General features: G+C 42.0%; 8 protein-coding genes, 1 long non-coding RNA gene and 1 pseudogene across 16 annotated transcripts in view; 8 read left to right on the top strand and 2 right to left on the bottom strand.

The window, feature by feature from the left end:
- Positions 1–119,948: 119,948 nt before the first annotated feature.
- On the top strand, positions 119,949–135,145 carry LOC118367343 (ribonuclease ZC3H12A). Its single transcript, XM_035750701.2, has 6 exons — positions 119,949–120,265; positions 123,529–123,996; positions 125,616–125,755; positions 129,302–129,536; positions 131,558–131,664; positions 131,973–135,145. Exons 2-6 carry the CDS (start codon positions 123,602–123,604, stop codon positions 133,085–133,087), a joined length of 1,992 nt encoding a protein of 663 aa, XP_035606594.1. The 5' UTR covers positions 119,949–120,265; positions 123,529–123,601; the 3' UTR covers positions 133,088–135,145.
- Positions 135,146–143,037: 7,892 nt separating this feature from the next.
- Positions 143,038–154,953, bottom strand: LOC118367341 (centrosome-associated protein 350-like). 4 transcript variants are annotated; one of them, XM_035750698.2, is made up of 8 exons: positions 154,807–154,952; positions 154,329–154,439; positions 154,065–154,143; positions 152,245–152,417; positions 149,389–149,503; positions 148,815–148,956; positions 147,784–148,023; positions 143,038–144,836 (listed from the first exon to the last, which is right to left on the bottom strand). In XM_035750698.2, the coding sequence occupies exons 2-8, from the start codon at positions 154,401–154,403 to the stop codon at positions 144,779–144,781; spliced, it is 882 nt and encodes a 293-aa protein (XP_035606591.1). In that variant the 5' UTR covers positions 154,404–154,439; positions 154,807–154,952; the 3' UTR covers positions 143,038–144,778. The 4 variants fall into 4 exon arrangements, with proteins under 4 accessions (XP_035606591.1, XP_052350093.1, XP_035606590.1 ...); XM_052494133.1 differs by having other exon boundaries at positions 152,272–152,417; positions 154,807–154,951; XM_035750697.2 differs by having other exon boundaries at positions 154,666–154,813.
- A 6,903-nt stretch (positions 154,954–161,856) lies between these two features.
- On the top strand, positions 161,857–184,352 carry LOC118367340 (uncharacterized). Its single transcript, XM_052494132.1, has 10 exons — positions 161,857–161,921; positions 162,112–162,240; positions 167,834–167,899; positions 170,656–170,890; positions 173,531–173,585; positions 175,895–175,993; positions 176,331–176,493; positions 177,488–177,558; positions 182,142–182,246; positions 182,520–184,352. The coding sequence occupies exons 3-10, from the start codon at positions 167,869–167,871 to the stop codon at positions 182,772–182,774; spliced, it is 1,014 nt and encodes a 337-aa protein (XP_052350092.1). The 5' UTR covers positions 161,857–161,921; positions 162,112–162,240; positions 167,834–167,868; the 3' UTR covers positions 182,775–184,352.
- An 802-nt stretch (positions 184,353–185,154) lies between these two features.
- LOC118366530 (uncharacterized) lies at positions 185,155–187,791 on the top strand. Its single transcript, XR_004821979.2, has 3 exons — positions 185,155–186,050; positions 186,161–186,623; positions 187,264–187,791. It is a non-coding gene; the product is annotated as an uncharacterized LOC118366530 (long non-coding RNA).
- Positions 187,792–188,355: 564 nt separating this feature from the next.
- On the top strand, positions 188,356–213,830 carry inpp5b (inositol polyphosphate-5-phosphatase B). Of its 3 annotated transcripts, XM_052494130.1 has the most exons (23): positions 188,356–188,672; positions 189,577–189,655; positions 189,759–189,856; positions 189,967–189,996; positions 190,090–190,200; positions 192,580–192,723; positions 198,207–198,303; positions 198,964–199,158; positions 200,381–200,482; positions 200,948–201,062; positions 203,885–204,001; positions 204,751–204,938; positions 205,547–205,658; positions 206,058–206,167; positions 206,539–206,674; positions 207,152–207,262; positions 208,172–208,337; positions 209,385–209,620; positions 210,747–210,854; positions 211,726–211,810; positions 212,043–212,170; positions 212,487–212,598; positions 213,260–213,830. In XM_052494130.1, the coding sequence occupies exons 1-23, from the start codon at positions 188,615–188,617 to the stop codon at positions 213,367–213,369; spliced, it is 2,748 nt and encodes a 915-aa protein (XP_052350090.1). In that variant the 5' UTR covers positions 188,356–188,614; the 3' UTR covers positions 213,370–213,830. The 3 variants fall into 3 exon arrangements, with proteins under 3 accessions (XP_052350090.1, XP_035606582.1, XP_035606584.1); XM_035750689.2 differs by lacking the exons at positions 188,356–188,672; positions 189,577–189,655; positions 189,759–189,856; positions 189,967–189,996; positions 190,090–190,200 and adding an exon at positions 191,627–192,025; XM_035750691.2 differs by lacking the exons at positions 188,356–188,672; positions 189,577–189,655; positions 189,759–189,856; ... (1 more) ...; positions 190,090–190,200; positions 192,580–192,723 and adding an exon at positions 193,501–193,669.
- A 132-nt stretch (positions 213,831–213,962) lies between these two features.
- On the top strand, positions 213,963–238,621 carry LOC118367337 (metal regulatory transcription factor 1-like). Its single transcript, XM_035750692.2, has 11 exons — positions 213,963–214,122; positions 219,273–219,830; positions 224,876–225,114; positions 228,330–228,461; positions 228,859–228,932; positions 229,231–229,367; positions 229,823–229,900; positions 230,111–230,213; positions 230,310–230,962; positions 231,059–231,125; positions 232,639–238,621. The coding sequence occupies exons 2-11, from the start codon at positions 219,339–219,341 to the stop codon at positions 233,169–233,171; spliced, it is 2,508 nt and encodes an 835-aa protein (XP_035606585.1). The 5' UTR covers positions 213,963–214,122; positions 219,273–219,338; the 3' UTR covers positions 233,172–238,621.
- On the top strand, positions 231,800–231,852 carry LOC118367946 (uncharacterized; annotated as a pseudogene).
- A 974-nt stretch (positions 238,622–239,595) lies between the features above and the next one.
- Positions 239,596–242,858, top strand: yrdc (yrdC N(6)-threonylcarbamoyltransferase domain containing). 3 transcript variants are annotated; one of them, XM_052494131.1, is made up of 7 exons: positions 239,596–239,837; positions 240,069–240,243; positions 240,487–240,682; positions 240,955–241,069; positions 241,269–241,388; positions 241,557–241,687; positions 241,889–242,858. In XM_052494131.1, the coding sequence occupies exons 1-7, from the start codon at positions 239,802–239,804 to the stop codon at positions 241,956–241,958; spliced, it is 843 nt and encodes a 280-aa protein (XP_052350091.1). In that variant the 5' UTR covers positions 239,596–239,801; the 3' UTR covers positions 241,959–242,858. The 3 variants fall into 3 exon arrangements, with proteins under 3 accessions (XP_052350091.1, XP_035606588.1, XP_035606587.1); XM_035750695.2 differs by having other exon boundaries at positions 240,066–240,243; XM_035750694.2 differs by lacking the exon at positions 240,069–240,243 and having other exon boundaries at positions 239,599–239,837.
- Positions 242,859–244,016: 1,158 nt separating this feature from the next.
- On the bottom strand, positions 244,017–271,415 carry LOC118367338 (glycoprotein endo-alpha-1,2-mannosidase-like protein). The gene is made up of 4 exons (XM_035750693.2): positions 270,098–271,415; positions 265,527–265,636; positions 249,272–249,348; positions 244,017–245,361 (listed from the first exon to the last, which is right to left on the bottom strand). The coding sequence occupies exons 1-4, from the start codon at positions 270,591–270,593 to the stop codon at positions 244,725–244,727; spliced, it is 1,320 nt and encodes a 439-aa protein (XP_035606586.1). The 5' UTR covers positions 270,594–271,415; the 3' UTR covers positions 244,017–244,724.
- A 14,149-nt stretch (positions 271,416–285,564) lies between these two features.
- Positions 285,565–288,358, top strand: part of lin28aa (lin-28 homolog Aa) — a 15,991-nt gene continuing 13,197 nt past the window's right edge. The window contains exons 1-2 of the mRNA XM_035749148.2: positions 285,565–285,803; positions 286,989–287,161. Coding sequence (XP_035605041.1) covers positions 285,794–285,803; positions 286,989–287,161 — 183 coding nt within the window. The 5' untranslated portion in view covers positions 285,565–285,793. The remainder of the gene's footprint in view (positions 285,804–286,988; positions 287,162–288,358) is intronic.

The raw sequence follows: 288,358 nt of genomic DNA, 5'->3' as shown, positions 1-288,358 counted from the left end.
TGTGTGTGTGTGTGTGTGTGTGTGTGTGTGTGTGTGTGTGTGTGTGTGTGTGTGTGTGTGTGTGTGTGTGTGTGTGTGTGTGTGTGTGTGTGTGTGTGTGTGTGTGTGTGTGTGTGTGTGTGTCCACGTGTGTGTGTATGCACATACATGCATCCATTTCTCCACAAGCTGAAATCCGTAGCTACGCAGCACTCCACCACAAGAAATGGCAACTGCAAGACCATTGGTATACAACACAGAACAATAAGTTTATGAGGCTTTTCCCAACAGTACAACAAAGCCATCTAGACCTCTAAAATCCATAGAAATGCTTGTTTCAGATGGTGAAGGACATTACTGATGCACTCACCCTGAAATATACTGGAGGATGACCTGAGAAACAGGTGAACAAGTAGGAGCGAGATACAAATCTGAGCTACGTAGATAGAGAGAGAGGACAATCAGCAATTGACTAAATGTGGGCTTTTATAATTAATTCATTTGAAATGCAAAAAGGGTCCTAGACCTGTATCTACCGTGCTCTGTCTGTTTGATCACCTTGAGCACCACAGCCCCCCCTTCCTACCAGTTCCGAAAGGAGATGATAATGATCATGATTGCTGCTACCCCCTTCACTCCTCCCAAAAAAGAATCCCCCCTCCTTCCCTGCCACTACTCTTGTCTCTCCGGTCCTGATCACTCAGTCATACCACCGATTGCTAATATTTAATGACTTCTGCACTGTACTGAAGTAGGACGTTTTTTTGGAGACGTGAGAAATTGCTACAGTGACTTCTATTTAGCAAGAATTGATGGGCTGATTAGCCGGTTCTGAAGTTATTGTATGCTTGCCTACGTCCCAAATGGCAACCTATTCCCTATGGACCCTGGTCAAAAGTAGTGCACTACATAGGGTACAGGGTGCCATTTAGAACACAGTCATTGTGTTGTGTAACAATCACCAGCTATTTTATCGTGAGCCCTCGACATCCTGATCACACGCCAGGAAGTAAAGAATGGTTAGGGGGTGGGGGAGGGGGGCTTAATCAGCTTAATTCAACTCCATCAGACATTCTCCTAGGTGTTCGGTGAAATCCACAGTGTATGGAAGTCTAGAGACGAGTGGCAGAGCATGTTGAGAGAGAGAATGACATTTACATTTTACATTTAAGTCATTTAGCAGACGCTCTTATCCAGAGCGACTTACAACAAAAGAGAAGAGCGTTTGGTGGATAGAGATGAAGAGAACGAGTGTCAGAAAGGAGGAGGACAGAGAGCTGATGTTGTCAAAGATACACAGAACATGTTAGAGCAGCCATTTCTGAAATTACGATAGCAAGATCATCACCAAGGGAATGTTTGTCCCTTTTTAAGTGACTGAGTGAATGAATGACGTAGACTCATCATCACCTGTAGCTGGTGTCCTAGTTGCTACATCCATTTTTGGAATGATCAATTAACGACACTTACCCATTGATTCTTGAAGAATATAACTTACTGTATAAATGCCATGAGCTTACCTGTCATACACCCATCATAACCCAAAATATAAGCTTGTTTTACAATGGGAATGTAAACAAACACTGTATAGCCTAAAAACATGGTTAAAACTATCATTCTGATATCATGGATGGTCAGTCCTTGCATCCATAGCTTTGTTTATGAATGTGAGAGTGGTTCAATTTCCCTCAGCTTTTTACCTAAACAGAGCCTGGTTGACAACTTTGTTATTGTTCAATTGAAGGGTTAGAAGCTTCAGAGATCCCTACAATGTTCTCTGCTGCTTAGCAAATTACCTACTTTACATTAGTCACATAATAGAGTCACCCAAAGCATGACAGCTATCATGTCGGTGTAGAGGTTATATTATGTGAAGGTTCAACGGACCCATCATTTTAAGAACCCCGCTAACCATTTCACACCGGTTACACTCTTTTGACCTCCTCCTTTTCCGCAGCAACTAGTATCCAGGTCAACAGCATCAATGTAAACAGTGTTGCTTCCATCCCTCTCCTCACCCCAACCTGTCCTTCTGCCCCTGAACAAGGCAGTTAAACCCACTGTTCCTAGGCCATCATTGAAAATAAGAATTTGTTCTTAACTGACTTGCCTAGTTAAATAAAGATAATTTAAAAAAACAAATACAAAAAAACCTGGGCATGAACCAGGAACCCTCTACAGACATCGACAACAGTCACCCTCGAAGCACCGTTACCCATCGCTCCACAAAAGCCATGGGAAACAACTACTTCAAGCTCTTAGAGCGAGTGATGTCACCAATTGAAATGCTATTAGCGCACACCCCGCTAACTAGCTAGCCATTTCACACCGGTTACATGAGGCAGGAAATACAGGGAAAAGCCAACGCTAACCATTGTTATTTAAGCCAAAGACTTACTTACTATGTCTTTCAAAAGACTACACAGCTGTCAAGAGTAGAGTAGAGAAATAGTGATTCATATTTAATATCGACAAAGTGACAATTCAAAAGCAAAATAGTTACAGAAGAGCACCACTTCCATGCTGATAGCGGTGGTAAATTACCTTCACACCTGTCATTCGTACTACTCATAAAACAGGTATCAAAAGACTGGAGGATCCCCCGTGATGACATTTGGAAAGTTGATTTACGCCCCCTTTGATATTTCAAACGAGCCCAGGTTTAAGCATGTCATCTTTGAACATTCACCGAGTTCATGCCGGATGTCAGAAATCAGACAGACACTTTAAAGGGGTTGGAATACACTTAGCTTTCATCTAGGGCATTTTTTTGTTGTACCTAAATCTGACACAGCCCAGGCTTGCAAGCTGCCAGAAACCAGAAACTCAAACGTTTGAGGACATTTCTACAATATCTCTTTTATGCTGTGTGTGTAACCATCAGTCTCTCGATCCATAAAACACCACAGGTGTCGTATAAAATACCAATTACCAGTGCACATATCCCCTTATAAAACTGATAGGCCTTATGGCAAATCTGATGGCAAATTGAATACATGGTCTCAAACTCTCTCTCATCTCTCTTCTAGAAAGAGTATAATACATATAATACGGTCACTCTAAAGAGTATTGCTCATATTCACTATGGATGAATATGGATATGAATGAATATCTCTTCGTTCTCAGCACCTCACACTTATTGGCCTGTCCATCACTATGCAGAGAAAAGACGAATCGGCGAGAAATGGAGAATAACACATCACCCGATACGCCTGGAAGGCCCTTGCCAAAGCCACAGTACTCACAATGAAATATTAATCTGCGGTTCTCCACTAATGATAATGCACTACCAAGCATGAGCTGGTTAGAGTGAGCCAGGCAATTCCCCCATCGCAAAGCTGTTAGAGAGGATAACCCCACTAATACGACTCCACAAATGAGATTTGTATCTGCAAATCACAAAGTGGATAAAGTCTGCTGGTCCACTCGTGCTTATTAATTCTTTACATCCCCAAATCCCTCAGATTGTTGCACTCTGGACCCTTCGTCTCTGTATTACATATCATTTGAGCAAATTAATGAGAAAGGTATAAGGCACGAGTCTGTACAAGGAACTAGACTTGTCTGTCTATTTGTGCTACGGTCTCTCCCTCTCCCCACCAACCTTTTTTCCAACCCCTCTCACACACACACACACACACACACACACACACACACACACACACACACACACACACACACACACACACACACACACACACACACACACACACACACACACACACACACACACACACACACACACACACACACACACACACACACTTCGCCTCTCTGTAAGTCCTAAGACAAAATGGTAACTGATTAGAAGTGAGTGCCCATACAAAAGAGCTGTCCTTATGCAAAGCTCTTGAATGAATTCCAGCTGCATTGCAGTTACATTGCCATGAAGTCAATATGTCTCTTCAGATTCCATCCTCCCAAGCATGCACACAAAGGTATCCACTCCTATGACACTTGCCTTTTGAAATACAAGAAATCAAATCTACGGAGGCAGTCCTATTGATTGACAGAAAGTTCAAAAGGAACGTTTTTTTTTCATTTGGCATCAAAAGGAACGTGGCAGTGTCTGCACACACAATCCAAGTCTCTTTCATTTTAAATTAATTTCAGTCTGGGGAAACATTTTATGTTTAAAATATTAAGAAAAGCCTCAACTCAGTGGGAGATGGTATCGGAGCAAATGCAATAGAATCACAGATCCTATCCTTGGAGAAAGCCTTAATGTTGACAGTGATTTAAAACACAGAGGCACCGAGCAGAGTGGAATCCTCTTATCCACTAAGAGAAAGCTAAAAATCAACTCAGATGTTGCTTCCATCCATAAGCGATAGCAAACAGGATAGAAAACATCATTTTTGGGTGTGTTTAATTAATGGTATTTAAAATGACCTCAACACCAGTTTGTATAATCCAAAGTACCATTTGAAACGTGTTCAAATTACATACATACATACAGTTTAGTGGGATGCTCAGTGGGGCATTTGTGTGAGGACAAAACAAGGTCTGGAATCAAATGCTGCTAGGTGTGTTGAAAACCCAGGCTAGTTTGGCAACACTCAAACACTGGACGAATCCTCTGCAACATTGTACCGCTGATGCCAAGTTCATGAATAAGGGGAAGAGGGTCAAAGAGAAGGAGTATCTCATACTCTCCCCCTCCCTACAGAACCTCCAGGTAGTACACTTTGTCTATTACACTATGTAATGATGTTTTACTCTATAGACTCTATGGTTTGCTTTTGCTTTCCTATCCCTACAGTTAATTCTCATTGTTTTCCAGAATGGACTCCAGTGTGTGGGCTCCAGAGGAGAATAAGGATGGGGCAGGCCAGCCAGCAGGCTCCTGGCATGGGCCTCCTGCCCATCAGACTTGACAGAGGGAACAGATGGAGCTCTCCGAATGGGGAGGACTCACATCCGCTCCAAGCCATTGGAGCCCCACTCTGGCCCACGCCACGCCAGCCACCCTGATTTCAATACAGCCAGCTGTGCATGGCCCTTGCAATTCCATCAAAGCAATTGGCCCATTCTTTTATTGTCCAAGCCTTAATCCATAATCCCTAGGACAACCTGTGCTTCGTGGAATGTGTATATGTGCGTGCATGTGTGTTACCCACCTAGGGTGATACAATAGCCACAATAAAAAGAGAGCAGATTTGAGTAATAGACAAAGTCGGTGGCTCGTTCCCTATGGATACTGCTGTTGTAATTGTACAAAATGAAATGGATGTTATTAAATGATAAGGGTTGTGCTATACCCTCTGAAGTGGCCATTTTACTGTGGACCCTCTCCCTCTGGTATTGATAACTATATTTTATACTCTGTGATTTATTCAGCAAAAGCTCCAATTGTATAGCTTTGTAACTAGTGCTAAGCGATTAACCTACATTTCCATTTTTTATTCGGTTATTAAACAATTAATTGACCGATGTCGGTTCAATTACTTGAATTGAATTTAGTTTTTAGTTTTTTTGTGAGCCCAACACGCCATTTCTCTAGAGATAAGTCAAGAACTATGTGGGACGCTGGATGGAAGGAAGTTGTAGTTTTCATTAAGCAAATATTCAATGTAGTTCAGCTCAAAAACGTGGTAATTAACTACAATGACCATAATCCATTGTGCCTGTTTTTTCCATCCATCTCGGACAGAGACGGATCAGAGAAGAAAAGACGAAGCGAGAGGTTTCACTCTTTTCAAAACCTGTCCACAATAAGCCCAATGCATTTCTTTGGGTTTATTTTGAACCTGAGCTTGTCGCCTGCCTCCCCACTTTGGGCCAACAACTCCCATTGTTGGGGTGGAGACATGAGCATGTCGTCATTAAAGTATATACAGATCTCTATATATATACACTTTTACTCCTGCTCCGTTAGGTTAGATAGGTACACAGACCTCATGAGAGAGGGATGTAAACAACACAACAACAAGAGGGACAGATGTGAAAGTATGCCATATCTACTTTGAAGAACTAGTAAAATGATTCCGTCAGACAGGTCTGCAGCATAGATAGGCAGGCTAGCTAAATAGGATAACTAAAGACAGTATGGGGAGCACATAGGTTAGATGGTTTGGATGGCTGACTGATACTGCCTGAGCAGAGATGAGATGATTATGACATTTCAGGTAAGTCCCAGATGTAGACAACATCGAAGTAACAACAGTTTATTAATCGAACAGGGGCAGGCAAAAGATAGGTCTAGGGCAGGCATAGTTCAGTAACCCAGATAGGTGGGGCAAAGGTACAGGACAGCAGGCAGGGTCAGGGTCAGGGTCAGGGTCAGAGCAGGCAGAATGGTCAACATGCGGAAAACTAGGAAACAGGGACAATCGAGAGACAGGAGCAGAGGGAAAAACGCTGGTAGGCTTGACGAAACAAAACGAACTGGCAACAGACAGAGAACACAGGTATAAATACACAGGGGACAAGGAGGAAGATGGGTGACACCTGGAGGGGGGTGAAGACAATCACAAAGACAGGTGAAACAGATCAGGGTGTGACAATGATGACTTTAACGAATGAAAAATGTTAAGTAATAAACACAACTGAAATCTTTTATTATTTCATAGTAATTTCCTATTTTTCATCTGATGTCTACCCAATGTGTCCCGAACAGAGACAATGGAATAATGTTTTGGCAATTGAATGTTCACTATTTTTTGGCTTTGGAATTTCCATTAAAAAGCTCTAAAATCATTGTAATGCCATTATTTCTTAATGCATTTAATGTTTAAAAAATGGATCAAAATCGAAAACAGTATATATATATAAAAAATATATATATATATATATTTTTTTTTACATCAAACCGAATCTAAACTGATCTCAAAAAGCACTAATCGCTCAGCAGTATTTGTGACAGCTACAGTAGTGATTTTGACACACTTACATTCAATTTTGTGAAAACGGACGACATTTCTGTATGTGAGAACTAGAACCCCTGTATTCAAATGAATAGATTCCACGTTAGTGTCCTACTTCTGTCACTGTGTCAAAAGAGCCATTGTAGCTGTAGTAGGCTACTGTAGTACAACTCTAGTAGTACTTCACCTACTATATCAAAAGGTAATATACAGTATTGAGACTAGAGTTTGCTCTCCAACAGAATCACCATTCCCAGTTGACTGAACTCACTGAGTTACTGTGCTGGGCATATGCTTAACGAGTACCAGATGGTAATCATTTTGGCCACTCATTTCCGAGACATGACGCACGCATCTCATTCTGAAGAAATGCAACTGTGACTCTTTATATAGAGGAGGAGTACGTCAGTCGTTCTTGGTAAGTATGCCTAGTAAACACTTTAAACACTTTAAATCATGTCCATATTCCATATGCAATCCGCCAATTTTAGTGAGTGTGCATCTGTCTTGACTTGGTAATGCACCTACTGTACTGTAATGACACATTTGGAGGGAGGCAAAGACTGGTGGATACAATTGTATTTGGAAGCATTTCATTGTTCAACTCACAGTATTGTTGACAATTACCATTCCCCCCACATTCACAAGAAATTTGATGAGTCCATCCAGCCCTTCTATTTAAAAAAAAGAAGAAATGTCTGTCTAATGCAGATTTGGCAAAGTCTTTCCAATATCTCTATTTTCACCTGTCTGTTAAACAACTCCAACTGGTTTGTTTTTGTCCAAGCAGGAGGCTCTATTCATACTCCCTATTACATGTTTATTTGTGTAGGTTTTTCCACAGGCATATTCTAATCAATATACATTTTAATCAATCTTCTGGATGAGGCAGACGGCTCATGTATGTTTCCTTATAGATAATGAAACAAATGAAGTTCGGGTTTTAATTTGTTTGTTTACGATTGCATTTTCTTTCTGCATCCAGCAGTTTTCAACTAAAGTTGCCACCCTCTAGCTCAGTGCAGGTTTTACATGGAATTCCTGCTTTCCTTATATGTACTCCTTCAACTGCCTTACTGGACACACACAGTATTTCACCAGTTTTTTCCTTCAGCTCCTCCCCGGTCCTCTTAGCCTAGCTCACCCTATAGTAAGCCTCTATTCTTTTTCTCTTTGCCGAAATGCCTTAATAGCCTCCATAACCTGCTCAGTTGTTTCTCATTTCTTATTCCTCATCGATTTTCATCATCGTTCACAAATCCCTCCATGAATCACCCTCAGCTGCCCGCTCACACACTCCGGGTGATGTTACAGCACCCAATCGATTGCATGCCCTGAGCACACCAAGAACAGTGCACTCTTACTATTCAATATAGTACAGTATACCCCATGCATGCTAAACTGTTTCATTGAATTCCATAATTGGACTCACACACTGCATAGTTTCAGATGTGGTGCTTTAGAAATGTGTTTGGTGTGTGTGTATAGGATTTAGGTACAGTAATGTCTCAAGCTGTACTGTCACATTTGATGTTCTACATGTTGTGGTAATTGGTGACCCAAAAACTTATTTCAGGAGTTTTTTTTAATCCAATATGGGAATCTCCATGAGCCCCAGAGAAAGAGCTCCACCATCCTCTCCCATCCAGTACATTAAACATTACAGAGCACTTGCTATCCACAATCACAGCAATTTCCTCTGGATGGACCTCAGTGTCAGTGATGTTTCACAATGATCACAATCTGATGAAACAATGCCTTGGGGGAGTGATAGGCTAGAGGGATTAACAACTTGGAAGATGGAAGCAATGAGAAATGTGGCCTTGATGGAGCCCTGTTTGAATCTAACTATACTGTAAATGACCTCAGGTTCATTCCTCTTGCTATTCTTGCAATTGATCCAAGTTGATTTGTGAATAACTGTCTTTGCTAATCCATTATGTTAAGGTTTCATCAAAGCTATTTGGGAGTTAATGAAATGTAGCCGACACCTTGCTCTAAATATTTGACAAGAAAATAGCTAGAGGACATCTCTCTTGTAATACACCCGTCCAAAAAGGCTGAGCGAGAATTATTCTTGGGGGTTTAGAAGGCCTTTCACAACATCCCACAGATCACCCGATGATATCTACTCTGTGGCCAGGCTGCAGATTAGGCTAGCTGAGTGCATAGGAATGAGCGGAGCAGGAGTTCACACCATGTTGTGGCTGTAAAACAGTACTAGAGTACCTGAGAGTGTACCAGTTTAGTAGATTAAGGAGTGCCTTAGCGCCGACGGATTCTCCTGAGACACTGGGCTTAATCAATGCACCCACGCTCTCAGGGATGTTTTACAGGTTATGCAAATGAACGAGGCTCCAATGTGACATTTTGAAAGCCCACGATGGATAACCCCTATTAGCCGAGGCTTTGACAGATCTTAAAAGGTACTTTCCCCTCCCATGATGGAGGTTTATTTTACACTACCACCTCTTTTAAAATGATTTGTGGTGAGAGTGGGGATGACGGTTAGTTGGAATAAGGAATAAAACAAATACCCACCCTCTCGGTTGAAGTGCGGAGACCATCTATGAATTGGAATTGGTGCATGCAGCGCAGCTGTCAAGAAGCATAGCTCTCATAGTCAGCTCTCAACATATACAGTATGTAGGTTTCCCACTGCCTCTGACCAAAGAAGCAACCTCTGAAGGCTGAAACACAGACAATGTTCATCACTTCATCAGTTTTTATAGTGTAGGTAGTTTGTATTTATGAGATCACACATGTGATTACTGCAACTGCTAAATGACATATAATTACTGTTCACTTCTGAGGTCCTGGGCCTGTTGTTATGATACAGAGGTAGCCTATTCCTTCAGTTTAGGGTGCTGGTGGAAAATAACAGCAAGCAAGCTATTTTCTCACCATATAGTGTCAATATAGGATAGCTGAGACATCAAATATTTACTTTTTCAAAACAGGTTTCATTTGGTGTGTATTATTTTTTAACAACACGTTGACCTCTCCTACAAAAACAAAAACTGCACTTCTACATTGAACCAATAAAATGACAGCAACAACATAAAACACCTCAGTATTAGAGGTTAAAAGCTCCTGCCAGATGTAGTCAGGAAAAAGCAGACTGTTGATGGACTTTCTGACAGACACCATCCCTCAATTAAAGGTTGCATGCAAAATCACTAATGCCGCAATAAAAGTTGAAAAGCTCCAAATGCAACATGAAAGTTGAGAGGAGCTAAGCTATGATAATTCCTGGATATTGTTCAGTATATTCCATGCTGTTTACCAGTGATCGAGTTCCTATTTTCCAGCAGCATGCAACTTTTTGAAACAAGAAATCTGTTTATTAACAGTGCATGAATGTAATTCAACTTTTGCATATTACGTGGATAGTCAAGTTATATGCACTTTATTGAAAGAAATGCTACTCATCCTTGTGTATCTCTCCAGATTTTCTAGCCCTATATCCAGCCCTACTAAGTAAGAATGCCCCGGTTTATGAACTGATATACAAAACTGCACTGGTTTCAAAACTTAGAGTTTTTCCAATTTAAATTATTATACACAATTCTTGTAACCAATAGAATGTTATACATACAGTGGTTCGTCCTTTAAAAGTTGCAGCGTACTGCAGCACAGCTTGCGTGGTGCCGCAGAATTCTACAGCACGTTATTTAAGTGCCAACCACTGGTACCATTAATGCTAGTTAGTGCTAGTATGACTACCAGAGGGCATCTTTGAGAAGCATTTGACACCCTTCAATAGTGGCTGTACTAGAATTTAAAACCTTTTTTTGTAAGAACTTAGTATATGCAACTGATTTTAAGATATTTTGCGTAATGACTTTGATTAATATTATGGTGTTTCTATTTGAAGAAAAACAAAAACCATCTGGGTTTCCATTAGGATGGTATGGCGGTATGGCGCTGTACAACGTGACGGTCGGGAGTAGGCTACAGTACCTGGCAATTTAGCTAAAGAATTCCCGTGTTGTGCTGACGGGGAGGAAGGAGTAGGCTGTCCTTGTAAATAAGAATTTGTCCTTGTCCAACTTGTCTAGTTAAATAAAGGTTACACTAAGAGAAAAACATTTCTACACCCTAATTCTATAATTGTTCTCTAACCAATACCCAAACGGACATTCAGTTCAAATAAAAATCTCATTAGTTTATCAAGAACAGTCCCCATGCTTGTCTCAGAGCAGTATGAAACAGTGCTAAAATAGGCTATTGCTTCAAATCCTATTGCTTCTAACTTTAATATGCTCTTTAAATGTATAAGACTTACACCACTTTTAACAGCACATTACTCAATACTAGTGAGACTCATGTCGCCTACAGTAGCCCTACAGTATATAAAAAAATATGACGTGACGCTCCACAAATAATTACATATAGAGGATTGGAAGATTGGAGGACTCTAATTAAAATCAAGAGCCGCCTTATGGGTCTCCCGGTGGCAGCCGGCACAGTTATCTATAGCAACTCATTTTGCATTGTGATGCTCAGCTTTATGTAGGTGCCGCTATATGACTGTGCCATCAACTTGATAAAATATAACAATATTTTGGAGATTCTTTTGTTGTTTTTTTTAAACAAAAGTGAGTGATTGTAATCTGACTAAAGACCAAATGAAAATTTGTAAAGGCCAAAACATGTATTTGTGTTTTTAGAGGGAGAGAAACGCTGGGCCAATTGTGCAATGCCCTATGGGACTCCCAATCACGGTCGGATGTGATACATAATAGCGAATACTGCTGGAGAACTCAAGGCAATCCCATTGTGCACCACTCGGGAGCCATGACCAATATGACCAATATATATTGTCCTGCTAATAACATGACCGGTCAAGAGTGGGCTACACTACTACAGTAAGAGCAAAATAATCATAACAAAATAAAAACCTTAGTGTTACAGTCTTTTAATACTGAAGTCGTGCACAATTATCAGTTTCTATTTAGGTTTATGTCGCCCACTCATTGTCAGTTAGAGACACAGTAGACCCAAAAGCATAATCAGTGCTCTAACTCCCACCTTGAGCTAGTCTGGAGCCATGAAGTGGTGACATAGGGTAACGTTCTAAACCACAAATTACCTCTAAGTACCTTGGCATAATTGCAAACTTTTAGTAGAGCACAACCATCCCAGCTCTGCAGACTTTGCTGCAAAGAGACAGAATCATTAGATAATTTGTTTAGGTCCATATGTCGCTCGTTTGTGGTTGCAGGCTCAGGAATGGCTGAAAATTGCAAACTTTACCTGGACCTAACGCTGCAAATAGCACTGCTGGGTGATTTAAAACGTCAAAGTCAATCGATCAACAATATAATAACACTCTTAGCAAAAATGTTTATCTTTAATTTACAATATGAGAATCTATGAGAATAGAAAGGTTCAGAACATTTGTGAAACATCACAGCATAGTTGAAAAATATCTGGAAAATAGAAAGAGAGAGATAGATGGGAGTGGTTGAGTGGAGCTGAAGGATCGGACGAAAAACAAACAAAAGAGAACTATTGTAAAATATAATGTGTCTGTAAAATGTATATAGTATGTATAAACTGGAAGTAGAAGAGTTGTTTTCCATTAGGGGAGGGATGGTAGGGTCAGGGGAAAATAATAAAGGAAAATATAGTATATACAGTGGTGCAAAAAAAGTATTTAGTCAGCCACCAATTGTGCAAGTTCTCCCACTTAAAAAGATGAGCCTGTAATTTTCATCATAGGTACACTTCAACTATGACAGACAAAATGAGGAGAAAAAAAATCCAGAAAATTACATTGTAGGATTTTTAATTTATTTATTTGCAAATGATGGTGGAAAATAAGTATTTGGTCGCCTACAAACAAGCAAGATTTCTGGCTCTCACAGACCTGTAACTTCTTCTTTAAGAGGCTCCTCTGTCCTCCACTCGTTACCTGTATTAATGGCACCTGTTTGAACTTGTTATCAACCTCAAACAGTCACACTCCAAACTCCACTATGGCCAAGACCAAAGAGCTGTCAAAGGACACCAGAAACAAAATTGTAGACCTGCACCAGGCTGGGGAGACCTACTCAATAGGTAAGCATCTTGGTTTGAAGAAATCAACTGTGGGAGCAATTATTAGGAAATGGAAGACATACAAGACCACTGATAATCTCCCTCGATCTGGGGCTCCACGCAAGATCTCACCCTGTGGGGTCAAAATGATCACAAGAACGGTGAGCAAAAATCCCAGAACCACATAGGGGGACCTAGTGAATGACCTGCAGAGAGTTGGGACCAAAGTAACAAAGCCTACCATCAGTAACACACTACGCCGCCAGGGACTCAAATCCTGCTGTACCAGACGTGTCCCCCTGCTTAAGCCAGTACATGTCCAGGCCCGTCTGAAGTTTGCTAGAGAGCATTTGGATGATCCAGAAGAAGATTGGGAGAATGTCATATGGTCAGATGAAACCAAAATATTACTTTTTGGTAATAACTCAACTCGTCGTGTTTGGAGGACAAAGAATGCTGAGTTGCATCCAAAGAACACCATACTTACTGTGAAGCATGGGGGTGGAAAAATCATGCTTTGGGGCTGTTTTCTGCAAAGGGACCAGGACGACTGATCCGTGTAAAGGAAAGAATGAATGGGGCCATGTATCGTGAGATTTTGAGTGAAAATCTCCTTCCATCAGCAAGGGCATTGAAGATGAAACGTGGCTGGGTCTTCAGCATGACAATGATCCCAAACACATCGCCCAGGCAACGAAGGAGTGGCTTCGTAAGAAGCATTTCAAGGTCCTGGAGTGGCCTAGCCAGTCTCCAGAACTCAACCCCATAGAAAATCTTTTGAGGGAGTTGAAAGTCCGTGTTTCCCAGCAACAGCCCCAAAACATCATTGCTCTAGAGGAGATCTGCATGGAGGAATGGGCCAAAATACCAGCAACTGTGTGTGAAAACCTTGTGAAGACTTACAGAAAACGTTTGACCTCTGTCATTGCCAACAAAGGGTATATAACAAAGTATTGAGATAAACTTTTGTTATTGACCAAATACTTATTTTCCACCATAATTTGCAAATAAATCCATTAAAAATCCTACAATGTGATTTTCTGGATTTGTTTTCCTAATTTTGTCTGTCATAGTTGAAATGTACATATGATGAAAATTACAGGCCTCTCTCATCTTTTTAAGTGGGAGAACTTGCACAATTTTTGGCTGACGAAATACTTTTTTGCCCCACTGTATACAGTACCAGTCAAAAGTTTGGACACACCTACTCATTCCAGAGTGTTTCTTTATTTTTACTATTTTCTACATTGTAGAATAATAGTGAAGACATCAAAACTATGAAATGGCACATTCTGAATAATGTAGTAACCAAAAAAGTGTTAAACAGATTAAAATATATGTTATATTCTTCAAAGTAGCCACCCTTTGCTTTGATGACAGCTGTGCACACTCTTGACATTCTCTCAACCAGCTTCATGAGGTAGTCACCTAGAATGCATTTCAATTATTAACAGGTGTGCCTTTTTAAAAGTTCATTTGTGGAATTTCTTTCCTTCTTAATGCATTTTAGCCAATCAGTTATGTTGTGACAAGGTAGGGATGGTATAGAGAAGATAGCCCAATTTGGTAAAATACCAAGTTCTTATTATGGCAAGAACAACTCAAATAAACAGAAAGAAATTACAGTCAATCATTACTTTAAGACATGAAGGTCAGTGAATGCAGAACATTTCAAGAACTTTGAACGTTTCTTCAAGTGCAGTCGCAAAAACCATGAAGCGCTCTGATGAAACTGACTCTCATGAGGACCACAACAGGAAAGGAAGACCCAGAGTTACCTCTGCTGCAGACGATAAGTTCATTAGAGCAGAATGCAGCCGAAATAAATGCTTCACAGAGTTCAAATAACAGACACATCTCACCATCAACTGTTCAGAGACTGAGTGAATCAGGCCTTCATGGTCAAATTGCTGCAAAGAAACCATTACTAAAGGACACCAATAATAAGAGTCTTGCTTGGGTCAAGATTCACAAGCAATGACCGACATTAGACTGGTGGAAATCTATCCTTTGGTCTGATTTTTCATTCCGACCACCATGTATTTGTGAGACGCATAGTAGGTGAACGGATTATCTACGCATGTGTGGCTCCCACTGTGAAGCATGGAGGAGGTGGTGTGATGGTGTGGGGGTGCTTTGTTGGTGACACTGTCAGTTATTTATTTAGAATTCAAGGCACACGTAACCAGCATGGCTACCACAGCATTCTGCAGCGATACACAATTGATGGAAGCCACAACATGAACTCATCTGATTGTCTCCATCGTACCATAACATATTTCACTGTGGGACAACAATAAAGTCACGTTGCATCATGTCATAAACATCTGTATCGAACATGACTGACTCTTTATCCTATACTCATGGTTTGCTGCTCACTGGTTTATCTTGCCATTATTGTTTTATTAGCATGTCTTAAAAGCGACCACTAAGGCTTCCAGAGGCTCCCACTCCATGTACCTTACTGTATCTTATTTCTCTAAAGGGGGGTTCCATAGTCTGTTTATGGGTATATACTGTAGGGATGCAGCCTTGGAGACGGTTCATAAACTTTCATCGGCCCATTTCTTCCCTAAGTATTCCACTTTAGGTTCACTATCGTATAAGCATCCTTCCAATGACTCTTTAATCGCACACTGAGTCACCTGGTGTGACAGTTGAAGCAATCATTTTGTTAAAGGGAAACTTCACCACTAGACACTATTTCGGGTGTTTTTTTCCCTACATAATTATCAGTGATGGGGGGTTTCAACCATAATTATGCACCATAGCGGTATTTTGGAGATGTTTACGCCGGGAGATTTCAGCCAAAGACGTCATTGGTTGATTGAGCCTGTTGTCTGATCTAAAGATTGCTTTATCTTGGCCAGGCGTAAATGAGAATTTGTGCTCAACTGGCCTACCTGGTTAAATAAAGGTGAAATAAATAAATAAAAAATATATATTAAAAAATGTATGGCGTTTTGTAGCAATTATTGGGCCTTTGTGTTTCGCCGATTGCACAATCATGCAGCAAGTATATATGGTAGTCATTGTTCAATAGAGCAATTGTACTTGTCTCAACAATATTCCTGTCTGCCACAACATTGCAGGACATGTAGATTGACCCATTTCACCTGGCTTTTTAAAGACTACAGCCTGACGAGAGCCCTACTTCCTTATTCCGACACTCGAAGGCAGTCCTTTTAAAATGGGGGTGGTGCTAGTTTCTAAAGGTTCACAGGGAGTCTATCTGAGATGGCTAGCAAAATAATTACAATGGCTGCTTCTGATGATTCCTCTTTCCAAGAAGAGCTGGACAACAAAACAGGATTTTATGTTCTGTTACATACAAACATATGACATATGAGTAAGTGGTTTTGCTGTCGGTAGCTAGCTAGCAATATAGCTAAGCTCTCTTTTCACATGAGGCAGTATTGTTTAGTACAGTATAATTTTGTCATCAATTCGATCGTGACGGGGCTTGTTAGTACCACTACAAGTTGAGCTAGCTAGCTTTGTTGCTATACCCAAAATGTATTTGAGCCAAATGTTAATTAACAAATGCTAACATTAGCTAGCTAGCCTCAGTGCATCTCATTAGGCCTAGCAGCAAAACTGGATAAATGTTTTGATGATGATGATGATGAAGAATAAGGAATGCCGTGTCTAACGTGTCTCTGTGAATTTTTTTAAAAACCAGGTAAGTCAGTTTGTAAACAAATTCTTATTTACAATGATGGCCTACCCCTGCCAAACCCGTACGACGCTGGGCCAATTGTGCGCCGCCCTATGGGACTCCCAATCACAGCCGGATGTGAAATAACCTGGATATGAAACAGGGACTGTAGTGACGCCTGTTTCACTGAGATGCAGTGCCTTAGACCACTGCACCACTCGGGAGAGAATTCTGCATTGTGCTGCTACAGTAGGAATAGACAGTCCACAACAATTTCCAATGAAAGTCTAATAACATTTTTGTCATTCTCTTACACACAATAACATTTGGTGGCCTACAGATCTTTTGGGGAGTTTGTTCTTCGTGTAGAGAAGCTAGTCACATGGAACTGAATCCCCTTGCCTACATGTGTTTTTGGGGCCATTTGAGCAATTCAACAGGAGATGTGAAATGTCCATAACAACAATCTCCCCTTGTATAAAAGTGAGTTTGAAAACCTCACTGCACCACCCAAGTGGGAACTGTAGTATTTAGTAGTAGTAGTATATTTTTCTTCTAACGTATACATTGCCTTAACTGTTCCTGCATACTGCTGTGTAGAGTAAACTCACCTCGGTCTCCAGAGCAAATAAACTTTGCATTGAATACAAGCCCTGTCTACATATTTGTTATATTGACAGAGAAAATGTAAATGATACACCAACTCCCTGCATCATTTGTTTTAGCAGTAAGACTGTAGCTAAGTACTTACAAATGCATTTCATGAAAATCACAATGAATGCATCCAGAAGATGAAGTTGACACTTGTCACACCCTGACCATAGTTTGCTTTGTATGTTTCTATGTTTTGTTTGGTCAGGGTGTGATCTGAGTGGGCATTCTATGTTTACATGTCTAGTTTGTCTATTTCTGTGTTTGGCCTGATATGGTTCTCAATCAGAGGCAGGTGTTAGTCATTGTCTCTGATTGGGAACCATATTTAGGTAGCCTGTTTGGTGTTGGGTTTTGTGGGTGATTGTTCCTGTCTCTGTGTAGTTTCACCAGATAGGCTCGGTCACTTTGTTTTTTCTTTATTACTTGTTTTGGAAGAAGAGAACGAGCGCCATTCTCCTTGCGGAGATGGTGCTAAATACATCAACACGGTCGGTCCCTGGGATTGGGCTGGCCAACACGATTCGGTTTGCTTGGAAGGAAAAGGAGTTGGAGCCTTTAGGACGGGAATCTTTTGGAAGGATAATATTGATGGGGATTCTAAAGCTGACGTTGAAGGACGTGTTTTGTTTCCAAGGCAACTCGTTGGAGGGAGCATACAGACGAAGGAAAAACATGATATCCTGAGAAGGGCAAGAGCAGTGGGAGGTGAGAGGCCGATGTGCCACTACGAAATAACAAGCCTGGCGAAGAATAACTTTAGGGTTGTAACTGTCAACATTTACAACCCTTACGTTAAGGACGAAGAGGTGAGGGCTTTTCTGGGGAGATACATGGATAACGTCTCCTCAGCAAGGCACCTCAAAGACTCCCTTGGGTTTTGGAATGGGAGGAGAGGTTTCCAGGCCCTCCTCAGAGAGGACCCAAAGGGACATGGTGGCTACCTCCATCCTCCTGCTATGTTCTCCCTAGGGGCTGACAGGGGGACGTTGTTTTATGCACGTCAGCCCCCATTTTGCAGGCGCTGTATGGCCTACGGTCACATATTCGCCTCGTGCAGTACAAGAAAATGCAGATTTTGTGCTTCTGAGGATCACGAGGCGAGGGATTGTGACAAGCCTAAGACGTGCCATGGGTGTGACTCGTCAGCACACCTGTGGCGGGGGTGCCCGGCCCGACAGAGGTCATATGCGTCTGCGGCTGGGGGGGGAGCAGGAGCGGGGGATGGGGGAAGAAGAGGAGGGGAAGGAAGCACGCCTCATGACCAGAGTACAGATCCAGAGGGGAAGGTCACAAGGAAGGAGGAGGAGCAAGAAGCGGCAGATGGATGAGAGAAGGAAACGGAAGGCACGGGAGTAGGAGAACCAGGAAAAGCGGCGGAAGAAGGCAACCGAGTGGAGGAGCATGAGAGAGAAGAAAACGAGGGAGGAGTGGTGGAGAAGGAGACGGTGGAAGAGCAAGTGGACTGGGGGAAAGTGCCCTGGTGGAAGAGATGAGGGGTATGGTGGAGGAGCTGGCGGGGGGTGGTATCTCTCCACTGCTGTCATCACCAAAGAAGAGAATGAAGAGGAGGGTGCGATTGGCCGACAGTGAGAGGGAGGGGATGGCCAAGAGAGTGATGGGGGTGGGAGAAACCTCTGGGTTGCTGCTGGTTTCCCCAGGCCCTCAACTTCTGTTGGGTGGGGACACACCTAACAAGACTCAGGACTGGGTACAGGAGGAGGTGGGGAGTTTTTTGTTTGGGGACTCAACCTCCCCAATTTTTTTCCAAACCAGCTGCAACACTGGGGAGGGGGAGGATTGTGGGGGTCGACCCAGGGTGCAGGGCACCCCGGAGCCAAACACTATTCCTGCATCCTGGGATGGTGTGATGGAGGAAGAGGGGGGGATGTCGGGAGTACTGCTGGTGTTCTCACCGGTAGATATGGAGCAGGGGAGCATCGGGTGAGTCTCCTGTTTTTTTCTGTCTGGGTTTAGAATTTGAGTGTATTACATGTTTTTATTTTTTTTCATGGGGTCTAATTTTACTTTTGTTAGTTTAAATGTAAGGGGTTTAAGGGATTTTGTTAAGAGGAGGGCGGTTTTTAGTTATTTGGAGGGTGTGGGGTTTGATTTTTGTTTTTTACAGGAGGTTCACCTGAGGGATGGAGGGGATGTTAGTAGGTTTAAGAGGGAGTGGGACAAGGGGAGTCGGTTTGGGGTGTTGGGGGTGCACTCATCGGGGGTAGGGATTTTGTGTGGGCACAGGGAGGTAAAAGTGGAGGATTCTTTTGTGGTAATGCAGGGGAGGGTTATAGGGGTGGATGTCACGATAAGGGATTGTAAATTTAGATTAGTGGTGGTGTATGGGCCACAGGTGGTGGCAGACAGGAGGGAGATGGTGGACTGTCTGACGCCCCTGTGTGTCACAAATAGGAAATTAGTGATAGGGGGATTTTAATACAGATTTAGGAAGAGGGGGATAGCAGTGCAGGTGCCATTGCCAGGCTAATGGCTTGCCATGGTCTGGTAGATGGTGGTCTGCACACTACTCGAAAAATGGACGGTCCTACATGGCGTAAGTCCAGGGGGGTTGAGCGGAGGCTCGACTATATTTTTGTACCCAGGTCTTTGGGTAAGTTGTCTGGGCGGCTGTTGCCTGTTTTCTTTTCGGATCACGACGGGGTGCTCCTGCAGGTGGGGTCGCCAGTCTGCCTCTTTGGTAGGGGGTACTGGAAGCTAGATCGGGATGTGCTGGAGGAGCAGGCTTTTGTTGACGGGTTTTATGGTTTCTTTTGGAGGCTTGAGGGCCTCCGGTCCATGTGTGAGGGGGTGTTAGAGTGGTGGGAATTAGTTAAGGTGAGGATTAGGGCTTTTATAATAGGGTATTGCAAGAGGAAAAAAAGGGAGGAGAGGAGGGAGGTGGATCGTATCCAAAGGTTAATTGAACTCGAATACGAGGCAGGCAACCTCGGCGGGTCGTTTGACTGGGAGAGATCCGCAACCCTAAAGGCGCAGCTCAGGGAGTTGCAGGAGCGGAAGGCTCGAGCTTTCCTGGAGCGTGCGCATAGTCGCTTTCTAGAACATAATGAGACTTGTTCTACTATGTTCTTTAAGTTGGTTAGGGCCAGACAGAGTAGGAAAGTAATGCATGGTGTTAGGGAAGAAAATGGTAGTATAGTTAGAGAACCAGGGGATATGGTCAGGGTGACAACTGATCATTTCCAAGGTTTATTTAAGGAAAGGGAAATAGATGTAGAGCAGGGAAATGTGTTTTAGAACACTTGTCCAGGCGGTTGCCGGAGGACATTAGAGAAGTGATGGAGGCCCAGATCTCACTAGAAGAGGTTGAGAGCGCTCTTAGGAGGATGGGAAAAGGGAAGGTGCCTGGGATGGATGGGCTGCCGGCTGAGTTTTATCTCAAGTTTTGGGGTACACTTGGACCAGTGGTCCTCGAAGTCTTGAAGGCCATCCTTGAGACGGGGGTCCCGGGGGATCAATGGCTGTTGGTGTGCTGTCACTTTTATATAAGAAGGGGGAAGTAACAGACCTTAGCAACTGGCGGCCGTTGACCATGCTGTGTGTAGATTACAAGCTACTTGCAAAGGTTTTAGCAGACCGGTTGCGCACAGCCCTTCCCTACGTCGTTCATGAGGATCAGACGTGTGGGGTAGAGGGCCGCTCTATTAGATGGAACCTACAGTTAATCAGGGACTCCATCGCTTGGGTTGAAGATAGAGGACTGCCTTTAATGGTAGCAGCGCAAGATCAGGCGAAAGCCTTCGATCTCGTGAATAGATCCTTTTTATTCAGAGTGTTAGGTCGATTAGGATTTGGGGAGAAGTTTATAGGATGGATTCGTACATTATATGTCAGAGCGGGGTGCCGAGTTAGTGTAAATAGTCACTTGGGTGACGTTTTTGACCTCTCGTCTGGGGTCAGGCAGGGGTGCCCACTCTCGGCTCTCCTCTTCATTCTGTACATGGAGCCTCTGGGGGCTGCCATTAGGGCAGACACAGGGCTGGAAGTTTTGCTGATCCCTGGAAGTGGTGGGCTGCGTGTTAAGATGACGCAGTACGCCGACGACACTTCCTTGCTGTTGTGCAAGGACTCGTGCCTGACAAGGTCCCTTGCCATCTTTGGGGATTTCACCCGAGCGTCGGGAGCAGTTCTGAACCATGCAAAGTCTTTCGTCAAATTTTTTGGAAGATGGCGCGGTAGAATGGATGTGCCTGGGGGTTATCTCTCTGTGAGGGGGCCCTTAGGATTCTCGGGGTCCATTTTGAGACCTCCGGCTCAGCGACGCTAAACTGGAACATGCGTATCGCAGTGGTACAGAGGAAGCTAGCAATGTGGAAAGCTAGGTATTTGTCTTTTATGGGCAAAGTCCTGGTCCTAAAGGTGGATGTGTTGCCGTCTCTTTTGTATTTGGCATACATCTACCCATTGCCGGCTTGTCTGAGGAGGCCTCTAGTGAGGCTTGTGTTTAATTTTATGTGGAGTGGCAGGTGCGAGTAGGTCGCCAGGGCACGCATGATCTGTCCCATCGGGGAGGGAGGTAGGGGGTACCACATTTCCCCCTCAAGCTGGACACAATTTTTGCTTCTTTCTTGTTAACGGAGCTTGCTCAGCCAGTGATACACCCGTCCGGTTACCTCCTGCGGGTGTTTTTCTCGTATCAGGCGAGAAGCATAATGGTGTGGTCTAACACGGGTCCTCGGGCGGAACAGCTGCCGTGGCACTTTGGTCATGCGGCCAAGTGGCTGCCTGCACACCCTGAGGTTGAAGTTGCCCGAGTAGGTTTAGATCACAGGCACCTGTACGAGGAGGTCAGAAAGGCAGGGAGTCCGGCGCCTGTAGTGGGCATCTCGGAAGTGGTCTGGGAGGGAGTGCAGGCGCGGGGTCTGGACAACAGGCTCAAGGACCTGAATTGGTTGAGCCTTCATAAGTGTTTGCCGGTACGTTCCATCTGGTACCGGTATAGTTTGGTGCAATCCCCACCTGTCCAAGATCCTCTTGTGGCAGGGAGGAGACTGTGCGCCATGTTTTTGGGACTGTGCCTTTGCCGGAGTAGTATGGGCTAGGGCACGGGTGTTGTTAGGTTTGGTAAAGGGGGATTTTGTATTGACGTGGGCCAGGTTAGAGAGGGGTGTAGGGAGAGCGAGAGGGACGGATAGGGACAGGTTTCTGCTCTGGCTTCTCATGAGTCTCTTTAAACGGGGGCTGTGGGAAGCAAGGCAGAACATGGTGAAGACAGGGAGAGATTGGGGGGTGGAAGGGATAGTGAGGAGGGTGGAAGGAGATTTGAGGGGGAGGATGAAGAGGGAGGAGAGGAAGTGGGGGCAGCATGCTGCTCGGGAGAGGTGGAACTAGAGGAAAAGGAAGGCCGAGCACACCCTGATTCTCATCGACGGAGCTGTGGTGGAGCTTCAAGTTCCTTGGTGTCCACATCACCAACAAACTATCCTGGTCCAAACACAGGGGTTTATTTTTTACCTTTATTTTACTACGCAAGTCAGTTAAGAACAAATTCTTATTTTCAATGACAGCCTAAGAACAATGGGTTAACTGCCTGTTCAGGGGCAGAACAACAGATGTGTACCGTGTCAGCTTTCGGTTACAAGTCCAACGCTCTAACCACTAGGTTACCCTGCCGCCCCAGGGTGAAGAGGGCACGACAATGCATTTCCCCCCTCAGGAGACTGAAAATATTTGGCATGGGTCCTCAGATCTTCAAACAGTTTGACAGCTGCACCATCAAGAGCATCCTGACTGATTGCATCACCGCCTGGTATGGCAACATCAAGACACTATGGAGGGAAGTGCGTACGGCCCAGTACATCACTGGGGCCAAGTTTCCTGCTGTCTAGGTCCTCTATACCAGGCGGTGTCAGAGGAAGGCTCTAAAAAATGCAAAAGACTCCAGTAGGGTTCACATATTTGGGGAATATTCAGAGGTGGAAACAATGAACAACAAAAGAAAGGGAATATTAAATGATCCGCAATAATCCATTGTCTCCCTCAATCCGTGCAATGGCTACTGCAAGAGGTTTTGGGCTGCTCACCACTCTCTCTCTTGATGGGGCTGTCCATATCGGCAGACTGCGATATGGTCATTTCTTGGAGAGACTCCTTCCCCTCCAGGAGACTGTCAAACATGATGACAACGCCACCACAACGGGTGTTGCTGAGAAGCTTCAATGTGGTGCTCTTATTCTTCTCACTTTGCTTGGTGAGATAGATTGCTGCTATTGCTTGATGAACCTTCACATACCTAACCATTTCATTGTCTCTCCATTGTTTACAGTGCCATGGTGTCCTTGAGGAGCAGATTCAATGCATGAGCAGCACAGCCAATGGGTGTGATGTGAGGGTAGGACTCCTCCACTTTAGACCAAGCAGCCTTCATGTTCGCAGCATTGTCTGTCACCAGTGCAAATACATTCTGTGGTCCAAGGTGATTGATTGACTGCCTTCAGCTCATCTGCAATGTAGAGACCAGTGTGTATGTTGTCCCTTGTGTCTGTGTTCTTGTAGAATACTGGTTGAGGGGTGGAGATGATGTAGTTAATTATTCCTTGCCCACGAACATTAAACCACCCATCAGAGATGGTTGTAATACAGTCTGCTTTCTCTATGACTTGCTTGACCTTCACTTGAAGTCTGTTGAACTCCAACTATGGAGTAGATAACGCATGTCTGGTTGGAGGGGTGTATGCTGGGCGAAGAACATTCAGAAATCTCTTCCAATACACATTGCCTGTGAGCATCAGAGGTGAACCAGTTACATACACAGCTCGAGCAAGACATTCATCAGCATTTCTCTGACTATGTTCCTCCATTGAGTCTAAACAAACTTCTGATTCCAGGAGGACCATGAGCAGTTGCTATTGATAAGGTGTCTGATTCATCTCGAGTAGAAGTTGTGCGACCTTAGTCAGAGGTTGCTTGTTGTGAGCTTTGAGGGAACTTTATGCAATTGGCCAGATGATTCTGCATCTTTGTTGCATTCTTCACATATGATTTGGCACAGTATTTGCAAATGCACACAGCTTATCCTTCTACATTAGCTGCAATGAAATGTCTCCACACATCAGATAGTGCCCGTGGCATTTTCCTGTAAAGATTAGAATATATATATATTTTTAACGTGGATATAGATACTTTTGTACCTGTTTCCTCCATCTTCACAAGGTCATTTGCTGTTGTTCTGGAATTGAGTTGCACTTTTCGCACAAAAGCAAGGCAAAATCAAATATTTAGGCCTTCGGTATTCAAAAAACGCTGGTGAAGTGGACTACTCGAGGTGATGACAGTGCCTACTATCAATGTACAACACTCGGATGATGAAGTCATATTCAATACATCACATTGGCATGATTTATACATGTATTGCATAACTTATCCCAGGATACCCTCATTCACCATCTTCCCATTGGGATTTGAATGAAGACTTAAGGGCCTGTGTTGTATCTAACTGTGTTCTAAATACCACCTCTCAACTTTATATAAATGTGCAGTATTTGTCATTTGGAATTACACTGGAAAAAAAGGCACTGTATATCACTGGGGGAAGAATGTGAAATGGCAAAGGGAGGATGGTTAGAATAAATTACTTGCCGACAACTGTTCTATTCCAACAGTGAGTGCAGAAAACAAGTGTGCCAGCTCCCTCAGTAATTCCAGAGGTACTTTCATTTGTTCTTCCCTTTGTTTGTGAACACAGATGTGGAAAAATATGTTGCTAAATAACCACCCCTCCCTCTCAACTCCCTGACAAGCTCCTTTTTTCTCCCACCGTTCTCTCTTAAGCAATAGATCATTACCTGTCTTCTATTTTCAGCATCTCTGTACCTCTGAGTCAGGCCCGTAATTTGAATTGCAAGTGACAAAGTCCCTCTCGGAGGTGTCGGTAAGCAGCATCCCCTCCAGTGTTTATTAACTTTGCGGATTGAATAATTACCTGGGGTCGCTACATAATTGAGTTGACCTTATAAAAATAACAAGAGCGATGGCTCTGATGTCCCCACGTTGGATGCCATAGCACACCTTTCTCGGCGCCATATGACCCTCTCTCCCAGAATTTGGACTGGGTTCATCTACCTCATTCTATTACAGCTTCATTACTGGCTTCAGGAATCAATATTTTAGGCTCAACCTGTTCCAACTGCTTTGGGAAGGTAGCATACAGTAGATGTCAGGATATCCTGGAGGGGGAAGAATAGATTTGGTCAAAGAATGAGGGATGAGGGGAGGAGAGAGATCGCTTTCATCTTGGACATCACTGAGATAATTGATAAAGGAAGGAAACCTGGATATGACTCAATCTAGGAATTTATGATTAATGTCTTCCTTACAACTCTGAGGCTGTTCTAATATGGACACCGTTGACAAATTTGGACTGCATTGTAGGCATTCTTTTGATGAACCAATCCACCTATAGTCTGGTTAGATACAAATGTCTGAAAACTCTCATGCTCATAGTTTGTCAGAACCAACGCAGCCGTAAGTTATTGCAATAGCTGAGCGGTATTTGAGAAAAGCCAACATGAGCCCCTAAAAACACTGAGGATGGATTCTAGCTATAGTGTCATTAATTATTTATTTAATTATATATAGTATGTTTGTGGTATGGGATGCAATACTCCCAGCTCTACCTGGGCTACCGAATAAGTTGAGAATCAGCTGATCTTCCAGTAATCTTTTGCAAATCGGTCTAGTTCCTTGCAGCTGTAGTTATAAGAAAATATACAAGCGTGGACTTGATTTATGGGTGACTTGCAGGTGTGTTTTTGGTGCATCTGGTGCACACCAGTCACTACCAAGGAAGTACATGCTGTTAACGATATGGTATTTAATTGATATTTTACACACCGGAAATGATCACAGAAAGACCATATGTTTTTTAAAATATATTGATAATATGCCACTCTTGAGTAGTATACTGTATCGAGAGCATATAGTGGTCAGAATCAGTCTGTTACTCAGTCTATATGTTGTTGTTTAAATCGGGAACATGAAGGTCAGGGAAATGAACATGTTCCACATGAAAAAAATCAATACAATGCACACGCTTAAACTACGAGACTCATACTTTTACCACAAATCCTCACTCACGGTTCACCACCCGAGGATAAAAAAGCAAAGCAGTGAGGCCAAACATCAAAGCTGTTGGTCCTTCAACATCTCAGAGAGCGAGTAGAGATCCGGAGATATCTGGCATTGTTACCGCCTCTGTTTGTTTGGCTCCGGGCAGAAAGACTGTCAGGGAGAGCTACTATGTAGTGAACAAAAAAACAGGCTGTCCTCTCCGTAACGAGTTGGTCTGCCGGTTGGGGCTTTACACACACACACACACACACACACACACACACACACACACACACACACACACACACCTCCTTGTCAGAGACTGGATACTACAGCAGCACTGCCTCCTATACCCTCCAACCATCCACATTCAGGCTCTGAGAGCTGACATGTCTCTGCTAAATTGGGCTGCCAGGAAATACTTTCCTTTGAGAAAAATGTGCAATAGGTTTGTTGTTGGTTTTTGGAGGATTATGGTGATTTAGAGAGAAGTTGTTATAGCATGGATTGTCGATAGTCTAGGACCTTCAAATTCAAATCTGGCAGTTCCGCTGCTTTTTTTTCACATTCTCCTCTAATCAGGGACTGATTTAGACCTGGGACACTAGGTGAGTAGTATTCTCAGTAAGATTTGAATACCCCTGCTCTAAGATGCATCAGGTTACAATAAAACTGCTGAATACTACTGCAGCCAATTCGAACAAGAACCTTTAATTTGTTTGGAACTGTATATTCTAGGTTACACAGTATACCATAGTGATTATCACACTTGATGCACATTTCCAATCACCCTCAACACAATATATACGACAACCCAAAAAATGTACAGGGCTGTTGTTCAGAAAATGTATGAATGAGTCTAAATGTGCTGCCTTGGTGTTTGTCTTTGCCCATTTGTTGTACAAACACCATGCACAAACACCACAAAGTCTCCCTCGGTCTGTATGCCGTGCATACAGGAAGCCAAGCGCTTCTTTCAATTATTCTCTCATTTGTTTTGGCCTCCCCCTGGACAGGATGGGGCTGACTGTCAAGCCCAGTAGTAAGGAGAGGTGATCTCTCCCCATGGAGGAAGCGTCTCTTTGGGTGTTATGTGCCCTCCCACTCTGCCCCAATAAATATCAAGTGTTTGTGTGGAACGTGGGGGGCTGTGTGGGTGTGTGTGCACTTGCGTGTATGTGCCTATGCCTGTGTGTGTGTGCGTGTGTGTGTGTATGACAGGCTGCACAATACCAGTGAAGAAGCTGAAGTGTTAGTCTAGCCTGTAATCACTTTTCCCAGAAAGTCAAAATGAGAATGTGCACTAGGGCATAGGTTACCATCCATAGCTTTCAAATCACTATGATTTGAAATGTCATGACAATATGCATAGACTACGGTAAGCCATACCTATATATATATATGTATATGTGTGTATATATTTATATATGTGTGTGTGTGTGTGTGTGTATATATATATATATATACACCTATGTATGCTATAACACATACCTGCATATATCATCCTATATGTATCACTGGTGTTTCCCATATGTGAAAGAATGGAAAGAGATGCAGAGAAAACGAGGAGAGAAGGTTACATGTACATGTAACAATCCACAACACTCATTATCGGCTTCAACAGAAATAGAACGTAGTTCTGTGAAATGACTGGGAGAGGATAGTCAGCAATCACTTGAACAAGGACAAGTTTATGACCCTGGTTTTTCATATATATGAAAAGAGTTTTGGGATGTGTAAAGTAATCAGTTAAATCACTTGATAATTGCAAATGACTAGATTCAAAATCCACTAGAGGTTTCACATGTCCAGGTTGGAGATGTTACATTGTGAAACACATATAATTAGCTATTGTTCATACAATCTTCCCCTTTGATATTCATATTCTTCTCGGCCCCTCTCACTTGCTGGTGAAAGTCAGGGAACAATAGCACTCCAATCCTCAGAGACTTATTTCAAAAAAATCTCCAGCACAACACAACCACTACAATGCTCTTTTTTATCAATTATCACCCTTCGGCTAACCACAACATTGTGCATCTCCCAATGGTGCTATCACAAAAGGGTGCCAACACAAAAGGGTGCCAACACAAAAGTCGCTAACACAAACCTGTTTGTGTTCCTCCGCCCAATAGTGTGTTCTTCCCCAGCCAGTTAACACAACAATAACACTACAAAGCACATTTTTATCAATTATTAGTCTTTGCTAAACACTATTGTGACCATCTCCCAATGGTGCTAACACAAAAGTCACTAATCAAAACCTTTTTTCTCTCTCTTCATTCCCACCCCTCAGAGTGTGTGTGCTTCCCCAGCCAAACAGCTGCACATCAGTGGTGTCTGAAGGTCAGGGTACAGCCCGGATACCAGCATGAGATGTCACACCAGGACGTGGCATGGCAGCCATGCACAAAATTGCCTCCACAGATCACAGACCACCACCCCATCTGCTGTGGAGGATGGAGAGGAGAGAGGACTCAATGGTCTATCTAATAGTCCTCTTTGAGGACACACCGGTGGCTTCTGCCAATTTGTAAATAAAGTGTTTACCCCCAGAGACCTCTGTGCATATTATCACAGTAAGTGGTAACTGTATTGGATGCTAGTTGTATTCTGTGTGGGAGTTGCTATAGTTTATCTGTTGTCAAGTGAAGTACCATCATTGATAGATCACCTTAGGGCAGTAGAAAAATGTATTGTTTTTTAAAATATAATTACCCAGGTTTACTTGTCGCGGAATGAAGCACAGTCATTGATAGATCATTTATAGATTGATAGATCGCCTCCTACATTGGGAACAGAATGAAAAATGAATCACTCTCATTCTATTTCAACCTAATTTAAATCAAGCAGGCAATTTCTAATAAGTCATGAGGCATGTAAGAGAAAACAAACACACAGCAGTGAACGTCGCTGACTGGCAGCGGGACAAGATGCAGAGAGCGGGCGAGCGATGACAGAAAGCTTCTGTGTCTAAGATCCCCTATGTTGTTGGAATTATAAAAGTGCAGACCTCAGGGAATTTGATAGCTAGGAAGGCTTGCAGTCACACTGCATAGAATAGGTATTATTATTATATACAGCTTCACAGATTGGCTGGGCGGGGTGGGGGGGTGAGGCTACTATACAGAAAGTCTGCAATGTCAGCAGAACACCTTTCGGGATTCTAGTTCTGTTTCCGTTCCTTGAGGCTGATGTGGCCTATCTTGGAGGAGTCAATCTTCACTCGCAAAGGAGGAGCCCACCCTCCAGTGGGACATCGTTTATTCATGATCAGATGTATTTTTTGCCTGCCACGGCCTCTGAGGATTCACACCGCATTTATTACAGGAGGGTAATGAAAATTGAAATCATATGGTGGAGCCCCACGTGCATTGTGTGACTGGGATTCAATGCAGAGTGCAACCTCTATCCCAAGATGCTTGCTCCGTGCTCACCTGAACCAACAGCTGCCCCGCCCCCCCCCCCGTCCACTCCAAACTTTCCCAGGGAGAAGGGGGAAAGTTTTGAGAGGAGAAAATGGTGTCAATAGCTAGGATTCTATTCATTTGATGACATGCATGCAAACATTCTATAATCTGCCTAAAAACAATACGTGCATTTTCCCACCAGAGATGTGTTTCCATCGAATTGTTGTGGATTAAAGGTTGTGCGTGATGATGTAATGCAGATAAAAGTTACCTTTGCGGTTAAATTCCCATGTACCGAATAAAAAACAATGGGTTTCATCGCATTTCCAACTCTACTGACAGTTTTGTTGCCAAAACAATTGCATTATGAAGCAAATGTGCCCACTCTGATGTTGGCACGTGCGCTCTAGTCAACAGATCGCAGACACAGTGCGGGTAGGCTACGTACATGATGAGATTATTATGGACAATAGAGGGTCGGGAAAATGTTTTCGATTAATGGCAGCCAAGCATCGATCATTATGTCACCATCAAGACCCTCAATATTTATTGGAAAAATGCATCAAGCTTGTCACGTGCACATTCACCACTTTGTGTTCATCATAACCTATTTAATCTGTAGCCTAATACACTGCATGATTTCCTGAATTGTAGTGGGAGGACCACACAACATATAGCTTGACTCATATCAATATTTGCACATAAAAACGTTTCCACCCCCATTTCTCGCATCATTAATTTTACTGACACAGAAATATCCCACCTTGTCTAGGCGTATTTTGTTTTGTCGACATTTCGAAAGTTTACTGTCAAGTTGGCATCAGGCCTTTTTCTAACTACAGACCATCAAAAATAACATTGCATAACTTACATACACATTTTGCATTATTTAACATTATTTCCACAACTGAGTGAATGCCTTACCGTGTTGGTCAACACCCATCCAATGTACGGTGCTTTTACTAAAACAGTAGGGTTTGTAGCCTAGTTTCAGGGGTGGCAATTCTCTAGATAGAGCCACCCAGAAGCACTCTTACTCGCCACTAAGAACTATCCAGCCACTTTCCTAAGAGGACACTCTCTATCCCGCTCTCCTCTTTATCTGCCCTCTCTGATGTGTCTGTGGTCCTTCTGTAGCTCAGTTGGTAGAGCATGGCGCTTGTAACGCCAGGGTAGTGGGTTCGATCCCCGGGACCACCCATACGTAGAATGTATGCACACATGACTGTAAGTCGCTTTGGATAAAAGCGTCTGCTAAATGGCATATATATTAGTTCATTGCTTCTTTTCTGTCCTTCAGTATGTCTGTAATTCATCCATCTACCAGTCTCCTTTCCCTCTGTCTCCCTGACAAGTTGGCCGTTTCAAATGAGTGTTTGTCAAATTAAATTGGATTTGTCACATGCTTCGTAAACAACAGGTGTACACTGACAGTAAAATGCTTATGGGTTCTTCCCAACAATGCAGAGTGAAAAAATAATTAATAGAAAGATAACAGAAAGAATAAATAAACATTGAGTTACGATAACGTCGCAACACAAACGAGTGCCAGTACACGGTAATTGAGGAAGACAGTGAATTCGGAAAGTATTCAGACTCCTTAACATTTTCTACATTTTGTTAAGTTACAGCCTTGTTCAAAAAAAAAAATGTTTTTATGTTCTCATCAGTCTATACACAATACCCCATAATGGCAAAGCAAAAACAGGATTTTAGAAATGTTTGCAAGTGTATTAAAAATAAAACTGAAATATTACATTTACATAAGTATTCAGACCCTTTACTCTGTTGTACTTTGTTGAAGCACCTTTGGCAGTGATTAAGGTCTCGAGTCTTCTTGGTACAAACTTGGTACACCTGTATTTGGGGAGTTTCTCCCATTCTTCTCTGCACATCCTCTCAAGCTTTGTCAGGTTGGATGGGGAGCGTTGCTGCACAGATATTTTTAGGTGATCAGGTTTGACTCTGGGCTCTGGCTGGGCCACTCAAGGACACCCAGAGACTTGTCGCGAAGCCACTCTTGCTTTTTATTGGCTGTGTGCTTAGGGTAGTTCTCTTGTTTGAAGGTGAACCTTCACCCCCAGCCAGTGGTCCTGAGCGCTCTAGAGCAGGTTTTCATCAAGAATCTCTCTGTACTTTGCCTCGTAAATTTTTCCCTCAATCCTGAAATAACATCCCCATGAAGCTGCCACCACCATGCTTCACTGTAGGGATGGTGCCAGGTTTCCTCCAGGTTGTAATCGCTGCCATATCATTTTTTTTATTTAAATCAATTTTAAAATAAGGTTGTAACTTAAGAAAATGTGGAAAAAGTCAAAGGGTCAGAATACTCCCCAAATGCACTGTATGTGGTAAACTCCTCAATGATATTGGACAAATCGTGGAACATAATCTAGTCTGTGCTAGCGAAACAGTCCTGTACAGGGTAAGGAGAGAGAGAGAGAGAGAGAGAGAGAGAGAGAGAGAGAGAGAGAGAGAGAGAGAGAGAGGGGAGGAAGAGAGAGGGGAAGGGAGAGAGCGAGAACATGCTTCTTGGTGGCAAGCCAAATTATTTAAAGTTTACTCATCACGGTCTGTAGGCGTCTGCGACAAGACACAGATATCAAGTGTATGCAGTGTGAACAAAACCCCCACATTCATGGGCCATGGGGCCAGTGGCATATCTCCTACAGCTAACTGATCCAATCACTGATCTTTAAAATGTCCAATGAGTAAGTTGTTTTGCTCCCCAGGATTTATTTTCTTCTTCTTCTCTTATTCTATCTTACCACTTCACTTGGTCCGGCTCGCTGACATGCTTCAGCGAGGCCACTAAGCACATCCTCTCTGCCGGGTCCAGAGTTCACACCAATGACAGTGCCAATTCATTAGTGTCCACTGACACACAGCCAACCCCCAAGTCATAATGTCACGAGACATTACATTTCACATTTTTTTCCATCAAGAGTCTGGAGGACGATTAAAAAGCCTAAAAGCAGCATCTTTTTCAAAAACCACCAAAAGCATCCTCCATTAGCTCGAGAAGGATGCGCTCCACCATGACAGTAAACACGACAAAGTAACTGAACCGTTGCAACCCAGAGACACACACATACACACAGTGACTCATCTAAGCATGACTTGGCTCTCTCGCTCTACACTTCTTTCAAAATGTTAATGAAATCAGATCTACTTCGTAATTATTCTAATAGATGCATTATAACTTGATTATGTTACATTTACAGTTCTCACAAATGTGCCAATGTCAACCGTGAATTTGAGCTGAACATGGGTTGTGGGATGGCGCCCCCCTTACTAATGGAGTACCCCATTTATTTCAGTTTTCCGATAAGTTACTCAATGTTCTTCCATTATTCCATTCTTTAATCACCACAAGCCCAGTCAATTACAGCTCATTTCATTTAATTTCAACAACTAATCTGGGAATTGGGGTCCAGACTTTATTTATAATGCACACACTTATACTGTAATTCATCCAAAATATATCATCCAACCACTTTTCTTGGTATTACCACATGGCTGGGAAATGTTACATTAAATCATATCTAATCGTGCTTGTCACATGCGCCGAATACAACAAGGTGTAGACCTCACCGGGAAATGCTTACTTAGAAGCCCTTAACCAACAATCCAGTTCATGAAATAGAGTTAAGAAAATATTTTGTAAATAAACTAAAATAAATAAATTGCAAAATAATCAAAAATGAACACAAGAAAATTACATAACAATAACGAGGCTATATAAAGGGGGTACCGGTACCGAGTCAATGTACGGGGGTACAGGTTAGTCGAGGTAATTTCTAAAGTGACTATGCATAGATAATTAACAGCGAGGAGGGGATCAATATAAATAGTCCGGGTGGCCATTTGATTAATTGTTTAGCAGTCTTATGGCTTGGGTTTAGAAGCTGTTAAGGAGCCTTTTGGTCCTAGACTTGGCACTCAGGTACCGCTTTCCTTGCAGTAGCAGAGAGAACAGTCTATGAGTTGGGGGACTGGAGTCTGACAATATTTTGGGCCTTCCTCTGACACCACCTAGTATATAGGTCCTGGATGACAGGAAGCTTGGCCCCTTGTGATGTACTGGGCCATACACACTACCCTCTGTAGCACCTTATGATCAGATGCCGAGCAGTTGCCATACCAGGCAGTGATGCAACCGGTCAGCATGCTCTCGATGGTGCAGCTGTAAAACCTTTTGAGGATCTGAGGACCCATGCCAAATTTTTCCAGTCTCCTGAGGGGGAAAATGTGTTGTTGTGCCCTCTTCACAACTGTCTACGTGTGTTTGGACCATGATAGTTCATTGGTGATGTGGACACCAAGGACCTTGAAACTCTCGACCTGTTCGACAATCCTTTTCCTATAGTCCATGATCAGCTCCATTGTCTTGCTCACATTGAGGGAGAGTTTGTTGCCCTGGCACCACACTGCCAGGTCTCTGACATCCTCCCTGTCTCATCGTTGTTGTGTCGTCAACAAACTTAATGATGGTGTTGGAGTCGTGCTTGGCCACGCAGTCGTGGGTGAACAAGGAGTACAAGAGGGGACTAAGAAGTCACCCCTAAAGGGCCCCAGTGTTGAGGATCAGTGTGGCAGAAATGTTGTTTACCTACCCTTACCACCTGGTGGCAGCCCGTCAGGAAGTCCAGGATCCAGTTGAGTCCCAGCATGATGAGCTTTGGGCAATATGGTGTTTATTGCTGAGCTGTAGTCAATGAACAGCATTCTCACATACAGTTGAAGTTGGAAGTTTACATTCACCATAGCCAAATACATTTAAACTCAGTTTTTCACAATTCCTGACATTTAATCCTAGTAAAAATTCCCTGTCTTAGGTCAGTTAGGATCACCACTTTATATTAAGAATGGGAAATGTCAGAATAATAGTTGAGAGAATGATTTATTTCACTTTTATTTCTTTCATCACATTCCCAGTGGGTCAGAAGTTTACATACACTCAATTAGTATTTGGTAGCATTGCCTTTAAATTGTTTAACTTGGGTCAAACATTTTGGATAGCCTTCCACAAGCTTCCCACAATAAGGTGAATTTTGACCCATTCCTCCTGACAGAGCTGGTGTAACTGAGTCAGGTTTGTAGACCTCCTTGCTCGCGCATGCTTTTTCAGTTCTGCCCACAAATGTTCTATGGGACTGAGGTCAGGCCTTTGTGATGGCCACTCCAATACCTTGACTTTGTTGTCCTTAAGCCATTTTGCCACAACTGTGGAAGTATGCTTGGGGTCATTGTCCATTTGGAAGACCCATTTGTGACCAAGCTTTAACTTCCTGACATAACAATAGTCTTGAGATGTCTTCAATATATGTACATCATTTTCCTACCTCATGATGCCATCTATTTTGTGAAGTGCACCAGTCCCTCATGCAAGCAAATCACCCCCACAACATGATGTTGCCACCCCCGTGCTTCACGGTTGGAAGGGTGTTCTTCGGGCTTACAAGCCTCCCCCTTTTTCCTCCAAACATAACAATAGTCATTATGGCCAAACAGTTGTATTTTTGTTTCATCAGACCAGAGGACATTTCTCCAAAAAGTACAATATTTGTCCCCATGTGCAGTTGCAAACAGTAGCCTCAGCGGCTCAGGTTATGTCAATATAGGACTCGTTTTTACTGTGGATATAGATAATTTTGTACCTATTTCCTCCAGCATCTTCACAAGGTCCTTTGCTGTTGTTCTGGGATTGATTTGCACTTTTCACACCAAAGTGTGTTTAATCTCTAGGAGACAGAATGCGTCTCCCTCCTGAGCGGTATGAGGGCTGCGTGGTCCCATGGTGTTTATACATGCGTACTATTGTTTGTACAGATGAACGTGGCACCTTCGGGCATTTGGAAATTGCTCCCAAGGATGAACCTGACTTGTGGAGGTCTACAATTTTTTATCTGAGGTCTTGGCTGATTTCTTTTGATTTTCCCATGATGTCAAGCAAAGATGCAGCGAGATTGATGGTAGGCTTTGAAATACATCCACAGGTACACCTCCAAATGACTCAAATAATGTAAATTAGCCCATCAGAAGCTTCTAAAGCCATGACATAATTATTTGGCATTTTCCAAGCTGTTTAAAGACATAGTCAATGTTGTGTATGTAAACTTCTGACCCACTGGAATTGTGATATAGTGAATTATAAGTTAAATAATCTGTCTGTAAACAATTGGTGGAAAAATTACTTGTGTCATGCACAAAGTAGATGTCCTAACCGAATTGCCAAAACTATAGTTTGTTAACAAGAAATGTGTGGATTGGTTGAAAAGCGAGCTTTTAATTTGACTCCAACATAAGTGTATGTAAACTTCAGACTTCAACTGTAGGTATTCCTTTTTTCCGGGTGGGAAAGGGCAGTGTGGAGTGCAATTGTGTAATCTGTGGATATGTTGGGGCGGTATGCGAATTGGAGTGTGTCTAGGGTTTCCGGTTACAACGCATGCTTTGAGAACGCGTTCTGGTTGCTTGTAAGGAGGATAGAATTATGGTCAGATTTGCCAAATGGAGTGCGAGGGAGAGCTTTGTATACGTCTCTGTGTGTGGAGTAAATGTGGTCTAGAGGTTTTTTTCTTCTGGTTGCACATGTGACATGCTGGTAGAGATTATGTAAATCGGATTTAAGTTTGCCTGCATTAAATTCCCCGGCCACTAGGAGTGCCGCTTCTGGATGAGCATTTTCTTGTTTGTATATGGCCTTATACAGGTCGTTGAGTGCAGACATAGTGCCAGCATCGGTTTGTGGTGGTAAATAGATGGCTACAAATAATATAGATAAGAACTCTCTTGGTAGATAGTGTGGTCTACAGCTTATCATGAGGTATTTTACCTCAAGCGAGCAATACCTTGAGATTTCTTTAATATTAGACATCACACACCAGCAGTTATTGACAAATAGACACACACTCCCGCCCTGTCTTACCAGCCATAGCTGCTCTGTCCTGCCAATTCACGGAAAAGCCAGCCAGCTCTATATTATCCGTGTCGTCAATCAGTCACGTCTCGGTGAAACATAAGATAGTACCGTTTTTAAAGTACCGTTTTGTCCCGTAATGTCCCGTTGGTAGGATAGTCTTAATCGTAGATCGTCCAGTTTGCTTTCCAATCATTGCACGTTGGCCAATAATACAGAGGGTAGTGGTAGTTTACCTACTCGTCTGCAAATTCTTACAAGGCACCCCGCCCTCTTCCCCTTTTTCTCTTGATTTGCATCACGCGGATGATGGGATTTGGGCCCTGTCTCGACAAAGCATTATATCCTTCGTATCGGACTCATTAAATAAAAAATCTTTGTCCAGTTTGAGGTGAGTAATCACTGTTCTGATGTCCAGAAGCTCTTTTCGATCGTAAGAGACGGTAGCAGCAACATTATGTACAAAATGAGTTACAAACAATGCGAAGAAACAAACAAAATAGCACAGTTGGTTAGGAGGCCGTAAAACGGCAGACATCCCCTCCAGGGCCAAGTGGGGTTTGTAAGACTGGAATTCTTCCCTCTTGAATTACGTGTGTTACACAATGATGGTCTGGATGAGTTGGCAACTTTTCTAACGTAAAATAATTTAAAATGTATATACAGTCAGGTCTATAATTATTAGCACCCTTGTTGAAGATTAGCAAAAAAAGACTATAAAATAAATACAAATACTGAGCTATATTGTAGTCACGTTGAAAATTGACAGAAAGACTTTGTTGAACAAGTAACAAAAACGTTTTTAAAAAATAGGGATCAAAATTATTGTCACCCCTCGTTTCAATACTCTATTACCCTCCCTTTGCGAGGATAGCAACACTGAGCCTTTTTCTAGAATGCTTAGACCATTCTTGCATACAGAAGCTTTCCAGATCCTTAATATCATTGGACTGCTCTGATGGACTGCCCTCTTCAATTCAAACTACAGGTTTTCAATGGGGTTCAAGTCTGGAGACTGAGATGGCTATTGCAAAATGTTGATTTTGTGATCTTTCCCATCCTAATATTTACATTACTATTACAATATACTAAAAGAACTTACATGAACATTGACATCCATGATTGGAGGAGGAATACCCAGAGAAGCAGTACAAGAGCCAATCAAAAGTGTCCCTGGGGTCATGGAGAGCTAGTGGTTGTTCGCCCTTCTGGAACACCAATTTAAATGGAGATACAAATGAACAGTGATCTTTCCCAAGACGCCTGCTCTAAACTAAGTCACGTTTGACCCTGACCACCATCTTCCACATTACCTCTCTTGGCTGCCTGAGGCTAAATGTGTGTTAGAGTACGAGCAGAAGGACCACACTTATAGATAGATATAAGTGAGGGGGCAGAGAAGGTGTGTGTGTGTGTGTGTGTGTGGTTTGGAGGGTACCAACCCATGGAGACCTCATTAACTAGAAAACTTTCACCATCTGATGCTCTCTGGCATCAAGATCTCTGTCTACTTAAGTGTCAGAGGTGGGTTCATTTTAATTTGAAATTCCTATTATTTTTCGAGGATTTCTCACAAAAACAAGCTTATCTCTGTAAAATGTCAACAGAGAACTGAGCGTAAACAAAGCTTTTTATATTCAAAGCCTTTTACAGTTAATTCAGCTCGTGTCATGCTAATGAATTTTTTTGTGACCCGCAGAAACAACTTGGAAGACGACGACCACAAATTGTAAAATCCTCAAAAGTTGATACGAGAAACCTGCACCGCTATATCAATATAGCTGAGTGTTTATTATTGGCTGTATTAGGTTACGAAATTCTACTTTTTGCATATAATGGTAATGCTATGTTCGATAAAGACGCCCCTACTGAACTATTCAGAACATGGTCAAATGTACTTTATAACATAAGGATGTGAAATGTATTTATCAAAGTGGGTTTTCACCCACTCTGGAAAGACACCGTACTATCTAGCTAAACGTTTGATGGCTCGTCGGAGGTCATAACGGGATATCTTAAAAGTGTCCGGATTAGTGTCCCGCTCCCTTATAATACCGGAGTTCCCTGACATGTTTGAATAATACACAGGACCCCCCTCCCCTATTGAAAGTACCATTCGATTAAATAACACAAAAATATTATTAAAAGTACTAGATGTGTATTGTATCATTTTTATGTTGAGTGCAAGGTTCTCCCTATTCAGACATCAGTATCAACCTGGTTTTACAGTCAGAGGACTCCATGACTAAATCATCTCTTTTGTCCTCCATCTGTAGAAAAATAGTTGATGAGTGACATGTATTGAAAGGGTGATATTACTAAACTCTTGTGATGTACTGTCTTATTAGTAATCACCTTTTGTGCCTGATTGGTATGGCAGCGTAGATCAACTCCAGGCCCCTCTCGCCAAAGATGCTGGTCATGAAGGAGCATGACTTCGGCTCGTATATCTGACCAAGCTCCCAGTGGTGTAGTGGAGGTATACGCTGGTATGCCCATTTTTTGTGGGCAATGCATACTCTTACTTCTTAATCCCCACAATGTGTATTAACGTAGTGCAGTGGAGGTATATGCCGTATCAATTAATAAGGCTGATGGAACAGATCAGAATGTTAAGCTTAAAATGTTGCTAAACTATTACTTCTTCATATTTTAAGCTCAGCAATGTGCACAGGGCAGTAGGCCTAAGCACAAATACTCCAAAATGCAATTTGGGAAAAAAACACCATTCTAAAATGCACACCGCACAAGCGAGCGGTTTAATGGACAGAGATGTTCATATCCGTTAGTCATTTAGAAAAAGGGAAGATCTAAAAATGCAACAACTATCATGGGTTGCTAATTTGCAGCAAAAACAGCCAAATATATCCAAATCGGGCTTTAGTAACCACAATGGGTACGCCAAATAAAAATGTGATTCACATTAAAAATATATATTCAATTTTTTTTAAATATATTTTTCTTCACATTTTCAAACCGTCTACTACCAGAAGTACTACACCTGCACCTGTCAACGACACAAGTTTTTCTGCTTCCACGAGCACATCCAAAGACAGCATCAGTAATTCTACATTTGTTGTTAGCCCAGCTAGCATGGACACCGTCACTTGTGAATCTGATGCAGCCGAAGAGCTACTGTCCCCTTACCCGGGAAAACAGCGAACAACAGACAGGGATGTTGGACCATCAAAGACCATCATATATAATGAGAACGACATTAATTTGGGGTTCACTTATATTGGGAGTAGTGCCTTTCCTCAGCCACAGTGTGTTATATGTGCAAAAGTACTATCTCACAACTCAATGAAACATTCACTCTTGCGTAGTAGACATTTAGAAACAAAACATTAAAATTTGGGAAAAAAAGCCCTGGTGGTTTTTTGAGCGAGAATCAAGATGACTTTTGAGTAGTAAGACATACTGTATATAAAAGCAACAGATACCATTAATAAGAAGGGGTTAGAAGCGTCTTATATGGTGCGCTACCGAGTGTCTAGCAAGCCCCATACTATTGTGGTGGACAATTCTTGGGGAAAAGGCCAACAAAAACTATACAGACAATATCTTCATCAAACAACACTGTTTCACGACACATCAGTGACCTGGCAGGAGATGTTTTGAAACAGTTACTGCTTCGCATACAAGCCAGTGAATTCTATGCATGACAGCTGGATGAGTCAAAAGACACTGTAAAGTCCATGGAGAATAAGAGCACCTCCTCCCAGATACCTACTGCACTGAAGTTAGGAAACACTGTCACCACCGATAAATCCATGATAATCGATTATTTCAATAAGTATTTCTCTACGGCTGGCCATGCTTTCCTCCCGGCGACCCCAACCTCGGCCAACACCCACCGCAGCTACTTGCCCAAGCCTCCCCAACTTCTCCTTCACCTAAATCCAGATAGCAGATGTTCTAAAAGAGCTGCAAATCCTGGACCCATACAAATCAGCTGGGCTAGACAATCTGGACCGTCGCTTTCTAAAATGATCCGCCGACATTGTTGCAACCCTTATTACCAGTCTGTTCAACCTCTCTTTCGTATTGTCTGAGATCCCTCTTCAAAGGGGGTGACACTCTAGACCCAAACTGTTACAGACATATGTCCATCCTGCCCTGCCTTTCTAAAGTCTTTGAAAGCCAAGTTAACAAACAGATCACTGACCATTTCGAATCCCACCGTACGCTCAAGATACTAAACGATATCATAACCGCCATCGGTAAAAGACAGTACTGTGCAGCAGTCTTCATCAACCTGGCCAAGGCTTTCGACTCTGTCAATCACTATATTCTTATCGGCAGACTCAACCTCCTTGGATTCTCAAATGACTGCCTTACCTGGTTCACCAACTACTTCTCAGATAGAGTTCAGTGTATCAAATTGGAGGGCCTGTTGTCCGGACCTCTGGCTGTCTCTATGGGGGTACCACAGGGTTCAATTCTCGGGCTCTTTTCTCTGTTTATATCAACGGTGTCACTCTTGCTGCGGGTGATTCCCTGATCCATGTAGCCGGAGGACAGTTAGCTTCCGTCCTACTCTTGGTACATTGACTTCAATACAAAACCTAGGAGGCTCTTGGTTCTCACCCCCTTCCATAGACGTACACAGTAATTATGACAACCTCAGGAGGACATCCTCCAACCTATCAGAGCACTTGCAGCATGAACTGACATGTTGTCCATCCAATCAAAGAATCTAGTACTGAAAGCATAAAATAGCTAGCACTGCAGTGCATCAAATGTGGTGAGTAGTTGACTCTAAGACAGAGAAATACAATATTTGAACAGTTTTCAACAAATTCATTTCTTCAAAAATGAAGGAGAAGCAAGAGAGTCATTTTTTCTTTGCTAGCAAATGCAGCTGGCTAGTTTAGTTACTTAAACACCCGGCTCAAACAGGAGGATGATAATGTCAGCTAGCTGGCTATGACTATCCAACACAACACTGGAACTCTTCCAAGTCAAGGTAAGCTTTTGGTTTTATTAATTTATTGCCACCGGGGCATGCCGGTGTAACTGCTTACTGACTGTACACTGTAACGTCACTGCATGATTGTAGTGGGTTTACTAACACATTAGTTATATTAGCTAAGTTGACTAGGTTGTTACTTTAGCTAACGATGTAGGCAGTGTGTAGCGGCTATGACATGGTTTGGCTTGGAAAGTTTTTTTTCGCCTGGTCACATACAGCTGATGTGTTGTTCACTGAAGTCCACAAACAAAGGGAAAAGGTAAGAGGAGGAAAGTGCATAGAGGTGAGAAGGAATGCAATGAAAATGAACTGTGTTTGTGTGTGATTAGGGGTGTATTCATTCTGACAAATCTTTTGAAAAAACGTTTCTCAAACTGAAACAAACGAAATAGGGATAAAAATACTTGAATCTGTCCAATAGACAGATTGTTTGCAACTGTTGGACAATTGATTACACCCTAGATAAGCTATATGCAGGCAAGAGTGTTGAAGGCAGTATTGAACGTGTCACTGTCTGTCATCCAATTTCTCTCAACCAGTGTGCACCTACGTTGTAAACGTTCATTCATAGGCTAGAGATATAGCAACTTCATGATGGGTATAGATGGGTATAGGGAAAACTAGAGTATCATGTAGTAGCCTAAACCTCTCAATGTTACGTTGAACTGGGTGAATGGAATATGAATCCAACATGCTGTAATAGAAATGAGGCCATGCTCATGGGAAAAAAAATGAAAAAAATAATCTTCCCTCATATTAAACAGCCCTGCCCGCCACTGGTTTAAACCTACTTCGATCTGTGCACCTACGTTGTAAAAGTTTATTCATAGGCTAGGTTGTATCAACATCATGATGGGTACAGGGAAAATTATAGTATCATGTAGTAGCCTAACCTATCAATGTAACATTTAGCTGGGTGAAGGAAATATGAACGACAGTCATCCAATCTGCTGTAATAGAAATAAGGCCATGTTCATTAAAGAAATATCCTCCATCTTAAACGGCACCGACCGCCACTGGTGTCAATGCAATAGAATCCTACTCCGATGCGTTCTGCCGACAACAAAATATCTTACATAGTTAGTTTTGTTTTGGTATGTTGCATTGAAAGTGGCTAATATTGGGTTAATTAGATCACAATTGCCACAGTAAAGGGAAACATTGATAGTGTTAACGGGAAAAACTCAAGGGATTTTCTTTTAACATGACTTAAAAAACGGAAGCCTATGCAACATGAACCAATTAAAAACAGTACTGTAGCAATGAGGTTTGTGCAGTAAACTATAGGCACAACAAATTTCACCACATATTGGATTTGCTTGTATTGCCCTGCCAATGCATTGTTGTTCAGGCCAAATTTGAGGTAGGCTATATGATCACACCGGTAATAGATCCATTGTTGGCACAGCTGAGTGATCATACATTTAAATAATTAGCTTTTTATTTTACTGGTGCTCTTATTCTTCTCACTTTGCTTGGTGAGGTATATGTTAGGAAAATTATGATTAAATGACTGAACAATAGTCTTATTTTAAATGAAACTGTAACTAGGTAAACTTATACTCTGTTTTATTATATCTGATTAATAACAATATGAGTTCATAAGAAGGGATTGTGTGACACGGACAAGAAGTAATTAAAGTTAATGAACACCATTCCAACTAGGAAGAAAGGAATGGGTTGTGGATTAAGTAATATATATAATAATAATATATGCCATTTAGCTGACGCTTTTATCCAAAGCGACTTACAGTCATGTGTGCATACATTCTACGTATGGGTAGTCCCGGGAATTGAACCCACTACCCTGGCGTTAAGCGATAAGGTAGTTAACCTATGGTTGAACCGACGAAACTGAGCTCTGGTGTGTTTTAGATAAGGCAGTGAGTGCATTCCTAGGTTGTATGTTAATTAGAACTGTCAGCTAAGTGGTGATCGATAATGGTGAGGAGTCAAAAAGTTAATTCAGTTGTGTTGTGTGTCTTGTGTATGTGTTAGTGAGTTGGAATGAACTTTGAATTAACTTTTAAAGTTCCCTTTGTCCCGGTCGAGAAGAGGAGATTAATTTTAGAAGCAATGAAATGACCTCATGTTATTGTATATAAACTGTTGCTCGTGGTAACGTGGCAGCGCGCTCCGAGAATAAATTCTGTTACCTATTATTGATAAGACTGGTCTCCGTCTATTTCATGCCAACAAGAATCTTACAAATTCTCATAAAATAGATTAAGGGAATTTAATTAATGAAAACACATTGGTATAAATAAATTACAGTAACAGTATATCACTGCTATAACTTGATGACCCATCACAGGTCATTGATGACTGCCTTAAGCTCATCTGCAATGTAGAGACCAGTGTGTCTGTTGTCCCTTGTGTCTGTGCTCTTGTAGAATACTGGTTGAGATGTGGAGATGTAATTACTTATTCCTTACCCACGAACATTCGACCACCCATCAGAGATGATAGCAATACAGTCTGCTTTCTCTATGATTTGCTTGACCTTCACATGAACTCTGTTGAACTCTGCATCCAGCTATTGAGTAGATAAAGCATGTCTGGTTGGTGGGGTTTATTCTCGGCAAAGAACATTCTGAAATCTCTTCCAATACACATTGTCTGTGAGCATCAGAGGTGAACCAGTTGCATACACTGCTCGAGCAAGATATTCATCAGCATTTCTCTGACTACGTTCTTCCATTGAGTCTAAACAAATTCTGATTCCAGGAGGTCCATGAGCTGTTGCTATCTATAAGGTGTCTGATTCATCATTTTCACCTCGAATAGAAGTACAGGGACTTTTGTCAGAGATTGCTTGTTGTGAGCTCGGAGGGAACTTTATGCACTTGGCTAGATGATTCTGCATGTTTGTTGCATTCTTCACATATGGGGCACAGTATTTGCAAATGTACACAGCTTTTCCTTCTACATTAGCTGCAGTGTCCGTGGCATTTTCCTGTAAAGATTTGGGAAAACAATGTTTAAAAACCCAAATACAATTCCATGTACAGATAAATACTTAATTAAGCAGTTAGATTAAACAACTCCTTTGTAAGATAAATGTTTTTAAATGAAACATGTATGGAAACAGGTGAATTAACACTCCTCAGTTAGCAGGCTCAAGCAAGCTAAAACCCACATGGTAGCAAAACTTAACTAGCAGAAATGTTTAACTAGTTAGAAATGATTTAAACACACTTTGCTGTAGGCTACTATTTACTAGTTAACAAAAAATCATGTATGTCATATAAAATATATGTGCTCCTCCTGATTCCTGCTTACAAGCAAAAATTAAAGCAGGAAGCACCAGTGACTCGGTCTATAAAAAAATGGTCAGATGAAGCAGATGGTAAACTACAGGACTGCTTTGCTACCACAGACTGGGTGGGACATGTTCCAGGATTCTTCCGATGACATTGAGGAATACACCACATCAGTCACTGGCTTTATCAATAAGTGCATTGAGGACGTCGTCCCCACAGTGACTGTACGTACATACCCCAACCAGAAGCCATGGATTACAGGCAACATTCGCAATGAGCTTGTAACGGCATTCAGAGGTGGAAGAAGGATCGGACCAAAGCGCAGCGTGGTAAGTGTTCATGATGATATTTAATTAAAACTCAGAACACTAAACAATAAATGACAACGTGAATTTACAAAACTGAAACAGTACCATGTGGCCCAAACACTCACACGGAAACAAACACCCACAAACCAAAAGTGAAACCCAGGCTACCTAAGTATGATTCTCAATCAGGGACAACAATTGACAGCTGCCTCTGATTGAGAACCATACTTGGCCGAACTCAAAAACCAACATAGAAAAACAAACATAGACTGCCCACCCCAACTCCCTGACCATACTAAAACACAGACAAAAACAAAGGAACTAAGGTCAGAACGTGACAGAGCTAAAGGGTAGAGCTGCCGCTTTCAAGGTGCGGGACCCGGAAGCTTACAAGAAATCCTGCTATGCCCTGCGATGAACCATCAAACAGGCAAAGTGTCAATACAGAGCTAAGATTGAATCATACAACACCGGCTCCGATGCTCGTCGGATGTGGCAGGGCTTGCAAACTATTACAGACTACAAAGGGAAGCACAGCCCCAAGCTGCCCAGTGACACGAGCCTACACGACGAGCTAAATCACTTCTATGCTCACTTCGAGGCAAGCAACACTGAGGCATGCATGAGAGCATGCTTAAAAATCATACAATGTGATTTTCTGGATTTTTGTTTTAGATTCCGTCTCTCACAGTTGAAGTGTACCTATGATAAAAATGACAGACCTCTACATGCTTTGTAAGTAGGAAAACCTGCAAAATCGGCAGAGTATCAAATACTTGTTCTCCCCACTGTACATTCATGTACATATTACCTAAATTGGCCCGACCAACCAGTGATCCCGCACATTGGCTAACAGGGCTATCTACATTGTGTCCCACCACCCAGAACCCCTCTTTTTACGCTTCTGCTACTCTCTGTTCATCATATATGCACAGTCACTTTAACGATACCGACATGTACATACTACCTCAATAAGCCTGACTAACAGGTGTCTGTATATAGCCTTGCTACTCTTTTTTCAAATGTCGTTCTACTGTTGTTTTATTTCTATACTTACCTACACACACACACACATACCATTTTTTTGGCAACATTGGTTAGAGCCTGTAAGTAAGCATTTCACTGTAAGGTTTACACTTGTTGTATTTGGCGCACGTGACAAGTAAACTTTGATTTGATTTGTAATCCAAACTTACCAGAAAGCATGTAGTCCTTTGCTCAAACAGTACAGTAGTGTGGGCTCAATAGTGTCTCATTATTGTGCAAGATCTTGAGAATGAGCTGTACATGTGATGGAAGAGTGCACTGCACATGTGATGGAAGAATGCACTGTGCATGCAGAGGGTTGCAATTCCATTGAATTGGGGATAGTTTAACCAGAATATGCCACAAGAACTAGAATTGCCTTATGTGTATCCCACAAAAAAAGGTTCACTGTTATAACCTAACTTTTTTGATGAATTTAAGGAAAGAATCTGGGAATTTACTGGAAAGTTTCTGACTCTTTGCAACCCTCGATATAGCTATCCATTATAATAATGTTGTTGCATGCAATTCAAAATTGAAACATTGTTTTGGAGGTCAGACAGGCAGACAGTAAGGTTTACAAACCATCACCGTTGGAAATCAAATGCTAGACTAGAATCAATAGGACACAATGCCTTACTTATAATATTGGTCGCTTGGCATTGATAGAATTTTGGTTGAATATTGTGTTTGTTTGTTAGACCAGGGCTTTGGAAAACAAATGTGAACATTTTTTGCCCTGGGCTAAAGATTAGCCCCGGGTTAACAAATGTTTGTGTGAACACAGGATAAACTAGCCTAGTGCTGGTCTATAGGGCCGGTCTATGGCTAAGAACAATGCAGTGTGAAAAGGCCTAATGCCAATGGGCTACAGTTAGCTGTTGATAGCAAGGTAGCTAGCTAGCTAACGTGAGTGATGCACATCTTCCTCTGACATGCTACACATCACATTAGCTTGATGTATTTAGCTAGTTACAGTATCATTCCCATTTCATTGGTGGTATGAAAGCTAGCATGGCTCACACATGTTCTTCACAAAGAGGGCAACAGATGCTACTGAGCCAGATGTCTATGTGTCAGAGGAGAAGCTCCAGCTGGTATCTGATTTTAAGTACCTTCGCATCATACTTGATTCCAACCTCTCTTTTAAAAAGCATGTGAAAAAGGTCATTCAAATAACCAAATTCAACATAGCTAATTTCCGATTTATACAAAATTGTTTGACAACAGAGGTAGCAAAATTGTACTTCAAATCTATGATACTCCCCCACTTAATATACTGCTTGACTAGTTGGGCCCAAGCTTGCTGTAGAACATTAAGACCTATTCAGTCTGTCTAAGACCTATTCAGTCTGTCTAAAAGCAGGCTCTCAAAGTGCTTGATAGGAAGCCCTATAGCCATAATCACTGTTACATCCTCAGAAAGCATGAGCTCCTGAGTTGGGAAAATCTTGTGCAATACACCGATGCATGTATTGTATTCAAGATCCTAAATGGCCTGGCTCCCACTCCACTCAGTATTTTTGTTAAACAGAAAACCCAAACATATGGCAGCAAATCAAATCAAATCAAATTGTATTTGTCACATGCACATGGTTAGCAGATGTTAATGCGAGTGTAGCGAAATGCTTGTGCTTCTAGTTCGGACAATGCAGTAATAACCAACAAGTAATCTAACTAACAATTCCAAAACTACTGTCTTATACACAGTGTAAGGGGATAAAGAATATGTACATAAGGATATATGAATGAGTGATGGTACAGAGCAGCATAGGCAAGATACAGTAGATGGTATCGAGTACAGTATATACGTATGCATATGAGATGATTAATGTAGGGTAAGTAACATTATATAAGATAGCATTGTTTAAAGTGGCTAGTGATATATTTACATCATTTCCCATCAATTCCCATTATTAAAGTGGCTGGAGTTGAGTCAGTGTCAGTGTCAGTGTGTTGGCAGCAGCCACTCAATGTTAGTGGTGGCTGTTTAACAGTCTGAAAAACAGCTTCTATCTCAAGGCCATCAGTCTCTCGGTCCCAGCTTTGATGCACCTGTACTGACCTCGCCTTCTGGATGATAGCGGGGTGAACAGGCAGTGGCTCGGGTGGTTGTTGACCTTGATGATCTTTATGGCCTTCCTGTAACATCGGGTGTTGTAGGTGTCCTGGAGGGCAGGTAGTTTGCCCCCGGTGATGCGTTGTGCAGACCTCACTACCCTCTGGAGAGCCTTACGGTTGAGGGCGGAGCCGTTGCCGTACCAGGCGGTGATACAGCCCGCCAGGATGCTCTCGATTGTGCCTCCTGAGGTTGAAGAGGCGCTGCTGCGCCTTCTTCACGATGCTGTCTGTGTGAGTGGACCAATTCAGTTTGTCTGTGATGTGTATGCCGAGGAACTTAAAACTTGCTACCCTCTCCACTACTGTTCCATCGATGTGGATAGGGGGGTGTTCCCTCTGCTGTTTCCTGAAGTCCACAATCATCTCCTTAGTTTTGTTGACGTTAAGTGTGAGGTTATTTACCTAACACCACACTCCGAGGGCCCTCACCTCCTCCCTGTAGGCCGTCTCATCGTTGTTGGTAATCAAGCCTACCACTGTTGTGTCGTCCGCAAACTTGATGATGAGTTGGAGGCGTGCGTGGCCACGCAGTCGTGGGTGAACAGGGAGTACAGTAGAGGGCTCAGAACGCACCCTTGTGGGGCCCAAGTGTTGAGGATCAGTGGGGAGGAGATGTTGTTGCCTACCCTCACCACCTGGGGGCGGCCCGTCAGGAAGTCCAGTACCCAGTTGCACAGGGCGGGGTCGAGACCCAGGGTCGTCTGTGGACCTATTTGGGCGGTAAGCAAATTGGAGTGGGTCTAGGGTGTCAGGTAGGGTGGAGGTGATATGGTCCTTGACTAGTCTCTCAAAGCACTTCATGATGACAGAAGTGAGTGCTACGGGGCGGTAGTCGTTTAGCTCAGTTACCTTAGCTTTCTTGGGAACAGGAACAATGGTGGCCCTCTTGAAGCATGTGGGAACAGCAGACTGGTATAGGGATTGATTGAATATGTCCGTAAACACACCGGCCAGCTGGTCTGCGCATGCTCTGAGGGCGCGGCTGGGGATGCCGTCTGGGCCTGCAGCCTTGCGAGGGTTAACACGTTTAAATGTCTTACTCACCTCGGCTGCAGTGAAGGAGAGACCGCATGTTTTCGTTGCAGGCCGTGTCAGTGGCACTGTATTGTCCTCAAAGCGGGCAAAAAAGTTATTTAGTCTGCCTGGAAGCAAGACATCCTGGTCTGTGACTGGACTGGATTTCTTCCTGTAGTCCGTGATTGACTGTAGACCCTGCCACATGCCTCTTGTGTCTGAGCCGTTGAATTGATATTCTACTTTGTTGCTGTACTGAAGCTTAGCTTGTTTGATAGACTTGCGGAGGGAATAGCTGCAATATTTGTATTCGGTCATGTTACCAGACACCTTGCCCTGATTAAAAGCAGTGGTTCGCGCTTTCAGTTTCACGCGAATGCTGCCATCAATCCATGGTTTCTGGTTAGGGAATGTTTTAATCGTTGCTATGGGAACGACATCTTCAACGCACGTTCTAATGAACTCGCACTCCGAATCAGCATATTCGTCAATGTTGTTATCTGACGGAATACGAAACATATCCCAGTCCACGTGATGGAAGCAGTCTTGGAGTGTGGAGTCAGCTTGGTCGGACCAGTGTTGGACAGACCTCAGCGTGGGAGCCTCTTGTTTTAGTTTCTGTCTGTAGGCAGGGATCAACAAAATGGAGTCGTGGTCAGCTTTTCCGAAAGGGGGGCGGGGCATGGCCTTATATGCGTCGCGGAAGTTAGAGTAACAATGATCCAAGGTTTTTCCACCCCTGGTTGCGCAATCGATATGCTGATAAAATTTAGGGAGTCTTGTTTTCAGATTAGCCTTGTTAAAATCCCCAGCTACAATGAATGCAGCCTCCGGATAAATGGTTTCCAGTTTGCAAAGAGTTAAATAAAGTTTGTTCAGAGCCATCGATGTGTCTGCTTGGGGGGGGGATATATACGGCTGTAATTATAATCGAAGAGAATTCTCTTGGTAGATAATGCGCTCTACATTTGATTGTGAGGAATTCTAAATCAGGTGAACAGAAGGATTTGAGTTCCTGTATGTTCTGTAACTCAGCAGATCCACAAGGTCTGTCATGAGAGGTGACTGTATAGTTCCCTTAAGGAAAAGTACCTTTAGTAAATCAGTTTTCTCTGTGAGAGCTTCCCATGTCTGGAATACACTGCCATCAGACACACACAACTGCACCACATATCACACTTTCACAAAATGCTTGAAGACATGGCTAAAGGTCAATCAGATTTGTGAACATGGTCCCTAGCTGTGTGTTGCCGCTTTCCATGTCTGTCGTCTGTATCTTGTGAGGTGTGGAAACACTTTGTTGCTTTTATATATTTTGTCTTGCTGCTTTTTGTTCTATGTTGCTATGTCTGAATGCTACGTCTTGCTTGTCCTATGTTGCTCTGTCTGTATGCTGTCTTGCTTGTCCTGTTGCTCTGTCTGTATGCTGTCTTGCTTGTCCTGTTGCTCTGTCTGTATGCTATGTCTTGCTTGTCTTATGTTGCTATTGTCTATATTCTAATTGTTTTCAATAACCTGCCCGGGGACTGTGGTTGAAAATTAGCCGGCTGGCTAAAACCGGCACCTTTTACTGAAACATTGATTAATGTGCACTGTCCCTGTAAAAATAAAATAAACTCAAACTCAAACTAGCATTATCAAATAATGTTGTATAACTGAAAGTAGCTACAAGTTAGCTAGCTAGTACCAGCCATCTACTTACCTAACATACTCACCAACACCAGTTACAGAAGTAAACGTGTCAGATACTCTATTCCTGGTCATCGGGCAATATTGCTGAAATGCATTGTAAGTTTGCTCCAACCTTATGGAAGTCCATTTTCACTCCTATTTGCTGAGTGAAATGTGCTTGCGTTGCACGTATATGCAGACTTGACAACATTGTCGACATGTTAGCTGGGGGCGGACCACAACGTGTTGTTTCTGGGCAATTAGGCATCAATGGCAAAAGTGGGCATGTAATTAATCCATAGCTAACCCTCAATTAAGTCATGACAAACTCACTTACAAAACTCAGTTTTGAACGAGACTGACTTTATGACCAAAATGATCCTATTTACTCTTTGAAGTCAATTTTGAATTTAGATAAAATGTTTCTGGCTCATATCAATGCTACATCGGCCGTTTTCAAAAGGATACGTTTTTGGGGCGGAAGTCGCTCTTTGATGTCCATTGTGAAATGGAAATTCATATTTTCACCTTATTTTCATTCCAAAGGTGCCATATAACACACCCCCTACAAGGCTGAGAGCAGCACAGGGTAAGCCACAGTGCAGATGTGGGGTTAAGTGCCTTACTCCAGGGCACAGCAGCATGAGGTGTTACCTGATGGTTACTGATGTTACCTGGTTTGCATCCCTGACAGATTTCCCCAGTTTAGACCCAGGTTTTGAACCAGCAACCCTCAGTTTACAGGTCAGCTTCTCTAACCTCCAAACTGCCAAGGGTGTTGCGCTTGTTTTAGATCCATCCCTGTATGTCCCAATTTAGACCTCTAATAACTACATTCAATTGTTGAACAATGCGTTAGTCTGAGAAACATGCATCTGGGTCAGAGGATGTTTGTCCTTGGGTGTCCATCACGCATGATCTATTCCCAGAAGGTTATCAGTTCTCCTCAGCATTAGATTATGTACCATTTCTAGGAAAGGGAACTGAAATGCTGCCGATTCAAAAATACACACTAGGTTACATTTGAACCTTTGGAAACAGACAATTTACAAAATGTTTAATGATGGAAGTCATCAACAATAGTGATCGTGACCTCTGTTTGGAGTAACTGAAAGCTCAATTTGTTATGCTAACATACTTACATACATACATCCCTCTATATAACATACTCTTGACCAAACTTTAATATCCTTCAATATGAAGACAGTTTTAGTGTCCAAGGGAATTATTAAATAACCAAGTGAACTGGAGCGAAAGATTGATACAGCTTGAACAAGATTCAGACTCTTCATCTTCTTGCCTGTCTCAGAATTAAAATGCAAGGTGTGTTTGATATGTCCCGGTAAATAAGCATGTATTGCTTTCAAGCCTCCAGGGACTTGTCTGAATATTTAAAATCTATGGATGAATACACTGATTTAGTAGCTCTGAACATACCCCGTGGCTGTTGATGAGGATTTATGAAAGTCAGATGCTGTTGATAACCATTAATAAATCTCAATAAAGGACAGGAGTCTTACTCTGTATGTGTGGAATTGATGAGGAATTTGGGGCAATAAAGGGGCACTGCAATAGGTGCTGGTACAGCCTCTTCCTGAACCAATGTTCTGAGCTTCTAGTTTTTGAAGAAGTCTCAGAAAATACTTAGAGACAACGATATCTGATGATTAGAGACAAAGATATTCGATGATTAGAATGTAATGAACATGATCAACTAAATTAATGACTTAAAGGGAATCATTTACATAAAGCTGTAATATGTAACATTTTGGGCAACCCGACCAAACTCACATAGACATGTGAGTTATAGATCTGTCATTGGCATTGAAAGCAAGTCTAAGATGGGGTAGGTCTGTTTTATGTGTGCTATTTCTATGCTTCCCATTTTTTATTTTTGTTTTTCAGTCTTTTACACCAGCTTCAAATAGCTGAAAATAAAATATTTACGCTTATGGAAAATATATTTCACAGCGGTTTAGAAGATACAATGATTCTCTACACAATGACTGCTTGTTTTGTCACAATCTGAAATTGTGACCATCCGGCTCAAATCGGTCTTATGTAGCAAAATTTTAAATGGTGTTTAAAAAATCTGCATTGGACAGGATTATCAACACAGACTGACCAGCTCAAATATACAGAACCCTCTATGTGGCAGACCAATCTGAACTCCTCTCTCAGCTTGTCCAGCCCACTCATTATCTCAGCCAATCATCAATTTCATTCGTATTTACAGATGGCAAACAAGTTTGTTATTAAGGCACATGAAAGTTTACATGTTTATGTTCAAATGGCTTTTCTGTGAAGTAGTGACCCGCGACATATACGCAGAGTTTCATATACAGTACGTGACACATACACCTAGTTTCCTGAAACAAGTCACAATTAGGCAAACTATTCTAATTTTAGCAACCAGGAAATGACAGAGGGATTTCTGCATAATGTACCTTTAAATTTCTAAATTACATATTTCTTTGCTTACCCAGTCTTTTGACAATGAGAGACAGCAGTCTATTGCTTGGTTTTGTTTAAACTGGCTGCTATCATCAAATGCTAACTTTAGCCAAGTCAAAGCCAAACATCTTTTTCTCAAAATTGGATATTATCCACTCCTTTTCTTTTGATATGAAACTCCTGTTTTGCTGGCTGCTCACCGAGCTGCAATCACACCATCAAAAGCTTGATCAAGTTTAAGTTTCCCTGTGCTTCTGGGTTCAAAGCAGCATCCACACTTTTTAAACCCATCTGTCACACCTTTTCACACCTCACCTGAACTGAGAAGGATATTGATTAGGATGCAAGAGGAAGAGCAAATTCTATGAGTTCAAGAAAAGGAAGTCTGTCAAGGGACCTTCAATTTCCACAAACCCCTGTTAACCCCAAACATCAGCACAACGTGAGGAGGCTTCCGAGGTCAGTGGAGACAACCTTATCTAAATAAATGTCATCATGAGGCAATCTCAAACACCCAGAAGCGTTGGCTTCAGTGCCGTAAGTGATTTTTCCCCTCCTTCCACACATCCATCAGATTGATGGTACTTTTTTTTCACTTTCTCATGATTCATCTGTTTTTCTCCATATGCATTGCTGCTTGCCTGGCCAGTGGACGTGATTCTTCTGCCCACCCTGCCAGACAATTTCTATATTTAGCCCTCTATATTTGGGTTACACCCCTGTGAGGAAACCCATACTCACCTTGCCTGGAGGAGAGCGTTGCGATGAACAATGTCTGAGTGACTCAAAACAGGCCATATGACTGGCGTCCTTCGTCCCTCTTTAAACGTATAATAACTAAGAAACAGTTCAATCTAAAATGAATTGAAAAGGGCTCCATATGCTGTCCTAATATGGACCTCGTACAGCTCGCCGCTTGATCAATTTTGCCATCTGTTGATATAGTAGACAGAGAACACTAAGAATGTCTTCACCTACTGCATACTGTCTCTACCCCTTTACAACTACAGAAGGATTCATTTTACATGCCGTCAACACAAAAAAATGCCTTGTCTCATACGGTCTCCCATCTAAAATGCCCTAACTGTAGCTACTATTCTCATTTAATATAATTCCCTCCTTCTCAAGTCTCTCTCCAGTGCATTCCCCCAATGCTCCATAATATGACACTGCCACTTGTTACCCTCAAGGACACCAGTAACATCAGATTCTTTGAAAGATCACAGGACTTACTGAAATAGAAAGTTGAAAGAGCCTCTGAAATGCATTTAACGCACATTACTCCCTGAGTATTTCCCGCTTTCGAAATAAGAGTCAAATCAAAATGAATATATAAAATCATGAATAACAGTGATGGTTTTCGCATCTGCAGCTGCCGGTTTCCAAATGGCACCCTATTTCCTACTGTAGTGCACTGCGTTTGAACAAAGCCTTATGGGCCCTGGTCAAAAGTGGTGCACTTTAAAGTGAATAAGTGTAACGACCGTTGGTGGAAGAAGGTGAGGACCAAGATGCAGCGTGGTAAGTGTTCATCATTATTTTAAGAAACTGAACACTAAATACAACAAGGAACAAAAGAAACACCGAAACAGTTCCGTCAGGTGCAAAAAAACACTAAACAAGAAAATAAACACCCACAACCAAAATGGGAAAAACAGGCTGCCTAAGTATGGTTCTCAATCAGAGACAACGAACGACACCTGCCTCTGATTGAGAACCATACTCGACCAATCACATAGAAATATAACAACATAGAAAAAAGAACATAAGACTACCCACCCCAACTCATGCCCTGACCAAGCTAACACAAAGACATAAAAAAAAGGAACTAAGGTCAGAACGTGACAATAAGGTGCCATTTGGGATTGAGCCTTTGTCTAAGAGTCACATCAAGGGCTATCAATGGTTCTTTATCAGGATTTTTTTGATGCACCTTTTTTTTCTATAGAGAATCGCCTAATTAAATAGTCAATGGCGCTTTTAATGCCTGGAAATTTGCTTACTATCGATTTGTCCTCTGTCTCTCCTGCTGTGATCCAGATGCATTTTTCCTATTGATCCACAGCTTCAGTCTGCATGAGCAGTGTACCGACACAGTATTTTTAAGTTCCGAGCAATTATCTATTGATTTCTAAAACTAAAAGTTTTGCGATGAAGTACATGTACAGTATGTACACATTCGTTCAGTAGGTGGCCATTTCAATCCTTAGACCAATATTGGCAAAATCGGTCTCACAGGTTCTAATTTCCAAAGTCATTACGAGGAATGCCATTAAATGATTCAACCTTAATAGTTCCTTCATAATCAATGTCATGTTCTCCAAACAAAGTGCAGACTAGATACACTTTCCTCCTAGATGAGACTGCAAGTAAATAGTTAAGCTTCTCTCCAGTCATCATCATTATTCTGACAGCTCTTGATGCATGCTAGTCAACAACTTTTCCAGTATAAAATCAGGGCTTGATTTACATTATTTCTAAATATGGCTCAGACTTCAAGGTACATACAGATCCATTGTGGTTTTGATATGGGAAGAGCTTTGTTGTGAAAAAAACAAAAACACAGTGGGTCTATTTCCATCGAGCGACAATTCTCTGCAGTCTTGTGGATGAAAGAAGTTGAATTTGTGAGACAAAGGGGGTGAGCGCAGTACACAGACATCTTTCTTGACAGATGGCTGAAAAACACAGGGTGGCAACTAGAAAGTAAAAGCACAAAGATCTTACATGCCGAGGTAACACTTTGGACAAGATGTCCGTCTCTACCAGATGTAACAGTCTAAGCTCTGTCACTTACCGTCTTTGTAGTTGGTGCGTTTGGTGTGTGTTTATTGTATCTCTGGTCTTTGTTTTGTTGTTTCCTCTTCTACCCTGAGAATATATGCTTCGTTCTAGCTCAGCCATTTTGTATCAAATTCAAACCGACATTCAACTGTGAGAGCCATGAGCAGTAATTCTTCACTTCCACCCTCTGCAGTAAGTGAGGCCTTGTACACACCTGCAGTTAAAAAGTTGCAAAAGCTGTTTTGTACTCCATGTTTATGTTTTGCATAAACATGGAGTCTGTCTTTGGCCACAGCTTGTAAACTGTCCAATGAGAGCATCTCTTCCAGCTCAGCCACCACTGTCTGTACCCACATTGATTTTGGCCTGCCTCGGTTGCGCTTTCCGGTGTCCATCTGCAGGGAAATATTTTTATCAATACTTTCTTGGAGTACATGTTTATCTCAGAAGTGGAGATGGAGTCGTCCAAAGTTGACCCATTTTGCATACCCCAGCACATCAGACATTCATGTCTTTATCACTGGAAAAGATAAACAGTTGTGTTTGATATTATTTGAAAGCTCAGAAACAAGGTTGTCAAACAATATTTGATCATTTGATAATTTCAATTTGATCATTTATTTAAAAAAAAGGGTTTTAAATCAAAAATGGACATTGTTTATTTACCTTTAACGTCAATTATTTTAAAAAATGCGTAAACTTATTTTCTTATGTTGCAGCTGAGACCCTATTTTACATAATATGAGGTGTTTGTGTTGTGCCTGCCATTGGTTGAGATAGAGCATGCTCTTGGATATAGGGTGGGTGTCATGTTTTGGCAGATAAATGTACTAAATGGGAACAACAAATGGAACAACCCTATGGTCTTATCTCAAATCCTTCTCCATAATGAATGAGCAACCTGGAGAAAGGTCTGTAAACCCAATAAATCTAGGAGTGTATTAAGAATATCTGAAAATGTAGAATAAGAAACCACTGACGACAAGGGAGATATCTGAACCTAAAAGGACAATGGTAGGAAATGCTCAGCCATGGAATTACTCAAAATGTTCAATCCCACTTCCTCTAATGAATTCAGTAAATCGTTGCAGACTTAGTTTTGCATTAAGTAGTTTAACTTGTTTATATAAGAAAATTCCCTGTGTGTGAATATGTAATACAGTTTTACAGAAACCCTGCTATCATTATTGCTCATGAATAACTACGCATTAAAACTGGGAAATTAATTTACCAAGAAATGCATGTCAGTCATGTTTATTTCCGTTGTCACAAGACTGTTGAACTGCTTTTATCTACCACTTTCAGAACTAAACTACTGATTTTGGGAAGAAGAAATGTTGTTTTCTGCTTTTTTAAATGAATACTACAGTATATGGGGTGGCAGGTAGCCTAGTGGTTAGAGTGTTGGACTAGTAACCGAAAGGTTGCAAGACCAAATCCCCGAGCTGACAAGGTAAAAATATGTTGTTCTGCCCCTCAACCTTTCCAAGGAATGCTGGTTGCCAGTAAAACTGATTCCTGTTCTATTGCATATTATAATGAGATACGGTAACTGTACATCCTTCATAGAGATTTTGTCATACTTTCAGAAAAGAAGAGATTGTGTTGAAAGCAATAATTTTCCATGAGTGCTTCCCTAGAATGTACCCCAGCCCATGTAAGTAAATGAACCAATTGGAAAAAAGTAATAATCTGACTGTAGAATGAAAGTCTCAACCCAATAAATAAATCATTGGAACATTGAGGAAGATTGGGTCTGTGCCCATATAACCACCAAAGGATGTTTTGTAGTTGTTTGTAGTCCTCAACAGGGCTCATAGGGGGCCCGAGAGGCAGAGTAAAAAATGGATTAACCACAGAAGCCTGCTTTCAATAATCAAAACACAACCGATATAGCATAATTTAGTAACAGGATCAATCATTTCAAAAATGTAACTGTGGATTAAGTTTTATTATAAACACATACAGGTAATTGCCAAAATAAAGGAAACACCAACATAAAGTGGCTTAATACAGTGTTGGGCCACCACGAGCTTCCAAACCAGCTTCAATGCGCGTTGGCATAGATTCTGCAAGTGGACCTATACCATGCCAGGAAAATGCACCTCACACCATAATCTACAGTGCCTTCAGAAAGTATTCACACCCCTTGACATTTTTCACATTTTGGGATTAAAATTGATTTAATTGTAAAAAAAAAAAAAATGTTAACGATTGACACAAAATACACTAATGTCAAAGTGGAAGAAAAAGTATATATATATATATATATCTTGATTAGATAAGTAATCAATCCCCTGAGTCAATACATTTTAGAATCACCTTTGGCAGCCATTACAGCTGTGAGTCTTTCTAGGTAAGTCTCTAAGAGCTTTGCACACCTGGATTGTATAAAAATTATTCAAGCGTTGTCAAGTTGGTTGTTGATCGTAGCCAAGACGATTTAACCTGTTGACGGGTTAGGGTTCCCATTTGGGAACGACCCCCCCCCCCACGTTCAGCTGGAAGGTGGCGCATGGAACGCAAAAATATTCTTAGAAATATTTAACCTCCACACATTAACAAGTCCAATAGCTCAAATGAAAGATAAACACCTTGTTCATCTACCCAGCAAGTCAGATTTCTAAAATGTTTTACGGCGAAAACATAGCACACATTTATGTCAAACCACCACCGAAGGCACAGCTAATTCGCATAGCCAAGTTGAACAAAATATGCAATCAACAAATGCAGGATTAAAAGAAAAATAATGCACTAACCTTTTGAAAATATTCATCAGATGACAGTAATAGAACATGTTACACAGTACATTTATGTTTTTTTCAATAATATGCTATATATATCCATAAATCTCTGTTTACAATGACGCATTGTTCAAAAAATGCTACTCAAATGTCCCGAGAAATGACGATAGCTCCGGCAGATAACGTCAGATAACAAGCAATACACATCATAAAATTTGACTAAATATACATGTTCTACATATATATAGAAAGATACACTTCTTCTAAATGCAATCGCTGTGTTACATTTATTTTTAATGTTACAGAATTCGTTCACTAGGCTATAACATGAGACGGCGCTCAGAAATTAGCATTTTGTCTCCTCTATCTTGGAGTCCATAGAAACCCAAATTTACCACATAAATATTCCCTTACCTTTGATGTTCTTCCATCAGAAGACCTGGAAGGAATTATACTTACCAAAAACAGCGTTTAGTTTTGAAGTCTGTGTCTTTAGGTTATCAAACACGACATATTTCGGTTGAAATGCAGCCAAAATTCTAGTGGATGCGCACCAAAACTTCAAAATTACATATTATATGTCGACTAAACTGGTCAAACTAAGTTCGGAATCAAGCTTTAGCATGTTATAAACGTGGAAAACAATCCTTAGCACGAACAGAAACACAGACATCGTTTGGTCAATCCTGGAAGAAAGAGAGCACTGGAGCCGACGAGCGCATTAAAGTACTTGTTTTTTCGCGTGACCGAAAGGTTTCAGCCCGCCAAAAGTCTCGTGGGCGCGCGATTCTCACAATGAGAAGCCCCATTGAAAGCAGACATCGCGCTGAAGACATAGAAACTGTTCCCAGGTCTGTAGCTGCTTGGGAAGGGTGGGGGCGATGACGTCAAAATTGGGCCAACTTTTCTGATGACAAGAGAGAGTTTGGGAGAATGGCTGCCCTGAGAGTTCTGCTTTACATACACACATAATTTAAACGGTTTTAGAACCTTTAGAGTGTTTTCTATTCAATAATAATTATATGCATATATTAGCAATTTTTGACAGTTTTTTTTTCTGTATACTATGGGCACGCAATTCCTCCAAAGGGGGCAGTAGTCAGCCCTATCTTTAACAGGCTAGGGACCTGCTTCTAATGTATTAAGTGTGTATGTTTATCCTGTGTTACCATTTAGTTAGCAAGTCAATAAATAATGAAACCAATTTGTGTAGTATTGAATCATAAGTAAGGCTCGGGTTTTTGCAGATGCATGGAGGTTACGACTGTTCAGAATGATATGAGGTTATGATTAATAAGTTGACTGTTTATGGATGTAATAGGTAAAGACCTTGAGTGTTTAATTTGGGAGATGGTAACTCTTTAAAGAATCGCTTTTGTGGTGTCCCAGATCCTAATGAGTTAATTGTTACATGATTAATTTAAATCGGGTAACAATTAAACATATGGTTTGTAAGATAAATAACACTCTTCAGATGAATGAAAATAAGGTCACGACAATATAAAACTCATGATGATAACGACGGGTAATATAGTGTCTATTCTTAATCGTCATATATTCTTCTCTACCACAGATTCCTACAAGGTCTCAGACTCCAGGAAGGGAAATGCTTACAAGAAATCAATCGATGAAGACAGGGACAGTTGTCGATTTCCATTTTGTAATGTTAAAAAAGCAATATTTTTTTTTTCTTCTAAATTAGCTATCGAGGCCAGTGTTTCCCAACTCTAGTCCTCGAGTATTCCCAACAGTACACATTTTCATTGAAGCCCCTGACAAACACACCTGATTCAACTTATCAACTAATCATCAAGCCCTCTATGAGTTGAATCAGGTGTTTTTATCCGGGGCTGCAACAAACATGTGAACCAGGGGCTGAGTCACTGGCTTACTGGTGCTCTTCCATGCCGTCCCTATGATCTTCCTGTCTGGGTTGGCGCCCCCCTTGTGTTGTGCTGTGGCGGAGATCTTTGTGGGCTATACTCGGCTTTGTCTCAGGATGGTAAATTGGTGGTAGAAGCTATCCCTCTGGTGTGGGGGCTGTGCTTTGGCCTGTTTGGCCCTGTCTGGGGGTATCATCGGATGGGGCCACTGTGTCTCCCGACCCCTCCTGTCTCAGCCTCCAGTATTTCTGCTGCAGTAGTTTATGTGTCGGGGGGCTAGGGTCAGTTTGTTTTATCTGGAGTACTTCTCCTGTCTTATCCGGTGACCTGTGTGAATTTAAGTATGCTCTCTCTAATTCTCTCTTTCTCTTTCTCTCTCTCTGAGGACCTGAGCCCTAGGACCATGCCTCAGGACTACCTGGCATGATGACTCCTTGCTGTCCCCAGGCCACCTGGCCATGCTGCTGCTCCAGTTTCAACTGTTCTGCCTGCGGCTATGGAACCCTGACCTGTCCACCGGATGTGCTACCTGTCCCAGACCTGCTGTTTTCAACCCTCTAGAGACAACAGGAGCGTTTGAGATACTCTTAATTATCAGCTATGAAAAGCCATGCTGGTCATTTATGAACATTTGAACATCTTGGCCATGTTCTGTTATAATCTCCACCCGGCACAGCCAGAAGAGGACTGGCCACCCCTCATAGCCTGATTCCTCTCTAGGTTTCTTCCTAGGTTTGGGCCTTTCTAGGGAGTTTTTCCTAGCCACCGTGCTTCTACACCTGCGTTGCTTGCTGTTTGGGGTTTTAGGCTGGGTTTCTGTACAGCACTTTGCGATATCAGCTGATGTAAGAAGGGCTATATAAATACATGTTATTTTATTTGATGTGTACTGTTGGGTATACTCCAGGTGTAACGGCGTTCTTCGTTTGTGGAAAGAGAGTCGGACCGAAATGCAGCGTAGTGGTTACTCATGTCTTTAATGAAGAGATTGTGATACATGAAATAACTATACATATACAAAAACAACAAACGGAACGAAAACCTATTACAGCCTATATGGTGAAACTACACAGAGACAGGAACAATCACCCACGAAATACAAAGCGAAACCAGGCTACCTAAATACGGTTCCCAATCAGAGACAACGAGAATCACCTGACTCTGATTGAGAACCGCCTCAGGCAGCCAAGCCTATACAACACCCCTAATCAGCCGCGATCCCAAATACTACAAACCCCAATACGAACATACAATATAACATAAACCCATGTCACACCCTGGCCTGATCAAATAATTAAAGAAAACACAAAATACTAAGACCAAGGCGTGACACCAGGACTGTTGTTGGGAAACAATGATCTAGGCTACTCACCATACTGTGGGCTACAGATTTAGGTTATTAACAACCAGTGTACCTTTAATTACATGTAAAACATGTATCTTTCGTCAAAGTTTATGATGAGTATTTCTATTATATGACGTGGCTCTCTGTAATTACTCTGGATATTTTGGAGGCATTTCTGAACATGGTGCCAATGTTAACCGAGATTTGTAGATATAAATAAGCATATTATTGAACAAAATATAAATGTATTGTGTAACATGATGTCATGTGAGTGTCATCTGATGAAGATTATCAAGGGTTAGTGATTCATTTTATCTCTAATTCTGCTTTTGTGACTCTTATTTTTGGCTGGGAAAAATGGCTGTGTGTTTTTCTGGATTTGGTGGTGATCTAACATAAATATGTGTTGTGTTTTCGCTGTAAAACATTTTTTAAATTGGACACGATGGGAAGATTAACAAGATGTTTATCTTTCATTTGCTGTATTGGACTTGTTAATGTGTGAAAGTTAAATATTTCAAAAATATATTTTTTAATTTCCAGTGCCGCCTTTTCAGCGGAATGTTGGGGGGGGGGGTTCCGTTAGCGGACCTGTGTTCTAGACAGGTTAAGAACAAATTCTTACTTACAATGATGGCCTACCGAAAGGCAAAAGGTCTCCTGCGGGGAGGGGGCTGAGACTTAAAAAATTAAATATATTAATTAAAAATATAGGACAAAACGACATCACGACAAGAGAGACAACACTACATAAAGAGAGACCTAAGAAGACAACATAGCATGGCAGCAACACATGACAACACAGCATGGTAGCAACATAACATCACAACGACATGGTAGCAACACAACATGGCAGCAGCACAACATGGTAGCAGCACAAAACAGGGTACAAACATTATTGGGCACAGACAACAAAGGGCAAGAAGGTAGAGACAACAATACATCACGCAAAGCAGCCACAACTGTCAGTAAGAGTGTCCATGATTGAGTCTTTGAATGAAGAGATTGAGATAAAACTGTCCAGTTTGAGTGTTTGTTGCAGCTCATTCCAGTCCCTAGCTGCAGCAAACTGAAAAGACGACGTCAGGATGGGCAATGTACTATATTATATAATTTCACATTAATTAGAAGTAAGTAACCCTCAACATAAAATGTATTTTAACTAGCTAAATCCTGTGTAACACCTAGTAATTACATTGTGCCTATGCAGATATTACATGTAGTCTGTGGTGTACTAGTGTGTTTATCATCTCACTTGGCAAGGAGGTTCAGGTTGTCATAATGGGTAACGTACACATTAATAATAAATTATATCCGTAAACCTTTTGGGGGCAAGTGCTAGCAACATTGAGTGAAGATTTTGAAGAGTGTGCATTCTCGGACAGTTATTACTGAATTCGATGTAGCTGAGAAGCGGTGCTCCGCCACTTCTCACAATGGTGCCACTTATCACAATGGTGCTTGTTTAGTAAGGTAAGATTAGGTCTAGTTTTATAGCCACACCGGTTTAGTAAAGTAAGATTAGGACAGGCAGTCTTGAGTCATGAAGGCCCTCAAATTCCACGTGACCGTTTAGTCACGGTATTGAGGCTTCTCCAAGCTCTGATGCTGTTGATGGTCGTCAGTAGCCTACCAAACCCGCAACTGCCGGGTACTCAGCATTCTATTGTTCCTCTAATCACTCTGACATCAATGCAGATGTAATCGAAAATCTAGTCAAACACTTCATGAGAGCACATGGGCTCATGGTGTGCAACAATTACGCAAGAAAACAGAGTGATGGCCTCTTAAAAAGAGCAGGGCCCAATCAGCTTTCTATAGGCTAGGCCTAATATATTTATTTCTCAACTAATATTAGCCTTTCACTTGTGAATTATATATTGTCACTTGTGAATGATGCCTAGCATAAGGCAAGAAACAAATCCTTTTTTTCTGACTTACTCTAATCATAGTCGCACACCTCATGTAGCCTAGCCCATAGGCCTATATGTTTTGATAAGGTGTGTATCACAACTAAAGTGGCCAAATACCTTCTTAAAATGAAACACATTAATCACTTAACAAGAGGTGTAGATCCTAACTGTCATACATGAGCAGCATGTGAGTTTCAAGTTTGGGCAAGATAACTTTCACCATAAAAATGCACCGTTATAATAAAAGCATTAAATGCATAAACTAGTGCTTTTTCTGTTCGTTAAGCCTACTCATCTTGTTGGCTGATGAAAAGTAAATGCGGACAGTTCTTACAATATCTTCAATATCCACCTCAGAATTAGATAAAAAAGAGTGCAGCTGCGTCCCCGATGTGTCTGATGACTCCTGGCTGTCCCCAGTCCACCTGGTCGTGCTGCTGCTCTAGCAACATTTCTGCCTGCAGTTATGGAACCCTGACCTGTTCACCGGATGTGCTACCTTGTCCCAAACCTGCTGTTTTTGACTCTTTCTCTCTCTACCACACGTGCTGTCTCGACCTCTGAATGCTTGGCTATGAAAAACCAAATTACATTTACTCCTGAGATAATGACCTGTTGCACCCTCTACAAACACTCTGATTATTATTTGACCCTGTCGGTCATCTATGAACATTTGAACATCTTGAAGAACAATCTGTACTCTATAATCTCCACCCAACACAGCCAGAAGAAGACTGGCCACCCTTCAAAGCCTGGTTCCTCTCTAGGTTTCTTCCTAGGTTCCTGCCTTTTAATGGAGTTTTTCCTAGCCACCGAGCTTCTACATCTGCATTGCTTGCTGTGTGGGATTTTAGAATGGGTTTCTGTATAGGACTTTGTGATATCTGCTGATGTAAAAGGGGCTTTATACATATAGGGCCTTCGGAAAGTATTCAGACCTCTTGACTTTTACCACATGTACAGCCTTATACATGGATTAAATTCGTAATATCCTGAGCAATTGAAGCAATTGCTATTAGACTCTAAATATATCTCAGGTGCATCCTGTTTCCATTGATCGTCCTTGAGATGTTTCTACAACTTGATTGGAATCCACCTGTGGTAAATTCAATTGATTGAACATAATTTGAAAAGGCACACACCTGTCTCTATTAGGTCCCACAGTTGACAGTGCATGTCATAGCAAAAACCAAGCCATGAGGTCGAAGTAATTGTCCATAGATTGTGTCGAGGCACAGATCTGGGGAAGGGTGCCCAAATATTTCTGCAGCGTTGAACATCCCCACAGTGGCCTCCATCATTAGAAATGGAAGGAGTTTGGAATCACCAAGACTCTTCCTAGAGCTGTCCGTCCAGTCAAACTGAGCAATCGGGGGAGAAGGGCCCCTGATGGTCACTCTGACAGAGCTCCAGAGTTCCTCTGTGGAGATGGGATTACCTTCCAGAAGGACAACCATCTCTGCAGCACTCCACCAATCCAGCTTTTACGATAGAGTGACCAGAAAAAAAAGGCACTCCTCAGTAAAAGGTGCATGACAGACCGCTTGGAGTTTGCCAAAACGCACCTAAAGACTTTCAATGAGAAACAAGATTCTCTGGTATGATGAAACCAAGATTGAACTATTTGGACTGAATGCCAAGCGTCACGTCTGGAGTAAACCAGGCACTATCCCTACGGTGAAGCATGGTGGTGGCAGCATCATTCTGTAGGGATGTTTTTCAGCGGCAGGGACTGGGAGACTCAGGATCAAACTGAAAACCTGCTCCAGAGCACTCAGGAGCTTCCGACTGGGGCAAATGTACACCTACCAACAGGACAACGACACAAAGAAAACAGCCAAGACAATGCAGGAGTGGCCCAGCCAGAGTCCTTGAGTGGCCCAGCCAGAGCCCAGATTTGAACCCGATCAAACATCTCTGGAGAGACCTGAAAATAGCTGTGCAGCAACACATCCCATCCGACCTGACAGAGCTTCTGCAGAGAAGAATGGGGATAACTCCCCAAATACAGGTGTGCCAAGCTTGTAGCATCATACCCAAGAAGTCTCCATGCTGTAATCGCTGCCTAAGGTTCTTCATCAAATTACTGAGTAAAGGTCAGTTAGGATCACCACTTTATTTTAAAATGTGAAATGTCAGAATAATAGTAGAGATGATTTATTTCAGCTTTATTTCTTTCATCACATTCCAAGTGGGTCCGAAGTTTACATACACTCAATTAGTATTTGGTAGCATTGCCTTTAAATTGTTTAACGTGGGTCAAACGTTTCGGGTAGCCTTCCACAAGCTTCCCACAATAAGTTGGGTGAATTTTGGCCCATTCCTCCTGACAGAGCTGGTGTAACTGAGTCAGGTTTGTAGGCCTCCTTGCTCGCACACGCTTTTCAGTTCTGCCCACACATTTTCTATAGGACTGAGGTCAGGCCTTTGTGATGTCCACTCCAATACCTTGACTTTGTTGTTCTTAAGCCATTTTGCCACAACTTTGGAAGTACTTCCTGACTGATGTCTTGAGTTGATGCTTCAATATAACCACATAATTTTCCCTTCTCATGATGCCATCTATTTTTGAAGTGCACCAGTCCCTCCTGCAGCAAAGCACCCCCACAACATGATGCTGCCAACCCCATGCTTCACGGTTGGGATGGTGTTCTTCGACTTGCATGCCTGCGACCCTTTTCCTCCATAAATTACGATGGTCATTATGGCCAAACAGTTCTATTTTTGTTTCATCAGACCAGAGGACATTTCTAAAAAAAAGTACGATATTTGTGTCCATGTGCAGCTGCGAACCGTAGTCTGGCTTTTTTAATGGCGGTTTTGGAGCAGCGGCTTCTTCCTTGCTGAGACGCCTTTCAGGTTATGTCGATATAGAAATTGTTTTACTGTAGATATAGATACTTTTGTACCTGTTTCCTCCAGCATCTTCACAAGGTCCTTTACTATTGATTTGCACTTTTCACACCAAAGTACATTCATCTCCAGGAGACAGAATGCGTCTCCTTCCTGAGCGGTATGACGGCTGAGTGGTCCCATGGTGTTTATACTTGCGTACTATTGTTTGTACAAATGAACGTGGTACCTTCAGGCATTTGGAAATTGCTCCCAAGGATGAACCAGACTTGTGGAGGTCTACCATTTTTTTAGCTTATTTTTTTTATATTTTCCCATTTTCTAGCCAAGACATAATTTTCTGGAATTTTCCAAGCTTTTTAAAGACACAGTAAAATGTGTGTATGTTAACTTCTGACCCACTGGAATTGTGATACAGTGAATTATAAGTTAAATAATCTGTCTGTAAACAATTGTTGTATAAATTACTTGTGTCATGCACAAAGTAGATGTCCTAACCGACTTGACAAAACTATAGTTTGAAAAACAAGAAATTTGTGGAGTGTTTGAGAAATGAGTTTTGATGATTCCAACCTTAGTGTGTGTAAATTTCCGACTTCAACTGTATATCACTCCAGTGTAAATTGCTAAATTGTAATTACTTCGCCAATATTGGCCTATTTATTGCCTCCTTACTTCATTTGCACACACTGTATACAGATTTTTCTTTTGTGTTATTGACTGTATGTTTGTTTATCCCATGTGTAACTCTGTGTTGTTGTTTGTGTCGCACTGCTTTGCTTTATCTTGGCCAGGTCGCAGTTGTAAATAAAAACTTATTCTCAACTGGCCTACCTGGTTAAATAATGGTGAAATAACATTTAAAAAATGTAAGTAATCCATACCCGACCCTCAAGTAAATCACGACAAACTCACTTACAAAATTCAATTTTGGACGAGACTGACTTCATGACCATTATTATCCTATTTAAACGTTGGAGTCAATTTTGACAGTATAATTAATGTTTCTGACTCATATCGATCTGACATAGGCTGTTTAAAACCAGTGAAGTTGCTTCTAAGCGGCAGTTTACCTTTAAAGTTTAGTGGCAAACTACAAGCTGTATTGCTGCCACCTAATGTGCTGTATAAAAACAAAAAGATCCCAAGGGGAAAAGATATCCATACATTCTACCAAAAAATAGACAATAAAACATCCTATTTCTTCTGATAAAACTTCCTACGGCTGAAATCCCGTTAACGGGATCGATTTGACAACAGCCAGTGAAAGTGCAAGACGCCAAATTCAAAACAACATAAATCTCATAATTAAAATTCAACGACAAAAGCATACCATGCGATTATGTTAGGTCAGTGCCAAGTCACAGAACAACACAGACATTTTTCCAGCCAAAGAGAGGAGTCACAAAAAGAAGAAATAGAGATAAAATGAATCACTAACCTTTGATGATCTTCATCAGATGACACTCATAGGACTTCATGTTACACAATACATGTATGTTTTGTTCGATAAAGTTCATATTTATATCCAAAAATCTCTATTTACATTGGCGTGTTATGTTCAGTAATGTTTTGCTTCCAAAACATCCGGTGATTTTGCAGAGAGCCACATCAAATTACAGAAATACTCATCATAAATGTTGATGAAAATATAAGTGTTATACATGGAATTAAAGATATACTTCTCCTTAATGCAACCGCTATGTCAGATTTATTTTTAAATGTTACGGAAAAAGCACACCATGCAATAATCTGAGCACAGCGCTCAGGCACCAAAACAAGCCGTACAGATACCCGCCATGTTGTGGAGTCAACAGAAGTCAGAAGTAGCATGAAATATTAACTTACATTTGATAATCTTCATCGGAATGCACTTACAGGAATCCCAGTTCTACAATAAATAAATGTTTTGTTCGATAAAGTCCATAATTTATGTCCAAATACCTCCATTTTGTTTGCGTGTTTAGTTCACAAATCCAAATTCAAGAGGCGCAGGCACTTAGTCCAGACGAAAAGTCCAAAAGGTTATATTACAGTTCGTAGAAACATGTCAGACGATGTATAGAATTAATCTTTAGGATGTTTTTAACATAAATCTTCAATTATATTCCAACCGGACAATTCCGTTGTATTTAGAAAGGAAAAGGAACGCAGCTAACTCTCAAGGCGCGCGCGAGACTGAACTAATGGCATTCTACCAGACACCTGACTCAAACCGCTCTTATTCGCTCCCCCTTTACAGTAGAAGCCTGAAATAAGGTTCTAAAGACTGTTGACATGTAGTGGAAGCCTTAGGAAGTGCAATCAGACCGAATTTTACACTGTATATTGGATAGGCAAAGACTTGAAAACCTACAAACCTCAGATTTCCCCCTCCTGGTTGTTTTTTTTTCTCAGGTTTTGCCTGCCATATGAGTTCTGTTATACTCACAGACATCATTCAAACAGTTTTAGAAATTTCCGCATGTTTTCTATCCAAATCTACTAATAATATGCATACCTTAGCTTCTGGGCCTGAGTAGCAGGCAGTTTACTCTGGGCACCTTATTCATCCAAGCTACTCAATACTGCCCTTCAGCCATAAGAAGTTAAAACAAAACCGCCCAAATCTCTACTCAGGCACCGGTGCCTGGTAGGGCGGAACATCGTCCATTGCCAATACCCTCTGCAGATCCTCCGCTGTGAACTCCTGAAGTCCCAAATACTTTTAAGCTGCAGCCATAATGATGTCTAACTTCTTTAATTTCTTTGATACTTGTGCCGTATAGTTAATAACAGTTGCAATGAATGCTATAGTATTCACCTTTTTAACAAACAGCACAGCCGGTTGACTTGCTTGACACATTCACAGGCTGGCTGTGGTGCATCCGCGACCATATCTTCAACACTGTCACTTACTTTCTCAACTCTTTCGGTTGCCTCCACATAGAAAATCCGATGGACTGTCCTAACTTTCGCCACGTCAGCTTCTTAACTAACAGGGAACCCCAATAACTCTGGATCACGATCTCTACCACAATTGCAGAACTGACCTATTTCGTCTGCACACATTTGCAACACTCCAGCACAATAGGTGGTGGTATGCACCTTATCAGTTTATTTACTGTCAATACGCTCATAGAAGTAGTAGAAGCCAAAATTGACTACTTAAAAATGGACAGTCCTCAATGGTGCTGGCCATGCTGTCACAGAAGCTGCCATTGCAAAGACAGGAGATGATGAACTGGCCAATGAAATCCTTCCACATTGTGGGGCTTCCAACTCCTACCTGCTACACTAATATGAACACCGTAGAAATGTATTCCGCGGAATCCAGAGATGCTTACAGGTCTGAGTTATGGGAACTTTTCACCAGTACAGAACACACCTTTACTGTAGGTTGTGACTGGGGCCCTGCGAGCATTCAGTGTTGCGCAGGTGATGAATGGCCAACAGTGGATAAAGTACATAGCAATAACCTCCAGGCAACCCACAGCACACCCGAGCACAGGCCGGCCCATTTATCATTCAATTGTCAGAGGATTTTATCAAGTGTGTTTTCTCCTGCGCCTTTTGATTTATTTTACAATTTATTACAGTCACTCCCAGTCAGCATTTGCCAAATGTAATGGCTATTCAGAGGAGAGAGGGCTGAGGAAGCACACACAACAAAGTGCAAACAATGCTATCTGACTAGGGCTGTATCTGAAAATACTAATAGCTGTCAAATCCTTGCTTCCTCCATCCTTGTTTCCCCAATTACTAACCTACCTCTGAAAGCACATTTGAAGAAAGGATCCAAGGTCCCACTCTCTGACCTTCTCCTCCAATGAGCTTTAAGCAGGAGGTGAGAAATTGAGGAAACAAGGATGGAGGAGTCAAGGATTTGACAGTTGGTATTGTTTTCAGACACAGCCTGGGTATCGTCGCATCGGAGGAATGGATTCATATAAAATTGTGGAAAGGGTGGGGTTGGGTGTGTGGGAGACAAAAAACCCTGCATAGCACTGTGGGGCGAGCAACAGTCCTTAGCACATAAAAAGTGCTCTCCACTATCCAATGCTCTCCACGTGCACACTCTCGTTTGTACACACGGGCCTCTCTCTCGCTGCCTCTAAGTTGTTTCCAACAAACGCATGTTTATTTCCACCAAGCTAGCTAATCGTTAATAATTTCCTTTTTAATTGCTGTGGTTTGCCTGGCCTCTCAATCGGCAGAGGCAGCCCTCCCACAGATCTATCTGGCATTAATGTGGTGTTCAGTCTCATGTGTTCAGTCTTGCAGCAGTTGCTTGTTCCCGGGCAGCCACTGAGTGCCACTGAGCTCTGCGTGGAGCAGCTCTTAAGAGACATTACTGGGTCTGCCTCTCGGGGGCGTAATATGTATGCTGCTCGTCTTCGGAGGCGGGGGGCCTGGTTCTCTGTCTTTCCCAGCACCGGCATCTCTCTCTGGGGGCTTGGCAGCACCCATGTGGGGGTGAAGTTGATTGATGATGCCCCCCAGTTTAACACGCTGTGGAAACGCTGTGGAAATACTGTGGAAACACAGCGGCAGCCAAGGCCCAAAGCTGCACGGCTCACTGGGAAGATACACAAACCGCAGCTCTCAAGGAAGTTTTGCCACCGAAATAAATATGTATGTCAGTATGCTACATGCACGAGGGATGTGCCAGCATCTTTAAGCATAAAGATTATTCCCACTGAAAAATAGGAGATGGCTTTCATGTCAAGGGATAGGAATATGGAAATATGTCCAATTGCACTCAGTGGTGGAAAAAGTGCCAAATTGTGATACTTGAGTAGAAGTATAGATACCTTATTAGAAATTTACTCAAATAAAAGTGAAAGTCACCCAGTAAAATAGGGGCACACTCCAACACTCAGACATTATTTACAAAAGATGCATTTGTGTATTAAGGGGTCCGCCTGGCCATAGGCAGTAGGGGTGACCATGTCTTCACTTGATACGTGTGTGAATTCCACAATTTTCCTGGCCCACTAAGCATTCAAAAGGTAACGAGTACTTTGGGTTGTCAGGGAAAATGCAGTAAAAAAGTACAATATTTCCTTTAGGAATGTAGTGAAGTAAAAGTAAATGTTGTCAAAAATATAAATAGTTAAGTACAAATATATATTTTTTAAATGACTTAAGTAATACTTTACACCACTGTTTATTTCACATAACTTGACTGTATGCCTGAGCATTTCATTCTTAATAGGAACAGAGTTTGAGACCATTACTTTATCACTCTGTGTTCATACAATAATGTTTTGTACCGTGTCCAAACAATTTGCATGTCAGATTATCACTTATTCATTTCAAGGGTAGTGTGGAAGGAACCGCCATTTTTCTTTCCCTCGTTAGATAACATTAATTCATCTTATCAGGGCTCATACGAATGTAGATATGGGCAAGTTAAATGTTACAAAGTCATTTTAATGTGGATGAGAGAAGGAGGGTAAAGGAGGAAGATATTTGTCAGTCTGGTGAAGTGGAAGAAAGTTCCGTTCCATTGGTTTCCTGTTGCCATGACACCCAGATCCTGTCCTTTTTACATTGACTTGTTTGTGTGTGTGTGTGTGTGTGTGTGTGTGTGTGTGTGTGTGTGTGTGTGTGTGTGTGTGTGTGTGTGTGTGTGTGTGTGTGTGTGTGTGTGTGTGTGTGTGTGTGTGTGTGTGTGTGTGTGTGTGTGTGTGTGTGTGTGTGTGTGTGTGTGTGTGTGTGAGCGGATGGGAAATAATTATCAGACGCAGGAAATTAGGTTCTAGGAGAGGAGCAGTCAGAAATAGGGCAGTAACCAGCGATATTGATTGAGGGAAATGAATCAGGTTTGGTCTTCATTTGTCACAATGGGCCCAGGCTGCAGCTGGTTAAATGACCACAGACCCACTCACCAGCATCAAGTGAATTCCTATCAAAGAGACATCAAATGCATGTTGTAATGAATGCTTTTCGAGTCCACCTGTATCTCAATCTGCTTTCATACCTTTGATGCCCGTGTCAAATAGCTAGTTAGTTAGTTGTGTGATGTGCGCTAGTAGCAACCCTGAAGTCTAGAAGTGCTGCCACCCCAGAAACCCTTTGGGTCAGTGGTATTGAAGTGTTGTGGAGAGGGTCCCAGGTTCTAACTCAAGTTGGGACACGGCTGGAACCTACACTATGACGTACTGTATGTCTGTGTCATGTCCATATGTAAAGCTGACCAAGAAACATCCCCTAAACTTTCCACTATGTCATGTGGTATGGAAATGTAAAGTAATAACAAGGTAAACCTGGGGTGTATAGGATGAAACGGGGAGGTACCTACCTGAAGTTGTGCAATAGAAACTCTTGTTTTCATCTCTTCCCGTCGCAAAACGTTTTGTTACAGTTTGCTAAATTGTGCACTAATGAATACACCCCCCAGCTAAATCCACACGAACTGTACATCCCTGTATGACATTTGGTGAAGAAATAAGCGTCTGGAAAGGATCACAGTGACCTATCGATTTTGTCTGGTAAAATGACATGTATTACGATAAGAGACGCCATAATTCTAGGTTTGATCATTACTCTGTGAAAAATAGTATAGTGAATAATCCGATTGACAATAGAATACTGTAACTATCAGTGTTGGGAATAAATGACCATGTCTCCCTTTGTGTTGATGTAACACCATCATTGTTGCACCGATAAATATGTGACTGACAGACAGGCAGACTGGTTTGTGACAGATTATGAACAATGCTACATTGTCCTAATTTCAATGTTGTGTGGGTTCTTTTGCAACTTTATGATAACACATTTAGACTTTATGTCACAATGGTTAAAGAGTTGTTGTTGTTGTTTATATCTGGTATGCTATTATTCCATGAACACACTAATACTTACTAATCCCTCAGCATTCTGGTGCATTGAAGAGCAATGCTGGAAGTGTTGTAGCCACACTAAGACGAGGGGTTATTAATGAAGGCGACTGCCATCACTGAATGATTTCCCACACCGAAAACCATGTTTGAATTAATTGCGGGGCTTAAGTCATCTGGCTACAGCAAGAGAGCTGTTAGTCTATAAATCCAGTTGTTTGCCAGGAATATTAAGTAGGACACAAGGCAAGATTAACTCTCCGTCCTCAGCAGTAACAAATTCAGTCATTGGCTGCGTATGAGTGTTACTGTGAACACAAATGTTGACATAGGGGAGCTTTGGTAAGCTCTTGGAGCTGGGCAGTGGCTCCTTGGAGAGCACATCTTGGCCACATCATGGTGATTACGCACAGGCATGTCTGAATTCTTCAGGAGTGATTGCATTCACAGTGGGCTCCCCTAATGAAGCTTTATCTGTACACAGACAATTTACTGTAATGTTAATGGAAATACCGTTTATTTTCACCATCAATCACTTGACAGCATCAGACACTATCCACAGTATATCTATGAAAGAACAGTTAGATGTGATCGATTTTAACTATATTTTACAGAATACTGTAGCAAAGAGGTCAGATAAAGCACACCATCACTGTAATTTTGTATTCCATGATTTGTTTCTTACATTGCTAGAAAATATTGTGTTTTTAAAAAAAGGGTTCAATGGTTCATATGGCCTTCAAAAGGGTTCTATATATAACTGCAAAGTCCCCTTATTTTTAGCAGTGACGGCAAGGGAATCGGATAACGCACCGTGATTTTGTATTCCACAATTTGTTTCTGAAAGACTGAACATTTTTAGAGGGAATAAGATAACACAACAGCCAAGTCCCCGAAACGAAGGTAAGATGATGCACCTCCATGTTAATCAAAGTAACACTTAAATCACATGACTGTGCTGAACGAGAGAGAGAGGGAGAGAGAGAGAGAGAGAGAGAGAGAGAGAGAGAGAGAGAGAGAGAGAGGAGAGAGAGAGAGAGAGAGAGAGAGAGAGAGAGAGAGAGAGAGAGAGAGAGAGAGAGAGAGAGAGAGAGAGAGAGAGAGAGAGAGAGAGAGAGAGAGAGAGAGAGAGAGAGAGAGAGAGAGGGAGAGAGAGAGAGAGAGAGAGCAGAGTGGCTTCCTTGGAAAATATATTTTCTCTTCAAATAAAAGGGGGACAGTGAAATGACTTTGCGATCTCTGTCTGGAGAAGGACCATAATTCATTTTTGGTCTGAGCTAACAATAATGGTAAATAAAAGCAACAAAGAAGTTGTTTTGCGACAGACTTACTGTGACTCGATGTCTTACACAGGATGCAATACATTAGAACCCATTATTTATTGTATCCCTCATATCCGCTTTGCAGAGCATTCAGAGGATATACAGATAAATCTGAACATAATTGTATTTTGTGAAAATTCTCTGTTATGCAAACAGGCAATATTTGTTACAGTTGTCAGTTTGCGAGACAGCGTGCCATAATGACAGTGCTACACTTCCTTATCATATAGTCAAGTACACTGTGGCTGAGTGATGAAAAGGACTATGGCTGCTTGTTTCAGAAGTGTCCAGTCAAGATATGAAAGATGTTTATCTGCTGCCTGGAAAGGAACTCAAGTATTAGGGCACACCTCAAATCTGTCGATCACATCAAATAGTAACTCAAAGTGAGTCCCGGTTTTGAATGTTATGACTGACATTGATATACCATACCTCCATCTCCATTTACATTTGAGTCCTTTAGAAGACGCTTTTATCCAGAGCGACTTACAGGAGCGATTAGGGTTATAAGTGCCTTGCTCAAGGGCATACATGCAACATTGCACATACATACAAGCATGCTCACACACACACACACACACACACACACACACACACACACACACACACACACACACACACACACACACACACACACACACACACACACACAGACACTGAAGGTACTTTTCAAGAAGTGTTTCCAAGAACATTTGTGGATGTTCGGTTACCCTTGAACCATTCTCTCTGTGTCCTTTCACAAGAAGAATAAGAAACATGAAGAAAAGTAAAGAGAGAAAAGGTTCACTCTTAAACAGAACAGGATCGTCTGGGATAATCCAAACGTGTTCATCACTAATCTGTTTTCACGTTTACTCTTTGGCTTGCAGGACTGAAACAATAGGTAGGGACAGATAGAGAGAGAAAGAAAGAAAGAAAGAGGGAATTTGGACTAGGAGAAGAGAAAGGATTAGGTGACAGCTACCTTGGGGAACAGGGGCATTGTGAATGATTGATGAGCATGACAGGACTGTTGGTGAGTTTAGCAGTGTAGAAAAACCCTGCTAAATAGAATCTCCCATAGGATCACACTACTGTCCTTTCAATGTCCAGTTGGTTTGTATGGCTTTTTTTGTACTGTACATACAACGGTTTATAAAGAGCAATGCTACTGGAGAGTCAATAGATGCACACACACACATATACATTTGCTAAAAGATCTAAAAAAAACAGTTTTTGCTTTGTCATTATGGGGTATCGTGTGAAGATTGCTGAGGATTATATATATTCAAGCGAAGGCACTGTATTCCGAAGGCACTGTACTTTCCGAAGGCACTGTATGTCAATTGTAAAGTCTTTTGTCTGTAATGTCTTTTTCGTTATGTGTCGGACCCCAGTAAGACTAGTTGGCGCCATTGTCGTCGGCTAACGGGGTTTCTAATAAATCTAATCGAATCAAATCAATCATCTTTATTGTCCCAGTTGGGACATTTGCAATCTTAAAGAGTCAAAGAGTTTTCAACTGTCCGGAATCCCTCCATCTCCTTCTCTCCCTCTTTCCCTCTTGTTCCCTCCATTTCTGTCATCCCTCCCACATTCTGTCCCGAATATTTTTGTATTGCTGTCTGCACCAATCTGTTTATCTCACAATGTCCTACCTCCAGTCTCTTGTCATTTCCCTCACTCTCTCAACCACCAACTACTCTCCTTCCGACCCTCATTGTTTTTCTCTCCAACTCCTGTACTCTGTTTACCTCTCTCTCTCTCTTTCTCTCTCTCTCCCTCTCTCTTCATCTGTGTTTGTGGATAGTGGCAGCCTGTTTTTCCTGGACACAGAGGGACCCCTGCTGGTGGATGGATAGACTAGCAGAGAGAGAGAGAGAGAGAGAGAGAGGGAGAGAGATGGGGAGTAGAAGAAAACAAAAAATACACAACTAAGAGAGAGAGAGAGAGAAAAAAAGAAAGAAAGAGAGATCGAGCAATAGAGAGAGTACATCTCCTTCTGTTGTGTTTGAAATCAACTAAGAAATCAGGCTGGCATCAGCTCCACTGTCCTCCTCTTTGTCAGTGGACATTTTGAGTGCCACATTTGGGAGTTTTTTATTTTTATTTTACCTTTATTTTACTAGTCAAGTCAGTTAAGAACAAATTCTTATTTTCAATGACAGCCTAGGAAGAGTGAGTTAACTGCCTGTTCAGGGGTAGAACAACAGATTTGTACCTTGTCAGCTCGGGGATTCAAACTTGCAAACTTTCGGTTACTAGTCCAACGCTCTAACCACTAGGCTACCCTGCCGCCCCGAGTTAGTGCAGGACAGTCAACCAGGGTGGTCCATACACTCCACACAGCTTTGGTCTCTATGTAACGACAGGCCATGCTGAATGAGGTAATAATAAAAGGGTGTTTATTTATATAGTACTTCATTCTAATTTAAATTGGTCTCAGAGCATTTCTTATTATTCTGTATGTATATCAGAGACACTCTATTTAGTATGATATGTTATGTTTCGTCTGGTATGTATTAATTTGTGGATGTTCATCATTCATTTTGTATGATGTTAGGAATTACAATTCATATGACTTGCAATTCGTACAAAATTATACAAATTGCAATTCGTACGACATGTTACAATATCCTATTTGTTGTTGCTAACGTTAGCTGGACAGGCTAACGTTAGCTGGGCTAGGAGTTAGGGTTAGGGTTAAGAGTTAGGTTAAAGTGTTAGGGTAACGGGTTAGCTAAAAGGGTTAAGGTTAGGGTTAGCTAACATGTATAGTAGTTGCAAAGTATCTAAAAAGTCGTAAGTAATTGAAAAGTTGCTAATTAGCTAAAGTGCTACATTTGCCCGTGATGAGATGCGTTATATACACGCACCCTGACCAACCAACCACCCTACTTTCGTTTTTGCTTTAAACCGTCTGTCTTATGTAACCCTACCAAAGGTAACATGTCCTCCTAATTTGAGTGTCCCCGATTTATATGTACTATGTTATGTATAGTATATAAGACCAGGCTGTATATTTAGCTTAGTATGCAAATTAGCCGTGAAAGACTGGTACTGTAGAAGATGTGAGAGCCCTTCAGTTGAGGACCGCCACAGAGGTGCACAAAGCAGCCAGGAATTTTCTTGGTGAACAAACATCAGTCTGACATGGCTTTTCAAGACTAAATGTTTAGTCCTAGTAGACCACAAAGAGAATCTTGATGACCCATACGAACTTGCACACAGGTACACTATGGACACGATGTGAATGAAATGTTCACTCCATTTAGTGCCTGCCCTTGCATCATCAATATACTTCTTTTATCAGTTTCTGTACTTTTCCACCCTTCGAATGTTCGGGTAAATCTAGCTTCAGAAGATCCACAGGCGCCAAATGGATTGGTATAATTTGCCATTGATTTATTTAGTGGCAACATGCCCATAAAGTACTGACGGGAATATTAACAGAAACAGAGGTAGACAATTTCAGTCAAGGTCAGTTACATGCCTATTTTTAAAAGTTCATATTTTTCACTATCTTCTGGCATTTTGACCCCAGAGTCAGAGTACTGTGCATTTGGAAAGTAATCAGAACCCTTGACTTTTTCCACATTTTGTTACGTTACAACCTTATCCTGAAATTGATTACATTTTTAAACACGCTACCCCATAATGATAAAGCAAAAATATGTATATGTATGTGTGCGAGAGAGAGAGAGAGAGATCGTGTGTGTGTGTGTGTGTGTGTGTGTGTGTGTGTGTGTGTGTGTGTGTGTGTGTGTGTGTGTGTGTGTGTGTGTGTGTGTGTGTGTGTGTGTGTGTGTGTGTGTGTGTGTGTGTGTGTGTGTGTGTGTGTGTGTGTGTGTGTGTGTGTGTGTGTGTGTGTGTGTGTGTGTGTGTGTGTGTGTTTGCTAGCATCATCTGCAGGACGAATAATTAATTAACTCAGTATTATAACCGAGGCGCAGAGTGAGACAAAAATTCTCAAACAAAAATTGTAATACCACCTAATTTGTCTGCTTCTGCTGCTTGTAGAGGTCACAACATGGGGGCATGAATAATTCTCTTATGTATGCTCTCTAAACATTTTCTTTCAAATGTAGTTTGCTCCATACCTGGATGTCTACCTGTGGGGTGTAGCGGGGATCAAGGCAGCTCTTTTAGTGGTGAAAGCGGTGAAGTCTTAGTTTGAATGCTAGTTTGTGCCTCAGCGAAGACCTTACATGGAAAAGGTGAGTAACATATGCAAAAGTATGAGAGTGTCATGCTTTTCATTTTTTTAATGACAAAATGTTGTCATATGAACTACACAGACATGTTTTATGTGTAAAATTGCTATGAACCGTGATATAGACAGGTGGCAATGAATCACCTGGAGTTTAGTGTGATGAAGGACATTCAGGGTTATTCTGCATTCAATCTCTCTCATTTTATTTCTCTCTCTCGCTCTCCATCCATCTCTTTCTCTCCCTCCTGCCCTCTCTCATTCCGCCCTCCTCTCTTTCTCTCCTTGTTTCCTTGTTTCCTTCCTCGGTTCCTCTCTCTCTCTCTCTCTCTCTCTCTCTCTCTCTCTCTCGCTCTCACTCTCTCTCTCTCTCTCTCTCTCTCTCCTTGCTCTCTCTCTCTCCTTGCTCTCTCTCTCTCCTTGCTCTCTCTCTCTCTCTCTTTTGCTCTCTCTCTCTCTCTCTTTGCTCTCTCTCTCTCTCTCTTTGCTCTCTCTCTCTCTCTCTCTCTCTTTGCTCTCTCTCTTTGCTCTCTCTCTCTGCTCTCTCTCTTTGCTCTCTCTCTTTGCTCTCTCTCTTTGCTCTCTCTCTTTGCTCTCTCTCTCTTTGCTCTCTCTCTCTTTGCTCTCTCTCTTTGCTCTCTCTCTTTGCTCTCTCTCTTTGCTCTCTCTCTTTGCTCTCTCTCTTTGCTCTCTCTCTCTTTGCTCTCTCTCTCTTTGCTCTCTCTCTCTTTGCTCTCTCTCTCCTTGCTCTCTCTCTCTCCTTGCTCTCTCTCTCTCCTTGCTCTCTCTCTCTCTCTCTTTTGCTCTCTCTCTCTCTCTCTCTTTGCTCTCTCTCTCTCTCTCTCTCTCTCTCTCTCTCTCCTTTGCTCTCTCTCTCTCTCTCTTTGCTCTCTCTCTTTGCTCTCTCTCTTTGCTCTCTCTCTCTTTGCTCTCTCTCTTTGCTCTCTCTCTCTTTGCTCTCTCTCTTTGCTCTCTCTCTTTGCTCTCTCTCTCTCTCTCTCTCTCTCTCTCTCTCTCTCTCTCTCGCTCTCTCGCTCTCTCGCTCTCTCGCTCTCTTTGCTCTCTTTGCTCTCTTTGCTCTCTCTCTCTCTCTCTCTCTCTCTCTCTCTCTCTCTCTCTCTCTCTCTCTCTCTCTCTCTCTCTCTCTCTCTCTCTCTCCCTTCCTCTCTCTCTCCTTCCTCTCCCTGACCCTCTGTCAGTTTGAGGAAATACACTTAAAAACACGTATTTATTCAGATAAAAGGGAAACTCAGTCTTGCAATCAAATAACATGTGTCTGCAAAGTCAAGCCATACCCTTTTTTACATAAATAACAGCTCGCCACCTCCGTTCTATAAACATATTTCGCTACAGAAGAACGTTGGCTTTCCACACACACTCATGTGATTTACTCAAAATCTAATTTTGATGAGATTGACCATGTGCCCCCAGCTCCAGAGAAGAGAGAGTTATAAAAGTCGGCCATAACATCTTGGTTTAGGAAGATCCCGTGATTAAGAGATGATGTCCGCACCCTGTGGAAATGTAGTTAGCATAATACAAAAATCCCCAGCAAAATCTGTCAGTTTAAGCTAGAGATGTATATTGTTTTGCATGGGCTGCGTCTCAATTACCACATCCGCATTCGAGGTGGAAGGTGGCCGAGCTACAGACCATGACACACCCCCAAATAAGTCTTCTCACAAAAAACGTCTGTAGCACCTGAACGGTTTGGCCTACAAGCCTCACGTAACTTTCATGAGCGCGTGCATGCCAGTTGTCACTCGTCTGAAGGTAGTTAAAAAAATGTATGGAAGTAGATTTGGAAGTAGTTCAGTGGACAATTTATTTTATTTTATATGGGTAAAAAAAAATTGCTCCTGATCTGAACCTGATCTGATCTCTCAGATATAGGACAGACAATTTAAAACCCAATTATTTTTTATTTACATGTTGACTATCTATTTTTCCATGTATGAATCTGTTATTCAATGCGTTTCTATGGGCTAATTCAATGATTCATCAAATATGAGCATCTTTAACGTATTCCATATGTTAACTTAGTAGATGGAAGTAAATGGAAGTCGACCAGCTCTGTCTACTTTGTAGAGGTCACACACAAATGACCCCTGGGGGAGACATTTAAACTGAAACCTGCCATTTTAGGCTCTATGTGATGAGGCTATCAGCCCAATTATCCAATTCAGACATTAAAAAAACACTAAAGAGCTAATAGCAGGGGGAGATGCTGTTGCAATACTATTGTTAGTAGCGTAGCATAATGTAAATTGCGAGATATAGCAAAGCAAGCAGACAATGAATGGATATTCAAATGCAGCTCCTCCCTGGCTGTTGTTCATGGCAGGCTTATTAGGAGCAAAGTAGTAGCTATAGGAGTGCGATGCTCGAATTGACTCAGCTGGCATTTAATATCTACCTTATTGTTAAGCACTTGAGATATTTCCAGTGCTGTCACTGGGGAGCTTAAAGTGTTCGTTGCCCATTTTTAAAAACATATTTGTTGAGCACATATTCATTGCCATCAATTTGTGTGTAAGGTCAGAGTCCTCCATTGGTATTAATATATTCCATCATTTCCAGTGGATACAAGAGGATGCTGGCTACTGCCTATGCGGTGGGTGCTCTGCTCTGTTTGGCTCCCGGCTCCCGCAAGGTTTGAAATGGGTCCCTCCAGGCCATTTAAAAAAAAAAGTGATGAACTTATGAATTTACTAACCATGCTGTACCTGTTCACCTTGTGATGACATTCAAACATTTGTTGCATACAAAAACGAATGCACTAAACGTCCGCAGAACCTTTAGAAAATGGACCGAATAGACACTAGAGGAATCTTGTCTACTGTATAACCCTCAAGACCAGAAATTGATGCCTGGGATTATTTTATTGATGTTTAGATTACAGCATCTTCTACTTTGAGGTTATCACACCGTCCTCCAGGGGAAGGCATGCGACTGGCCAAAAATAGGTTGAATCAACTTTGTTTCTGGGTCAATATAGCAAATGTGATGACGTTGAATCAATGTGGAAAACTGATTGGATTTGAAAAAAGTCGCTAGGTTTCCATCCAATTGGCAACAGATTTTCATGCAAATATTTAAAAAAGAAATCTGCATGAAGAAAATCTGCGCATTTTTCCCCCAGTGGTGTTTCCACCAAACTGACTTGTTGCAGATAAAAATGCATGCGTGATGACATAGTGCAAACAAAATGTACGTTTTTCATATACCGAATAAAAATCTAAAGTTCAATGTGTTTCCATTAAATTTTCAACTCTACCAATGGTTTTGTTCCAAAACTGTTCCGTTAAATATCAAATGTGCCTACTCTGGTCTTGATACCTGAGCAACAGCCAACAGCTGGCAGATATAGCATGTGTAGGCTGTGTGGGTAGGCTAGTCTACATGATGAGATTATTATGGATAAGTAAGAATATTTGTATTTGTCAAATTCTCAGAATTTATAAAGTTGTGCTGAAACTTCCTGTTTCCATCACAGCTGTCATTTAATTCACCTTAGTTGACAACTCAACCAAATGTTAATCAAAACTAGACTTTGAGTGAGGTCTGTGTTCAGTGGGATGGCTCCAAAGAAGACCTGGGCCCATTTGCTCAAAGCATCTCAGAGTACGAGTGCTAATCTAGGATCAGTACTTGCTTCAGGTCGTAATCAATAGTATTATGAACAGGGGAACCTGATCCTAGATCAGCACTTCTACTCCAATATGCTTTATGAATACAGGCCCTGGCCCCTCAATAGGATCCACCACAACAATCACAAGATTGTAATGTGTCCTCACCTCACCTTTTGCTCAGAGAAAATAACACACGCACAATGTAATTGCAAAACTAAATGACGCAAGCCATGGGGAAATATGAATTATGATATGTGCGCTGTAGTCATTTCACGCCTCACAGAGCCCCACCTTTAACCACAGAGGTGCATGTCTTGACTGCCGTTACGGGCGTGGGTATTCAAATAACGGAATAATGGAAGCATTCTCTCTTTTTAATTGGACATTGTTTGACTGACATATCAATCCTGCTGCCGAAATGCCCTTTTCCATGTATATTGTAATTGAAACGTATTTTTTTATTTCGCTCATGGTCTTCACCTGTACAGGAGATTAAGAATGCGTATGCCTTGCAAATCTGTCTGGTTCAGGTCTTATTGTTGAGGCTGTGGTGCTTGATTCTGTATTCACGTGTACGTACGTTTATGTTGATGATGAAGTTGATGGGAAGTTGATAGGACACAGCCATTGGAAAGTTCCTTTTAGTTTGGGCTCATTCACAGCCTCGGTCCTTTAATGAAATCACACAAGCTTTAAAATGGGCAGTATTTCATGACGGCACGCACCATGTGTAATCTCTTTGATTTGATTACATTTGATTCGATGTCTTTGTGTTCTGACTTTCACTAGCATTATTTAACAGGAATCCAGTGATTATAACCAAATGTGGATATATCCAAATAGGGGCTACTTACAGTAATTGTACAATAAGGGGGGTATCCCGTACACAGGTTCGTCTTAGTCATGGACTAAAAAATGATTTGAAGGTATTCCGATGGAGATTCTAGGCTTAATCTGTGTCCGAGAAACCATCACACCTCCAACAAAGTTTAAAACAATGTTTTACTTGTACAGTACAGTAGGGCCGGTTTTCCATCACACATTACCTCCGTGAGACCCAACCTAATAAAACCTCCTAAATTGCACCCTATACAGAACTTAACCTACAAAATCATGTCAAACACTACATAATGCATCACCTTAGACCCAGATGTATCTCTTAGAATTAGCATTTGTTCTGTGTTGTGTGATGGCATGATTATTGTGGCATCAGTAGCCTCTGAAACATTTGAAACCTGTCCACACGTATGAGAAGACACGCTGGTCCATTACACATGTCATAGGCAATCCAGTCAAGTAAAAGTCTTGAAATATTTCTTCCTGTCTTCTCTAAGATGTTGTGATTATGTAGAAAAATACATTTTGAAACAAACATTCTGAGCCAGAGCTGGTCAGAATACTGCCATTGAAAACCATTCATATAATGGTAAAGAGGTAAAATAGAAAGTTATCTCTCTAAATTAAGCCAGAAAGGACAACCAAATATTACAAAAAGTAAGTTCGACGTTCTCCATACATAGAATATACGCAAAATTGTCGATCCTTTCAAAGATATATGTTTTTGATAGCAAAATACTCAAATTTGGATCCATCAAATTAATAAATGTGTCTATTCAAGGCAAAATAGGACTTAATTTCAGATTTATATTTCAGATTTATATTAAGACAATATGTTCCATTACATGGGAGGTGGAACATTCTAGACAAGTGAGAGACTTTTTTCAAACAATCATCTTCATTCAATATCAATTAATTATTGCAATAATGAGGCTGGTCAACCAAACACCGAGAGTGTAACTTTTAAAGACAACGTTGGTCCGTATAAACCTACAAGCCCTTAACCAACAATGCTTTTTTAAGAAGAAATAAGTGTTAAGTGAAAAATAGAGAAGTAAAAAATGAAAAAATAATAGTAAAAAAATCATTAAAGAGCAGCAGTACAATAACAATAGCAAGGCTATATACAGGTGGTAGGTACAGAGTCAATGTGCGTGGGGCACCCGGTTAGTCGAAGTAATTGAGGTAATATGTACACGTACAGTTGAAGTCGGAAGTTTAAATACATCTTAGCCAAATATATTTAAACTCAGTTTTTCACAATTCCTGACATTTAATCCAAGTAAAAATGTCCTGTCTTAGGTCAGTTAGGATCACCACTTTATTTTAAGAATGTGAAATGTCAGAATAATCGTTGAGAGAATGATTTATTTCAGATGTTTTTTGTTTCATCACATTCTCAGTGGGTCAGAAATGTACATACACTCAATTAGTATTTGGTAGCATTGCCTTTTAAATTGTTTAACCTTGGGTCAAACGTTTCAGCCGTCCACAAACTTCCCACAATAAATTTGGTGAATTTTGGCACATTACTCTAACAGAGCTTGTGTAACTGAGTCAGGTTTGTAGGCCTCCTTGCTCGCACATGCTTTTTCAGTTCTGCCCTCAAATGTTCTATGGGATTGAGGTCAGGACTTTGTGATGGCAACTCTAATACCTTGACTTTGTTGTCCTTAAGCCATTTTGCCACAACTTTGGAAGTATGCCCGGGGTCAATGTCCATTTGGAAGACCCACTTGTGACCAAGCTTTAACTTCCTGACTGATGTTTTGAGATGTTGCTTCAATATATCCACATAATTTCCCTTCCTCATGATTTCATCTATTTTGTGAAGTGCACCAGGTCCTTTGCTGTTGTTCTGGGATTGACTTGCACTTTTCGCACCAAAGTACATTCATCTCTAGGAGACAGAACCCGTCTTCTTCCTGAGCACACTATTGTTTGTACAGATGAATGTGGTACCTTCAGGTGTTTGGAAATTGCTCCCAAGGATGAACCAGACTTGTGAAGGTCCCATCAGAAGCTTCTAAAGCCATGATGTAATTTTCTGGAATTTTCCAAGCTGTTTAAAGGCACAGTCAACTTAGTGTATGTAAATGTATGACCCTCTGGAATTGTGATACAGTGAATTATAAGTGAAATATTCTGTATGTAAACAATTGTTGGAAAGAATTACTTGTGTCATGCACAAAGTATATGTCTTAACCGACTTGCCAAAACTCTAGATCGTTAGCAAGAAATTTGTGGAGTGGTTGAAAAACTAGTTTTAATGACTCTAACCTAAGTGAATGTAAAATTACGACTTCAAATGTAGGTTGAGTTAAAGTGACTATGCATAGATAATAAACAGAGTAGCAGCAGTGTAAAAGAGTGTGGGGGAAATGCAAATGTGGGCGTGCTCGGTCCTCCTTCCCCAGTAGTCCACAAGCATCTCCTTTGTCTTGATCACGTTGAGGCAGAGGTTGTTGTGCTGGCACCACACGGCCAGGTCTCTGACCCCCTCCCTATTGGCTATATCATCGTTGTCGGTGATCAGGCCTACCACTGTTGTGTCATCGGCAAACTTAATGTTGGTGTTGGAGTCGTGCCTGGCCATGCAGTCATGAGTGAACAGGGAGTACAGGAGGGGACTGAGCATGCACCCCTGAGGTGCCTCCATGTTGAGGATCAGCATGATGCTCTCATGCATGTTTCAGTGTTACTTGCCTCGAATAAAGCATAGAAGTAGTTTAGCTCGTCTTGTAGGCTCGTGTCACTGGGCAGCTCGCGGCTGTGCTTCCCTTTGTAGTCTGTAATAGTTTGCAAGCCCTGCCACATCTGACGAGCATCAGAGCCGGTGTAGTACGATTCAATCTTTGTCCTGAATTGATGCTTTGCCTGTTTGCTGGTTTATTGGAGGGCATAGCGGGATTTCTTATAAGCTTCCAGGTTAAAGTCTCACTTCTTGAAATCGGCAGCTCAACCCTTTAGCTCAGTGCGGATGTTGCCTGTAATCCATGGCTTCTAGTTGGGGTATGTACGTACAGTCACTGTAGGGTCAACGTCATCGAATGCACTTATTGATGAAGCCAGTGACTGATGTAGTGTACTCCTCAATGCCATCGAAAGAATCCCGGAACATATTCTGGTCTGTGCTAGCAAAACAGTCAAGTAGGTTAGCATCTGCTTCATCTGACCACTTTTTTATTAACCGAGTCACTGGTGCTTCCTGCTTTAGTTTTTGCTTGTAAGCTGTAATGAGGGGGATATAATTATGGTCAGATTTGCCAAATGGAGGGGGAGGGAGAGCTTTGTACGCATCCCTATGTGTGGAGTAAAGTTGGTCTAGAGTTTTTTCCCTCTGGTTGCTCATTTAACATGCTGGTAGAAATTAGGTAAAACAGATTTAAGTTTCCCTGTGTTAAAGTCCCCGGCCATTAGGAGCGCCTTCTCTGGATGAGCATCTTCCTGTTTGCTTATGGCCGTGTACAGCTCATTGAGTGCGGTTTTAGTTCCAGCATCCGTTTGTGGTGGTAAATAGACGGCTACGAAGAATATAGATGAAAACTCTTGTGGTAAATAGTGTGGTCTACATCTTATCATGAGACACTCTACCTCAGGTGAGCAAAACCTTGAGAAATCCTTAGATTTCGTGAACCAGCTGTTGTTTGCAAATATACATAGACCGCCACCCTTTGTCTTACCAGAGGCCGCTGTTCTACCCTGCCGAAAAAGTATAAAACCCGCCAGCTGCATGTTATTCATGTCATTGTTCAGCCACGACTAGTGAGACATAAAATATTATATTCTTTAATGTCCCGTTGGTAGGATACACATGCTCGTAGTTCGTGTATTTAATTATCCAGTGATTGTACGTTGGCTAATAGGATCAATGGTAAAGGCAGATTACCCACTCGCCGTCAGATCCTTACAACGCACCCAGACCTACGTCGCCAATATCTCCGTCTCGTCATCCTGCAAATGGCGGGGATGAGGGCCTTGTCGTGTGTCTGGAGTAAATCCTTCGTGTCCGACTCGTTAAAGACAAAAAATATCTTCTTCCAGTACGGGGTGAGTAATCGATGTCTTAATATCTAGATTCTCTTCGGTCATAAGAGACAGTGGCAGAAACATTATGTACTAAGCTGTCGACACTGTCTGCATCTGGGTCTTCCCTAAAACACGATAAAGGGTTTTGTTCTTTTCCTCCAGGCTCTCTCTATCTCGGTGACACCCACCACATCTTATCTATGGAATGCCAGCTGTAGGTGTTTAGGCTCCTCTCAGTTCACACAGACACAGATGAGAAAGTACTCATCAAAGAAATTAGATGGTTAAACAGTATTATAACATAATCTTGTAATTTTGCTCTCACACATGTAAATTCTTGCAACATTTCCAGAAAATTGTTACATATTCTCTTAATAATCAGAGGTTTAATTAACGTATTTCTGAAAGGTAATAAAAAGGTTTCCTCATTTGAATCTATGATTGGGTCTTACAAGGTTAAGTCTAGTCCTGGGCTAAAAAGCACTATACATTTCAATTGTGAATTATTTTTAGTTCAGGACTAGGCTTATTCTGTTTCAGGCAAATCGGCCAAATAGCTTTTATAGGGTGACTACTCCGAGTATTTAATCATTCAAAATGTTGCCACTTAAGGCATTCATGGCCAACAACTGACAAGAGAAGTGGAGCTGTGCAAATAAAACCTGGCAGATGCTGATTGAATGGTTGCTTGTTTGGGTTGTAACGCTAAGAAATAATTACAGTTTTGCACACCACCCATGGGGAAAACTAAAGCCTGACATAGGTTTTAAAGCTCTTTGTGGAAAGATTACCAACCATAAAAGAGAAACATCACTCCTTTAGTGGATTCTCATTGGAGTATCTCCGACTATCAATAAGTGATTAAGTGCCCATCAAAACAGTACAATAAGACCTCAAAGCACACACAATAAAATGGTGATAGCATTGTATGGAATGGATCAGCTATCAATCTTTTTTTGGCGGTCTTAATAGTGCTATGAGAGAAGTGAGTTGTCAGTGCCAAAAACGTTCATTAATCATACGAAGGTCCCAAAATGGCCCCTGTTTCAAACTAGGGCATTCCTGGCTTTTCCCGCTAATGTCTGCCATTAATTTTGCCTTGCCGGATTAAATTATAGCTATTTTATGGTCCCCTCCCCTGGTTTCATATCATATCCTAGGCTTTAAGATCATCACTCATTTCTATTATCATTCCGCCCCCTAGTTCTTCTTCCTTGAACTGCTTAATGTCAACTGTCATCACCAGGCAACCAAGGTGGACACGTAAGTCTGAGCTCTCTATGTTGGCATTTCAACCAAATATCCCTGAAATGTACCAGAAATCAAGCTCCTTGGTTGCTGCACTATTTGCCAATCGTAAGTGAGGGATCCCTGATTTTGCAACTGGGTAAAGTTAGAAGCCTCTCTCATCTAGCTCATATGGAAATATAGACCAAAAACAACCTGGCTGTAGGCTACTATTGGTATCTGCCATTTTCTTGACAGTCAGCCTCCCTTTCCACTCAGTCAGTCCAGGCATGGCCCTCTAGATGACCCTGATTATCAGCACCCACAGACAGACAGACAGACAGACAGACAGACAGACAGACAGACAGACAGACAGACAGACAGACAGACAGACAGACAGACATGTGGCAGAGGGACAGGGGTGATAGAGTCAAGGGTGACAGGTGTGATGCTTCCGAGACGGACTAGGCTTTGCCAGTGGAGGACAGGAAAAAGCAAGGATCAGGCTTAGACTGGCCCTGCCAGTTGGCAGCTGCGGCCCCGAGAAATCACTCCTGCTGGGTGCGATTCAAAATTCTAACAGCTAATGGCAACAGTCACCCCATGGTGGCAACCCTGACATCAAACCGATGCCCACACCATACAGAGTGGTGCATACAAGGTGTCAATATCCCACCATGATCCTGTGGGTATAATCTGCCAAAATACATTGGGTGAATAATAAATGTGGTTGCCTCCAACAATAGCAATATTTTGTGACAATGTGTTGTCACAAGATATTCTGACTGTAATAAACTATTGTTTTGCATGCATTGGCATGACAGTAATGGTATTCATAATCAACTTTCAAATCATATTTTGTAAATAATGGTTAGATGCATGTTTGGCATGCGTGTTCGAGTTTGAATTACGGTAGTGCACAAATCAGTGTACTAACTGTACTGTATTTTGATCCATGTTTCTGCACACAAGTATAGTACACGAGTATAGTACAAGAGTATAGTACAAGACCTACTGTACACATCCATTGTTGAGAAACTTTTGGTTCTCTCCCCAGGATCCCAGCACAGAGTGAATTAATCATCACAGTCTACCCAGTGTGGAGAGAGAGAACAACAGCTGGACAGAAAAAAAACTCAGCTTTAAACAGTACAGACTGGAGGAGGTGCAGTGATCACAACTAGTTCTGTAGTCTGACATCAATAGTAATGAATACCTTGGAGTGTTGCCTCCTGACTACCTGAGCTGGTATCAAACAGGGCGGTATACGTGTGTGTGTGTTATGTAGAATAACAGGAAAGATTAAATTACCTCTGCATCAGGCCGACAGGAGCTATTAATCAGGGTGCCGGTGTTGTTGCTCATGAGTGAGGCTACACACTGAGGCTGCACCTGCTGTGGCTGGAATAGCATTTGAATCTGCCACACCTGAACAAAAGGTATTTTTAGAAATGATATATTGCTTGCTGATTCAAATCCCTTTAGGATGTGTGTTAGAATGAGCAAGGTTGTTTGTCTGTTCTTACAAATAAAGTATTACCGTACATACGGTAATCTAAAGGCTACTAAAAATGATTCAGAATTCTGGATTGATGTCATGCCTTGTCTATAGACTGCTTACAGAGTAAGGAAGCCAATGTGTCATTTTGTAATTCGGGGAAAGTATTCCTTTAAGTTCACGTATCAAAGCAACATCAATCCAGAACTCAGTGCTTGAGAATTGTCAAGGCTCTGTAGTACAATTTGCATTTCCTTTCTGTGTGCGGTGTCATTCCATTATAATTCCTCCGTCCGTGTTCAAAAAATCACACAATGCGAGAGAGTAGTGGGTTTTGTGATGTACGTAGGGAAGGCACTAGGGTGCCGAGAGCATGAAATTAACAAGATGAGTGTAAGCGATATGTTCATTTTAAGGCTCTGTCAGAGAATGTTTGAGTCATCTGGTGGCACAAAGGATGGCGCCGCCGTGGCTGATTTACTTTACATTCCAACCCTGGCTAAATTGGAAATCGTGACTCACCATTAGACATGCGGCACAAGATGGATGACTCGAGTTAAAGGGCTCCCTTTTCTTCTCTTTCGTTCTTGTTAAGAAATCATACGAAAATACATGTATGTGACAGACGACTGGCTCTGGCCATCATTGAAATTAGAAGAGACGACCAGTGGCGGAGAACTACAAAGACTACAAAGTTTTATCAGCCCATAATGTCCAAGACCAGATCCAACGTTTCTCACTGCACAATGGGGCTTGACGAATACTTGATCAGCTGTCTCAGGTTCCACCAACCGTGCCAAACTAAGCCTGCTGTGTTAAAAAGATATGACTTAAGGAGGACAAATGTCTCTCCTTTAAAAGCTATTTGGGAAAGAGGCATTTGGTGTTGAAACTATGCAATCTGCTGTATAACCATTTTTACACTTCTGATCTGAGCCAAGCTGACCTGTACTGTGCTGGCCTGGTTACACGTCCACCATAGTTGCTAGAACCGTGCTGGAAAGGACCTTGTGAAAGGGAATTACAGAGTCAGCACAGTACTGTTCGGGTTGGCACGATAGCGGGAAACCGGTCTTAGTCTACTGACCTTACAGTATATAGCCTAACCAGAATCTAGCACTGGCCTATGTAATGAAAGCATTCTAGACATGTTTGTACTTTGAGGTTTGTACAGGACACTTAGCATTGACTTTCAACAGTGGGGGGGAGGGAGGGAGAGAGAGAGAGAATTTCATATGCCACTTCCAGATATACAATACATTAGCCTTCGGATAACTGTCAATCTAAAGCCAATGGTATATGTGTGGTAGAGTGTTTGCTCCACCTTCAGATCAAAAACACCCCACTATTGTTTTTATATTTTATCCATCACTGGGTCGTTTGTGTTTCTGAAGAGGTGTAATGCCTTTACATTTATGTTTTGCCATAGGTGGAAAAACTGTCTCGTATCCAAAGTTCAAGCTTTCTGTTTCAACAAATAAGAGGTATTATTGAAGGGACAGCATAAAATACCGTGCAACAACAAGATTTCCAACAGCACAATTTTCAGTATAGGTTCCTTTGCTCCGTGTCAATCAAAGTTGACAGTTATACAGCTGCAAGTACTACCAAAGAAATACCAAAGAAATACTACAATACAGCTTTTGTTGAGAGATCATTATGTGAGTTAAACATAGACAGGACTTAGTGAGCAATTACGCATCCTTCAAATAACTGGTGTGTTCAGAAAGAGCAGTGAAACAAGAACAGAGAGAAAGAGAGCGGAAGAGGAATTGCATGAGAGAAAAAAGAAAAAACCCAAACAATTACCCAATTAAGTTCAATTGTCAATGGACATAGTTTTACAACAACTGCATCGGTAAGAAATGCATCGGCAATCAATGAATGCACTGTAGCAAGTGAGGATATTCATCATGGCCACGAGAAACGGTCAAATATGTTGGCCTTTGTGTTGGCCAGGAACTGAACAGATTGAATCAAACAGACAAAGAAAAGATGCCACTGCAGAGCTACAGTATAGTAGTAGTAGGGGCCTGGACAAGATAGGGGGTGGAAGCAGCAATAAGTAGTCTGCTCCACTGCATAACTACTGGTTACAGCATTGAACAACGTGACAATGTGGCTTTGTCTGTCGCGTTGTGAAAACAGTAGGCCAGACTACTAACTCTACTGATAAGCTTAGACTTGCTATGTCTGGGTCCAAGGCACTTGAGTCCATCAGTCAACATCAGTCCATCCAGTCAGTCCATCCTGTCTCCATATACATAAGCACACCAAATGAGCGACTGTCACCACCACATGACATCTGAAAGTCCCAAACCAAAGACAGAGTGAGAGCTAACCACGCCCTTCATTTGATAAGCTCCAAACAAGGAAAATCTCAGCGTAGCATTGAGAGCACACCCACTGGGCGCAGCCATCAGTTCAACATCTAGTTTTCATTTACATTTGATAGAGTTGTCAGTTAACATGAATTGGACATACAATCCCATCCAGTTTTCCACGATGATTCCACATTGATTCAATGTCATCACTTTTATTTCATTGCTGTTCGAACGATGTGGAAAGAACGTTGATTCATGGGATTCCATGGTTGCCATGACGCCTAGTGGCAGCCTTGGTAGTTTACTCCTGTTAATGTATCTATAATGATTTATTTTAAGTGTTTTTATGTGCATTATTATTATCAACTTTTTATTTTTTAAGAATCAAGTACTGAATACATAAATGTAGTTATTGAAACCGAAAACATTAAACTAAACAAGATATTAACTTACTTCTCCAATCAACTAGCTAATTGTTTGGATTTGAATTCCAGACTAGATCTTCCTCTCATCTCATCGTATCTCATCTCCTGGACCGAAGGCTGGACAAAAGATTACCAAATGGCAGCAACTTTCCTCCATTGCACAAAATGATTCCAAATGAGTTTATAAAAGATTTTTTAAAAACCTGTGCGAGTAGCTCAAGAACAGTCTTATCCAATACATGATACTACGGAAAACATGCAGACAGCAAGGTCAACCAGAAACTGATTAGCAAATTAAAGCCTATTGTGTGCACTCACAGTGTTCCGGAGTTGGACAATAAAGATCACTTGCCAGTTCTGTAGGCTGATACTCAGGCAATTGACTTCACCCACTCCAAGCCAATACAGCCAGACAGAGCAAAAGTGGACTAACCAAAATGCAAGGAATGTGTGTCCACCAATGCTTCCAAACGTTTTGCACTCTACAATCTACAATCCGTAAAGAAACAGAGAGTTGTTATCTCTGACAATGATTTGGACATTATCTGCCTCACTGAAACATGGCACATAAAGGGTGACTTTTTACCATCTTAATGAAGCAGCGCCGCCTGGATACAAATACATAGAAAATGTGTGCAGCCACTGCCACGGTGGAATCCTTGCAGTTTTATACAGACACCGCTTTATTTAAAACCCACTGACTGTTGCTTGAGTGCCTTGCCTTTAAATGTAAACCACCAAATCATCTCACTGTTATTCTTATTTACCCTCAGGGGTGTCAACGAGCTAGGCGTCTCTGACCACCAGGCTCTGACACTGTCTCTGACTGCTCCGACTCCTCTCCACTGCCCAATGAGGACCAATAAATTCTGCAAACTGAGGATACTTAACCCATCCCTCTTTCAGGAACAAATACAGCCCACTGCGGTGAACTAGCCCTCGGTGACATGGTCAATCTGTATAACAGCATTCTGAGTAATACTCTAAACATCATTGCCCCTGAAAAAATCCTAAAGTACCATTCCAACACTCGTCTCCTTGGTGCACTGATGAACCCCGCAGAATGAATACTCATGGCTGTAAGCTTGAGAGACATTGGAGGAAGGATGGCCTCCTACTGGCCTATAAAGACCACCAGGTAAGCTACTCTGCTGCCTTAAAAGGAGCTCAATCAGCTTCTACTCTGTCACGATTGACAATAACAATGTTACCCCAGAATCCTGTTCTCTACCATCAACCGCCTTTACAACCCTGCAAACTCATGCCCTCCTGAAGCCCATTCTGAGCAGTGCAATCGCTTCTAAGATTTTTTCAAGACAAAGATTGACACCATCAGGACTAACATCATGGCTTCTAAGATGGCCTGCACCCCGTCTGCTGAGCCCCCAATGCAGATTGCCCCTCCCTTCAGCAACTTTATAGAAGTCTCATCCACAGCTGTGCAGTCAGTCATCTCTAAAATCAAGATCAGCAATATGCTCCCTTGACCCTATCCGTACATTCTTACTCAAAACCTGCTTGTCTAGCAGGTCACCACCCTGATCAACAAGTCCCTGCTGACCTGAAGAGGTACCATCGATCTTCAAAACAACTGCAGTCACCCCCTTACTGAAGAAACCCAACCTTAACCAGGACATCCTATCCATCTACTGGCCCATCTCCAAACGTACAGGAGAAAGTGGTTGCAAACCAGCTTCAATTGCATCTATCATCTAGTCAGTTGTACAAGGTTTTCTAGTCTGGCTTCCGGACCTTGCACACAATTAAAAAAGCTCTGGTTAAAGTTACCAACAACCTACCAATGGCTGCTGACTCTGGATCTCCTAGCATCCTCCTCCTCTTAGATCCCAGTGCTGCTCTTGACACTGTAGACCACATCATGCTCCTACGGCGTCTCAGAGAGCACACTGCTGTCTCTTGAACAGCTTTGAACTGGTTCTCTTCCTACCTCTCCAATAGAAAGCAATACATCAGTAGTGGAGGGTCCAGATCAGAGGAGTCTGCAGTCACATGCGGCATCCCACAGGGGTCAGTGCTGGGGCCTATCCTGTTTTTAATTGACATGCTCCATCTTGGCCAAGTCCTCATAGAATATAACATCAATTTCCACTGCTGCGTTGATGATAGCCAGATCTACATTAGCACCAGATATAATTTCTGCCCTAGCAATACTCAGCAGCTGCATCGAGGACATCAGTGCATGGATGAAAGAGAACTTCATCCAGTTGAACAGTAGCAAGACTGAGGCTATGCTTGCTTATTGGGACACCCAAGCAGGTCACCAGTGCTGGAAACATCTGCCCTACAATCAACAGCCATCTAACTGTCCTCTGTCATCTCCAATCTAGGAGTCAAGTTTGATCCTTCTCTGTCCTTCAATGCCCACATTAAACAAATATGTATAACATGTTTTTTACATCTTTAAAACATTGCCCGGATCATACCATCACTCTCCCCTGCTAGATGCTGAGAAACTCATCCACGTCTTCATCTTCTCATGGATCAACTATGGCATTGGCCTGTTTGGGGGCCTCCTAGCCAAATCACTACAGAGGCTCCAACTAATCCAGAACAGTGCTGTCAGAGTCCTGACCAGGACCAAGAAGTCAGACCACATCACTCCAATCCTGGCCCAACTCCACTGGCTACCGTTCAACTACAGGATCGACTTCAAAATTCTCATGCTTGTATTTAAAGACTTGAATGGATTGAGGCCCACCAAAATCAAGGACCTCATCTCAATCAGCGAGCCACCTCACACTCTCAATAACCATTTGGTGGCAGGAATGTTAATATGTGGTACTGCTGTCTCACTAAATATTCTAATCTACCATTTCCTAACAGAAGTGGCATACTGAAACTATTGGTTGTTATTAGTAAACTACATGATCAATAAAACGTATTTCAATGTACCTTGTTATTATTCATAATGAACAATGTATTGTGACCTGGGATTAAAAGCTGTTTGACTATACAAATTGTACCCTTGAGGCCAATTTGCATCCATGTGATCCTGATACGCCTACAATGTTTTTTACTGGTTTGACATTGTAGTGTATGCAATTGCATTTGTCTACTATCTAAATCAGCAGCTTATTATAGATGGTTTATTTCAACAGAATACTCTCATGGGCCTTATCAATATACTCATGCAGAGAATCAAAATGGTTAGACTTTGCTATGAGATTACTGTTAGCTAGATGATAAGAGCTTGTTTAGGCCTACAACTAAAGAGAATTGAAAGTGATCCAAACTCACACAGAGGGATCCCTAACTTGTTTTTTTCAATGGAAATCCAATTTGATAATTGATTGAAACTTCTGGACAACATCTAATCAACATTGAGCATAAAGGCCTTGTAATGAAGTGAGCACCAGGCATCTCTCACCACAAATGAATTTACTCTCTAGCTGCCTCCTGCCAATTCTGGGGCACACGTTCATTGTTTCATTGTGTGAATTATTTCCAATTTGTTTGTTAAATATCCCCACAAACTATATCACCAGCATTGAGTTTAACGTTAAATCCCGGCATTAGCAGTAGCCTAAACTACAATGTTAGTGTTTTATTACATCGGTCATTTCTGTTCATGAAAATATTATCACATTCATTTACCGTTCTCATTCTCGGAGTGGACACTTCCATTATTGTGGATAGTAAGATTAATGTAATAGTTTGTTTAAATGTTTACATGCTTTGCAAGAAGAAACAGTTTCCATAATAATTATGTTTACATGGATACATCTGAAATTAGACTACCTGATGGACCTCTTAAGGATCGGTCCCGTTTTCTTTCAATTTTCACCTAAAATGACATGACAAAATGACCCAAATCTAACTGCCTGTAGCTCAGGACCTGAAGCAAGGATATGCATATTCTTGAAACCATTTGAAAGGAATCACTTTGAAGTTTGTGGAAATGTGAAATGTTTTACCAGATCTAATGTGTTATATTCTCCTACAATACAAACAAAAAACATGCATTTTCTATTGTTTTGTTCCATCATCTTGGAAATGCAAGAGAAAGGTCATATGTTGACTTAGGATGCCTGGTGTAATTTAGATTTTGTCACCAAGATGGCAGCAACGTGTGTGCAACGTTTCAGACTGATCCAGTTAATAATTGCATCACCACACAATATTCTGTATCAAGTCTGCCAGGAGTTTGCCCAAATGAGCCGAATTGTTCAATTTATACATTTTATACACATAACTATCGAGAACATACAAAAATGCTATGGTAATAAAATTTAAAAAATTACACACTCCTAGGAATGGCATTCATGATGAATCATTAGCTTCCCTACAGAAAATACACTAAACTTCACACATCTAGATGGCCGGGAGGGTTGGTGTGGAGCCAGAGACAGCATTGGGTCAAACTGTAGACCCCAGTTCCTACATTTGAACATACAAATGTATTTGATCAAGCAGATGCTAAGCTACAGGACTGTTTTGCTAGTATAGACTGGAATATGTTACAAGATTCCTCCGATGGCATTGAGGAGTACACCACATAAGTAATTGGTTTCATCAATAAGTGCATCGATGATGTCATCCCCACAGTGACCGTATGTACCAGAAGCCATGGATTACAGGCAGCATCCGCACTGAGCTAAAGGCTAGAGCTGCTGCGTTCGAGGAGCAGGACTCTAACCCGGAAATCCCACTATACCCACTATATAAGAAATCCCACTATACCCTCCGACGAACCATCAAACAGGCAAAGCATCAATACAGGACTAAGATTAAATCATACTACACTGGCTCTGACGCTCGTCGGATGTGGCAGGGCTTGCAAACCATTACAGAATACAAAGGGAAGCATAGCCGAGAGCTGCCCAGTAACACGAGCCTACCAGACGAGCTAAACTACTTCTATGCTCGCTTCGAGGCAAATAACACTGAAACATGCATGAGAGCACCAGTTGTTCCGGGAGACTGTGTGGTCACGCTCTCCATTGCCGATGTGAGTAAGACCTTTAAACAAGTCAACACTCATAAGGCCGTGTGGCCAGGCGGATTACCAGGACGTGTACTCCGAGCATGCACTGACCAACTGCCAAATGTCTTCACTGACATTTTCAACCTCTCCCTGTCTGAGTCTGTAATACCAACATGTTTTAAGCAGACCACCATAGTCCCTGTGCCCAAATACACTAAGGTAACCTGCCTAAATGACTACCGACCTGTAGCACTCACGTCTGCCATGAAGTGCTTTGAATGGCTGGTCATGGCTCACATCAACATCATCGAGGTCATTTTTGCGAAGCCTATTTGATTCTGAGTTCGGAAATATAAAGTTTGTATGTGAAATCTATTTTTAAGATGCATACTTTCAGTTTTTCCGAACTCACTTTACTTGCTTGCATAAGAGGGAGGCTTGCGCTACCGGTGCTGGCACATGTGCCGATCAAATGCACTTCTGGAACGCCGATTAATCTAATTGCATGTCCTAATAATTCAAAAGATTGTTCAGAATACCAACTGTATTAACACTGTTTTAACTGTTACCAACTGTTTTAATCGGCAGATGCTTGCTTTTGAACATAAGCCAATTGAGATAAGCAGAGTAAAGTGTTTACATGACTATTGCCATACTCGGCCTACTGCCATAATCAGTTTAATGTTGAATTATTTGTGTGCATGTAAACATACTCAATATCTTTTGTTCGGAGTGCTTCATCTGTGCATGTGTCTGGTTTCTGTCCTGTATTAAAGGAAAACTCCATCCAAAAACAATATTTTGATATTTGTTTCATTAGTCCATTGTTGATATAGTCCCAAAATGTTTTACAAGTTTTCAAAATATGTAACTCAAAATACAGAAATTTGGCCCGTATGATACATGTCCAAATAATGTCCTGATAATGTTGCATCACACGGGCCAGATTTCTGTATTTTGAAAGTTACACATCTTGAAAACTTTTGGGACTATATCAACAATGGACTAATGAAACAAATACGAAAAGCTAATTTTTGGGTGGAGTTTTCCTTTAAGTAAGGCATGCACCTGAGGACGCATAGAAATACCTGATATGTGGCCTGAGCGTCGAGTTTGCAGTCTGCTAATATGAGTTTAAAAATTATGAAAAGTCCTCGGTGTGTGAACTCTGATGAAATATTATGATTTAAACTTTTACTACAGTGGAATAAATCCGGGTCATACAGAGTGTTTCTTGGTCGTCTTGAACAAGTAAGTCATATCAGAACCGCATGCACTCTTTCTCCTGCTCCTGCTTTGAGGCTTACAGAGGGGAGGTGTGTATTTACAAGTGCTCTGGTGTATTATAGGGTGTCCAATAAAAAACGTATCTTTTAACCAATGGGTAAAATACTAAGTTAATTGTGTAGAGAGAAAATAATGAAAAGTCCTCGGTGTGTGAACTCTTGATGAAATATTATGATTGAACCTTTTACTGCAGTGGGCTAAATCAGGATCACAGAGTGTTTATTGGTAGTCTTAAACAAATCTACTTTGAAACAAATGTATACAGCTCACACATATGCTTACAAAAAAGAAAACACCGGTACCATGTCAGATATAGATTTGAAATGTGTACCATTTTGAGTTTGCATCACAATACTACACGTTCTATACATCACAGAAGACTGAAATATAAAACTGTCTGACATAGAAACATCCGGATTCTCTACGTTTGTTTATTAATTGTGAAATTATGAAAAATATTAATAGCATTCCAACCATGAGGCCACTGGGTCATTTGACTGCAGGAAATGGCTACACTAATTTACAAATATAATGAAGGATAGGAAATTGCCTTGAGCACCAGCTTATTGGTTGATGCCAATTTGGTAATGGTATGATCCTGGGTGGGGCTTATAGATGGGTAGTCTGATAACATCATGAAAATGATGTGTGCGCATCGATGAGGTAGAAGGCCTTGTGGTGTTATTCTGAATGGTCAACTAGCTAGCAACAATGACAAGAGGCTATCATGTGTCACGGTCATTGTATGGAGGAGACCAAGGCGCAGCGTGGTAAGCGCACATACTTCTTTATTAAAGAAAGAACACTTAACAAAACAACAAAATGAACCGTGAAGCAAATGAGTAGTGCACACAGGCAACTAAACATAGAATAAGAACCCACAAAATACCCAAGGAATATAGCTACCTAAATATGGTCCCCAATCAGAGACAACAATAAACAGCTGCCTCTGATTGAGAACCAATTCAGGCAACCAAAGACATATAAACACCTAGACTTACAAAACCCCCTAGACGTATAAAAACCCCAAGACAATACAAAAACTAACAAACCACCCTCATCACACCCTGACCTAGCCAAAATAATAAAGAAAGATAACTAAGGTCAGGGCGTGACATCATGTGAGGAATCGTAGGTGGCTCGTTTCAGCTCGTTGTATCTTGTTATTGATACCACGTCTTGTTTCGAAGTGGTTCGTCTCATGTCATGTCTATGCTAATATGGCAAAACTCCGCTATCTAGCTCACCAACAACTGTAACAATGTATTTGAGAGACAACAAAAGCTCATTGTGCAAATGTATTTATGTTTTCATTAAACATTAGGAGACAAAATATAGTTTACATGTTGTCAACAATCTAAACCAAGTCCTTAGGTTTTACCCCATAGTTGAGCATGTGTCGATTTTAGGCCTACCTGTTTGTGTACCTGTAAGACAGATCTGATTTGGTTTCTTAACGGTACACTATGTCCTTTCAGTTTAGGACAGGTTAAGCCTGATTCAGTGGCTATTTATTTTTCCTGTTGCCAGTGAATTATATTGTAAATCTAAGATGAAGATATACTGTATATTTTGTATTATTTTCACTGTTGGATCACATAAATAAATCTACACTTTGAACGCTTCAACCTGCCTTGACTTCTGATTATAAATAGCATGCCCTTACAAGGTTACTATTATTTTACAGGCCAATACATTTAATATCTAGAATCATTGGATGCAATACAGGAGATATTCCAAAAAGTATATAGTCTTTACATGCTTCACAAATATGTTTACAGAATTACATAGGCTTGTCTAACATTGTATCATCATATTATCTCTCCTGCTCATGAAACATACTAAAATGCCTGCAATCTCCCTGTGGTTGCCAGGTTAGTTGAGGGAAAGAGAGGGGCTGAGTTGAGGGGCAGTAGAGGGGCTGGAGGCTGGGTCAGACAGTGGTGCTGGGTGGAGGGGTGGAGGCTTGGGAAAGTCATCCTGTCTGGTTATAGCTCATTGCTCTGCAGTAATATCAAGCCTCCCTGCAGAGACGTGGGGCCAGTGGTATGAGACCTCTAGGCATTGGCCTGGCAACTGGCCCTGATTAGTTTCTCCAGTCTCCGGAACTCCTCTCAGTACACGTCATTAACCTAGGACACGACAGAGTGACCTCCAACCGGACCGTGCCATTAACCCTGTGTGTGTGTGTGTGTGTGTGTGTGTGTGTGTGTGTGTGTGTGTGTGTGTGTGTGTGTGTGTGTGTGTGTGTGTGTGTGTGTGTGTGTGTGTGTGTGTGTGTGTGTGTGTGCGTGCGCGTGCGTGTGTGTGTGTGTGCAGACACACATGCACACACATGTAAACAACTATACCCTTACCTGTAACAGCTAGTTTACAGTGCTAAAACAACAGGGTAACGTCCAGAAAGTAATAGGAAATAATAGGAAAATAAGACGGCAACGACCAAGTAAGAACCCTGTAATAATCTGTTAATAGTTAGTATGTAGCTGCTAAATTATGACATAAAGTTATATGTATTTTCCTGGTTGTTATGAAGAAACTATTATTTGTTACTGAAGAACTATCAATAATAGAGGCTAGTAAGCAAAAGTTACGTAGTAAGTAATTAAGGACATTTCCACTCTTCTCAGCAGCACCATCTATACCTCTTAAGAATGTACTTGGATTTTTTTGTAGAAGGACGTTTGAGGAACTGGTCATTTCTTTATACTGTAGTTCCAGTGTACCCGCGGGTCCTTGCCACTATTCTAAAGCAAACATCTGTTCCCGTTACCATGTACTTTACTGTTACTTTCTTTATAACTTTACTTTTAGGTACATCAGATTTAATTCCATGCAATTTCGCCACAGACAGATTAACACAATCGCAAGTAGTTAAGCTACTATGTTCATTAATGGAACTTAATTTATTGTTAGTGTAGCCGGTCTGGGCCTACGTACAAATGCAATGGCTACTGCTCCCCCTTGGGTACTGAATACAATTAGGAAGGGTTACACCTTGCAGTTCACTCACAGGCCACCAGGTTTCACTGGTGTCACACACACCCAAGACAATTTCAGCTCAAGCAGCCTCTATTCTAAGAACAGGAAATAATCTCCCTTCTAGGAAAAGAAGCTATTGACCCAATGAGGGAAGCAGACAACAATACAGTCTGTTGTGATGTGACTTTCATTAACCTGACTACTGTTACTTAATTAAACCACTAACTACGTTTAATTGTTACCCGATTAAATTAATCATGCAACAATTAACTCATTAGGAATTTGGGGCACCACAGAAGAAGTTGTTTAACGAGTTACCATCTCTCGAATGAAACTCTATAAGTTATAAGTTATATATCGATAACAGTAATTTATTAATCCTTACCTCATATCAGTCTCATTCTGAACAGTCGCAACCTTGGATCCGCAAGAACCCCAACCTTGAGCCTTATTCAGTACTACACAAATTGATTTAATTCTTTATTTACTGACTAAATAATAACACAGAATACACATACACACTTACATGAGACAAAGGTCCCTAGTGGACTGACAAGATATGGTGGCTTATTATACAGAGATGGAGAAGGGGGTGGGGGAAATGGAGAGATTGAGAAAAAGGGACAATTATCGTGGGTTTACATTCTAGAACTGTCCTCACATTAATCGTATACCTTGCACACAAACCACCGCCCGATTGGGATAAGAGGATAATGAATGCATTTATGTGTTGAATGCCTTTCGTTCGTTGTCTATCTTGGTCAGGACCAAGCCCTCTCAGAAAGTTGTTTCGGTGGGCTCTCCCATGGGTCTAAGGCTCTGATTGTCCACCAAAGGTTATTAGGTCCTTCTTCTTAGTTGTTTGTGGCTTCAATGATTCACATGGGTGATGAGAGTAGTAGGATAGTCTCACTTCGATTCGCTTTTCTCAATATCTGACTTAACAGGCTGACCACACCGCTCACGTTGCTTGCGCGAGCATTGCAAAATAAACATAGAAATCTATGTTATTCAATTAGTGAACTCACACTGCTCAGATCGCGCTGCAAGTCCTGCCTTTCCCATCTCCTCATTGGTTTATAGAAGCAGGTACCCACGTGCCATCTCTTCATTGGTTATACCCACGTGGGTGATTGAAAGACGAACTGTGTTGCCGGTCGGTGTAGTAATAATATGACAGTTTAGATGCCAATCCCCATATAAGTTCAAAGATGAAAAAGCCTGGAAGGAGGAGAGATGACTAGAAACGATTCGGTTGACCGTTTTATATGTGGATTCATTGTCGGCGTAGAGGACCTTGTGCATTTCAGGTAAAATAACAACTCAATGTTTATATCCCAGGACAAATTAGCTAGCAACAGCAAGCTAGCTAAATAGGTCAAATTAGCTAGCAAGTGCAAGCTAACTAGCTAAATTGCCATAAATGTTTAATGCTTTCCGACCTGTCCCCAAATTTATGTCTGTAATGAATTTCCTCCTCTTCTTCCGAAGAGGAGAGGCGAAACGGATCAGAGGACCAATACGCGGCGTGGTAATTGTCCATGGTTCTTTTTAATGCGTTAAGGTACACATGAACAACTGACTACAAAAAACAAGAAATGTGAAAACTCAAAACAGTCCTATCTGGTGCAAAGACAGAGACAGGAACAATCACCCACAAACACACAGTGAAACCCAGGCTACCTAAGTATGATTCTCAATCAGAGACAACTAATGACACCTGCCTCTGATTGAGAACCATACTAGGCCGAAACATAGAAATACCCAAATCATAGAAAAACAAACATAGACTGCCCACCCAACTCACGCCCTGACCATACTAACTAAATACAAAACACAGGAAATAAAGGTCAGAACGTGACAATGTCATTGGTTCAGAGGTGGTTTTGATATTTTAACCTGCATGTCATTAACACGTATGGGGGTGTAGGGGGACAAAATAAATGTATGCATGATGGCGCATGATGGCGCATGATGGCGCATGATGGCGCAGCCGGTTTGGGTTCCGTGTAACATAGCTAATGAACTGTACCAGTGATTGTCTGAGGTGAGCTTCTCCTCTCTTCCTCCTCATGTTGGCATTCAGGATTTGGACCACGATGGACACGAGTTGCAGCTCTTTGTCTCTCTGGCCTAAAAGTCGATTATTCAGGGTTCGGCTGCTGACCACTTTACACGCTAGCCAAAACCGGCAATGTTCTGGTCTGATAAGTTCATTTTCTTCACCTCATGTTGAGAGTTTCAGAGTTTCAAACCATTTTTTTGGACCACGGCCTCACGTCTTTCTGGTCTAAAAGAAGGTGAAGTTATTTCTTCAGCTGGTGTTGGTTCACCATTTTAATCATTTTCCACATGTAGCTAATGCTCTACGCTTTTCTGGTCTGCTGACAATTTCTCTTAAAGGGCGGTTCCATCATGCTGACAAGCTTTCTGACCTCACTTAGGGCATGGCTACTTAATATGCAAAGGATATGATTAGACGTTATCTCTTATGACTCCGAAAATCATATTTCTATCTTAACAACAACAAAATACATTTTCATATCACATAGACAACGTATTGGATGGAAACTTCACACATAAAGCGGGTATCCTTCCTAAGTTACAGTATTTGGTTCATACAAATGAAAACCAATATGACCGTTTTCTACATCTACCCACTGACCATTTCCCACATTCGGATGTTAGAAATATTGTTCCAAAATTCAGTTTTTGGACGTAAAAGTTTTTGGCTAGCAAAAGTTTGTGAACAAAGACATTCCTTTGGTTTATACTAGCTAGAGAGCCAGAGAGTCCTCTGCTGCATAAAAGTTACGACTGGGTGTGTGGTGGTGTCAACCCCCCCCTCTCCCTTTGTGCGTGGGAGAGGGTCTGGTGATTGTCAGCCATTGCCAAGCTGTTCTGACCCATTGTGATCCTCACCTGTAATCATGACAGGTCATTATCAGAAATATTTTCTAGTGCCTATTCAAAGCAATCAGACAGGCAGAATATTTTACCACGGTGGACCTGAAGGATGCGTTCTTTCACATACCTATTGTGGTAAGGCACAGGACATTTCTCAGGTTTTCATTTCAGAACAAAGCATGCATATTTTGTGTCCTCCCATTTGCCCGAAGCTTAAGCATTCGCAGCTATCGCCCACCATACAATCACAGGGGATATGTATCATGTGCTATCTAGAAGACTGGCTTATAATACCGAAGTTGAGAAAATTGGCCGAGACACACACCAGGATAGTGATAAATCATATCAGCAATCTGGGTTTCCTGTTTAACTGGAAAAAGTGTTGTCTCACTCCTCGCCAACAGACAAGCTTCTTAGGCTTGGAACTGAACTCTCTGTCTATGCGTGCGTGTCTAACAGTCACCAGACAGAGATGCATTCTGACTGCAGCACGTGCACTCAACCGGAGCCAGACAGTCAGGGCTGGTTTGGTAATGGTTTTACTAGGGCTGATGGTTGCAGCATTAGCAATCTTACCACTCAGCCTATTATGCATGAGACCTCTCCAACGATGGTTTATCAGCCAACGCATTCATCTGAAAAGAAACCGTTATCAACGGAAAAGAAACCGTTATCAAACATTACACAGCAATGTCGCCACAGCCTATCCTTCTGGCAAAACTCGAGCATGCTCTCAGCTGGGATCCAGCTGGGTCCATGAGCCTTGCGGGTTGTCATAAAGACTGAAACCTCCCTGGAGGGATGAGGGCAGTTTACAACAGACGCATACAAACGGTTAGTAGAAAGAACACAAAAATCACTAAATGAACGTTTTGGAGCGGAAGCAATTCGCCTGCCTCTATTACATTTTGCCCCCAAGATAGAGGTGAGATAGAGTCTAGAGCGATTTTCTAGGTTAGCTAGCCAGCTATTGTCGTTCTTTTAACGCAACGTAACGTAATCAACACTGCTAGCTAGCCAGCTAGCCCCCGAATAGCAGCACTGTAGAAACTATTACACTCAACGGAACGACTTGATTAGTGTAGTGTCAACAACGCAGCCACTGCCAGCTAGCCTACAAAGTCAACAACGCAGCCACTGCCAGCTAGCCTACTTCAGCAGTACTGTATCATTTTAATCATTTTAGTCAATAAGATTCTTGCTACGTAAGCTTAACTTTCTGAACATTCGAGACGTGTAGTCCACTTGTCATTCCAATCTCCTTGCATTAGCGTAGCCTCTTCTGTAGCCTGTCAACTATGTGTCTGTCTATCCCTGTTCTCTCCTCTCTGCACAGACCATACAAACGCTCCACACCGCGTGGCCGCGGCCACCCTAATCTGGTGGTCCCAGCGCGCACGACCCACGTGGAGTTCCAGGTCTCCGGTAGCCTCTGGAACTGCCGATCTGCGGCCAACAAGGCAGAGTTCATCTCAGCCTATGCCTCCCTCCAGTCCCTCGACTTCTTGGCACTGACGGAAACATGGATCACCACAGATAACACTGCTACTCCTACTGCTCTCTCTTCGTCCGCCCACGTGTTCTCGCACACCCCGAGAGCTTCTGGTCAGCGGGGTGGTGGCACCGGGATCCTCATCTCTCCCAAGTGGTCATTCTCTCTTTCTCCCTTACCCATCTGTCTATCGCCTCCTTTGAATTCCATGCTGTCACAGTTACCAGCCCTTTCAAGCTTAACATCCTTATCATTTATCGCCCTCCAGGTTCCCTCGGAGAGTTCATCAATGAGCTTGATGCCTTGATAAGCTCCTTTCCTGAGGACGGCTCACCTCTCACAGTTCTGGGCGACTTTAACCTCCCCACGTCTACCTTTGACTCATTCCTCTCTGCCTCCTTCTTTCCACTCCTCTCCTCTTTTGACCTCACCCTCTCACCTTCCCCCCCCTACTCACAAGGCAGGCAATACGCTCGAATCATCTTTACTAGATGCTGTTCTTCCACTAACCTCATTGCAACTCCCCTCCAAGTCTCCGACCACTACCTTGTATCCTTTTCCCTCTCGCTCTCATCCAACACTTCCCACACTGCCCCTACTCGGATGGTATCGCGCCGTCCCAACCTTCGCTCTCTCTCCCCCGCTACTCTCTCCTCTTCCATCCTATCATCTCTTCCCTCTGCTCAAACCTTCTCCAACCAACAATCTCCTGATTCTGCCTCCTCAACCCTCCTCTCCTCCCTTTCTGCATCCTTTGACTCTCTATGTCCCCTATCCTCCAGGCCGGCTCGGTCCTCCCCTCCCGCTCCGTGGCTCGACGACTCATTGCGAGCTCACAGAACAGGGCTCCGGGCAGCCGAGCGGAAATGGAGGAAAACTCGCCTCCCTGCGGACCTGGCATCCTTTCACTCCCTCCTCTCTACATTTTCCTCCTCTGTCTCTGCTGCTAAAGCCACTTTCTACCACTCTAAATTCCAAGCATCTGCCTCTAACCCTAGGAAGCTCTGCCACCTTCTCCTCCCTCCTGAATCCTCCTCCCCCCCCCCCTCCTCCCTCTCTGCAGATGACTTCGTCAACCATTTTGAAAAGAAGGTCGACGACATCCGATCCTCGTTTGCTAAGTCAAACGACACCGCTGGTTCTGCTCACACTGCCCTACCCTGTGCTCTGACCTCTTTCTCCCCTCTCTCTCCAGATGAAATCTCGCGTCTTGTGACGGCCGGCCGCCCAACAACCTGCCCGCTTGACCCTATCCCCTCCTCTCTTCTCCAGACCATTTCCGTAGACCTTCTCCCTTACCTCACCTCGCTCATCAACTCATCCCTGACCGCTGGCTACGTCCCTTCCGTCTTCAAGAGAGCGAGAGTTGCACCCCTTCTGAAAAAACCTACACTCGATCCCTCCGATGTCAACAACTACAGACCAGTATCCCTTCTTTCTTTTCTCTCCAAAACTCTTGAATGTGCCGTCCTTGGCCAGCTCTCCCGCTATCTCTCTCAGAATGACCTTCTTGATCCAAATCAGTCAGGTTTCAAGACTAGTCATTCAACTGAGACTGCTCTTCTCTGTATCACGGAGGCGCTCCGCACTGCTAAAGCTAACTCTCTCTCCTCTGCTCTCATCCTTCTAGACCTATCGGCTGCCTTCGATACTGTGAACCATCAGATCCTCCTCTCCACCCTCTCCGAGTTGGGCATCTCCGGCGCGGCCCACGCTTGGATTGCGTCCTACCTGACAGGTCGCTCCTACCAGGTGGCGTGGCGAGAATCTGTCTCCTCACCACGCACTCTCACCACTGGTGTCCCCAGGGCTCTGTTCTAGGCCCTCTCCTATTCTCGCTATACACCAAGTCACTTGGCTCTGTCATAACCTCACATGGTCTCTCCTATCATTGCTATGCAGACGACACACAATTAATCTTCTCCTTTCCCCCTTCTGATGACCAGGTGGCGAATCGCATCTCTGCATGTCTGGCAGACATATCAGTGTGGATGACGGATCACCACCTCAAGCTGAACCTCGGCAAGACGGAGCTGCTCTTCCTCCCGGGAAGGACTGCCCGTTCCCTGATCTCGCCATCACGGTTGACAACTCCATTGTGTCCTCCTCCCAGAGCGCTAAGAACCTTGGCGTGATCCTGGACAACACCCTGTCGTTCTCAACTAACATCAAGGCGGTGGCCCGTTCCTGTAGGTTCATGCTCTACAACATCCGCAGAGTACGACCCTGCCTCACACAGGAAGCGGTGCAGGTCCTAATCCAGGCACTTGTCATCTCCCGTCTGGATTACTGCAACTCGCTGTTGGCTGGGCTCCCTGCCTGTGCCATTAAACCCCTACAACTCATCCAAAACGCCGCAGCCCATCTGGTGTTCAACCTTCCCAAGTTCTCTCACGTCACCCCGCTCCTCCGCTCTCTCCACTGGCTTCCAGTTGAAGCTCGCATCCGCTACAAGACCATGGTGCTTGCCTACGGAGCTGTGAGGGGAACGGCACCTCAGTACCTCCAGGCTCTGATCAGGCCCTACACCCAAACAAGGGCACTGCGTTCATCCACCTCTGGCCTGCTCGCCTCCCTACCACTGAGGAAGTACAGTTCCCGCTCAGCCCAGTCAAAACTGTTCGCTGCTCTGGCCCCCCAATGGTGGAACAAACTCCCCCACGACGCCAGGACAGCGGAGTCAATCACCACCTTCCGGAGACACCTGAAACCCCACCTCTTTAAGGAATACCTAGGATAGGATAAGTAATCCTTCTCACCCCCCCCCGCCCCCTAAAATATTTAGATACACTATTGTAAAGTGGCTGTTCCACTGGATGTCATAAGGTGAATGCACCAATTTGTAAGTCGCTCTGGATAAGAGCGTCTGCTAAATGACTTAAATGTAAATGTAAATGTAATGTTCTGATTCGTTCCGACAACTCAACCTCAATCACGTACGTCAAATGCCAAGGCGGAGTCCACTCACTGACCATGCACCAAGTGGCATCACGGATACATCTGTGGGCACACACACACCTGCACTCACTGTCAGCAGAGCACATTCCAGGCCGGTTGAGTCTTGTTGCAGGCTCGAGGGGCGAGCCTCAAACCTGTGGAATGGCATATCCACCCACCGGTGATATTGGCAATTTGGCGCCAGTTCGGATGAGCCCATGTAGATCTGTTCCCATCTCGAAGCGCAACATACTACCCTCTTTAGTATTCCATTCTCAACGAAAACCCACCGTCGGGTCACGATGTCCTGGCCCACCAACGGGCCCGAGCTAGTCTATATGCATTTCCTCCAATTCCCCTGCTACAACAGGTCTTGGACAGAGTGAGGGATCACAGACTGTAGATGATACTAGTGGCCTTGTTTTGGCCTTCACAGACATGGTTTGCAGACCTGAGTTCAATGGTATGTGGAGCGTCTTGGACACTCCTGTTACGTACAGACCTTTTGTCTGAGGCGGGAGGGGATATCTTCCACCCCTCCTCACACAAAATAGGCTGGCCGCTTGGTACCTGACCTGGAACGTCTTCTTAGTGACGAGTTACCTTTGGCGGTTATTGAGACTCTACAGAGTGCTAGGGCTCCTTCAACACGTTCCGTTCACGTGGCAAGAGATTGCGCGCTGGTGTGAGGCACATAGTGAAGAACCACTGCACTGCAGTATCTATCATACTGAGCTTCCTTCAGAAGCTGTTTGATAAAGGCCTTTCTCCTTCTACATTGAAGGTCTATTTGGCTGCTATATCGGCATGCCATGCTGATACAGATGGTAAGCCCACGGAAAGCCACACTTTATGAAGCGCACCCCTCGTCTACACCCGCCTACACGTTGTCTATTCCCCAGATGGGATTTGTTCACAGTTCTGGATGTGTTAACTAACCTTCCTATCAAGGCAATATACACAATAGAATAAAAATTCCTCTTGTTTAAACTGGTGGTACTATTAGCCCTTGCCTCTGCAAAGCGGGTAGGTGACTTGGCGGACCTCTCCATACACCTTTCATACATGGTGTTCTCGGAGGACAAGCAGGGGGTTACATTGACACCTAAAACCTGCTTATTTATAAGATCCTTACATCTGCTTGCAAATCTATGGTTATTGATTTGGCCACGCCCCCTCCTTTCCGCTTAGAAGAAGAAGAAGAGTATTACACACTCTCCGCTTATGTTGATCTAACAAGAAGCCTGCACCACTCTGACCAGTTGTTTGTGTACTTTGGTATACAAGCACAGGGCAAGGCTTTGTCCAGAGAATGACTTTCTTGCTGGGTAGTTGAAGCTATCTCTTTGGTATACTCCTCTGCAGGGAAAGCTCCCACAGAGGGACGTAAAAGTGCATTCTACTAGAGGTGTGGCAACATCTTGGGCACTGCTTAGGTGGGTTACATTGGATGATGTATGCGCGGTAGATTCTTGGGCTACACCTCACACTTTTTTCAGGTTCTAAAGTCTTGACCTGACAGAGTCTTTGTTGTCACATACAGTAGTGGCTGCAGCCAGATGTTATTTCCCACAAAACCAACCAATGCAGGAATAAGTTATTCTTTACAATGGCATGTGTTACAAATTTCTTATTAATTGTATCACATAGCCTGAAGGCTTTGCCTGTCTTATCCCAGTCTTGAGTATGTTATATCAGGGGAATTCCCTATACACACTGACAACCCATCATTCAAGGTAAGCCCCACCTGTTTAGCTAAAACAATATATATATATATATATATATATAGACTACCGGTCAAAAGTTTTAGGACAACAACTCATTCAAGGGTTATTCTTTATTTTTGTACTATTTTCTACATTGTATAATAATAGTGAAGACATTAAAACTATGAAATAACACATATGGAATCATGTAGTAACCAGAAAAGTGTTAAACAAATCAAAATGTATTTGAGATTCTTCAAAGTAAACACCCTTTGCCTTGATGACAGCTTTGCACACTTGGCATTCTCTCAAACAGCTTCATGAGGTAGTCATCTGTACTGCATTTCAAGTAACATGTGTGCCTTCTTAAAAGTTAATTTGTGGAATTTCCTTCCATCTTAAATGTGTTTAAGCCAATCAGTTGTGTTGTGACAAGGTAGTGGTGGTATACAGAGGACAGCCCTATTTGGTAAAAGACCAAGTCCATATTATTGCAAGAACAGCTCAAATAAGCAAAGGGAAATGACTGTCTATCATTACTTTAAGACATGAAGTTCAGTAAATGTGGAAAATGTCAAGAGCTTTGAACTCAGACTCAGACTCAGATATTGCAGCCCAAATCAATGCTTCACAGAGTTCAAGTAACAGACACAGCTCAACATCAATTGTTCAGAGGAGACTGTGTGAATCAGGCCTTCATGGTGGAATTGCTGCAAAGAAACCACTACTAAAGGACACCAATAATAATAAGATACTTGCATGGGCCAAGAAACATGAGCAATGGGCATTAGATCAGTGGAAATCTGTCCTTTGGTGTGATGAGTCCAAATGTGAGATTTTTGGTTCCAACCGTCGTGTCGTTGTGAGACGCAAAGTAGTTGAACGTTTGATCCCCGCATGTGTGGTTCCCACAGTGAAGCATGGAGGAGGAGGTGTGATGGTGTGGGGGGTGCTTTGCTGGTGACACTGTCTGTGATGTATTTAGAATTCAAGGCACACTTAACCAGCATGGCTACCGTAGCATTCTGCAGCATTATGCCATCCCATCTGGTTTGCTCTTAGTGGGACTATTATTTGTTTTTCAACAGGACAATGACCCAAAACACACCTCCAGGCTGTGTAAGGTCTATTTGACCAAGAAGGAGAGTGATGGAGTGCTGCATCAGATGACCTGGCTTCCACAATCACCTGACCTCAACCCATTTGAGATGGTTTGGGATGTGATGGACCACAGAGTGAAGGAAAAGCAGTCAACAAGTGTTCAGCATATCTTCACTATTATTCTACAATGTAGAACATAGGAAAAAATGAGGAAAAACCCTTAAATGAGTAGGTGTGTCTAAACTTTTAACTGGTACTGAATACATATATGTTTTTTGTTGCCTGTTATTTTGGTGTTAATGAGTGTCACATATCAGTTTGCAAACAATGTACATTTTTTTACAAATAAATCATTGATTTAATAAAGCTTTGGCTCCCCCTCCTGCCCAGCTCAGGTGTTTGGCATTGCTGGCCTTCGAGCTGCTGCCAAACCTGCTGCTGGAAAATGCCCTTCATTCATCAAACCCAGACTTGTCTTGTCATCATTACACACACCTGGTTCCAATCCCCACTAAATTTTTATTTATTTTACCTTTATTTAACCAGGCAAGTCAGTTAAGAAGAAATGCTTATTTTCAATGATGGCCTAGGAATAGTGGGTTAAACACCTGTTCAGGGGCATAACAACAAATTTGTACCTTGTCAGCTCGGGGGTTTGAACTTGCAACCTTCTGTTTACTAGTCCAATGCTCTAACCACTAGGCTGCCCTGCCGCCTCAATCAATGTATACAGTTGAAGTCGGACGTTTACATACAACTTAGCCAAATACATTTAAACTCTGTTTTTCACAATTCTTGACATTTAATTACAGTACAAATTCCATGACTTAGGTCAGTTAGGATCACCACTTTATTTTAAGAATGTGAAATTTCAGAATAATAGTAGAGAGAATTATTTATTTCAGCTTTTATTTCTTTCATTGCATTCCCAGTGGGTCATAAGTTTACATAAATCAATAGTATTTGGTAGCATTGCCTTTAAATTGTTTAACTTGGGTCAAATGTTTTGGGGAGCCTTCCACAAGCTTCCCACAATAATTTGGGTGAATTTTGGCCTATTCCTCCTTACAGAGTTGGTGTAACTGAGTCAGGTTTGTAGGCCTCCTTGCTCACACACATTATTTTTCAGTTCTGCCCACACATTTTCTATAGGACTGAGGTCAGGCCTTTATGATGTCCACTCCAATACCTTGACTTTGTTGTTCTTAAGCCATTTTGCCACAACTTTGGAAGTACTTCCTGACTGATGTCTTGAGTTGATGCTTCAATTTCCTGAGTACTTTATTATTATGCACTTTGGGTTTCGTCCCGCTTAATAAATTCAGTAGTTCTAAACCTGCGACTGCCTCCTGCCTTCTCCTCTCTACACTTGTGACCAAAAGCCGCAACATGGTCTATTCTTTGCTGTCTTGAGTTAGTCAGCTCGAAAATGTAGGTGCTTCAGCCATAGCTCAGTGCTTTCTGTGGTGGCCGGTCAGCTAAAAATGTGGAGCGTAGGGGTTGGTAATGTTCTCTAGTTGCGCCGTGATTGGCTCAGTGTTCTGCCACTCATGGGGACACTACGTCACTGCAAAATCTATGGGGAGAGCTAAAAAATTCAAGCCCCTTGGGGGATGCCATATATTTACATTAGAAGTGCCCATCCAAGAAGGCTCAAGGTCATTGGCCACAGATAAAATTACGTCAAATCACATATATACCATAGCTTTGATTGGACTGACCATGTTAACGTCATACTTTCGAAATCAGCTAACAGACAAGCAGTCATCCTCATGAATCAAGTCGACAATCTTCTCGCAAATCCTTGTCTTTTCTTGTCATATGAAGACAAATGACAGATAGTTCAAAACAAATTCTTATTTATTTACAAGGACAGATATACTTCCTCCCCTCCCCATCAGGGAATTGAACCCCAGTCTCCCGTGTGCCCACATTCTTAGTACAGCCATTATTGAATGTACTTGAGGTCACCAAAAAAGTCTGGACATGGCCTGCTCTCCCTTATGTAAGGAATTAGGCACTTTCCCATGTTTACTACAGTATGTATTGTAGGCTATGTTTACTTGTCAGACTGCACAGTAGCTTAATAAACAAATGCAGGTGGTTTCGCGCTGCCCTGAGTCAAGCATGGGGACTGGTCTTGATAAATCAATGAGATTTTACGGTATTGGTTACACTACATTTAGGGGGTGGAAATGTTATGCTCCTTAGATATTAATTTAGAATCCTCCAATCCTCTTATGCTGTAACCTACTCGTGACCATCACAATGTACAGCGCCATATTTTCCATTCCATCCACCGGTTTCATTTTTTGTTTTTCTTGGAATAGAAACACCATAATATTAATCTAATTAATTAAGCTAAATTTCTTAAAATGATTCCCATATACTATGTTATTACAAAAAAGCTTTTCAATTCTCTGGTAATGCCAATATGGAAGACTATCAAATGCTTCTCAAAGATGCTCTCTGGGGTTCAAACTAGCAGTAACTTGCATTAACAGAAAAAATGGCTGACAATTCAATAACGAGCCATAGAATACTGCAGCAGCCCGCGAGGTATGCTGCAGTATGACACACATTTTAAAGGAGGAACCACTGTACACTCTATCGGCAAGACAGAACAGCAGTCTCTGGTGAGACACGGGGTGGGGGCCTATGCATTTATGTACCAACAGCTGCTGCACGATATCTAAGGAAGTCTCAAAGTTTTGCTCGCCTGAGGTAGAGTATGTCATGATAAGCTGTAGACCACACTATCTACCTAGAGAGTTGTCATCTGTATTTTCCGTAGCTGTCTACATACCACCACAGAGCGAGGTCGGCACTAAAACCGCACTCAATGAGCTGTATTCCACCATAAGCAAACAGGAAAATGCTCATCCAGAGGCGGCGCTCCTAGTAGCTGGTGACTTTAATGCAGGGAAACTTAAATCAGTTTTACCTTATTTCTACCAGCATGTTAAATGTGCAACCAGAGGGAAAACAACTTTAGACCACCTTTACTCCATAAACAGAGACGCGTACAAAGCCTTCCCTCCCCCTCCATTTGGTAAATCTGACCAAAATTCTATCCTCCTGATTCCTGCTTACAAGCTAAAATTAAAGCAGGAAGCACCAGTGACTCGGTCAACAGATCCACAGATGATGCAATCTCTATTACACTCCACACTGCCCTTTCCCACCTGGACAAAAGGAACACCTATGTGAGAATGCTGTTCATTGACTACAGCTCAGTGTTCAACACTATAGTGCCCTCAAAGCTCATCACTTAGCTAAGGACCCTGGGACTAAACCCTGGGACTCCCTCTGTAACTTGATCCTAGTCTTCATGACAGGCCGCCCCCAGGTGGTAAGGTTAGGTAACAACACATCCACCACGCTGATCCTCAAAACGGGGGCCACTAAGAGGTGTGTGCTCAGTCCCCTCCTGTACACACTGTTCACTCAGGACTGCACGGCCAGGCACGACTCCAACACCATCATTAAGTTTGCCGATGACACAACAGTGGTAGGCCTGATCACCAACAACGACGAGACAGCCTATAGGGAGGAGGTCAGTGACCTGGCCATGTGGTGCCAGGACAACAACCTCTCCCTCAACGTGATCAAGACTAAGGAGATGATTGTGAACTACAAGGAAAGGAGGACTGAGCAAGCCCCCATTGTCATAGATGGGGCTGAATTGGAGCACATTTGAGAGCTTGTGTTCACATCACCAACAAACTGACATGGTCCAAGCACACCAAGACAGTCATGAAGAGGGCACGACAAAACCTATTCTCCCTCAGGAGACTGAAAAGATTTGGCATGGGGGGTCCTCAGATCCTCAAAAATCCTCAAACTGCTCGGCCTCCGACCGCAAGGCACTACAGAGGGTACTGCGTACGAGCCAGTACATCACTGAGGCCAAGCTTCCTGTCATCCAGGACCTCTATACGAGGCGGTGTCAGAGGAAGGCCCTAAAAATTGTCAAAGACTCCAGCCACCCTAGTCATAGACTGTTCTCTCTGCTACCGCACGGCAAGCAGTACCGGAGCTCCATGTCTAGGTCCAAGAGGCTTCAAAAAAGCTTCTACCCCCAAGCCATAAGACTCCTGAACATCGAGTCAAATGGCTAACCAGACTATTTGCAGTGACCCCACCCCCCCCTTTATACCACTGCTACTCTTTGTTGTCATCTATGCATAGTCACTTTAATAACTCTACCTTCATGTACATACTACCTCAACTAACTGGTGCCCCCGCACATTGACTCTGTATCGATACCCCCCTGTATATAAGCACAAGCCATAAGACTACTGAACATCTAATCAAATGGCTACCCAGACTATTTGCATTGCCACATTGACTCTGCACCGTTACCCCCTGTATATAGCCTCGCTTTTGTTATTTTACTGCTCTTTAATTATTTGTTACCTGTATTTCTTTTTTTTAGGTATTTTCTTAACTGCATGGTTGGTTTAGGGCTTGTAAGTAAGCATTTCACTGTAAGGTCTACCTACGCCTGTTGTATTCGGCATAAGTGACTTTCACTGACAACCCAACACACACATACACACACTGCAAACTACCCCATGCACATAACATGCACACACATGCATACTGATGCCGCACACACACAGACTCACACACACCAAATGCACTGCTGCTTGTTGCTTTGGGGTGGCAGGTAGCCTAGTAATCTTGGTTTCATTAGACCAAAGAATCTTGTTTCTCATGGTCTGGGGGTCCTTTGGGTGCATTTTGGCAAACTCCAAACGGGCTCTCATGAGTGGCTTCAGTCTGGCCACTCTACCATAAAGGCCTGATTGGTGGAGTGCTGCAGAGATGTTTGTCCTTCTGGAAGGTTCTCCAATCTCCACAGAGGAACTCTTGAGCTCTGTCAGAGTGACCATCGGGTTCTTGGTCACCTCCCTGACCAAGGCCCTTCTCCCCTGATTGCTCAGTTTGGCCAAGCGGCCAGCTCTAGGAAGAAATTCCAAATTTCTTCCATTTAAGAATGATGGAGGCCACTGTGTTCTTTGGGATCTTCAATGCTGCAGAAATGTTTTGGTACCCTTCCTCAGATCTGTGCCTCAACACAATCCTGTATCTAATCTCTACGGACAATTCCTTTGACCTCATGGCTTGGTTTTTGCTCTGACATGCACTGTCAACTGTGAGACCTTATATAGACAAGTGTGTGCCTTTCCAAATCATGTCCAATCAATTGAATTTACCACAAGTGGATTCCAATCAAGTTGTAGAGACATCTCAAGGATGATCAATGGAAACAGGATGCACCTGACCTCAATTTCATGACGCATAGCAAAGGGTCTGAATAGTTATGTAGATAAGGTATTTCTGATTTGTATTTTTAAATGTGGGGTATTTTGGGGTATTGAGTGTAGATTGATGAGGGGGAAAAGTTATTTAATCAATTTTAGAATAAGTCTGTGACGGAACAAAATGGGGGAAAAGGGAAGGTGTCTGAATACTTTTTAAATGCATTGTATACTGAAACTATGGTGAAACTATAAAGAAATGAACAGTAAGTTACATGATAGTTACTTAAGTACAGTGCCGAAATAACAAGACGGTAACAAAAAGCTAACTACCCATCTATAACCAAAGAAACACCATGTATGTTTTGAGGTTGGACCACACACAGTATAAGTGTGATGTCATTTCTCAAATGTTTCTATGAAATAAATTACATTCTTCAGAAGTACAGACGGTGCTACTCAGAAGAGGGGAAATGGCCTTAAATACTTACTATGTAACTCTTGCTACTTAGCCTCTATTACTGATAGTTCTTCCGTAAGGAACAATTGTTTCTACATAACAACCAGGGAAATGTATAAAACCTTATATCAGTATTTAGCAGCTACATAGTAACTATTAACGTGTTCTTACCTGGTCGTTACCGTCTTATTTCGTTGTTGTTTCCTATTACTTTCCGGATGTTACCATGTTGTTTTATCACTCTAAACTAAAGTGCTACCACCCTGGTACCAACCAAACAAATTCATTAACCTGAAATGCACAGACAAACTGGCCACATCCACATACTTGCCTAACCTCACCTTTGAAGTAACATATCACACACATGCAAAGCCTTACACATGCAAAACTTTACACATACTCATAGGGGGCGTGTCTAATAAGCTCAGGTTCCCTTAAAGTAAATTGAATGGAACTTGCCAAAATGATATACTCCTGTCTAAACACAAATAAAGAAATTCCTTCAAAACACCTCCCCAGAATGCCTCCCGGGTGACGCAGTGGTCTGAGGCACTGCATCGCAATGCTAGCTGTACAACTAGAGATCCTTGTTTGAGTCCACAAACCGGCCGTGACCGGGAGGCCCATGGGGCAGCACACAATTGGCCCAGCATCGTTCGGGTTAGGGGAGAGTTTGGCCTGCAGGGATGTTCTTGTCCCATCAGTTCTAGTGACTCCTGTGGCGGGCTGGGTGCAATGCACTTCTGTGGCATTAGTTTTGTGTCATTTTGTGGTATTAAAGATTATGCTAATGTATTCCAGTCATGGCAAGTAAAAGTGTTGTAGAATTGCATGAAATGTGTTTCTAAAACTTTACATTTTTCTCAGATCCTGCTAAAGAATGTCCCTCTAGCTGGGGCTGAGCTCTGGATGTGAGCGAAGAAAGAAGAAGAAAAGCAGAACCGTCTTTTTTGTGAACATTTTTGTGAACATTTTTGTGAACATTTTTGTGAACAGCCTAATTTCCGACTATCCAATCTACTCATCACTTTAGCAATAGTAGGCTATTTTATATTAGTCTGCAAATGCGGTGATAGATCCATGCAATGCTTTATCATAAAAGGTACATATTTTTGTGAAAAAATATTGTTTCCCCCAAACTTGAAACCCACATGCCACCTAATTCACATACCCAAAACACACACACTATGGCTTTGGCTTGAACAAGGTAGGCCTAAGAGTGCAGTGTGAGACAATCAACCCAGCATGAGACAATGTAAAGCGTGACATCTAGTGGGAAAATCTGTTCTGTACCATAGAGTATATCAATAGTGAACTAGAGCCTACATTTTACAAGGGCAGATACTTAATCACTGTAAATACATTTACACTGTAGGTTAAGCCTAGATCATCACTGTAGCCTATTGTTCATGTCTAGAATCTTCTAAAGTTTTCTTGGAGAGCAATTCCAGTCAGACAATGAAATAGGCCTGTGAAAAAAATATATTTTCTAGCTTTCTTTTTCAAATATATTTTTTTATTCCGATTTTATGGAGGCAGCACCCTCAGCACCCCTACTTACTGCTGCTAAACCTACAGGTACAACATGTCCATAATTTTGATTTAGAAATCAGACTTTACCTTAACAGGGCAGGGTTAGTTTCAGTTTCAGTTTCAGAAATTCAAGAATTAAATTTGACTTCTAGGACTAGGAAAATGTAGCTCTACAAGGAGCGTAGGCTATAATTTGAAGGCGACTTGGGAGGACTTTAATATTTTGGGCCCGTGGCCGCACAGGAATAAAGGAAGGACACTTTTGAGTACGAGCGAGGGAGGTGCTGCGTTTGCGAAGTCATAGCCATAGCGTAAATCAGAAATGCTAAACGTATGGTCGAGGTAAAAATGGATCACCACGAAGAGGAACACGAATTGAAAGTTAAGGTAAATTCTAAACACCATTGTCAGCGTTGTGTATTTGTACAAATATCATGATCTACTCTTATTATTTTCACTCTAACGTCACATGAATCTGATTTACGTGTCACCTGTCCTTGTCTGCACACGGCGCCAGGCTCTCCTTCTGTACCAAGGAATACCTTAATCCATTGTCGGCCTTTGTAATGTAGTTTTTAGTATATGCTATTTTATTATTTACATGGGTAAATACTTAATATTGGCTTGGGATTAATCTAGTTCTTTGATTCGTCCAGGTTGCTTCAGGCTATGGTAATGTTGAATAACATTTGGGAAGTTTACCAGTTTAATTGTGTGGTTTCTGTGATACATTGCAATAATCTAAAACCCGTTTGCAATTGCTGTAGACCTGTGACACTTTAGCCTAATGTGAATACAATGATATGAGGCCTGCAACGTAATACAAATGTAATGCAGTACAGTCACTATGTCAAGTTGTCAACTGAATAATTTGCATATTACTCTGACATAATACAGTATGTCAGCCAAACTACACTGAACAAAAATATAAAGTGTTGGTCCCATGTTTTATGAGCTGAAATGAAAGATCCCAGAAATGTTCCATATGCACTAAAATCTTATTTCTCTCAAATGTTGTGCACACATTTGTTTTCATCCCTGTTAGTGGGTGGCAGATCGCCTAGAGGTTAAGAGTGTTGGGTTTTGGTTGCTGGTTCGAATCCCTGAGCCGACTAGGTGAAAAATCAATTGACGTGCCCTTGAGCAGGACACTTAACCAAAATAACATGTGTAAATCATTCAAATCAAATCAAATGTATTTATATAGCCCTTCGTACATCAGCTGATATATCAAAGTGCTGTACAGAAACCCAGCCTAAAACCCCAAACAGCAAGCAATGTAGGTGTAGAAGAACGGTGGCTAGGAAAAACTCCCTAGAAAGGCCAAAACCTAGGAAGAAACCTAGAGAGGAACCAGGCTATGTGGGGTGGCCAGTCCTCTTCTGGCTGTGCCGGGTGGAGATTATAACACTCCAGGGCATATGTCAAAATTAGTGAGCATCTCTCCTTTACCAGGATATTGCTAAACCACCTGACAGGTGTGGCATATCAAGAAGCAGATTAAGCAGCATGAGCATTACACAGGTGTACCTTGTGTTGGGGACAATAAAAGGCTACTCTAAAATGTGCAACACAATGCCACAGATGTCTCATGTTTTGAGGCAATGTACAATTGGCATGGTGACTGCAGGAATGTCCACCAGAGCTGAACTGAATGTTCATTTCTCTACTATAAGCGACCTCCAATGTCGTTTTAGAGAATTTGGCAGTACTTCCACCAGGCCTCACAACCACAGACCACGTGTAACCATGCCAGCCAAGGATCTCCACATCCGGTTTCACCTGCAGGATCATCTGAGACCAGCCACCCGGACAGCTGATGAAACTGGGTTTACACCACCATGGAAATTCAACTGTCAGAAATCACCTCAGGGAAGCTTATCTGCATGCTCGTCATCCTCAACAGGGTCTTGATCTGACTGCAGTTCAGCTTCGCAACCGACTTCAGTGGGCAAATGCACACTGGAGAAGTGTGCTCTTCACGGATGAATCCCGGTTTCAACTGTACCGGGCAGATGGCAGATGTATGGGAGAGCGGTTTGCTGATGTCAAAGTTGTGAACAGACTGCCCCATGGTGCCGGTGGGGTTATGGCATGGGCAGGCATAAGCTGTGGACAACAAGCACGATTGCATTTTATTGATGGCAATTTGAATGCACAGATATGCAGTGATGAGATGCTGAGGCCCATTGTCGAGCCATTCATCCGCCGCCATCACCTCATGTTTCAGCATGATAATGTTGCAAAGATCTGTACACAATTCCTGGAAGTTGAAATTGTCCCAGTTCTTCCATGGCCTGCATATTCACCAGACATGTCGCCCATTGAGCATGTTTGGAATGCTCTTAATTGACGTGTACAACTGCGTGCTCTAGTTACCGCCAATTTCCAGCAACTTCTCACAGCCATTGAAGAGGAGTGGAACAACATTCCACAGGCCACAATCAACAGCCTGATCAACTCTATCCGAAGGAGATGTCACACGGCACGAGGCGAATGGTGGTCACACCAGATACTGATTGGTTTTCGGATCCACGCCCTTACCTTTTTGTTGTTGTTGGTATTTGTGACCAACAGATGCACATCTGTATTCCCAGTCTTGTGAAATCCATAGATTACAGCCTAATGAATTTATTTAGATTGACTGATTTCCTAATGTGAACTGTAACTCAGTAAAATATCAGAAATGGTTGCATTTTATACAGTGCTGTGAAAAACAGTGCTGTGAAAAACAGTGCTGTGAAAAACAGTGCTGTGAAAAACAGTGCTGTGAAAAAGTATTTGCCCCCTTTCTGATTTTCTCTATTTTTGCATATTTTTTATGATGAATGTTATCAGATCTTCAAGCAAAACCTAATATTAGATAAAGGGACCCTGAGTTTACAAATAACAACAAAAAAAGTTTACTTATTAGATTTTTTTTAATTAACAAAGTTATGCAACACCCAATTCCACTTTGTGAATAAGTAATTTCTCACTTACATTCAATTACCGGTTGTGCCACCTTTAGCTGCAATGACTGCAACCAAATGCTTCCTGTAGTTGTTGATCAGTCTCTCACATCGCTGTGGAGGAATTTTGGCCCACTCTTGCGTGCAGAACTGCTTTAACTCAGCAACATTTGGGTTTTTAAACATGAACTGTTCGTTTCAAGTCCTGCCATCTCAATTGGGATTAGGTCTGGATTTTGACTAGGCCATTCCAAAACTAATTTTGGGGGCTTTTAAGCTATTTTTTCATGTAGTGTGTTTTGGATCATTATCTTGCTTCATGACCCAGCTGCGCTTCAGCTTACAGACGGATGGCCTGACATTCTCCTGTAGAATTCTCTGATACATAGCAGAATTCCTTTTTCCTTCTATTAAGGCAAGTCGTCTAGGTCCTTAGGTAGCAAAACATCCCCAAACCATCACACTACCACCACCATGCTTGACCGTTGGTATGAGGTTCTTACAGTGGGATGCAGTGTTTGATTTTCGCCAGACATAATGGGAGAACTGCTATCCAAAAAGTTGACTCAGGTTTGCCAAAAAGCACCTGGATGTTCATCAAGAAGAATGTTTTTTGGACTATTTACTATTTGTTCAGTACATTTGCATAACATTGTCTTGAATTTAACTGAAGTCTCTCTCTCTCTCTGTTCAATCCAGGCAACAGTATCAACATGAAAAATAGGTCATAACCCTCCCATGCTGTACAAGAAAGCCCAGACAGTAATAGAGCATGGACCAGGCCTTTCCCAGCCTCCAGACCCCAGCCACTAGTCCATTTGAACCCAACACAGGAGAGCTCCAGCTCAGGGTGGACTTCTTCAGAAAGTTGGGCTACTCCCCCATGGAAGTTCGGTCTGCCCTGCTTAAGCTAGGCCTGAGTACAGACACCAACTCTGTACTGGGAGAGCTGGTCCGCAGTGGAGCCAGCACTAGTACTTCTAACTCAACCATCCCTGAGAGTGGTGATGATACTACTGGCCCCACAAGCCACACAGGCTCCAGCATGGCCTCCTCTAGGAACTATGGCCCCAAGAGAGACAGACCAGTCCCATTACTGGAAGACAGGCGGGACACAGACAGTGAACTGAAACCTATCGTTATTGACGGCAGCAATGTGGCCATGAGGTGAGCGAGTCTAGAAGTGATTTTTCTTTTTATGTTTGTAAGTGCTATTGAAGTGTTTCAATGAGTTCAGCTGTGTTGGTACACACGTGTATGTCATGTTCATGGCAGTCCTGTCCTGTAAGGGTTAACGTGCTATTGTGGTTGAGAAATTAGATGAAGCAGATGTATTGTATTATGTTCTCCTCGTGTGGTTTGTTATACATCGCAATGATAATGACAGCCAGCTATGTGAAGAATACCTGTAAAACTACAGGTGTACAACTCCTCCTTATCAGCTGTTGAACTATGACCCTTCAACACGAGAACCACATGCTCTTCTCATACACCTTCGTGCAATTTTGTCAGCTGGGTTTGAAGAGGCAGTTAGCCATGCCTGTGCATGCCTTTGCTAAGGTTAATGCTGTACTATATGCAAATCTCAGACGCAAGTCTCCGCCTCGCACTGGCTCCCAGTGTTCATATTGAACAGGCCAGACAACATTGTCACTCAAGTCTTATTATGTCTTCTTGGTTCAAGTATTTGCATATATGACCATTTTTAACTGCCTGCTCCTTATTACATGAATGGACGGACTCAAGCCAACATTCGTTTAGATCTTCTTAATTCCAGTTTGATTACTTGGCTATTTGAGTATACAGCGTATGTTTGGACTCGCTTCAATTCATAAACCAATAAGGAAACACAATCCACGTGTATGTTCAAAGGAATGTCAGATTCACATGTGGTGACAGGTAGCCTAGCAGTTAAAGCCATTGGGCCAGTGAGCGAAAGATCGCTGGTTCAAATCTGACTGGGTGAGAAAGTCTGTTGACGTACCCTTGAGCAAGGCACGTGATCCTAAGACTTTTACATTTAATTCCACTCGTGCCGTGCTTATTTAGCTTTTTGTGACCCACAGAAACGACAGAAGAGCACAACATATGTCAAATCCTAAAGAGTTGCTGCAAGGAGTCTCAACGGAGCTCAGTGCTTATTATTGGATATATTAGGATGCAGAATCTGACTTTTTGGATATAATGTTAATGATATGTTAGAGAAAGACCCGACTGAATGATTTAGAACATAAATAATCATATTTGCCTTGGTTAAATGCCATCACCAAAGCTCCTTTTCACCCACTCACCCTACCATGTGATGATTTTACGTTTTGCCGAAGATATATAACTTTTCTTTTACCTGGTGTTTTATATTTATTGTCCAATAAAGTTCAAAGGTCTCTCTGCAAGTGTTATTTAGCTCTGCTGTACGTAAAATAGGACCTTTATGTACAGTATAGCTGTCATTCTGTCATATGTTATTATCTTATAACAGATATGTTACATTAATGATGTCATGCTACTTTACTCCTCAGAAAGAGTACTTTTGTATTATTTTTTTAACTGTGCAAACCTTGTCATTCGCTTGCATTGCCACTGTGAAGTGAATGCATTGTAGACAGACGAGAAATGATTTGGTCAAATTAGCTTTGCTCTACCTATTTCTTTTATCAATGAAACAGAGATCGACATAAAACTGCACCTTCACCTCTCTGCCCTCTTCACTAGAAATGTTTGTTGATTCATCGAAAGTAATGACTTATTTATTTATCCCATTTCCTGCTCTCTTGTCTCCCTTCCAGTCATGGTAACAAACAAGTGTTCTCCTGTAGGGGAATTGAGTTGGCAGTGATCTATTTCCTGGATAGAGGTCACTCAACGGTCATTGTGTTTGTGCCCTCATGGCGCAAGGAGCAGCCCAGGCCTGATGTCCCCATCACAGGTGAGATTCACAAATAGTGCATTCAGATTTATAGTGCATCCACATTGTGTTACGTTACAGCCTTATTCTAAAATTAATTAAATACAAAAAAGTGAATCAATTTTTTGCAAATGTATTCAAAATAAAAAACAGATACCTTATTTACATAAGTATTCATGCCCTTTGCTATGAGACTCAAAATTGAGCTCAGGAGCATCCTGTTTCCATTGATAAACATTGAGATGTTTCTACAAGTGGATTGGAGTCCACTTGTGGTAAATTCAATTGATTGGACATGATTTTGAAAGGCACACACCTGTCTATATAAGGTCTCACAGTTGACAGTGCATGTCAGAGCAAAAACCAAGCCATGAGTTCAAAGGAATTGTGTGCAGAACTCTGAGACAGGATTGTGTTGAGGCACAAAACTGGGGAAGGGTACCAACAAATATCTGCAGCATTGAAGGTCTCCAATAACACAGTGGCCTCCATCATTCTTAAATGGAAGAAGTTTAGAACCACCAAGACTCTTCCTAGAGCTGGCCACCCGACCAAACTGAGCAATCGGGGGTGAAGGGCCTTGTTCAGGGATGTAACCAAGAGCCCAATGTTCATCTCTGACAGAGTTCCTCTATGAAGATGGGAGAAACTTTCAGAAGCACAACCATCTCTGCAGCACTCCACCAATCAGGCCTTTATGGTAGAGTGGCCAGACTGAAGCCACTCCTCAGTAAAAGGCCTATGACAGCCCGTTTGGAGTTTGCCAAAAGGCACCCAAAGGACTCTCAAACCATGAGAAACAAGATTCTCTGATCTGATGAAACTAAGGTTGAACGCTTTGGCCTGAATGCCAAGCATCACTTCTGGAGGAAACCTGGCACCATCCCTACGGTGAGCCATAGTGGTGGCAGTATCATGCTGTGGGGATGTTTTTCAGTGGCAGGGACTGGGAAACAAGTACAGAGAGATCCTTGATGAAAACCTGCTGCAGAGCGTTCAGGACCTCAGACTGGGGCAAAGTTTCACCTTCCAACAGGACAACTACCCTAAGCACACATCCAAGACAACGCAGAAGTGGCTTCGGGACAGGTCTCTGTCCTTGAGTGGCCCAGCCAGAGCCGGGACTTTAACTTGATCAAACATCTCTGGAGAGACCTGAAAATTGCTGTGCAGCGACACTCCCCATCCAACCTGACAGAGCTTGAGAGAATCTGCAGAGAGGAATGGGAGAAACTCCCCAAATACAGGTGTGTCAAGCTTGTAGCGTCGTACCCAAGAAGACTCAAGGCTGTAATCACTGCCAAAGGTGCTTCAACAAAGTACTGAGTAAAGAGCCTGAATACTTATTTACATTTCTTTGTCATTATGTTGTATTGTGTGTTGATTGATGAGGTGGGGAAAAAAACATTTAATCCGTTTTAGAATAAGGCTGTAATGTAAAAAATGTGGAAAAAGTCAAGGGGCCTGAATACTTTCCGAATGCACTGTAGTTCGAATTAGATTAGTCTCTCTTTCTGAATATTAATACTTATTTAATACCAGGCGATTTTGAACACACAAACTAAGCTCATGTACAATATTGAACAATGCTTTTTAGTCTAGGACTATGGAAATACATTTTGTGAGGTCAGCAATACGTAAAAATACTAGACACAGAAAATCAACACACTACAATAAAGTGCAGTATTCGTTGTGACTGTTGCTTTAAAATAATGCAATACATTCCCTTATCTCATTGGTATGCATGGGTTTAGTAAGTACACTCACTGCACCTACAGTATGTTTCCAGTCATGTGATGTGTCTGTAATATGAGACTGAGGCAAAAGGCACTGGAAAACTCCACCAGAGGGTATTGCTGGACAAATGTTGAAATACTGAAATCCAGAACCTCTGCCTGACGTCATACTCTAGGCTTTCTGGAAAAAAATATATAAATAAATTGTCCCAATTGTGATTGCTTCAACCCACATGTTGTCGAACACAGACTCTTGTCCATGTACCTGAAGGCTATCAGTTATCAGTTGTTAGGTGTTTGTGTTAACCTAGCGAATCCACGAACAAAGCCAGTGTGCAGTAGGGCGGACCACTATTTGAAGCTGATGCATCATCACCTAGTACCCGCTGCTTGCATGGTTCAGTGGCGTTGTCTGAGGTGGAGCAAGCCAGCCAAAAGTGATGTTTTCAAACCCAGTAACCAGGAAGTAAAAATAACCCTGACAGTCAGTCCTACCTGGGAGTTGGGAAATCCCCAACCAGGAAGTGCAACTGTTTTTCTCACACACCCAGGTTACTGTCTGTGTCTTTAACTGTTTCCAATCAAGCATTGCGTTAAGTTTTAAGTGTCAAGTAATTGTTGTTACCTGAACTATCAAAGCATTTGTGACACAGACAGTTGACATTTGTGAGTGCTTTTCAGGCTTTAGTCTAAAAATCTCAAGAAAATTGTTCAATATGGAGCCCTATGTCTCACACTTAAGTCAGGGTGGATATACAAGTGTATCATTAGGAGTGCTGTTCTAAGACAAAAATACAGTATTTTTTAGGTCAAATTGGATAAGATGACATGGACAGGGGGGACCAGATCCTCGATCACTACTCCTACTTTGAGACACCATATGAATATTTGTATTTATTTTTATTTCACCTTTATTTAACCAGACAGGCTAGCAGCAGTGTGAACAGACAGCAACACAGAGTTACACATGGAGTAAACAATAAACAAGTCAATAACACAGTAGGGAAAAAAAGGCATGAGGAGGTAGGCGAATAATTACAATTTAGCAGATATGCAATTACAATTTAGCAGATATAGCAGATATGGCACCAGTTCTTTCCAAAGTTGGATTACTGAACATTGTTGCCTTTAGCTTGTCCATTTTGTTTATAAATGACAATTTCCATTGTCCATTTTCACACTGTGTGTATACCGGTCCATTTATTCAAAGTTCATTTTGAATGTATTTGTCAATGCTTGAATTTAGTCTGCAGGGAGGTTTCCATGTTATATGATACTGGGGATGTAGGTTGTGAAGTTTGAACAGCTTATGTAATAATTAGCCAGTCATGTAATATTTGTTTTAAATGATTGATGGTTTTGTGCTCTGTATGTTTTGTATCAGGGATTCTTTTCCCCCACAGTTGATTTCTTTTGAGTGTCCCCTGTTTGATTTGTGACACTATACCATATTTGACCGAAGCAATGTTATGGAACACTTTATTATCATAGTGTCACCTGGCTTGTTTATCATGCAAAGGTATAGAATACATTGCTTTTGTTTTGAAATATTCGTCATGTTAATGTGTACTAAGACAACATTAACCGTTAAGGCAGGGGAATATTTTGTGTCAAACAGAATTCCAATATGATGAAAGACCAAACATAAAGCGAACCATCTCTGCCTCTTTCATCACCAACAACAGCTGTCCATGTAATCTTATTGATTATTATCTATCTGGGAAAACTGATCCTAGATCAGCACTCCTACTCTGAGAAGCTTTATGGATACAGGCCCGAGACCGGGCCAGAATAAAACACTTGGTGAAACATCTGCACATTTTATTTCCAGACCAACACATTCTAATGGAGCTAGAGAAGAAGAAGATAGTCGTCTTCACTCCCTCGAGACGCGTCGGTGGTAAACGGGTGGTCTGCTACGACGACCGTTTTATTGTGAAGCATGCCTACGAGTCGGACGGCGTGATCGTGTCCAACGACACCTATAGGGACCTGCAGGGAGAGCGTCCGGAGTGGAAGCGTTGTATCGAGGAGAGGCTGCTTATGTACTCTTTCGTCAATGACAAGTGAGTACTGGGGGAGGGTTGACAGTGGCAGGCATGAATTAAGGGGAGAAGATACAATGGTGAAGAAGCCAGTGGGGCCAGGAATTCTATCCCCCCCCTGGGCAGGGGGACCATACATGTGGTATGGGGGGTTTCAGCGGGTAACATCTGTCAGAAATGCTGATTTTTGGACAGAAACATGAAATGTATAAACAGGTTTTTAACTTAAAAAAAGGATTATTCATGGATTGATGTCAAGGGTAGATAAGTAGAACTATTTGAGTCATGCACATAATGCTCTAGTCAGGATTCAGCCTAGAAATAGCGAGCAACTTAGTTCCGAAAAGCAGATTTGACCTTTAGAGCAGATACTGTAGTAGTGTAATACACTGTAAGGTCATGGTCACCAACTGGTCAATCTCCAAGGCATTCCTAGACGATCGCCAAACATTTCCCTGCGTGCCAGGTAGGTGAATTGTTCCATTTGAAAACTTCCCGGCGGGCCCGGAGGGTAAATCAAGTGCACTATAGGCCTACCGCTGGCCAATCGGATGGCTCAGATTACCATTAAGTAGTAATGTAGCAGGCATAAAAGAAAGCTACAGCAAAGTTGAGATTTTGAGATTTCAGAACTTTTAAAACCATGATTCCACAAATACAGCGACCAAGCTGGTGTTTTTGAGTGTGTGTCTGTTTAAGTTCTTGCTCAGCACTGTCAACACTTTTTATTCAACACTTTTATTATCCATAAAATGCACGTTCATCCTACTTCCACTCGCGCTACAACCCGCACTAAAGCTGTAATGAATGAGTAGGAAGGTATATCGATGGGCTTGCGTGGTTATTATTAGCTGCTTGGGTCTTTTTTAATATAGAGGAATATTTCACTTTCTCTGTTCATAGGAGTAGCAACAAGTATTTGTCTAGAGGCAAAAATAATGTTGTGCGACTCGAGTTTTGCCATCCGCTGGAAGGCAGTGTCTCTTTTTGGTCTACTGAGGAAAGGGAAAGCGTAGGGACGTTAAGAGGCAAACCTTCAGTCTGCTGCTCTCTCCCTCTACTGAGACTGACCATCAGATACAGGCACCATCAGCCCAGTAAAATACATGATTATTTAAATGTAGCTCACTCAGCTGTGCCTCCACAAGTAATACAACAACTGATCTATTACCGGTGTGATTGTATAGCCTACCTAAAAATCTATTAAAATGGTGCGAACAATACATTTGCAGGAAATTCAAGCAAAGCTGTCACGGTTTTCTAATGGTGAAGGAGAGTCGGACCAAACTGCAGCGCGTATATTGTGATCCATGTTTATTTACACAACGTAACACGAATCCAAAACACAAACTCTACAAAACAATAAACGTAGTGAAAACCGAAACAGCCTTAACTGGTGCAAACTAACACAGACTAAGGACATCAAGACACTCAGGACAATCACCCACAATACAACCAAAGAATATGGCTGCCTAAATATGGCTCCCAATCAGAGACAACGATAAACACCTGCCTCTGATTGAGAACCACTTCAGACAGCCATAGACTCTCCTAGAACACCCCACTAAGCTACAATCCCACTAAGCTACACACCACATACAAAAACCCATGTCACACCCTGGCCTGACCAAATACATAAAGAAAAACACAAAATACTTCGACCAGGGCGTGACAAAAGCCAATATGCGGTGACAATGTATTGGGCCTATAGCCTACTGCATCAACCTAATTGTTACAGTACTGTTTTTAATATGTTAATTTTGCATAGGCTTTTTTTAATGTAATCTTCAACAACAACAAAATCTGTACGGTAGATCTCAGCTTGCATTTTGATTCAAAGTGATCTTAACTCAAAGGTTGGTGACCACTCCTGTATGGTTAGAGGATGATTAATGAGACATGTATTCATGTCATTATTTCAGATAGAAAAAGCAAACATTCCCTCTGAAAGCACCACGTCTTATTGTTCTTATAGATTAGATCCTCTATCACTTCTCTGCCTGTGTGGTTTTCTGATCAATATTACCCATTTCCCGGCCCAGATTCATGCCCCCAGATGACCCGCTTGGTCGTCATGGTCCCAGTCTGGAGAACTTCCTTCGGAAGAAGCCTCTGCTGCCAGAACACAAGCGCCAACTCTGTCCTTATGGTAAGATATCAACCATAGAGATATGTGTGTGAGGTACCATAGGGTTCTAATTTGATTGTCTGAACACTGAAGCTTATTTTAAAAACCTATCTTGTTGAATCAAAGTACTAAGCTAGGATCAGGTCTCCATTAGGCATAACTGATTTTATATCAGCACTTCTAATCTGAGACTCGTTGTGAAGAATCCAGATAATTTCTCCTGTAGAATTGTAGAGTCAAAGTAAAATAATACTGTTATTTTAGATTTAGGTAGTAATAGTGTAATAACTGTCATGTTTAGTAACTGTCATTTATGTGCTCTATTTCAGGTAAAAAGTGCACCTACGGCGTGAAGTGTAAGTTCTACCACCCTGAGCGCACTCACCAATCCCACTCCTCGTTGGCTGACGAGCTCAGGGAGAAGGCAAGGCTTTCCTCGGAAAAAGAGGACCGGAATCCCATTATGTCACACCTGTGGGGCCCCCAGGCCGACCCGGGATCCTTTCCCTCCTACTCTCTGGAGAATGACCTGGAGCACAGGTTGACATTAGAGCACCGCGGTTCCCTGAGGGAGGGTCCCAAGAGCCAGGTAACTGAGAACATGTTGCTATACTGGGATAGGCCACGCTCCAGTAGGAATCAGCAGGCCCGCAGCCCCACAGCAGTAGGCCAAGGACAGATGGACTGGCCCAGTATGCTCTCCCCCTCCACTACTACTGATCTCCCCTATGCCAGCATCTCCCATGAGTGCCTGGACTCTGGTTTTGGCTCCTATGAGAGCCAGAGCCAGTACTCGGATGTGTCCCAAGGCCACAGCAAGGCCTTCAGGCCCAGGCAGCAGCAGGGCTTCCCCTCTGGTTCCAGACATCCAGGCATACATCCAGAGAGGCTGGCCCAGGACAGCCCCCAGCCCTGCAGGTGTTTCCATTTGGCTCCCTCCTCAGGTCCCCAGCAGCAGCACCACAGCAACCCACACCTCGATTCCCACTCCCAATCCCAGCTGAGGTATGACACCTACTCGCCTCCTCTGTTCCCACCCAACATGCACCACTACAGCCTCCCCTGCAACTTCCAGCAAGACGGGGTGGGGGCACACCATTTCCACCCCCATCAGCACCCCCAGAAGTACTGGTCAGACCCCTTCCATGGCGGGGTCCCCCAGGTTAGGGCATCCTGTAGCCTCCCCCCCGGCCCCCACCCTACCCCGCATGGAGCCCCCCACTCATGCTCCTCTTACAGGAATCAGCAGGAACACGACTCCTGGGCCCAGCCACCTCCACCTTCTGCCTTTGACACAGAGAGAGAGGAGCTCCGTAAGAAACTGCAGGCCATTTTCAACCCCCACCAGGTGGATACGGTCATGGAGATGTTCCCTCACCTGATGGACGCCCAGAAGCTGGCTGCAGAGATCCTCAACCTCAAATCTCAGAGAGGTGCCTTCTGATGCCTCTAAGCATCTTGTCTAAGGGGTTGATTCAGGGTTGAGATAAGCTTGCACAACTCTTAACTTCCACGTAAATCATTCATTGATGTCAATGGGGCGGCAGCGTAGCCTAGTGGTTAGTGTTGGACTAGTAACCGGAAGGTTGCGAGTTCAAACCCCCGAGCTGACAAGGTACAAATCTGTCGTTCTGCCCCTGAACAGGCAGTTCCCAGGCCGTCATTGAAAATAAGAATGTGTTCTTAACTGACTTGCCTGGTTAAATAAAGGTAAAATTAAAAATTAAAAATACTTGGGTGAAAATGTGCCTTGAAAATGTTCTCTTGCTCTTTTCCTTTAATTTACTCTAACGGTTTGAACTGTTTTGAATGTGAAAGGGCAACATTTTGTTGTTGTCCTTCCTTCGCGATCATGTGCTTGCGTTGCATAGCTTATGTGAAATCCATGACAGGTAGTGTGTTCACAGTTTGGGAGAAGTGTGGAGAATCGGCATGAATCCCCTGTCGTGTTTAACTGGATTATTTGAGATTTTGACTTATTGAAGTTGTATACATTTATAACAGTGTAGTCAAATCTTGCCTTTAGACTCAGTACCACGTCAAAAGTGAATCTAGAGCATTTGACTGTTGATGCATATTGTATCATCATTTGGGATATACAGTATGTGATCTCTCGTTTGTCCGAAATTCAGCTCTCATGCAATAAGAAATAATTGTCTAAAATAATGTCCTTGTCTAAAATGTCACCTTTTTACTGTTTTTTTTATATTGTGGTTCTGATGGCCATAATGTATTTCCTGTCTCATAGACAAATATTCGGTTTTCCATCTCTTTATGCAGTGTGGAATGCAATGGTATACCTTTTTCCGTGTATAAAGCTACGCCCAAAGAGCCCCAACCACTATGCAGTATCCTTTTAACCAAGGGTATATGTGGAAGAAGCTGCCAAAGAACTGAATGAATGTTTTAGAAGCACTTTGTCATTGATCCAAATGTTCTAATTCCCTCATAGACCAGAATGTGACTTTTTCAGCAAGATTGATGTATAAAAATATGTGTACTGTAATATGGCTTGTGAGGGTCTCTTGTATCACCAAAGACTGGGTAAATCCAATAGATATTTTAAAGTAACTGTCCAGTGTTTCCCGATTTCTATGAAATATGACCTATAATTAATTACAATACAGTATGAGTGAAATGGTTTTCCTTCCAAAATGTTTTAAGTAGGTTAAAAAGCAGCTTTTCTGTGTTGGAATGGTGTGGGCGTACCCCAACAGAATGGTGTGGGCGTACCCCAACAGAAGGGTGTGGGCGTACCCCAACAGAAGGGTGTGAGCGTATATCGTTTTTTTAAATTTTTTATATTCATGCGAATAGACTGCTGATTGGCTATCTCAAGCTCCTCAGGAGGATGACAACATCCTCTGAGGAAATATTTTATAAAATGCTTGCTGTTTGTTTGAGTTTAAGGGTATTTTTTTAATGGTTTCTCCAATTTATGCTTTGGCCACATACGAGTATAATATGAGTCATCAACATTATTTGGGTATGAGTTAACAGAATATTAACTTTTTTTAAAGTGAGATTCCCACTGGACAATTACTTTAACAATATTTCTATATTAGTTGTTGGCTATCCACTTTATAGATTTTTAAGTGCCTAAACATGTCAAATGTATAATTCAATTATCATGGACATTTTGAGTAGAGTTCTTGGTCTAAACAAATTGTTAAATTTTTTATTTTTTATTTTAAACTGTTTATTTTACAGCACGGTAAGTAATAGCTAGGTATTTAAAGTCAGAATGTTGTTATTATTATGAAGCTGGTGGTACCAAGAGATAGCATATCAGGTTATTAGTGTTAATGCAGTCATAACTACATGGTACTTTAAATAATTAACAGGTAACACTAGGCATTTTATTTCAATGTAAATATTATATATTTTTTAGAGTAGGCCACTTTTTCTTCAGACTACAAATAGGTACTATACCAAATAGTTCAATTTGTTGCCAAGTACTTTCCAGTACCTAGTACTTATCTGTAATAAAGGGTTACTCACTCATTTTCTATTCATTTATATAGCACTTAACCACTGCCTTTAAATGTTGGGAAATCATGTTACACTAAAAGGAGAGGTTTGAAATATACCTGTCTATATTTTCTAATGTCATGTCTCTGTATTGTCTCAAGCTACTGCACTATGATACGGCACGTCTATTGTTTCAGTGAGTGTAGACAGTCATATGCTCCATGATGAGGATCTGATGATGACCATAGCTCAGGGCTCTCCAACCCTGTTCCTGGAAAGCCACCCTCGTGTAGGTTTTAGCGAGATTAAGTTCTTGCCACAAGGTCAACAGAAACCACATACCAATTTCGTTCGTGTCAACTTTCCCGGATATTCCATTATCGCTAGACAACACTAGCTAATATCTGTCTAGCAGCTGGCTACGGCATGTTTGCTAGCTAGCTTGCTCTTTGAAGATGTTTCCATCCAAAATGTTAGCAAAGCGACACTATCTTAACTCCTCCTCCACATTTCCTGGATCGGTTGAACAGTGCAGAAGAGAACCTCTCCAAACAGGTTTTTTCTTCTCGTCAGGACCCAAATGTGGGGTGTCCCGCTCAGGTGTTTTACGCCTGCTACGATAGGTTAGCTAAATACCATTTAAATATGCGATGTCATGTAGATACTTTAGACATGTTGTGAGATGTGATGGCATGTCCCTGTCATTCTGTAAATATACATTAGGCTCACAGTGTAACAAAGAATCTTCATTTAATTGAATGTCATACAGAGTTACCTTTTAAGTGTAATTCCACCATTTTATTAACCTCATGTTCATTATGGTGCTGAAGAGGAGGGTCAAATGTGGTGTGAGACCTAGATTCAATCAGATCAAGCCGGTGATAGCCGACACCCACATAGCTTATATTTTGACTGTGTCGGAGGTGTAACTGCATTGGAGCTGTCAAATCAGTGAGCAGCTGCTCTTGATCATTGTCAGGAAGCTACACCAGAATGAGAAAGTGTAGGCTAAATAGACATTAATGACGCTCAAATATAAAATCATTCAACGAAATAATGAGCATTTCTATCAGGTGTAGATTACATATCACATTCCAGTGTTCAAACTTGTAAACAAGGCTGCATAGGATGTCTCTTATTTTATTTTGGATTCTGACGGGGTACTGTAGTTGAACTCATTAAGTTATTTGCTTCAATAATCACTGGGTATATATCATTAATATATAAATCCAAAAATGGATGTAGCAAAATTGCGCCTTTTAAGGCTTAGACTCATGCCAGATTTGATGAAGCTAGTTACTGAATATGCCAAGTTAACATGTATCATGCTCATGCTCTTCCGCACATCGGCCTCCTCACTCTCTATCCCATACACACATCCTATATTCTTTGAAAATCCAGCATAGGTTTTCAAATCTGATCTTTGTGCGGCTATGATTCACATTGCAAGCTTTAGCAAAACACTGAAACTGAATTCCAGACAGTTTTCTCTGATTTTTTAAAGCCGGTGACATGCAGCCTCAGAGCTCAAGCCTCAACTCCCAAGCCTACGGGTTTCCCTTTGCCCTGTATTTTAAGGAATGCTATTGTAGGTTCTTGAAAACCTCTGACTAATATTCCCCTGTCAGATCTGCACAGGTATGTGCCTGTAGTGCACATACCTGAGTTCACTGAGTTATAGAGATACCAAGATGGGGGGCTGCCTTGCCCTAAGTGACACAAGGCTACTTGCCCTGAGACATGACTGTAGACCTTATTGAAGTCAGCCATGTCTCAGCTGCTTTATTGTCAGACTGTGAAGGCTTTGTAGAAACAAACAGATGCGATATTTCTGACGACATGTATAGAATGTGAACTAAAAAAAATGGGGACCTGTGGCTCACTTCCTGTAGCGCAACATGCCAGGATTGTGGGTTCGATTCCCGCATCCATGTGAAAATGTATGCAAGCACAACTGTAAGTCCCTTTTGGATAAAAGTGTCTGTTAAATGGCATATACTATATTATCTCAATGTTATGTGTGTTATTGTCCTTCTACAAATATTTAGGAGGCTTATTCTAATGCTTATCCTATAATTATTAACTAAATCACCGTTTAGCACATTATTGCGCACATGTTACATATCATGAAATATATTGTGGCAAAAAACAACAGTAGCATACAATAGTTAAATAAAACTTGATTAAAAGAAACATGAAAGACTAATGTATTTATCTTTTAATACAGTCATCTCATTTTAAGCATCGGTGTAATCTTCGCTTGTTAGTAACGATTGCACAGAAATTAGAAACGTAATTGTAGGAATCACATTCGTTTTGAAGTTATCGGCAGTCACAGAAAGACAGATAGACATCTGGATGTTGTGTTTAGCGTAGATCTGTGAATACAGTGACGCAGAAGGGCAAAAAAAGCCTCTAAAGACGCACAGCCGTTCTAAGTGTGGTCTGGGGCAATCATTAAATAACAAACGTTTTTAAGAGCAGCTTAAGAAACAATGGTTCTGGGAAACCGGTCGTAGATTTAACGAAGCTCATAAGAAGGTTCTAAAGATGAATTTAGCCATAAGATACTCGTGGGAAACCGGGCCAAGGTACGGTGTGACTCATAAAGATAGTTCATAAATAGTTGCACAACCTAGTTACAGGAAATGAGGATAACTATTTTTCATAAAGATGCTCTGCTTGAGGAAATGGGTAGAATTGATTTCGCAATGATCAACCGATCAGCCAAATACAACCCAAGGTCTTTAGTACACACTTTGCACATTTTGAAATATACAGTATATATATATATATACCCTTATTTTACGAGATTCTCGTTTACAGCAACAACCCGGGGAAGAGTTGCAGGGAAGAAGGGTTGAATTAAATTAAGCTGGGATTGAATAGATGGTGCATGATGCATAGCATACCACATAACTTAGTTCTGAGACACGTCTTTATAGTACTGCACCTGTTGTTCCATGTGTAAACACTTCATGCGAACTCTGGCGATCCCTATTATCAAACATTTGTACAATGCCCAGATCAATAATCAATCATCCAGTATTAACAACAGCTTGATGAAACTCATCTTGGTCATTACATAAGTCCTTTCATTGACATCTGCGTTAGTGATGGATAAAGGGATAGTTCACAAAAATAAACAAAAACTTCAACAACAAAAAGTAAACTATCCCTTTAATGCTTGGATAGTTCCAGAATTGATGTATGTTATTACACCTCATGAATGTGAGTTTTTATTTTGGAGTCCTTATTAGAAATGCTAATCACATGATCCAGCAGTTTTGACAGTATCATAAATCATGATTTTTTTTTTATATATTCGTGTAAATATCTCATTGTAAGGCATTCTTTACTAGATGCTGTTCTTCCACTAACCTCATTGCAACTCCCTCCAAGTCTCCGACCACTACCTTGTATCCTTTTCCCTCTCGCTCTCATCCAACACTTCCCACACTGCCCCTACTCGGATGGTATCGCGCCGTCCCAACCTTCGCTCTCTCCCCCGCTACTCTCTCCTCTTCCATCCTATCATCTCTTCCCTCTGCTCAAACCTTCTCCAACCTATCTCCTGATTCTGCCTCCTCAACCCTCCTTTCCTCCCTTTCTGCATCCTTTGACTCTCTATGTCCCCTATCTTCCAGGCCGGCTCGGTCCTCCCCTCCCGCTCCGTGGCTCGACGACTCATTGCGAGCTCACAGAACAGGGCTCCGGGCAGCCGAGCGGAAATGGAGGAAAACTCGCCTCCTGCGGACCTGGCATCCTTTCGCTCCCTCCTCTCTACATTTTCCTCCTCTGTCTCTGCTGCTAAAGCCACTTTCTACCACTCTAAATTCCAAGCATCTGCCTCTAACCCTAGGAAGCTCTTTGCCACCTTCTCCTCCCTCCTGAATCCTCCTCCCCCTCCCCCTCCTCCCTCTCTGCAGATGACTTCGTCAACCATTTTGAAAAGAAGGTCGACGACATCCGATCCTCGTTTGCTAAGTCAAACGACACCGCTGGTTCTGCTCACACTGCCCTACCCTGTGCTCTGACCTCTTTCTCCCCTCTCTCCAGATGAAATCTCGCGTCTTGTGACGGCCAGCCGCCCAACAACCTGCCCGCTCGACCCTATCCCCTCCTCTCTTCTCCAGACCATTTCCGGAGACCTCCCTTACCTCACCTCGCTCATCAACTCATCCCTAACCGCTGGCTACGTCCCTTCCGTCTTCAAGAGAGCGAGAGTTGCACCCCTTCTGAAAAAACCTACACTCGATCCCTCCGATGTCAACAACTACAGACCAGTATCCCTTCTTTCTTTTCTCTCCAAAACTCTTGAACGTGCCGTCCTTGGCCAGCTCTCCCGCTATCTCTCTCAGAATGACCTTCTTGATCCAAATCAGTCAGGTTTCAAGACTAGTCATTCAACTGAGACTGCTCTTCTCTGTATCACAGAGGCGCTCCGCACTGCTAAAGCTAACTCTCTCTCCTCTGCTCTCATCCTTCTAGACCTATCGGCTGCCTTCGATACTGTGAACCATCAGATCCTCCTCTCCACCCTCTCCGAGTTGGGCATCTCCGGCGCGGCCCACGCTTGGATTGCGTCCTACATTTACATTTACATTTAAGTCATTTAGCAGACGCTCTTATCCAGAGCGACTTACAAATTGGTGCATACACCTTATGACATCCAGTGGAACAGCCACTTGCATCTAAATCTTTTGGGGGGAGAAGGGGGTGAGAAGGATTACTTACCCTTACTTACCCTATCCTAGGTATTCCTTGAAGAGGTGGGGTTTCAGGTGTCTCCGGAAGGTGGTGATTGACTCCGCTGTCCTGGCGTCGTGAGGGAGTTTGTTCCACCATTGGGGGCCAGAGCAGCGAACAGTTTTGACTGGGCTGAGCGGGAACTGTACTTCCTCAGTGGTAGGGAGGCGAGCAGGCCAGAGGTGGATGAACGCAGTGCCCTTGTTTGGGTGTAGGGCCTGATCAGAGCCTGGAGGTACTGAGGTGCCGTTCCCTCACAGCTCCGTAGGCAAGCACCATGGTCTTGTAGCGGATGCGAGCTTCAACTGGAAGCCAGTGGAGAGAGCGGAGGAGCGGGGTGACGTGAGAAACTTGGGAAGGTTGAACACCAGACGGGCTGCGGCGTTCTGGATGAGTTGTAGGGTTTAATGGCACAGGCAGGGAGCCCAGCCAACAGCGAGTTGCAGTAATCAAGACGGGAGATGACAAGTGCCTGGATTAGGACCTGCGCCGCTTCCTGTGTGAGCAGGGTCGTACTCTGCGGATGTTGTAGAGCATGAACCTACAGGAACGGGACACCGCCTTGATGTTAGTTGAGAACGTCAGGGTGTTGTCCAGGATCACGCCAAGGTTCTTAGCGCTCTGGGAGGAGGACACAATGGAGTTGTCAACCGTGATGGCGAGATCATGGAACGGGCAGTCCTTCCCGGGAGGAAGAGGAGCTCCGTCTTGCTGAGGTTCAGCTTGAGGTGGTGATCCGTCATCCACACTGATATGTCTGCCAGACATGCAGAGATGCGATTCGCCACCTGGTCATCAGAAGGGGAAAGGAGAAGATTAATTGTGTGTCGTCTGCATAGCAATGATAGGAGAGACCATGTGAGGTTATGACAGAGCCAAGTGACTTGGTGTATAGCGAGAATAAGAGAGGGCCTAGAACAGACCTGTCCTACCTGACAGGTCGCTCCTACCAGGTGGCGTGGCGAGAATCTGTCTCCTCACCACGCGCTCTCAACACTGGTGTCCCCCAGGGCTCTGTTCTAGGCCCTCTCCTATTCTCGCTATACACCAAGTCACTTGGCTCTGTCATAACCTCACATGGTCTCTCCTATCATTGCTATGCAGACGACACACAATTAATCTTCTCCTTTCCCCCTTCTGATGACCAGGTGGCGAATCGCATCTCTGCATGTCTGGCAGACATATCAGTGTGGATGACGGATCACCACCTCAAGCTGAACCTCGGCAAGACGGAGCTGCTCTTCCTCCCGGGAAGGACTGCCCGTTCCATGATCTCGCCATCACGGTTGACAACTCCATTGTGTCCTCCTCCCAGAGCGCTAAGAACCTTGGCGTGATCCTGGACAACACCCTGTCGTTCTCAACTAACATCAAGGCGGTGGCCCGTTCCTGTAGGTTCATGCTCTACAACATCCGCAGAGTACGATCCTGCCTCACACAGGAAGCGGCGCAGGTCCTAATCCAGGCACTTGTCATCTCCCGTCTGGATTACTGCAACTCGCTGTTGGCTGGGCTCCCTGCCTGTGCCATTAAACACCTACAACTCATCCAGAACGCCGCAGCCCGTCTGGTGTTCAACCTTCCCAAGTTCTCTCACGTCACCCCGCTCCTCCGCTCTCTCCACTGGCTTCCAGTTGAAGCTCGCATCCGCTACAAGACCATGGTGCTTGCCTACGGAGCTGTGAGGGGAACGGCACCTCAGTACCTCCAGGCTCTGATCAGGCCCTACACCCAAACAAGGGCACTGCGTTCATCCACCTCTGGCCTGCTCGCCTCCCTACCACTGAGGAAGTACAGTTCCCGCTCAGCCCAGTCAAAACTGTTCGCTGCTCTGGCTCCCCAATGGTGGAACACACTCCCTCACGACGCCAGGACAGCGGAGTCAATCACCACCTTCCGGAGACACCTGAAACCCCACCTCTTTAAGGAATACCTAGGATAGGATAAAGTAATCCTTCTCCCCCCTTAAAATATTTAGATGCACTATTGTAAAGTGGCTGTTCCACTGGATGTCATAAGGTGAATGCACCAATTTGTAAGTCGCTCTGGATAAGAGCGTCTGCTAAATGACTTAAATGTAATGTAAATGCATTCACAGGTCAACTGATATCATTTAACAGCATAATATTAGATAAGGGGAACCTGAGTTTACAAATAACTAAATGTATACTTATTTTATTTATTTAATTAACAAAGTTATGCAACACCTAATTCCTCTGTTTGAAAAAGGAATTACCCCCTTACACTCAATAACTGGTTGTGCCGCCGTAAGCTGCAATGATCAGTCTCTCACATCGCTGTTGAAAAATGTTGGACCACTCTTCCATGCAGAACTGTCTCCTTCTATTAAGGCAAGTCGTAATGGTCCTAAGGCAGCAAAGCATCCCCAAACCATCACACTACCACCACCATGCTTGACCGTTATTATGAGGTTCTTACTGTGGAATGCAGTGTTTGGTTTTCGCCAGACATAATGGGACCCATCTTGTCCAAAAAGTTGTCTCAAGTTTGTCTGGAAGCACCTGGATGATCATCAATACTCTTGGAAGAATGTTCTATGGACAGAAGAGTCAAAAGTATATATATATATATTTATAATGATGACATGGGTCCCGTTATGTCTGGCAAAAACCAAGCACTGCATTCCACAGGAAGAACCTCATACCAACGGTCAAGCATGGTGGTGGTAGTGTGATGGTTTGGGGATGCTTTGTGCTGCCTTAGGACCATTACGACTGGTGTCGTATGTGAGAGACTGATCATTGCAGCAAAATGTGAGAGACTGATCATTGCAGCAAACGGTGAGAGACTGATCATTGCAGCAAAAGGTGGCACAACCAGTTATTGAATGTAAGGGGGCTATTACTTTGGGTGCGCCATAAATTTGTTAATTAAGTAAATCAAATAAGTATACATTTTTGCTGTTATTTGTCAACTCAGGTTCCCTTTATCTATCATTAGGTTTTGGTTAAAGATCTGATAACATTCGGTATCAAAAATATGCAAAAAAATAGATCAAATCAGAAATGGGGCAAATACTATTTCACGGCACTGTATGTTCTAGTATTTGTCATTGGGAGACTCTAAATGTGTATTGCACATCCATAATACCAAATGTTTCTATTGGCAAGATATACTGTACTTTTATCAAAACGCATAATAAGCTAATACTAGTTGATGCTACAAGATTGTTACTTTATTTCTGAACACAAAGACAACATTGTTAGTGCTCATCCCACATATACCACTGTATACATGTACAGCATATACTACTGTATATAGTATTTACAATTTTATTCTCTTTTTCTTTTGCCAATGTTGGTCTTTAATACAGGGCCGATGTTGACACTTCTATGATCTTTGAAGCATGTTGGTTGTACAGTAGATACATCAGGGGTGCCATATTCTCAATAAACTTGTGCCTATACATTACCGGTCAAACGTTTTAGAACCCCTACTCATTCAAGGGTTTTTCTTTATTTGTACTATTTTCTACATTGTGGAATAATAGTGAAGACATAAAAACTATGAAATAACACATATGGAATCATGTAGTAAACAAAACAAGTGTTAAACATATCAAAATGTATGACAGCTTTGCACACTCTTGGCATTCTCTCAGCCAGCTTCATGAGGTAGTCACCCTCATGCATTTCAATTAATAGATGTGCCTTCTTAAAAGTTCATTTGGGGAAGTACTTTCCTTCTTAAAATGTATTTCAGCCAATCAGTTGTGTTCGACAGAAGATAGACCTATTTGGTAAAAGACCAAGGCAATATTATTGCAAGAACAGCTCAAATAAGCAAAGCGAAACGACAGTCCATCATTACTTTAAGATATGAATGTCAGCCAATACGGAACATTTCAAGAACGTTGAATGTTTCTTCAATTGCAGTCGCAAAAACCATCAAGCGCTATGATGAAATTGGCTCTCATGAGGACCGCCACAGGAATGGAAGTTACCTCAGCTGCAAAGGATACGTTCATTAGAGTTACCAGACTCAGATATTGCAGCCCAAATAAATGCTTCACAGAGTTCAAGTAACATACACATCTCAACATCAACTGATCAGAGGAGACTGTGTGAATCAGGCCTTCATGGTCAAATTGCTGCAAAGAAACCATTACTAAAGGACACCAATGAGAAGAAGAGACTTGCTTGGGCCAAGAAACACAAGCAATGGACATTAGACAGGTGGAAATGTGTCCTTTGGTCTGGAGTCCAAATTGGAGATTTTTGGATCCAACCACCGTGTCGTTGTGAGACACGATGTGGGTAAACGGATGATCTCCGCATTTGTATTTCCAACCGTAAAGCATGGAGGAAGAGGTGTTATGTTGTGGGGGTGCTTTGCTGGTGACACTGTGTGATTTATGACCTAACACACCTCCAGGCTGTGTAAGGGATATTTTACCACAAATGAGAGTGATGGAGTGCTACATCAGAAGACCTGGCCTTCACAATCCCCCGACCTCAACCCAGTTGAGATGGTTTGGTATAAGTCGGACCACAGAGTAAATAAAAAGCAACCAACAAGTGCTCAGCATATGTGGGAACTCCTTCAAGACTGTTGGAAAAGCATTCCAGGTGAAGCTGGTTGAGAGAATGCAGTGTGCAAAGCTGTCATCAAGGCAAAGGGTGGCTATTTGAAGAATCTCTCTCAAATAAAATATATTTTGATTTGTTTAACACTTTATTTGGTTACTACATGATTCCATATGTGTTATTATATAGTTTTAGTATTCTACTCTGCAGAATATAGTAAACACAAAGAAATACCCTTGAATGAGTAGGTGTTCTAAAACTTTTGACCAGTATTGTAAGTTTACTTTTAGAGACCATTCGTAATTGATGCCAAAGAGTCCATATGAAATATCCAGATGTGACCCTCCACCATAGAGACTGTGATGTCATCACTCCCAGGCCATCAACAGCTTGGTGAATGGCACAAAGGCACCGTGGCCAGCCTTGCTGCAAGGGAAGGGAAACAGACAGTCACCACATGGCAGTTAGATTTAAATACCTTAGATTAAAAATGAGGCAGACCATTGGTTAATAAGGCACTGTTATAAAAATATCCCTACTTAATATCATATTTCCCGATAAAGAGAATAAATACAAAAGTATGTGGACACCTGCTCATCAAACATCTCGTTCCTAAATCATGGGCATTCATATGGAGTTGGTCCCCCCTTTGCTGCTATAACAACCTTCACTCTTCTGGGAAGGCTTTTCACTTTTCATGTTGGAACATTGCTGCTGGGAAATGTTTCCATTCAGCCACAAGAGCATTAGTGAGGTTGGGCACTGATGTTGGGTGATTAGGCCTGACTCGCGGTCAGCGTTTCAATTCACCCCAAAGGTGTTCGATGGGGTTGAGGTCAGGGCTCTGTGCAAGCCAGTCAAGTTCTTCCACACAGATCTCAACTAACCATTTATGTATGTATCTCAATTTTTGCACAGGGGCATTGTCATGCTGAAACAGGAAAGGGCCTTCCCTACCCTGAGTACAGAATAGTTTAGAATGTCATTGTATAATGTACCGTTAAATTTCCTCTTCAAAGGAACTAAAGGGCCAAGCCCGATCCATGAAAAAGCCCCAGATCAATCACGCCAGAGAACGCATTTCCACTGCTCCAGAGTCCAATGGCAGTGAGCTTAAAACCACTCCAGCTAACACTTGGCATTGCGCAGTTCCCGATTAACAGTTACTTCCAATGGCAGTTTGGAACTCGGTAGTAAGTATTGCAACCAAGGACAGACGATTTTTACACGCTACGCGCTTCAGCTCTCGGCGATCCCGTTCTGTGAGCTTGTGTGGGCTACCACTTGGCAGCTGAGCCGTTGTTGCTCCTAGACGTTTCCACCAGGGCAGCTTTAGCTGGGCAGAAATTTGACGAACTGACTTGTTGGAAAGGTGGCATCCTATGACATTGCCACATTGAAAGTCACTGAGCTCTTCAGTAAGGCCATTCTACTGCCAATGTTTGTCAATGGAGATTGCATGGCTTTTATTTTCCTCTCAGGATGGCTGAAATTGCTAAATCCACTAATTTGAAGGGGTGTCCACATACATTTGTATGTATAGTGTACTTTTATCCAAATGCGTAATAAGCAATTACTATTTGATGCGACAAGACTATTATTGTATTCCAGAACATAATGAAAACAGTGTTAGTACTCATCCCACATATAACATTGTATACATGTACAATATATACTGCTGTATATGGTTTTTCATATCATTTTGTTCCCCTCTTTTGACAAACACGTGCTACTCACGTTTGCTTTGAGGTTGATATTTGCATGTTAAGTCAACCAATGACAACGTCAGCAGCACATGTCAACGTGTGTCTTGAGCACGGAAGCATATTTTCTATATTCTTTTTTTTATTTTACAAAATACAAACAAGTCGATAATACAGTGACAAGACAAGCGTAAAAACGGAGGATGATGTACAATCATGACGATACTCAAACGGAAAAACACACGATGCAACACATTTGGACAAGACCGTTATCAGCAATGCCATGGTGTAGTATTCTAATACCAAAAAGAAATAAGGACAAACATTGTTTGCTTACACTCCATGGCATATGGATCATTTTACCCTTATAGTAGCATATGTTCATTTGAATTAATATTGTTCAATAACAATGTTGTGGACTTTCTCAAATAGATATTGCCTGGCTACCCAAATAATATAATATTGCAGACACTTTTATCCAAAGCGACTGTGTGCATTCATTGTATGTGTGGGTGGCCCCGGGAATTGCTAATGAATTGTTTCAACAGGTTGGGTGTTAGAGATGTAGAACTTAGTGTTTTGAATATGAATATTTTGCCTAGCAGAAGTATTGTGTCATTAATTGAGGGGATATGGACAATGACGTCACCCAAGATGATAAGTTGGGGGTTAATACGTAGTTTGATGGAGTGATGGGAAAGCTAGCCTTGAACCTGTAGCCAAAAGGAGGTCACTGTCTGACAGTACCAAAACAGATGTATTATGTCCTCCTCTTCATGACAGAACCTTCATTTAGAGTCTTGCTCAATACACTAAATGGACAGCATTTTCTTTGTTGACAGCTAGATAGAATCACACAGAGCAGAGCAAGAGAGAGTGTATCTGCACATATGTGATGTAGTAAGCAATTATCGGGTACCACTTTTTGCTTGTGGGCACTACTTTCAGAACTACTGGCTATGAGTAATACAAGGTACCGGAGAATCCCTAACTGAAAGTCTCTTGAGTATCTATTGATGTTTTGTATGTGAAATTGTAGACCTGCTTCCATGGTATTGGGTTCCATGGTATTGGGATCTTTCCAATATGTTTGACATTTGTATGGAATTGCAGATAGGTGATGGAAAGTGAATTGGTATATTTCAGAGTTGATTTTAGCTTTTTGAATACATTTTTTAGTTTTTTATAGTAGGATTACATACAGTTAAATTATGCATTACTTTCTTCATCTTAGCTTTCCATGTGGGGGATATAGCAGAGAGCAGTTGAGCATACATATGATTTGAACAAACATCCCCATAGTCTCTAAACACAGTTTCAAAATCAAACAACTTTCCATCCATGTCCACAATGGCATTTAGAAAATGAATAGATTTTTCAATAAACAATTATTTCAAATTGTTACTTGTGTGTGTGAGCGGCCTGGAGGCCCTACTACTGTAAACAACAGGATTCAGTGAATAACTTCTTTCAAGTAAATAAACCCTTTCAGTTATAACTAAAAGCACTGTAGAACCTTTTCCTGTCACCTCTAAAAATAGAGACATATTTATAGTCAACAGCAAATCTCTCACAATTCTACCAATGTAAAAATGTAAGGATGAAACATCCCTTATTTACAGAATAACTGATTTAAAACTACATATTCTTGGTAAATGAAGAATACTTACCATTCAAAGTAGCACTGTCCCCTGTGTGTGCCATCTTGCTGCCCGTGTTCAAGTGATTCCAGCTCCACTCCCATATGGAAGTCTGGCTCCCCCTCCAGGTGGCCCAGGTAACGAACCGTGCCTGTGCTGATCCGTCCCGAGGGCAGCAGGACTCGAACCCGGTGTCCCGTCTGCAGGTCCAGGGGGGAGTGAGGCACAAAGACCCGGTGTGGACCGGTGTAGCTCCTCCAGGAGCTCCCACTGGGGGGACGGAAGATTTGCTCTTTTTAGATGGCTTAAAATGAATAGGATTTAAAGGGACATTACACTCTAAAATCAAAGTTTTCAGATCAGACCTGGGTTCAAACAGGCACGATTACTCTCAAAGATATTTTGAAGTAAGGATTTTGATATTTTTCTTTTGAATATTGGAATGCATTTGAAAATACTCAGATATACAGGCAGTGTATTTTCAAATACAAATATTTAAATACTGCATTTAAACCCAGGTCTGTTTGGTCCTAGGGATGTTTGAAATAATGAATTTGGAAACAAATATTTGAAAATTGTAGGCTATAGGATAATTTTTTTTAAATACTTATAAATACTTCAAAATGTAAGTGGTCAATTTTAGCCACATTGTTCTAAAATACTCAAAGAAATATTGAAATAACAACCCAGGTCTGTTTGGCTATGTTTACACAGGCAGTCCAATTAGAATCTTTGTTTCACTATTTGGTCTTTTGACCAATCAGATCAGCTCCGAAAAAGATTTCATGTGATTGGTCAAAATACAAATTAGTGTAAAACATATCAGAATTGGGCTGGCTGTGTAGACATTCTTACAGACCTCAAAAGTTGTCATTTTTTTGCGTAGATCCAGCTACATGTCTCAACTCCAAATTAATGGAAAAGATAAGCACTGCAAATCTGGAAATTACATGGTGCTTTCCATGGACCAATTTTGAGGTCTGAAAACAAGTGTCAAACAGATTTTTAAGTTTAATGGCCTTTTGACACAGCTGGGAGCAGGTGAAGAGAAATGGCTCTACCTGGTGGCTGGAGACAGAGCAGAAATGGGTCTGAAGCCAAATGCTGAGTTCAATGAGACCTGGCTGCCAGACAAGCTGCTTTGGCATGTGTCGCCTGTTGATGACATCCTCTCAGACCCTTTGCTTCGGTTGGAATGGCTGCCTGTTATTTTAAGTAATGGATAAGATTATTCTTTGCTATTCAAAATGCAGTTCTCAAAGGGAGATAACACTACACAATTAAAAAATGTCTGATGTTTTCAGACCTCAAAACTAGCCCAATTGCAAGATGAATACATGCTCCAAGACTTTGGGTGTGTAGATCTAGTTATATGCCTTAACCACAAATGAATGGAAAAGATGAGCACGAATAAAATCTGGAACTAGGAAAACACTTATCTTTTCCATTAATTTGGGATTAAAGCATATAGCTTGATCTACGCAACAAATGGCCTGTGACATGGACTTATCTGAACACTACTCTACTTTTGAGGTATGGAAACATCTGACAAGCTTTTATGTTGGAGTGCAATGTCCATTTTAAATCCCATATGATGATTACAGCAAATCAAGTACTGTTGATCATGTGATTTACTTGAGCTGTCCTGGTTCTTTCCATCGTACGACTGTCTGTTTTCCACCTCTGACTCGCCAAGGTCCTCAAAGCTGCCCACCTGAGGTAAACTTCCAGGCCTGGCTACAGAGATCAGCTGATCAAAATAAAACAAAGCTGTCATCAAGTTATTATTATGACTAAATTATGAAACACACACTAACACATAATCATACAGGCGCTCACAAACACACACACACACACACACTCAGACACACGTTACTTTACATTAGTTCATCGTATCCGATGATTACCTCCACTTTTGAGTTAACGCTGAATTATTTGGGACTGTAGAGTCCAATCCGAGATCCACAAACTTTATTGCAGGTGAGGCATATGCAGTCTGTGTTGGTGGGGGCAGGCGTGGTTGTATGTATTCTGAACTGTTTGTGCTCCTCTCCTCCCACCTCTGTACCTCGCTCTGGCAGATCTGCCACCAGTTGGAACAGTCAGCAGCAGAATCCTCCACGTCTGTGGGTTTGATGTTGCACTTCTTCAGCAATGTTTTCAGCTGGTCCTTGTAGTGCTTCATCTGCCCCCTGCAGACCGCCGGCCAAGATGTAGCTGGCCCCCTCTGCAGACCGCCGGCCAAGATGTAGCTGGCCCCCTCTGCAGACCGCCGGCCAAGATGTAGCTGGCCCCCTCTGCAGACCGCCGGCCAAGATGTAGCTGGCCCCCTCTGCAGACCGCCGGCCAAGATGTAGCTGGCACCCTCTGCAGACCGCCGGCCAAGATGTAGCTGGCACCCTCTGCAGACTGCCGGCCAAGATGTAGCTGGCCCCCTCTGCAGATCGCCGGCCAAGATGTAGCTGGCCCCCTCTGCAGACCGCTGGCCAAGATGTAGCTGGCCCCCTCTGCAGACCACCGGCCAAGATGTAGCTGGCCATACAGGATCTTCCACTGCAAGAGCTCCCGAGACAGTGCAGTTGGTGTTGGGTGACCATGGCCTCCATACTCTTGCAGTTGGTCTTACAGTAGCAAGTATTTCTGTATGGGCCACACGGTCACACCAGGTGATTCCCAGGATGCGCTGCAGGCATCTTCTGTGGAATCGCTCAAACTGCTTGTTGTGGCAACTGTAAGTGACCTAGGATTCACAGCTGTATAGAAGTGTGGTGATGCAGACGGCTTGATAGATTGCGACTTTGGTGTGGAGGTTCCTGTTTTGGAAGACCCTGCGTCTGAGTTTCCCGAAGGCAGCTGATGCTTGCTTGATCCTATTTTTAATTTCGAGGTTGATGCTGCAGTTCTCCGAGAGGATGCTGCCCAGGTATTTGGAGGATGTGACTATTGCCAGGGATTTGTGTTCAATGGTGAAGACAGGCATGGTGGGTGGAGGGCTGGGTCTCCATTGGCAGACCCCCTCTGTCTTGGTGCTGTTGCTAGACAGTCCCATCCTGCTATATACCCTCGCGGACCGAAGTTCTTCCGGAGTGTGGGCCACAAGAGCACAGTCATTAGAATACTGCAGCTCAAGAACCCGTTCCGTCAAAACCCTGGTGGTTGCTTGGGGCCTCCTGATGTTGAATAGGGTTCCATCTAGCCTGAAGTCCACCGCAACCCCGCTACTGTCCTCAAGCTCCTTGTGGAGAAGCAGGGTGACACATAGGAGGAAGATGTTAAAGAGTACAGGTGCCAGCACACACCCCTGCCTCATACCGATGCTTACTCCAAAGGCCACTGACTCCTGCCCTCCTATGGCCACCCGCCATCATCCTATCATGCAACTGGCAAAGGATGTTGATAAATTTGTCTGGACAGCCTGCAATATTTGAGTAGAATGCCCCATAGTAGTTCCCTGCTCACTGTGTCGAAGGCCTTCTTGGAAAGGTCGACAAAGGCCATGAAAAGGTACGGATGTTGTTCACAGCACTTCTTCTGGAGTTGCTGTGCAGTGAATATCATGTCGACCGTACTCCTGTTCTTTCTGAAGGCGCATCAGGACCTTGCTGGCATCAGCCAGAATGGGTATCCCCCGTCTGTTTGTCCCAGATGGACTTGGCACCCTTGTTCGGTGGCAATGTTTGCATCCCACCACTGTTGTGGGACGATCTCCCCGTCCCAAACCTCAGTGACGTACTGGTAGAGAGTTCTGGTGCACAAGTAACCTGCCTTCTTCAGTAGCTCTGCCGGGGTGCTCTCAGTGGCAGGAGCCTTGTTGTTCTTGAGGGAAAGGATAGCTGATAACACCTCTTGGAAGGTTGGTGAATGGTGGACGTCTTGAATGGGTGGACGGACAGGCAGTTCTTCCAGGATGGAGTGGTCTGTAGGAGAACGCTGATTGAGTAGTGCTTCAAAGTGGTCAGCCCACATTATCAGGATCTGGTTTTGGTCTTTCAAGAGAGTCAGACCATCAGTTGTTATCAGGGGGGTGATGGAGCAACTTCTAGGGACTATGATAGCTTTAGCTGAGTTGTAGAAATTGTGCATGTCGTTTTTTCTGTATAAATTTGGATTTCCTGTGCCTTGTTCGTCTACCATTCGTTCTGCAGAGCATACAAGGTTGTTTGCACTTCCTTGGGTGATGCACGCCATTGCCGGCGGAGGGTAGCAGATGTGGGGCTGTTGAGAGTAGCTCTGTGTGCTTTGTGCATAATGTCCAGTAAGGTTGTTGTGGTGTCAGTTCTCATCGAACCAGTCCTGATGTTTCCTACAACTGTAGCCAATGGAGTGGGACGCTGCCTGATAGAGCACTGAGCTAATAGATGACCACTTCTGGTCCATGGTGTCCTCTGAGCTCAGAAAAGGCTCAGTCTCCCTCAGCCCTTCATCGATAGAGCGACAGAACTCGCCCATTACAGCAGCTTTCTTAAGCTGGGTACACCCACACACACACACCTGATAACGTAGGTCCTGCTGTATCACCTGCAGTTCCACAAACTTCCTCTCCCATGTTGCCCTCTCAAAGGTGATCTGGGTCTTGAGGGCCTGAATCTCCCTCTCAGCTTTGGACAGTCTCCTCTGCATGGCACTGCTATCATGACTTCCTGGTATTTCCTGATTCGCTGAGCCTGGAAATCAACAATCCAATACATACAGAGACCAAAATTCTATTCTATTGTATTCTATTATATTCCAAACTCAGCAAAAAAAAGAAACGTCCCTTTTTCAGGACCCTGTCTTTCAAAGACAATTCGTAAAAATCCAAATAACTTCACATATCTTCACTGTAAAGGGTTTAAACACAGTTTCCCATGCTTGTTCAATGAACCACAAACAATTAATGAACATGCACCTGTGGAACGGTCGTTAAGACACTAACAGCTTACAGACGGTAGGCAATTAAGGTCACAGTTATGAAAACTTAGGACACTAAAGAGGCCTTTCTACTGACTCTGAAAAACACCAAAAGAAAGATGCCCAGGGTCCCTGTTCATCTGTGTGAACGTGCCATAGGCATGCTGCAAGGAGGCAAGAGAACTGCAGATGTGGCCAGGGCAATAAATTCCAATGCCCATACTGTGAGACGCCTAAGACAGTTCTACAGGGAGACAGGATGGACAACTGATCGTTCTCGTAGTGGCAGACCACATGTAGCAACACCTGCACAGGATTTGTACAACTGCCCGAGTTACACCAGGAATGCACAATCCCTCCATCAGTGTTCAGACTGTCCGCAATAGGCTGAGAGAGGCTGGACAGAGGGCTTGTAGGCCTGTTGTAAGGCAGGTCCTCACCAGACATCACCAGTAACAATGCGCTTATGGGCACAAACCCACCGTCGCTGGACCAGACAGGACTGGCAAAAAGTGTTCTTCACTGACGAGTCACGGTTTTGTCTCACCAGGGGAGATGGTTGGATTTGCGTTTATCGTCGAAGGAATGAGCTTTACACCGAGGCCTGTACTCTGGAGCGGGATCGATGTGGAGGTGGAGGGACTATTATGGTCTGGGGTGGTGTGTCACAGCATCATCGGACTGAGCTTGTTGTCATTGCTGGCAATCTCAACACTGTTTGTTACAGGGAAGACATCCTCGTCCCTCATGTGGTACCCTTCCTGCAGGCTCATCCTGACATGACCCTCCAGCATGACACTGCCACCAGCCATACTGCACGTTCTGTGCGCAATTTCCTGCAAAACAGGAATGTCAGTGTTCTGCCATGGCCAGCAAAGAGCCGGGATCTCAATCCCATTGAGCACGTCTGGGACCTGTTGGATCGGAGGGTGAGGACTAGGGCCATTCCCCCCAGAAATGTCAGAGAAGTTGCAGGTGCCTTGGTGGAAGAGTGGGGTAACATTTCACAGCAAGAACTGGCAAATCTGGTGCAGTCCACGAGGAGGAGATGCACTGCAGTACTTAATGCAGCTGGTGGCCACACCAGATACTGACTGTTACTTTTGATTTTGCCCCCCCCCCCCCCTTTGTTCAGGGACACATTTTTCCATTTCTGTTAATCATATGTCTGTGGAACTTGTTCAGTATATGTCTCAGTTGATGAATCTTGTTATGTTCATACAAATATTTGCACATGTTAAGTTTGCTGAAAATAAACGCAGTTGACAGTGAGAGTCTTTTTTTGCTGAGTTTATAACACACATAGATGAGAGGATTAGAGTAGAGTCCTTTAGAACACCAATTCTATGCCAGTATGTGTCACAATAGTCTACATTTTGTTCTGTTTTCATTATTTACTGAGGACAACTCTCATCCATTACCTGTTTTTTGTTTCACTTGATCCTTCCCTGTTCTGTGAGGTTCATTGGGCATGTATTTGATTGAGTAGTATGGGCTCACCTGCATCAAAAATCAATGACAGTCATACAGTATTTCCAGAGCAAGAGGGTTGTCAAAGCTATAATTATCAGATAGGACACATAGCCCAGTTTGGGCTGTATGTAGCTAACTCCTATGGTCATTGTCACTCTTGGCAAAGAGTTGCATAAACAGATCTGCGACCAAGCTATTGGACACACACTCACCCAGAAGAACCTGCAGGTACATAACAGACCCTTGAATGTCCATGCAAACGCACACCACAGGATGTGCGTCGCCATGCTGCTGTAGTATCTCCTCACATTGTCCTATCCTAACTGAGAAAAGAAAGTTGTTGTTGAGGTGTGCCCATAGAACAAAATCTGTGACCAGGCTATATAATATCAGTCCTGCATCCACAATTCTGCCACCTCCATTCGGATGATGTCTCTGTAATACAGCTAATTCTGGAGATTCATTCACTGAGAGCTTCAACAAACCATTACAAATAAACATGTAATAGCACTACCCTTTATACAGACAAATAGGAGGCTAAATACAGACCTTTCCCAACAGCCAGATGGTAGGAATAAAGGTGAAGAGAATGAAAGTCAGAATGTCAGAATGAAAATAGCTCTGCTCTTTTCAGGTCAATGCCGTCACACTCCATGGTGAATGCTAGAACGCCATATAGTACCCACTGACCTGTTGCTATGTCCAGTGTCGTGAGAGCAGTGTTGCTGACAAGTAAATCTTATCTAATCTTCTTAGTCAGGCTGCGTCCCGGGCCATGTCCTTCCAGACAGCAGCTTAATTTTGCCTCCCGAGCCTCCTCATAAAAACACAGTAAGTGGGTGGTGTTGTTGATGCAGTTTAATGCTGGCCACTGTCAATTCCAATCATTTTACAAACTACTGTAGGCATAGCTTGATGAGCTGGTGGGCAAATCTTCCTTTCAATGGCATATTCGAGTAAACAGTCCTGAATTGTTGTACCGGCTGATATTTTCTCTTAATATTTGATAGTCATGCAGAACGCACCGTATCATATAGGGTTATATTATATTTATGGTATTGATATTCGGACAGCCAAAACATGCTTAGGTTGACCTAATATGGACGCAGTACAAAATAATGACCTAAAGGTCAACGGCATGTGTTTGCTTTAAGCACAGACATCCTGTCACTCTCAAACACAGCCCTTTGTTTGCATAGAATTTTGCATTGATGGCCTTTGTTTACGCCGTAAATAAATGAATGGTCATGGCTCTGAATGGCCATGCAAAACAAGTTATTTTCTTTCATTCAACATCTTGCCATTTTGCATACCTTCTGCGGGATCTGTCTCTTTTCCATCCTAATTTATTTGCATCTGAAGAGCGTATGGTATATTGTGTCACTTTTACATGTGCGATCATACCCAATCATATTATTATTACAATTGTAATATTATTATATAATATTACAATACACACTTCATAGTTTCGGCAACACTCCTATCTTCACTTGACATTGCAATATGATTGAATCTCAGTTCGATGGTCACATTTTCTATCCATCAAGGAGAAATTAAAGTGATAGGAATTTGGATGTAATGTTCTTCATCCCTGCTATCTGCATGTGATCTTTTGTATGTTTTTACACTTTCTCTGTTATGTACAACACCACTTACACAGATTTATAATAAAGTACATTTGATAGGCACCGGATACTGTACACACTCCTGATTTGAATGGCTACTGTGTAACATTAGAAAATCATTAGACAATAAAATATGCTGAATACTAATTTCACCCATCTTCATTAGAAAATGTGCATATTTTGTCCTACAAACATATTAACAATGACCATCATACTTTATTTTTTCACTTTGCTCCCGTTGTCAATGACTGCTAGTATACCACGTAAACACAAACATGTAAACTTGTCTCCCTTGAATAGCTCACACTGGTTTTGCATTGGACAGGTCTCGCCTGGCTAACACAACTCAAGAAAAAGAGATAGGTCACAGGTCATTACCGTTACTAATGGTGTAGCCAAATGATTGACCTGCCTGTTGCTGTAGAGAAGTGGTGGGTTGTTGTTGTGGAGAAATATTGTTTCGTGACGGATAACACTGCTTTCCGAGTGGTACTGGTTCAACCTGTGTCATACACATTCATTACCTGTACAGTAATTATAATAAATCCCCATTGAAATAAGTCACTCATGCTTTCATTAATTGGAACAAGAGATTTATTGACAAGTGGCCTGTAATTCAGCCCATATCAACTTGCATCACACATCATACCATTGGGACAATGAACATGACAGCGTTATTTTTCTCCTGGTGTCCTGTTCTTCTCTCCATTGTGGAGAAGAATTGTCTTTGGTTTCAAAGTAAAGCACAGCATTCAAATGAAATGTGAGCCTGTAGGTAATATCTGGGAGTTTGACTGTTTTGTGTTTGAATGGGCATTTCAAATCGAATCAAATCAAATGTATTTATATAGCCCTTCGTACATCAGGTGATATCTCAAAGTGCTGTACAGAAACCCAGCCTAAAACCCCAAACAGCAAGCAATGCAGGTGTAGAAGCACGGTGGCTAGGAAAAACTCCCTAGAAAGGCCAAACCTAGGAAGAAACCTAGAGAGGAACCAGGCTATGTGGGGTGGCCAGTCCTCTTCTGGCTGTGCCGGGTGGAGATTATAACAGAACATGGCCAAGATGTTCAAATGTTCATAAATGACCAGCATGGTCCAATAATAATAAGGCAGAACAGTTGAAACTGGAGCAGCAGCACGGCCAGGTGGACTGGGGACAGCAAGGAGTCATCATGTCAGGTAGTCCTGAGGCATGGTCCTAGGGCTCAGGTCCTCCGAGAGAGAGAAAGAAAGAGAGAAAGAGAGAATTAGAGAGAGCACACTTAAATTCACACAGGACACCGAATAGGACAGGAGAAGTACTCCAGATATAACAAACTGTAGCCCCCCGACACATAAACTACTGCAGCATAAATACTGGAGGCTGAGACAGGAGGGGACAGGAGACACTATGGCCCCATCCGAGGACACCCCCGGACAGGGCCAAATAGGAAGGATATAACCCCACCCACTTTGCCAAAGCACAGCCCCCACACCACTAGAGGGATATCTTCAACCACCAACTTACCATCCTGAGACAAGGCTGAGTATAGCCCACAAAGATCTCCGCCACGGCACAACCCAGGGGGGCGCCAACCCAGACAGGATGATCACATCAGTGACTCAACCCACTCAGGTGACGCACCCCTCCCAGGGACGGTATGAGAGAGCCCCAGTAAGCCAGTGACTCATCCCCTGTAATAGGGTTAGAGGCAGAGAATCCCAGTGGAAAGAGGGGAACCGGCCAGGCAGAGACAGCAAGGGCGGTTCGTTGCTCCAGAGCCTTTCCGTTCACCTTCCCACTCCTGGGCCAGACTACACTCAATCATATGACCCACTGAAGAGATGAGTCTTCAGTAAAGACTTAAAGGTTGAGACCGAGTTTGCGTCTCTGACATGGGTAGGCAGACCGTTCCATAAAAATTGAGCTCTATAGGAGAAAGCCCTGCCTCCAGCTGTTTGCTTAGAAATTCTAGGGACAATTAGGAGGCCTGCGTCTTGTGACCGTAGCGTACGTGTAGGTATGTACGGCAGGACCAAATCAGAGAGATAGGTAGGAGCAAGCCCATGTAATGCTTTGTAGGTTAGCAGTAAAACCTTGAAATCAGCCCTTGCTTTGACAGGAAGCCAGTGTAGGGAGGCTAGCACTGGAGTAATATGATACATTTTTTGGGTTCTAGTCAGGATTCTAGCAGCCGTATTTAGCACTAACTGAAGTCTATTTAGTGCTTTATCCGGGTAGCCGTAAAGTAGAGCATTGCAGTAGTCTAACCTAACCTGACAAAAGCATGGATACATTTTTCTGCATCATTTTTGGACAGAAAGTTTCTGATTTTTGCAATGTTACATAGATGGAAAAAAGCTGTCCTTGAAATGGTCTTGATATGTTCTTCAAAAGAGAGATCAGGGTCCAGAGTAACGCCAAGGTCCTTCACAGTTTTATTTGAGATGACTGTACAACCATTAAGATTAATTGTCAGATTCAACAGAAGATCTCTTTGTTTCTTGGGACCTAGAACAAGCATCTCTGTTTATTTCGAGTTTAAAAGTAGACCATTTGCAGCCATCCACTTCCTTATGTCTGAAACACATGCTTCTAGCGAGGGCAATTTTGGGGCTTCACCATGTTTCATTGAAATGTACAGCTGTGTGTCATCCGCATAGCAGTGAAAGTTAACATTATGTTTTCGAATGACATCCCCAAGAGGTAAAATATATAGTGAAAACAATAGTGGTCCTAAAACGGAACCTTGAGGAACACAGAAATGTACAGTTGATTTGTCAGAGGACAAACCATTCACAGAGACAAACTGATATCTTTCCGACAGATAAGATCTAAACCAGGCCAGAACTTGTCTGTGTAGACCAATTTGGGTTTCCAATCTCTCCAAAAGAATGTGGTGATCCATGGTATCAAAAGCAGCACTAAGGTCTAGGAGCACGAGGACAGATGCAGAGCCTCGGTCTGATGCCATTAGAAGGTCATTTACCACCTTCACAAGTGCAGTCTCAGTGCTATGATGGGGTCTAAAACCAGACTGAAGCATTACGTATACATTGTTTGTCTTCAAGAAGGCAGTTGCTGCACAACAGCCTTTTGTAAAAAATTTGAGAGGAATGGAAGATTCGATATAGGCCGATAGTTTTTTATATTTTCTGGGTCAAGGTTTGGCTTTTTCAAGAGAGGCTTTATTACTGCCACTTTTAGTGAGTTTGGTACACATCCGGTGGATAGAGAGCCGTTTATTATGTTCAAGATAGGAGGCCCAAGCACAGGAAGCAGCTCTCAGTAGTTTAGTTGGAATAGGGTCCAGTATGCAGCTTGAAGGTTTAGAGGCCATGATTATTTTCATCATTGTGTCAAGAGATATAGTACTAAAACACTTGAGCGTCTCTCTTGATCCTAGGTCCTGGCAGAGTTGTGCAGACTCAGGACAACTGAGCTTTGAAGGAATACGCAGTTTTAAAGAGGAGTCCGTAATTTGCTTTCTAATAATCATGATCTTTTCCTCAAAGAAGTTCATGAATTTATCACTGCTAAAGTGAAAGCCATATAATTGAATTTGCTATAATTTGCTATAATTTGCTATTACTATTACGGTAACTATGACTTACTTTCCCCTGTTTTAAGTGAAACTGTGAGGGTTCTCTTGCCCTTGTAGGGTTGCCGGATTTTCAATTTTTTTCCAAAAGACAGTCCGATTTTAAAGAGTTTGTACAGTATTCGGTCGGTGGTGCAAAATTTCAAATTTGGTAACCCTATTGCCTGGTAAAGTTGACCCCTCTCACTATTATGAAACACAGACAAGTAGGGTGAGTCTGTATTAGAGTGTTATCATCACAGCTCAGTCATGCACAGTGTATGCCTACCTCATTTGGCTATTGGCTTGTTGGTAAAGCTCTTATTATTGTTGTCTTTGACACCGAGGCAACATTTTGCATGATGATACCTGGTGATAACTGATGAAAATCCCAGCTGGGAATGTAAAGAAAACATATGAAACAAACATATAACAAATGTAAAGGAAAAATATGAAACAAACATATAACAAATGTAAAGGAAACATATGAAACAAACATATAACAAATGTAAAGAAAACATATGAAACAAACATATAACAAATGTAAAGGAAACATATGAAACAAACATATAACAAATGTAAAGGAAACATGTGAAACAAACATGTCACAAATGTAAAGGAAACATATGAAACAAACATATAACAAATGTAAAGGAAACATATGAAACAAACATACAACAAATGTAAAGGAAACATATGAAACAAACATATAACAAATGTAAAGGAAACATATGAAACAAACATATAACAAATGTAAAGGAAACATATGAAACAAATATACAACAAATGTAAAGGAAACATATGAAACAAACATATAACAAATGTAAAGGAAACATATGAAACAAACATATAACAAATGTAAAGGAAACATATGAAACAAACATACAACAAATGTAAAGGAAACATATGAAACAAACATATAACAAATGTAAAGGAAACATATGAAACAAACATATAACAAATGTAAAGGAAACATATGAAACAAACATATAACAAATGTAAAGGAAACATATGAAACAAACATATAACAAATGTAAAGGAAACATATGAAACAAACATATAACAAATGTAAAGGAAACATGTGAAACAAACATGTCACAAATGTAAAGGAAACATATGAAACAAACATATAACAAATGTAAAGGAAACATATGAAACAAACATACAACAAATGTAAAGGAAACATATGAAACAAACATATAACAAATGTAAAGGAAACATATGAAACAAACATATAACAAATGTAAAGGAAACATATGAAACAAACATACAACAAATGTAAAGGAAACATATGAAACAAACATATAACAAATGTAAAGGAAACATATGAAACAAATATATAACAAATGTAAAGGAAACATATGAAACAAACATACAACAAATGTAAAGGAAACATATGAAACAAACATATAACAAATGTAAAGGAAACATATGAAACAAACATATAACAAATGTAAAGGAAACATATGAAACAAACATACAACAAATGTAAAGGAAACATATGAAACAAACATATAACAAATGTAAAGGAAACATATGAAACAAACATATAACCAATGTAAAGGAAACAACACATAAGATGTGATGGAATCAAATGTAAAGCATGTTTATATCACATATCCTTGTAGTTTCAATAGCTTGGTGTTGGGATTTCCATGAATAATATTTATGTTAACACACACGCACACACACACACACATTTTCTTAATGTTTTTCATTTTCAAAATAAGTTTAAATTAATATGAAATTATGTATTTGTAATACAAATACAGTAGGTAACTAAATATTTTAAATTCTTACAATTTCACTATGATAGACACTTCCATGAGTAATGCCTTTGTGCCAACTATAGCTTTGACCATGAAAACTAACATGGAATGGATTTGTGCAAATAATTGTATGTGGTTGTAGTGTATACAATTCCATGAGAGAACTAAAAGCTATATCAGCCTATGTGTGTCTTTCTTCTCACAAAACGTTCAGGTTTATTAGGAGGGATTTTTTTTGTCACCTGAGTGGCCCAGGTGCCTTTGTGTGGTGCCCAGGTTAGGTATTGTACATTCCAAGAGCCACAATGCCACAAAGAGGTAATTGTTGTCAAGTGGGTTTATTCCTGCAGAGAGGGGGAGGGGGAGGGGGGATTTCTCATTGTGTTGAACAGAAACCTGAAGGTTCCCCAAAATCACCTCACCAGTATGGGAATTATCTCACAAGAAACCCATGAGGCAGCAAGGGCTTCACTACAATCCTGTTGCATTTCTTTTCAGACAAACATCTTTAAATGTAATGTAATGTCTATACAGTAGATGAGTGCTTTGAATGGCCTTATGTTAATAAGTTGTAGAAGACTGTGGGAACATTTTGTTTGCACAAGAAAAGGAAAATGAGGTGATAGGTAAATATGTATAATTTTTACAAGGAGATGTAGAATTTTTCTAAGATTGTTTTGGGTTGCAGATGTTTAATGACATGACTATGACCTGTTGTATCACTTTGCTCCAGTGACATTTTTTTTCATGAATATGTCTGATTACATAATTGTATTAATTCGTCTCACATGACCATCTGTCAACTGGCCAGCACACTCCAGATTTGGTCCTGGTTCCTGAGATTATAGGTGTGTATTGAGTTGGCGGGCCAGAAGTTTACCCTAATTTGATCTCTGGGCCCTTGTATGTTAGTTTAAAGCCACCCACCCAGCTCTCTGCCTGTAGTCTCCTCCTCTCTGCTAGTTGTGACTAGTAATTGAGTGGGTGTGCAGGTGAGAGTTTCCACTTAATAGGTTGTCTCTCTTGTGCTGTCACTAGGAAGAACAGAGGGTAGTAAGCACTGTAGAAAAGGAGAGAGGGAGAGACCGAGAGAGAGGTGCTCGACACATCATCCACAGCTGATACAGACAGTTTCATCCTCAGACTTTTGCTCAACGCTACACACAGGTAAGCGTTTGTTGTTGTTTTTCCGGAAAACATTTAGTTAAAAATCTGTTTGCGTTATTTTGTGCCATTACCTGCTCATCTCAGGCTGATTCAGTTCAACAAGGAGGGTTGCCATGGTTGCTTAAAGATGATATAATAGAGAATAATGTTGCTTAGGTTTACTTCACAACAATAAATATGAGGTTATGTTACTGGCATTGAATGCTTTCCTATTTTCACATAGTGCAGTGCCTTCTGAAAGTATCAAACTGAGATGTTTTTGTACCTGGTCTACACACAAAACACCATTATGTCAAAGTGGAATTATGTTTTGTTTTTTTACATTTTTACAAGTTAATAAAAAATTAAAAGCAAAAATGTCTTTCGTCAATAAGTTTTCAACCCATTTGTTATGGCAAGCCTAAATAAGTCACCTAATAAATTGGATGGACTTAGAACACAGATTCAACCACAAAGACCAGGGAGGTTTTCCAATGACTTGCAAAGAAGGGCACCAATTGGTAGATGGGTATAAAAAAATAAGCAGACATGCAATATCCCTTTGAGCTTGGTGAAGTATGTAATTACACTTTGGATGGTGAATCAATACACCCAGTCACTACAAAGATACAGGCATCCTTCCTAACTCAGTTGCCTGAAAGGAAGGCAACCATTCAGGGATTTCACCATGGTGACTTTAAAACGGAGTTTAATGGCTGTGGTAGGAGAAAACTGAGGATGGATCAACAACATTGTCGTTACTATACAATACTAACCTAATTGACAGAGTGAAAAGAAGGAAGCTTGTACAGAATACAACTATTCCAAAACATGCATCCTGTTTGCAATAAGACACTAAAGTAAGCTTGATGCCTTATTGCAAACATGTTTTGGAATATTTTTATTCTGTACAAGCTTCCTTCTTTTCACTCTGTCAATTAGGTTCGTATTGTGGAGTAACTACAACGTTTATCCATCCTCAGTTTTCTCCTACGGGTCTTTCAGCATGTCAAAATTGCTTGAAATTGATCATTTGCTCATTGAGCTTACATTTTAAATGTGTTGTTAAAATGTATTATTGGCCTACTGCAGAGAGTATGCACCACAGGCGCACCTTTCCACTTGTGCTCTCCGAACTCCCGCCAGTAGAGACCACGTTGTTCTCTTTTTGAAATGCTTGCTGTTGCTTTCGCACGTTTGAATGAATATGTGGCAAATCTATATTCCCATTTAATCCTACAATAATTGCCAGAGTTTCGTCGTTCCTTCCCCGTATCGTTTATTGCGACACTTATACATTTATGTTTCACAACGTTTGATAAGATACATTTTAACTTAGCATGTCTTACCCTCTGAGTGGGCGCGATGTTTATTGTTTACATGAACGTTTGCAAGACTCCTGAGGTAGAAGATATGTTCATTTAATTCAACTGGTTTCCTTTGTTCATATTTACTGGGCTATGTCAGAGTTCCAAGTGCCTGTGTCCTATACATAGAGAAGGATATTCTCTAGTGGACAAAAGGCCGTTTAGCATGGGTAGCTTCATTGAGGACTTCCACCATTTTAATGTAGTCCTTCATTTCACATTTAGACTAATTTCAAAGTGCTTCCTTTCAAATGGTATCAAACATATGCATATCCTTGCTTCAGGTCCTGAGCTACAGGCAGATATATTTGGGTATGTTATTTTAGGCAAAAATTCAAAGAAGGGGTGGATCCTTATGTAGTCAACTGGGTTGGACTTCCAATGTTATTGGCTGATCCTTCCTGGTGACCCTGTTGGAGTCATGTCAAACCGGGTCAAAATTGACTACTTCAAAATTGAGATAGCCTCAATGGTGCTGCCCCATTCCTCATGCTGTCACAAACACTGATGTGAAACAGATACAAAGATGAGTCCTCTATATATCTCTATGGTCCTAGGTCTGTCATTCTGGTTGTGAGTAATAGTAGCACATGGCTCAGTGCGCATAGACCTTATACAGGCATGTGTGTGCCTTCCCAAATCATGTCCAAACAATTGAATTTACCACAAGTGGACTCCAATCAAGTTGTACCAACATCTCAAGGATGATCAATGGAAACAGGATGCACCTGAGCTCAATTTTGAGTCTCATAGCAAAGGGTCTGAATACTAAGCTATTTCTGTATTTATTTAAAAATTGTAAACATTTCTAAAATCCTGTTTTCGCTTTGTCAATATGAAGTATTTTTTATTTCTTCCATTTTAGATTGAGGCTGTAATGTAGAAAAATGTGAAAAAAGTTTAAAGGGTCTGAATACTTTCTGATGGCATTATATATTACATTTGATATGCTTTAAGTAATATGAACTTTCTCCTTTACACACACACCTATAACTTTGCCAACGTTTTTTTTAAAGTGGGCTATTTGTCAAGGATTCCCTGGTATTCCTGCTCATTCTGCCCACCAGTTCCGGAGGTCTATGTCACATGCCTCTAGGCGTCACTGAACTGTCTCATTACGCACACCTGATTCCAATTCTCCTGATTAGTAATTGTATATATGTGCCCTCTGTTCACCATTGTCCTGTCGGGTTATTGTTCCCATGTCCGTTGGTCTGTGAGTACCTGTGCTTTGTTATTTCGGCTTTCGTGCTGCGTGTATTGTCACTTGTTATTACGGGTCTCTCCCCCATGTAGTGTATTGCCGGTCTTGTCCCATGTATTTATTAGAGGTTTTACCTTGCTCTTTTGTTTGGGTTACATCCCTGTGTTTTAGTATACGTGTTTGTTTTGGACTTCGTCCCCGTGCCTTTCATAACAGAATAACCAACCCCCGTATTGTGAATTCCTGCGCCTGTCTCCAATAATTTATACAACGTGACAGAATAACCAACCCTAAATGGAGACAGTGGGAATGGCCCGTCAACTGGACTGTCTGACGCCACTACCACTTTGGCAGCTGCAACTGGCCTGTCAGATGCCGCCGCATCTTCGGCAGCTACAACTGGTCCGTCAGACGCAGCCGCAACTTCGGCAGCTACAACTGGCCCGTTAGATGCCGCCGCAACTTCGGCAGCTACAACTGGACTGTCTGACGCCGCTACCACTTTGGCAGCTACAACTGGTCCGTCAGACGCCGCCGCAACTTCGGCAGCTACAACTGGCCCGTTAGATGCCGCCGCAACTTCGGCAGCTACAACTGGACTGTCTGACGCCGCTACCACTTCGGCAGCTACAACTGGCCGTCAGATGCCGCCGCATCTTCGGCAGCTACAACTGGTCCGTCAGACGCAGCCGCAACTTTGGCAGCTACAACTGGCCCGTTAGATGCCGCCGCAACTTCGGCAGCTACAACTGGACTGTCTGACGCCGCTACCACTTTGGCAGCTACAACTGGTCCGTCAGACGCCGCCGCAACTTCGGCAGCTACAACTGGCCCGTTAGATGCCGCCGCAACTTCGGCAGCTACAACTGGACTGTCTGACGCCGCTACCACTTCGGCAGCTACAACTGGCCCGTCAGACGCCGCCACAACTTCGGCAACTACAACTGGTCCGTCTGACGCCGCCAACTTCGGCAGCTACAACTGGCCCGTCAGACGCCGCCACAACTTCGGCAACTACAACTGGTCCGTCCGACACCGCCGTAACTTCGGCAACTACAACTGGCCTGTCTGACGCCGCTACCACTTTGGCAGCTGCAACTGGCCCGTCCGACACCGCCGCAACTTCGGCAACTACAACTGGCCTGTCCGACGCCGCTGCCACTTCGGCAGCTGCAACTGGTCCATCCGACGTCGCCACAACTGGCCCGACCGACGCAGATGCAACTTCGACAGCTGCAACTGGCCTGTCCAACAACTACGCAACTTCGGCAGCTGCAACTGACCCCGACCGACCCGCACCGTGTTCCTGTGGTCGTCCTTGAGGCCTGTGTCGTCCCGCTGCTGCAGCGCGTCAGGGGTGGGGGACGCCTCAGTGGAGCGGTGCTGGGTTCCTGTGGCGGACATCCTGGACACTTGGCTGACCAAGGATTTTCACCATCGGCGCCCTGACCTACCAGCACCACGTCCCTGTGGTCGTCCCCGAGGCCGGTGTCATTCCGCTTCTGGTGCAGCCGTCAGGCGGAGGGGAACTGTCACGAATTCCCTCTGTACTGCTGCTCATTCCGTGCACCTGTTCCGGAGGTCTACGTCACATTCCTCTAGGTGTCACTGAACTGTCTCATTACGCACACCTGATTCCAATTCCCCTGATTAGTAATTGTATATATGTGCCCTCTGTTCACCATTGTCCTGTCGGGTTATTGTTCCCATGTCCGTTGGTCTGTGAGTACCTGTGCTTTGTTATTTCAGCTTTCATACTGCGTGTATTGTGCACTTGTTATTACGGGTCTCGTCCCGTGTATTGTTGTGCATTTGTTATTATGGGTCTCGCCCTGTGTATTGCCGGTCTTGTCCCATGTATTTATTAGAGGTTTTACCTTGCTCTTGGGTTTTGGGTTTACATCCCTGTGTTTTAGTATATGTGTTTGTTTAGGGCTTCGTCCCCGTCCCTTTCATGGCATGTTGTATTTTTGGGTGGAGTATTGAAACCTCCTATTACGTATTCCTGCGCCTGTCTCCAATCATTTATACAACATGACACTATAGGCCACTGTTTGACCCTCTGTATCCAGGGTGGTGAGCCCAAAGGAGACGGTGGTTGGTTCCTAGGGAGGGATGAAAAACATGCTGTGCTTAGTGATATTGCACTGGGGACATCACGAGGAATAAACACATTTTAATTGTGTTCATGGCTGAACGGCTGCCAACCGACACTACAGAACAAAATCATGTCCTTTGATGCCACACGTTTGTGTCTGATTATTTTGGCAATGGTCAATATTGTAATTTACCAGCCACAATGTTGTTGTGAGTAGATGGTTGTTTTACAGTTCAACACCTATTTTCTATTCCTAACTCTCCTTTCTACCTCTCTTTCCTACATTTAACAAAATGTGACTTACAAATCAGGCGCTGCGGCCAATGCAAACCATCATCAGATCAGTTTCCCCATAGAACAATTAGGGAATTGTTTGCGGAGGAGCCCTCAGATAGATGATGGCATAAGATCAACGGATAAGTCCAGTTGGGACATAATGAATGTAGATGTGTAAACAGTCTGATTGCTCTACCGAATCTGACCTAGGTCATGCGTCAACAGCAAAGGCATAATAGACCTATGGGTTTTGGTCTTTACTTATGTGGTTTGTGGTATTACTTTTCTCCTCTTCATGCTCCAGGAAGCGTTATTCAATAGTCAGGTAACCACAATGCCGGAAGACAATAAGGAACCTTTATATCACCATGTTCAGGGTCTCACATTTCACTGTTTCTCAGTTTATTTTTAAATGTAAGATCTTCTGTGCCTAAGTCCTACTGTAGCAGTGTTAATCGTTAAAGGGACACAATCGTCATTTATATTGTTTTAAGATTATAGGGGTTCATTTTCTTAGGAACGTTTTCTTCGTATTGTTTGTACAAAGCCATCATAGTCACATACTGTATGTACTGTAGATACTGGTGTGGAGCTGGAGATCATGAATATCATGTGCAAACATATCCTGGGTCGAATTGAACTCGCTGTGACTTCTCTTTCCCTTTCTAGACTGGACTAAGGGCTCCTACTCCCTCCAGAAGACTATGGCCTCAACTGCTTTTTTTAAAGGCACAGGTACGTTTACTTTCGAAATATGCCCATTGCCTAAAAAAAAATGTGCACAAACGCATACCGACTGATTCTTGAATAATGTAACTTCTATAACATGAATCAAAGTTATAGAAGTTATACTATTCAAGAATTGTCACGATTGTCGTATGGAGTAGACCAAAGCGCAGCGTGGTGTGAATCCATTATTTTAGTGAATGATGAAAAACACGAAGAACACTTAAACAAAAACAACAAAACGAACGTGACGCTATGACAACGAGTGCAGACACAGGCAACTACACATAGACAATAACCCACGAAATACCCAAAGAAGATGACTGCCTAAATATGGTTCCCAATCAGAGACAACGATAAACACCTGCTTCTAATTGAGAACCAATCTGGGCAACCATAGACATAAATAAACACCTAGATGATAAACAACCCCATAAACCTACAAAACCCCTAGACAGTACAAAAACACATACATCACCCATGTCACACCCTGACCTAACCAAAACAATAAAGAAAACAAAGAATACTCAGGTCAGGGCGTGACAGTACCCCCCCACAAAGGTGCGGACTCTGGCCGCAAAACCTAATCTAAAGGGGAGGGTCTGGGTGGGCCTTTTTCACGGCGGCGGTTCGGGTGCAGGATTGAAGATCATCGTAGAGGGCGTCACTGGACTGAGGAGCGGCTCTGGCAGTTCCGGACAGGAGGGAGATTCCATCATCGCCGGCGTGACAGGCGGCATCGGCAGCTCCTGGTTAGCTGACGGCTCTGGCGGCTCCTGGCTGGCTGACGGCTCTGGCGGCTCCTGGCTGGCTGACAGCTCTGGCGGCTGCTGGCTGGCTGACAGCTCTGGCGGCTCCTGGCTGGCTGACGGCTCTGGCGGCTCCGGACAGGAGGGAGACTCTGGCGGCTCCGGACAGGAGGGAGACTCTGGCGGCTCAGGACAGGAGGGAGACTCTGGCGGCTCAGGACAGGAGGGAGACTCTGGCGGCTCAGGACAGGAGGGAGACTCTGGCGGCTCAGGACAGGATCCGGACTGTGACCCGTCGTGGTAGGTTCCGGACTGTGACCCGATGTAGGAGGTTCCGGTCTGCGGCCCGTCGTAGGAGGTTCCGGTCTATATACTTTTGCCGGATGCTCTGGACTGGGTACTGTTGCCGAACGCTCTGGACTAGGTACTGTAGCCGGACGCTCTGGACTGGGTACTGTAGCCGGACGCTCTGGACTGGGTACTGTAGCCGGACGCTCTGGACTGGGTACTGTAGCCGGACGCTCTGGACTGGGTACTGTAGCCGGACGCTCTGGACTGGGTACTGTAGCCGGACGCTCTGGGCTGGGTACTGTAGCCGGACGCTCTGGACTGGGTACTGTTGCCGGATGCTCTGGACTGGCGAGGCGCACTGTAGGCCTGGTGCGTGGTGTAGGCACTGTGGTACCGGGCTGGGGACACGCACTTCAGGGCAAGTGCGAGAAGCAGGAACAGGGAGTACTGGGCTGTGGAGGCGTACTGGAGGTCTGGAGTGTAAAGCTGACACAACCCGTCCTGGCTGGATGCTCATTCTAGCCCGGCCAATGCGAGGAGCTGGAATATAGCGCACCGGGCTAGAAATGCGCACTGGAGACACTGTGTGCAACTCTGCATAACAAGGTGTCTGACCAGTTACACGCTCCCCACGGTAAGCACGAGGAGTTGGCTCAGGTCTCCTACCTGACTTAGCCAATCTCCTCGTGTGCCCCTCCCCAAACAATTATTGGGGCTGCCTCTCGGGCTTCCGTGCTAGTCTGTACCCTTATATCTTCGCCGTTCCTCCATTCTCCTGTATCCCTCCTCGCACTGTTCCAAAGAATCCCATGCAGGCTCTGGCACTCTCCCTGGATCGATCGACCAACTCTCAATCTCCTCCCAGGTTGTTACTCATTCGTCCTTCTCCCGGGTCCATTTATCTATTAAGCGCTGTTCCTCCCAATCACGCTGCTTGTTCCTTTTATGGTGGGTTATTCTGTCACGATCGTCGTATGGAGTAGACCAAAGCGCAGCGTGGTGTGAATCCATTATTTTGTTGAATGATGAAAAACACGAAGAACACTTAAACAAAAACAACAAAACGAACGTGACGCTATGACAACGAGTGCAGACACAGGCAACTACACATAGACAATAACCCACGAAATACCCAAAGAAGATGATTGCCTAAATATGGTTCCCAATCAGAGACAACGATAAACACCTGCCTCTAATTGAGAACCAATCTAGGCATCCATATACATATATAAACACCTAGATGATAAACAACCCCATAAACCTACAGAACCCCTAGACAGTACAAAAACACATACATCACCCATGTCACACCCTGACCTAACCAAAACAATAAAGAAAACAAAGAATACTCAGGTCAGGGCGTGACAAGAATCAATGGGTAAATATCAAGAATTGAAATGGACAGATTTTCAGATCCCAGATTGTGTCTTTAAGATTCCAGACCGTACCTGCAACTGCAGTTAAACTGCAAATTTACTGACATAAAAAAAAGTTATACTGCGGTTATACTTCACTCTAACTGGAGCTAAACTGCAGTCCTGCAGCTATACTGCACTCTGAAAGCAAACTATTTTTCGTAAGGAAAAGACTCATCTAGCCGAACAAAAGAGGCTTACTGCCCACATGAATATGACAATAACACGCATGGTTAAGAGCTTGTTATGTTTAATATACAGGACCTGCTAAATGATGACAGCTGTATGCCTCTCTCTTCTCTCTGAACAGGCCTCCTGCTCTTCTTACTACTGGGACTGCAGCCATCGTCATTTGTTTCAGGACAATACACAAGCTCCAATTCAACGACCAATGCTACAACCACGGTGGCTGCAACAATTGTGTTGTCAACTAACACGAGTACTGTCTCTGCAACAGCTACGATGACAGTTACCACAGCTCAAGCTACAATGTCGTCTGCCATTTCTTCTACGAATGCTGCAATGTCATCTGCAGGGTTTGGTAGGTACCTTTCTAAATGTAATCCGTTACAGTTACTAGTTACCTGTCCAAAATGTTTATCAATAACGTAACTTTTGGATTACCCAAGCTCAGTAATGTAATCTGCTTACATTAAGTTACTTTTAGATTACTTTCCTCTTAAGAGGCATGAGAAGAAGACAAAAATGTATGTTACCAACTGAATAACATTTATTGCAGGATAAATCAATGTTTAAGTTTACATAGATGGCCATATATGGATGATGCATTTTACCCACCGCTTTCTACTACATATACAAATACGATTAAATGACAGTATATCTTTACATTAAAAAAAACAAAGTCTATCAGAATTCCAGTCATTACAATAGTTGTTATACCCATTGATCTTCAAGAATAGGACTTGGAAATATGGAAGTATAGATTTGCCAAATTGTATTACCTGAGCATAACCCCAAAACTAAGGACTTATTAGCCAGCCCTACTCTGTTGTTTATGATTTTGTTGTCATGGAGGACTGATTGGGCTCATTGATTTGAGTTGTAAATAAATGTTGAGCTCATGAAATGTTATGCTTTGAGCACTACTGAAAAGTGCTATTTACATGTGAAAAATGAACACCATATGCTGAATTTGCTATAGGCCTATTGTTGACCTTTTTGTTGGTGACACTTTGATATGTTGATAATATGCAGCTTTTTAAAGGGCAAGTCCACAGATGAAACAATACCAAAATTGTCGCCCCGCCTCTGTTTTGGTAAAAAGCTGAGGGATGGGCCTGGAGAAATGTAACCACTCTCAGATTAATAGACAGAGCTATGGATGCAAAGACTGACCAATCATGATATCCAAATGATTGTTTTAACCATGTTATGAGGCTATACAGTATTTGTTTCCATTTACAATGTTTACAAACATTGGAGAAAAACAAGCTTATATTTTGGGTTCTCATGGAGTGTGACAGTTGAACTGAGCTCATGAGGCATTTATAAGTTATATTCTTCAAGAATCAATGGACATATATATATATATATATCACTACCGGTCAAACGTTTTAGAACACCTACTCATTCAAAGGTTTTTCTTTATTTCTTACTATGTTCTACATTGTAGAAAAATAGTGAAGACATCAAAACTATAAAATAACACATATGGAATAATGTAGTAAGCAAAAAAAGTGTTAAACAAATCAAAATATATTTTATATTTGAGACTCTTCAAAGTAGCCACCATTTGCCTTGATGACAGCTTTGCACACTCTTGGCATTCTCTCAACCAGCTTCACCTGGAATGCTTTTCCAACGGTCTTGAAAGAGTTCCCACATTTGCTGAGCACTTGTTGGCTGCTTTTCCTTCACTCTGCGATTAAACTCATCCCAAACCATCTCAATTGGGTTGAGGTCGGTGGACCTCAACCAAATTTAGCAATAAAAGCCCCACTTTTATTCCATAGGCTGGGATCTGCACTATGCAGCAGTTGCAAAAGCACATGTTCACTGGCTGTCCACTGGTTTCAAAAACAATGATTGATAGGCAGCTGAAACTTCTTGAATTCAACCATTTGAGTTCAAATACACATTTAGATTTGTGAACAGCCATGCACAACAACCACAATATGTAAGGTGCAATTAGCTAAATGAGAGAACAGCAGTGTGATTCACATCAATGAGCTATGTAGATAACAATAATAAGTGATATCCGTAAAGCCGTAGACTACACCACTGCTGTGATCCTTACCCAAAAGAGTTTATTCAAGTTGGATAATCTTGGGATGCTGACAGCAGTCGCACCATTGGAAGACATAGCTTGGACTGTAGCCTACAAAAACCTATTTGTGCTCTTTTCCAGCGATCGATCAAACACATTTGGTGTGTCATCATAGTGGTCTCTGACTTTTGGTCAGAGAACAAACTTATTTTGTTCCACCAGTGTTTTTGTCAATGCTGATTTAAATGTCAATGAGAAAACAGACGTGTCAAAGATTTTCTTTGCGAACATCTTTTCTGAATTTAAAAGGAATCCTAGAAGTAATCACCTCGTAATTTTTAAAGTATCTGTAATCTGATTACAATATGTGTGTTGGTAACTCATCACAGTTTTTTGGAATCCCTGACGTGTAACTGATCCGTTACACCCCAACCCATGTTGTCTGGCATTTCTTCTATGAATACTACAATGGCATCGGACTCAGCAACTACGATGGCAGCTACCAGGGTTCAAGGTTCTGCTAATACGGCAACCTCTACCTCCAATTCGTCCAGTGTAGGTTCAATGACAACAGCCATGACCTCCACTTCAAGAAGTGTAACCATTGACAACTCAAGGAATACAGTGGCGGGTAAAACAAAATACTGATTGTTTGGCGGAGATCTTTGTGGAGAGGACTGGCCACCCCACATAGCCTGGTTCCTCTCTAGGTTTCTTCCTAGGTTTTGGCCTTTCTAGGGAGTTTTTCCTAGCCACCGTGCTTCTACACCTGCATTGCTTGCTGTTTGGGGTTTTAGGCTGGGTTTCTGTACAGCACTTTGAGATATCAGCTTATGTACGAAGGGCTATATAAATAAATTTGATTTGATTTATGAATTCACATTCAGAATATATGGTAGATATATATTTTTTGCCACTTTGCTCTCACACTACATTTTGTCCTTGCTAACATAGGTAGTGGAACCACAAGCACGGACAATACTACCTCATGGGGCACCAGTGGCATGACCATGGTGAGTCTAGTACTTTAGCAGTCTTGTAGTATATGATATGATATTACGTTCACACTTTATTTGAAGTGGGTATACATAATGCATCTATATCATCTTTATGAAGCCAATCATGACGCCTTTGTGAATTGTTGCAGTATCATTAATAGCAACCTTCCTTGCACATGTTTTGTTCAACATCATTCACGAGGCCACCAAGTAAATAGTGCTTGTAATTATTGCAAATGGTATTAGAAAACAATTCAGTTGAATTTGCTGATATGCGCCTCTTGGAAGCGTGTACATCATTTCCGTGACGTTGTCTGCTAACCGATCAATATAATGTGCTCTGTGGTTGCCATGGCACCGTAAGGTGCTCCTTATATTTTCTACATATTTTTGATGATTTCAAGTGTTTTTTATTTTTGCTAAATCATTTAGTGTTTATTGTGTATATCTGGTTGTTTTCACCCATGGAGTTGAAGGACTGATGGCAAGTCTACTGTGTGGTTTTGCTATAGTTAGCTAGCTAATGTTTGCATATAAAAGATCTCACAAAGCACCGGCTTCTTGACGAATGAGACTGGACTGCACTTTGGAAATGGGGATGGATGACTATAGCTCTGGACTGATGACTATAGCTCTGGACTGATGACTATAGCTCTGGACTGATGACTATTGCTCTGGACTGATGACTATTGCTCTGGACTGATGACTATTGCTCTGGACTGATGACTATTGCTCTGGACTGATGACTATAGCTCTGGACTGATGACTATAGCTCTGGACTGATGACTATAGCTCTGGACTGATGACTTTTGCTCTGGACTTTTTTTGCGCCGTAGCAGTTTCAGAGGCATCACCTGTGGGTGCTACTCGTTAGTTGTGGAGGAGTACTATGTCCAGGCTACAGAGATGTTGAGCTGAGAACGACATCAGGGCCAGCAAGCCAACTGCACCATCTGGCATCGATCATCTGGCATCGATCATCTAGCATAACTCCAGTGGGTTGTCAGAAGCACCGGTCTCTGTCATAAGTGGGTACACTCTGTTGTGACGGAACTCTCAGAGCTGGCTTCATCAACATCAATTTCTTTGTTTTGTTAAACTACCTAATTGTTACGTCAATTTACATTTTATTTTTTTTAAATTCTGTTGACCTATACTGCAATTCAGCTTTTAGCTGCAAATGTGTAGGCTACAAGCTTAAACAAACCAACGAAACAATAAACCCTTTATATACCGTCTTACAATATATTCCACTCTTTATCTAAGTGTAATTGATACACTGTAACCTGATTCATCTTGCCAAGCAGAGAGACGGGTTATACTGCATCAGCTTTACAATACATACTACCCTTACATCTGATTCTTTATTTTACTTATGTACTGTTTAAGGATACCACAACTGATTTTTAAAAAATTGGTTTGCCGTAAAATTTGCCGTCAAGTTAAAGCTAAATACTGTATGGAAAATGGTATCTACCATCTACTAAAAAGAACAGTTTTGAAAATTTGTATCTAGTATTTTTTGCTGTTGGAATAAATGTTAGTTAAACAACGAGTCTCAGTATCTGATGTATAGGTGACTAAACTAAATATTCTTATGGTATTTCATGAAAAATGTAGATTTTGCATGTATGACTCAGAGGTTAAATATGTATTCAACACCAATTAATGCACAATGAATGGGCCTGAACATAAGATAATGGGCATTACTCAGTGTTTTGAAAACACACCCCCTTACATCTGAAAAATGTGCCAAATTGATTTAGGGGAAAAAACTCTAAGTGGATACAGACCGTTTGTTTTGCAGTCCACTTTAACCACTGAGTGTACATCACCACAGTGTGGGGTTGAGGGGATGATGACTGGGTCTGTGTTTGTGTCAGTGCATGTTGGCACTGAGGAATGAAGTAACTTAGTGGGAGAGATTATTTCATGATACATGTGGTCCGCTTTCCATCCCTTTTAATGCCTTATCTGTGGGGCTTTCCTGAAGACAAGCAATTTCACATCGATTAGCAAGATGTCGCCCTATATAAAGCACTGTTTTGGGGGGGAAATAGCCAACTATGTCACATTTAGCATTGCCCTCTACATTGGTCATGGCAGCCTTCATGCACCCTTTATTATAGAGTGAGACATACAAGTACAGTTGATCTGTGTAGTGCAGACTTTATGTATGCTGTGAAGACTTTCTAAGTTGTACTTCATTCAAAGTCAGACCGATATTGCTGTTTGATTGTTTAGAGAAAGCATAGATAGATGAGGTGCTCTGATCATCTCTCTCTCTCTCTCTCTCTCTCTCTCTCTCTCTCTCTCTCTCATAGATATCCTGTCGCCAGTTCTCCTGTAACTACTCAGACTGCTACGATGTGTACATGAATGTGACTTCTGTTTCATGCAAAGCTAATGTCGCCTTCTGTGAGGTACAGTATACGCTATGTGTGAATTTTAGAATTTGAATAATACAAATGTACTTAAGATTTCTTACACAACTATAAACAAAATGTGCATGCTATAGTTCATGTTGCATCTGCTGTCATTAATTCGTGTCACACCAATTTTAAATATAATCTTCCTGGCCCGACTACTAAACGTTTCACACAGTTTACTTTTGTTTTGTCAGTTGCATTTGATTAAACAATACCGGAATGTTGTTCCAACTTCCATCTTTTATTCCCTTGATTAACAATAGCAACAAAAATTTTTAAGTGTATTTGTTTTTAAGAGTGTGTTAACAAAATGTGTGTGATGCCTTCTCAGCTGAAGAGACAGGAAGACATGACTTACACCGGCAGCTGCAGTTCCTCCTGCAGGAATGCCTGTGTCAATAACACTCAGACCAACTGTACCATGGGATGCTGCAACTCCACTGGCTGTCTTCGCTCCACCCTGGCCTCCATGGTTCGCCCAAACACTACAACAGGTAAACCTTTTTTATTTTCCAATCATTTTTTTTTATACAATAAAGAAAATCAATGTCCTGTGGCCTGCAGTAGTCCACTGGTTTAAACTGCTGCCTCTGGATCACATGTACTGTGTACCTCTGAAAGGATGCGTTCAAATCCATCCCACTGCTCAAGCACCCTCTCTCCTCCTTACTTTCCTCTGTCCACCCTGTCTAATAAACACATAAAAATACCTAAGGAGTGGGACTAGCCCACTCATAAAAAAAATAAATGTCCTCGATTTGATATCTAAGTGCCCTGTATAATGACTGTTTTCTATGCTATTCTGCATTTCTTCAGTTTCCTTGTAAACTGTGTGCCAGACCCTTTAAAGTCAGTCAAACCGTACTATGGTGTCCTTAGTGTTGGAGTTGGTGAGCCTGTAAAAATCCTGTATTTTACTGTGAGAGATTCATGTTTACATGTATCACCACCACATCAATTGGGAGACTGTTACTGTATGGGGCTGAGTTATGTCTGTTGGTCTGTATTTTATAAACTTTTTTATTTCACCTTTATTTAACCAGGAAGGCAGGTTGAGAATAAGTTCTCATTTACAACTGTGACCTGGCCAAGAATAATGCAAAGCAGTTCGACACATACAACAACAGAGTTACACATGGAATAAACAAACATACAGTCAATAATACAGTAGAAAAAGTATATACAGTGTGTGCAAATGAGGTAAGATAAGGGGGGTAAAGGCAATAAATAGGCCATGGTGGCGAAGTAATTACAATATAGCAATTAAACACTGGAGTGATAGATGTGCAGAAGATGAATGTGCAGGTAGAAATACTGGGGTGCAAGTACAATGCATAGTATCTTATCACTATTCCTTTAATTTGTAAAACATGCTGTTTACTTTGAATAAATCTGAATTGCATTATATGTGCATGAAAGTACAATGTACTATATAGAGTATTGAGACATGAGTCATATAAAAAAAAAGTGTTTTAATTGTTCCTCCAGTGACTACAGTGATGATGACCACCACCACAACAACAGCAGCAGCCACCACTACAACTGCTATACCAACCAATGTAAGAACTTGCTTCTGGGCGGCAACTTGAAGTTCTCAGGTTAATGTAGGCCTACTAAAGTAAATTTCCCAATGTGTTAGGGTACATTTCTATACACTGTGTGTGTGTGTGTGTGTGGGGGTCGGTCGGTCGGTCGGTCGGTCGGTCGGTCATGGAATTTTGGATGACAGTTATTGTTCAGCCAAGTGACTGCGGTCACCATTATAATAGTTTTAAAGACGGTGCTGTTGCAGCTGTTCACCCCCCAAAAAAAAAAATAGAGAGTGCATTCGGAAAGTTTTCAGACCCCCTTGACTTTTTTGTTAGGTTATTCTAAATCTAAATCTAATTCTAAATCGTTTTTTTCCCCCTCATCAATCTACAGACAATACCCCATAATGACAGAGCAGACATTTTTGCAAATATATAAACATTTTATAAACTGAAATATCACCAAGCTTTTAATGTGCTGCAACAAAGTACTGAGTAAAGGGTCTGAATGCTTATTCAGACCCTTTACTCAGTACTTTGTTGAAGCACCTTTGGCAGTGAATACAGCCTTGACTCTTCTTGGGTATGACGCTACAAGCTTGGCACACCTGTATTTGGGGAGTTTCTGCCATTCTTCTCTGCAGATCCTCTCAAACTCTGTCAGATTGGATTGGGAGCGTTGCTGCACAGCTCTCTCCAGAGATGTTCGATCTGGGCTCTGGCTGGGCCACTCAAGGACATTCAGAGACTTGTCCCGAAGTTGTCTTGGCTGTGTGCTTAGGGTCGTTGTCTTGTTGGAAGATGAACCATTGCCCCAGTCTGAGGTCCTGAGCAGGTTATCTTTCTCTCGAGCCTAACTAGTCTCCCAGTCCCTGTCACTGAAAAACTTCCCCACAGCATGATGCTGCCACCACCGTGCTTCACTGTAGGGATGGTGCCAGGTTTCCTCCAGATGTGACGTTTGGCATTCAGGCCAACGAGTTCAATCTTGGTTTCATCAGACCAGATAATCTTGGTTGTCCTTCTGAAAGGTTCTCCCATCTCCACAGAGGAACTCTGAAGCTCTGTCAGAGTGATCATCGCATTCTTGGTCACCTCCCTGACCAAGGCCCTTCTCACCCAATTCCATGTTTGGCTGGGTGGCCAGCTCTAGGAAGGGTATTGGTGGTTCCAAACTTCTTCCATTTAAGAATGAAGGAGGCCACTGTGTTCTTGGGGACCTTCAATACTGCAGACATTTTTTGGTATCCTTCACCAGATCTGTGCCTAAACACAGTCCTGTCTCTGAGTTCTATGGACAATTCCTTCAACCCCATGGCTTGGTTTTTGCTCTGACATTCACTGTCAACTGTGAGACCTTATATCGACAGGTGTGTGCCTTTCCAAATCATGCCCAATCAATTGAATTTACCACAGGTGGACTCCAATCAAGTTGTAGAAACATCTCAAGGATGATCAATGGAAACAGGATGCACTTGAGCTCAATTTCAAGTCTCATAGCAAAGGGTCTGAATACTTATGTAAAAATGTTTATTTATTTTTATACATTTCCAAATATGTATAAAAGCCTGTTTTTGCTTTGTCATTATGGGGTAATTGTGTGTAGATTGCTGAGGAATTTAAAAAATGCAATCAATTTTAGAATAGGGCTGTAACGTATCAAAATATGGAAAAAGTCTAGGGATCTAAATATTTTCTGAAGGCACTGTATACACAGTGAGGTACGAAATTATTGACACACTTGTTAAAGATGAGCAATAATGATTGGATAAAATAAATAATTAAATTACTGAGCTATAGTGTATGCTTACAAAAATACAATTGCTCAAAGAGATTAGTTTTACCAAGTAATATTATTTTTCAAATACATTTTGGCGTCTTAATGACACCTTTACCAATTCGGCAACCCTTTCCTTCGCACCCAGTGTCATACCACGTCAGCCACCAATTGTGCATGTTCTCCCACTTAAAAAGATCATAGGTACACTTCAACTATGACAGACAAAATGAGAAAATAAAATCTAGAAAATCACATTGTAGGATTTTTAATGAATGTGATTTTCTGGATTTTTTCCCCCTCGTTTTGTCTGTCATTGTTGAAGTGTACCTATGATGAAAATTACAGGCCTCTCATCTTTTTAAGTGGGAGAACTTGCACAATTGGTGGCTAACTAAATACTGTGGCTGGTTATCAACGTTTTTTTAATCCCTGCCAAGAAGTTTCCTTTCATTTCAATTTTTGTTTCTTAAATCCTTTGTTGTAATGAAGTCTTTACAGTCATGTTTTTTTTCATCAAATTCTAAATAACTTGTAGAAAATACACATTATTACACTGTCATGAAGCATTATGACCATCCTGTGTCACTTTACTTGGACTAAGAAAATACGCGACACTGTCAAGAAGCATTATGACCATCATAATAATATAAGCCATCACGTACATGCCCTTATATCAGTCATCAGTCACAAATAGTGTCTTGTCCTCCTTCTGAAATCTGCTCCTGCATTCATCCCAGTCATCAGCAACAGAGCATTGGGGTAGGTGCATAGCTGACATCAATGTGTGAGCAATTACAATGGTAATTCAATATGATCAATTTACAACATAAACATACTGTTGACACTTAGGCCATGATGTAATGGCCTAGTATGGCCTCGTAAAGCTTGTGACTCAATTAACTTGTTTGCTGCATTTGCTGTTTGTTTTGGTTGTGTTTCAGATCAATGTAAATCATGTATTGTATCATTTTGGAATCACGTTTATAGTGAATAGAATATATTTTAAAATACGTTCTACATTAAAGTGGATGCTACCATGATTACACATAATCCTGAATAATTTGTGAATACTGATGTGTGAGAAAGTGACAGAGGATCAAAGATCATACATCCAAGATATGCTAACCTCCCCTGCTATTGGTAATGGTGAGAGGTTAGCATGTCTTGGGGGTATGATCTTTGACCCTCTGTAACTCTCTCTGGTGTGGCCAAAGAGGTCTATTTTCATGTCCTCTGGCCACCCATCTTTGTCCACGCACACCAGCGGTGGGTTTGAAGACATCAAAACTATTGAAGACATCAAAACTATAAAATAACACATATGGAATTATGTAGTAACCAAAAAAAGTGTTTTTGAGATCCTTCAAAGTAGCCACCCTTTGCGTTGATGACAGCTTTGCACACTCTTGGCATTCTCTCAACCAGCTTCATGAGGTAGTCCTGGAATGCATTTCAATTAACAGGTGTGCCTTCTTAAAAGTTCATTTGTGGAATTTCTTTCCTTCTTAATGCGTTTGAGCCAATCAGTTGTGTTGTGACAAGGTAGGGTGGCAGGGTAGCCTAGTGGTTAGAGCGTTGGACTAGTAACCGAAAGGTTGCAAGTTCAAATCCCCAAGCTGACAAGGTACAAATCTGTCGTTCTGCCCATGAACAGGCAGTTAACCCACTGTTCCTAGGCTGTCATTAAAAATAAGAATTTGTTCTTAACTGACTTGCCTAGTAAAATAAATAAATAAAAGGGGTGGTATACAGAAGAAGTCCTATTTAGTAAATTACCAAGTCCATATTATTGCAAGAACAGCTCAAATAAGCACAGAGAAATGACATTCATGTAAGACATGAAGGTCAGTCAATGCGGAAAGAACTTTGAAAGTTTCTTCAAGTGCAGTCGCAAAAACCATCTAGCGCTATGATGAAACTGGCTCTCATGAGGACCGCCACAGGAAAGGAAGACTCTGCTGCAGAGGACAAGTTCATTAGAGTTACCAGCCTCAGAAATTGCAGCCCAAATAAATGTTTCACGGAGTTCACGTAACAGACACAAAATCAACTATTCAGAAGAGACTGGGTTAATCAGGTCTTCATGGTTGAATTGCTGCAAATTAACCACTACTAAAGGACACCAATTAGAAGAATAGACTTGCTTGGGCCAAGAAACACAAGCAATGGACATTAGACCAGTGGAAATCTTTCCTTCAGTCTGATTAGTCAAAATTCTGTCATTTGGTCTGATTTCACAATGAGTTTAATTGCAATTACTCCACAATATTAACCTAATTGACAGAGTGAAAAGACAAAAAGCCTGTAAAAATATTCCAAAACATGCATTTTGTTTTCAACAAGGCACTAAAGTTATACCTTTAGTGTCCTGAATACAAAGTGTTATGTTTGGGGCAAATCCAATACAACACATTACTGAGTACCATTCTCCATATTTTCAAGCATAGCGGTGGCTGCATCATGTTATACTGCATATTAGTGTTTTATTTTTTTGTAAATTCTTTAGTCTTGTTAGAATTTCTCTTTCACTCTGACATTACAGAGTATTTTGTTTAGATCGCTGACAAAAAACGACATTTACATACATTTTTTCCCCACTTGTAACACAACAAAATGTCAAAAAAGTCAAAGGGTGTGAATACTTTGTTTTTTAAGACAGTTATAAAGTTTATTTTATTTTTATGAATGTCTTCATCCATAATCGTCAGTTACACAATTAGACGGAAATTGTCCAGTCCTAATGTGTGTGTGTGTGTGTGTGTGTGCGCGCGTGCATAGGACTCAAAGTCTGTGAATTTACCAGCCTTTGTTAACATCATCCATCTATTTACAGAAACTTAAGAAGTGCCAGATGTTTCAGTGCACAGAGCAGAACTGTTACAAGAATTGGATAACCAAAGACCCAATGCCTTGTCCCCTCAACCAGCCCTACTGTGAGGTAGGCTTAATAGTGCAACCCCACACTACCCTATTCATCATTCTATACCCATAGTAGACAAACTAGACATGCTTCATTGAACTGTAAATGCTGTCGGAAAATACATTTGTGTATACACAAGGAAAATACATTTGTCCACGACAAGAACGATTATCTGTTATCGTCTCAATAATATCACTCAGACAAGAGAGAATTTCCTTTTTGCCAATCTCGTACATCCTTCAACTCGTCTAACTCCATGCATTCTCAATCCACGTTTGTTTCTCTTTTCAGTTGAAAAAGATGACAACTGGTTCAACAACGATGTGGATGGGAGGCTGCAATGCCGACTGCACAAGAAACACTTGGTGTACGACCACAACAGGTACATGCCACCAAGAGTGCTGCAACACCTCCATAACATCCTGCCTCAAGCTGGATGGGTCTCTGAACGTTCCTTCTTCTGCCACTAGAGGTCCTCACTTCCCTTTAGCGTTGATCACTGCTGCTCTGCTGGTTTGTCTGCTCAGCATTGGTTCTCTGGTTTAAACTGGGTCGTGTTCAGTGGGTACAAGCGGAAGAAAATGTATTGAAAGAGGGAGGAAATACCTTGACTTGTCCCTTGCAAAATGGTTTAAAACATTGCCTGTTGTGTGACTTAATGAACAACCCTGATGTGACGACCCACTGAGCCATTGCTTGAATTTAAACAGTAGCGGTAGTAGTTAAGCACGGCAAAACCTGGTTTCCATTCCACATGAATACTATACTGGTTGTAGGTCTAGCCTACTCTGTTTTTGTTTGTATATGAGAGGTATTGAGATACGGTATGTGAGGGCTCATATGTGATTGAGAGATTTAGGTGATTTAATAAGTGATAAGGATTCCCCTATGTGAGTCCAAACCAAGGGATTTATTGAAGAATATGACGATTAATATGGCTACAGAAAGCTATTCAACCATGCCATCATACCCATTTATAAATCAGTACTGTGTAAAACATAATACACAGAAGATAGCTATTTACGATCATAGATGAGTGACATAATGTATGGGTACGGTAATTAATTCTGCTTTTTCTTATTGAGATTTCTGTAAGATGAAGTTTACAATTATGACATTTTCATAAATATCCTATTTTTTTAGGCACATTTTCTTTTGCCAGTGATTTGCATGATGACTTCCATGTTTTCTTTGATTTTTCACTTGCAAAGATCTAGCCTGGTCTCAGATCTGGTTGTGCTCTTGCTAACTCAATTGCTCATTGACAAACCAAAAATGCCCAGTACAAGGAGTTGGCATGATAGCACAAACAGACTGGCACTCAGGCTAAAGACTTTCTCCAATACAAAAGCAAACATCTTTACAGATATTGCATAATAACTCAGTTATTAGCTAGTCTTCGCTAGCATATTGTGAAGGACAGATTGACAATTTATGCACTTTTTAAAACATATATATTGGGTTATAGAAGGTTTTTGAAATAATTGTACTGACACATTGAGGTGTAATTCATATCTGTGAACGTAGTCATACACTGTACAACTGTAATATGTGTTTTACGCCTTTTATTATTTAGCTGTATTCATACTTATAATTTACCATCATAACAATGTGGAAATTGATTCATAAAAATGGGTTATAAAATTGAGTTATCAAAATGTCTAAGCTTATATTTTTTTGCAGTAGTTTCATGGAAAGTTGGCATACAACACCTGATATGTCACATCTAATATTTTGAGAAAAGTTACTAAAATAAATGTGTAATGTCGGATGCGTTCTACATTGTGCATAGTGTACAAACTGTAACAACTGCTTTTAAAGTCATATGAATTAAATAAATCAAATCAAATGTATTTATATAGGCCTTTTTACATCAGCTGATATCTCAATGTGCTGTACAGAAACCCAGCCGAAAACAGCAAGCAATGCAGGTGTAGAAGCACGGCGGCTAGGAAAAACTCCCTAGAAAGGCCAACACCTAGGAAGAAATGTTTGACCAAAACAAAAGATGAATATTTTCTTTCAAATCGTCTGCAGAGCTCACCTGTTAAGAGATTGGTGTAACTGTACTTGAATCAACTATACCGAATACTGCATCAAAATAAACATTAAGAGAACCAGCCAGGTCCTTGTAGACTCGCTCTTATTTAGAAATTGTACCATATAAAGCATTGGCCATTCAGAATTCATACATAGATTAAAAACATTTAAATGACAAAACATTGTATTCTGTGCCTCTATGCACCATTCATTATAATTTGATTGCCATGGAGATGGCTGTTAAAACCACATAGAAATATTTGGTTTTGTAGCTGTGGCTAAAACCATAGATATAGAACACGATTGGTATATTGCCTATGGCTAAAGCAATATTGTTGAAATATCATTACAATTGTAAAAGTTGCATCATCTTACCAGAATAAATGTCACGTCAAATTCAAACATTATCACCAAAAGACAATTTATCACAATGAATTCAGAACAGACATCTTGCTCATACAGTGCAGATGGATGACTATGGATGCAAACTTATGAATGCAAATGATCACCCATCCTTTTCAACACCAGGCTTGGGTCCCAATAGGACCCCTGGAGATCATGTTAAGTTCATTGATGACTCCATAGAGATCTTTGCTGATTGAACTTTTTCAAATTATTTTTTCCAATAGGTTGCATCATTTTATTTTGATTCATGACATATCAGTACCCCTGAAGATTTGGTTCAGTTTGTTGCATAATCAATTGTTGATGAGGATGTCAATTATGTGGTCATCTGCTTGGGAGAGCTATGGGCCAACCGCCTTCCTGGACATGTCTCAGAACAGCTTGTCCAATGGAGACCAGTCCTCTCAGTCCAAAAGACATTGGCTACCTAACAGCTAGGAGTTCCATCTATGATGTCTAGTTGATCTAATTTGCTATTGGATTGGTGTTACGCACGCCTCTAGGAAGAGGGAACGCAACACCCTGCTACAACTCAACTCCCCGTGGAGTGAAAGAGGTATGGGACTGTAGGTGCAAGTAAGGATGACAACGGCAGAGAATTAACCTTTTACAGGAAATTTATTCAGTCACACGGTAATTTTGGAAAAAGGGGCTGGACGGAACCAAAGCGGAGAAAGTTCAAGTTAAAGATCCCCCTCTCCTACTTTACCTACCCACAACTTACCTAACAGGCAGCACCTGGCGCACCAACCAAAATACAGGGGATGGTCCAGACGGGTCTTACCAAGTGAGCATAGACAAAGTACATACTCGGGTATATTTATGCCCGCAGGTCGCTTGCCTAAGCACTCCCTTCCCCCCTGGGAACAAATTAAAACGAATACAAACATAAGTAAACCATTTCAATAATCAAAAACACTGCGTCCTATGGGGACCTGTCTCTGAGCAACAACCAACACAGAACATAACCATCAGCTCTCTCTCCTAACAAACGAACACTGGCTTTTAAAGCTTCAGAAGGAGTCGATAATTGAAGACAGCTGTATCTCCTGATTAGAGGGCGGGGTCAGATCTCCAATCATTGATGGGGCCTGAAACACACATCCAATCAAAACCACAACGCAGAAACTGGGGAACATAACAATTTGTTTGTTTCAGTGTGTTGTTCCACTCTCTTTACCATCTGACACTTTGTCCCTGTTGATCTACATACCTACCCTGCTTCTGGAGACCCGGGGAGTCTCCTGACCAGAGGGCTTTGACTCCCCAGGAACGTCTTCACCGCTGGGTTGTCCCAATCCTGTTGGTCTGAGACCACTGATGTCTACTCTCTTAATAGGAACGAGGAGCTCTAAAGTAGCTGAAACCACCTCTCGGGTAAGATCTTACTCTACCATGCTGCTTAGTCTGCTAAACTTTGATGATTAGTAAATTCATGTTTCTGGTAAATTGCTTGATCTGCAATTTTTCCCCCTCTTGATCTACAGATTGGGTATTGCCTCACTTGAAAGCCTGGAGCCAATCGTTCCAGTCTGGTTATAATCACTATGACAACCCTGGATACCTGTCAGTTACGAGTTCTACCTCTGTCTCGTGTGCTAGTTTGCCTAATTTGTCTAATTTGCTTGATTTTGCATTGGATTGGTTTGTTTGAGTATTGGTCCACTCTCTTTACCATCTGTCACGTTATCCTTGTTGATCCACAAAGTCACCCTGTGTCTGGACTCCTAACTCCAGCAGAGCAGGGAGCCCCAAGCAGTCCAACAGCTCCAGGGAGACTCTTAACCAGAGGACTTGGACTCCCCAGGACTGTCCCCATTGCTTTTTAACTCCTGAGGATGATGTGTTGTACTAGTTAAATAAAATGTAACATGTGAACAACCACCAGGTTCTTCCTGGAGTCCCGGGACATTCCCCGCCGCTCTGCAACTCATGTGGACAATGAAGAGGGTATGTACATTACAACAACCACCAACTCCATCCTAGACTCTGAGGATATTTCCCGATACTCTGGCTCTACCCACAGCAAGCATTCTGAGACAGCCACCTCAAATGTATGCTCTACTATTACAGGTAGCCTAGAGGTTAGAGCATTGGGCCAGTAACCAAAAGGTTGTTAGATCAAAGCCCTGAGCTGCTGTTCTGCCCCTGAACAAGGCAGTTAACCCACTCTTCCTAGGCCGTCATTGTAAATAAGAATTTGTTCTTAACTGACTTGCCTAGTTGAATTAAATAAAAAATATTACTTAGGAGGAACTATGAAATATGTGGATCTCAGATGTACGTATGCTCTGCATTCACTAAGGAGGACCTCTGGAACACAGATACACGTAAGGGCTCTTAGGGTGTAGGCGTAGTATGATTTAATTTATTATTATAGTGTCTTGCATCTTTAGGATGCCCAGCCCACATATGCTTATAAGACTCTGCAAATGAAAAAATAAAATCATATATGCACACAAATAGGCCACACGCTGTCCATTCACTTATAGTACTTTAAAAAAAAAATTGTTTACAGATCCTTACATTTGTATACTGCTTTGTTTTCTTCATTTTCATCATCTAACACTTTGTCCCTCTTGATCCTCAGCCCAGGACTTCAGATGGGCTTTGCTTCTCCAGTTGAGATCTCTGGAGAAGAGTTGAGTCTCAGTCCAACAATAGGAAGAAGTGCCACTGCCTGGGGTGTGACGCAGAGGACTGCCCTGCCAGGAAGAGAGCCATGAATGAATGTCCAATTGGCTCTCATGGGGCCATGAGGCACATTAATAGAAAAACAAAATAGGCACGAGTATAGAGCTGGGCCACAGTACAACTAGACGTTCATAATAAAATATTGTGACATGTTTTCCCTTTGATTTCTGCCTGAGAAATGCCATCCAATACAATAACTACAACACCTCAATCCAATGCAGGATTATCTTAATAAAAAGGTCAATGTTTTTTCTATTAAACTACAAAAATGATTTTTGACTAGGCATAACTACACAATACTGTTCAAATGATATAATAATTTATCTTTATTTTGTCTGATGAATAAAGGTTTGATATGTGTGTGTATCAGGATTTGGGAGTAACTCATTTCATGTAATCCAGTTACATGTAATCTGATGTTTTTTTAATGATTTTTTTTTTAACCTGTAATCGATTACGTTGACACCAACAAATATTGTAATCGTATTAGAGAATTTTGAAAAACTAGATGATTAGTACTTTTAAATTCAGAAATGATGTTTGCATACAAATACATTATAACACCTTTATGTTTTCTCAATGACGTTACATTTAGGATGGAAGAAAGGTGCAAGTTTGAGTTTGTTCCACTTTAGCCAATCTGACCACAAGTCAGAGACCACTACTATGACGACACACCAAATGACCACCCTTTTTGTCTTCTAATAATGCCTCTTAAATGAAAGTAATCCAACAGTAACTCAAAGTAATAAAATTACATTAGTGAATTTGGGTAATACAAAAATTAATTTTTGGACAAGTATCTAGTAGGTAACTTAATAGACTGCATTTAGAAAGTAACCTATCCAACCCCGGTGTGTATGAAGTAGATAGCACATCTACAATTTAGTATTACACCTGCATCTGTCCGATTAAACAGTGAGTAATCCGATTAATATTTCCTCAAACGACAGCCAAAACATGACGTCAGTTTTAGCTGCTGAAATCTCTGCGTGGCAGATCCACAAACATCTTAGAAAAAGGAATAAGGACATCTAGAAGAATACGGAATCATGTCGGAACACGGCAATACACTTTTACGCACTGTGAAAGCAAAAATGTCGTTGGATTTGTTGTTTTGTGTTCTCGATAAGAAGGTGGTCTAGCCCAACTTTGTAAGAGAGAAACGTTTGGTCTGTGTCTATTCTCGCTTCAATCTGTATTTTATGGGAGTGAGAGAGTTTGCACGAAAGTAACGGTTTTAAGTAATGGATCAATCCTTCGCAATTCAAGAGATTTTGCCACAAGACGAAACTTGCGTCATAGTATCCTTTATAGTGCGCACTAAAATGTTTTTTGTATCACTCCAATGTTATGAGTGCGTTATCTAAAGGCTGATGTTTGACTTCCTTTGGAAGAAGAAGACAATGTTTCATTCTGACGTGGCCTACCAGCAGTTCACCCAAGGCGAGGCCGTGGAGTTTGTTTGTCAAGGCCCAATTGACTATACGCGTGTGTATCTGAATGTGGTGATATTTTATATATTTCATTCCTTAGTACAATTGTTTGGATTTAATAGGCTTTGAGTGTAAAGAAGAAGAATTGAAAATGGCTTAATGAGGACATTTGTGCTGCTTTTCGATTGTAACACAAGTGTTACACTAGTATACGCCCTTATGTTATACTATGGACATTGTGTTTCAATAGCTAGGGCTGACTGGGGATTTGTGAAGAGCAGAATCAACAACCTCTGCATAAGAAGGTTTTAAAGTTCACAGTTAGCCATTGTTATGTAAATGACAACTGAAAAGTACCAATGGCCTGGCTTTGGCCCCAAGTGAGAGCAGGACCGCTGGAGCCATGGCCAATGAGACACAGGTCCCGGGCGAAGTAGATGGAAACAGAACAGTTTGAGCGTTTTGTGTACAATATGATAGGTCCTCCACTGGGTGGCAATCTTATACAAGCTAATCAAATTCGATTGTATTTGTCACATGGGCCTAATCCTTAACTGTAGCCTACTCTAGACCTACATATTTTCCAGACATTAGATTTGTTTTATATTAATGACTAGGCCTCTGCTCTTTGAAGGTACTTGATGCGTAATGTTTTTCCTAATATAAAAAAATACACTTTTCATTTTGATATCAACACTTGTGTAGTCCTATTTTCAAATGTGACATTGTGCAAAAATCTATGCAATTCCCTTAACCAGATTGTTGTAAACATGCTGTTCAATGTCTTGTCTTTGTGGACAATGTCACTGAAAGCAGACTATTGGGTTTGGTGGAGCGCACCAAGGAACATGCGTGAGTTGAAATTTATGCTATTCCACCAGACTTATGAAATATAAATTCTCTGAAAAATGCATTACACCTGCCTATAGTAATGTTCCATCTTTGTTTCCTATAGGCTGTTTGTTTTTACCCATAGAAGAATGGCGATAACTGGTGAAGATGTCACATTGGAGGACATTTTTCCCATCTCTAATGACTTTGCGGTTGTGGAAGGTATGCAAAAGTTAATGCATTGGTTTTAACTTGATTATTATAATATGCACAATGGAGGTGAAGGCATGGGCCTCATAATGCATTGTAATAATACGTTATTCTTTCCTCAGTGTCCTCGGCAGATGAACTTTCTTTTGTGGGTGAGTTTTCTTTTTTTTTTCCCTGGGTCAATTTCCCCCTGGTATGTTCATAGGGCCACGTTATTAAATGTATATTACATTATATTTCTATAGGTGCAGACACTAGAGTGAGGCTGAACTTCCAGGATGGGGAGCTGGAGGTGAGGCTTCCCTTTGGCTCCCACTCTCGCCTTTTCCTCAGTGAGGTCAACAGAGCCTGGAGTGGTAAGATATGACTTACTTCTCCATAAATGTATCACAAGCGTTGCATCCAAATGATTTCTCCTGATGTATACACCTGGTCACTACTTACCACAAATCTATAAGCATTGGATCGGTGGAGGCATGGGCAAGAGGGGGTTTCCACCATATATCTTAAACCATTCATTTCCTTTCAAATCAGTGAGGGGAAGTGAACAAGTGCACACTTTAGAAGGAATGATAAATAATTGGGACATAACCAAGTAAAGGGTCATGCGCACTATTACAAAATTATTTGAATTGAAAAAAGAAAAAAAGATCTGCTTATTGGACAAGCACAGGTAGTTCCTCTGTTTTCTTCTTGTGAGGGCCTAGTGAACATGACCCTGGTTTACTTGTTTATGTTGCAATAATCAAATCTGGCCAGTAATTTGAGATGTGTGCTCATTTCTGTATGACATATAATTTAATTTTTGCCATTTAATATATGATAATTTCAGTGCAGTTGCAAGTGAACTGCCCTAAAATAATGGATTAGAATTTTATTCTCAATTTTAGTCATTCGGTAGATACCGTATCACATAAAATACATATTTTTCATGAACTACTAGTAAGGGCTCCTGAGTGGCATGGCGGTCTAAGGCACTGCATGTCAGTGCAAGAGGTTTCATTGCAGTCCCTGGTTCGAATCCAGGCTGCATCACATCCGGCCGTGATTGGGAGTCCCATAGGGTGGTGCACAACTGGCCCAGTGTTGTCTGGGTTTGGCTGGGTAGGCCATCATTGTAAATAATAATTTGTTCTTAACTGACTTGCCTGGTTAAATATAAAAAATAATATCCAGGTAAACAATAGGCCCATAGCAAATGCAGCATATGGCATTTGACTCAATGATCCCAATCAGTCCTCCATGACAACAAAATCATAAACAATGGAAAAATACATTTGGTTAATCTATATTTCCAAGTCCTATTCTTGAAGATCAAGGGGTGTAACATTTATTAGAATCACTGGAATGTAATCAGATTACGTTACTGAGTTTGGGTAATCCGAAAGTTATGTTACTGATTACAATTTTGGGCAGGTAACTAGTAACTGTAACAGATTACATTTAGAAAGGAACATACCCAACCAACCCTGACAATCACATATTTTTTTTACCATAAGTATATTGTGTTCTGTTTGTACTTGTTGCTACTCAGAGAAATGGCAGATTGTTCAGAAAATGTTCAGTTAACAACAATAGCCTTAATTCAAGTTGATAAAAGTGATGTAATAGATGGGAAAAGACACACCACAAGTTACACAAAACTCTAAAAAGAGGGGAACCAGTTGTCACTTCACCTATAAGACAACAGCCAAATGTGATGCATAGTTGAGAGAGAGAGAGAGAGAGAGAGAGAGAGAGAGAGAGAGAGAGAGAGAGAGAGAGAGAGAGAGAGAGCATCAGAGAAAGAGAGCAAGTGAAAGGAGGAAAAGAGACTGGGGTGGCTCAGAGTTTTAGTGCTGTGTGCTCTTCCTGGGTAGTATATGTCTGTTGCTATATAATATTTCCTTCCATTTGACTTATATATTTGCTTTCGGCTTTTACATGTTTTTTTCCTATTCATCTCAATGGGATGAGCCACTGGATTCGTTGAGAGACAGTCTACTTTGCTATGTATGTGTCATTTTTGGCATTAGCTCACTACTTTACCAAATGGAGCTCTTAAATTTAAGATGGAGGACTAAAGATATTTTTTAAAAAGGGCCACACTCACTTTTACTCTGTGAGAGGAAACAGTGATGGAAAGTTTTGGTAACCTGGCAGCTATTCTTGTGAACAGGAAGAATGTGAGAAACTCGCAAGGTAAGCAAAAAAGTGACATCTTTGTAAAGTGTGTGGTCTTGTTGAAAGTAAAATAGCAGAGTGAGTGATTTTGGTGCAGTAATGTTCTCAAGGTAGGTCAAATATACGTGTAAGAGGAAGTGTCTGTGTGTTTGTGTGTGTGAACCACATGAAAGAGGGAACATAACTGAATATCTTTTTCAACCACATAGTAACAAACGTTTTTAGTCAACAAACAATTGTAAGGCAACCAGCTCGTGAGAATGTGAAGTAACCTGCCCCTGAATCACTTTCTACTTTTGAGTACCTATTTGAATGAAGCAAATGCTGTGGGTCATTTTCAGTTTACTGTATTATTGATAATTATCCTCATTGTGTGTTCTGTTCTGCTGAGGATCTCTTGGAATTGTTTCCTTATCATTAATGCTCCTCCAGCTTCTCCACTTCTGTGGAGCATTGGAGCAACAAATATAAACCATTTGAATAGCAAAGTATGTTTATAGCCTACAATTGAAATGGCATATTCTGGGATTAGTGTAAGTGGCTTTTTCATGCTTCCCTTTTTCCTCCTTCAGATGTTTGCAAGTCTCCCAAGGAAGCACCGAAGTTTGAGTGGCTCCACAAGTACCGCAAAGCCTCCAAAGGCCAAGGTGGCATCAAGCAGACCCTTGTACCCTTGGGAACGGCACACACCAAGATCAGCCAGCATAAGAAAACAGGTAAGCCAACAGCCCTCTTTGTGTCACTCTCAGTCAGTACCCTCCCTGAACGTCTACCCTTATCACACAGAGCCCTTTGTGTGGTAATATCTAGCAAATTCGTGTTGTTGCCAGCTGAATGAAATGACAGGCCAACACTAAGAAAGCACATGATTGATAATTAAACCATGATTCTTGGATCATGATAACTGTATCTGATCCAAAGCCTAGGAGGTGCCCTCCGAAGTGACATCACAAAGCTATGACATTTCTTATGGTTGTGTGACATGTCTCTTGTTGATGTTAGATGGTCTTGTTAAACTTTGGGGAGAGTGACAACATTATCTTCCATGTTGGCTTTAAGTCTAGAAAAAATAATTTCACAATGGATCAATCTTCACACTGTGAGAAAGCTATCGCACTGTGCCTGTCAGTGTCAGCCAATGTCAAAGGAAGCTATTTGCTCTGGCACTCCCATTGATAAGCCAAGTGCCCAAACCTGTACATCTACATGCTATTTGCAATGTTGATTTTGTTGTTGTTGTTGTTGTTGTTGTTGTTGTTGTTGTATCTTTAGATTTTCTCCTGCCACTGAAACATAATTTTCATTATTTCATGCAAGGCCTACCCATATGCAATTTCTTTATGCATGTGTAATGCATATAACATCACATTAGTTCAAAAATCGGTTGACATGGAAATAATTGTAAGAATGTATTTGGCCCGACATAAACGCTTTATAGTTAAACTTTTGTAGTGAAGTTTTTTTTCATTTGCCACTTACCAGAGACCGTCCAGTGTTTTCATGGTTGATTAGTTTGGTCTGTGGCACGACTTCACTTGCGCGAGTGCGCGTGAAAAAAAATGTATTCTCAACATTCCTTGCACGAACAGGTCCTTGGACATTGCACTGCACATAATGCGTGGAAGCCCTACTTGGAGATGTCTAGGGTGATTAAAGACACTGGTATGGGGACATGTTTATGATTTACTGTTGTATTTAGATGGTATATTTGCTACCGCAGTCTGAAACGTAAGTAACTTTTTTATGCAGCAGTGCTTTTTCACCTTAGCTAGCATCTGCTAACTTCTGTTAGCTTTTGTTGCTAGCTCTACTTTCTGCTTCTAGCTAAATATGCACAGATTAACGTTACTTGTCCTTCATTGGTTTAAGTTAAAACGTTGACAAAATGATATGTAGCTAGCCAGCGTATTAGTTGAAGTAACTATATACTCTAGCTAGCTAAGTGGCGTTCTTTATGTGCATGTTTTGTTTGAGCTGTGGTTTGGAACGAGCGCACTAGCTAGGTAATTAGCATGTCAATATTATGGTTTGTAAAGGTTCGCCATCTATATTTGTAAACTATATAAACTAGGCCATACGCTGTAGGTTTGCGACAGTTCATCTGTCATTGTGTCCTGATTTGGTTTTTGGTAATGCACCATGCAAACCTGACATCCAGCAGCTTTGGGATTTTCACTGTCTTGACTATCTCAGTATCTGTCAACTGAACGTGTAAAAACGGGCAATTAGTAGCCACTTGGCATTTTCCATTTGAAATGGATGGACACTAGTTTGATTGTCTTGGGTTCTCTTTATTTTTGTATCTTGGAAAGTGTCCATACTAGTAGACTGCAGATAAAAACATTATATGTCTCTGCCCATTTTATTATTCCTAGATACAAAGGGTTATTATATGCAATGCTGAACTTTGTGATGAGCACATATATTTTTTTTGCCCCGACTTTTGTGCACCCACAATGCAGTATGCTACAGCTAAGTGGTTGACTCACACTTTTCATGTTTCTAGTTTTAGACTGCAATTAGTGATGATCGCAAGACTGAATGGTGAATGTGGAGCTTGCTGTATAGAATGAATAGTGGAGGCATGCTATCAATAGTTCCAACCTTTGGATTGGTCTCTCCACTAACATTTTTTGTATCATAATTCATGTGTGGTATATGTATGCAGAAGTCTGAAAGCTATCCATTCAATTCTCATAGGGTTTGATCATGCACTGTAATTTTGCCATTACAGTGAATTGTTTGTTGGTGTAGCATTTAACAGGTTTAAAGAGCCTTACAGTGAGTGACCACAGAGGAATATAAAGCATGCAGCGGATTACCATAAAGACACTTTTTTTATAGGCTAGCTCATCTTCCCTTCTCTTTGTACAGGAGGAGGGTAAAATGCAGTGAATCATTCTTCTATAATAGGCAAATGAAAGCCAATGTAGGCCTAGGTGTTTACTTTCAATATTAGGTTTAGGTCAGGGACTGGGAAGCTCCCTTGGGAGTTGGGATCTTGTGGTGTGTTATTTAGGACTCAGGTGAAATGCAGTAAGTCATCCTTCGGAAATAGCTGAGATCCAATGTAGTCCTAGGTCTAGATGTTGACTTTCAACATGAGCCTGGGTTGGGGACTGGGAAGCTGTCTAGTGAGTTGGGAACTAGGGATCTTGTGTGTTGGGGCTTACTCCTCCTCCACATTGGTCTCTCAAAGCTCTCAGGGAGTTTCCATCTGATCTCACAGGGCGTAGTTTGTTTCCATTTCCTGTGTTCCAATAGCACGCGCGCACACCCTACAAATGGAAATTTGTGCCGCAGCCCCACTACACTGTAATTGATACTGCCATTTTGTTTACTCAAAATAGCATACTGGTTCTCTAATGCCCCTGTTTTGGACACCAGTATGCCTAAAGACAGCATTCAATAGCCTATACTTCACCCTCTCACTCTTGGCTAGCTGTTAAAACAATATATTCCAATATTTCTGCAAATCTTTATTAGGAATTGTATCTGTGGTGAGCTATTAGACTTTTTTTTCAGGTAGCTGTAGCCTTTGATTTATAAGCGATTTTCATTGCTCTACAGAACTTTGAGTTCTTCCTCTGGTATTGTTTTGCAATCACTTTCCATAAACAATAGATAAAGCTAACATTTACCTTGACGGCCTTGTGAGAGTGTATAGTATGCAAGGAATTACTCCGAGGTGGTAAGAACGTGTGTGTGTGTGTGTGTGTGTGTGTGTGTGTGTGTGTGTGTGTGTGATGAGATTCGAATTACGCTTTGCTAAAGGATGAGCCTATGTTTACGTTGTATTAGCCTATGTTAACTTCTTTTCTAAAGAAAGGTTGGCCCAAGTCCTATCCTATTGCAGGAAGCTATTGGTTCCTGAACTCAATACATCTTGTGCTTAGCCTTGGGTGTAATCATTAGTCCAAACCGTTGCAAATGGAAAACATTTAGCAATAAACAAGAGTTTCTATTGGATAAATTCAGTTAGGTCTCCCCATTTTCATTCCTGTTTGGTTAGTGAATACACCCCTGGTCCCATATCTGTTTTTGCTATCTTGTCCTCATACTGGATAAGAAATCTCAAAAGCTTGTAGGCCAAGGCCTGTTGCATGAAAACATGTTGGCTATTTTCTTGCACAGCAGTTTGTATTGAGTTCATTCCGGAAAACAGAATGCAATAAACGATGAACTCGCAATCAGATACAGCTATGTGAGACGGTTGGTGGTTAAACAAAAAAAAACGATACTCCCTCTAAAGCAATTTCCTCTTTAATACACTTGCCATGTTCGTAGAGTTTCTTCTGCCAAGCAGTAGCAGACAGTGGCCATATTGTGTTAGACTCAGGCTTTGACTCTTCCATTGATTTAAACAACTTAAAATGCAATGTCTTGTCAAGGGTATCTTGCAATAGAGATTTGATGTCAGTGAGATTAACCTGGATGAATAAAGGTTATGCCTGAACAAAAATATAAGCGCAATATGCAACAATTTCAAAGATTTTACTGAGTTACAGTTCATATAAGGAAATCAGTCAATTGAAATAAATGAATGAGGCCCTAATCTATGGCTTTCTCATGCCTTGGAATACAGATATGCATCTTTTGGCCACATATACAGTCAATATCTGGTGTGACAAACATTTGCCTCATGCAGTGCGTCATCTCCTTTGCATAGAGTTGAATGTGGCCTGTAGAATGTTGTCCCACTCCTCTTCAATGTCTGTGTGAAGTTGGTGAGAACTGGAACACACTGTCGTACAGAGTGTTCCACATGCTCAATGGGTGACATGTCTGAGTATGCAGGCCATGGATGAACTGTGACATTTTCAGCTTCCAGGAATTGTGTACAGATCCTTGTGACATGGGGCCCGTGCATTATCATGCTGAAACATGAGGTGATGGTGGCGGATGAATGGCTCGACAATGGGCCTCAGAATCTCGTCATGGTATTTCTGTGCATTTAAATTGCCATTGACAAAACGCAGTTGTTTGTTTTTCGCAGCTTATGCCTCCCCATATCATAACCCCACCACCACCACCATGGGGCACTCTGTCCACAACGTTGACATCAGCAAACCGCTCGCCACACAACACCATACCATCTGTATGCCATCTGCCCGATACAGTTGAAACCGCAATTCATCCGTAAAGTGCACACTTCTCCAGTGGCCATCGAAGCTGATCGTTTGCCCACTGAAATCGGCTACGACCTCAAACTGCAGTCAGATCAAGAGCGTGGTGAGGATGACGAGCATGCAGATGAGCTTCACTGAGACAGTTTCTGACAGGTTGTGCAAACCTAAAGTTTCATCATCTGTCCGGGTGGATGGTCTCAGAAGATCCCGCAGGTGAAGAAGCCGGATGTGGAGGTCCTGGTCTGGTGTGGGTACACGTGGTAGTAAGGCCGGTTGGACTTCCAAATACACTAAAACAACATTTGGAGGTGGCTTATGGTAGAGAAATTAACATTCAATGCTCTGGTGGACATTCTTGCAGTCAGCATGCCAATTGCACGTTCCTTCAACTTAAGACGTCTGTGGCATGGTGTTGTGACAACTGTACATTTTAGAGTGGCCTTTTAATGTCCCCAGCATTAGGTGCACCTGTGTAATGCTGTTTAATCAGCTTCTTGATGTGTCAGGTGGATGGATTATCTTGGCAAAGGAGAAATCCTCACTAACAGGGATGTAAACAAGTTTGTACACAACATTTGCGAGAAAATACGCTTTTTGTGCGTATGGAACATTTCTGGGATCTTTTATTTCAGCTCATGAAGCATGGGATAAACACTTTACATGTTGCGTTTTTATATATTTTTTATATTTTTCACTATATAATAAAATGCTATATCTAATGCAATGCTTTTGAAGACAGCCTCAGTCCATTTTCCATACATCCGAGTAGGCAAAGACCAAATCAACTTCACTATTGACCTGTTTGGGGTCTGTTTCAGGCATGAGCTGATTGATTCTTCACTGGGGAAGCATTTGCATTGCTAGCTCCAGGGGCCTTTTTATAGGATTAGTGTTGGCACATGACAATGTATTTGCCTGATTAGAATGACTTGGTTTACAACTCCTGTGTCTCTCTTCCTATCTCTTGCTCGCTCGCTCACTCTCTCTTGTTGTCTTTTTTTTTATCTCCTGCTATTTCAACTCCCTCCCACGCTCTTTCTTTCTTTGTCTGTCTCTCACTCACTCAACAGGGAACTCATTGAACGCAGTAAGCAGATCCCCAGTAGAAGGGAACAAGAGGGTGAACAGTGGAGTGGAGCACCCCAGAGTGGAGTCCGGCCCAGAGAGGTAAGTACTGAACACCACTCTCCTCTCTCGGACATTGTGCAGTATGCAAATGGTTGGCGCTTGAAGAAGGACCAGTGTGCCATATTGCATTTCTCCTCTTGTCCTCTAACCCCTGTCCTGTATTGAGGACATTGAAATGTTTGTGTTGCGGTTATTCATTAGCCATGTTGTTCATTAGCCCGGCTGGAAGCTATACTGTATGTATAGCCTACATTAGGCCCCCCACTGACCCTATTACAAAATCACTATATAATGTCTCTCACAACATTAGCTTCCGTCCAGGCTAATGAACATCATGACTTAAGAAAAAAAAACACCCACAACACAAACCATGGTAGACATTAATAATGATAGCCTAATTGTAGCTCTGCATAGGAAAGACCTTGGTGCCAAGTGCAAACACACTCTTGTGGTACATTTAGTTGGTTTAGTCTGAAAGGAGATGTGTAGTGGTAGTAGATGTTATACAGTAGTAAAGGAGTACAACTACATTTGACACTCCTGTCCCCCCACCCAGACCATCTTTATATTCACATTTTGTCATTTAGCAGACTTTCTTATCTAGAGCAACCTACCATCAGTGCATTCACCTAAGGTAGCTGAAACCTCCACCTAGCACAATCGTTGCACGTATAAACGTCCGTGTTGTGGGCCCCGCAGCCAAGGGAAAGTGAAGCGTGAGGGCTGGGATGAGCTGAAGCGCGAGGGCAGAGATGACCTGGTACGCCAGTCCAGCCACACAGCGTCCAACAAAGCTACAATGCTAGCCATGCCGCAGTTTGGCCTGCGCGACAACCTCGTCCGCTGTGAGCTGCTCAAGAACGAGGACATCTACACCTACCTGGAGAATTTCAGGTAACCCCCCCCTGCCTCTGTCCCTATCAAAGTCACTGTAACATGTATTCTTCTATCCTTTTCATGTTTCTGGGCTGGTTAGGCGTCTGCCATTGCTGGACCAGTGACTAGCCCGCTACTCTATTACTTTATTCACAAGCCAAGCCGACTGGTGCTGCGCTGGTCTGGTAACACATCCATTTGCTGGAAAGGACCTTGTTAAATTAAATATCCCACCTACCACAATTTGCTCCAGGTTGGCACAATAGTGTGAATAAGGTATGTTTAAGCAATAAGGCTGGAGGGTGTGTGGTATATGTCCAATATACCACAGCTAATGGCTTTTATTAGTCACGATGCAACACGCAACGCTGTGGTATATTGGCCATATATCACAAACCGCCTTATTGCTGTTAAAAACTGATTGCCCATGTAATTAGATCAGTAAAAATAAATATTTTGTCATACCTGTGGTATACGGTCTGATATCACAACTGTCAGCCAATCAGCATTCTGGGCTTGAACCACCCAGTTTTTGTATTTGTGGTTATCCAACTTCTATGCAAAATGCAAGCTACAGGGTTGACACATTTTGCGGTAAACAGGATGTCAGTGTAGAGGTGTGAGAAAGCATCTCATAGCTATAACTGACGAATTACAGAATTGTCCATTTCCATGGAATGTTGAAGGAAATGGTTGCTCTCGAATTACTACTATCCAAACTCCTAGTAATTAATTTGTAATGCAGGTTTTAAGCAAAAGGGTTTTACAAATGTCTTTGTGATAACAAGCGTTTGGTTCTGTCCCAATCCCTCCACCCACTTGTACACTTCCATTTACGAACTTGAAGGTAAGTGACTGGTATATGGAAACTCCGTCTAGCCCATGTCTACACCAAGCCAATGCTTTTACATTTGTGGGCAGTAGTGGAAAAGTACACACTTCAGGAGGAAGAAAAGACTATTAGGATGCAGGAGGTTTGTACAGATGCCACGATAACAAGTACAGATCATGGACAGTGTCATGATGACAAGTGATTTATACTACAATGCCCTCTGGTGGTGGACACGCACACATAGCTCTGTGAAGTGTTTAGGTTATTGCTGCCATTGCACCATCTGAATGGGCTTGCTAAGGTCATGTCTGCCAGACACCCTCACAGTTCACCAGTTACGCCTATATTAGGCAGTGTTAGGCTTTGCTCCCACTGATTTTGTATTTACCACTCCTCTCTATCTCTCAGTTTCTTCCTAGGCACGTACAATGTGAACGGCCAAACCCCCAAAGAAGGCCTCCGTGCATGGCTGGGTTCCACATCCACTCCCCCTGACATGTACTGCGTGGGGTAAGTCCTATCCACCCAGGCATTACAAATCAATTCCCCTCTAAATCCATAGCCCACATAGACACTGACTGTACTGTCTGAGACCGCACTACAAGAGGGTGAGTTAAGTCATAGATTGTATTGAATGGGAAGACCGTCGTAGTTGCGACAGAGCCAATTCAGCCAAACCTCTATGAATCGTGTCTCTTTCCCAGTGTGCACGACTAGTCTTGTGGTGTTGCAGATGATTTAAAAAAAAACATTTATGTAATCTGCGAATTAGGAACTTAAACACAAGGTTTTCAACCGTAGAAGAGCCAGTCAGTTGAGAAGAGTGGACTCACGCTCTCCTTGATCCTGTTTATCAGGGCACGCTGTCACAAAATGCTTAGCAACGGAAAACCAAAACAATTATTAATTGGGTACCTTCAGATAGTACCTGCCCCGTTTTGTACCGTGCCTACTGAACATGACCCTGTGTTGCAGGTTCCAGGAGCTGGACCTGAGCAAGGAGGCCTTCTTCTTCAACGACACGCCCAAGGAGACAGAGTGGATGAAGGCTGTGTCTGAGGGGCTGCATCCAGGCGCCAAGTACGCCTTAGTAAGAACCTCCCTCTCATTCAGTTAACCACTGGCCACTTGTCATGCCCAGTCTTGCTACTGCCACAAGGTTGACCCACTACAGGCGGTCCAGGAAGAACCAGGCACATGTGTCCATATCCAGAGTTGTATTCTTCACGCATAAATGATCTTGTGGTTCTATGAAAGAAATGAAATGAACAACTGGTAATACAGCTACAGTTGAAGTCGGAAGTTTACATGCACTCAATTAGTATTTGGTAGCATTGCCTTTAAATTGTTTAACTTGGGTCAAATGTTTTGGGTAGCCTTCCACAAGCTTCCCGCAATAAGTTGGGTGAATTTTGGTCCAATTTCCTCCTGACAGAGCTGGTGTAACCGAGTCAGGTTTGTAAGGCCTCCTTGCTCACACAAGCTTTTTCAGTTCTGCCCACACATTTTCTATAGGATTGAGGTCAGGGCTTTGTGATGGCCACTCCAAAACCTTGACTTTGTGGTCCTTAAACCATTTTCCCACAACTTTGGAAGTATACTTGGGGTCATTGTCCATTTGGAAGACCCATTTGCGACCAAGCTTTAACTTCCTTCTTGAGATGTTGCTTCAATATATCCACATAATTTCCCTCCCTCATGATGCCATAAATTGTGAAGTGCACCAGTCCCTCCTGCAGCAAAGCACCCCCATAACATGATGCTGCCCCCCCCCCAGTGCTTCACTGTTGGGATGGGTGTTCTGCAGGTTGCAAGCCTCCCCCTTTTTCCTCCAAACATAACGATGGTCATTATGGCCAAACAGTTCTATTTTTGTTTCATCAGACCGGAGTACATTTCTCCAAAAAGTACGATCTTTGTCCCCATCTGCAGGTGCAAATCGTAGTCTGGCTTTTTTATGGTGGTTTTGAAGCAGTGGCTTCTTCTTTGCTGAGCGACCTTTCAGGTTATGTCGATATAGGACACGTTATACTGTGGATATAGATACTTTTGTACCCGTTTCCTCCAGCATCTTCACAAGGTTCGTGGTCCCATGGTGTATATACTTGCATACTATTGTTTGTACAGATGAATGTGGTACCTTCAGGCATTTGGAAATCGCTCTCAAAGATGAACCAGACTTGTGGAGGTCCAATTTATTTTCTGAGTTCTAGGCCAATTTCTTTTTGATTTTCCCATGATGTCAAGCAAAGATGCACTGAATTTGAAGGTAGGCCTTGAAATGCATCCACAGGTACACCTTTAATTGACTCAAATTATGTCAGTTAGCCTATCAGACGCTTCTAAAGCCATGACATCATTTTCTGGAATTTTCCAGGCAGTTTTAAAGGCACAGTCAATTTACTGTATGTAAACTTCTGACCCACTGGAATGGTAATACAGTGAAATAATCTGTCTGTAAGCAATTGTTGGAAAAAATTACTTGTCATGCACAAAGTGGATGTCCTAACTGACTTGCCAAAACAATAGTTTTAACAAGACATTTGTGGAGTGGTTGAAAAACAAGTTTTAATTACTTCTACCTAAGTGTATGTAAACTTCCGACTTCAATTGTATATAGTCAGGTCTGTACATAGTATGCCTAATGTGTGTGTAATGCTATACTAAGTATACTACTCAGTTCTGTAATTAGACGACATGCATGAGGTAAAAAATGCTACCAGCTGGCGACACAACAAATGTACATATGTATCACGATAACCAACACTAGCAAGGATTCAGTAGCATGCATTAAACATCAACAACAGTAGAAGGACCCAATTGTCATTGTGGATGCATGCACAAACACATCTAGAAAACACACTGAAAACTTGGTCCCCAGCCAAACTTTACATCCTCATCAGCTGATGATAACCACTCTGAGCTAGAGTGGGATGGGCCAGAGTCCAAATATCCATACGGGGACACTGATTGGCTGAAACAGACAGCAGAGAAGGGGAGAAATCACCCTAATGGGACTGTGGGGACGGTTACATGCATGTTTCTTCTTTATAACTGAGGCCCTGTTTGAATACGCCAAAAACGCATCCTTCCTTCCTTAAAATACAATAATCAACGATGTGAGAAGGTTGGATTGGTAAAAGAAGGGGGGTGCTAATATTGCTTTGACTTGTCCAGGCACATGCAAGTCAGTGATTACCTCAAGTCTGTGAGGAAGGAAGGATGCATGTGGTCACAGTTGGTACAATTGAGTGTCGCTGTACTACAGATGTTTCCAGCAAAGTGTTATGATGTTGTAATGACTTATTTGCTTCCCTTTATACTGTAAAGTGTGGTTTTGTTAACCTGATGAAAGCTTGTACATGAGCTTCTCTCTTCCGATCTTCTTTTTATCTTGGCCTATTTCCCCTTTTTATAAATTGCAGACTCAAGCCAAACTGCTTCTTCCTCTTTAAAGGCTCGTAAAGATTTTCTCACTCAACCACCCAGTATGATGACATGCAATTTGTCAGTCCTCTGTCACTGGTGTGAATTTAGCACACTTGGTCGCTTCGTAATTGACATGGCATAGTCCAAGAGTCTGTGAAATGGCTGGTTTCACATGAATATGATAATGTTGTGTCATATCCTACTTAGGTTTATATCCTTGACAGGATTGAATGTGGAACAATCATACTGTTAGCAATTTCTCATCTTTGCTCCTGCAGTGTTGACATGAACAATATTGCATCGTCCTGTATGCCACTTCACTGCAGTCCTCCTGACCAGATCTCTATTGTTTACCCCTTCGCTAAAACGCTACGTGAACAACCATAGGTGTTTCGTAACAGCACAAACACATCTAGGATCAGGCTAATGTGTGACCAGTGTATTGTCCTATCTGTGACCTATGACCCCTGTGTATCCCTACAGGTGAAACTGGTTCGTCTAGTGGGCATCATGCTGCTGTTCTATGTGAGGAATGAGCACGCCAAGCACATCTCTGAGATGGAGGCAGAGACCGTGGGCACCGGCATCATGGGTAGAATGGTAGGGTGTGTGTGTGTGTGTCCAGTGAGGGTATAGTAGGAGTACTTATCCTTGGCCACTAAGCGGGCTGTCATCAATTGCTTAGCAGTCTTGGAAGTTTAGAGCAGGAGGTTGGGTGGCGTCCACTAGTTTCATTGAGCTTCCATTTTACAGTTGGATAAGGAGTTATATTGCACTTACAACCCCTTCTACCTACAAACTCTGCTTTAACCAGGGTTTAGAAAACCAATTTTTCTCACATTTGTAGCCCCAAATACACCAGACTTGGAACCAAGGTATGTTTGGAAAACACATTAGATTTCCTATTGTTCATAGAGCTATTTTTTTGTATACAGACGTCGCATTCGAGTGACGCGCTCACATCCCGGTACCAAAAAGCTCTGTAGCAGGATAGCTAACGCTAAAGTCGGGACCTTGACAAACTTAACAGTGAGTGAGTGATGACCATGAAAACACACAAGGCTGATGGCTATAGCTATGTTCAACCAGTTGATTATTCTTCTGGCTTTATCTAGCTCTATTTGTGATAGTTTACCTTGCCTCACAGGCTTGCTAGCTATCCAATTCTCTTACATCTGCAATGTTGTTGACTATGACCATCTGATTCAGTGTTTGTTAATAACTTGCACGTGCTGAATTTGAATTAGCTTTTTCTGAAACTGCACGTGCTACTTTTCATGACGCAGCAGGGAAATGGTTTGTTCTATAAAAGCAGGTAATGTCAAATGTTTTACAAACACCTCTCTCAGGGAAACAAAGGTGCTGTGGCCATCCGCTTCCGCTTCCACAACTCTGACATATGTGTGGTCAACTCCCACCTGGCAGCCCACATCGAGGAGTACGAGAGGCGCAACCAGGACTACAAGGACATCTGCAGCAGGCTGCTTTTCCGCCAGCACGACCCCACCCTGGCCCCACTTGCCATCATGAAGCATGAGTATGAACAAGTCTTTAGTACAAAGCAGTATTTCCACTTTTCAGGGTGTGTTCATTAGGGCATGAACATTTTATTATTAGATTTTTTTTTTTACAGGTTTTGGAACCAAAACATTTACATGAGCATTTCTTATAGGATATGTTTTGGGTTGTGTTCATTAGGGCACACATCGATAATATTTAGCAAAGGAAAACAAAAGTATTTCTTATTGGAGTCCAGATAATCCCTGCCCTTTTTTCGGTCTTTTGTTTGTTATTTTGTGCCGAGTGAACAGGACCCTGGATTTGGTAGTTGTGGTGGTACATCATCCTTTGTATTTATTCCAGCATGGTGCCATTTTCTCAAGGGAACAAAATTGCGAATGTATTATGTAAACCTTTTGATCACAAGACCAGTGCACCTTGCCAATTTCACATAACTTTATAATGGCTTACATCAACATTTGAAATGAATGCAGTGAATCGATGCAGTCGTAGAATGGGATGAGTTCTAGAACCACATGCAAAGCCACAGCCACCGTTTTCCATATTGAAGTAGAATTATAGAAGAGTAGTTATATTTCTATGATTTTCCATATTCTCAATGCAACATATTTTCCTTGCTTACAGTGTGGTCCTATGGCTGGGAGATCTCAACTACAGGCTAAGTGACCTTGATGTCGACAATGTGAAGGACTTAATCGCCAAGAAGGATTTTGAAACGCTGCACAGTTATGACCAGGTAGGTCATCTCAAGCCGCTTAACTTCAAGCCATTTAAATATCTACTTCTGGGGTGTGTTCAGTAGGCAAATGTTGCAGATAATGTCATGAATAGAGCTGACATGATTCCTTATTCTACTTATCAGACAGGGAGGTTTGTTCTACGTAATATCTGAAAGTTCCACAACATTGTTCCCAGGGTCATATTCATTAGGCACCAAACGGAAGAAAACTGATCTGAAACAGGGAGGTACTACCTGAAATTGTCCAATCAGAAACACAGATTTTCCATTGCAAAACGTTTTGCTACGTTATGCCCTAATGAGTACGACTGCTAATCTCTGTGTTCAGTGCCAGTCACATTACACCCTGATGAGTGTGATAATTGTCACGCTATCTTGTGGCTCTGTGGTCCTCAGCTGAAGAGGCAGATTGATGAGAAGGCTGTTTTCGTGGGCTTTGTGGAGGGAGAAATCGGCTTCCTGCCCACTTACAAATACGACACCGGTTCCGATCAATGGGACACAAGGTAACTTCTCCTCTCTAAATGTCTAGTGTTATCTATAAAGGCAATGGAGAAAACAATAACACTTTACTAAAATCCTGAAGATGTATTGCATTATAATGATGTTTTATAATGCATCATAAGAACATGTATCAACCCCTTATAATGTCTTATGGTAGTCACATTATGAGCCGTTTTGAGTTGGAATATTGATACATAGGGAGACATTATACATTATAAGCCTTATTATAATGCATTACAAAAGCTCATACATTCTTATAATACATTTTAAAGCATTATAGCTGCAGAATAAAGTGTTACAAAACTCAAAAAATATCTTATTGCGTGGAATTCGTCTCTGAAATGTCTTAAAGATTCATGTTTCACGCCCTCAGTGAAAAGTGTCGTGTGCCGGCGTGGTGCGACCGGATCTTGTGGCGAGGCAAGAATGTGCGGCAGCTGCACTACCAGAGTCACATGGCCCTGAAGACCAGCGACCACAAGCCAGTCAGCTCCCTGCTGGAGATCGGGGTGAGAATTAGTTTCTGCCATTTGTCCTTTGACCTCTTCGAGTCCATGATGTTTTGGTTGGTTTACGCTAAAGAATATTATAGCTAATCCAAGATTGTTCAGGTAGGCCTTTTACAATCTTAGTCACACTATAGGGCAGAGCAAGCAAGGAGGTGGGCAGAGTTTAATCTTGCTCCATCCTCTCCCAATGCCTTGCCACTAGACCTCCTGTCTTTACCAAGTACTGGAATTCCCTATTAGAAGTGATTTTTATTCTTGTGACCAGTCTGAGTTTCCCCAGAGCCATATATTTAGAGTTCAGACAACTTTTAGCATTGCGCATTTTAGCATTTAATTTATCCATTCATGACAAGTATTTGGATTGTAATTCTAGATATTCTGTTGCATGGCATTTTCTTTGAATGTTAAAATAATGATATGCTTCTAGTTTCCCCTATCCATCTGTGTTCTAACCTCCCTTCCCTGCTGCTTCCTCAGATCAAGCTGGTGAACGAAGAGTCCTACAAAAAGACATTTGAGGAAATTGTGCGCTCGCTGGACAAGATGGAGAACGAGTGCATTCCATCCCTAACCCTATCCACGCGAGAGGTGAGTGGTTCAGAGTTAAGTGGTTCTACTTGAATTCTTATAGATGAAGAATATGTTATAGATGAAGAATATGTTAACATTGCTCTGGTCTTTCATAATACACAATGCAACATTATCAGTGAACATTGACAGCAGCAGGACCTTGTGAACGACTCTTATCAGTTGAGCTCTGCTCTTTACGAACAGGAGTAAAATTGAGGGAAATGTGCTACATGTACAAATTTACATTTTCTCTTCACATTTGAACTGCACTTTTTGTATTGTTCAAACGTTGAAAGAAAAATGATTCAAATGACGTGAATTCACAATTCAAATGTGGTTCTGTGTATGACCGCTAGGGGTCAATGCAGTTCAATCTACCTCGGTCCTGGAATTCCCACATACTGGTTGTCACTAGTTACCACAGCCACAAAGTCATAAATCCCGCCTATTTCTACAATTTATCTACTTAAAATGTGATTTTAAACCTAGCCATACTGCTAACCTTAGTCTAAGCGTAACCTTACATAAAATTTTCATGAATTTTTACGCTATTGACAATTTTGTAACTAGAGGAAAACCTACCAGGCGGCGCTCTCCTCCATGTTGTCAGTACGTAGATCATGTCCTGCTGCTCGTTGCAGTGATGTATGACCGCGTGTTCATAGACATCCAACAATCTGTTGTTGATGCCACGTATGGTGTTTGAGAGCTCGTGCTTTGTACTTGCAATTGTTGCGCAATTTCTCCATCGGGGACGTCACGTTTTTTCGACATGTCATCTTGTAGTCTGGTTCTAGATATGCCATTAGGGTATTGAAGCTGATGTCCTCTACCATTTGATAATGGCTGCATATCAACTGCAATCATTTCTGTAATCAGCGCTGTGATTTTCACACCCCCCTAATCCAAATCACTCTCCCTCCCCAGTTCCACTTCAAAGACGTGAAGTTCATGCAGCACCAGGCCGAGACTCTGACCCTCCACAACGACGGACAGGTCCCGTGCCAGTTTGAGTTCATCCAGAAGCTGGATGAGCCCACCTACTGCAAGCCCTGGCTCACCGCCAACCCGGCCAAGGGCTTCATCGCTCAGGGTGAGTATAGCAGGACCATGGCCCTATTCTTTCTTCTGTGTTTTCTGGAGGTAAGCACATGTATCAAGTGTGTCAGAGAAGGAGTGCTCATCTAGGATCAGGTCCCCCCCCCGTCCATGTAATCCAATTTATTGTGATCTCAAATGTAAAACGGATCCTACATTAATACAAGGTTGCCAACCCATTACTTTCTTCAACCTAACTCATTCAGATCAGTGAGTACTCCAAGGAAGGTCGGAAGGCATTTCTGAAGTATTAGAACAGGGCCTAAGACTTACATTCAGGAATGGATATCAATCTCTATAAGCACCTGGCCTCCCCGCTATGTTTGACGTAATGTCATGAGCTCTATGACATATGAAGCGAGAGACCACATCATAGCTCTGTGTTCTGCGTGAATGATTAGATTTGAGTTTTCCCGGTGACTGCAATTGATAGAGGCATTTTCTCAACTCAGTGTTTGACGGTAGGGAAGCAATTTCAGATCTGTCTAGCACGAGAGACTTGTAAATAATGGAGAGATCTCAAGGCTTAGGGTGGAAGGAGTGGTGGATGTGCCTCAGTGCTCGTCGCCTCTCTGGGTCTTGCTGATAGTCTGTGTTTTTAAGTTTGTCTCATTTAGTTCTGGCGTTGTCGATGTAGTGATGCAGCTGTAAATGAATAGGGTTTCCTTCACACATTCACGTGCAGTTAGTAATGCTTAGTGTACAGTACAACCTTTGCTTGTGGTTATTCAACACCACTCGTCAACAAGTTTCCACAAAGCACATTTACATAGAGCAGGGTCATTTTCATTAGGTCATGCAACAAAAAAAAACAATTTTCAACCGCTTTGAAATAGAATCTTTTGGGTTATTGGACATGTCCAAGTAGTCCCTCCTTCAGTTTGTTACTAGAGTTTTCATTAACTTGATCCCTAATGAACACAACCCTGTTCATCTGTGTCTCAGGGAATTGATAATCAGGAATTGGTGCCTTTCTGAAATTCTCCTCCATTTGATAAATCATTGAAATATACCTGATCCCGTCAATGTGCTGTTCACCAAGGCGGCAACATGGACATCGACCTGGAGGTGTTTGTGAACCGCTCCACTGCCACGGAGCTCAACTCAGGCCGCCAGCAAATCGAGGACATCCTGGTGCTTCACCTGGAGCGGGGAAAGGACTACTTTCTCTCTGTGTCAGGCAACTACCTACCCAGCTGCTTCGGCTCATCCATCCAGACCCTGTGTCAGCTGAGGGACCCCATCCAGGAAATGCCCCTGGAGACCATCCGGGAGCTGGTGAGTTCATTATAGCCAGCAAGGAGTGTGTTTATTCTTGTATATATTTTGCAATGGAAAGCAAAAATGTGCATTTCTTATTGTACAAATTCATGGTGCTGAGTGAATACGACCCAGGTGCAGTCCGACTCAGAAGGCTGCTTTCCCATTCTTCACACTTCTCCAAAAGTGTGCAGTGGTCTGCTATATTCCCCATCGTGGATTTAAAACTATTAGATTGGTATAACCTAAGCATTGGCTGAAGGGAGTTTCCACCATTGTGAAATATGGAGTATGCAAGTGCACACGTTGGGGAAAAAGTGGAGAATCAGGAATCACAACACCTGACCGTGGCCTGGAAATGTCCCCCTCTTCAGGGGTATTTTATATGAAAGGCCTTGCCCAGAGTAAAAACAATTAAAAGTGAAAGTGCTCAGGGGGATTCTGTCCTGCTGATAATTTGTGTGATTTTGTTTTCTATGTAAATGCACAGTCATCTAAAAATGATCCAGGAAGTGTGAATTTTGAACTAGCCTGCAGTCTATATTCCCCAAATTCATTGAGACAAGAGACGAGACACATTTGCACTAAAGACAGAAGCTGAAAGGAAATTCTGTTCGTAAGCTTTTCGTTGTAGCACACCATTTCCGTTTTGTCTTAGTAAGCCTACTTCTTGTGTAAAAACAAACTGTTTGTGTTGTTTTTTTTGTACTGTGTGAACCAAATTGGAGATTTTGTGTCTGAAGTGAGTTTCCAAACAGGGAATCAAATCACCCATTGTCCCAGAACACACTGTTGCCAGGGGAGAATATCCACAGGGTCATTAGTGTTGCAAAACAGCATGGCTGTAATGTACGCCAGAGCAACCCTCTCCAGAAGCTTCTGTGTTTGATCTTCAGTCAGTGTTATGCTAAAACTGACCAGATCAAAAGATGATAGATTCTGAGAATAAAGAAGCCCAAAGATGTCTCAACCTTTTTATACATTTTTTTACATTTTATTATCTATGGCTCGCTAGTTATTAATACAGGCAGCATAAATAGCTACAACACATTGTCCTCTCAGGATATGTTGTTAAAGAAAGGTTAGGTCCAGGATTTAAACCCATTTCACTCAATTGTCAATTTTTCTTGTCTTCTTTCTAAAGACGTCATCAGGCGATGAGACCAGTACCGTAAGCATCGATAAGCCCCTGGATATCCCTAAAGAGATATGGCAGATGGTGGACCACCTATACCGTAATGCTCCTAAACAGGTCAGGACTCACAGAAATCTTTTACCATTTTACGCACTACTGAACCAAACCTAGAACATCTAGGTGTGTCATTGGATGCTTTTTTTTGCCCCTCACTTTATACACAGAAAATATCCTCTAAACATAGAATCAAGCTGTTTATCTGTCTCTCTGTGACATCTTTACATGTAGGCTGTCATTTTAAATAAGAATTTGTTCTTAACTGGCTTGCATAGTTAAATAAGTAAATAAAAAATATTGGGAAAACGGGCCCTGAGCTGTACTGGCCCTAGGCTGTACTATGCCTCCACAATAGTTGTTGTTGCTGCCTGGAAGGGACAATGTGAAAAGAAAAAATCAGAACCAGTACAGCTCGGGTCGGAATCAGGCATTCAGTTCTTGACAATACACTAGTTTTCAAGGACATTGGCTAGTACCTTTTTCCTACTTAACTCCCCTTTCCCAGTTAGTTGCACAGCCTCAAATAATTCAAAGTGATTTGGGCAGCTTTTGGCGTCCTCCCAGCTGTGCTTTTGTAAATGTATTCTTAATTTTTTACAAGGACCGACATATTAGTCTTTTTCACCACAGCAAACTAGCAGAGTGAAAATGGGAACGTTTGGAAACGTTATATTTGTCTCTGGCATCCACCAACAGGCTGGAATGACACAACAGAACGGTTTTGTCTCTGTGATGCCCGGTTTGCTTTTTTTTTTGTATAGATTTATTAGTTGATTTAATTAAAATTAAATTCATAATACTCTACAATATTGACATGAATACAGTTCTACTAATCCCCGATCAGATGAAATGCTGCTCCTTTTGCCGGCTACCCTTTGTGTGCTTTGAAGTTGTTTTTACAGTACAACTAACTTTTTGCCTCTATTTCAAGGGGGAACTATTTCAACAACCTGGGCTCCGCAGTGAATTTGTGGAGATAAGGGATTGCCTTGACACTGGCATGCCAGACTCTCTCCGTATCCTTAACAACTTATATATGCCAGGGATGTGTTCATTAGGCATTAAATGGAAGAAAATGGCCTAAAACAGGGAAGGACTACCTGGACATGTCCAATAAGAAATGCTAATTTATTTTTCAAAAGTTTTCCATTTTGTGCCTTACTTTATCCAGGGTTGTGTCCATTAAGTCTTAGTGTCTACTGTATTGTTTTAAGTGGTTGATGCCCCTTGACCCATGTTGACCCCTAGCTGGCAGTAACCACTCTGTGGCAGAAGCACTGCTCCTCTTCCTCGATGCCCTCCCTGAGCCTGTGGTTCCCTTCTCCCTGTACCAGCAGTGCCTGGAGTGCTGCTCCAACACCAGTCAGTGTAAAAAGGTCAGTACCAATTCAACTCACTCTTAAAAGTAGACGTTACTTTTCTCAGTGCCTCGATAGTAGGATACTCTGTATGTAATGATTGTCTACTGTATTAGGTCGTGTTCATTAGGCTTCAAACATCCTGAAATAGGGAGGGTCTAACATATATATATATATATATATATATATTTTTTTTTTTAATGTTTTCTGTTGTGTGCCCTAATGAACCCAACCCAGTTGTGGGGAATTAGTCTGTGATTTGCTCTCATGTTGTGGTGTTTTAGCTTGTCTATGGTGTTGATTGCTATTGAGTGATGTTTTTCTTCATCCTCAGGTTGTATCCTTGTTACCTCAGTGCCATAAAAACGTGTTTAACTATATAGCGGCTTTTCTCCGTGAGTTGTTGAAACATTCTACACACAATAGCCTGGATGTCAACATTTTAGGTAAGGTGAAAGGGAAAAATTCTGTAACACATTTTGCATTCTTATCAAACACACAAACAATTGGCTGATATGTGTTTTGAAAGGGTTAAATGAAACGTCATGGTCTTCTTGACCAGTACCAAAGAGGTTCAATGTTTTTGTACAAACCTGACTCAGTTACACCAGCTCTGTCGAGAGGAATGGGCCAAAATTCACCCAACTTATTATTGTGGGAACCTTGTGGATTGCTTCCCAAAACGATTAACCCAATTTTAAGGCAATGCTACCAAATACTAATTGATATGTAAACGTCTGACCCACTGGGAATGTGATGAAATAAATGCTGAAATAAATCATTCTCTCTCTTATTCTGACATTTCACATTCTTAAAATAAAGTGCTGATCCTAACTGACCTAAGACAGGGAATTTTTACTTGTATTAAATGTCAGGAATTGTGAAAAACTGAGTTTAAATGTATTTGGCTAAGGTGTATATAAACTTCTAACTTCTACTGTAGCTACGATATTAGCTGTAATAATGTTGGGTCAGATTTTGGATTTGGTTCCTTTTTCATTGTTCTCCTTTTATGATACAAAATAAAAAAGCAACTATTTAATCTTACTTCAAGTGCCAGTTAGTAATTATTATGTTATTGACATTGCCCTGTGTCATCCCTCACAGCCACCATTTTTGCTGCCTTGCTACTGAGGTCACCCACGAAGCAGGACCTTGCAGAGAAGAGGAAGACACAAGAGTTCTTTCAGCATTTCCTAGTCCAGGACCTCTCTTGAATAGAAGTGTTTTCCTGCCATGTCTTACATGCTACAAACTCTTTTAGATACTATTGTAGTTTAATGTACAGCTCAGTATTTGTAATACATGTAATAAGTTCCTATTCATATAGATGGCTCTTTGTATATGTACACAGTCAGTCCAATTGATTAGGCTTACGCTCCTTTGATTTGAAATCAACTGTGTTTTGACAAACTATGTTTAACCTGTAAACTGTTGATGCACAGCTTTTATTCAATCACCGAGCAGCTGAAGTAAAACTGACCATTTTTAATGTATGTATATTTACCAGTTTATTTAAAGAGAAATATTTGTTGTGCTGTTTTGTGAAGGCAAAACAGTGGATCGTTATTTTATATATGAAAGTATTTCAAACAATTGTGGTTTGGCTTTTTTTTCACCCATTTATCAAGCAAATTGAAAAAGTTTGGAATTTTAATAAACCCACTGTCACATTTGCCCTTGGCCTATCCAATGTGGTTCCTTCGGCTGTTAGTACTGATTGGGAATTACAAATCAAATGATTGCTTTAGTAGCTTTGCATTATTTTAAATCTAAGATTTCATTTCAGTAGTTTCGATTTCATTATAGGGGGACTAGTGTACATGGGAGGGGTATATTTCCCAGAATACAACACGTGGGGAGGCTGAAATACGACGTTTCTATTTAATCATGGTACCATTAGGGAGGAGATGGGAAGAAAGTGCTAAGCTACCCGAAACATAAACCAAGTCGGCATTTGCGCTGCACCGGTAAATGTTTTCTGTGTTGTAAATGTGTTTCTAGTGGAGCCCTGAAAATTGACAAAGTAAAAGTTATCTGTTTCGACGGGAGATGTATCGATAGACAGCCAGTCAAACTAACGTTAGCTGGCTAGCTAGCACTACGTTAGTTCACAGATTTTTAGCTAACGGTAACGTTGCCTAACTTGTTAGCTAGTAACGTTCGATATCTAAGCATAACATACCCTGCTTGTTGTTTCTCTGCATGCTTAGTAGCTGCTTATCATGCACTTGTTCATTGGTATTATAGCTAGTCTGAAACGTTGATTAACGTTAGCTAGTTTGACATTATTTCCAACGAACACAATCGTTCAAGCCAACGTTACGTTAGCTACACGTTAGCAAAATAGCATTGTCAACAAACAAAAAATAGCCGTCACGTTTCCATTTGAGTTAAACACTTTTACATAGCATGTTAACTAGCGAGACATTTACATGTTAACGTTAGCAAACTAGCTAAGTTAGTTAATTGAACTGTCATGTCGATCGAAGTCAACTAGCTAACTATCGATGTCTTTATTTAGCTAATGGTATCTAGTTTTTACGAACGTTATCAGGATGGAAGTTGGTTGTCCTTGCAACGCTAAAGTTAGCTGCCCAACGAACGTTAGCTACCTAGCCAAATAATAACTATTCACAAACGCGCTAGCTACTAGTGATGCCGTCGCGCTGTATGGAGCCTTTAGTCAAATGGCGAAATCACAGATGAATGTGACATGCCATCTTTAGATTGTCTCCTGAAAGTGTTTGTAAATATCATTGTTGTAATACACACTGTTCATGATAAATCAACTTTGGCTGGCACCACTGCTGTCAAACGAAATCAGGAAGTTCTAGAACTCCATGGGTGGCGAGATGGTTAGTGCCTAGGAACATACAGAACATTCAAATGAAACCAAATCAAATGTTATTTGTCACATGCTTTGTAAGCAACAGGCAGACTAACTGAAATGCTTACTTACGACCCTTCCCAACAATGCAGAGAAGAAAAGATAGAATGCTTACTTACGACCCTTCCCAACAATGCAGAGAAGAAAAGATAGAACAATAACACTAGGAATAAATACACAATGAGTAACTTGGCTATATACACAGGGTACCAGTACCGAGGCCGTGTACATATAGGCTCCCTATGTATATATGGGCTCATGAGCAGTCTAAGGCACTGTATCTCAGTGCAAGAGGCATTTTACATTTACATTACATTTAAGTCATTTAGCAGACGCTCTTATCCAGAGCGACTTACAAATTGGTGCATTCACCTTATGACATCCAGTGGAACAGCCACTTTACAATAGTGCATCTAAATCTTTTAGGGGGGGGGGGTGAGAAGGATTACTTATCCTATCCTAGGTATTCCTTAAAGAGGTGGGGTTTCAGGTGTCTCCGGAAGGTGGTGATTGACTCCGCTGTCCTGGCGTCGTGAGGGAGTTTGTTCCACCATTGGGGGCCAGAGCAGCGAACAGTTTTGACTGGGCTGAGCGGGAACTGTACTTCCTCAGTGGTAGGGAGGCGAGCAGGCCAGAGGTGGATGAACGCAGTGCCCTTGTTTGGGTGTAGGGCCTGATCAGAGCCTGGAGGTACTGAGGTGCCGTTCCCCTCACAGCTCCGTAGGCAAGCACCATGGTCTTGTAGCGGATGCGAGCTTCAACTGGAAGCCAGTGGAGAGAGCGGAGGAGCGGGGTGACGTGAGAGAACTTGGGAAGGTTGAACACCAGACGGGCTGCAGCGTTCTGGATGAGTTGTAGGGGTTTAATGGCACAGGCAGGGAGCCCAGCCAACAGCGAGTTGCAGTAATCCAGACGGGAGATGACAAGTGCCTGGATTAGGACCTGCGCCGCTTCCTGTGTGAGGCAGGGTCGTACTCTGCGGATGTTGTAGAGCATGAACCTACAGGAACGGGCCACCGCCTTGATGTTAGTTGAGAACGACAGGGTGTTGTCCAGGATCACGCCAAGGTTCTTAGCGCTCTGGGAGGAGGACACAATGGAGTTGTCAACCATGATGGCGAGATCATGGAACGGGCAGTCCTTCCCCGGGAGAAAGAGGAGCTCCGTCTTGCCGAGGTTCAGATTGAGGTGGTGATCCGTCATCCACACTGATATGTCTGCCAGACATGCAGAGATGCGATTCGCCACCTGGTCATCAGAAGGGGGAAAGGAGAAGATTAATTGTGTGTCGTCTGCATAGCAATGATAGGAGAGACCATGTGAGGTTATGACAGAGCCAAGTGACTTGGTATATAGCGAGAATAGGAGAGGGCCTAGAACAGAGCCCTGGGGGACACCAGTGGTGAGAGCGCGTGGTGAGGAGACAGATTCTCGCCACGCCACCTGGTAGGAGCGACCTGTCAGGTAGGACGCAATCCAAGCGTGGGCCGCGCCGGAGATGCCCAACTCGGAGAGGGTGGAGAGGAGGATCTGATGGTTCACAGTATCGAAGGCAGCCGATAGGTCTAGAAGGATGAGAGCAGAGGAGAGAGAGTTAGCTTTAGCAGTGCGGAGCGCCTCCGTGATGCAGAGATTTGCAGTCTCAGTTGAATGACTAGTCTTGAAACCTGACTGATTTGGATCAAGAAGGTCATTCTGAGAGAGATAGCGGTAGAGCTGGCCAAGGACGGCACGCTCAAGTTTTTGGAGAGAAAAGAAAGAAGGGATACTGGTCTGTAGTTGTTGACATCGGAGGGATCGAGTGTAGGTTTTTTCAGAAGGGGTGCAACTCTCGCTCTCTTGAAGACGGAAGGGACGTAGCCAGCGGTCAGGAATGAGTTGATGAGCGAGGTGAGGTAAGGGAGAAGGTCTCCGGAAATGGTCTGGAGAAGAGAGGAGGGGATAGGGTCAAGCGGGCGGGTTGTTGGGCGGCCGGCCGTCACAAGACGCGAGATTTCATCTGGAGAGAGAGGGGAGAAAGAGGTCAGAGCACAGGGTAGGGCAGTGTGAGCAGAACCAGCGGTGTCGTTTGACTTAGCAAACGAGGATCGGATGTCGTCGACCTTCTTTTCAAAATGGTTGACGAAGTCATCTGCAGAGAGGGAGGAGGGGGGGGGGATTCAGGAGGGAGGAGAAGGTGGCAAAGAGCTTCCTAGGGTTAAAGGCAGATGCTTGGAATTTAGAGTGGTAGAAAGTGGCTTTAGCAGCAGAGACAGAGGAGGAAAATGTAGAGAGGAGGGAGTGAAAGGATGCCAGGTCCGCAGGGAGGAGAGTTTTCCTCCATTTCCGCTCGGCTGCCCGGAGCCCTGTTCTGTGAGCTCGCAATGAGTCGTCGAGGATAGGGGACATAGAGAGTCAAAGGATGCAGAAAGGGAGGAGAGGAGGGTTGAGGAGGCAGAATCAGGAGATAGGTTGGAGAAGGTTTGAGCAGAGGGAAGAGATGATAGGATGGAAGAGGAGAGAGTAGCGGGGGAGAGAGAGCGAAGGTTGGGACGGCGCGATACCATCCGAGTAGGGGCAGTGTGGGAAGTGTTGGATGAGAGCGAGAGGGAAAAGGATGCAAGGTAGTGGTCGGAGACTTGGAGGGGAGTTGCAATGAGGTTAGTGGAAGAACAGCATCTAGTAAAGATGAGGTCGAGCGTATTGCCTGCCTTGTGAGTAGGGGGGGAAGGTGAGAGGGTGAGGTCAAAAGAGGAGAGGAGTGGAAAGAAGGAGGCAGAGAGGAATGAGTCAAAGGTAGACGTGGGGAGGTTAAAGTCGCCCAGAACTGTGAGCTGCAGTCCCTGGTTCGAATCCAGGCTGCATCACATCTGGCCGTGATTGGGAGTCCCATAGAACGGCGCACAATTGGCCCGGCTGTGGTTGGCCATCATTGTAAATAAGTATTTGTTCTTAACTGATAATATAGGTAGAAATGAACAAAAAGTGTGAGTGTGTAGGTAGGAATAAAGTGACTAGGCAACAGGAGAGATCATAAACTGTTTCAGCAGCGTATGGAATTAGTCAATAGTGTAAAAACGGTCAATACAAATACTCTGTGTAGCTATTTGGTAAAATATTTAACTACAGTATTTAGTGGTCTTATAGATTATGGGTAGAAGCTGTTCAGGGTCTTGTTGGTTCTAGACTTTGTTCTTCGGTCCAGCTTCTCGTGCGGTAGCAGAGAGAGCAGTCTGTGACTTGGGTGGCTGGAGTCTTTGACAATTTTTAGGGCCTTCCTCTGACACTGCCTAGTATAGAGGTCCATTTGGGTGTTACTGGATTTATTTGCTATTTGTTAGCCACTCTGACACATTTTCTACATCAAATTAGTAGCCTTCTGTAGTTGAGTTGGCTCCTTATTGGAAATGGTTCAAATCTACCCATATAACAGTCATACTCAGGCTAATTCATACAACAAATTCCATTTATAGCTACATCAAGACATTATTCCAATGCATCGTAGAGAATAGATTCGTTTTATCATTTCACTCCAGCATTAGGGAATAGGTATAACTGTCCACCTTTTAGACAAGTGTTTGTTATGGTGCTATGCATGGCATGTTTGAAGATGACGAGTAGCCTAAACTATACCACTTTAGTAACCAAACTTTAGGCTATAGATTTGGTGGTTTTTAACTGGTACTGCCAGGGAACTGTTCTGGTATCTTCTCTAGCTGCATTCTCAACAGTTAGGTGTTTGCTTCTAGAGCAAGTGTTCCATGCTTGTCTTTGGCATAAAAATAGTTGCTCTGCATTGTCCCACTTTACCTACCTTTTGCAATACTCAACCAAATAACTTTCCAAGTATCTATATTCTGCTCTTGGAAGGTGGAAAAATTATCCTCAAGTGTCAAAGCCTTTTTGTTTTTCCCCTCAAATTTCCTGTTTACAGTATTTTATTTGGAGTCACGTAGGCCTTCCCCTTTTGGCCCAATAGCTACTGCGTTAGCCCAGGTCACTGACTAAAGCTAGGCTCTAGCTACTTTCATTGCAAGGAATCATAATTTGTTATATTCTTTACTTCAATGGCTCTAGACGTAGCAAGCAGAGAGATTGTTTTTGTTAACAGAATTGTTCTGAATTTCAGAACGTGGTAGGTCAGCACTCACAGCCCTGCATTTAAAATGGACACTTTGATTTTGAAGGGGCACAGCACAACTCCTAATAGCCACCACCCTCACACTTTCCTGTCTATCCTCCTCTGTGCAGGAACAAGTGTGCACACAATCCTCTGTGCACACTCACCCACCAGAGGAGGCCAGCCCAGCCAGGACCATGAGCGAGCGTGGCCCTCGCACGGAGGCCTCCATGTTTTTGCAGGTGGAGGTGGACCGCCTCGAGCGCGATGACAAAGAGGACAACGATGAAGACAAGATGGCGCACTATGACGACGACGACAAAGATGACGACGACCTGATGTCGGCACCCTCGGGCTCCCGCGTCTACGACCGCACTACGGTGCTCATCGAGCAGGACCCCATCCGTCTGGACGAGGAGGGAGAGGAGGACCATGGACACTGCGTCGGGGGGGACCACGACGGTGGGGGCACTTTCCTGGTCGATGAGGAGGAGGAGGAGGAAGAGGAAGAAGGCTCTATGACCTTCATGGGCGACCAGGACGGCATGTCGCAGGGATACGTGCATCACACCATCTCGCCCGACCAGATCCAGTTCATCATCAACCCGGGGTCCATGGCCATGCCACGCAACATCGAGGGGGCCACCCTCACCCTGCACTCGGAGTGTCCGGAGACCAAGCAAAGAGAGGTATGTTGGCTTACGTGCCCCCTCCCCGCTAAAATGCGTTATGTGACGCTGTGTGGAGGTCATACAGTGTGTTTGAGGGGATCAGTTTGGGCAAGGCGCAGAATCACTAATCTTGATCACATAATGGGTGAACGAAATCCTTTGATTTGGCTAGTGAGCGACGTTCTCCTCAAGACCTTTCTGCTTCCACATGGTTTCAGTGGTGTAAACTCCTTAAGTAAAAAATATTTTAAGTACTACTTAAGTCGTTTTTTGGGGTATCTGTACTTTACTATTTATATTTTTGACGACTTTTACTTTTACTTCACTACATTCCTGTAGGAAATAATGTACTTTTTACTCCATACATTTTCCCTGACACCCAAAAGTAATAATTACATTTTGAATGCTTAGCAGGACAGGAAAACGGTCGAATTCACACACTTAAAGAGAAAGTCCCTGGTCATCCCTACTGCATCTGATCTGGCAGACTTACTAAACACAAATGCTTTGTTTGTAATTTATGTCTGAGTGTTCCCATGGTTATCCGTAAATAAATTTAAAAAAATGAAAAAATAAAAATCATGATTAATATAAGGAATTTGAAGTAATTTTTACTTTTGATACTTAAGTATATTTAAAACTCAAATACTTTTTGACTTTTACTCAAGTAGGATTTTACTGGGTGACTTTTACTTGAGTATGACAATTGGTCCTTTTTCCACCACTGTATAGTTTTATATGAGAAATGTTTAACCCCTCCTCTGCTGTGTACAGTACACATAGTAAATGACTCATCTGAAGCTTGTGCAGTGTAATTATTTGTGTTGTACTTTATGATGGCAGGTCTCGTGGCTCCAGACTTTACGGCTAGCTCTTAATCATTGTGTAAGGCACGCTGGTCTGCAAAAGAGTACAATGGAGCTTGTTGGATGGTTGCACCTCTAGGCTATTTCTTCCTAAAATGCAAAGCAGCACCGTAACAACAGGCTAGCTCAGGGTCGCACCAGTGGTCAGTTCAACACTACTCCTAACCAATCACGATGAGGCCCGGCCAAATATTGCACCCTCAATGCAACAAAGTTCCTGTTTGTTACCAGGGTCCCCCTTTGTCACCATGTTGGCCAGTGCCATTAGGGTCCTTGTGCTGTCTTTGTGTTGAGTGCTCTGCTGGAGCCAGACCACTCCTCCCCCTCCTAGCCTAGCCACTTGCATGATGTCATTGAGGGAGACAAAATGTATTTTGCTTCCTTACAATTGGATTTATGAAATCTCCTCTACAGACTCTGAGCCAAAGATGCAATCACCCCAAACTATTGTTCCTCTCCCAACTCATGATTTGGCATATGTTCATGTTGCTTCTCCAAAATGTGTGTCCTCCTCATTTCCTTTTGACTTTTGTCATAATTGCAAATGTGGATGCCAAACATTGCAGATGTTATTTTCAATATGTCTCTAGCCTAGGTGTTCTAAATGTCTCAATGCAACACAAAGCAGTCCTTAGCATACCATTTGAGTAGGCCTTGCAGAATTCTTACATACCATTTCAGTAAGCCTTGCAGCATTCTTATACATACCATTTCAGTAGGCTTTTCAGCATTCTTACGTACCATTTCAGTAGGCTTTGCAGCATCTAGTTCCATTAGACACTCTGTGTAGCCTACTACTGGAGAGCTCTTTCCCCGCTGTGCATGTGGGAGGCGATGGCATGCCAATCTAGTTAACCTGTGTGATTTGAAGTGACGCTGCAGAAGTGGGGGAGTCAGTCGTGAAGCTGTGGGGGTTGAATAACAATACAGTACAGCTGATACGCTGTAGCAGCACTGCAGCCAGGCTCCTCACTGTGTGGGGTGCATGTTCATGCTTCTTACTTCCCTTCCTTCGCTCTTGTGTTAGATTTTTTTTTATATAATTGCATTCTTTATGCACATTCACAAGACCTTACACACTCACTTAATTTGCTCACACACATAACATGCACACGTTTATTCTGACTCTTCACGCATGCACACATTCATCATATACGCTGCTACTACTCTGTTTATCATATGTCCTAATGCCTAGTCACCTTACCCCTATACATACAGTGCCTTGCGAAAGTATTTGGCCCCCTTGAACTTTGCGACCTTTTGCCACATTTCAGGCTTCAAACATAAAGATATAAAACTGTATTTTTTTTGTGAAGAATCAACAACAAGTGGGACACAATCATGAAGTGGAACGACATTTATTGGATATTTCAAACTTTTTTAACAAATCAAAAACTGAAAAATTGGGCGTGCAAAATTATTCAGCCCCCTTAAGTTAATACTTTGTAGCGCCACCTTTTGCTGCGATTACAGCTGTAAGTCGGTTGGGGTATGTCTCTATCAGTTTTGCACATCGAGAGACTGAATTTTTTTCCCATTCCTCCTTGCAAAACAGCTCGAGCTCAGTGAGGTTGGATGGAGAGCATTTGTGAACAGCAGTTTTCAGTTCTTTCCACAGATTCTCGATTGGATTCAGGTCTGGACTTTGACATGGCCATTCTAACACCTGGATATGTTTATTTTTGAACCATTCCATTGTAGATTTTGCTTTATGTTTTGGATCATTGTCTTGTTGGAAGACAAATCTCCGTCCCAGTCTCAGGTCTTTTGCAGACTCCATCAGGTTTTCTTCCAGAATGGTCCTGTATTTGGCTCCATCCATCTTCCCATCAATTTTAATCATCTTCCCTGTCCCTGCTGAAGAAAAGCAGGCCCAAACCATGATGCTGCCACCACCATTTTTGACAGTGGGTATGGTGTGTTCAGGGTGATGAGCTGTGTTGCTTTTACGCCAAACATAACGTTTTGCATTGTTGCCAAAAAGTTCCATTTTGGTTTCATCTGACCAGAGCACCTTCTTCCACATGTTTGGTGTGTCTCCCAGGTGGCAATCTTTAAACAACACTTTTTATGGATATCTTTAAGAAATGGCTTTCTTCTTGCCACTCTTCCATAAAGGCCAGATTTGTGCAATATACGACTGATTGTTGTCCTATGGACAGAGTCTCCCACCTCAGCTGTAGATCTCTGCAGTTCATCCAGAGTGATCATGGGCTTCTTGGCTGCATCTCTGATCAGTCTTCTCCTTGTATGAGCTGAAAGTTTAGAAGGACGGCCAGTTCTTGGTAGATATGCAGTGGTCTGATACTCCTTCCATTTCAATATTATCGCTTGCACAGTGCTCCTTGGGATGTTTAAAGCTTGGGAAATCTTTTTGTATCCAAATCTGGCTTTAAACTTCTTCACAACAGTATCTCGGACCTGCCTGGTGTGTTCCTTGTTCTTCATGATGCTCTCTGCGCTTTTAACGGACCTCTGAGACTATCACAGTGCAGGTGCATTTATACGGAGACTTGATTACACACAGGTGGATTGTATTTATCATCATTAGTCATTAAGGTCAACATTGGATCATTCAGAGATCCTCACTGAACTTCTGGAGCGAGTTTGCTGCACTGAAAGTAAAGGGGCTGAATAATTTTGCACGCCCAATTTTTCAGTTTTTGATTAGTTAAAAAAGTTTGAAATATCCAATAAATGTCGTTCCACTTCATGATTGTGTCCCACTTGTTGTTGATTCATCACAAAAAAAATACAGTTTTATATCTTTATGTTTGAAGCCTGAAATGTGGCAAAAGGTCGCAAAGTTCAAGGGGGCCGAATACTTTCGCAAGGCACTGTATCTACCGCTATCACTCGAGTACACTCCCTGCAGATTGTGAATGTGGTATTGGAACTGATCCTGTATATAGCTTCTTACTTTCTCATGTTCTATTTCTTGTTGTGTTTTTGCTCTACCTTATGTTATTTTTACAACATTGATATTGATTACTGCATTGTTGGGTTTAGAGCTTGCAATAAAACATTTCACTGTACTTGTACACATGACATTGGTTGTGCTATTCATTCAGGTTTGTCAGTCATTAGGCCGGGGACGGGTTATGCTGGGTTGTATTCATTAGTGCACAATGTAGCAAAACGTTTTCCAACGGACAAGTTCAGGTAATCCTTCCGTATTTCAGTCAGTTTTATTCCGTTTTGTCCCTGATGAATATGACCTCCGGCTGGGGGTTCTCCTTCTATCTCCTCCTTAAATATAGGCCAACAGTTGTCTTAGCCATCCCCCGCTGCGTTTCTGTTAGGCTCCAGTGATTTGTAGTGTCATGTGGAGACTGCTAGTGGACCAGTTGTCATGGCTGGAATCCATCCTTTTGGAGAAATAATAGAGGACCGCTAGCTCTAAAAAAATAAATAAACTTGAATTGGACAGGCTGCCTCACTATTGTCTAGTAGGGCCTCTCTGTGTGCAATGTGGCTATCCAGGAGTTACGTAAGGGGATGTAAGCCGTTGTTGACTATTTATTAAGGGAAAAGAGTGTTGTTTTTACGAGGTCAGGGCTGGTTGACTTTCTCTTGAAATTTGCGTAACAAAGTGTTTTTATTTTATTTTTACCCCTCGTCCACAACAGGATCAAGGAATTAAGTTATGGGGTATAATGCTATCTCTGAAAATAGATTTGTTTTGATGTGGGGGGGGGGGGTAAAGCTTGGATGGGAAGGCTTTGTGTTGTGACAATGTAGGCTAGTGTGTTCTATGGGTATATGAAGGAGGGGAAAGGAGCCTGCTTTATTCTCTCCACGGGGCCTTTTGTGTGAGAGCAGAACAGAGCCGTAAGACAGAAGGACTGCCACGGCCGCTGAATGCAGAGACTGCTGAGTTGAAACACGGTGCACAGCAAAATCAGTCCGATGGAAATGGATGGGGGGGGTCAAGTCACTGATGTCATGTGCGCTTACCCGCTCATGCACCATGTCATTGTTGCCTGTGTAAACATACCCCGTTTGTTTCTCACTCTGGCTCTCATCCTATCGCCTCGCCTCCTTCTCAACCATGTTGGAGGAGGAGTTGGTACAAGGTCCCCACCCCCCCCTCACTCCTTATTATCCAAAGTCTTTTGAGAGGGGAGGAGAGATGTCGCAAAGAATCAAGGAAAGATTCATTAAGAAAAAGTAATTGTTGTCCTGTTTGTCACTCAGGTGAAGCGGTACCAGTGTATGTTTGAGGGCTGCACACGGACCTACAGCACGGCGGGCAACCTGCGCACACACCAGAAGACCCACCGGGGCGAGTACACGTTTGTGTGCAACCAGTTGGGCTGCGGCAAGGCCTTCCTCACCTCCTACAGCCTGAAGATCCACGTGCGCGTTCACACCAAGGAGAAGCCCTTTGAGTGCGACGTACAGGGCTGCGAGAAGGCCTTCAACACTCTGTACAGGTGAGGCACGACTAACACAAAGTTTACCAGCTGCATGTCGAAATATTCCCAGACATGCTGACTAATCGGATGGCTATCTATCTACAGGTAACTGCCAAGATAAAGGAAACGCCAACATAAAGTGTCTTAATAGGGTGTTGGGCAACCATGAGCCGTCATAACAGCGTCAGTGCACCTTGGCATAGATTCTACAAGTGTCTGAAACTCTTGTAGGAATGCAACAGCGTTCTTCCACCAGAAATTCCACCATATTTGGTGTTTTGTTGATGGTGGTGGAAAACTGTTTCAGGCGCCGCTCCAGAGAGACACTGAGAGACACACACACACCCTTTAAGCTCTTTCAAAGTTACTGAGATCTCTTATTGTAGTCATGGTAGCCAAAATAATGGGCAACTGGGCATTTTTATTTATGGCCCTAAGCATGATGGGATTTGAATTGCTTAATTAACTCAGGAACCACACCTGTGTGGAAGCACTTGCTTTCAGTATACTTTGTTTCCCTCATTTACTCAAGTGTTTCCTTTATTTTGGCAGTTACCTGTATATGTAGGCCTATACTAAAGATGGATAGATAATAGATCAAAGGTAACAGGTAATAAATTACATGTAAAATAGATAATAACTAAGATAATAGATACAATATAAAAAAAATGTGTAAAGTGACATATCTAGCCTACACTTGGGGCCTAAAATGTATTTTTTGGTCCATCATCCACAGCCACTCAGATTCTTTACCATAAGAAAAAAAACACAAAACAACAGATGACCATGCTTGTTAATTTTCTTAAACAAGAAATGTATTAGAAGTAATGTGGTATATTACTCAATTTCATTATTTTATCCAAAATGTTCAGCAGCCTCTTTAAGGGTGGAAGGTTTAACCGTGGTAATGGGGCCACTTGAGTCGTGTCACACGTGTGTCTGTGATTTGGGATCAGACGAGGGCATCTCGTCTGTATCAGTTGAAGAAGCAGACTCAACTAATATTGAAAAACACCCGAGCTTGTGAACAAAACAATGTAAATAGCCAATAAACACGAGGACAAAGAATAAATTAGACACATTTTCTATTTTTACCCCCCATCCTAGTAAGCAAAATCGTGTTTTTAAAACGATTTTTCAGACATTGAAGAGACGTTCAAATTAGGTTCTGAGTGAAAGGTGAAAATATACTTGTTTTCCTGATGTTGAAAATGTTTTTTCCGGATGTTGAAATCCGGCAATTTTGGGGGTTTTGATTGAAAGTTGAAAATAAGTCATTTCTAGATGTCTATGTTTGGGCCCAAATCAAGGCTGGTTGAGACCTTACAAAATCTGAACAGAGAATAAACAGGCAAAATATTTTGCGCCCTGCCTTCAAAAAGTGGCCACTGCTTATCAAAAGGCGGCATCAGCGCTCAACTAAAAAGCCAATATGCCACTGTTTGAGAGAAATTGTCATTATTTTTGGGCAGAAATAAGTTAGGTTTTATGTGTAGTTGTTGGAGGTGCATCTTGGCCCGTTTGGCTCAGAAAATGCCCGCCCTCGTCAATCTGCCGCCATAAACGGACGCCTAATGAGCGGGCTGGCCGTGTGTTTGCAGTGCCACCAAAAATGAATCTATCAGCGCTTCACTCAGTGCGCACAGCTCCCCTGCCAGGCAGTGTTGCTACACGAGGTGGGATATAGGATTAAAACAGCACAAATAATCTTTAAACCCTCAGATGCTCATACTTGACTTTTGACTATTTTTATTTACGAATGTAACGCTCTCACTGAAGAGCCGTGCTAGTTGTTGGTGAAATAGACATTCTTACCTGCCAATCTAAATCTACCTGCATGTGGCAGGTGTTGATTTTATCCCCTGCCTACACCCATTCAGAGGTATTCATTCATTAGCAAACAATGTGTAGGTTTAGGGCTGTGACACTCATGGTGTTTTGGTTGACTGATATTGGTCAACTAATTAATCGATGTCACGGTAATAACTTTTCTAATAGCAAAACTTTTTCCCCATCTTCATTCAGCTGTTAGTTCCACAAAATAAAATGGCTATTTTTATGACGGTCTTCGTCCATAACTGTCAATTACTTCATTTCTTTCTTCATTCAGTCTGAGATTGCATAAATAAGGATGTATCAAAAAAAGAGGATGTGCTTGCTTTTCTTATCTACAGCACAGTTTGTATGTAGGCCCAAGTGTTTTGTCAGTCCAAGTACTGAACAGTGCTTTTATGCATTTTTGGGTGTTCTAGCCTAATATCAAATCAAAGTCCAATTTTATTAGTCACATGAGCTGAATACAACAGGTGTAGGTAGACCTTACAGTGATATGGACTTTGTTTTATCTCCCAATTTAGTTTTCTAATTTGACTGAGTTCTTGATTTTGTAGTGTCTGCTGCATTTAGCTTCTTCGGTTTCGCACTCAATGAAGGCATTATAAATGGAGGCCCTCAGCCGGGCCAGTAGTAGGCTAGTCAGCCAGTGGCTCCAGTGTTGACATTAAACCGAAGGCCACTGAGACAGGCGGTGGTGGAAGCGTGCCACCATCGACTCCCCTGTCAGGGTCCATTCATCAGCACAGCCAAACCAATGTGTAGTTTGCCCCTAATTTTGGTTTTCCATTGCTTCCCCAAAACAACATGACCCTGGATTGTTTTTAAAGCAAGATTAGGTTGTTATTTTCCAATTTGGTCTCTTTCTCTGGAGTGCTACCTAATCTTCCAGGCCCAAGTGTTTGCACGTTAAGTCTGCTGTGTTCTAATGTTTTTGGAATGTTTATTTAATTTAAGATGGTGAGAACATTTTCAGCAGCTCAATATTTTTGCTCTTATTAACAGAGCCACTTTTTCACTTGGAAATAGGTCTACCATTTTAAATGTAAATTATTATATGTGTAGTAAAGGAATAAAATTCGATGAGAGGAGTGCACCATTTTTTACCCTTAAGTTTTTGATTTTATACTGTAACTATCCGGTCCGGACCACTGCTTCCTGCTTCTCGATTGGCTCTCGTTCGCTAAAGGTTGAAAACATAAACAATAGTACAACTTTATGTCCATGCAACTTTTTTTTGGGGGGGGGGGATTATGACATGGTTAGAGAGCAGTAATAAGCTATCTCTAAGTCATGCTCTTCAAAAACGACAAGGAAATTGAATTTATCCCCCAAACGTTACACGTAGCTCCTTTTTAAATCTTCCCCCGTGGTTGATTGTAATTATCTCCTCTCGGCAGACTGAAAGCGCACCAGAGACTGCACACGGGGAAGACGTTCAACTGCGAATCGGAGGGATGCACAAAGTACTTTACCACACTCAGTGACCTGAGGAAGCACATTCGCACTCATACAGGGGAGAAACCATTCCGGTGAGTTCTCCCGACTCCACGCACCCACTGTGGTTCATGTTTCACAAGGAGAGGAAGACTGCTGCCTTGGATATAAAGCAAGGACATTATCTGGTCATGTTTGAATGAGGATGCCTTTTTCTTGATATGAGATCTTCTATGCATATAAACAAATGTGGGAAAAATGCACATTGAGGGGATTATATCTTCCATCTGTTCTGATTAGTTAGATATATGGTTTTGTATTGGAAGAACGGTGAGGGGCATGACACTGTTTGTGCCACACCAACATTTTTATGCACCGGCTTTTCTAATTTCCGCATGTTTAAGTTATTCTTCGTCAGCTTAATCTCCACATGTTTTTCTCTATCGCTGTTTGGCTAACATTGACCAATCATTTGTGTGATCTTCCCTCTAGGTGTGACCATGATGGTTGCGGCAAGGCGTTTGCTGCCAGCCATCACCTAAAGACGCACGTGCGGACACACACAGGTACACTTCACTACTTCTTCTGTTTGGAAAATACATTCTCAGTCAAATCTCAGAATGACAGTCAACCAATCATTAATCCACATTCCACACCTCAGAGACAGAGAGTAGCGCTCAATATCTCAACATTTTCCAATATTTTATATTAGGAAATGATAGCGTTTGATTTAATATTACTTTTTTAACATTACTTTTTGATAGTAATTCCCCTTGGCATACGGTGAAGGTGACCCTCTTCCTTCCTCCCTTCTCTCTCGTCTCGCTCCCCCCGCCCTTCCCCCTCCATCCTTCCTTCCCTTAGGGGAGAAGCCTTTCAATTGTCCCAGCAACGGCTGTGAGAAAGCATTCAGCAGCCAGTACAGTTTGAAGAGTCACGTCAGGGGCCATGGGGACAAGGGCCAGCCCTTCAGTGTCACCATCACTCACCCCCTGTCCGAGGTGAGCCATACATAAATCAAAGCATCTATTTCAGACAGATCATGTGTGGCTCATTTTTGGTAAGAGCATGGCGCTAGCAACGTCATAGCCATGGGTTTGATTCCCTCTACGGGCCACCAATTTTTTTTAAAGTGTGAACTCACTGTTTGATAAAAGTGGCTGAATAGAGTGTATTGTTACTATTATTAACATGGATTAGCCTTCAAAGTCGTTTTAAGATATCCAGGTTTTTTTGTCCATGGGTAAACTCATTTATTTGTACCTACAACATTGTGCCTGCTATCAGTAGTCTGTTTTGAGTGTTTTTATGATCTACATTCTATCCTAATGCATCTTTATGACTTTAGATGGCTTTTGCTCAATAAAGGAAGGCTTCTTGGCTTCTCCAATATCTCGTTCTTTTAATGTTTCTAGGCAGTGGAAAATGTAATTTGGGCCTATTCCTCTAATTACAGGATGCAAATCATTCACTGTGCCTCAGTGACTTGAGCCTCATCTCGACTGACTCGGAGCTCAGAGAAAACATCCACAATGTGAGTGTGCGCGCACTATTTCATCAGACCTTATTTGACTTTATAGGTCTTTCTGCTTTTGTCCATGTATGAATAATTAATTTTGTGGTGGGTTACCATGACAGCAAAAACAACCATATTTATTTTGTTTCTGTATAAAGGATCAATAAAGATTTATTGTAAGACAGACATGTATACTCGTGTAATGCTTTGTTACATCTGTGTTTACAGTCTCAGAACTTGGACTTGAACAATGTTACCCCCGTGAGGATCTTTGAGCTCATGTTCCAGAGTCCGGAGAACAGTGTCAGTCAAGACGATGCCCATCCTCACGGCAAGTACCCATCACAATCTATAAACTGTAACTCGGGTTGATTTCAGTGCATTTTCAGGCTAACTTTTGTATTTTGTATTTGTTAATATTTTTCAGAGAGCCTTGTCGAAGCTTTTGGCCAGGAGACTGGTCAGTCCACCATGGGCGATGGATCCACCCCCATCTCCTTCTCATTCTCCCTTGTCCCTTCCTCCTCATCGTCCTGTTCCCACCCACACTATCACCCTCACTCCGACACCACCTCCACCACTGTCCTGGAGGCTTCCTCCCAGCTCCCTCTTAGCCAAACCCCCTCTTCCCAACCGCCAGCATCTCCTGCCACCATTAGTAATGTTACTGCAATCAGCTCCACCCAGCCCCTTGCCACCTTCGTACCCTTACCCACTGCCATGCAGACACCAGATATGCCTGCCCCCAACGTGGCGCTGCCCATACAGATCACTCCAATAGTGCCCTCTGCTGCGCCAGTATTGGTGCCAGGCCCAGCCCTCACCAACGCGGCTCTGGGCACTGTAGTTGCTGCCACCCCCACAGAGACTGTGCCGCTGCCGGCCGTGGCTCACACACACACAGTGCCTTTGGCCAGCAACACCAACCCTGCCCTGGCGCCCCCAGCCTCTGCCCCCACCATCGCCCTAAGTCACAGCCACACCCAGAGCCTGCTGCAGCCCAGCATCGTCATGTCCGACCAGAACCTGCAGTGGATCCTTAACACCGCTGCCAACAGCCAACAGAACCCAGAGCAAGCGGTAAGAGTGCCGGTTTGACATGCCGGTTAATATTGAATTGATAGTTTGGTTGGGTGCTGATTTATTTGTGTGGACATCAATGTTGTTTGTTTCCAGCCACACGGAGGTCCAAAAGTGGAGAAGGTCTTCTTTACCACAGCCATACCAGTAGGAGGCAATTCAGGTGAGATTTGTCCCCTACTTTTACCAGTGTGATTATTAACAGCAATAATGCTACACTGACGCACATTAATAAATACTATAGTATACTGTAGAATAATATACTACACACTGTCGTATCCCTTGATCATGTACAGTACTCAATATTTTTTATTTATTTACAATTGCGACCTGGCCAAGATAATGCAAAGCAGTTCGACACATACAACGACACAGAGTTATACATGGAGTAAAACAAACATACAGTCAATAACACAGTAGAAACAAGTCTATATACGATGTGAGCAAATGAGGTGTGATAAGGGAGGTAAATGCAAAAAAAAAGGCCATGGTGGCAAAGTAAATACAATATAGCAAGTAAAACACTGGAATGGTAGATTTGCAGTGGAAGAATGGGCAAGTAGAAATAAAAATAATGTCACTATCATTTTGTAGTATATGGTAAAACACTATAGTAAATACTATAGTAATGTCTGCAAAAACACTAGTTTTTCACTATAGCAATACTGCTGTATTTAATGTGCATATAGTCTGCCCATTCCCCTTCCCCATATCCCAATTTGTGCCACCCATAAGTGAGAAACCTACAAATATTGTGTTCCCTTCAGGTTTTAGAAAAGGGTAGAAGCTCTGAACTATTTGTTCAGACCATGGTCCTACCTACCTACAGGTTATGGAAAATGTGCTCTTTTAGTATTTGTCCAGTAGGTTTCCTCAAGGAGAAAGCTCCCACTTTATGTAAATACTACAGTATACTAATCATGTCCGCACAACAACAAAAAACACTACAGTGAATACTACAATAAATTCAGCGAAAACATTACAGTAAATACTATAGTATGTATACCATATTATAAACTGATTTGGCAGAAAGCCGTGGTATTTCAGATCGTATACCACGATCTATGACAACACATTTATTTTTACTGTTCTGATTATGTTGGTAACCAGTCTATAATAGCAATAAGGCACCTCAGAGGTTTGTGGTATATGGCCAATATACCACGGCTAAGGGCTGTGTCCAGGCACTCCACGTTGCATCATGCATAATAACAGCCCTTAGCTGTGGTTTCTTGGCCATATACCATACCTCCTCTGGCTTTATTGCTTAAGTATACTACAGAATTATATAGTAAGTACTGTAGTATGTTTTTCATGTGGGGTAGCCTACCAATGTTTAATGAATCAGGATATTTAAAAAGCCAACTCATCCGTCATTTAGAAAAGTCATCCATGTTGAATGTATTTACATGCCACAAATTCATTTGATGTCCCCTAGTAGCATTTGAATGAAATTTGAATTACAAAGGATTGGATGTAATTATTGGACAGCTGGCTTGGTCTGTAGTTATGCTATAGCTCCTGTTTGTGTTCATTAGGGTACATTGTATTTCAAAGTGTTATACAAAAGAAAACGAAAACGGGCGTTTCTTATTGAAGAGTTCACTGGGTTTTGGACCGTTTTCTTCTGTTTCGTGCCTAATGAAATGCAACCCTTGTTTTGTAATGTGTTACAGGCAACTCTGTCCAGCAGATCGGCCTCAGCCTGCCCGTCATCATCATCAAACAGGAGGAGTCCTGCCAGTGCCAGTGTGCCTGCAGGGACTCTTCTAAAGACAAGCTCTCGAACAAGAGCAGCAACACCTCGGCAGCACCACAACAACAGCCCACAGTGCTCCCCGCTCCTCTACCACCCTCCGCTCCCGTGGCACTGCCCTTTTCCCCCGTACTCCCCCCGGCACCCTCTTCCCCCTTGTGCTGCCTCCCACCGCTCACCTCGGAAGTGAACGAGTCCCCTCTTCCCCAAACAGGAGCGGTACTAGGACCGGGTAGCCCCTCGAACCCTGTACAGACGTTCCCCCCAGGGGTGGCCACGGCGACCACCAACCCCCCTCCGATCACGTCCATGGTGGCCAAACCATCCGTGTCGGAATTCCTGTCCCTGCAGAGCCCCGAGAGCACGGCCAACATCGAGGCTCTGCTACTGGTGACCAGCAATGATGACTTCACTCTGGCCACCGCTGGCACTAGCACCACCACCAACCCCTAGTGGACACTCAGGCTTCGTCCCTATTCGCCACTCTTCTTGCATACTCCCAGTCATGGATTTAAAAGCATTTTCGTGAAAGCGTTGGGCAGAGGGAGTTTCTACCATTGTTAAATTAAAGGGAGTGTGCATATGCACACATTAGGAGAGGATATAGAATCAGGACGCAGCCGTACAAGCCGATTTACCCACTACGCATCCGCTTTTCAAGTATTGTAAGTGAAACTTAATGAGGGGGCTTATTTTGAAAAAGCAGCTAAATGCATGCCAGTCAAGAAAAGTGTTCTTAATTAGCTGGCTCTCCATCAAACAAGACAAGGTCCTAAGCACTGATCATTTGAAAGGCCCGAGGAACTATTGTGTGCTTCTAATATGGTGTGAAGCTGATTCCTGAGAGCAACAAAACATTGTCTATATCCATGTACTGTACAATAGTTCTTAACTGTAACTATTATGATTAGTTGGTAAGTGATTGACCAGAATGCACTGCATGTGAAGTGAATTGGAATTTCATCAACTATATTTCCTACAAGGAATTAGTGTTGCCATTCCCTTAAAAGCAATGTCTTGCTAATGCCATAATGTGAAGAGTAATTTCCAGTGTTTTACCTAAATTAGCTAGTGTAGTCCAGATCATTGTTTTGTCTTTTGTCTCACTTTGTTCGTTGTTGTCTTTCTTTACAGGCATATTTACTAATTGAAAAATATATTGCCTGTGACGCAATGTGCTTGCCTTTTTAAATATAATTTAGAAGTAAATGCGTTAGTAATAAGCCTATAACTTAATATTTAATTTGTCAATAATATTTTATTTATTGGAGAGAGAAAAAAATCTAAATCTCTGACCTTAGACTGTCATCAAGTCACAGCTTATTCATCATCATTGTAATCATTGTTAATTTATTCCACTTTTCGCCCAAGGTTTCTTTTTTTAGTCCCCCCTCGTTACTGATTTTTGTTTTATGGAGCCCCTCTCAGTCTGTTTCAGAAAGCTGTTTCAACACAACGCAATTAATTATATATCAAGGTTGTCAAAAGTCCTAAATTGAGTTTTGGTCAGCAAAACCTCTTCACAATGAAATCATGAATCAATTATGAAAATAATTGCTCACGACACTGTTTCTCTATGAATTATGACGCACTCAGGGATGCATCATGGCATATCTCATTTATACAGCTTGAGATTTTCCTTTATTTAATAAGAGATTGTCCATTTTGACATTTTAGAAGGCAACTGCCCGGATGCCTATCGATTGTAGTAGCCCCCTTTTTCGGCTGCACTCTCCCCTCTTTGTGCACAGTCTAATATGACTAGTTATCTGCGTTATTACTATGACTATTTAAATACCACTGCTGTCAGAAGGGGTTTCTGAAGGGTGTTGATGATGGTGTAAATACATTACATTTAAATATATGAACACTTATTCCTTCAGATTGTTTAAGAATGTATTTGTTTTGTATATACATTTTGAATATGTAGACTTGAACCTTGGAGACTAAAGACAATACACCCTGCGCTGCCCTTTGTCTTTGCATTCTGCCCCCATGCAGATGCTCTCACATCTTATGCAGAAGAGTTTAAAATGAAGCCTAATAATGGTTAGTTTTAGGGCCACTGGCTACTGTGCAGTCAACATAGTATTTATTTTCAAATGCAAGTGTAAGTAACTTTCTTAGAGTATATGACAATATTGTTTCACATGGGACATAATGCAATGATTATAAAAAATTGGAGAGAAGGCATTATGCCCAAATATCATGTGTAGAGCAACCTTGCCTTACTACAGGATATCTCACTTGCTGTGGCTTACTGAGCAGTCTCCTTGTCTTGTCAATCTTTGCCTATGGCTTGATTTGGACACGCTGCTTGATTACGTTCTCCTGTTTTATCTAGTCTTGTTCTCAATGCCTTTTAGCAGCTGTCTACAAGTGGCCAAAATGACATTGAAAAGAAATGCTTCATTTTATGTTTGAAGATTTAACAGACAAATGTGCCAACAAATCAAATGATCCCAATTATTATTTTTATGTAATTGTTTTGTGAAGATGTTACTGCAGAAATATACTGTAGACTGAAATTGTTTCTCTTGATTCTTTGTAGTACTGTATTGGAGACAACTTCTTAATACTTTATTTTACAGATCACTACATCAATGTTGTAGTTGGAAATTAGAATTACATCAACATTTTAATTGCTACTTCACAGGCATTGATTGACAGCAGCTATCATGATCTATTATTTAGCATGTAAAGAAGGGTGACAGAGATCCAACATAGGCGTCATCATGTATCATAGGATAACAGAGTACGCAGGAAATCTTTATCTGGCAGACCTGAGTAGGAGAAATGTGTAAACTAACATGGGCTTTGCCCTTTTCCTGTTTTGAGATTTAACTGATACCAAAACTTGATGATAACCTGGAATATTGATTAATGTAGCTAGCACTTAAAATTGGGTCCACTAGATTGTGAATTGTGATTTGAGATTGTGGGGCAAATCTGTCGTTCTGCCCCTGAACAGGCAGTTAACCCACTGTTCCTAGGCCGTATTAAAAATAAGAATTTGTTCTTAACTGACTTGCCTAGTTAAATAAAGGTAAAATAAAATTGTTAAAAATAATCAAATATTAAATTATTAGTTTCTTATTGACATTTATACTAAATAAAAATATTAACGCAACCATTTTTGAAAGATTTTACGGAGTTCAGAAAAGGAAATCAGTCCATTTGAAATAAATTCATTAGGCCCTAATGTTTGGATTTCACACTGGGGAGCCAGGCCCAGCCAATCAGAATGAGTTTCCCAACAAAAGGGTTTTATTACAGACCTAAATAATCATCAGCTGTCTCTGTGGCTGGTCTCCGTCAATCGCACAGGTGAAGAAGTTGGATGTGGAGGTCCTGGGCTGGCGTAGTAACACGTGGACGTATTGCCAAATTCTCTAAAACGATGGATGTGGCTTATGGTAGAGAAATGAACATTCAATTCTCTGGCAACAGCTCTGGTGGCCATTTCTGCAGTCAGCATGCCAATTGTGCGCTCTCTCAACTTGACATCTGTGGCATTATGTGCCCAGCATAAGGTGCACCTGTGTAATGAGCATGCTTTTTAGTCAGCTTCTTGATATGCCACACCTGTCAAGTGTATGGATTGACTTGACAAAGGGGAAATGCCCACTAACAGGGATGTAAACAAATTTATGCACAAAATTAGAGAGAAGCATTTTGGGAGTATGGAACATTTCTTGGATCTTATTTATTTTCATGAAACATGGGACCAACGCTTTACATGTTGCATTAATATTTTTGTTCAGTATAGGTATCCCCCCTGACAATGCTGGTCAATAACTAAATGTATTGTAAATATGAATCCTGACCCACCCTCTTACTGCCCTCAACATGTTCACCTACAATTCGATGCAAACCTTTTTAAAGAAAATATCTATGCAATGATTTGACTGCAGTTTTCCTTAAAGTACAAAATGCAACAAAAAAAAACCTTTCCAACCTTTTACGTCAATGTCTTGGTCCAAGTAATTCTGTTAAATCAATATTCAGGTTTGCTAATGTCAACTTTGACGGCTCAACTTTCTCATTTGTGAAGCTCCATGTACGTAACCATTTTTGCTCACCAATCTTTCAGTATTCAACTTAGTGATTTGACCAACTTCGCATCCTATTTTGATCACCATGATCATCCATTTTATGTGAAGGTCCAATTTATTATGTGTGATGTATCATGTTTTAGGTGGGGCTGTGAGCCTGGGCATTGAAATGTTTTTTTATTTTTTATTATTACCCCCATTGCTTTCCATTGAATTGTCTCTTTTTTTTTTACATGTACTTGTTTTGCCTCCCGTGTGAGTTACCTGGTTAAACACTAACTGGATTTCGGGAAAAAATTACTACAATATGATTCTGTTGTAAGAATTATTTGTGTCAAATGTTGTACCCTGCCCTTCATCTTTTTAAAAGTTTTGGGTGAAAGACAATCATATTTTCTTGTGTTCTCATACTGTATGTGCTGTTTTTGCTCAAGTCATCTCAATTAACTTTACGTTAATCTGTAAGGGTGATACAAATTTGGACCCGATTTGTTAGACCCATTGTTAGAATTGAAAGTGCTGGTTCTACCTTTGCTAGAAGATACTGACCCTACTGTTATGCTTGTTTACACCGAGCTGCACTAGACTCAAAATGCAATCATGGTTACATTAAGGCACTGGAGCCAGCACAAGATATGGGTGGGAAAACATACCTCAATGCAGGGATGGGATTTGCCACTGTACTCCAAAAAAACTGCCCTTTTCATCCTCATGCTAGCTAGCAGTAGCCACAGCAGCCATTGTGGAATGGCACAGATACCCACTAGTTACCACAACCACAAATTGGGTGTATTGTAAAACGTCATGAAAACAAGCTTTCTTACTGTAAAGAAAGGCTTAGGCATAAGATTAGCATTGTGTTTAAGGTTAGGTTTAAAATTACATTTTGGGGAGAGAAATAGAAGAAATAGGTGGGGTTTATGACTGAATCCATGAAAACAAAAAATGTGCTTTTCTTAATTTAATGTAGGCAGTGTGATTAGGTTTAAAATCACAGTTTGAGAAGTGAAAGGGCAGGGTCTATGTAGTAGCTAGTGATGACAAAGGGCACGTCACATTGAACAAAAAAAGCTAGCTGATTGGCTGGTGAATAGTGCTAGCTAGCAGGAGCACAAAAATGATAAAACTAGCAATATTTCAATCTTCTCTGTGGATCTGTGTAAAGATAAAATTGAGTACAGTAGAATATCCCAGAGGTATGTTTTCCGACACTTACCTCGCACGAGCTCCGCAGTGGCCAGAGCAGCAGGTAGCCTAGCGGTTAAGAGTGTTGGGCCAGTAATCGAAAGGTCGCTGAATCGAACCCAAAGCCAACCAGGTGAAAAATCTGTTTTTGCCAATGAGCAAGGCACTTAACCCTAATTGCTCTGGATAAGAGTGTTTACTACATTACTAAAATGTAAACGTAACCATGGTTCTGACCCCAGTAGAGCTGTTTAAACAAGGGTTGAGTCTGTCATTTTCAGCCTTTTATGGAATAGATTTTACTTAACCTTTAGGTTAAATTGTCAGGCGAATAACAGCTCAAATGGGGATTTATTTTGTAGCCAATGGTCAGATGCTTAGAATGGTGAGTTCATAGGTGCAAAACGCTGGCTGAGGTTTTGAAAAAGTAGTTTGTATTTTGGAATTCTGTTCATAGTTAAGTACACATGATTATTTGAGCACTCAATATGTAAAATGAGGGGGAAATTTAATAATCCAGAGGAATGTCTTCAACACCCAAAGAGTGATAAGTTGTGAAGGATTTCTATTTTTAAAAGAATGTATCATGTGAAATTGGTTTGCTTACGCTTGTTTTGTATGAAGTAGTATTGTATAATAAAGCAAGTACTTTTTGAATTGAGAGCAATATAATACTAATTAAATCTTATCAAACGGGTATCCCATTTTTGCCCAAGCAAAAAAGTTAGATAATCCATGATAGTTTTTATTGACATACAAAATGATTCACATTTCCACCATCCATCGCTAAGGTTCTTCTCCTGTGGAGTTCAGAGAGATACTTCGGTTTGGTGGGTGACACATTTTTCAGAGTTTGAAGCATGGAGAAACATACCCTTAAAATACCCCGCAGGCCCACCAGGTCCTTCAGAACTGTGTTGCAAAGATCCATCTGTTCCTTCAGGGAGACCAACTGGTCTTGGAGGTCTTCAAGTAACTGTGCTGACCAAAACAAGGAGTTTATGTTTAGGTAATAAAATGAAGTTAAATCACCCTACTAACCAGAGACCAATAGAATGTAAAACCTCATAATGCAGTAAAGCACATAAATGTAGTTGACCATAAATACGGTTATGAATTTTATTTAGATGAAGCGTCTGGATACTTTCAGTTTACTACCTCCAATTAGAGGTACTTTTTGAAGAATAAATTAAAGTCCCATTGCCAACCTGTGTTTTTAAACAGTCTGTCTCGTCATTTTGGGGAGCTGGAGCCCTCTCCATATTATATACAATGGAAATTACATTACAGTTTAACGGGTATTTTTGTAGTAAACTGTTACCTAGAACCGACGTAATTTTTTGTTTCTCTTGAAAAGCCCTGGTTTGTACACTTGTCAGTTACACGTGATATAGTTGTACGAATTAGTAATTGATTGGAGGCATTGTACAAGTTGAATAACTGAAGTTATCCTTGTTCATTTGATGTAATGGGCATTTACTATTTTGTTATTTGTTTGGATGAATATCAGCCACTTGATATACAAATTACAAAGCACACTTTGACCTTGTTTATACTAATTTAACTGTATTTTTATAAACGTTTAGCAACGCTGTGTGCTTTCACTTTAAGGAAATGCGTGTCATTGTTTTGAGGGCGTTACCCGGAAGACGGTCAATGTTATTTCATCAGCCGACTCAGCATGTAGCGCCAACACTTTCTATGAATACCTTTTTTAAGTTTAGGTCTTACTTCATGATATTAAGACGCGTTTATAAGTCAGCCTTAGCGACCCGAGACGGAAGAGCTAGGTGCAAAGAACTGATGACTAAAATGCTGCGCTTGTCGCCGCAGTCCGTCATGAATGGACCATCTGCCCAGTGTGAGGAAAGATTACAAGGTAGGTTCAATATGTCACCATTGAAACTCCAAACGCCAAGGTTCTACAATGAAAATATTCTAAGTTGAATAGAGGTCATGACGGTCCATATGAGAAGTTAACTATCTCATTCTCATGGTTTCATCTAAGTGCACGTGTTACACCGTACCCAAACCGGTGCAAGGCCCCCTTCTAATTTTGAGTAATTGAATAACATGTATGTTTTAAATTTATTTTGCAACGCGCTAGCAGTGTGATGAGCATGTTAGGGCTCCCGAGTGGCGCAGTGGTCAAAGTCACTGCATCTCAGTGCAAGAGTCATCACTACAGTCCTTGGTTCGAATCCAGGCTGAATCACATCCGGCCGTGATTGGGAGTCCCATAGGGTGGCACACAATTGGCCCAGCGTTTTCCGGGTTTGGCTGGGGTAGGCCGTCATTGTAAATAAGAATTTGTTCTTAACTGACTTGCCTGTTTAAATAAAGGTTACATTTAAACTTTTTTTTCATGTATTCTGCAATAAATAAATCTTAATGCTTTGCATTAGCCAAGTTCTGTTGTGGGGGAGGTTGTTGAATGTCTACTCGTGATGACATGAGATCATACATCAATCAATGTAAGCTGTTTGCATAAGACCATTCATTCCTAATGGTTTGCTTTTGAAGTGTAGATGGTGCTGAAATCCTGAATTCAACAGTGGAGGCTCTAAAGGATGGGCAAGTTGTGGCTGTGCCAACGGACACAATATACGGGCTGGCTTGCTTGGCTCAGAATTCCAATGCCATCAAAAAGGTGTATGACATCAAAGGACGTAAGGGTCAGAAACCACTGGCCATTTGTGTTGGAGAAATCAAAGACATTTATAAGTAAGCATGCATTGATGGTGTTCATATCATTGTTCTTGTGGCTCAATGTCTTGCAACATGCCTGACTCACACTATAGAGCCAAGCTGAGCTGGACTGGCCCTGTTACGCGTCCACTGTAGTTGATCAAATCTACCTTGCTGGAAAGGACAAAGTGAAAATGAAAACATCGGTGCCGGCACAGTAAGGTTTGGGTCGGCCCTATAATGTGAAAAAGGCAATATTGCAACCTAGCCTAAATGTTCTATTTTTGACCTTTTCCTTGTGGTGGCAGGTACTGTAAGGTGTCAGTCAAGGAAGAGCTGATAGGGGAACTGTTGCCTGGCCCTGTCACTCTAGTTCTGGAACGAGCTGAAGTACTCAACACTGACCTCAATCCATTCACTCCGGTACGACTTCCATGGACACGGACCATTACAGACAGACAATTCACTGCCCCTAAATTGATGACAAATTATACTATAATTCATAAACCACTCAATTTGAAAATGTGTGTTGCTTTTCTGCATGTTAGATATTGGTCTGGCACTTTAAGTTATTTATTGTATGTATTGGACTGTTGATGATGTGTTTACCTGTTCCTTCCAGTTAGTAGGAGTGCGCATCCCGGACCATGCCTTCATGAGACGCCTCTGCCAGATGTGTGGGGAACCTCTTGCCCTCACCAGCGCCAACATCAGCTCACACTCCAGCACTGTGGCTGTACATGTATGTAGAGACAACCCACTGTGTGTGTGAGAACTGTTTTTATAACATGAACTGGAGGGGAGGTGGGACTGCATCATCTACAACCAAACAAGGTTTAACAGTGCATCATTTTTCACTGATGCGTAAAAGGGCTTTGGCAAAATAGTTACACAGGGATTTTCTCCAAAGGAGTTCCAGGATTTGTGGCCCCGGTTAGCAGTGGTGGTGGATGGCGGACCAATAGGAGACAAGAGTCGCTTGGGGTCAACAGTGGTCGACCTATCGGTGCTCGGCAAATACCGCATCATCAGACCTGGCTGGTGAGTAATGATAACTGGCCTGCTCAGCAGATTACAGGCCACTGACTAATACATTTCAATCAAGTTATGTTCAGGTAATTCCGTTGTGTTAATTTATCCAAATTAAAAGTACTTGAGCACATTTTTGTAAGTAGTATTTTAAACATACAGCATAGTGAAAATTACCTGTGGAAGTGATAACCCCTTGCTCTTTTCTTTCAGTGCCTTCTCTTCCACAGTTGATGTGCTGGAGCACAAATATGGACTGTCACAAGACACAGGGGATCAGTGAGGTTTGCCCCCTCCAAATTCATACCACATGCTGACACGAACAACCAGCAAGAACCTGTGCTTACCATGGCCAAATACAACTATGAATGCCTGCGACGCTGAGGCGAGTGACAAAATCGAAATCGCTCATCTTTCTAAAGGAAGGACAGTCCTTTTGCACATTGCAGGCTATTGTTGAAAGCTCTGGGTTTCACTTAAGGGATTTGTTTCGTATTTCTTGGTTATTAGTTGTCCAAGCATTCTTGTTTCTATGGGAAAACCCAGGGCACTTAACTCATTCTTTGCTTTACAAATTGACTTTATTGTGTGGAAACTAGGTTGTTTTATTCAAGCATGCTTACACCCAACGGAAGACCCCACTCTTGCCTCCTCTCTAGTGGGTTAAAATGGCAGACTTGGCACAGAGTAACGGTTGGAGTTCTACCCTGTTACTGTCATTTTGAGCTATGGCTAGGTTAAGCAAAGCTACTATTTAATTGAGTTATTTCAAGTGTCTTTTTCATGCATTTCTAAATCAAGCCTGTGTTTTATGAACTGATTCTGGAGTTTCAGGGCTGTGAACATTGTTTCAATGCATTTTATTTTCATGGGGAATTTATTTAACATGGTTTGGAACACATTTCAGACTGAGGCTGCATATACACAGGCAGCCCAATTTCTTTTCTTTTTTTTGAACAAATTGGTCTTTTGGCCAATCAGATCAGCTGTGAAAAGATGTGATTGGCCAGACCAATGGGTGGGAAAAAATATTAGAATTGGTCTGCCTGTGTAAACGCAGCCTGTTAGCCGTGCTCTAGTGTATTATTGCTTGACGGTTATGAGAGACTGACTACTGGTTTGTATAATGGACCAATGAGAGTATGTTGTTGATAATAAATGGCATGCATTATGCTGACCTTGATGGCTTGTGTTGGTTTTCTCTCCTTGCCTGTAGTACTGGGTTAATGTCAGTGTGGTGGATGAACTACTTCAGAAGCTCCTGTGAACAGAACTCTCTCAATTGCTTTTTTTGGTTTCTTCTCACACATTGGGAATGTAGCTGGTCAGTATTCAGCAATTCGTATACATTAAAGAGGTTGCCTAGCGGTTAAGAGCATTGGGCCAGAAACCCGAGAGGTCGCTGTTTTGAAAACCCTGAGCTAGCAAGGTGGAAAAATCTGCTGTTCTGCCCTTGAGCAAGGCAGTCAATCCCCAAAATCTACTGCTCCCCGTGCGCCGTTGATGTTAAGGCAGCCCCCCGGTACACTTCTGATTCAGAGGGGTTGGGTTAAATGTGGAAGATGAAATTTGGTTGAATGCATTTAGTTGTGCAACTTCGTAGGTTTTCCCTTCCCCTGCTAGTTTGTTAGAGCATGATTAACAGTGACTGTGTGGACTGCCAAGCTGGATCAACACTGCAGCTGTAAGTTGTTGTTTTTTTCCCTCACAGAATGGATAGTCTTTGTTTTAAAGAAAAGTCAGAGGGCACATCCTTTTATTCCTAAAATGTCTCTTTTAATTTTAGTAATGGACAGCAAGATTTCAGTAAGCCTAGGTACAAATAAGTCATACACACTGCATTTATCATTCATATTCCAGTACCCAGCCTGACCTGACTACATTTACATTTCCTGCACATGAGTGACAGTTTATTTCTATAAAATGTCAAATTATTTTTAACTGACAATGTCCCGACTGTAATGTTGATTGAATATGAAACTTGTTTTGAACAGATTGCATTTATTGAAACTGGTAATTGTGCTCGACTTAAAAATATGAAATTGTTGAATGTAGTTTCTCTCTGGTGGTTGTTTTCTTGTCTTCAGATAAATGGAAACTGCTGTGGACATGGCGTTTCCTTTTGGCTGAATTGGTCTGCAATCACATGCTCGGATACCCCAAAATCTCTGTGAAACCACTTATTCTCCCTAGTGCACTGACATTAAACCATTTGGCGGTCAACCATGCCGTTTTCCCTTACTTTGGTTTATATCGTTTCCTTAGGTGACCGATCTAGGATCAGCTCCCCCAATCTCAACTTTAGCCATTAGTGGGGGAAATGTAAAACTGACCTAAGATCAGCTTCTAGGGGGCAGGTTCACCCTACATCTTTGAGTTCCACATCCTTGTTAAGCCACACAGGAAATACCCCTTTACTTGGCACCGGGCACATTTGCTTTGAGTGAAGAGAAAAGACTATACTTAATGAAGAGGGGGGAAAAAAATATCGTCCAGCTCCACTATCCGTCTCGCTCTCTCTCTCTCCTGTCCTTTTTCTCTCATACTTTCCAACAAAGAGAAGGCTTGTGGATAAAAGTCAAATCCTAGAAATGTCACCTGGTCTATTTTTTTGGAATTATAATTTTAAAACTTAAGGATTGTGCAGAAAGAAAAGTCATGCCAGGGTGCATTGTATCAAACAGATGGTTACATTGGGCAGTGGTTTGTCAAAGTAGGACAGAGTGTACTGTATATTGGACTATTGACGTGTCCATCCATGCTTGTAGCAGGGATGGGGTTTGTCTGGAGGTTATCAGGAGACAAAATCCAGGGCAGAGATATGGCAAGCAGGATGGGGAGCTTATTGTTGCACATAAGTGTCAACTGTAGAATATCCCAAATGTACCACATAATGCAATTTTTCACCAACAAAAAAGTTAAATCGAGGATTTCTCCCTGTTCTCTTTTTTTTTCTTTTTTTTCGCCAGTCCAATTCCCACGCACTTGTCTCTCACACATTCATAAACCTCTACAGTCACTCTCTCTCTTTCACACACACAGTGCCAGTTCACATGAGCCATGTCTCTTTCTCCTTGTTGAACTGCTCTGCCCACCTCCTGGTGAGCTCCAGGTAGTGTTCAGGTTGGTGCGGCTGGTAATCCAAATACAACCTGGTCACCGTCTTTTTTGGCACAGCCCTCTCGATCTGTGTGCCTTCGTGCCACTCATTGAACGACGTTATAGTGACAATCTCGGGCCGCACGTTCAGCGCTGCCTGCAAGGCCGTCTCGTAGTAGCGGCCGTTGACGCGGTTGCGCGTGTTGTGGTTGTTCCACGGTCTGACCGCGGTGTCGATGTAGCCCGGCCCGGCGCTAGGTATAAATAACAGGTTGTTACCGTCACAGAACGCCTTGACGGCGATCCAGTTCTGGTGGGACGAACCAAAAGAGAACCCGTTGGAGGCGAAGTACGTGTACATGCCGTCGAAACCACCGGCAAGGATGTCGTGCTTGTGGCGCTCCTCCACAATGAGGGCGATGAAGACACTGTCGTATGCCGTGCCGCGCAGGCTGTGGGAGCCCGTGGGGTGGAGCAGGTCGGACCAGTTCTCGGGCGGCGTCAGATACGAGTCATAAATGTAGAACAGAGGCAGAATATTCCCCGTGCTAGAGGTGAACTTGTAGAAGGCTCCGTGGTCCCCGTACCTTCAAACACAAATAAATGGACAGGAGATTATAGGTACAGATTTGAATATTTGCATGGAAAAAATTACCTAGAAGTAACCTAATAAGATAGGAAGCACATTCTAGATTCATATACATGTAATTTAGCATTCAGGAGACGGCAGATGGAGCACGCCCCGATCCACATCGAGAATGTTAAAAGCTTCAAGTTCCTCGGCATACATATCCCTGTGTGGTGAAGGTGCGAGGCTGTCTCTTCAACCTAAGGAGGCTGAATAAATTTGACTTTGCCCCAAAGACCCTCACAAACTCTTACAGATGCACAATTGAGAGCATCCTGTCAGGCTGTATCACCGCCTGGTATGACAACCTCACCATCCTCAGCCCAACGCATCACCGGAACCACACTGCCTGCTCTTCAGGACATCTACAGCACCCGGTGTCCCAGGAAGGCCAAGAAGATCATCAAGGACCTCAGCCACCGATCCATACCCTGTTCGCCCCACTAACATCCAGAAGGCGAGGTCAGTACAGGTGCGTCAAAACTGGGACCGAGAGACTGAAAAACAGCTTCTATCTCAAGGCCATCAGACTGTTAAATAGCCATCACTAGCTGGACTCCGCCCAGTACCCTACCCTGAACTTAGTCACTGTCACTAGCAAACGGAACAAAACGGGGATAAACATATCTGAATTTGTTCAATGGAAACTCTCATTTACAACTGTTAGACTAATGAATACAAACTATATCGGCTAGATGCAGGCATGAGTGTGCAAGGCGGTCACTTTGATTATGAATTTGTCTCTCAACCTGTGTGCACCTACGTTGTAAACTTTCATTCAAAGGCTAGGTTGTAGCAACCTCATGATCCATATAGGGAAAATTTGAGTGTCATGTAGTAGCCTAAACCTATCACTTACATTGAACTGGGTGAATGGAATATGAATGAGAGTCATCCAATATGCTGTAATAGAAATAAGGCCATTCTCGTGAAAAAATGGGATTTATAGGCGTCACTGGTCTATATAACCCATTTTGTATGTGATAAGTGGAAGTCAGTCATTAACTCGTTTTTCAACCACTCCACACATTTCTTGTCAACAAACTATAGTTTTGGCAAGTCGGTTAGGACATCTACTTTGTGCATGACACAAGTAATTTTTCCAACAATTGTTTACAGACAGATTTATTTCACTTATAATTCCCTGTATCACAATTCCAGTGGGTCAGAAGTTGACATACACTAATGACTGTGTCTTTAAACAGCTTGGAAAACTCCAGAAAATGATGTCATGGCTTTAGAAGCTTCTAATAGGCTAATAGACATAATTTGAGTCAATTGGAGGTGTACCTGTGGATGTATTTCAAGGCCTACCTTCAAACTCAGTGCTTCTTTGCTTGACATCATAGGAAAATCAAAATAAATCAGCCAAGACCTCAGAAAAATAATTGTAGACCTCCACAAGTCTGGTTCATCCTTGGGAGCAATTTCCAAACGCCTGAGGGTACCACGTTCATCTGTACAAACAATAGTACGCAAGTATAAACACCATGGGACCACGCAGCCGTCATACCGCTCAGGAAGGAGACGCATTCTGTCTCTTAGAGATTAACGTACTTTGGTGTGAAAAGTGCAAATCAATTCCAGAACAACAGCAAAGGACCTTGTGAAGATGCTGGAGGAAACAGTTACAAAAGTATCTATATCCACAGTAAAATGAGTCCTATGTCGACATAACCTGAAAGGTCGCTCAGCAATGAAGAAGCCACTGCCCCAAAACCGCCATAAAAAAGCCAGACTACGGTTTGCAACTGCACATGGGGACAAAGATCGTACTTTTTGGAGAAATGTCCTCTGGTCTGATGAAACAAAAATAGAACTGTTTGGCCATAATGACCATTGTTATGTTTGAAGGAAAAAGGGGGGTGCTGGCAAGCCTAAGAACGCCATTCCAAACGTGAAGCTCGGGGTTGCAGCATCATGTTGTAGGGGTGCTTTGCTGCAGGAGGGACTGGTGCACTTCACAAAATAGATGGCACAATGAGAAAGGAAAATTAAAGCAACATTTCAAGACATCAGTCAAGAAGTTAAAGCTTGGTCGCAAATAGGTCTTCCAAATGGACAATGACCCCAAGCATACTTCCAAAGTTGTGGCAAAATGGCTTAAGGACAACAAAGTCAAGGTATTGGAGTGGCCATGACAAAGCCCTGACCTCAGTCCTATAAAAAAATTGTGGGCAGAACTGAAAAAGTGTGTGCGAGCAAGGAGGCCTTACAAACCTGACTCAGTTACACCAGCTCTGTCAGGAGGAATGGACCAAAATTCACCCAAGTTATTGTGGGAAGCTTGTGGAAGGCTACCCAAAACATTAAACACTAGTTAAACAATTTAAAGGCAATGCTACCAAATAATAATTGAGTGTGTGTAAACTTCTGACCCATTGGGAATGTGAAAGAGATAAAATCAGAAATAAATCCTCCTCTCTACTATTATTCTGTCCGTACTGTGAGACACCTAAGACAGAGCTACAAGGAGACAGGACGGACAGCTGATCGTCCTCGCAGTGGTACACCACGTGTAAAAACACCTGCACAGGATTGATACATCCGAACATCACACCTGCGGGACAGGTACAGGATGGCAAGTACAACTGCCCAAGTTACACCAGGAACGCACAATCCCTCCATCAGTGCTCAGACTGTCCGCAATAGGCTGAGAGAGGCTGGACTGAGGGCTTGTAGACCTGTTGTAAGGCAGGTCCTCACCAGACGTCACCAGCAACAACATCGCCTATGGGCACAAACCCACCGTCGCTGGACCAGACAGGACTGGCAAAAAGTGCTCTTCACTAATGAGTCATAATTTTGTATCACCAGGGATGATGGTCGGATTCGCAGTTATCGTTGAAGGAATGAGTTTTACACCGAGGCCTGTACTCTGGAGCGGGATCGAGGTGGAGGGTCCATCATGGTCTGAGGCGGTGTGTCACAGCATCATCGGACTTAGCTTGTTGTCATTGCTGGCAATCTCAACGCCGTGCCTTACAGAGAAGACATCCTCCTCCCTCATGTTGTACCCTTCCTGCAGGCTCATCCTGACATGACCCTCCAGCATGACAATGCCACCAGCCATACTGCTCATTCTGTGCGTGATTTCCTGCAAGACAGGAATGCCAGTGTTCTGCCATGGCCAGCGAAGAGCCCAGATCTCAATCCCATTGAGCACGTCTGGGACCTGTTGGATCAGAGGGTGAGGGCTAGGGCCATTCCCACCAGAAATGTCCGGGAACTTGCAGGTGCCTTGGTGGAAGAGTGGGGTAACATCTCACAACAAGAAACGGCAAGAACAGCAAGAACTGCAGTCCATGAGGAGGAGATGCACTGCAGTACTTAATGCAGCTGGTGGCAACACCAGATAGTTTCTTTTGATTTTGACCCCTCCCCTTTGTTCAGGGACACATTATTCCATTTCTGTTAGTGACATGTCTGTGGAACTTGTTCAGTGTATCTCAGTTGTTGAATCTTGTTATATTCATACAAATATTTACACATGTTAAGTTTGAAAATAAACGCCGTTGACAGTGAGAGGACGTTTCTTTTTTTTCCTGAGAATATATATATATATATATATATTACACACACACTCCGACATTGCTCATCCTAATATTTCTTAATTCCATCCTTTTACTTTTAGATTTGTGTGTATTGTTAGATATTACTGCACTGTTGGAACAGTGCATTTTGCTACACCCGCAATAACATCTGCTAAACATGTATAAACAACCAATAGAATTTGATTTGAAGTGAACTGTGTCTGTCCTTTAAAAGGGTCTATGTTGTCTGAAAACTACTTTTTCAACAGGAAAGTTCAAGGTTTTACTTTGTGTCCACTTCAGTTTAAAGTTATTCTAAACAAAGACAACACCTACCTGTCGATGATATACTTGATGTTGTCATGGACACTGTGGTCGCTCCGCCCTCTGTAAGGCTGGAGGTGAAATGCAACCTGGGAAGAAAATGAAAAACATCTTAGTCCACGGCTTTCCATTCATTCCATTGTTGTCAAATATTTGTAAGTGTGTCTATGCAGCCAATCCAACCATCTAAGGAGATGAGTTTGTATTGACTCAAACTCTAGAGAATATTCACATTCGGAAAGGTGACAGGAGCTGGGCTGTGTTCAGCTGCCCCTTGGGTCTAATTGAGAGCTATTCAAAGCCTAAGGATGCAGGAGGAGCATGACAGCCATTATTATGCCACCATTATAATAAGCAGTTGTTACAACAAGAAAATAGCTTCAATTGTTGTGTCCAAATACTGGTGGAGTCCACTAATAACATAATCTGACCTGAAGAACAGTTTGCAGTTCTCCCAGGTTCTGCTCGGTGAGTTTAAACAGGTAAACGGCAAGATGACAACCATCTGTAAGCATTTGAGAGAGGACATTAGTTCTGTATGTGAATCCGAGATAATGACAGAGAAATCAGATTATATCGAAGGACAGTTGAGGCGGAACAACGTTGTGGTAGATAGAATTGCAGAATCTCCGCAGGACCTGGACGGCGTCTGACGACAAAGTGAGTGAAACTATCTCTGAGAAACTGAAGATGGACCACAGGAAGATTGAGTTGGAGCACGCCAAGGGGACTGGAAAACCCACCTCCAGCCCAGGTGACAGGCACAGCCCAATAGTCGTCAAGTTTCTGAGGTTCAAGGACAAAGTAGCGGTTCTGGAAAGAGCCATGAACTCTAGAGGAATGTACATCTTCCGTAACGAGGACTATCCTGAAACTGTGCACCTGAAGAGAAAATAACTTATCCCGGCCATGAAAGCTGCCAGAGTGCGTGGGGCTATGCTTCCATCCAATATGACAGGCTCATTGTCCACCCTCCCTCCCAAAAGCCTGGAAGGGATGAGAGAGCCAAGCCTATGGATTTGTAGCTTCAACCCCATAGCACACTTACACACATACACACTTACACACACCAACTGATTAATGGACTGCTAAGTGTACGTTGTTGTTTTTCTCTTTCTTTGTTCTTTTCGATATTGTGTCTTTCTCTGAGAAGCGACCCAGGAAAGGGCTGAAAATAGCCCATATGTAGCCTTAGAAGTATGGTTCATGAAATCAATAACTTGCTTACATCAGATAATGTTCATATATTAGCCTATTATAAGACTCACTTAGATAATTGCTTTGATGATACGGCAGTAGCCGTGGTACAATAGAAAAGAAAGGAATGCTTATGGGGGAGGTGTTACCAGTCATAAGTTTGGACACAGGTTTTTTCTTTATTTGTATTATTCTCTATATTGTAGAATAATAGTGAAGACATCAAAACTGTGAAATAACACATATGGAATCATGTAGTAACCAAAAAAGTGTTAAACAAATCAAATATATTTTTGATTCTTCTCAGAAGCCACCCTTTGCCTTGATGATAGCTTTGCACACTCTTGGCATTCTCACAACCAGCTTCATGAATGCTGGAATGCTTTTCCAAAAGTCTGGAATGAGTTCCCACATATGCTGAGCACTTGTTGGCTGTTTTTCCTTCACTCTGCGGGTGATTGTGGTGGCCACGTCCTCTGACGCAGCATTCCATCCTTATTGGTCAATTAGCCCTTACACAGCCTGATAGTTCCACTAAGCGCAAACCAGATGGGATGTTGTATCGGTGCAGAATGCTGTGGTAGCCATGCTGGTTAAGTGCCTTGAATTCTAAATAAATCACTGACAGTGTCACCAGAAAAGCACCTCCACACCATCACACCTCCTCCTCCATGCTTCACGGTGGGAACCACACATGCGGAGATCATCCGTTCACCTACTCTGTGTCTCACAAAGGCACGGCGGTTGTAACCAAACATCTCAAATTTGGATTCCTCACACCACCGATCTAATGTCCATTGCTTGTGCTTCTTGGCTCAAGCAATCTCTTCCTCTTATTGGTGTCCTTTAGGAGTGGTTTCTTTGCAGCAATCCAACCATGAAGGCCTGATTCACGCAGCCTCCTCTGAACAGTTGATATTGAGATGTGTCTGTTTACTTGAACTCTGTGAAACATTTATTTTGGCTGCAATCTGAGATGCAATTAATTGCCGATTTCTGAGGCTGGTAACTCTAATGAACTTATCCTCTGCAGCAGAGGAACTCTGGATCCTCCTTTCCTGTGCCGGTCCTCATGAGAGACAGTTTCATCATAGCCCTTGATGGTTTTTGCAAATGTACTTGAAGAAACATTCAAAGTTCTTGAAGTTTTCCAGATTGACTGACCTTCGTGTCTTAAAGTAATGATGGACTGTCATTTATCTTTGCTTATTTGAGCTGTCCTTGCCATAATATGTACTTGGTCTTTTACCAAAGAGGTCTATCTTCAAGACAAAGGAGATAAATGTGGACTACAGAAAAAGGAGGACCGAGCATGCCCCCATTCTCATCGGACGGGGCTGTAGCGGAGAAGGTTGAGAGCATCAAGTTCCTTGGTGTCCACATCACCAACAACCTAACATGGTCCAAGCACACCAAGACACCCGTGAAGAGGGCACGACAAAACCTCTCCCCGTCAGGAGACTGAAAAGATTTGGCATGGGTCCTCAGATCCTCAAAAGGTTCCTCAGCTTCACCATTGAGAGCATCTGGATGCACCACTGCCTGGTATGGCAACTGCCTCGGCCTCCGACCGCAAGGCACTTCAGAGGGTTGTGGGGTTGGCCCAGTACATCACTGGGGCAAAGCTTCCTGCCATCCAGGACCTCTATACCAGGCGGTGTCAGAGGAAGGCCATAAAAAGTGTCAAAGACTCCAGCCACACTAGTCATAGATGGTTCTCTCTGCTAACGCAGGGCAAGCGGTACCAGAGCACCAAGTCTAGGTCCAAGAGGCTTCTAAACAGCTTCTATCCCCAAACCATAATACTCCTGAATATCTAATCAAATGGCTACCCAGACTATTTGCATTGCCCCCCTCATCTATGCATAGTCACTTTATAATAACTCTACCTACATGTACATATTACCTCAATTACCTTGACTAACCGGTGCCCCCTCCGCACATTGACTCTGTACCCGTACACCCCTATATATAGTCTGCTGCTCTTTAATTAGTGGGGAGAACAAGTATTTGATACACTGCCGATTTTGCAGGTTTTCCTACTTACAAAGCATGTAGAGGTCTGTAATTTTTATCATAGGTACACTTCACAAAAATCCAGAAAATCACATTGTATGACTTTTAAGTAATTCATTTGCATTTTATTGCATGACATAAGTATTTGATCACCTAACAACCAGTAAGAATTCCGTCTCTCACAGACCTCTTAGTTTTTCTTTAAGAAGCCCACCTGTTCTCCACTCATTACCTGTATTAACGGCACCTGTTTGAACTCGTTACCTGTATAAAAGACACCTGTCCACACACTCAATCAAACAGACTCCAACCTCTCCACAATGGCCAAGACCAGACAGCTGTGTAAGGACATCAGGGATAAAATTGTAGACCTGCACAAGGTTGGGATGGGCTACAGGACAATAGGCAAGCAGCTTGGTGAGAAGGCAACAACTGTTGGCACAATTATTAGAAAATGGAAGAAGTTCAAGATGTCGGTCAATCACCCTCGGTCTGGGGCTCCATGCAAGATCCCACCTCGTGGGGCATCAATGATCATGAGGAAGGTGAGGGATCAGCCCAGAACTACACGGCAGGACCTGGTCAATGAACTGAAGAGAGCTGGGACCATAGTCTCACAGAAAACCATTAGTAACACACTACGCCGTCATAGATTAAAATCCTGCAGCGCACGCAAGGTCCCCCTGCTCATGCCAGTGCATGTCCAGGTCCGTCTGAAGTTTGCCAATGACCATCTGGATGATCCAGAGGAGGAATGGGAGAAGGTCATGTGGTCTGATGAGACAAAAATAGAGCTTTTTGGTCTAAACTCCCCTCGCCGTGTTTGGAGGAAGAAGAAGGATGAGTACAACCCCAAGAACACCATCCCAACCGTGAAGCATGGAGGTGGAAACATCATTCTTTGGGGATGCTTTTCTGCAAATGGGACAGGACGACTGCACCGTATTGAGGGGAGGATGGATGGGGCCATGTATCGCAAGATCTTTGTCAACAACCTCCTTCCCTCAGTAAGAGCATTGAAGATGGGTCGTGGCTGGGTCTTCCAGCATGACAACAACCCGAAACACACAACCAGGGCAACTAAGGAGTGGCTCCGTAAGAAGCATCTCAATGTCCTGGAGTGGCCTAGCCAGTCTCCAGACCTGAACCTAATAGACAATCTTTGGAGGGAGCTGAAAGTCCGTATTTCCCAGCGACAGCCCCGAAACCTGAAGGATCTGGAGAAGGTCTGTATGGAGGAGTGGGCCAAAATCCCTGCTGCAGTGTGTGCAAACCTGGTCAAGAACTACAGGAAACGTATGATCTCTGTAATTGCAAACAAAGGATTCTGTACCAAATATTAAGTTCTGCTTTTCTGATGTATCAAATACTTATGTCATGTAATAAAATGCAAATTAATTACTTAAAAATCATACAATGTGATTTTCTGGATTTTTGTTTTAGATTCCGTCTCTCACAGTTGAAGTGTACCTATGATAAAAATGACATACCTCTACACGCTTTGTAAGTAGGAAACCCTGCAAAATCGGCAGTGTATCAAATACTTGTTCTCCCCACTGCATTGTTGGTTAGGGGCACATAAGTAAGCATTTCACTGTCAGGCTGTTGTATTCGGCGCATGTGGCTAATAAAATTAGATTTTATTCTGTATACCACCCCTACCTTGTCACAACACAACTGATTGGCTCAAATGCATGAAGTTCCATAAATTATCTTTTAACAAGGCACACCGTTAATTGAAATGCATTCCAGGTGACTACTTCATGAAGCTGGTTGAGAGAATGCCAAGAGTATGCAAAGCCATCACCAAGGTAAACGGTGGCTACTGTCACTCCCTGACCATAGAGAGCCCTAGTTTATCTATGGTGTAGTAGGTCAGGGCTTGACTAGGGGGTATTTAGTTTATATTAGTTTATAACTTATGTTGTGTTCTAGTTTATATTTTCTATGTTGTCTCTAATTGGGGATCATATTTAAGTAGATATTTCTCCCACCTGTATTTGTGGGATATTGTTTTGTGTTTGTGCGTGTGCACCACGTAGTCATGTTTAGTTGTTTGTTTATTGATTTATTGTTTTAAGTTTCACTCTGCAATAAATATGTGGAACTCAACATCCGCTGCGCCTTGGTCCCGTTCTTACGACAACCGTGACAGCTTCTTTGAAGAATCTCAAATATAAAATATATTTTGATTTATTTTACACTTTTTTGGTTACTACATGATTCCATATGTGTTATTTCGTAGTTTTGATGTCTTCACTATTATTCTACAATGTAAAGAAATCAATAAAAATCCTGGAATGAGTAGGTGTTTCCAAACTTTTGACTGGTACTGTATATTCAGAGCCATATCCCAGTAATGCTTAGAGAAGATCTCATGTCAAGTGTTAAATGAAGTAGTGTGGCTCCAGGGTCACCTGCCTCATCTAAAGCCTATTATTTTGATTTGTTGCTATAAGCCACCAAGTGCTAACAGTCAGTATCTAAATAATATGTGTGAAATGCTTGATAGTGTATTTGATGTAAACAGAGAGGTCTACTTTCTTTGGAACTTGAATATAGACTGGTTTTCATCAAGCTGTCCGCTCAAGAGGAAGCTTCTCACTGTAACCAGTGCCTGTATTCTGGTTCAGGTTATTAGTCAATTTACCAGGGTGTTTACAAGCACTACAGGAACAAGATCATCCACATGTATTGATCAAATGTTTACTAATACTGTAGAACTCTTCTCTAAAGCTGTATTCGTACCCATTGGATGCAGTGATCACAAGATAGTGGCTATATCTAGAAGAACCAAGGTTCCAAAAGCTAGGCCTAAAATAGTGTATAAGAGATCATACAAAGGTTTTTGCTGTAACTCTTATGTGAATGATGTAAAAATATTTGTTTGTCTGAACTGACTAATAAGGAGCATCCAGATGCAGCACTTGATGAATTTATGAAACTGCTTCTTCCAATTATTTATAAACAAGCACCTGTTAAGAAACGGACTGTTAGAACTGTTAAGTCGCAATGGATTGATGAGGAAATGAGAAACTGTATGGGTGAAAGAAATGGGGCAAAGAGAGTGGCTAATAAGTCTGGCAGCACATCTAACTGGCTAACTTACTGCAATTTGAAAAACGATGTGACTAAACTCAAAAAGAATAAGAAACTGTATTATGAAGCCAAGATCGATGATATAAAGAATGATGGAGAAAAAAACTTTTGGCGTACTTTAAATTAAATTATTGGCAGAAAGACAAATTCAACTCCATCTTTCATTGAAGCAGATGGCGTATTCATCACAAAACCATTTGATGTTGCCAATTATTTGCATGATTAATTGGCAAAGTGGCCAAACTTAAGCAGGATATGTCAACAACGAACAGTGAGCCATCGTATTCATGCATAAAAAAACGAATGATGAAAGAAAAGCATTGAAAGTTTGAATTGTGTATAGTTTGTGTGTGACAGGTAGAAACATTTTTAGCACTGAATAATGACAAACGTCGTGGCATTGACAATTTAGATTTGAAGGCTACTGAAGATGGTAGCTGACTCTATGGCCACTCCTATCTGTCATATGTCTAATCTGAGTCTAGAGGAAGGTGTTTGTCCTCAGGCTTGAAGGGAAAAGAAAGTCATTCCACTACCCAAGAGTGGTAAAGCAGCCTTTACTGGTTCTAAAAATTGTGTTGGACCAAATAATATTTCAATTTCTTTGTAGACAAATTGACAACAGACTTTCAGTATGCTTATAGAGATAGGCACTCAACATGTACTGCACTGACGCAAATGACTGATGATTGGTTGAACGAAATGGATAATAAGAAGATTGTGGGAGCTGTACTGTTAGATTTCAGTGAAGCCTTTGATATTATTGACCATAACCTGTTGTTGAGAGAACTTATGTTTTATGGCTTTTCAACCTATATTGTGAATTCAGAGCCATCTATCTAATACAACTCAGAGTGTTTTCTTAAATAGAAAATTCTCTAGCTTCTTTAATGTAAGGTGTGGTGTACCTCAGGGCAGTTCTCTTAGCCCCCTACTTGTTTATATTTTTTACCAATGACATGCCATGGACATTAAACAAAGCCTGTGTGTCCATGTATGCTGATGATTCAACCATATACATGTCAGCAACCACAGCTAATGAAGTCTCTGAAACCCTTAACAAGGAGTTGTAGTCGGTTTTGGAATGGGTGGCCAGTAATAAAGTGGTCCTGATCATCTCTAAAACTAAGAGCATTGTAATTTAGTACAAATCATTCCCTAAGCTCTAGACCGAAGCTGAATCTTGTAATGAATGGTATGGCTGTTTGACACGCCGAGGAGACTAAATGACTTGGTGTTACCTAAGATTACAAACCGTTGTGGTCAAAACATATAGGTTCAATGGTTGTAAAGATGGGGAGAGGTCTGTCTGTGATAAAGAGATGTTTTGCTTTTTTGACACCCCACTCCACAAAGCAAGTCCTGCAGGCTCTAGTTTAGTCTTATCTTGATTATTGTCCAGCCATGTGGTCAAGTGCTGCTAAGAAAGACCTAGTTAAGCTGCAGCTGGTCCAGAACAGAGCGGCACGTCTTGCTCTTCATTGTAATCAGAGGGCAAATATAAATACTATGGATGCCAGTCTCTCTTGGCTAAGAGTTGAGGAGAGACTGGCTGCATCACTTCTTGTTTTTATAAGAAACATTAGTATGTTGAAAATTCCAAATTGTTTGCATAGTCAACTCACGCACAGCTCTGACACACACACACTTACCCCACCAGACACGCCACAATCCCCAAATCCAGAACAAATTCATGAAAGTGTACAGTATTATATAGAGCCATTATTTCATGGCACTCCCTTCATCTCATATTGCTAAAATGAACAGCAAACCTTGTTTAAAAAAAACAGATAAAGCAACACCCCATGGCACAACGTCTCTCCCCTATTGGACCTAGATATTTGGTGTGTATGTATTGATACTGTATGTAGGCTAAGTGACATTTATAAATGTACGGAGTTCTGTCCTTGAGCTGTCCTTGTCTATTAATGTTCTGTATTATGTCATGTTTCATGTTCTGTGTTGACCGTAGTAAGAATAGCTGCGGCTTTCGCAACAGTCACATTTCTCGGCCAACAGAAGTGGACGAAGTGGGTGCACAGAAATGTCCCCATACGAGACAATAGAAGCACACAGTGGTGGTGTTAATATGTTGTACAACCTTTACAGACTGTGTTATAGGATTGTCTCAGACAATGACTGTTTCAGCACTGGTGTTGTGCCATGACAAATAACCTGACACATCTATCCCAAGGTCATTTGTCATCCACTAAAACCCAGTGAATCATAGTACTATTCCTCAATGAGGAACAGAGTGGCTGATCAGCTACGAAACAAATACAAAAATGCTTAACTTGGATTTTTAAGAGTAAGCGTGGAGAATTTCACTACTTTGAATTATATATGATCGAAGTGGACCACTTTTCTTCTCCCACAACTGGTTCCCCAGGGACCCAGCAAGAAGGAAACTGGATGGATAGAGCCATAATAGAATGGAAGCAGCAACACCTCACCAGTTTGCTAACATAAGTCTGCTGCTTTTGTTGTAGATCCATCATTCCCACCTGACGCTTGATTCAATTCCTGTCTGAGCTCTGCCTCGCCACTCCCTGGTTCTGTCTGCCAAGACACAGTAGCACTACCCTATAAAATACTTTGTTGTCATTATGGGGTTAGCTAGTGTTTACCATGGGCTGTGGAGATTAAAGTGCTAAACATGTTGTAGGTTTAGCATGTTGTGCATTTTTCATGACTGGGAATTGTCTTTTATGCTATAAAAATACTTGTCATGATGCTGTTAGGATACCATTCACTATGGAGAATAAAGTGCTAAACATTTTATACGTTGTTAGGCTATGCATGTTTTGTATTTTTCATTACTGGGAATTGTCTTTGTCTTATTATGGAGAGGGACTGTAGCCAAATATAGTGCATTAGATTGGGATAGGTTGGAGTAGGGGGTATGGCAGTATTGAAATGAAAGCGAGTGGCTACTGGAGCTTCCTAACCAGTTGCCGTGGTGATGTAACTTGGTGACAACAAGGGCTCAAAGTGTCACCAGGACATTGGGACAAAAGTGTGCTAATGGATTGGAGTGGTGCTGGCTAGGGATGGGAGGCAAATCAGTTTTAAACTGTTGTCCTGTATAGTTAAATGTGGTCATGGGGAGAAAATCGTTGTTGTCGCTAATGGTGGCAGCTAAGTGCTTCAGTGTCGGATGAAAATATATTTGAATTTGGAGCCCCTGTGTCAGGGTAGCTCACTATGGTTGTGTAGGCCACTCATTTACATTACATTTTTACATTACATTACATTTAAGTCATTTAGCAGACGCTCTTATCCGGAGCGACTTACAAATTGGTGCATTCACCTTATGACATCCAGTGGAACAGCCACTTTACAATAGTGCATCTAAATCTTTTAAGGGGGGGGGGGTGAGAAGGATTACTTTATCCTATCCTAGGTATTCCTTAAAGAGGTGGGGTTTCAGGTGTCTCCGGAAGGTGGTGATTGACTCCGCTGAATGCCGAATTTGCGACATTCTGGAAAGGACCCCGAAAATAATTTTTAACCATTTTCACAAAAAAGGTGATTTTTTTCACTCGTCTGATATCAGTGCAATAAGGCAATAAGTGTAGGAACAACTCTCCGTAATCTGATTAATGTCTCGAGGCAAGGTATCATTAGAGGGAAATTGCAACTCTTTCTGTGCTAATAACTTAGATTGAAAGCTGAGTGACTCGGCCGAAAAAAAAGTCATTATAGTTTTTAAAGCCTGCCGTTTCTCTGTCTAATTATTTCTCCCTAAGAAAAAGAGCTGTCACCATCTCAACTCCCGCTCACCGCAGATGACTGCCGCCTCTGGAATAGCCCGCTCATGTTCCACCCGAGACACATAAGGTCATTACACTGCAGCAATTTAGACGGAAATGAGAGACCCAAGCAAACCAAGAGCGTTTCTCACAGACAGACCCAGCCCTATCACCATCACCAGAGCATAGAATTGGCTGAATCGAGTCGAATACAACGTAATGCACTGTAACAGGCCCTTAGGAGGGGATTTCAACCGTCCGTTAAACTACCCAGACAGCATTTCAAAACAGTCAACACCATACAGTATTGAACGTATCATGAGATGTTGCCGCTTCGTACTTCCAAGAACGTTTTCGGTTATATTAGTTTGATTTCAGTAGGGTTCTACACACTATGGTTGTCAACTTCTCATCAACATCAAAGTTTAGCAGGCACACTAACCATGCACCCCAAATGGCACCCTATTCCCTTTGTAGTGCACTACTTTTGACCAGGGCCCATCATAATTGGTGCACTATGAATGGAATAGGGTGTCATTTGGGATGCAAGCAATGTCTTGTGAGATGGAAGATGGAAGCTGCATGCTGTGCTGGGCATCTGGAGATGGGGAAGTGTGCCTGACAGCATGGCCTGCCTACACATGGGCATCTCTGCACTGCTGCTGCTGTGCAACATGTCCTACTTTCCTGCCCCTTGGGACCCGGATTGTTCAGGGTTGAAAACTGAGTCATGGGACCGTCACCCCCCTCGAGCCCACACACAGCCCCTCAAGGGCCAAATGGGAGTATCAGCCTGAGCTACTCTCCAAGCAAGCAGAGTGACCACAATTGTTCGACTCAGTGGAGCTCTGGAGCTTTCAAACGCAAGAGGATCTGCTCTTAAACTCCAACCGTACATACATAATACAAAAGCTGTGTGGGCGCCCAGACTTGATTTAGGGGCTTTGTCCAATGCTATTCTTATATAAACAAAACAGTGTAAGGTCCCAGATTTAGGAGTCTAAGTCAGTGCCTTTAGTAGTATTGCCTGGCTACCCAGACTCCTCGCTCTGGCCAAATGCTACGCCACACCCGCCACAGAGGTTAGTTTCTTTTCCGCAATGAGTCTGGATCTGAGTACCTCCTCAACCCTTCACCGAATGTGAACACTCGGGCCGTCTGACTGGTCCAGAAACTGATGAGTTGGGCTAGAGCCAGCACACACATGGGTTTGATGCTCTGATTGGTTTGAGACGATCCAATCGCTGATGACCCCACATCCCTGGTAGACTAGTCTAGACCTGTTCTGGCCAGTGTTTCTAAGGCTTTTTCAGACTGTGAAGATTCAGCATGTCTGTCTCGGGACTGTCTGCTGTTATTCAGACCACGTCACACACAGAGCTCCCTTAGATTGCTCTGTCAAGCAGCAAGTTATGAAGGCTCTGTAGCCTCCGCTCATTGTGATCACCTCAGGTCAGACTGTAAAGAGAAGTTCCGTCACGACAGATCTGACAGGAGAGGGATTACAAGACTGATTAACAGAGAGATGGACTGACTGAGCAGGTACCATGTCATACATTCACCTGCAACAGTGAAAAACACTTCACGCTGGTGCCCCCTAAAGACTTTCTCTTCCAGTCTCTTTCTTTGACAACATTGTTTGTGTCCATGAAATATAACAGAATTTATCTTTCATGTACAACATTCACATTTCCTTTGAAGAGGCTACACACATTGGGACCTCAAATTATTGCTCACTTTTGCCACTAAGGATCCCTCGGAAGGAGTACATTAGAATGTATATGCAAGTCAAAGAGCCCCATGATGAAGTGAAATGCATGGTGGGATGATGCCACTGAGTATAAAGGGCCGAATCCTAACTTGAAATCCATATGCTTACATGTTTTTGCATAAGTCATGCATTGATAACAATGGGACAAGTTATGCCCATGGAGCTTATGTTAGGGTTCAACCCAGAGCGATAATGCATTCTACTGCTAATACCCGTCTTACATATTGGTGTGAAAGAGGAGGCAAAATTATACCTTTTAATCTGCCTTGTCTTTGCATAAAATTCCAGGAAGATTGTAGTGCAAGAGGGCCTCTTTTACATGAGATTTTTTTTTTTTTGCTTCGTAGCTAAAAATTATTAGAGACCCAAGACATATTTTTCTACGGTCTGCAGTTTGTGAAGATTTTTCACTAAAGGCACTCCAACAATAGATGTCCTTATGTGTAGTGGGAGAGGGAGAATGTGGTCAGGAGAAAGTGGGCACTTGAACAGGATACTGCTGCAGAGTACCACTCTAAATGTTCTATAACAAGGTTATTAAAGGGTCAATCTCGGATTGGTAAATCCATTTTTGGACTTTTAAAATAATAATACAATACTTGACCAAAAGTATTGGACACCTGCTCGTCGAACATCTCATTTCAAAATCATGGACATTAATATGGAGTTGGTCCCCCCTTTGCAGCCTATAATCTTCTGGGAAGGCTTTCAACTAGATGATGGAACATTGCTGTGGGGTCTTGCTGCCATTCAGCAACAAGAGCATTAGTGAGGTCGGGCACTGATGTTGGGCGATTAGGCCTGGCTTGCAGTCAGTGTTCCAATTCATCCCAAAGGTGTTCGATGGGGTTGAGGTCAGGGCTCTATGCAGGCCAGTCAAGTTATTCCACACAGATCTTGACAAACCATGTATGGCCCTCACGTTGTGCACGGGGGCATTGTCATGCTGAAACAGGAAAGAGCCTTCCCCACCTGTTGCCACAAAGTTGACAGCACGGAATCGTCTAGAATGTCATTGAATCCTGTAGCGTTAAGATTTCCCTTCACTGGAACTAAGGGGCCTAGCCCAAACCATGAAAAATAGCCCCAGACCATTATTCCTCCTCCACCAAACTTTACAGTTGGCACTATGCATTCGGGCAGGTAGCGTTCTCCTGGCATCCATTACATGAAGCTCCAGACGAATAGTTATTGTGCTGATGTTGCTTCCTGAAGCAGTTTGGAACTCGATAGTGAGTGTTGCAACCGAGGACAGACGATTTTTACACGCTACGTGCTTCAGCACTATGCGGTCCCATTCTGTGAGGGTTGTGTGGCCTATCACTTCACAATAACAGCACTTACAGTTGAATGGGGCAGCTCTAGGAGGGCAGATATTTGACGACCTGACTTATTGGAAAGATGACACCCTAGTCACTGAGCTCTTCAGTACGGGCCATTCTACTGCCAATGTTTGTCTATGGAGATTGCATGGCTGTGTGCTCGATGTTATCCATCTGTCAGCAAAGTGTGTGGCTGAAATTGCCATATCCACAAATTTGAAGGGGTGTCCACATACAGTGTTTATAGGCCCCATCCCTTAGCTGTTTACAAAAAAAAGTGGCTGGGACCACTTTGTTGTTGTTTGTTAAAGTTATCTTTCCCTACTTTGGCTTTATTTCTTTACTGCTCTCTTGTCTCAGTAAAGCTGCAATATTTTTGTATAAAAAATATAGCCAATTCTGAATCCTTCAGAATGAACTATAACCTCTGTACTGTTAGTTTGATTACTTATGCTGATAAGAACTGAGGTCTGGGAGTTTGATATAGTTTAGCTGAACTTTACTTAGAGTACGCTGGCATTACATGGTTATTCACAAGGCTTCCTAGCACAACTATCTGTTGCGTGTAAAACATGGAACTGGAATATTTCTGTACAAATACACAGACTGGATTACGGAATAACATTCACAACATTACACGTACAACAGACATTTATTTTCTGTACTTGTGCTCATATAAATATGCATTTTGAATATCGTATTATTTGCATGATTTTTATGTAGCAGAGATTCTCATGCAAACACAAAAACAAATCCGCTCTCAATTTTCTTTAAATGTGACCATGTGTTGAGCAAACACAGAGTGTGCATTATCGATGCAACGCGGCTGGAGAAAGAGGCTCTAGCTCAAGCCTGTCTCTCTTGTCACACTGCACTCAGTCCGCATTCATTCACACAGGCACGAGGCTCGCAATGCCCCTGAGCAGTCTTTAAAGGCCCAATGCAGTCAAAAATGTGATTTCCTGTGTTTTATATATATTTCAATGATATATGGTTGGAATAATATGGTTACAATTACAATTGCATTGTAATTGTTTGTAAGCTTGTGTAGCCGAAAATGAATTTATGATCATATGCTCTCCATTTGTTGTTTGTATAGTGTTCTTTGTATGCCATTTTAATATCTGAGAATTTACCAATGATATTAGGCCACTTTTAGCCATGATTACAGACACCTGTGTCTTTTGACACTATATAAACAAGTCATCCCGCAGTGTTTGTGATTATACCCTGATGAAGACAGCTTGGCTGTCGAAACGTTGGTAATTACATTTTTGCATCTGAGCTCCTAGAGTGTGCGGCTCTCTTTTATTTTCAAGTTTTCTACTCCGCTAGCCAGCACCTCGCCTAAATAGGTGTGTTTCTTTTTCTTCTAGATTGGAATAATATGGTGAAATTGTGAAAATCATGATAATGCCATTTTAGTGTAAGACCTATTTGAAAAGACCGCCTGAAATTTCAGCCTGTTGCAGTAGGATGGAGTTTTGTCCTGCCTGGTGACATCACCAGGCTTCCGGGTGGCGCAGCGGTCTAAGGCACTGCATCTCAGTGCTAGAGGTGTCACTACAGACCCTGGTTTGATTCCAGGCTGTAAAAAAAAAAAAGTGATTGGGAGTCTCATAGGGCGGCGCACAATTGGCCCAGTGTCGTCCGGGTTAGGGTTTGGCTGGGGTAGGCCGTCATTGTAAATAAGAATTTGTTCTTAACTGACTTGCCTAGTTAGATAAAGGTTTAATTTTGCATAATTAAAAAATCACCAGACAGTAAATTAGTGAATAGACCAATAAGAAAGAGTTCCAAACCTCTGCCAATAACAGGTAGTTTATGGTTATCCCTCCTAGACAGTCCTCGTAATATTCTTGCTTGAGAAATTGCTCTTTGATAAGAAGCTATTTTTGTTTCTTTTTGACCATTTTAATTGAAAACAATCACAGGACGGTGATTTTATTGAGATAAAAACAGCTGCAATAGATCTTTCAAACAAACACACACACAAATGCAAGTCATCCTGCCGCACAGCTGTCTACTGACACACAGATACCCAGAAGTGTTCTGCCCATAGTGCCCCCTCAGATTTGTCCTGTTTTTTATTTTTCAGATGTTAAATTAAATACTCAACTTAATTTTTAAGCCCACGCTTTATCATAATTAGGGGCCACACACATAAAGAGGTATGCTTAGATAACCTATGGAGAAAAATATACATTGTTTTTACATAGAATTAGGCATAATAATTATTGCTCTAGATTGCAGGAAAATGCTGTTTCAGGTGTTTGAAAAATTCACCCCTGGATACACCACCCAAAGTGCTATATACCAAAATTGAGCATAATGTACACCACTTAAACTGCCTTAAAGTGTCTTAGACACATTCTCACACACTTCCAACCACTCAGGGTGAATGGATACACACCACTCAAACGGCTGTGTGGCTGTTTTTATATATCGGTTATGTCATCCAAGATGCTGCCGGATCAAGCAGCTCACTTGGAGTATCTTTTTTTCCTTTGAACATCTTGAAAAGCTACTATGTCTCTGCTGCATCTACTGTGCATCTACCATCCGATGTTACACGTATCGAATTACGAAGAAGGGGCCCTCTAAAAGGTTCATGAGCTTCAATGCAGTCCGTGACAGCAGGCAGAGGGGACTCGACGTGTCGACGTTGACGCAGTCGTTATCTCTGGGATGGCATTTTCTGACCTAATTTGGCAATAGGTCATGTAGTAGTCCCTGATGTGTTTCCCTGCTCATCCCGTAAACAACAGTTCCCGCTGGCAGCTTTATTATGTCCCCTCTGCTCTCAGTTAGAGATGTCCTCATCCTCCCTCCACGCTGCCTACTCAAAGTCAAGTCACACTTGGCTATCAACTTTTTTGAAGTAATGGTACACTATTGTGTATTATAATACTATTGTACAGTATTAGGATATGTTTACCAGTTGGTTGTGTAACTTTGTTCTTTGGAAGATTCCTCACCGAAGCACACATTCTTATCCAGAGCTCATGAATCCCAAACACTGATTCCAAAGCAAAGCGTCTGTCTGTCTGTCTGTCTGTCTGTCTGTCTGTCTGTCTGTCTGTCTGTCTGTCTGTTTGTTTGTTCCTTACCTTGAGGTTGTGTCTGTGAGCAGCGTCCAGGACGGCCGGCACCAGGTCCTCTGTGGGCTCTCCGTTGTCATCGGCCAGGCCCGGAGGATACCAGGACAGCACCAGCACCCCTAGACCACACAGGACAAGTCTCTCTAAGTCTCCACACATGACCTTTCAGGTTGGCTATACCCCACACAGAAATATAATTACTAGAATGTGGAAATAAAATGACTAGAAAGGGAAAAGCCGCTCATAGCATGGCAATTTAACAATACACCCAATATGGCTGCTGGTCCACCTATCACAGAACATTGACTTTAATGGGATTGTCCATTCTAGTCATTCTATTTCAATGACCACACATCTCTGATACCCAATCCTGAACCTCGTGATGTCCCTGTTACACCATTTTAAGTCGTTTTGGTCAGTGTGATAGTTGCCTACATCCCCTAAGGATTCTGGATTGGCTTGAAGGACTTATTGATGTGATCGCTGCCAGTTGTAGGCCTACAATAGGATCTCTATGGGCCAACATTCCTCAAGAGTTCCACTGACTTCAATGACTAACTTTGATGCATATAGTCTACATATTCTGCCAGATGTACAGTTGAAGTCCGAAGTTTACATAAACTCAATTAGTAGCTGTAACATTGGGTCAAACGTTTCGGGTAGCCTTCCACAAGCTTCCCACAATAAGTTGGGTGAATTTTGGCCCATTCCCCCTGACAGAGCTGGTTTAAATTAGTCAGGTTTGTAGGCCTCCTTACTCGCACACACTTTTTCAGTTCTGCCCACAATTGTTTTATAGGACTGAGGTCAGGGCTTTGTGATGGCCACTCCAATACCTTGACTTTGTTGTCCTTAAGCCATTTTTCCTCAACTTTGGAAGTATGCTTGGGGTCATTGTCCGTTTGGAAGACCTATTTGCACCCAAGCTTTAACTTCCTGACTGATGTCTTGAGATGTTGCTTTAATATATCCACATAATTTTCCAACCTCATGATGCCATCTATTTTGTGAAGTACACCAGTCCCTCCTGCATCAAAGCACCCCCACAACATGATGCTGCTACCCCCGTGTCTCACGGTTGGGATGGTGTTCTTCAGGCTTGCAAGCCTCCCCCTTTTTCCTCCAAACATAATGATGGTCATTATGGCCAAACAGTTATATTTTTGTTTCATCAGATCAGAGGACATTTCTCCAAAAAGTGCAATCTTTGTCCCCATGTGCAGTTGCAAACCGTAGTCTTGCTTTTTTATTGCGGTTTTTGAGCAGTGGCTTCTTCTTTGCTGAGCGGCCTTTCAGGTTATGTTGATATAGGACTTGTTTTACTGTGGATATAGATACTTTTGTACCTGTTTCCTCCAGCATCTTCACAAGGTCCTTTGCTGTTGTTCTGGGATTGATTTGCACTTTTCACATCAAAGTACGTTAATCTCTAGGAGACAGAACGCGTCTCCTACCTGAGCGGTATGACGGCTGTGTGGTCCAATGGTGTTTATACTTGCGTACTATTGTTTGTAAAGATGAATGTGGTACCTTCAGGCGTTTGGAAATTGTTCCCAAGGATGAACCAGACTTGTGGAGGTCTACAATTTTTTTCTGAGGTCTTGGCTGATTTCTTTTGATTTTCCCATAATGTCAAGCAAAGAGGCACTGAGTTTGAAGGTAGGCCTTGAAATACATCCACAGGTACATCTCTGATACAGTGAAATATGAGTGAAATAATCTGTAAACAATTGTTGGAAAAATTACTTGTGTCATGCACAAAGTAATGTCCTAACCGACTTGCCAAAACTCTAATTTGTTGTGGAGGGGTTGAAAAACGAGTTTTAATGACTCCAACCTAAGTGTATGTAAACTTCCGACTTCAACTGTATACTGTTAGGGCTCATTTGGCATACATTGCTTGCGTTGCACATTGCTCGTGCTCTCTGTCTCCTTTATTCCAACAGGCAACCATTCTACTGTGTCTTTGTCCAGCATAAGTGATGCCTCATATCTGAGTGATGAAAAATGCCTTCCTACATGCAGTTAATCTTTATGCACTCTGTTTTAATCGTAAGAGTGAGTATCTTTCAGTACACACGTGAAGTGACAGCTCATAAATGTCTACGTTGCAACCAGAGGAATTGTGTCCCACGCGCTCATAGAGGGGAATATCAAAAACGGTTTCTGTCAAGCAGCCAGCAAGACAGGCATGTCCACTTTGGTCACAAGCTGTGTGGAATATTTGATTGCAATTTCAAAAAATATATGGTCACATGTATTAAAAAGTTATGTCCGCACTATTCATTTTATTATGGGCTTCTCGCGGAGTGGAATTAGTCACCGCTGCAAGCAGGATATTATTTTGATTTTTTTTATGGGTCTTTGTGCCCGTGGCTTTAATTAAATTTACTCATTTTAACCTAGCACATTCAGTTGGCCTTTCTGTGTTCCATCTGTCACAGTGTTCGCTTTAAGGGGAAGGGAGGGGAAAGAAATGGGAAGGGACGATTATTTTCCGGATGGTGTACAATAACCAGTTCAGCCGAAGGCAGACAACATTAGCATGGCTCGATTGGCTGCCCCATCAGTCGTTTTCACACCCAACTCCAAGGCATCATCACTCCCATTTTGGTCAATACAAGTAGCTTACATTTTTCGTTGAAAACATAAGCTACTTATTTCAGACAATGTACATGCCACTTCCGGTTATGGTTTTCAGTGCTGACCTTTGCAGTGGACAGTCATGGCCACTTATCTTATAAGACTTAAGGGCTTCTTCTACTGACTGATGGATTTTCAATAACTTTTTAGAGTAAAAGGGGGACTTCCTATTCGCGCGGCCTGACGTTCATCTGTTTGTATGTTCGATCTCAGTGAAATACAGATAAGCAGCAAACACATATTATTCAAGTGTTCAATTGTCCACATTCATGATTGCTTGGAAGTTGATGTCAAGATTAACACCGTTCTAAAACTGCTGTGAGAAAAGGCTTGTCACGACTTCCGCCGAAGTCGGGTCCTCTCCTTGTTCGAGCGGCGCTCGGCGCTCGGCGTCGCCGGTCTTCCAGCCATCATCGATCCACTTTTTATTTCCCATGTGTTTTGTCGTATTCTTCCTCACACCTGGCTTCAATTCCCTCAATCACTTGTTGTGTATTTAACCCTCTGTCCCCCCATGTCTTTGTGTGGGATTGTTTACTGTAAGTGCTTGTGCATGTGTTTATTGGTGCGAAACTGATTTTTTTTAACCGAATATGTTGTTATTTTTATGCGTTGGTTTTGCTATTAATTAAACTGCTCCGGCTGTTCACTCACTGCCACCGGTTACGCACCACCTATAAGGCTGCTGGTGGGCTTAGGTGAGCGTGCGGAGCTGTCCACTACATGAGTTCTGAAATAAACCGGCAGAGCGCAAGAGAAGTGAATAAAAATGAATTGTGCGGCCATAACTTTTTAATACGCGCGACCATGGCTTTTTAGATATTGTAATCAAATATTCCACACAGCTTGTGACCCAAGTGAGTGGCTGCTGCCAACACACTGTCATTGACAATGACCCAACTCCAGCCACTTTAATAATGGGAATTGATGGGAAATTATGTAAATATATCACTAGCCACTTTAAACAATGCTACCTTATATAATGTTACTTACCCTACATTATTCATCTCATATGCATACGTATATACTGTACTCTACATCATCGACTGCATCCTTATGTAATACATGTATCACTAGCCACTGTAACTATGCCACTTTGTTTACTTTGTCTACATACTCATCTCATATGTATATACTGTACTCGATACCATCTACTGTATGCTGCTCTGTACCATCACTCATTCATATATCCTTATGTACATATTCTTTATCCCCTTACACTGTGTATAAGACAGTAGTTTTGGAATTGTTAGTTAGATTACTTGTTGGTTATCACTGCATTGTCGGAACTAGAAGCACAAGCATTTCGCTACACTCGCATTAACATCTGCTAACCATGTGTATGTGACAAATAAAATTGGATTGGATTTGATTTGATTTGATTTGAAGTAGGCATGGCTTGATCAATTAGCTGCATGCATACTCTGTGTCTGTGCCAGTGGCCTGCTGTGCTGGCTGCTTGACAGAAACCGTTTTTGATATTCCCCTCTATCAGGGCGTGGACAATAATTTATCTGGCAGCAACATATACATTTATGAGCTGTCACTTCATGCGTGTACTGAAAGATACCCACCATTACGATTTTTAAAAAATGGGGTCTAAAGAGTCACTGCATGTAAGAAGGACCATTTCATCACTCAGACATAAGGCATCACTTATTCTGTCTAAAGACAGAGTAGAATGGTTGTCTGTTGGAATAAGGGAGACAGGAAGCATCACAGTATACATCTGGAAGAATATATAGCCTATATGCATCAAAGTTAGTCATTCAAATGTTTGGCCCATATAGATCCTATTGTAGCTGTGCTCAAAGTTGAACAAAATGTCAAAACTTTCAAGTTAACTGGACAGGCACAGCAGCAACCAAACTAATGCGAATGTTAAAACTTGTTTGTATGTTTCAGGATAGAAGAACCACTGCACCTTTGCACTCTACCTGCAGCAGCCGCTCCAATCTGCTCCATGTGTGACTCCAATACATCCGGATCTCTCGAGCTGTACGGGCCGAGCTCAGGGTAGAAACTGGAGCCGATGTCCTCCGGCGGCATATGCCTCCCTTTCGGGTAACTGGCGGCGATTTTGGGGTCCCAGTGTGGCACGAGGACATGGTCCCAGTGCATGTATTTCTCATCCATCGACGGGTTCCCGTACCACACGCTGTAAAATATGTGGACGTCGTAAAATATGGTTCCTTCAGGTCCCGAGTTTGATAAAACTACTTTGGCGCGCACCTGCCCCGGGGAGGAGACGACGTCTTGGGACACCGAGCGCCGGTCCATCCTTCCTCCAATCATCGGCAGGAGGCCCAACCCCGGGGCCAGGTCTGAGAACCCATCGCTGGGCTTCAGAGTTCTCAAACCCATCATGGTTCCAAAAACGAAGAGTGTAAATAAAAACAGAGCTATGCACGCTTTCTTCCGCAGCCTGGCCATTGCGGGTAGATTGTCTCTCAGATGTGATTCCTGCTGGAGTGAACCGGGGGTTCGTGGTCGGCTGAAGTCAGCGATGTGGATAAGACTTGCTTTTCTCCAAACGTCGTATAGCCTATAGGCAGTATACTATAACAGTTCACCTACTACACTCTAGAAAATGATACAGGAACGCAGAAAATGTATAACTTTAAGATTAATTGCCTAATAACTATTAGCCTACATGATTGCGGAAGAAGCCTAATGGTCGCGTTGCATGACGCAGTGGAATCTGGCATTGCATTTAGATCTCAGTGATGTGAAATTATTTGTCCCTTTATCAGGTTCTCAAGCGGAGTTAACTTGCTCAATTCAACCGGTTAACATAATATCGTTGTCTTAAGGAGCCCACGTTACCTTGTTGCAGTGTAGAATGTGAAATAAGGATACATTACACATTTTGATTAGTTTTCCCCAATTGCAATGATGAAGGCAATAGCACCATCTGATTATATGAGCTCTTGGAGAAAATGTGCACATTTCGAATAAGAATAGCCTCCATGTCAAGTGATCAAATCTCTCTGATGTCTTTCTATCGTCTATAGGCTACAGTCAGATGTTGGCTTCTGATGGCTGTATTGTCGTCACTCTGTTACACTATTTCGCTTTTCGCTGCTGGCTCGATGCGTTTCCTACCTAATGCTTTACATTAGGCTCGGAAGTAAACCCACGTAGTGACAGCAACGAAAACGTTCTAAATTCAATGCAGCAAGATCCTGGACGAGCACACTCCGTGGTCGCTGTCCATGGTAGCAATTCGCCATCGGCGCCATTGGCTGCTTTTTACTGTCCATGTTTTGCTACATGGAGGCGGAGCTTTGGCCGGTCTGGTGTTATACTGAGATTTGTTTTACATAATGTTTGGCGCAAGGGGACTGATGGTTGGCAACTATAGGCTATGCATGTACCTATACAAAGTAGGATATTGGAGCCTTATTGATGATGATAATCGACTGTAAGTTACATACGCAATAAGGCCAGAGTTCAAAGTTGCAGTGTAGCCTACAGGATGAACATGCTGTCAAATGAACAATAAAGCCATATAGACTCTAGTCTTTAACTCATAACGTATAACTTTCCAATGAGGTGGTCATCGGTGAAAGTGGTATTGCCTTAACCCATAACAGTCTTAGCCATGTCTAAGCCGGGGGTCTACTAAGCTAATTTAAATTGTTTTAAGCTCATACCAAGGGCAATTTTTCTATTTGATTTGGAATTTTAAGACCCCTTGAAGTATAACAAAAATATATTAAAAAAATATTTGATGCAAAATTATTTTTGGCCTAACTTCTATTGGACCATATAAACGCATTGCATAACATATTCACTACACGGGACAACAGAGTAGCAAAAAAAATCTAAAGGAAGTTCGTTCTGAAGTGTCTGTCCTATATCTGAGAAATATATAAAACAGATCAGGAAACGTATATATATATATATATACACACACTACCGTTCAAAGGTTTGGGGTCACTTAGAAATGTCCTTGTTTTTGAAAGAAAAGCACATTTTTTGTCCATTAAAATAACATCAAATTGATCAGAACTACAGTGTAGACATTGTTAATGTTGCAAATGACTATTGTAGCTGGAAATGGCTGATTTGTAATGGAATATCGATATAGGTGTACAGAGGCCCATTATCAGCAACCATCACTCCTGTGTTCCAATGGCACATTGTCAGCTAATCCAAGTTTATAATTTTAAAAGGTTAATTGATCATTAGAAAACCCTTTTGCAATTATGTTAGCACAGCCGAAAATTGTTGTTCTGATTAAAGAAGCAATACAACTGGCCTACTTAAGACTACTTGAGTATCTGGAGCAGATTCATTATATAGTACCTGCAAAACACCAGTCTCAACGTCAACAGTGAAGAGGCGAATCTGGGATGCTGGCCTTCTAGGCAGAGTTGCAAAGAAAAAGCCATATCTCAGACTGGCCAATAAAAAGGAAATATTAAGATGGGCAAAAGAACACAGACATTGGACAGAGGAACTCTGCTTAGAAGGCCAGCATCCTGGAGTTGCCTCTTCACGGTTGACATTGAGACTGGTGTTTCGCGGGTACTATGGAATGAAGCTGCCAGTTGAGGACTTGGCGTCTGTTTCTCAAACTAGACACTCTAATGTACTTGTCCTCTTGCTTGTACACCGGGGCCTCCCACTCCTCTTTCTATTCTGGTTAGGGCCAGTTTGCTCTGTTCTGTGAAGGGAGTAGTACACAGCATGGTACGAGATCTTCAGTTTCTTGGCAATTTCTCGCATGGAATAGCCTTCATTTCTCAGAATAAGAATAGACTGACAAGTTTCAAATGCAAGTTCTTTGTTTCCGGCCATTTTGAGCCTGTAATTGAACCCACAAATGCTGATGCCTCAGATACTCAACTAGTCTAAAGAAGGCCAGTTGTATTGCTTCTTTAATCAGAACAACAGTTTTCAGCTGTGCTAACATAATTATAAGGGCACAAGGCGAAACCTAGATGCAGACATGGGAGGCAGATGGTTTGAGTGTTTGATATTTATTATATGCTAAAGGTCTCGAGGTCAGGGCAGGCAGAATGGTCAGGCAGGCAGGTACAGAGTCCAGAAAACAGGCAAGGGTCAAAACCGGGAGAACTAGTAAAAGAAAATAGAAAAGGCAGGCGCAGAGTACAAACATACAGGTTGACTTGTATGTACAAGACGAACTGGCACAGAGAGACAGGAAACACAGGGATAAATACACCAGGGATAACGAGCAACACTTGGAAGGGGTGGAGACAATAACAAGGACAGGTGAAACTGATCAGGGTGTGGCAATAATTGCAAAAGGGTTTTCTAATGATCAATTAGCCTTTTTAAATGATCAACTTGGATTAGCTAACAGAACGTGCCATTGGAACACAGGCGTGATGGCTGCTGATAATGGGCCTCTGTGCGCCTATGTATGTTCCGTTAAAAATCAGCTACAATCAGTTGTAGCAGCTGCAATCAGTTTCCAGCTACAATAGTAATTTACAGCATTAACAATGTCTACACTGTCTTTCTGATCAATTTGATGTTATTTCAATGGACAAAAAATGTGCTTTTCTTTCAAGAACAGTGGCCCCAAACTTTTAGTGTGTAGTGTATATATTTTCACATGTATTTAACCACTTATTGTTTTGCCACTAAACAGACTCCATATATACTTCCACACGTTTTTTTTTTAAATCTGGTACCGGGAACCTTCAGATTAGTCTTGTGAGGCCTACATAGTTTGTAGGCCAAACCGTTTGGACTGTACAGGTGATTTTGTGAGAAGACCAATTTTGGGGGGGATGTCTCGTGGTCTGACAAACATAGCACTAGCTCTGCCACCATTCACCACAGATGCAGAATTGCGAGATCAGCAGATGTGGTGGATTGAGGCGCATCCAATGCAAATATATATATATATATCTCTACCTTAAAATGACAGATATTTATGGGGATATTTTTATTATGCTAATTAGATTTCCACAGGGGCGCTGACATCGACTCTCACACACTCACACACAGACAGTATGAACTCATTAGTTCATTGGCATATTTCTAACTCTCGTGAAAGGGGAAAAAGCTCCAGGGTGTCTGTCACATCGTTTCAACATCCTCATCAGCAGCGGTACGTCTACCTACAACGGATGAACCGCAGCGCCGCGCAGCGTCAGTACGTCGGGTGTCAAATAAGGGCACATAAGAGTAGGCAAAGGAAGCAAGGGCTGTTGATAATTCATAGAGACAGATGCTTGTTTGTTTGCTTTTTTTCATTGGTTTGCAAAACTTCAAAAGCATCATAAAATCAAATCAATAATCAAATAAAAGGTGTAGGTAGGTCATACAGGGAAATGCTTACAATCCCTAAACCAACAATGCAGTTTTAAGAAAAATACCCTATAAAATAAAAACTAAAAGTAACAAATATGGGGTCACCGGTCATGTAAAGGTGACTATGCATAGATGATAACAACAGAGAGTAGGGGGGCAATGCAAATAGTCTAAGTAGCAATTTGATTAGATGTTCAGGAGTATTATGGTTTGGGGATAGAAGCTGTTTTACAAGCCTCTTGGACCTTGACTTGGTGCTCCCGTACCGCTTGCCATGCGGTAGCAGAGAGAACAGTCTATGACTAGGGTGGCTGGAGTCTTTGACAATCTTTAGGGCCTTCCTCTGACACCACCTGGTATAGAGGTCCTGGGTGGCAGGAAGCTTGGCCCCAGTGATGTACTGGGCCATACACAACTTGACTTTCCTGAACTATTTGTGTGTGGATATTGTAAAAAAGCAGATCATTTCGCTACACCCGCAATATCATCTGCTAAATATGTGTATGCAACCAATAACGTTTGATTTGATTTGGTTTTGAGATTACTGAGTGCATGGCATTCTTTCAGTCTTGATCATCTCAGAATGAATCTCATCAAGCATCATAGTAGGGTATTCCTTCAAAGTGCATCTGATCATTTTGGAAAGACAAACCTACACACTGTTTTCGTTTTAATGGTAGGGGGCGGCCTACTGTATGACCAACGTGTATTGTGTGGCCATTAGCATATTATCTCAACAATTCCACATGGCAAACTTTATCTGTATTGTGAAAGAACTACACTGGCCTCTAGTGGTAGATTATATTTGGCTCACTGTGCGTCATTAGCATGAACATTCAGCATAGTATGCTCAACTCTAAAAAACTCTAAAACAACTCAAGGAAGGAAATCTTCACTCTCCTTTATACCGGGGCATTTTAATGGGACAATTGTGAATGGATCTTTTCCTCTTTTTAACTATGTCTTGGTAGGCCTGTGTATGTGTACGTTTACAACTACAAATACCTAGGTGTATGGTGAAACTGTAAACTCTCCTTCCAGACTCATATTAAGCATCTCCATTCCAAAATTAAATCTAGAGTTGGCTTCCTATTTCGCAACAAAGCATCATTCACTCATGCTGATAAACATTGTAAAACTGACTACCCTACCAATCATTGACTTCGGTGATGTCATTTACAAAATAGCCTCCAACACTCTACTCAGCAAATTGGATGTAGTCTATCACAGTGCCATCCGTTTTGTCACCAAAGCCCCATATACTACCCACCACTGCAACCTGTATGCTCTCGTTGGCTGGCCCTTGCTTCATATTCGATGCCGAAACCAAGGCCCTAGGTCATCTATAAGTCTTTACTAGGTAAAGCCCCGCCTTATCTAAGCTCACTGGTCACCATAGCAACGCCCACCCGTAGCACGCGCTCCAGCAGGTATACTTCCTTGGTCATCCCCAAAGCCAACTCCTCATTTGGCCGCCTTTCCTTCGAGTTCTCTGCTGCCAACGACTGTATGAATGACAGCTTACCGATCACTGCACCTGTACATAGCCCATCTGTAAATAGTCCACCCAACTATCTCATCCCCATATTGTTATTTATTTTGGCTCTTTTGCACCCCAGTATCTCTACTTGCACATCTATCACTCCAGTGTTAATGCTATATTGTAATTATTTCGCCACTATGGCCTATTTATTGCCTTACCTCCCTAATCTTACAACATTTGCACACACTGTATATAGATTTTTTATATTGTGTTATTGACTGTACGTTTGTTTATCCCATGTGTAACACTGTGTTGTTGTTTTTGTCACACTGCTTTGCTTTATCTTGGCCAGGTCGCAGTTGTACACGAGAACTTGTTCTCAACTGGCCTACCTGGTTAAATAAAGGTGAAATAAATAAAAGTGTGGCTTTGTCAGTAGCCTACACCAAATCAAATCAAATCAAATCAAATGTATTTATATAGCCCTTCGTACATCAGCTGATATCTCAAAGTGCTGTACAGAAACCCAGCCGAAAACCCCAAACAGCAAGCAATGCAGGTGTAGAAGCATGGTGGCTTAACTCCCTAGAAAGGCCAAAACCTAGGAAGAAACCTAGAGAGGAACCAGGCTATGTGGGGTGGCCAATCCTCTTCTGGCTGTGCCGGGTGGAGATTATAACAGAACATGGCCAAGATGTTAAAATGTTCATAAATGACCAGCATGGTCGAATAATAATAAGGCAGAACAGTTTAAACTGGAGCAGCAGCACCGCCAGGTGGACTGGGGACAGCAAGGAGTCATCATGTCAGGTAGTCCTGGGGCATGGTCCTAGGGCTCAGGTCCTCCGAGAGAGAGAAAGAAAGAGAGAAGGAGAGAATTAGAGAACGCACACTTAGATTCACACGGGACACCGAATAGGACAGGAGAAGTACTCCAGATATAACAAACTGACCCTAGCCCCCCGACACATAAACTACTGCAGCATAAATACTGGAGACTGAGACAGGAGGGGTCAGGAGACACTGTGGCCCCATCCGAGGACACCCCCGGACAGGGCCAAACAGGAAGGATATAACCCCACCCACCAGGGTGTTACTTGATGGTTCTGCATATCGTTGTGGCCTATTTGTTCAGATTTGCTCATCAATCTATGTGAATGTGCTAAAACGTGCTGAAAGAAGACTGAAATCAGGATAGTGCCTTTTCAACTTCAGTTGATATAGAAAATACACAATAATGCAACTATGTCTTCATACTCTTGATGTAGATGTAGGAATAATGCCTTTGTGTCCTATTTATATATACACTATATGTATATTTATATATACACTACATGGCCAAAAGTATGTGGAGACCCTTTTAAATAGTGGATTTGGATATTTCAGCCACACCTTTTGCTGACAGTTGTGGCTACCGAGTTCCAAACTGCCTCTGTAAGCAACTGTTCATCAGGAGCTTCATGAAACGGTATTCCATGGCCGAGCAGCCGCACACAAGCCTAAGATCACCATGTGCAATGCCAAGCATTGTCTGGAGTGCTGTAAAGTTCACTACCATTTGACTCTGGAGCAGTGGAAACAAGTTCTCTGGAGTGATGAATCACACTTCACCATCTGGCAGTCCAACTGCCGAATCTGGGTTTGGCAGATGCCAGGAGAACGCTACCTGCCCGAATGCATAGTGCCAACTGTAAAGTTTGGCGGATGATGAATAATGGTATGTTTTTCATGGTTTGGGCTAGGCCCCTTAGTTCCAGTGAGAGGAAATCTTAACGTTACAGCATACAATTACATTCTAGACGATTCTGTGCTTCTAAGTTTGTGGCAACAGTTTGGGGAAGGGTCTTTCCTGTTTCAGCATGACAATGCCCCATGCACAAAGCGAGGTCCACACAGAAATGGTTTGTCAAGATCGGTGTGGAAGAACTTGACTGATCTGCACAGAGCCCTGACCTCAACCCCATCAAACACCTTTGGGATGTATTGGAATGGAGACAGCGAGCCTGGCCTAATCGCCCAACATCAGTGTCCAACCTCACTAATAGTCTTGTGGCTGAATGGAAGAAAGTCCCTGCAGAAATTATCCAACATCTAGTTGAAAACCTTCCCAGAAGAGTGGAGGCTGTTATATCAGCAACGGGGGGACCAATTCCATATTAATGCTCATGATTTTGGAATGAGATGTTCGACGAGCAGGTGTCCACATACTTTTGGCCATGTGTATTTTATTTTATCCATAAGGGATAGCAAAAGCATTTGATGAAACACTGTCATATATGCCTATAAATGATGGTCATCTTTTTGGGGGGTGGGCGATGCATATTATTTTTGACCATATTGGTAAATGGTTCTAAATAGTAAATCATTATTTTTGCAGATGATGTTGAGGTTTCCACTGTAATTGACAACACATTCCCCTGCATTCCCATAGTAGTTTTAGGCTGCATTACACAGGCTGCCCAATTCTGACCTTTTTCAACTAATAGTATTTTGACCTATCAGATCAGATGTTTTGCAAATAATTTGGCAAAAGATCAGAATTGGTCTGCCTGTGTAAACACAGCTTTAGTTGAGCAACAGGTTGTGAACCAGTTCAATGTGTGGAGCTTATGTGCAACTGTGCTATTTATGAACGCTTACTGATGTGTGGAACCTTATATAGCCGTTTGTTTACAGTAGAGATTTAACATAAGCACTTTATAGCTTAAAATGCTTTTTTTCAATGTTTTCTTTTTAGAATTAAAACTTTGCAGAAATGACGGTGTCCCCTTAATCCCACTGGAAGCAATTGCCATTGTTCTCTTCAACTACATTTTATGAATCAATTCGTAAGTGTATGACGCAACCTAATCAAACTATACAATAATTTCGAACAAGAAACAGCGGGTTGTACAATAAACAAGACAATTCAGTTTATATGGATAACATAGGACCCTCTGCCAACTAGAATTAAAGTTATGAACAGAACCATCCATATATGGCTCGTGGGCTATTAACCAATGAAAATAACGATTGATGGCATTCTCTGTATCCAGGGGCGCCGCCAGAGATTTTGGGCCCCATGAAAAGATATCACATTGGGCCCCACCACCACAGGCCACACCAACCCTGCGCAGTTTCTGTAACCAAATACCTCCAGAACCCAATCGACCCATTCAAAGCTTTAAATATCTCTACGTTTGCAGGCTTGCAACTCCCCTGTAGTCCAATATTTACTGTACGGTATTTAGTGACAGTGAGCTGTGAAGATATAACACTGTGTAGACATGCATGCAACATTCTGCATACAGTGGAATTACTATCTGATGCAAGACTGATACCCTCTATAAGAAATGTGCTAAAGGCCATTTTTACAGTCTAAATGTAATTTTTATGATAATGGAAAATTCTCTTAACATTGATGAAAAAATTAAAATAAGTATGACTAAAATATACATTGACTTCTTCAATTAGAATAAATTAACATGATCATCTATATAATTATATAACAAACAAAATAATAAAATCAGCAGCAGATTTTTTTTAACTAAGTATTACATACCAACTAGAAAATAAGCAGCTGTAAAAGTGGAAATGGAAAATGGAAAACAAAATGAAAAGGAAAAGGCCTGATGGTGGCGCTAGAGGAAAGGTCAAGTGGTCACCAAATCAATAGGTTTCTTCCGCTTGGGGTCTTGATTGTGCACAACAAATTTTATGGCAATCCAGCCATTACTTTGAGATATATCTTGTTCTCAGCCTGTGGGCATCATGTGTGTAGTGATCCAATATCCATAGCCATGCCATTTACAGTTATCACTGGCCCTTGCTCAGCCTTACTCACCAAGAGCCCAGCGCTGAGACTTCTTGCTAGCAAAGTCCCTGATCAAGTTTGAGTTTGAGTTTCTTTTATTTTTACAGGGACAGTGCACATTAACCAACGTTTCAGTAAAAGTGCCGGTTTTAGCCAGCCGGCTAATTTTCAACCACAGTCCCTGGGCAGGTTATTAAAAACAATTACAATATAGACAATCTTTGAGCAGTGAGCACACGCAGAGCAACATAGGATAAGCAAGACATAGCATACAGACAGAGCAACATAGAACAAGCAAGACGTAGCATACAGACAGAGCAACATAGAACAAGCAAGACATAGCATACAGACAGAGCAACACAGAACAAAAAGCAGAAAGACAAAATTCATAAAAGAAACAAAGTGTTTCCACACCTCACAAAATACAGACAACAGACATGGAAAGCGGCAATACACAACTAGGGACCATGTCCACAAATCTGATTGACCTTTAGCCATGTATTCATACATTTTGTGAAAGTGTGATAGGTGGTGCAGTTGTGTGTGTCTGATGGCAGTGTATTCCAGACATGGGAAGCTCTCACAGAGAAAGCAGATTTACTAAAGGTGCTTTTCCTTAAGGGATCTATACAGTCACTTCCCATGGCGGACCTTGTGGATCTGCTGCCATTTGTTTGGGTTTTCTGTTTAACAAAAATACTGAGTGGAGGGGGAGCCAGGCCATTTAGGATCTTGAATACAAGACATGCGCCAGTGTATTGCGCAAGATTTTCCCAACTCAGGAGCTCATGCTTTCTGAGGATGTAACAGTGATGAGGGCTATTGGGCTTCCTATCAAGCACTTTGAGAGCCTGTTTGTAAACAGACTGAATAGATTTGAATGTTGTACAGCAAGCTTGGGCCCAACTAGTCAAGCAGTATGTTAATTGGAGGAGTATCATAGATTTGAAATACAGTTTTGCTACCTCTGTAGTCAAACAACTTTGTATAAATCGGAAATTAGCTAGGTTGAATTTGGTTATCTGAATGTTCTTTTTCACATGCTTTTTAAAAAAGAGGTTGGAATCAAGTATGATGCCAAAGTACTTCAAATCAGATACCACCTGAAGCTTCTCCCCTGACACATAGACATCTGGTTCAGTAGCATCTCTTGCCCTCTTTGTAACGAACATGCAAACAGTTTTTCTCACATTGAGATGCGAACACAAGTCACTGAGCCACTTTGTAACCTGGACCATTACAGTAGTGAGTTCTTGTGCAGTTTGTTGTTTGCTCTTTGCATGCACATATATCACTGTATCATCTGCATACATTTGAACTTCAGACCCAGTACAGACAGAAGGCAGATCATTAATGTACAGGCTGAACAGGAGGGGCACCAGTATTGACCCTTGGGGCACGCCCACATCATAGCTAAGAGTGGGCGACAGCTCATTGCTCACTCGGACACACTGAGTTCTGCTTTCAAGGTAAGGTCTGCTAAATGACTTAAATGTAAATGTAAATGTAAGGTATGATTTCATCCATCTCAAGGGGGAAAAGTTGACCTTGGACAATTTTGTGATGAGAATCTCATGGTTAACAGTATCAAAAGCCTTCCTTAGGTCCAGAAACACAGCCCCAACAACGCCCCCTTTGTCCAACTTGGACTTCACATTTTCCAGAATAAAGCAGTTTGGCCGTTTCGCTCTGAAGCCAAACTGCATGGAGTGTAATGTGTAAGTCTTTGATGTCCAGCTTTCTAGCAAACTAACTTTCCATGGACAGCATGGCAAGACTGCAAAGACTGTCCTGGGACATAGTGGACCTCAGATATTTACACAAAAAAATCTGTTTTAGCTTACTGAAAGCTCTCTCGCCACCAGCAACAGTCACAGACAGTGTATGTAAAGCAATGCAAAATATACGTAAAGCAATGCAAAATATACGTAAAGCAATGCAAACTATACGTAAAGCAATGCAAAATATACGTAAAGCAATGCAAAATATACGTAAAGCAATGCAAAATATACGTAAAGCAATGCAAACTATACGTAAAGCAATGCAAAATATATGTAAAGCAATGCAAAATATACGTAAAGCAATGCAAACTATACGTAAAGCAATGCAAAATATACGTAAAGCAATGCAAAATATACGTAAAGCAATGCACACTATACGTAAAGCAATGCAAAATATACGTAAAGCAATGCACACTATACGTAAAGCAATGCAAAATATACGTAAAGCAATGCACACTATACGTAAAGCAATGCAAAATATACGTAAAGCAATGCAAACTATACGTAAAGCAATGCAAAATAGACAATGCAAACTATACGTAAAGCAATGCAAAATATACTAAACGCAAACTATACGAAGCAATGCAAAATATACGTAAAGCAATGCACACTATACGTAAAGCAATGCAAAATATACGTAAAGCAATGCAAACTATACGTAAAGCAATGCAAAATATACGTAAAGCAATGCAAACTATACGTAAAGCAATGCAAAATATACGTAAAGCAATGCAAACTATACGTAAAGCAATGCAAAATATACGTAAAGCAATGCACACTATACGTAAAGCAATGCAAAATATACGTAAAGCAATGCACACTATACGTAAAGCAATGCAAACTATACGTAAAGCAATGCAAAATATACGTAAAGCAATGCAAACTATACGTAAAGCAATGCAAAATAGACGTAAAGCAATGCAAACTATACGTAAAGCAATGCAAACTATACGTAAAGCAATGCAAACTATACGTAAAGCAATGCAAACTATACGTAAAGCAATGCAAAATAGACGTAAAGCAATGCAAACTAAACGTGAAGCAATGCAAAATATACGTAAAGCAATGCAAACTATACGTAAAGCAATGCAAAATATACGTAAAGCAATGCAAACTATACGTAAAGCAATGCAAAATAGACGTAAAGCAATGCAAACTAAACGTGAAGCAATGCAAAATATATGTAAAGCAATGCAAAATATACGTAAAGCAATGCAAACTATACGTAAAGCAATGCAAAATATACGTAAAGCAATGCAAACTATACGTAAAGCAATGCAAAATATACGTAAAGCAATGCAAAATATACGTAAAGCAATGCAAAATATACGTAAAGCAATGCAAAATATACGTAAAGCAATGCAAAATATACGTAAAGCAATGCAAACTATACGTAAAGCAATGCAAAATATACGTAAAGCAATGCAAACTATACGTAAAGCAATGCAAAATATACGTAAAGCAATGCAAACTATACGTAAAGCAATGCAAACTATACGTAAAGCAATGCAAAATACACGTAAAGCAATGCAAAATATACGTAAAGCAATGCAAACTATACATAAAGCAATGCAAAATATACGTAAAGCAATGCACACTATACGTAAAGCAATGCAAACTATACGTAAAGCAATGCAAAATATATACGTAAAGCAATGCACACTATACGTAAAGCAATGCAAACTATACGTAAAGCAATGCAAACTATACGTAAAGCAATGCAAACTATACGTAAAGCAATGCAAAATATATACGTAAAGCAATGCACACTATACGTAAAGCAATGCAAACTATACGTAAAGCAATGCAAACTATACGTAAAGCAATGCAAACTATACGTAAAGCAATGCAAAATATATACGTAAAGCAATGCACACTATACGTAAAGCAATGCAAACTATACGTAAAGCAATGCAAACTATACGTAAAGCAATGCACACTATACGTAAAGCAATGCAAACTATACGTAAAGCAATGCAAACTATACGTAAAGCAATGCAAAATATACATAAATTAATGCAAAATATACGTAAAGCAATGCACACTTCTCCAAAAATGCTTTGCAGCTGCATCTTATAAATTGCATTCAGGAGACCAAGATGGGACAAGTTAGGGGGATATACAGTGTTCGTGTGTCTTACTTCATTTTAAACTCAGGTGTAATATCTCTGGAATGCTTCATGATCAGTGGTTGGCACACAGAAGGGACTTCATCCTCACTAATCTGCCCAATTTTCAAAACAGCAGAATATTATTCTACACTTTTCGCAGTGGTGTGGAACTTAATGTCCACACCACTGCTATGGATGTTGTCCAGAGCAGTAAAAAAACACTGTGTTCTGAAACACCGTTGCTGCACTGTCCTGAGTTGTCTCCTCTTGAGAGGTCTCATCCTGGAATCTCTTTTTTCCCCTCTGGCGACTATGTTCCTCGCTAAATTGAGGTGCAACCCTCATTTGCATAGCAATCAGTGTTGCCTCAGACAGGAGAGAGAGATCCCCATCCATCTCTAAGAGGCTCATTGGATGATTGTTTTTTTGCCAAAAACAAGAAAAGAAAAAGAAACCGTTAGTTTTATTAGTGTGGCGCCCCTGTCTGTCTCATCCACGCAATGGTTTTGGTTCCTAATTTCAGTCTTTCGGTCAGGGAATTCACAAACCATTGGCCTACATAAGAAAACTATTTTAGGTCCAGTAATCAAGAATACAATACAAAGTTTATTGAATCCTGTCAACCTCAACCTCTCTCCTTCGTTTAAACCACTTGTCTTGGTTATCTTTTCAAACACGTTGTTACAAATACCCACAGAGGGTCGTGGTGATAAGGATATCTAACACAACCAAATGTGGAAGCTAAAAATGGTTGATCTCTTCCTGAAACACGTTTCCCTGTCACTATTATGTTTTTAACACGATTGTAAAAAAAAGTTAGCTAATTAACACTGCAGGGCTTATCTTTTAACATAACTTAGTCATTATAATATTATAATAAAGTATTATAACATTTTCGTTTATCACTGGTAGATTAATTAAATCAAGGCAGATAGATAATAAATACAATAATAATACAAATAATTATATTGCATTATTAGATGTGTACTATATTTTAAGCATACATTTTTGTATTATTATATAACTACTAGGCTTATACCACCTCAGAGAAAGGTCAATGAGAGCATTAAATAGGGGAGGTTAAATTGTTTTATTTTTGCTTCATTAATCATTCTACAAGGAAAACAGTCAATCAATCACCATCGATCTGGGAATTCGTTTGACCAGATAGGCCTGACTTTTCATGCCACAATTCCAGAAGAGGTGTACTAAAGACAATTGTTTCGTTTGAGTCGTTGCGGTTGTAATTTCTTTAGGCTACGCTTCGAACTTCCCGCTGAAGATTACTTGAGTCAAAGTCCACTGGCTACATCAAAATGCAGTGGTTTGATGATGACCGATCCAAACCTCTTCGTGGCCATCCAGTCCCATCCCCCTCCCATGCGTCACCTCAAATGAACCACAACTGGTTTACTTACCTCTCCAAACCAACATTTTGCATCCGTTAGCAACATTGCGACAGCAGCAAAGTGACTGATTGCGATGGAACACATCGAGTATTCAACATGAACCCAATCACGTTACACCTAATCTCATCACCCAACTTCAAATTAAAATAGGCCTAGTTATAACATGTTTTGAATAGCCTATTATATAATATATTGTTTAAGGGATATTTATTAAACATATGTTACGCACACATTTGATTTATATATTTGAAATTCAACATCTCCCATATATGGGCCATGTTCGGGTGTAACGTTGTCTGGTTGGTTTGCAGTTGCCTCTGACCATTTGCGGTGTATTTTATTAGGCTGTGTGGGGTCGCTGGCCACTAAATACGCACCCAGGACAGAGAGAGATGGGGTGGGGGCTCAGGGGGTGGGGGCTCAGAGCTAGCGCAGTGATAAGCAATGGTGTGGTGTGCGGTGGTCTCTCTGTATAAGCAACTGTGCGGTGGTCTCTCTGAATTGTGATTGGTCACTCGACATCAAGAACGTGCAATTAATCATGTAGGCTAATTGGGAATCACGTGGACCAGACCGAGAGGTTTGGGGTTGGTTGATGGTAGGAAGAAGATGCTCCCTGGTCCTTTCTATATTGATCAAGAGTGGAAACTGACCAGGGGAGGGATAAAGACGTGATCCAACACGGAGCGGGGCCCGACACGTCCAGGCAAAAACACAGGGGGGACAGGGACTGATATAGACTAAAGACAAGCTGGACCGAACATGGCAGAAGGTAGGCCAATAATTTGGACTAAAACACTTTGCTTGGTTATTTGGTTTGATGCTATAGAGCCAGGGAGTCTCTGTTGGCCATAGATGAAGAGGTTTAGGGGGCTGGGTTACCTTGCATTGTCTTTTAGATCTTGGGTAATTATTATACAAATTCTTCCTTGTGACTCCCACCCCTCATTGTTTGGGGCGATAAGTTGCCAGACCCTTTTGTTTATTTCGCCCTCCCACTTTCCCACCGAAGTTAAGTTTTTGCTTTTCTGCGCATTTGGCATGAAAGTGGGAAACCGTAGGCATTACGCTGCTCGAAAGGGGAAAAGGATATCCTACATTAACTTGGGTGCTTCCTTTGACTCAAGGCGTGAATTGGCAAGATGGTTTATAACCAGGAATTCCCAGGTTGAGTAAAAATCTGACGATATATTGTGTTTAGTGTAGGCTCTGTCTCTAAAGAGATACAGAATGAATACCAGCTTACGAATTTAAAATTGTGTACAGTATGGAAATATTTTCCTTTTTAAATTGCCTAGTCAATACCAAAACATGCTTTATTTTGTTCGCAATAGGCAAACCAGACTCAAGTTCTCGTGTTGTTGACAAAGTAGGCTCTTTATAAATGTAAATGTAATTTTTGTACACGAATTTTCAAATGTAGTCTTGTAAATGCAAATTGATTGGTTTTATTTTCACAACGTAACTTTTTTCTGTCGCACAAACGCAGCTAACAAGAGGCCCATATAATTCAGTTCAGCCATTTAGTGATATACTAGGTTTGGTCATTCGTTTCGTGTCGGTCTGTGTTGTTTCCTCACATACTAGTACACTTAATATATACTCACTATGAGTGTGAAATATATAGGTCCTACGTGTGAAAGATTGAAATATAAGATGGGAGAATAACAAATGATTCTAGCCATAGATAGAATTCTAGTTTATTGTTATTACGGACCCTTACAATATTGTTGTTTATGTATTGAAATTATAGGTCTATTTTTAGGCCTATGGATATGATTGGTTATTCGATTCGTTTTGCAACGATTTCTCCCCGTTTCTACCCAATGGTTATGAATGCGTGAGGAAAAACAAGGAAAGAACAAAGCTGGATGGCAATTTTACGCGCACACTCCTCTCTTAGTGTTCTGGTAAATAGTAAAACGAACATTGTTTAACATATTGTTCTAAATTACAGGAGTCTGCAAGACCGAAGAGGATGAAGGACTAAGTACCGAGGAGGATTCGGAATCTTTCCACGGTGTCGGCGTATGTAAATGGTTCAACGTGCGCATGGGCTTTGGGTTTTTGTCCATGACCAACCGAGAGGGGGTCCCGCTCGAGTCTCCGGTCGATGTGTTCGTTCATCAGGTAAGAGGGGGACCTTGGTTTTAAAATGAACTGCCTTACCGTCTAATTCCCACACCAAATATGTGGTGAATGGTGGCCCACTATACATTGACACAGAATAACATATTCAGGCAGTTTTCCATCTTAAACGAACACGCGTTGCTGGTTTACCATGTGACCTCGTGGTCATGTACAGTGGGGTCCAAAATCATGGACACCCTTGATAAAGATGAGCAATAATGACTGAATAAAATAAATCATTCAAATACTAGGCTGTATTGTATGCAATAAAAAATATAAAATTGTATTACTTTATACTAATACAATTGCTCAGAGAAATATATATTATTGGTTATTGATCAAATTGGTTTGTGTAATATGATAAATCAAATTGTATCATATCGATCAGTTGTGCAACGATTTCTCCCCGTTTTCTAGCTAAGGGTTATGAACGCTGAGGGAAAACAAGGAAAGAACTAATCTGAGTGGCCCAGTGGTTTAAGGCACTGCATCTCAGTGCTAGAGGCATCACTACAGACACTCGTTCAAATCCAGGCTGTATCACAACCAGCCGTGATTGGGAGTACTACAGGGGAGTGCACAATTGCGTCCTCCAGCGTCGTCTGGGTTTGGCAGGTGTAGCCCTTCATTGTAAATAATAATTTGACTTGCCTAGTTAAATGAAGGTTTAGATTAACAAGTAATATTTGGCGGGTCAAAATAATTGACACCCCTAGAGATTCTTATAAATAATGTAGTCAAAATATTCATATTTGGTCCCATATCTCTAGCACTCATTAACTACAATAAGCTTGTGACTTTACAAACTTGTTGGATGCATTTGCAGTTCATTGTGGTTGTGTTTCAGAGGGTCAAAGATCATACCCCCATGACATTCTAACCTCCCCTGTTATTGATAATGGTGAGAGGTTATCATGTCTTGGGGTTATCATATTTGACCCTCTGTAACTTGCTCACTCATCATTCTTCACAATTCATTCAAGAGTCATTTTGACCCCTACCTTTCTTTCTCTGAGCAATTGTATAAGTATGAAATAATATAAATAAATAAAAATGCATGTACATACAATATAGCTCAGTATTTGAACGATCTATTTTATACAATCATTATTGTTCATCTTTATCAAGGGTGTAAACAATTTCCAATAGTGTGCAACTGCAGCCCGCATTTCGGGCCGTTCCTGCATGTGGGCATTC

The sequence above is a fragment of the Oncorhynchus keta genome, chromosome 34 (assembly GCF_023373465.1).
Source record: "Oncorhynchus keta strain PuntledgeMale-10-30-2019 chromosome 34, Oket_V2, whole genome shotgun sequence".
NCBI lineage: Eukaryota > Metazoa > Chordata > Actinopteri > Salmoniformes > Salmonidae > Oncorhynchus > Oncorhynchus keta.
This window is presented reverse-complemented; position numbering and strand designations above follow the sequence as displayed.

Coding starts and splice junctions, on each gene's coding strand:
- LOC118367343 (XM_035750701.2), top strand. CDS start 123,602: ATGGACCAGGCCTTTCCCAGCCTCCAGACCCCAGCCACTAGTCCATTT. Junction 123,997..125,615: donor GGCAGCAATGTGGCCATGAG/GTGAGCGAGTCT, acceptor TCTCCCTTCCAG/TCATGGTAACAAACAAGTGT. Junction 125,756..129,301: donor GCCTGATGTCCCCATCACAG/GTGAGATTCACA, acceptor TTTTATTTCCAG/ACCAACACATTCTAATGGAG.
- LOC118367341 (XM_035750698.2), bottom strand. CDS start 154,403: ATGGCGACGCACATCCTGTGGTGTGCGTTTGCATGGACATTCAAGGGT. Junction 154,144..154,328: donor GTACCTGCAGGTTCTTCTGG/GTGAGTGTGTGT, acceptor TTTTTGATGCAG/GTGAGCCCATACTACTCAAT. Junction 149,504..152,244: donor AGCAGGACCTACGTTATCAG/GTGTGTGTGTGT, acceptor TATTTTGATCAG/CTGATCTCTGTAGCCAGGCC.
- LOC118367340 (XM_052494132.1), top strand. CDS start 167,869: ATGGCCTCAACTGCTTTTTTTAAAGGCACAG. Junction 173,586..175,894: donor GCACCAGTGGCATGACCATG/GTGAGTCTAGTA, acceptor TCTCTCTCATAG/ATATCCTGTCGCCAGTTCTC. Junction 176,494..177,487: donor TCGCCCAAACACTACAACAG/GTAAACCTTTTT, acceptor TTGTTCCTCCAG/TGACTACAGTGATGATGACC.
- inpp5b (XM_052494130.1), top strand. CDS start 188,615: ATGGATCAATCCTTCGCAATTCAAGAGATTTTGCCACAAGACGAAACT. Junction 205,659..206,057: donor CGCTGCACAGTTATGACCAG/GTAGGTCATCTC, acceptor TGTGGTCCTCAG/CTGAAGAGGCAGATTGATGA. Junction 208,338..209,384: donor CAAGGGCTTCATCGCTCAGG/GTGAGTATAGCA, acceptor CTGTTCACCAAG/GCGGCAACATGGACATCGAC.
- LOC118367337 (XM_035750692.2), top strand. CDS start 219,339: ATGAGCGAGCGTGGCCCTCGCACGGAGGCCTCCATGTTTTTGCAGGTG. Junction 229,901..230,110: donor TCAGAGAAAACATCCACAAT/GTGAGTGTGCGC, acceptor CTGTGTTTACAG/TCTCAGAACTTGGACTTGAA. Junction 231,126..232,638: donor ACCAGTAGGAGGCAATTCAG/GTGAGATTTGTC, acceptor AATGTGTTACAG/GCAACTCTGTCCAGCAGATC.
- yrdc (XM_035750694.2), top strand. CDS start 239,615: ATGTTATTTCATCAGCCGACTCAGCATGTAGCGCCAACACTTTCTATG. Junction 239,838..240,486: donor GTGTGAGGAAAGATTACAAG/GTAGGTTCAATA, acceptor TTTGAAGTGTAG/ATGGTGCTGAAATCCTGAAT. Junction 241,688..241,888: donor CGCATCATCAGACCTGGCTG/GTGAGTAATGAT, acceptor CTTTTCTTTCAG/TGCCTTCTCTTCCACAGTTG.
- LOC118367338 (XM_035750693.2), bottom strand. CDS start 270,593: ATGGCCAGGCTGCGGAAGAAAGCGTGCATAGCTCTGTTTTTATTTACA. Junction 265,637..270,097: donor GATTGGAGCGGCTGCTGCAG/GTAGAGTGCAAA, acceptor TGTGTGGTCTAG/GGGTGCTGGTGCTGTCCTGG. Junction 245,362..249,271: donor ATCAAGTATATCATCGACAG/GTAGGTGTTGTC, acceptor TTGTGTTTGAAG/GTACGGGGACCACGGAGCCT.